The sequence below is a fragment of the Myotis nattereri genome (assembly GCF_964212035.1).
Source record: "Myotis nattereri genome assembly, chromosome: 2".
Classification (NCBI taxonomy): domain Eukaryota; kingdom Metazoa; phylum Chordata; class Mammalia; order Chiroptera; family Vespertilionidae; genus Myotis; species Myotis nattereri.
The window spans coordinates 214,409,830-214,672,502 of NC_138076.1; the positions used below are offsets into that span (position 1 = coordinate 214,409,830).

At 64.1% G+C, this 262,673-nt stretch overlaps 7 protein-coding genes across 16 annotated transcripts; 4 read left to right on the forward strand and 3 right to left on the reverse strand.

Moving 5' to 3' along the window:
* Positions 1-5,153: 5,153 nt before the first annotated feature.
* CDPF1 (cysteine rich DPF motif domain containing 1) lies at positions 5,154-10,020 on the reverse strand. Of its 9 annotated transcripts, none has more exons than XM_081082734.1 (5): positions 9,964-10,020; positions 9,269-9,370; positions 7,557-7,669; positions 6,855-6,966; positions 5,154-5,889 (listed from the first exon to the last, which is right to left on the reverse strand). In XM_081082734.1, exons 3-5 carry the CDS (start codon positions 7,667-7,669, stop codon positions 5,713-5,715), a joined length of 402 nt encoding a protein of 133 aa, XP_080938860.1. In that variant the 5' UTR covers positions 9,269-9,370; positions 9,964-10,020; the 3' UTR covers positions 5,154-5,712. The 9 variants fall into 9 exon arrangements, with proteins under 9 accessions (XP_080938860.1, XP_080938865.1, XP_080938867.1 ...); XM_081082739.1 differs by having other exon boundaries at positions 5,154-5,841; positions 9,964-10,014; XM_081082741.1 differs by having other exon boundaries at positions 5,154-5,841; positions 6,851-6,966; positions 9,964-10,014.
* A 3,204-nt stretch (positions 10,021-13,224) lies between these two features.
* Positions 13,225-20,205, reverse strand: PKDREJ (polycystin family receptor for egg jelly; the record flags this gene model as incomplete). Its single annotated transcript, XM_081084064.1, has 1 exon — positions 13,225-20,205. One exon carries the CDS (start codon positions 20,203-20,205, stop codon positions 13,225-13,227), a length of 6,981 nt encoding a protein of 2,326 aa, XP_080940190.1.
* Positions 20,206-27,489: 7,284 nt separating this feature from the next.
* TTC38 (tetratricopeptide repeat domain 38) lies at positions 27,490-45,019 on the forward strand. The gene is made up of 12 exons (XM_081083770.1): positions 27,490-27,565; positions 28,325-28,496; positions 29,783-29,956; positions 33,025-33,100; positions 33,849-33,968; positions 37,646-37,705; positions 38,764-38,802; positions 39,867-39,948; positions 41,735-41,900; positions 42,553-42,712; positions 42,888-42,961; positions 43,510-45,019. The coding sequence occupies exons 2-12, from the start codon at positions 28,327-28,329 to the stop codon at positions 43,601-43,603; spliced, it is 1,215 nt and encodes a 404-aa protein (XP_080939896.1). The 5' UTR covers positions 27,490-27,565; positions 28,325-28,326; the 3' UTR covers positions 43,604-45,019.
* Positions 45,020-46,613: 1,594 nt separating this feature from the next.
* On the forward strand, positions 46,614-68,804 carry GTSE1 (G2 and S-phase expressed 1; the record flags this gene model as incomplete). Its single annotated transcript, XM_081083762.1, has 12 exons — positions 46,614-46,753; positions 48,150-48,250; positions 50,740-50,797; positions 50,901-51,504; positions 52,304-52,462; positions 58,933-59,059; positions 62,826-63,128; positions 64,406-64,469; positions 66,397-66,609; positions 67,331-67,542; positions 67,782-68,005; positions 68,375-68,804. 12 exons carry the CDS (start codon positions 46,614-46,616, stop codon positions 68,456-68,458), a joined length of 2,289 nt encoding a protein of 762 aa, XP_080939888.1. The 3' UTR covers positions 68,459-68,804.
* Positions 68,805-71,139: 2,335 nt separating this feature from the next.
* Positions 71,140-84,760, forward strand: TRMU (tRNA mitochondrial 2-thiouridylase). Of its 2 annotated transcripts, XM_081083768.1 has the most exons (11): positions 71,140-71,262; positions 73,725-73,890; positions 75,290-75,396; positions 78,060-78,182; positions 80,508-80,680; positions 82,103-82,156; positions 82,226-82,292; positions 82,985-83,085; positions 83,593-83,737; positions 83,971-84,053; positions 84,433-84,732. In XM_081083768.1, the coding sequence occupies exons 1-11, from the start codon at positions 71,181-71,183 to the stop codon at positions 84,583-84,585; spliced, it is 1,254 nt and encodes a 417-aa protein (XP_080939894.1). In that variant the 5' UTR covers positions 71,140-71,180; the 3' UTR covers positions 84,586-84,732. The 2 variants fall into 2 exon arrangements, with proteins under 2 accessions (XP_080939894.1, XP_080939895.1); XM_081083769.1 differs by lacking the exon at positions 83,971-84,053 and having other exon boundaries at positions 84,433-84,760.
* Positions 84,761-89,879: 5,119 nt separating this feature from the next.
* Positions 89,880-185,918, reverse strand: CELSR1 (cadherin EGF LAG seven-pass G-type receptor 1; the record flags this gene model as incomplete). The annotated part of the gene is made up of 35 exons (XM_081083761.1): positions 89,880-89,904; positions 90,608-90,869; positions 91,250-91,486; positions 91,778-91,927; positions 92,128-92,231; positions 92,481-92,575; positions 93,121-93,246; positions 93,837-93,963; positions 94,221-94,300; positions 94,568-94,680; positions 95,218-95,392; positions 96,679-96,879; positions 98,487-98,613; positions 99,955-100,122; positions 101,004-101,208; positions 101,992-102,135; positions 102,933-103,116; positions 103,350-103,559; positions 104,173-104,267; positions 105,122-105,223; positions 105,603-105,786; positions 106,302-106,422; positions 107,306-107,447; positions 108,469-108,643; positions 109,674-109,787; positions 110,995-111,180; positions 115,087-115,253; positions 117,350-117,475; positions 117,822-117,985; positions 119,557-119,714; positions 135,419-135,507; positions 136,050-136,165; positions 140,942-141,164; positions 152,377-153,021; positions 182,336-185,918. 35 exons carry the CDS (start codon positions 185,916-185,918, stop codon positions 89,880-89,882), a joined length of 9,123 nt encoding a protein of 3,040 aa, XP_080939887.1.
* A 20,845-nt stretch (positions 185,919-206,763) lies between these two features.
* GRAMD4 (GRAM domain containing 4) lies at positions 206,764-261,115 on the forward strand. Its single transcript, XM_081083771.1, has 19 exons — positions 206,764-206,988; positions 235,762-235,966; positions 238,213-238,333; positions 247,247-247,367; positions 248,093-248,154; positions 249,897-250,029; positions 250,134-250,159; positions 250,467-250,558; positions 251,104-251,195; positions 252,432-252,480; positions 253,568-253,639; positions 254,008-254,051; positions 254,122-254,231; positions 254,696-254,853; positions 256,114-256,258; positions 257,121-257,214; positions 257,761-257,845; positions 258,437-258,505; positions 258,980-261,115. Exons 1-19 carry the CDS (start codon positions 206,960-206,962, stop codon positions 259,082-259,084), a joined length of 1,812 nt encoding a protein of 603 aa, XP_080939897.1. The 5' UTR covers positions 206,764-206,959; the 3' UTR covers positions 259,085-261,115.
* The last annotated feature ends 1,558 nt before the right edge of the window (positions 261,116-262,673 follow it).

Genomic DNA, 262,673 nt, shown 5'->3' on the forward strand with positions numbered 1-262,673 from the left:
CATCCCCACCCCTACCCTCCATCCCCCATCCCCCATCCCCATCCCTTCATCCCCCACCCCCACCCTCCATCCCCCACCCACGCCCCTGAAAGCCTGGCTCGTCAAGGCCGTGAGCATTTGTGGTCACAGAGGATTCGGGTCAGTGCTGGTGAGGTCCCCAAGGCCAGCACTCGGAAAACCAACACTAAAACGGAGGCCTCAACCAGAGGAGAGCGAAAGCTCCACTCGCCGTCCTTCTAAAACGGCCGCGCCGCTGCTGCTTTTGAAGATCCCGCCAGAGGGTCAGCTGGAAGCCAGTGAACGCATCTCCACGCGGGAGCCACCCTGTCGAGGGAGGTCCAGGCCAGGACGGGCCATGCTTCCAGGCCCACGGAGCGCTCTTCCCTGGAGGGGTCCCTGCGCGGGGGAGGCCGGAGGGCCTGCAGGCCGGGCCGGGTGGGGGCAGGGTGCCGGTCCTGACCTGTGGCCACTGACCACCGGCCTCGGGGAGGGAGCCTGAGACCCAGCTTGCAGGAGGCGTGCATCCGTGCAGATGGCTGTGCGGATCGGCTGGGAGCACCCGGTCCCCGGTCCCACGCCTCCTGCAGCGGCCGGCGGAGGGCGCTGGTCCTCCGGGGCCGTGTCCCTGGTGCGGCGCAGAGGCGGCCGCACGTGGCCTCGGCTTGAAGGCACTGGCGCCGCTCACCTGGCGACAGGGAGGAAGTCACGTTCCCATTCGTTGTGATGCAGCCTCTCTAACGGCCACTCAGACGTTCAGGTCCACGCACCCGCTTTCTCGCAGCGGCACAGCCACCCAGCAGCTCGGCATCCTGTGGCCTTCCACGTGGGCTCGTGGAGGCGTCAGGCGTGCTTCCTGTGTCCGTGGGCTCAGCCGCCTGCACAGAGGACAGCCCGCGCGGCCCAGAAGGTTCCAGAAGCCGCCAACCAGAGTGAAGCCGCCTCCTCCGGGGGATGCCCCCGGGACCTGCGCCAGCAAGTCTGTTCAACCGGCATCTTCAGGGCCTTGACTTGCCATCGCAGAGGGCAGCCCTCGGCCACAGTCACCGGCTGCCTGGTCCCGCGCTGAGGCCACGGAGGAGGCCGGCCTCCCCTCCTCCCAACTGCAGCAGCTCCAGCTCGGCTGCCTGGTCCCTCCGCCCATCCCGCACCCCTGGCATCTCTGCAGCTTGTGGGCGAGGCCCTACAGGTGCCGCTCCCAGTGCTGGCGACAGCGGGATCCACAACAGTGACTGCCGGGCCGGTCCTTCCTCCCGCCCTGCTCCCCGGTCCCTGCGACCTTCCCCGGCGGGGGTGCAGCTGTGCAAGTCATGCCAGGGAGATGCATGTGCGGTCGCCCAGGGAGCCCCGAGCGCGCCCCCACGGGACGGGCCCCTGCTTTGCACTTCAGGGCCCAGGACGGCTCAGCCGGAGCTGCTGTGCTGCTTACGACGGCAAGGGCGGCCAGGACTGTGGAGGGTCCGGGCCCGGCAGAGCCTGAGGCACAGGCCCCTTGTTTGCTGTGAGGGAACTGTCGGCCCGGCCACTGGTGTCCCAGAGCCACCGCAACTCAGCTACCTCAACAGAGAGTCCGCAGGCGCTGGCTCAGCAAAGGTGCTCGAACCCCTGCGGCCCGACCTGCCGATGAGGACTCCAGGCTGCAGGCCCACCCGCCCCCACCACACGCAGAAACGGCAGGACAAGTGACTTTTAAAGGAGCTTCTGTTGTTTAAAGGGAGCATCAGACGCGTGTGCAGAGGCTGCTGTGGGCGGAGTGGGGCCGAGCGGGGGCGAGACGGGGCTGGAGCATCAGGAAGGCCGGGCCCGCGACACCCAGGCGAGGCCGCCCGCTGCGCCACCTGCCGCAGCCACGCACAAGCCGGGCTGGGGCTCCTGCTCGGGCTCTGAGAGAGGGGCCTCCCCCGGGGTCTGCCCTGGCTCCCCCTGCGCCTCTCTGCCCGGCTCGCTTTGCAAACCAGCGACATGGGCACAGGGGCCGCAGCGGTGGGGGCGCCTCGGGAGTGTCTCAGGAACGCTGTCTAAATGCGGGTCCACTGTTTCAACCAGCGAGGCCAGCACGCCCGGCTGACACGGACTCGACCAGTGGCCGGGCCTGCGGTCGGGGGCTTCCGGGGACCAGGGAAGCAGCCCCTTCCAAGTACGTCTCATCCCACGTGGCCTTTCACGATGCAGACGCCACCAGGAAGACAGGTGCTGGCAGCTCCCCTGGGTGGGCTGCCTCAGGAGTCAGCGATTCCGCTCGGGCCTGCGCGTCCACGTGGCTGCGGACGGCGCCCGCAGCGGGAGGCTCAAGGACAGGCGCCGGGTGTGCCGGGAGCAGTGCAGGTGTGACAAGCAGGGTGGACTCGCGCCTGCAGGGCCAGCCGCGCCTCCTGACCACGGGCTCCGAGGCATGGAGTCCGCGCTTCCCTCCAAGTTCAGGGGCGTCTCCCGGGCGGGTCCTCCTCGGAGGGACCTGCCCGAAGAGAGCGAAGATCCGGCTCCCAAGGTCGAGGTCCACGTGTCTGCTGAGACATATACATTTTTAGGTGCCATTTTAATCGACTTCAAGAAAATGGTCTCTGACCCCCCACCTATGGAGCAGGAGCAGGAGACAACGGCAGTGCATTTGGTTTGAATCGGATGTTGTATTTCCCTGGGGCAGTGATGGCGAACCTATGACACGCGTGTCAGAGGTGACACGCAAACTCATTTTTTTGGTTGATTTTTCTTTGTTAAATGGCAATTACATATATAAAATAAATATCAAAAATATAAACCTTTGTTTTACTCTGGTTGCAAAGATCAAAAAATTTCTATATGTGACACGGCACCAGAGTTAAGTTAGGGTTTTTCAAAATGCTGACACGCCGAGCTCAGAAGGTTCGCCATCACTGCCCTGGGAGCTATACTGTGTCTAACAACTAAAGTGTGATACTGGGCGCTAAAAGATGTCTCCTTGGTCTCGTTTTAATAATTCCGTAATGCTTTCCGTCACACTATTTTTGTGGAATGCAGCCATTTCTTAAACTTTACTTCGGTAGAGCAGGGCCACAGGCACATTAAAAATTAAAAACAAAAGAAAATGGCCCGCTGAGAGCCCGAGGGAGGCCGCCCAGGCCCTTCCGCACTGCTCCCCCCGCAGGGGCGCCTTCTCCCATCTGGGGGGTCGCCCCTGACCATGGGCTTCTCAGAATTTCAGCAGGAGACACAAGAAATATCACCGCTTCCTCCCCCTAACGCCCCAGGCGAGGGGGTGGCATGCCAAGTGACTGGCCCAGCGGGAATGCAGCCGCGTCCCGTGGGAATCTTGGCAACGGCACCCCTGGGCCAGGGCACATGGTGACTGAAGCAACTGGTGACATCAGGGACTTCGGTGGCCCCGGCTGTGAAATGCATCGCCTGCAAAAACACCGAAGCAACATCCGTTTCTCACATCAGGGACAGCACATTCAGGCCTGGGTCTGGTCTTCCTCTCTCTCTCTCTCTCTCTCTCTCTCTCTCTCTCTCTCTCTCTTAAAATAGGTTCGCTATTTGAGTCAAATGTGAGAAGGCTCCATGTTTTCCTCCAGAGCAGGGAACACCCTGGCCTCCTCGCCCACCCACTGCCCTACCCCGATCACAATGCACTACAGTGTCCCACCTCCCGGGACAGGAGCCGGGGGAGCGGCCTCGACTCCCCTGAAGACAAGTGACTGGCCCATCCCCTCCAGTGAAACCACTCACTTTGCGGGAAGGTCTTCTCGTTTCAAAAGCACAGTCGGCCTGGGCCTCTTTCCAGGCCTGAGAGAACGTACCTCAGGAGACGCGGCGGCCACGCACTCGCTCGGTCCGACAGTATTTGTGGTCACGCATCACTGCCTTTTCTACACTGTTCGGTGGAAAGAACCATGTGACTAGCTGTATCTTCAATACTGTGATCTGAATTTTTTAAAAATCCTAATATAAATATTTTACTAACTTACAATCATGTGTCTAATAAGAAACGTCTGGGTGTTTTGGAATCAGTGTTAATGGACGTATCCTCTTCCTGGCCTGGCTGGGGGCGGAGCTGAAGCGTCAGGACCGAGGCAGACCCGCACGCACACACGCGCCCCGAGCCACCGAGCTTATGTCGCGTGAGTCTGTCCCCTGCCGCTCGGCACGTGCAAGCACAGCGGCCGCCCTAGCCCCGGGCGAGACGCCACCCACTGCACAGCAGTGTCTCGCCAGGCCAGGCCTCCGCAGGGAACTCGGGCTGTGGGTTTTTACCAAAGAACTGCGCCCTCTCCCGTGTCCTGGTGGAACATGGGCACCGGCTGGTTGCCTGGCAGCCTCAGGTGGCCCAACCCGAAGCAGAAAGCAGGAACCTCGGGCCAGGAATCCTCCCCCCACCCCCCCACCCCCCGTCTTCCCAGCTCTTAGCAAAGTTCCCCCTGGGGATGCACCTGTCCCGCCCGGGGCCCGGGTCCAAGTCAGGCCACGCAGATCTCCACAGGCCTGAGCTTCGTCCCCTGGCGCGGACTGTCGCCACCGTTCCTGGGTGCCCTGTACTCTAAGCCTTTGGGGGCTGCTGGACCCTGGTTTCTGTGCTGCACGGAGACGCTCCCACACAGACCCTCCCAGCGGGCACCACGTCCACCCCAGGCGCTCGCTCTCTGGTCTGGGTGAGTCCAGGGCCCCGCACAGCGGGGTGCGGGGAGCAGCAAAGGGCACAGGGCATCCTGCTCATCGCGTCCCCGATCGTGGTGCCAGGCAATTAGGAAACGGCTATAAAATAACTAATTTTTCAAAATCTTGGGTCCTATTCACTTTCCCATTAGGAAACTGAACTGGTCACGTATATTGATTTATATCCTGACTGTGGTAACTTACATAATTGGAATGTCCTACTGTAAGACTGATGAATGTAAAGAGTTAATTTCAGGGTACCATTTGCCTTAATGGTTTTAAAAATAAACTATTTTTAAAAATTATGTGTTGTGTTTGAGTGATGCTGTGGGACGCAGCGCTGGGTTTGAAACCAAACCCCTGGCAGTGGGTGTGCCCTCCGCCGGCACGTCCCCCACCGCGTGCCGCTCGCTCAGGGTGCACCCCGGACAGCATGGCCCCGAACAGGGCGTCCATTTGTGTAAAATGACATGAAGCAGGGAAAGCTTTTTAAGGCGTGGGCATCTGAGAATAAACCTGGCACACGATCAATGGAAACGGCTCTTTATTCACATTTCTCACTCGGGGCAGGGACGGTGGCTGCGCAGCAACTGTAAGATGACTCGGGGCAGCGCCTGCCGCCAGGAGCCGGCAGACAGGAGGCGAGCTCCCACGTGCAATGCTGAGGCTGTGGGGTTGGCCTCCGCAGGCTGAGTTCGCTGGGGAGAGGGGCAGGCAAGCAACAGAAGGCTCCGAGGCGAGGGCGTGAGGGAAGGGAGCCGGGGGCCTGGGGCTGGAACCAGAGCCAGACGGCAGCGGCCTTTGCCCCGCGCGGCTGTGTTCAGGGCCCAGCAGAGCAGCGTGGCGCGTGGAGACAACCCCTGGATCGGACCCCTCATGGGAAGGACGCAGGGCCCTCCAGCCCAGCCATGTGGAGCAGGACACAGCCGGGAGGACCTGCAGAGGGTGGGGCCCCAGCCCCTTGAGAGCCTGGGCGCCCTTGGCTCCTGCCCGCGCTGGGCACTGAGCGAGCTCTGGAGTCGGGGCGGGGTTCCCAGGTGCCTCCTCTGCGCGGCTCCAGAACAAGGCCACACGGTGGCTCCCAGCTCAGCGCCCGACCGGGGCCTCCGACGCCGGCTCAGGCCTGCGAGCTGGGCTGGCGGCCGGCCTCTTCGCGGGGCCTTTCCTTTTCTCCAGGTCCTGCCGGATCTCCTGGGGGAAGGCCTGGAGGTGCTTCTGGACACAAGGGAGGCAGAACCTCTTGGAGTAGAACAGACTGCACTCCTGGAGGAGGAGGGCGGACTGAGGACGGGCACGGGCGCAGGCGGGCCGGGGCTGGGCGGGCCCCAGGACGCACGGGCAGCTGAGAGGAGGTGGGGAGGGTGCAGCGGAGCCAGAAGAGCAAGAGGGAGACCGTGGCCCAGGGGCCGGCCAGCCGCCTGAGAGAAGAAGGAAATGGGGGCGGGGGGTGCGCGCCAGGGGCAGCCCTGCAGGTACGGGTGTTGGCGAGGCCTCATTGCAGGGGCCTGTGTGCCTCTGAGGGGCTGGGCGGTGACCACCCCCAGGCAGGATGCGCAGGGCCCCCTCGGGGCAGGATCACTCGGATTACAGGGCCACACTCAGCTGCACCACCCACCACGCTGTCCGTGGGTTCTCAAACACTAGGCTCAGCCGTGCTGGGCACTGGGCCCGCAGCCTCTGGGACCTCGGCTTCCTCACCTGTCAAATGGGTGCAGTCCTGCTTCGCCTGGCTGGGCTTGGGGGGAGGGGACTGAAGGACGCCCCAGGGTTAAGGCAGCTCCAAGCACAGGGCCTGGCACACACATGCTCGGGAGAGCACGGTCCCTTGTTCTGCGGGTCCCCAAGGACAGCCAGAGAGAAGGTCGGCACCCGTGGTGAGGGGCCTGTGAGGGCCACTGGGGTGGTGCAGAACCTCCCAGAATCTACTTGGACCCTTCGGACCCCACAGAGACCCTGGCTGACCCAGGGTGCCCTCTGCACGTCTTCCACCCTAAGATGGCGGAGGGACCACCCAAAATGAGGTAGACCAGCTGGCCTCTAAGAACCCCCCGGGCCACCTGGTGACTGAGGGTCCGGGGACCCCATGGAGAGGAAAACTGGTGCTCACACCGCCCTTGGGAAAGGCTCACGTGCTACCTCTCCCACAGTCACGCATGTGGGGTCCCAGCCTGGGAGCGGGGGACAGGGGGCGTGAGGGTGGAAGCGAGGCAGTCGTGTGGCTTACCCACCGGGCCCACACACACCAGCCGGCCGCAGACACTGCACCTGGAGCCCAGGATGAGGAACCTGTCCTTGTCTGGGGTGAAGGGGTCCTTCATGACGTAGCTCTCCTCCAGGAGGCTGTGGAACAGGAAGTGATGCCTCTGGAACCTCTGCTGCTGGGAGCTCAGTGGGGGTGGGGCTGGCCGCTGCTCTGGGCTCTGAAACCACCGCGGCGGGGCCACCACTCCTCAGCCCACAGAGGGGCCTGACCTGACTCACAGGATGGGGCCGGGGCCCTGGGGCCTCCATCCACGCCCTCTTAAGCCCTCCCCTCACCCGAGCAGGGTGATGCCCATTCCCAAACTACCTGCTTCCCCGCGGGGAAAACAGGTGCATCGCACCTGTGTTGGGTGCTGGCCTCACACTGCACACCAGGAGGGAGACCCATGGGGTTCCGAGAGACACCCCTGTCCCGTCAGCAGAGGAACCCCGCCAGCAGGAAGGAGCCTTGCCCTGCCACTTGCCCTACGTAAGTAACTACTGGTCTGCTTCCCCATGATGTGGCATTTGGTGAAGGACAATTTGAAGGTCAGGAATCAAGCGCTGGGACCCACTGGCTCTACTCCAGGCCTTCCCCGGGCAGATCACAGGAAGCTGGTCCTCAGGACTCACTCCCACCGGTGCGCGAGCCAGTGCGCACTCCTGGGCCCCTGGGCACAGATACTCACATGACAGACTGGGTGTCGGGGGGCTTCTGCCCCACATAGCTGTATGGAGCTGCCAAGGCACAGAGCTGGCACTCAAACACACCCAGGGGACGGTGCTCTGCCTCACACGTCATCTGCAAGATCAAGATGCAGGGCCCGCCACCCTCAGAACCAAACCCTACCCACCTCTCGAAGCCCTGGCTGCATGCTCTAACGGAGAAGACGAAGGGCGCCCCTTAGACCAGGAGCCTCAGGTCAAAGTCCGAGACCTCCGCAAGGTCACACATTGTTTTCAAGTGCATGTTAGACAATTACCAAGAGAGATTCTATGCCGTGCCACAAAACGGGCCTCAGACAATAAAAAATACCTGGAATTGTAGAGTACGTTCTCCAATCCCAAAACAGTTAAATTAAAATCATAACAAAAAGATACCCTAAAAACCTCCAAATACCTGGAAGTTAAACAATATAATTCTAACTAAATCATAGTTCAAAGAGGAAAATTAGAAGATATTTTCACTAAATGAAAACTGAAATACAGCATATCAAGATACACAGCTGAGACAGTGTCTGCCAGGAAATTCACTGGCTTTAATATTTAAAATGGGAAAGGTCTAAAACCAACCATCTAAGTTTCTACTTTAAGAAGCTAGAAAAAAAATTGAACCCAACATAAATCAAAGAAGAAAATAATAAAGGACAGAAATCAAACATATAGAAAGTGATAAACAATGGGGGTGGGGGGGGGGAATCAGTACAACCAAGACTGGTTATTTCAAAACATCAATAAAGTTGATAACCTCTAACTAGACTGAGCAAGAAAATGAGAAGATGCAAAATACCACAATCGGGAATGAGAGAGGGGACATCACTAAGACTACAGACATTAAAAGGAAAATAAGGGGATATTGTGAACAACTTTTTACCAAATAAATGTGACAATTTAGCTGACATGGACAGATTTCTTGGAAAAAAGAAACCTACCAATTATCAAAAGTGACTCAAATAGAAACAGAAAACCTGAATAGCTCTATATCTATTCAGAAATTTCATAATATAAATTTTTCCTAACAACTGAAATAACCTCCCCCCCCACACACACAAAAAAAATATCATGCCAAAATGGCTTAACCTCAAATTGTTAAACGTTTAAAGGAGAAACAGTACCAACATATAGAAATTATTTCAGAATGCAAAGAAAGAAACACTTGCTCAGTGATTTTATGAGGCCAGTACACCAAAACTGCCAGGATTGCCTTGATACCGTTAACCAGACAAAGCAATTACACAAAAACTACAGACCAACATCCTTCATGAACCCAGATACAAAAATGTTTAGCAACATATTAGCAAACTGAATTCAATAACAACATATAGGAAGCCTAATGCATCATGCCTGAGTGGATTCAATTCCACTAGGCTCAAGGAATGCAAGGTTGGTTTAACACTCAGAAGCCAACGAATGTAACTTTTCATCGTAACAGAAAAAAGCCAGTACTCATCATCTCCAAAGATGTATAAAAAACAGTAGACATCATTTCAACAGATGTGTAAAAAGCATGACAAAACTCAGCAGGATTTTGCAAAATTCAAGGCTCTGAGTGGCGCATCCAACCCAAGGGGCTCCCCTACTGACTACAGAACCAACTCCCTTCCTTGACAGTGGAGACCCTGTAAGACGGGGATTATCTTTTCCCATCAGGGCCCCTCACACACCAGGCTCAGGCACTAACCTTCAGCTGCCTCTGCTCTTGCTGTTCCCTCCACCAGGACGGCTCCCCCACATCTGCCTACGGCGTCTCCCTCTGGCCGCCTTGGAGATGTTTTGTCTTTGGCTTTCAGCAGTTTGAAGAAAAAAAAGAAATAATAACAATAAATATATATATCTGTAATTTTTTTCTTTTGAAGTTTTTTATCCTGCTTGTACTTTAAGCAGTCTTTGGCCTGTTTTGGTAACTTCCGTTATTTTGGGGAAAGTCTTAACCGTGATAGCCCTGTTCTTTCTCCCTCTTCTCCTATTGGGGTTCCAAGTGCCATTGTAAGGTGTCCCCCCAACATGTACACACACACTTTGAAGAATTATAAGGGCAGTGTTTACTAAAATGCATTTCCTTTGCATCATGGAGCTGCCGCTGTTGGTGTGTGTCCAGCTTGGGGTCCCTGTGTGCTGGGCTGCTCGCTGTCCCCCGGGGCTTGCCCCGCTCCTCTGGGCCCCTTGCTTTCGCTCCTTCCCCGTCTCAGCGCGGGGCCTTCTGGGGTCTGGGAGTCCCGTCCCTGGCGCCGCGGGGCAGCGACTCCCACCACTGGCACTCGGAACCCCGCGGACCTCCGCCGAGGGGCCGAGGTCGGCGGGCGAGCAACAGGCGCTGGGCAGGTCGCAGCCAACGCCTCGCACGCCCCCGCCACGCCGTCCGGCGGCTCCACTCACCGACACCGCCACCCGCAACCCCCTCCCATGGCGCCTGCGCGGCCCCGCCCCGCCCCCAATTGCCCACGGCGCCTGCACGGCCGCGCCCTGGCCCCGCCCCCGTCCCGTGACCGCCCACAGCGCCTGCGCGGGCCCCCCTGGCCCCACCCCCGTTCCATGACCGCCCACAGCGCGTGCGCGGTTCCTCTCCCAGTCCCAGGAGCCCGGGCGCATGCGCAGCGCGGGAGAGCGCTTTGGTTGGACTTCCGCCTCCGCTGTGTCCTCTCGGACCCTGGCTTTTGGGGGCGGCCTGGCCTTTCTCCGGCCGGGGGACGCCTACTTGGCCTGCGGTCTGGCTGCTCTACTGTTCTCGGCTTCTTCCCGAGCTTTCCACCGGGTTCTGCAGATCGAGGCCGCCGGGGCACGGCTGGCAAATAACCTGACTGCGCGGAGGTCCAAGGCCGCTGACCACGCGCTGGAGCCTGAGCATCCTGGTCTGAGCGCGCAAGCTTCCTGCACCCTGTCCGCGCCCGAGCCCCTGGCCGCAGGCAGGGCCGAGTGCGCCCCGTAAGGCAACTGAGTGATGGGTGCTGCGCGAGCCCTGGTGTTAACTGGACCTTTGTGCGGCCGTGTGCGCTTGTGCCATGTCGCCGCGCTCCTCCGGAGCCCTTGTGGCCTGCGAAGCCCTGGGTGACCTGGGCCCCTCCACCCTTCAGCTCCCAGGCTCTCCTCACCCTGCTGCCGGACCCCCCACCTCACTCCTGGCCTCCAGTCCCGCGAGGCGCCGAGTTACACAGCCTCTCCTGAGTCATAGTTTGTCGCTAGTTCTTAATGATTGCACCTGGAAGAAACTTCACTCCGCTGACTATCCACTTGAATGGCCCATAAAACCCTTGAAGCTTTAGGTTTAGAGTTGAACCATGAATATCGGTCACGCTCACCCACACTCACTGTGCCTGGGGCCGGTGAGACAGGCCAGGGCGCCTACCAGGCACATTTTCGGCCCTGGGAGGAAATGAGAAAACCCACCCAGCCTGGGGGCACACACACTTCGCACAGGGGCCCCGCCGGAATCGGAATTGATTTATTTTTCTTCCCATCAGTGTTCTAACAACACGACGTTGGGCAGCACAAGGTTGTCTGAGGACCTGCTGGGTCTGTGGCCAGTGGATGAAGTGCCTTCAGTGCTGTGTAGTTTGTAAGTGCCAACAGTGTGACACACAGAAGCAGGCCTGAAAGCAAGTCTTCGTCATTAACAGATGGAGGGCACGGCTCGGCTCCCTGAGCCACAGGGAGCGCTCTGCATGTCAGACATGTTCAGAGGGGGCTGAATTGGGAATGTGTCTGTGTTCCTGTGCCATACAGACTTGGGAAGGAGTTGGTTTAGAGCTGTGGACAACGTGTTCTGGAATATACCCACCCTCTTCCCGGAAATACGACAGGAAAAGGGGAGCTCCGGAAGACTCTTAGAAATTGTCGCCACGTCCTGTGAAAATGGCCTTCAGAGTTTTGATTTGTGTCCCTGGTCCCCTTATTTCCCTGATGAAGCTCTAATTCCACGCCTGTTTCTAAAGGACGAGAAGTACTGGCCCTGGCTCTCCCCGACCAGGGGCCCCGCAGCTCTGCTCTCCCAGGGCGTGGAAGGCTCCGCCACTGCTGGACTTCGCCTGGAAACCTCACAGCACCTCCGCCGCCATCCTGGCCCTCACTCAGACCACATGCTGGGACCACCCCGTTCCTGGACTCCCAGGGACTCTGCAGCAGGACTGTCCGCTTGGGCCTGTGTTTTTGACCCTGTAACTCCCTCTCCTGCGGCACAGCTCCGAGTCCCGAGACACTATGCTGACCTGGGCGGGAGGGTCCTCCCACCCCTGGAGCTGTCTTCCTGGGAAGGGAGGCCAACTAGTGTGCCCCCGAGGCCTCCGGAGCGCCCGGAGAGAGGCCATCAGCCTCAGAAGCCTCTCAGAGGGGCCGGCCCTGCTCGGCCCTCACCTGGGGCCGAACCTCCCTCATCCCGCAGCTCAGTGGGCAAGTGCATCTCAGGGAGCGAAGCTGGCCCCCATCAGTAAAGAGTCGTTTGCCCCTCCCACACGGTCACTCTGTCTTTCAACCTGATCCAAACTCAGGTGGCTAAGAGAGGAGCTAACTACAAACATGCCCTGCAGTCAGAAGCAGTGGGCAGTGTGAACCCCGTGACCTCCCCAAAGGGCACTTAGAAAACCCAGATCTGAACTCTGACCTTAACCGTGTGAGGGGCCGTGCTGGGGCCACTGAACTGCTCTGTTTCGTACCTGGCAGAGAAGACCGCAGCCGCCCCAGGCTCGCAGGCGGCCCCCCGGGAGGAGCCCCTGGGAGCTCCTAGGTGCCTGCCAGGGTTGCAGGGCCGCCTGGCGAGTGAGGAACACCTGGGACAGAGCGCCCACAGGCTGACTTCCAGGGCAGGAGCCGTGTAGGTGCCTCGTGCAGAAGCCCCTGCACGCCTCCCGGAAGTCACACGTAATTCTGATACAGGATCTACACGAAGGAACGTGCTTCTGAGGGAAATACAACCGCTGCCAGGCGTTTCTCTGAAACAAACCACATTTTCTTTATTGTTCAATAACCATCCACCAGGCCGCAGACAACAGAAGGCCCAGACCCTGGGTGTACAACACACAGAGCAGGTGCCTCCGCTCAGAGTGAGTCCACACTCACCCCTTGTTGTCTAACGAAAACTGTCTCGTGGCCAGGAAATATTATGGTTTTACATCTTTAATTTGAAGGAGCCTTAGGGAGTCGATGGGAAGCTTCAGACTTCTGACCATCCTCCTCATCCCTGCATGGCAAACTCAGGGCGCATCCAGAACTCCCCACAGGCCCCTCCGGCCCTGGCCCAGCTGGAATGTGGGGGCTGCAGGGGACAAGGGTCAGGAAGCTCTGATCTGTGAAAAGAACTCCCAGCGAGGTGTGTGGGGCGGGGGTGGGGTGGGGTGGGGGGTGGGTTGGGGAGATCTTTAGCTCCCTCCCCCAAATCTGGGTCTCTAACCCTCTAAACTGCTATGGGCTCCAAAGACCCTCAGTGCCCCTACAGGGAGCTCATCCTAGGATGTCTGGCGCCACCACCCCCCACCCCGGGTGTGTGCTATACGCCTTCTGTCACGCTCCTAAAAGTGGCGACCGAGAGTGGGAACCCTATAAAATGTGGGGGTGTGCATTGTGCAGGACACAGGCAGACAGCAGGACGGAACCTCTAAACTGAACATCAGGCGGGAGAGCTCGCCTGCAGCCCGGAAGCTGTCCCGGTCACACCACCAGGTACACCATCTTCTTCTCGTTGATGTTCCTGGTCTTCAGCCCCAGGTAGTGGCTGCTGTGCCTCTCCGGCTTCCCGTACAGCATGTCCACGAAGAGCTCCCGCTGCTCTTGGGCCTTGGGTTGGCAGCACAGGAAGCCAAACACCGTCCTGAGCTTGCCGCACAGGTAGGCCATGGCTTCCGCTTCGCCCGAAGGCTCCTCATACACGGGCTGCCTCAGGGCCTTGTAGGCAGAGAGGATCACAGCCGTGAACAAGTGGATCAATACGCAGATCAGCAGCAGCACAAACGCCGCGAGGAGCAGGACCCCGAGGGCCCTGTGGCTGGAAAACGCCGCGTCCCGGAGGGCTGCCGTGCAGTAGGAGAAGACGGTCTGCGTGGCGCGGATCACGGTGCTGTAGCCCCACTCATGCTGACCGAACACCAGGTGGCCAAAAGCCACGAACAGAAAGAAATACACGAACACCAGGAGCGCCACGTGGCAGATGCCGGGCAGGGCGGTCTGGAGGACCCGCTCAGCCAGGCGCACGTGGTAAAAGAACCTGAAGTACCTGAGGGTCTTCAGAATGGTCAGGAACAGCAGGAGGCCCAAGACGATCCCCAGGGCGCGGTCCACTTGCGCAACGGCGTGAAAGGGAATGAAATCCACGGGGTTCGACGAGTAGAACTGAATGACGCCAGTGGCCAAGAAGTATTTCCTGAGAAACAGCACAATCAGCACTGCCAGGGTGCACTTGAGGGCCAAGCTGAACAAGTTGTTCGTGTTGGCCAGGTAGGAGGCCCCCTTCTGCGTGACGACGTAGCCCTCGTACACGACGTAGGCCACGAAAAACGCGAGAATGGCCACGTACAGGTAGATCTCTGCCGACGTGTCTCTGTTCAGATCCGCCAGCGAGAAGGAGTGCACGGAGATGCTCGCGTTCACGACCCCTAACTGAGAGACCTCGAACAGGACGGAAGTGCTGCCGAGCAGCCCCGCGTCCGCGTTCAGCGTGGTCAGCTCCAGGATCACAGCCCACGTCTTCTCGTCCAGCCAGCGGCCGCTCTGGAGGTCCCTGAGCCTCAGCGTGGAATTAAACTGCTGCTGGTCTGGGAAGAAATAGAAAACATACCCCCCCGAGCCGTAGGTGTGGAGAAGTCCGTAGGAGTAGTACACCCACCTCTCCTCCGGAGGCTTATAGGCAAACCCATTGGTGTTCTTGTCTGCCTGCCGCTTAGCAACTTTCTTCCAGAAGCCGGCGTGGTCGCTGGTGTCCTCTGGGTCGGCCCCGTACTCGGGATGGCAGCGAATCTCTCCTTCGATGCTGTTGGGCGGAAAGCGCTTGGCCGGCCGACAGGCCCTGGGGCCAGGCGTGGCCCTCACCTGCCTCAGCAGTGGGAGGCCGAGGATTTTGGAGGAGCTGCCGGGAAGAAAGGTGGGCTGGAGGTCGTTGTGAAGCAAAGGCAGCAGCGCGCTGTGGAGCCACGGGTAGATGTCGTCCAGCCGGGTGACCGCAGCGAGACCCGCAGAGAAGCGGCTGCGGATGAACTGGCTGTAGCGGAAGCTGTCCGTGCGGCGGAGGAGGGCGGCGAGGCCCAGCAGAAGGGCTAGAAAGACGCAGTGGGTGAGGAAGTGGCCCAGGAACAGCAGGGCTCGCCTCTTGAGCGCCCTCTTCCTCCTGAATATCCCGACTTCGTCTTGCGTGAGAGGCTGGTACATGCTGCTGCCTCGGAGGCGGGCGAGGTCCCGGTGCCGCTGGCGCATCTCCTCGGGACGAAGCCTGCGGTCCTGCAGCTGGATCTGGGTGTAGCGATAGTTGCTGACCCAGGAGAGGTTTTTGCAGTACTTGGGCCTGTTGGTTCGCATGCCTGTCACGAGGATAATTTTCGAAGGCTGCACCAGGAAAACGGACTCGCAGAAGGAACAGAGCGATGCGAAGAGCCACTCAATCGACTTCTCATAGCCGTAGGTCAGGCCGTAAAACACAATGAAGAACGCGGACACCCCCGAAGTGGCGAAGACCAAGAACCACGCGATCCACTTCCCCCACCCAGGCAGGGTGGTCCTGGGCTTTGTGGGTGGGGGCGGGGGCGCAAGTGGATCCTGTGGTTCTTGGTCTTGGGGTGGGGGCGGCGGCTGTGCGGAGGGCACCTGGGGACTGTTGTTCATGTTTTCGTTGTTGGTGTTGGTGCCAGGGGTGTGTGGGCCTTTGCTGTCTTTTTTCCTAAGCGAGTGCCCTGCTTTGGAGGTCCTCTTGGAAAGAGACTTATGGCGTCCTGTGAGCTTCCTGGTGAGGGACTGCTGGGCCTTGCGGGTGCTCGCCTTCTGGGAGCGCGACTCCTGGGCACGTGGCTCTTGGGAGTGTGCCTCTGTGGCCGTCTCCTGGGCATGTGCCTCTTGGGAGCGCGCCTTCTGGGAGCGCGCCTTCTGGGAGCGTGCCTTCTGGGACCGCGCCTTCTGGGACCGCGCCTTCTGGGCATGCGCCTCTTGGGAGCGCTCCTCTGCAGCCGTCTCCTGGGCGTGCCACCTCTCCAGCCGCTCCTCCCAGTGGCCGCTCACCTCTGCCACCTCGGGGTACTCCTGAGGCATCACCTTGTCCAGGGTCGCCTGCGGTCTCCGCTGGGAGTAGGTGAACAGCCCCGTGATTATGACCTGCACCGGGAGGGTGATCATGGCGCTCTCCAAGCCGATGATCATCGATCTGACATATCGGTTCCCTTGGTCTTCTTTGTCTTGCTTCTCCATGTCCAGGTTGAAGAACATGATGTTGCACAGGAGGCTGGACAGCAGCATGGCCAGGCAGCAGGACAGCCGCTGCAGCCGATTGAAGCCGTGGGCAATGACACCGGCAAACACGGAGAACCACAGGTGATTCTTCGCCAGGTTGTCCGTCGCATCGATGAGCAAGAAGTCCATCCTCTGCAGTGGCGCATCGGGGTCGGTGACGGGAAACGTTCTGTCCAAAGAGGTCTCGACAGAAAGCCACTGGCGACACATGAACAGCCAGATGTGCCTGCTGAACAGGTTCTCCACTTTGATTCGACTTAAGTACCAGCCGGGGGCGTGGCCCTCGTTGTTGTGCCACACGCGGACGGACTGAATGTCCCCCAAGTCCCTGCCGGTCGTTAGGAGGAAAGTGTGGACGCCTGCCCGGTAGAGAGTTTTGAAATGTGGATGACTCAGACAATGCACATCGCTGGTGCTCTGTGTCCCCGTAAGTTGGACAAAAACACTGGCCCTGGTGCCGGACCCACAACGGCTTCCTGTGAAAAAAGTGATGAGGTAACATATGTTATCGTAAGGGTCATTATCAGGGAGGACTATGGCGTGGTCCCGAAGGTACTGGTCTGTTTCGTCTCTGTGCAAGGCCCAGAAAGCTAGGACGATGTACGTGACCAGAATGAAAAGGACGACGAAGAGTGTCACGGGGTTCTGGGTGACATTCTTGATGACCTCTAACCGTAGATCCACAGGGTTAGGGGGCACGATCACCTTGGCTGTCAAGTAGCGGAAGTGCAAGGGAATGTTGGGCAGCTGCCGCCGGGCCCGCCTGGCCTTCCTGCAGACACAGTGCACTCTGTCCCAGGTGGTCTTCTCCCCGAGGACACAGGTGTCTTCTGTCCAGTCGCTCTGGACCCCGTACATGTCCAGGCAGCGGACACTGAAAAGAGAAATCCTCACCAGCTTGTCACTGGGCTGCATGACAAAATGAGGTGCCTTCAGAACCATGATTATGACACACTCAGGCGAGTGGCCCCGCTGAGCTATGACCTGTAGCAGGGACAGCGGGAGGCAAACCAGGCGGGGCACGCTCACTGCACAGCCCGGGTCGAACAGGCCGCTCTGGTTGGCAATGGGAGGGATACCGTGGGGCACAAGGAAGGTGGCGACCAAGGCGGAGGGGGTGATCTGCCCGCCGGCGTACACCAGCACAGTGAACTGCACGGTCACCTCCGTCACGATGTGAACCAGCAGCTCCCGCACCGCATGGCTGTCCACTTCGAAGCGGAACGCCCCCGTCGTCATCCTCGAGGACTCGTCAGCGTTATCAGGCTCGTGGTCGGGGCCCACGGTGAGGTTGAAAGCTGCAGAGCTCAGGTTCCTCCTGCCGACATACACGTCCACTACGTCGGGGGTGACCTCCAGCTCGTCACCGTTGGCCGCGATTCCCGTCAATCTGAATCCAACCACATCTGCCGCAAGGCTGTCCTGGTAATTTAACCAAGGGAAGGGGTCGTCTGCAAACTCACAAAACACCACAGAAACAGGAGCGTTGGCAGGCAGACGAGGAATGCTGCTCACATTTAGTGTTGGTTGGAAACAATTTCGACAGCGTCTCTCGTTGCCCAACATGTTGTTGGAAACAGCCCACTTTTCCATCTTGCTGGCGTACATGGTAAAGCTGGCGGAGCTCATCACGGTGCTCCCATCATCCGGCACTTTGCCGGCCAGGATCGTGTCTGCTAGGGACTGTATGAGCCGGAAAGGGTCGACAGAAATTACGTGGGGATCGGCCATTTTAAGGATGTTCGACACGCTGGTTAGGATCCCCGTGCTGATGGTCTCTATCTGCTCAGAGTGCAGGCTTTGGCCTTTCTGCTGATGCTGCTGGAAGGCTCGATTTGCTTGCCACATCCTCTCTGTGGCAGATTGCCGAGCAGCCTGAGGAAATTCCGACGTTCTCTGGGTTAATTTGGCAAACACCGTGACCACCTGGTTAATTTCCATCAGGGTGTTCATGGGGAGGAGGGCAGACTGGTTGACCAGGTGTTCCTGGAGCCAGGCTTTGTCCGCCTGCAGGGCTGGTTCGGGTTTCATGCTGTTCAGAATGGAGGCCGCTACGTACATTAAGTAACCCGCGAACAAAAACTCCTGCTTTTGAAGCGAAGCAGAGATCTCTGAATTTTGTCCCACGGTGAAATTGACTAACTGCTTCAGTATGGCCTGGGGTGAGACTTGGCCCGTAGGAGCTTGTACAGTGGCATAAAGAGTCACCTGAGAAAAAGCTGCCAGAGAGTCATACACCTGGACAAAGACCTTCAAGGAGTAATGACTGCCCCCCCCACCGATGGGGAGAAAGGAAGGGGGGCATTTGGGATCGTTGCCCACATACAGGATGGGCCCCAAGGTGTTCTCTGTTAAAGAACTGATTTCGCCAAAGCCATCGTACAAATCAGACACGATCATTTTATATGTCAGAGGGATGTTCTGATCCTTAAAATTATTACACTGGACAACAAACTTAGTAAAAAAGGCAGTCCCACTAGTTGGATTAATTTTGCAATCTCCAATTGCAGGGGCGTAGTTAACAGTAAAGGAACGCATGAGGTTCAAGTTCACTCCACCCAAAGTTTCTAGAGCTAAAGTAATCCAGTACTGAGCTTCAGAAAAATTCCTAAAAGCAAAAGTTTTTATAGACAAAGAATCACTGTCCCTCCCCGTTGAAGTCTGCCCCAACCAATCAAATGCGACCTCACCCCCTGAAGCCCGCAGGATGGACCACTTGTACGCTTCCCGGCTTCTGGCACAATCGGGGCAATTTAGAGACAGAGAGAACCGATCTGATAGAACCAAAATCCTGCCACAGTTTTCAATACACGAAATACTTGCTTTTGGTGCCGGTGCTCGGAGCACGTGGACCCTTTTATCAGAATATGCGGATCTGGGGGCCTTCTGTATCACCATTCTGAAAAAATACACGTGGCCCCCTCTAAGTGTTTCTGGGGAAATTGTCAGTACAGGGTCAGAGGCCCAGGTCAGCTTGAGATCCACCTGCTTTGGGAGGCAAACTTCCTTGCTTATCACGTTTATTTTGTCTCGGTTGTAGTTCTTGGAATTTGTGGTGCAGAACCAGGAGAACTGGACTCCCTCTAACGGGTCGTCTACATCTGGGTCCATGGACGTTGATCCGTCCAGAACCAGCTGGTCTGTGAACTTAATTGTCATGTTGACCTCCCCAAGAAGAACCGCCTGCAGGAAGTCACTAAGGATCGAGACGTAGATGCTATCTGAGCCTTCGTCCACTGCAGCTTGTGGCAAGGAGGGGACCAGGATCACTGAGAAATTGAACATGTACACCCCCAAAGATAACGTTTTCTTGGGGATGTGCATGACTGTTGGATCGTTCCCTAACTGGAAGCCGGGCACCACCAGAGGTTTCGTCCAGTCCGGCTGGTGGCCGAAAGAGCGCACAGAGAAGATCTTCCAGTTAGACGGAGCGGTGTGAGCCACCGGGCAGTCGTACTGAAGGGTGGCATTTAGGGAGATGTCCATCCTCCTGGTCAGCAGCACAGCGGGCAGGCCCGGGTTCCTGTTGATCTGCACCTTCTTGATGCTGCAAGTCACCTGTCTCGAGAACCGGCAGGATGAGACGGACTCCCCGGCTGGCCAACTGCCCGAGTTGACATCTGTCGGACACTTGGTTTGGGCCTTGAAGCCTGCGTTGGGGTGAAGGCCCCTAGAGGCTGAGGAGGCGTCCGTGGGGCTGACCAGCCCGAGGTGCAAGGTCCGTTCCGGAGGCCGGAGCAAGCGGCGCAGGGGGGCGAGCCTCCGCAGGGAGAGCTGACCCCCGCGCGCCAGCAGGTGCGGGTCCACGCGGGTGGGCGCTGCGCGGCGGGCACGGAGCGCGCGGAGCAGGACGCGCACGTGGCGGCGGTGCCAGCGCGGACGCCACGCGGGGCCGCGGGAGGAGCAGAGGCCGCGGCCACTTCCACTCAGGACGCCGCTGCCGAGGGCCGCGCGTGGCCGCAGGCCGAGGCGAGCACGGCCGGGGAGCGGACGGAGGCCCTGGGCGAAGGAGCGCAGCGCGGCCGCCGGTCGGGGAGCCGGGAGGCGGGGCCAGGCCGGGGGTGAGCCGCCCGGGGCCTCGGCAGGCGCTCCCGGAGCGCGGATGGAGACGCCGGTCCGGGCCCCGCGAGTGGCGGGGGGCGGAGGGAGGCCGCCGCAGCGCAGGCCCAGGCCCAGGAGCAGGAGGAGCAGCGCCGGCCGCATGGAGTCAGCCGGGAGCTGCGAGCGCGGCGAAGGCGGAGGCGCGGCCACTGGTGCGCCAACTGCCGCCTGAGCACGGGCCGCGGGGGTCACGGGGCCGCGGGGTCACGGGGTCACAGGTGGGGGGGCGGATTGCGGGATTCAGGTGGCCTCCTGTCTTGACCCACTGAGACGGCCCCTTGGCAGGACCCCCGTCGCCAGGACAAGGGGACAGTGGGGACCAGGGACGGTGAGCACCCAAGGAGGGCGGACTCGGGGTTTCTTACTTTGCTTTTCTTTTTCTATTTCTTATTTTTTATTGATTTCAGAGAGGAAGGGAGAGGGAGAGACAGAAACATCCATCATGAAAGATGATCATGGATCGGCTGCCTCCTGCACGCCCCCCCCTGGGGATCGAGCCCGTGCCTGTGCCCTGACCGGAATCTAACCTGGACCCTTAGGTCCACAGGCGGATGCTCTACCCATGAAGCCACACCAGCCGTTCTTTTTTTCTACTTTTTAAATGTGAAACCTCGAGTCTTTCATTTTAATCTCTCCTCTGGCGAATAGAAGTGTTTACCGCTCTGAGTTTCCTTCCGCACACTGCCCCATCCGCAGGTGGTGTGTTTTATAGTTCCATTAAAAGTCTTTAAGCTCCCCCGTTTGGGTTGGAGCCAGGAGTTAAAAGTGCGCTGTTTAATTTCCCCAGATTGGGAGTGCCTGTGGAGCTCGTCTGGGCATGGATTTCTGACTGAGTTCCGTTGTGGTCAGAGTATGTTCTGTGTGATGTGTTATTCCTCACGTTGGTGGAGGCAGCTTGAGAGCCCGTGGTGGATCTGTCCGCCTGCATGTTCCGCGTGCCCGTGAAAATGTGTGTTCTGCTGTTGCTGGGGAATGTTCCGGAAACGCCATTGCGAGCCGGGTGCTTGTATGAGGGCAGTCTTTTTTAAATTTTTTTTTTATTGATGAAGTTATTACATATGTGTCCTTATCCCCACGTTACCCCCTACCCACCAAGCGCAGTCTTCCTGAACTTCTGTCTCGTTCTATCAGCTGCTGCGGCGGCGTTGGTCCCTCCTGGTAGGATGGCAAAACCATCCAGCTCAGCGTCCGGTCTGTCAGTTTCGGCGTTTCGCACACGGAGCTGGGCTGAGTAGGGCGCACACATTGGCGTTATGCTTCCTGATGAGCCGCTCCTCTTATCATTATGAAATGTCTCTATTGCTGGTAATAATCCTTGGTTTGAAGTCCATTTTACCTGATATTAAAGTAGTCACCTAGCATGTCAGTTATGCTCGAATAAAATGGGGTGGGTGGGGCAGGATGAAATAAAATAGCCACACGGGCCCTCTTACACTTACTGTCTATATGACATATCTTTTTAGATTAATTTCATCTTCATATTTAAAGCGTTTTTTCGGTAGGCAATATTTAAGAGGCTTGGTTTTGTTTTATCCGCTCAGTCTATCTCAGCCTTTTAATTGAAATATTTAAACCATCAACACTTAGTGTAATTATTGAAATGTTTAGAGGTAGGCCTACCCCTTTATTATTCGGTTTTTATCATCCCCTCTGATTTTCTTCTTTCCTTCCTCATTCACTAATTTAGCATCAGTTCCTCCACATATATTTCTTGAATATCTGTTATGTGCAGGCGTTTTTCTAGGCATCAGCCCTGGTCTCGTCCTCAAGGGGCTTCCATTACAACGGGGGTGAGAGACAGCCCTAACCGACCAGGGCTTGTGCGGCCGACTTCCGGTGTGGCCAGGGTGTGAAGGAAAATAAAGCAGTCGAAGGGAGAAGGATTGAGGACGGGACGAGGGAGTCAGGGAAGGCCTCTTGGAGGAGGTGCCCCCCGGAGCCAGCAGATCTGCATGAAAGGAGGGAACGAGCCTCAGAATGAGCCACTAGCAGAGGGACCTGTAAGTGCAAAGGCAGGGAGGCGAGAACGAGACAGGAGGTGAGTCAAAACTTGAAGTTCAGGTATGTTGGCTGTCTTCCCACCCAGCTCTGACCTTTGCCCTTCGCCCCAGGCCACTTCTGAGCCCACAGGTGGCAGTGAAAGAGGCACCTGTGTGGAGGCTGTGGCTGCAGCTGAGCTCACTGAGGGCGCACTGGGCTCCCTGGAGGTCCCCCGCCCACTGCCGGGCCCCTCCCTCAGGCAGGGTCTCCCCTGATGGACACCCTTCAGCCCAGGCGTTTGGACGTCGTTAACAAGCCCCCCACTCTCCCAGGGGCCCCTCTTGAGTAAAGGCCTGTTCCTGGTCCCCCTTTTCCCTCTCCCCACCCTGACAAGCCCACACCAGGCTCCGTGTGCTCTGACCAGCGGGGCGGGGCCTTCCCAGCATCATGCTCAGAGCTGCCCCAGCCAACGGCACCAGCTTCTGAGCCTCCAGGAAGGTCCCGCCACCTGCAAGGGGTGCGGTGGGGGGGAGGGGACACACCACATCACATTTGGGGGTTCCCGAGGACACGCTCCCACCCACCTCCATCCTGGAGAGGGTGCAGGACACGGCTCGCCCGCAGGCCCTCAAGGGTGACCCAGCTGCCAGCTGCCTGCTGTCCTGGGCCTTGGGGCCTCCTGGTCGTGTAGGGCTGCAGGCCAGAGCCTCGGGGGCTGGTTATTTCACTTGTACCAGCCAGACCTTTTCCAACGTGGGCACCAGGCTACAGAGGACTGGGGGGGGGGGGGGCAGGGAGGCACTCACCTGGGGTGCAAAATGTAAGGGAGGGGCAACCAAAACCTCAGTAAGCAAAGACAAATCATAGTTTTTATTGAGGTGAAGTTCACATAAAATTAACCGTTTTAAAGCGCACAATTCAGGGGCATTTAGCACATCCACAGTGCTGTGTACCCGTCACCTCTAGGGGTTCTGAAGCCTTCCTGTCACCCCGCCAGGAAACCGGTCCCCATGGCAGGCGCTCCCCTCACGCTCCCCCAGCCGGGCATGAGGTTTCGGTTTCTCCGGGCCCTTGCCAGCAGCCGATTTACCTGTTTTTCCTGGTCAACTTACCCGATGTGAAGTGGCATTTCATTGTGATTGTGATCTGCATTTCCCTGTTGACTAATAATGTTGAGCATTTTTTTTTTAATCTTCACCTGAGGATATGTTTCCATTGATTTTACAGAGAGAGAGGGAGGGGGAGGGGGAGGGAGGGGGAGGGGGGGGGGAAGAATGGAGGAGGGGGAGCAGGAGAAACATCAATCAGGTGCCTGACCAGGGATGGAACCTGCAACCTGGGCATGTGCCCTAACCGGAACCAAACCCGAGGCCTTTCCATGTACCAGACTCTGCTCCAACCGACGGAGCCACACACGCCAGGGCAGAGGGGCAGCTTTTCAGTGCTCACTGGCCATTTCTAGGTTTTCTTTGGAGAATGTCTGGCTCCTCACATGCTTTGCTTAATTTCAAGCTGGGAGGGTTGCGTTTGCTGTTGCGTGGTGAGGATTCCGCGTGTGCCCTGGACACTGGGCTCTTGGCCGTCCGTGATCTGCAGGGTTCTCTCCGGCCCCACAGTTGTCTTTTCACTTCCTTGATGACGTCCCTTGATGCAAGAAGGTTTTTCTAATTTTGGTGAAATCCAATTTTTCTGTTTTCTTTTGTTGCTTGTCCTTTGGTGTCGTATCTAAGAAACCCACTGTCTGATCCAGCATCACAAAGGTTTACCCCTCGGTTTGCTCCTAAGAGTTTTATAATTTCATCTCTTACACGAGACAAGTAATACATTAATGCAATATTTTTGAAAATGAAAAATTAAGGCAAAAAAATCATAGTGAACAAAAATATCAACATTTTAACCTGCCCTGAGCTGCTCACCCCTTGCCTCCTGCGCCTGGGGGAGAGGTGTGTGTGTGGGGGGGGGGGGGTCGATTAAATTCGGAGATGGGGGCGGTGGCTAGAGGTTTGGGGCTGAGGGCGGAGCTCAGGCTGCAAGTCCTGGAGAGGGAGCGGGGATGGACGGACACGAGGATAAGTCGCCTGGGATGTTGGCCAAAAAGACCTCTGTGCGCGCCTGGCTTCCTAGTGGAACCAAGAGGCGCTTCAGTGACAACTGCCCAGGGCTCCTCTGCCCCCAGGGGCTCGGCAGTCGCCTGGGCCAGGGGGTCCCCAGCAGGGAGGGGCCCTTCGGTGGTGGTGGGGAGCGGGAGTTGGGGGGGGCGAGACCGGCTGGAGGACACCAGAGTGAGCCCTGGAGCCGGCCTGGCGCCCGCCGCCCCGAGGCGGAGGCGGACCCGCGGACCCGCGCGCCTCCCCCGGGTGAGGCGGGGCGCTGTCCGGCTTCGGTCCCCGGCGGACCAGTGAGCCAGCGGGGAGCACGGCCGCCGCGCCCCGCCCCTCCGCGCCCCGCCCCCACCCGGAAGGCCACGCGCAGGGCCGGACCCGCACCCCGCAGGCACCCCGCAGGCACCCCGAACGGAGCGCGCACCATGGCTGTGTCCACCCCGCTGCGCGACTGCCAGGTACGGCAGGGAGGACCCCGGGGCTCACGACAGGGCCCGGAGGACCGCGACCCCCCGCGGGCTCCCCACCGAGGGAACGGGGTGGGGACCCCGGGGCCTCCCAGAAAGCACCAGCCCCGCGTGGCACCGCGGGGCGCCCGGAGGGGGACCAGCTCCTTTTGCAGATGAGGAAGGAGGGGTCCCGAGGAGCAGGGGACGCGGTGCTCCACTTGGCGGGGAGTAGAGGACATGTCCCCGCCCGGGGGAGTGGCCGGTCTGTGCGTCCCGGGCGGACACCGAGGGCGGCAGCTACAGGGAACGGTGCCCACGGCCTCGGACTTGCCACGGACAGCGCTGCGGGCGGCTGGGCCGTCCCATCTGCGGGGCTGAAGGGCTGTCCGGGGGCGAGCAGGCCGGGCACACCTCACCCCGCCCCGCCTGGCACCCCAGCCCAGACCTCCGCTGCGCCCGGGACGCTTCCCGATCACCCCCGCATCCTGGAGCCCATTCGCGAGGGGCCGCGGGGGTCTGAGGGTGGACCTCCCAGCGGGCACCGTCCTTTAGGGGCCGCGGGGACCTCTGCCCCGCGCCAGCTGGGAAGTCGGGGAGTCCACGCCGGGCCCTCCGGGGACCCACACCTGCAGACCCCGGGCCTGGGAGGTCCGCGCTAGGGGGGGCGTGTGCACCTGTTCGGAGGACCGCGTGGAACAGGTCCTGACTGGCATGCCCTCTGTGTGCAGGCGTGGAAGGACGCCGGTCTCCCGCTCTCCACCCCCAGCAACGAAGCCTGCAAGTGGTTCGATGCCACCCTGACCCAGGTGATGCCCCTGCGCGAGCAGCCCCCTCCGTAAAGGGCCAGGTTTCAGAAATTGGTGGATGCTTTTTTAAAAGATATTTTAATTGACTTCAGAGAGGAAGGGAGAGGGAGAGAGGGATAGAAACTTAAATGAGAGAGAATCATGGGTCGGCTGCCTCCTGCACGCCCCCCACTGGGGATGGAGCCGGTCACCCGGGGCTGTGCTCTTGACGGAATCGAACCGTGACCTCCCGGTTCATAGGTCGACGCTCAGCCACTGAGCCAGGCCAGCCGGCTGGTGAATGCTTTCAATTAGTTTTTCCTTGTTACATTGCTGGGCGCATCTCACAGCTTCGTCCATTCCTGCCACCATGTGAAGGCTAATGCCACTGTGTCCAGGGAGCTCTGAGCTCCTTCTAACGGCTCCCTTACACGTGCATCCTGACCGTGTCCTCGCTGGGCCTCCAGGTGGAGTGGGGGATGGCCGTGTGCAGGTGAGGGACTCGCACTCTCGGAGCCTTACGTCTTCATCAGCGCTTCTCGCTTTATGAACAGTGAAGCCCACGGACCCCTCATACCCAGGTCTCCTGGGAACTTGGGGAGAGCAGGGCTTCATGGGGACCCAGACATGCTTCATAGCACTTCTTAAAAAGTACTAGAGGCCCGGTGCACGAATTCATGCACCGGTGGGGTCTGGCCGGCCATCCCGGATGGGGGTGATTGGGCCGGTCAGGGGGAGGGGCCGCAGGAGGTTGGCAGGCTGGTCCCACCCCCGACGGGGTGGGGGGTGATCGAGGGCGGGGCTATCTGGGGGAGGGGCCTCTGGTGGTTGGCTGCCCCCGCCCCCTGGTTGAGCTCCAGGTGAGGGGACAATTTGAATATTAGCCTTTTATTATATAGGATTCTTGATTTTAGAGAGAAAGGGAGAGTGAGAGAGACATCCATGTGAGAGAGAAACATCATTCAGTTGCCTCCCATATGCACCCCAACCAGGGATCGAACCCACAACCTGGGCATGTGACCTGACTGGGAATCAAACTGGTGACTTTTCGGTGCATGGGACAATGTCCAACCACTGAGCCACACCAGCCAGAGCTCGGCCTGACTTTTCATAATACATATTTACTATGGTTTTTCTTCTTTTAAAAAATATTTTATTATTTATTTATTTTTATTGTATAATCTTCACCCGAGGATATTTTTCCATTGATCTTTTTTTAGAGAGAGTAGAAGAGAGAGGGAAAGACAGACAGAAACACCGATGTGAGAGAAACACATTGATTGGTTGCCTCCTGCAGAGGCCCCAACCAGGGCTGGGGCCAGGGAGGAGCCTGCAACCGAGGTACGTGCTCTTGACCAGAATTGAACCTGGGACCCTTCGGTCTTCAGGCCCACGCTCTATCCACTGAGCGACACCGACTAGGGCTACTGTACGTTCTTCTTAAAAGGTGTGAACGAGGCGGAGAAGACTCCCACCGGGGTGCCCTATGGCGGCCCCTCGAGGGCTGACGCTGAGTAGGGGGCAGGTGACCCGGGCAGACTTCCTCTAGAGCAGCGGTTCTCAACCTTCCTAACGCCGCGACCCTTCAATACAGCTCCTCATGTTGTGGTGACCCCAACCATAAAATTATTGTCGTTGCTATTTCATAACTGGAATTTTGCTACTGTTATGAATTGTAATGTAAATATCTGATATGCAGGATGTATTTTCATTGTTACAAATCGGACATAATTAAAGCATAGTGATTAATCACAAAAACAATATGTAATTATAGATGTGTTTTCCGATGGTCTTAGGCGACCCCTGTGAAAGGGTCGTTCGACCCCCAAAGGGGTCGCGACCCACAGGTTGAGAACCGCTGGGTCAGAGGCTGTGGGGATTTTGGAAACCCCAGAGAACGTGCCTCGAGGTGCATGTGTTCAGTCTCTTCGCTGAGAGCAACCCAGTCCTGCTTTCCTTGAGCCCAGAAAACACCCCGTGTTCCAGGAAGGAGCACAGGCCTGGCTGCGGGCCGCGCCCTCACCAGCGGGAGCCCCGCGACGGCTCGCTGTGCTTGTGTTTCAGTACGTGAAGTGGACCAACGACGCGGCTCTCGGGGGCATCGAGGGCTGCCTGGCGAAGCTGAAGGCGGCAGACCCGACCTTCGGTGAGTGACACTCCCTGGGCTGGGCCCCGGGTCGCGGCTGGCAGTGCCCGGCCGGGCATTTGCACGGAGGGGGTGGGAGGGGCTAGTCAGTGTTGTGTTGTGGTTGGAATACCAGCTGCTCCCATGGCGATGCCGGGTCTGGAGAAGGCACCTTTCCCCCTAATTGGACGCCCATTCTCCAAAAAAGACACTGATCCCATTTCTCAGATGAGAACGAGGTTTGGAGAAAGAGGGGTTCCTCTGCCCTGGCTGGTCCGCTCAGTGGTTAGAGCGTCGGCCTGCGGACCAAAGGCTTTCTGGTTCCATTCCCGGTCAAGGGTGCATACCTTGATTGTGGGTTCAGCCCCCAGCCCCAGTCAGGGAGCGTGCAGGAGGCATCCAATCACTGTGTCTCCCTCACCCCGATGTCTCTCTCTCTCCCCTCCCTCTCTCCCTCCACTCTGTCTGAAAATCAATGGGAAAAATATTCTCAGCTGAGGATTAAATTTTTAAAAAGTTTCAGCTGGTGAGGGGGTGCTCCAGACACGCACTCCCCAGTTGCCCTCATGAGGCAGATGTTTGTGGGGTGCAGGATGCTTTCAGGGTGTGGCCTACAGGTGGGGGTGAGGGCCCGGCTGAGCTCTGCACTCTGGTGGGGGCACAGCGCACTGCCCACCTGCGCCCGCTTGCCCCTCCTGGGACGTGGGCTGCTCATTTCACATGTGGGGCAGGGCAGGGCGGGCCATGCGAGTCACCAGCTGCCCCCCACCTTTTCACCAGCCATGGGCCACGCCATCGCCAACGGCCTGGTGCTGATTGGCACCGGGAGCTCCGTGCGGCTAGACCGAGAGCTGGCGCTGGCGGTGAGGAACATGGTGGAGATGTCCAAAGCCCAGCCGCTGACGCCGAGGGAGCGGCTGCACGTGTCTGCGGTGGAGGCTTTCGCCAAGGGGTGAGGAGCGACCGGCTGGGGCTGGGGCTGGGGCTGGCGCTCCGAGGCCTGGGGGCAGTGCCACAGGCTGCCCGGGGTGATTGCCCCGCCTCCCAGCCTCTGATCGACACTCACCTGCTGCCCGCTGCCCTGTCCCGGGGACCGTGAAGGAGGGAGGAGCTGGCCAGGGTCCCCGTAGGGCTTTCAAAGCAGCTCACTGTTTCATTCAATAAATTGGTTATTATTTTCTTACAAAAATAATATGACCACATTAGAGAAACAAATAAGAGATAGAAGAGAAACCTTCCCCCTTTGCCTACCCGCTCTTCGAGCATCTGCCCACAGCACCTGCTCTCCCCGCCACTGCCCCTGCCAGCAGCGTTGGAGCCGGAGCCCGTGTCCGGGCGGCCTGGTCTGCTCAGGCCGGGGAGACGCCCGCAGAGCGAGGCCACCTGAGCTGCTGTGCAGGTTCTGGAAGCGACAGAGAAAGGCTGCCCTGGCTCCCTGGGGGGGTCAGTGCCCGCGGACAGAGGAAGCTGCCCAGGACCCCGGGGGGTCAGTGCCGGGGCTTAGCGCTGGCTGGGCTTCTGCCCCCAGGCCTCCCGCGCCGGTTCCTGGTCTCCACGGACATTGCCTGGGGCCGCTTGTTAAGCCAGTGCTCCCGTCTGGTTTGAATTCAGGAGAACAACCACCCACTGGGTGATTGATTCTATGGGCCACAAGCCGACGTAGATACGTCTATTCGTACAGTTGAGTCCTCGCTAATGTCAGTGGTACGTTCCGTGACTTTAAACAAAGGGACACGTAACAAAGCCAGTTTCACCGCAGGCATCTCGATAGACAAGCGCCACCTTCCCACAGCATCCTGTCCGTGTTAATAGGACACCAGCCCTGCCACGTGGCTCCGTGGCTGAGTGTCGGCCTATGAACCACGAGGTCACGGTTCGATTCCCAGTCAGGGCACAGGCCCGGGTCGTGGGCTCGATCCCCAGTGTGGGGCGTGCAGGAGGCAGCCGATCAGTGATTCTCATTATTGATGTTTCTCTCCCTCCCTCCCTCTGAAATCATAAAAAAATTTCTTTAAAAGAACATTGAACAGAACGATGTCATTGAAAGACCTGCCATGTGTGTGTGCATGTGTGTATGTGTGTGCACACATGTGCACACACGTGTGCATGTGTGTGTGTGTGTGTGTGTGAGCGTGTGTGGCCAGTGCGGGGCAGACTGCGGAGCTGGCAGGAAGCGATGCTCTCCCCCCCGCAGGTGGGCTGTGTCCCTGTCGCTGAGAACCCGCGCTCTCCTCCCAGGAACTTCCCCGGAGCCTGCGAGCTGTGGGAGCAGATTCTCCGGGACCACCCCACGGACATGCTGGCCCTCAAGTTCTCCCATGACGCCTACTTCTACCTGGGCTACCAGGAGCAGATGCGAGATTCTGCCGCCCGAGTCTACCCCTTCTGGACACCCGGCGTCCCCCTGAGCAGGTGCGTGCCGTTGGCAACCACATCATTTCCTGCCGCGTCTCCCTCCCCTGCCCTGAGCTGGGGCCAGGCTCCTGGCCCTCCCCCCAAGGTGAGGCCACGGTGGCTCTTCTGGTTTCCTCACGCGCCGTCTCGCCACCCGGGAGTGAGGCGGCACATTGCGCAGTCAGCCCAGGGGAGTTGGCCGTGGCAATGAGCCTGCTGCAGACCTGGTCCTCCAGGGCGACCACAGCGAGGTCTCTGCTCATCATGCCCCCGCCCGTCCCAGGCGGCCGGTGCTGTGCCCTGCGGGGCCACCCTCTGGGACCCCGGGTGGTGGAGCACCTGCTCTCGGACACACCAAGAGCGGAAGGAGCTCTCCTGAGGGACTCATGAGGGTGCCGACGCGCTCAGAGCAGCGGGGCCCACTGGGGCCCACACCCCACGGGCGGCAGTTTGATTGTTAAGGGGGCAGTTCGAGGATGAGTTATTAACAGTGAGTTTTGTGCATTTCTTATGGTTCTAGGGGCCTCCTATGCAGCCTATAAGTATATATTGTGGCGTATTTCTGCATTTCAGTTCTCTATTATACGTTTTGAAACTTTATTTGCTGTTTTTCACATCACCTCGTATTATTATTATCTTAACAATTTCTTAGTGATTCCTTAGTGAAATGCCCTTTTGTTCTTTTCTTTTTCTCTCTCATGGACGCCACGTTCTTTGGAAGCTTGTTTAGACCAAGTGAATGGCCTTTCAGGCTTCCTCCACGTGCATAGGGGTCACTTTTTGAATAATAAGAATTCTAGGTCACGGAGAGGGAGCATCAGGAGTTAGAGATGCTCAGTGGGGCGTGGCCTAAAAAGGGTGGGGACCACTGGCTCAGAGTCATTGGCCAGAGCCGGCCACCCTTCCAGGAACCCAGCAAGCGCAGCTCTGCGGTGGCTCGGAGGGGAGGGGTGGGGGCGGAGGGGTAGACGGACCTGTGAACAGCCCGAGTGACACCGCACAGGGTCGCCTCCATTGCAGCTTCTTGCTGTTGTGTTTGTTAATCCTCACCCGAGCATATTTTTCCATTGATTTTTAGAGAGAGTGGAAGGGAAGGAGAGAGAGAGAGAGAGAGAGATGAGAGACATCGATTGTTTGGTTGCCTCCTGCATGTGTCCCAACCGGGGCTGGGGATCGAGCCTGCCAGGCAGCTCCATGCCTTGACTGGGAATTGAACCTGCGGCCCTTCGGTGCGCAGGCCAACACCCTAACCATGGGCCACACTGGCAGGGCTTCGTCGCCCCTTAACCAGAGGATTGTGGTGAAGGTCAAACAGATGAATGGACTGAAGAGCCGTGTGAGTGAGGGTTCTCCAGAGAAACAGAACCAGTGCCACGTGCGCACCTGTATTCATGGTGCTTACACGTGTCTGCAAGCGTCAGCCTCCGTGTCTGCGTACGTGTAGAGACATGGATTGTACGGCCTTGGCTCCAGCTCTTGGCGGCTGGCGAGTCCCAGGCCGCAGGGCAGCGCAGTCGGGAAAGTCGGGGAGCGCACTGGGTCGCCGTCTCTGGGGAGGCCGCTTCCTTCCTCCCCTGGGAGGTCAGTCTCGGCTCGAAAACCTTCGCCTGATGCGGCGAGGCCCACCCACACCCACCCGTGGAGCGTCATCTGCTGATTTACATGTCAGCCGCGTACAGGCAGGACCGTCACAGCAGCACCTAGATCGCCTCTGACCCGACGACGACGCGCCGTGGCCCTGCCGAGGTGACATCAGCGTAACCGTCCCGGAGCCGGTAGAGGCTGCCGGCCGCGAGCATCCCGTGCACGCTTAGCTGTTGGCGGTGGCAGGACCCCAAGAAGAGCCCGTGAATATTTAAAGGCAAAGTCGGAAGCCAGGGCTCCAGAACGCTGCTTCCGTGGAGAGTAAAGCCGGAGTTCCCCTGTCCACGGAGACACGACCACACCCGAGCCGCAGACAGAAGCTCGGTGGTTCTCTCTCGCCCCCGCGGAATCCCGCAGCAGCGCAGGAAGAGCGCGGGAGCTCGGTGGGGAGCTCGGTGGGGAGCTGGGTGGGGAGCTGGGTGGGGAGCTGGGTGGGGAGCTGGGTGGGGAGCTCGGTGGGGAGCTCGGTGGGGAGCTGGGTGGGGAGCTCGGTGGGGAGCTCGGTGGGGAGCTCGGTGGGGAGCTGGGTGGGGAGCTGGGTGGGGAGCTCGGTGGGGAGCTGGGTGGGGAGCTGGATGGGGAGCTCGGTGGGGAGCTCGGTGGGGAGCTCGGTGCCGGCGGTGACGGGGCGAGGAAGGCACGGTTAGTCAGCGCTGTGTCGCCCAGCCCGTGCTCGGCGGGGCCCGGGCGAGAGCCAGTTGGACAGACGGGGCCCCGCCTCCAGGAGCTGGGGTCTGAGGAGAAGCTGCTGACAGCCCGCGGTCACCACGGCTCCCGGGGCTGTCCCTGAGCTGTCCCTCCTCGCGGGCAGCCCCCCGCGGGCAGGAGGGAAAAGGCCCTTGCCGCGCCCGTGGGAACCTTGGCATCCTGGGCGGTGGGATGTGAATTGCAGAGGGTCCAGCAGGGAGACAGGGGTTGGGTTGGGAGCCGTCACGCAGATGATAAAGGTCACGCCGCCTCTCCCCAGCCAGGGCATCCGCTCGCTGGGACCCCGCACGCGGCGTGGTGCCTGGCACAGGGCCAGTGGACCAGCTCCTGGCACTGCCAGAACCGCGGCCACAGGCTGGGAGGCTTAAAACCACAGATTCATTCTCTCTCCGCTACGGAGGCCGCGGTCCGAAATCCAGGGGCCGGGGGCCCGTCGAAGGCTCTAGGGGAGGGTCCCCGGCTCACGGCTGCGCTACCCGTCCCTGCCCGGTCCTCACGCGGGTCTGTCCTGTGTGTGTCTGTGTCGAGCTTCGCTCTCCTTTCGCGTGCTATCAGGGCACCAGCCATCGGGTTTGGGACCCACCTCCTGGCGTGACCACATCCGCACACACCCGACTCCGCGCTAGGACACGTGTGCACACGGGTGTGTGGGGGCACATCGGCCCGCGCAGGTCGTGCTGAGGGTTGAACGGTGCCGGTCCCGTTTTTAAAAAGGACTTTCGCTCTCTCTTCAGCTACGTGAAAGGCATCTACTCGTTCGGGTTGATGGAAACCAACCTCTACGACCAGGCGGAGAAGCTCGCCAAAGAGGTGGGTGGCTCCCCGAGGTGCCGGCCTCAGGGCTGGCATCCATGGGGCAGGGCACGAGGACCCGCTCATGGGTGACCCTGGCCAGGCTCCCCCTCTGCGCCCGTTTCCTCGAGGATTCGGGGGTGAAGGGCTCGCGGTAACAGCAGCTGCCACCGGTCACCAGCGCCTCCCACGGTTTGGCCCACGGAGCCACGAAGCACAAACTACCTCCATAAGCGAGGAAGGCGAGCAAGGCCAGGGAGGCCGCCCCTCGCTCCGGTGGCACAGAGGGCGGCCCTGGCACCGCTCTGTCTGCCTCCAGAGCCCGCCTGACCCTGCGGGAGCCAGAGCTTGGGAGGCCGGGAGTGTATGGAAATGCGGGTGCTCCCACCTCGGACCTCACTACTGTCACTAATGTCACTGGGGGAGATGAGCCACAATTGGAGCGGAGGCTGCTCTGGTGGCCCTGGCTGGGGGGCTGGGGGCTGGGGGGCAGGGTCCCGCGGCCAACACTTCCCTCAGGCTTGCCCTGGCAGGGGGAAGACGGCTGGGTGGTCCCGGGCCAGCCTCAGTCCCATCTGTGAAATGGGTGTGACAGCCCTTGGGATCCTGCAGGGGGTCAGCAGGTCTGGCCTTCGGGCCATTCTTGTTTGAGGCTGAGCCCAGTCCCCACGCCGGCCCCACCTGATGTCCGGCCTCCAGCTCAGGCCACGTGTGCAGAACTCGAGCCGCAGCCTGACTGATCCGCCCCGTCTTTCCCGCCCCCCAGGCGTTGTCTGTGACCCCCACGGACGCGTGGTCGGTGCACACCGTGGCCCACATTCACGAGATGAAGGCGGAGGTCAAGGCCGGGTTGGACTTCATGCAGCGCTCGGAAGCCCACTGGAAGGTAGGCGTCGGGCCGCGGTCATCTGCCCAGACAGGTTGTGGACAGAAGTGACGGGTGCAGCTTGGTCGCGGGAACTTGTGTTTGGGGAGGCGTTTCTGTCCAGCCACAGTGTCCCCTGGGCCAGTATCTTGCAGGTGACTCTAGAGTCGGTCCTGGCCTGAGGCATTTGGGGTGAAAGGAATGGACAGGAAGTGCCCAGGGAAAGGAGCCTGGCAGGGCGGGAACCATGAGGGCTCCGCATGGCACCCAGGGGTGGGCTCAGGGAGCGCTGGCCGCAGGGCGTGGGTGAGGGCGAGGGAGGGTCTGCAGGGCTGGCCTGGGGGCGGGCGTCCTGTGGGGCAGGGCTGGACCTCCCTGCCCCCTCCTGGCGTCCCGGCCGTGGTGGCTCAGAGGTTGCCCTCCATGTGCACCTGTTGTCCTGGGCTTGCGTCTGGCACGGCCTGGCCACCTGTCCAGGTGCGGTGGCTGCCCTGCCCTTCTCTTTGCCGTGTGGGCTCCCCAGGGCGCTGCTGGCCAGGACAGAGGGCCTCTGCCCGGGCTGGACCGAGCGGCGGGCGCTCAGTGACGGCGCAAACCGCGGAAGCACCAGGAACCGGGCGCAGGGGCTGCGTCCGTGGCGGCTCCCGGCCTGGGACGTGCCTGTGGGAAGGACAGGTGGCCCTGACTCCCCAGGATTAGAATTAGGGGGGGTGTTTCTATGGGGCCATGGAGCCTTATTGATTTATTTTCGTTGTTAATCCTCCCCGAGGATATTTTTCCATCAATTTTTAGAGAGAGTGGAAGGGAGGGGGAGAGACAGAGAGAGAGACATCGATGGGAGAAAGACATCGATGAGTTGCCTTCCACACGCGCCCGACCAGGGCCGAGGTCGAGCCTGCAGCTGAAGTAGGTGCCCTTGGCCCTGAATGGAACCCCGGACCCCGGGCCTGCGGCTGGCGCTCACCCACTGAGATACGCGTGATAAAGCTCATGAGACGCTGGGCACTTGATCGGAGAACAGGCTCGTGTCGGTGGTCGCCCGAGCGCGGGCTGGGCGGTCCCCGAGCACCTTTAGGGTGGGTCGCGCTGAGCCGGGGGGCCGGGGGTCAGTGCGTGGGATACATGCATCCGACGGAGGGCGTTTCCGACGGAGGGTGGTTTCCTGGTGTGGCCCCCCGTCTGTCAGGGGCCTCCGTGACGACAGGGAGCGACGCTGGCTTCTCGGCAGCGGTGCGGGCGGCAGGCAGACGGTGACAGTGAGAGCTGTGAGCCCCTGCGCTCACACTCAGGTCTTCCGAAGGGTCCCCCAGCTCCGGGGACAGGAGAGCCTGGGGGGCCCCTGCAGGACCTGCCTCGGGCTCCCCATGCAGATACTGACTGCTGGTTCCGGGGAGCCCTGGGTCTGGGAGTGGGGGAGCAGCATGCAGCCCCTCCCGGCTGGGCCAGGGCTTGTCCAGGCAGAACGGAGGGAGGCGGGGGGTGGAGGGGCCCGGCCGGGGCGTTCAGCTCCTTCCGTAAACATGTCTCCCGGGACCCTGCTTTTGCTGGCTTGGCTCTGTCCTGGGCGTGAACATGACCCTCTGAGCCTCGGGGTCCTCCTCTTACACCTGCTGCGGTGACAGCTCTGAAGCCCTGGCCCCACGCGAGCTCCCTTGGGTGTTGGTTCCAAACATATGAGATGAGGCGGCTCAGGCTCCCGGGGTCGACTCCCGACCGGCTGGCGTCACCTGCCGTCTGCGCCTGTCCCCTGCCGTGTCTGCTGGCGGCCTCCAGCCTGGCCGGGCAGCTCTGGAAGGGACAGTGTGGCCTGGGATGCGCTTTCCTCCTCCAGCCACTGTCCCTGGCTGTGTGCTGGCCCTGTGGACCCCGCTGAGAGCCCAGCCTGGACTTCTCGGTCCTCAGAAGACCTGGTCAAGCGCAGTGAGCAGGCTCCCGGCAGCCCACGGGCCACCCAGGCCAGGGCCCGCGGGGGAGTGAGTACCCAGGGAGGCATCTGACCGAACTGGGCTTGAGGGGACGTGGTCAGGGAAGGCTTCCTGGCGAAGGCAGCCTTTGAGCTGGGTGATGAAGGATGTGTAGGAGTCTGCAGGTGAAGCAGGGGGAGCGGGCGGTGCCCCAGCCAAGGGCCAGCCTGAGCAGAGACACCAATTGGTAACTGATGGAATTACACATCTCGGTTGTCTCTGAAACCCCAGGGTCGGAGAGGGGGCGGCAGCTTGCGTCCTCAGCACAGGTGCAGAGAGGCCAGGGGCCATGGAGGCGCTGCCAGGCCCTTTCCAGGGGACGGAGGTGGTGCCCGCGAGGAGGAGGCGGCTGCACGGCAGGCGGTAGAAGGAAGGGCTGGCGTCCAGGCGTCCGCCTGCCCCCCCTGCTGGGGGCTCACCAATCCCTGCAGGAGTTCCCTGGCTCCCTGGCCCTGGCGGCTTGGTCAGGTGCCCTGCACAGGGTGGACAGGGTGGGCCCAGTGCTGGGTGGACACGGTGGGCCCTGCACAGGTGGACACGGTGGGCCCTGCGCTGGGTGGACATGGTGGGCCCTGCACAGGTGGACACGGTGGGCCCTGCGCAGGTGGACACGGTGGGCCCTGTGCCGGGTGGACACGGTGGGCCCTGCACAGGTGGACACGGTGGGCCCTGCGCTGGGTGGACATGGTGGGCCCTGCACAGGTGGACACGGTGGGCCCTGCGCAGGTGGACACGGTGGGCCCTGTGCTGGGTGGACACGGTGGGCCCTGTGCTGGGTGGACACGGTGGGCCCTGCACAGGGTGGATACGGTGGGCCCTGCACAGGGTGGACACGGTGTGCCCTGCACAGGGTGGATACGGTGGGCCCTGCGCTGGGTGGACACGGTGGGCCCTGCACAGGGTGGATACGGTGGGCCCTGCACAGGGTGGACACGGTGTGCCCTGCACGGGTGGACACGGTGGGCCCAGTGCAGGGTGGACACGGTGGGCCCAGTGCAGGGTGGACACGGTGGGCCCAGTGCCGGGTGGACACGGTGGGCCCAGTGCCGGGTGGACACGGTGGGCCCTGCACAGGTGGACACGGTGGGCCCAGTGCCGGGTGGACACGGTGGGCCCAGTGCCAGGTGGACACGGTGGGCCCAGTGCCGGGTGGACACGGTGGGCCCTGTGCCGGGTGGACACGGTGGGCCCAGTGCCGGGTGGACACGGTGGGCCCTGTGCCGGGTGGACACGGTGGGCCCTGTGCCGGGTGGACACGGTGGGCCCTGCACCGGGTGGACACGGTGGGCCCTGTGCTGGGTGGACACGGTGGGCCCTGCACAGGGTGGACACGGTGGGCCCTGTGCTGGGTGGACACGGTGGGCCCAGTGCTGGGTGGACACGGTGGGCCTTGCACAGGGTGGACACGGTGGGCCCTGTGCTGGGTGATTTCCTGTTCACTTCACCCCACACAAGGCAGGTGGGTGAGGAGCTGAGTGACCCCTGCTTCTCTGCTTCCTCGCTCAGGCTGACCCGTGGCCGGCTCCCCGGCCTCAGTCTCCTCAGCAAGCGCAGGCATCGACCCGCCGTCCCTGGCGCTGAAGGAGGCGGCGTGGGAACACGGGCTCAGACCGGCCTCCGAGCGGCGCCCGGGAAGTGTTCCCACACTCCAGGGTGTGGGGCCTACAGAAGCCAACATCCGGGCCTTTCTCCCAGGGGCTGTGGAGTGTTTCCGATTCTCTCCTCTCTCCCCAGGGCTCGGACATGCTTGCTTGTCACAACTACTGGCACTGGGCTTTGTATCTGATTGAAAAGGTAAGACGCCTGGCGTGTTTCCCGTGAAGCTGTCCGGAGAGAGACACGCTTTTCGCCCTTCGCTGCCCGCACATCCCGCGGAGCCGTACTGTGTGTTTGCACATTTATTTATTATCCTCACCCGAGGACATTTTCCCCATTGGTTTTTTTTTTTTTTTTTTTTTTTTGAGAGTGGAAGGGAGGAAGGAGGGGGGAGAGAGAGACACATCGATGTGAGAGAGACACCTCGATCGGCTGCCTTCCATTTGCACCCTGACCGGGGCCGGGGATCGAGCCTGCAACCGAGGTACACGCTCTGGACGGGAATTGAACCCGAGACCCTTCGGTCCACGGGCCAATCCCTCTCCATCGAGCCAGGCCGGCCGGGCTGTGCGCACGCCTTTAAAGGGTGTCCCAATGTGGGAGAGGCTGCGTGGTTTTGATAGCTTTTCGGGCCTGAACCACCTACGGCACCGGCACCGCCTGCACTTGGAGACCAGCCGTGTCGTGTGCAGCCTGCGGCCACGCCTCAGACCAAGTGTCCCTGTTGCTGGGTGACCTGCTGAGCCCAGGACGCTCCCGATGCGTTGCCCCAGGGGAGCCAGGTGGGGGGCCGCCTGGTCCCATCTGGTTCTGCCCCTGGCTCCACTCTAAGCTGCTCCTCAGAGAGACTGTGGACGCCCCCTAAGTGCCCGAAGAGGAGTGCTGGGGAGACGGGACCGGGCAGGGACACGGAGACCGCGGTGACACGCTGCCCAGTGGAGCGGTGATCACAGCCGTGTGTGCAGGGAGGAGCGCAGAGAGGAGACGAGGGGGTCCAGGAGGGAGCTGGCCGCAGGCGGACAAGCGCTTGTAGGAAGAATGTGCTGTGACAGCGTCCCCTTAGCAGCGAGGCCGCGTCCGTCTCCTGTGACCGGACGCGCAGGCCAGGGCAGAGGCGGCCGAGGCTCCCACCCCCAGGTCCGCACCAGGCGCGCCCAGCCCTCCGTAGCGCGGGGGCCCTCGTGGCGCGTTCCCCGTTCATTCCTCCGATCACACCTCGCCTCTCGGCAGTAACCACCGGAACTTCGCTTTTCCAGGGCGAGTATGAGGCCGCGCTGACCATTTACGACGACCACGTAAGTCCCTGTTGGCACACGGTTCGGTTTATTGCGGCAATTTGGCTTGTCGTCTCTAGACCTTTGAGCCCATCACGGCTGCCCCGGCCGGAAACAGCCAACCGCCGGAGGGGAACCAGTCTGTGTAAGACCCGGCGAACTACCGGGCCTTGTGGCGGGGTGAAGACGGTGGGTGGGCAGTGCCCCCTTGCGGGCATTGGTGGAATTACACCTTGGTGGTCTCTGAAATCCCAGGCTCTTCTCCATTGATCCGATAGGAATTTTTTATTGTGGAAAAACGTATGGAACCTAAAACCGGCCATTTTGACCAGCTTTAGGTGTCCAGGTTGGTGGCATCGAGTCCGTTCGCATCGATGTGCATCTGGCCCACCACTGTCTCCAGAACTTCATCTTCTCAACTCACGCCCGGTGCTCCCTGAGCACTAACTCCCCACACCTCTCCCCGGCCCCTAGGTGTGCTTTTAAAAAATGCCTTTTTATTGATTTCAGAGAGGAAGGGAGAGGGGGGACCCCAATGATGAGAGAGAACCATGAATCGGCTGCCTCCTGCACGCCCCACACTGGGGACTGAGCCCGCAACCTGGGCCTGTGCCCCGACCGGGAATGAAACTGTGACCTCCTGGTTCCTAGGTCGATGCTCAACCACTGAGCCACACCGGCCGGGCTAGATATGCTTCTCAGAGAATAAAAAGCCTGACTCCCAGCTCCAGGCAGCCCAGTACAGGCCTCAGGACAGAGGCCTGAGGTCAGACAAGTGCGTGGGGGCTGAGCTCCGGGGAAGACACTCGGGCCCTTTTCCTGAGGGGTCCTTCGCGCTGTCAGGGCTCATGGTGAGAGCGGAAGGGTGCCGAGAGCCGTGGGCCGCGAGGCGGAGACCAGCCAGCCTTCTAGAACCGCGGACGGGCAGACGCGGGCCCGGGAGCGGGGTCCACGGCTGGGGTGGGAGGTGGCGGATGCCGGGTCCGCACATGCTCCCCCAGGTCTGTGCCTGGTGTGGGGGGCAGGGAGGGGACGAGGGGGGTGGGGACTTGAGCTGCTGAGGCCTCGCCCACCCTGCCTTCCAGATCCTCCCCAGCCTGCGGGCCAGCGGCGCCATGCTGGACGTGGTGGACAGCTGCTCCATGCTGTACCGGCTGCAGATGGAAGGTGCCGGCTCCCTGCTCCCCCCTTGGTCCCCACCCTCCCCTCCTGCATGGTGAGGGGACAGGCCTCACCACCCTCCCCTCCCGCTGCAGGTCCCGGGACGCCCCTCCCCCCGCCCCAGCCACGGCCTTGGGCACGAGGGCTGTGCTGCCTCCCAGCTGCCTGAGCCTGGGACGAGGCGCCATGGCCCTTTCTCCCAGTTCCCACCACCTCCCGTGTGCAGGCCTCGGGCCCTGTGCCCAGGGTGGCACCTGCGCTCCCCACAGCCTGCCCACCAGGCCTGCGGGCACAGCTGGCACCTGGCCGCCTGTCTCTGGGCTGCCGCCTTTTCTAGAACAAGGGAAGGGAGAGTCCTCAGCCCCCTGAGGCTCAGAGCGGTTTCTCCACAGTCACCCACGCTCTGCAGGGAGCTGGGCGGGGCTGGCCCCAGCTCTGGGGCGACGGAGGCTCCCGGCCAGCTCTGCGCCCGATGGTTCTCCTCCCAGGCCCAGCAGAGCCGGCCTGGGCCCCTCCCGACCCTGGGTCAGCAGGACAGTGGGGGTGAGACCGGCAGGCGGGCAGGCCGCGGGGGGGGGGGGGGCGCGGCTCCCCGGTGGCGGTGAACGTGGCCGTGGAGGGTGCGCAGGGCTTGCCAGGCAGAGACGGGGACAGTGGTCCAGGCAGAGAGCGGCTCTCCAAAGCCCCCGGCACGGAGGCCGCAGCCACGGGCCAGTGAGGAGCTGGCCTTCCTCGGCCTCAGAGGAGCCGCTGAGCAGGGACAGACGGCTCGGGTCTGCTTTCCTTAGTTAATTTTAATATGTTTTTATTGATTTTTAGAGAGGGGAGGGGCGAGGCATAGAGGGAAAGAAACATCGATGAGAGGGAAACATCACCGATCCTGCACGCCCCCCACTGGCGACCCAGCCTGCAACCAGGGCATCCGCCCCGGCCGGGAGCCGAACCGTGACCTCTGGGTTCCTGGGTCGGTGCTCAACCACTGAGCCGCACCAGCCGGGCTCCAGTCCCCCTTTGAGAAGGAGCCTCTGAGCCGTGGGGGCTGAGCCAGGGGAAGCTGAGGCCAGAGGCTGAGGAAGGGGGAGGAGGCGGAGGAAACAGTGAGGAGGTGGGGAGGTCCTTGAGGGGCCCTGGGGATCGGGAGGGAGCGGACCCCTGCAGAGGCTGCCTCCTGGCTGTCCCGGTGGCAAGGCTGGGACCTGCAACCTGGTCTAGGGGAGGCCTGTGTCCCTGTCACCAAAACCGTCCAGAACGGTCGGGGGCAGGGCGAGGGCACAGCGGCCGCTCATCCCTCACGCGCAGAGTGGAGACACGCAGCCAGGTCCGGAATTGCCCAGGGCAACATCCCTGGTTGGAGGTGCCCGGGAGAAGGGGGAGCCCCCGGAGCCCCAGGGGGCAGAGGACAGGAGGGGTGGTGCCGGCGAGAGGGTCAGAGGGTCGGAAGCAGGGACTGTCCGGGGTGGAGAAATGGGGGCAAAGGCGGAAGAAGGCTGCTTACTTGGCAGGTTTTATCGAGCACCTGTTACGTATCAGGCACCCGACTGGCAATAGCGTGGGAAGCATTTACGAGGTGGTTCGGGGATCGATGGCTTTTACAATTAGCTTCCTGACGGATGCACTGATTGGCTTTACAACTGAATGAAGGGAACGTCGGGCGAAGGCCTCAGGCGAGTCCGGGCTCTGCTTGCTGCCCCCTCGGCCTTCCTCCGGGAGAAGGGTCCTAGGGCCCCACATGCGGGTGTGGGACGGGGCGCAGGAGCCTCACGCTCCTGGTGGTTTCCTCCCCGCGTCCTAGGGGTGTCTGTGGGCGAGCGGTGGCGGGATGTCCTGCCCGTGACCCGGGAGCACAGCCGCGACCACATCCTGCTGTTCAACGACGCCCACTTCCTGATGGCGTCCCTGGGTGCACGGGACGCCCAGACCACGCAGGAGCTGCTCACCACCCTGCAGGAGGCCAGCGAGTACGCGGGGCCAGGGCTCCGGGCGCCTCTGTGCGGGGAGGCCGGGGTGGGGTCCCGTTGTGAGCGCGGCCGTGGGGATGCGTCCAGGCCTGCTCCCAGCTGTGAGCCCAGGTGGGCACCCTCCATCCTCCAGGTGGGCAGCCCTGGGTGGGGGGGAGAGCCTCCTGTCACAGGGGCAGCCTCCCCCAGGGAGGTGGTGGAGTCCCCGAAGCACTTCTTTTTCCCGAGCCTCAGTTTCCCCGTGTGCAAACCGGGGACAGTGCGGCTGAGGCAGGCGGTGGGACAGCGACGCGCCTCGTGCAGGTTCCTGGCACTGGTGGGGCCACTGCCCGCCACCGTGGAGGCCAGAGGGAGCCTGGGGGGCAGGGCCTCGGCGGCGGGTCCTGGAGATGCAGCCAGGCCTGGCCTCCACCGGGAGGCTCTCGCCGGGGGGCGGGGCATGTGCCCCCTGTGGTCTGTCCTGAGGCCTGGTGGAGGGTGGCCTTGGCCACCGCTTGAGCTGGTCACCACCACGGCCGCTTGCCCTGCCCCTCTGCCAGGCGAGGTGCCCAGCGACAGGGAGCTGCCTGTACGCTCAGGGCCAGGACCATGGGCTGAGCAGGGGCGGAGCTGCGCTGTGACGGGCAGGCCCCTGACACCACCTTCGTGGCAGGTCCCCCGGCGAGAACTGCCAGCTCCGCCTGGCCCGCGACGTGGGGCTGCCCCTGTGCCAGGCCCTCGTGGAGGCCGAGCGCGGGAACCCCGACCGCGTCCTGGAGCTCCTGCTGCCCATCCGCTACCGCATCGTCCAGATCGGGGGCAGCAACGCGCAGGTGAGCCCGCCGCCCGCCCCGCCCGCCCCGCAGCCCGGCTCCGAGGGACGGAGCCCACAGCGTGGGGCGTCCTTACCTCCTCGCGCCCAACCCGCCCCGAGAGCGGGTGGCCTTCCGGAGGGGGGTGTCCTCCCTCACCCACGTCCGGGAGCCTGACCTGCCCGTGACCTTGCAGAGAGACGTCTTCAGCCAGCTGCTGATCCACGCGGCCCTGCAGTGCACCTCGGGCCCCCACAGGAACCTGGCCCGGTGAGTTCCTCGGGGTCTCAGGTCACAGCTCCCACACGGGGTCTCCCCGGGGCGTCCGGATGCTCAGCGGCCCCACCTCCCTGGGCCGGGGCGGTTCCCAGCTTTGAGGTTACGCAGACACCAGGCTCCGCTGCGTGGTCCTCCCTGTTGCCATGTCAGCGTGAAGGGCACAGCCCCTCCTCGTTCCGGCCACGCTGAGCTAGTTGCCCAGACACGCTGCCTCCCAGGCCCGGGGCCTTGCACGTGTGTGCCCTCCGCCTCGGGTACCGACCTCTGCCACCTGATGCCCCTACCAACCCTTCAGGCTTCAGTGCCCTTCTCCTTTCTGACCGGGCTGGTGCCAGGAGGCGGAGGGCAGGCAGGCCCAGCCCCCGCTGCCCAGAACTTGAGGCTGCCCCCTCCCGCAGCCTGGGAACGGGGGCTTCTTGTTCTCGGACCACGTCAGCCCCAGCCCAGCTGCCTGGGAGCTGCCTCAGGGCTGAGCGACCCATCGGGCCCCCACCTCCTTCTAGAAGGTTCCACCAACAGCCCCGTCTCTGTGTCTGCAGAAGCCTTCTGATGGAGCGGGACGCCTTGAAGCCCAACTCGCCCCTGACTGAGCGGCTCATGCGCAAGGCGGCCACTGTCCACCTCCTGCAGTGAGCCGGCCGGGCCCAGTGCAGAGCCGCCGGCGGCGGGCGTCCTAGCTCAGCAGCCACAGCGACAGGCCTGGGGAGTGGTCTGCAGCTTTAAACAGAGCCCTGGACCAGCGGCCTCACGGGAAGAGGGGATGTGACTGTATGTAGAGATGATTCAGAATCTCCTTCTAATCCTTGTTAAAGGCCAAGGCGCGTGCTCTGTGTCCACTGGCCTTGCAAATTGTATTTTCCCAGGGACCTTGCGCCTCCTGTTGTTCAAGGGTTGGAAGCTGGGGTAGGATGGGGGCCGGGGGGAGGGGAGGGGGCGTCTTCACAGCCCGGGGCACCCCACCCCAGGCTGCCCTTGGGGTCACCCTCATTGTCTTCGCATCCTCTCCCAGGCAGGTTAGGAGTGAGGGAACCAGAGGGGGCAGTGACTTGCCCAGGCCACAGCGAGTGGAGGCCCTGGCCCTCCTGGGGGAAGGGAGGGACCTCATCTCAGCCTCCCCTCCTCACGGGAGCACAGCCCGTGGGTGCCCTCCTGCCGCCCTGGCCACGTCCCGGGGGCATTTGGTGACATTGATGTGGGCTTGTCTCTCTTTATTCTGAACTGCATGTTGTGAAGGGGCCCCCACACATGGTTTCTAACATGGACTGTGACTTTGGTCAGACCAGCGGTTCTCAACCTGTGGGTCGCGGCCTCTTTGGCGGTCGTTTTCACGGGGGTCGCCTAAGACCATCCTGCATATCAGATATTTACATGACGATTCATCACAGTAGCAACATGACAGTGATGAAGTAGCAACGAAAATAATGTTATGGTTGGGTCACAACATGAGGAACTGTATTTAAAGGGCCAGAAGGTTGAGAACCACTGGGTCAGAGGAACAGAGCAGTGGAGCTGCCCGCTTTCTGGGGTGTGAGGGTTGAGCTCGGGCTGCCCTCTTGTGGCAAAAACCAAAGCATCGTGACATGTGGCTTCAATGTTCCTGCTTCCGGGGTTCATCTGGCCCCAGGTCCCCTGAGCCAGGAGGTTTCAGTTTAGTGTGCGGACAAAGCCGCCTGCCTGAGGTGAGCAGGACCCTCGAGGGGCTGGGAGATGACCCAACCCAGCCCCCTTTGAGGCCTCTCTCCAACCGGGCCTGAAGCAGGGCCATGCCTGCATTTCCCTGTTCCTTCGGCCAGTAAATCCTCCTCTTTCTAAAGCTAGAATGGCCCGGCAGACATGGCTCAGTGGTTGAGCGTTGACCTAGGAACCAGGAGGTCACGGTTCCATTTCCGGTGAGGGGCACATGCCCGGGTTGTGGGCTTGGTCCTCAGTAGGGGGCGTGCAGGAGGCAGCCGATCATGATTCTCTCATCATTGATGTCTCTACCGCTCTCTCCCTCTCCCTTCCTCTCTGAAGTCAATAAAAACACATTAAAGTAATAATAAAGCCAGTGTGACCCTGGTTGGTGTTTCCTACACCCAACGGCTCTTGGGTGTAGCTGGGATTTGCGCCTGGTCTGTCTGGCTCCATCTCTCCTCTCCAGTTAAGCAGGATCCTGAGCCAAAGATGACGGGACTCAGAACGGAACCCAGGATCAGAGACTCGGGAGGGAGAGGCAGGGGCCAGGGGCCCAGCACATCAGAACCTGGTGAGGGTGACGAGGGAGGCTGCAGAGGGAGACCCCAGATAGAAACGAGGTGTTGGGGTGCCAAGATAAGCCCAAGGGGAGGCAGAGTGCAAGCCGGGTTCCTTCCAAGGCACTAAACCCCCTCCCCCATCTTGCCGAGCCCTCGCTCAGCTCCTGCCTGGTGCCCCGCGCTGGGCTGGGTGAGGCTGGAGGACAGAGGTGACAGACCCACCTGCCCTGCAGGAGCTCAGCGTCTCTTGAGGAGCCCGAACAGGAATGAGAAGAGAAGCGGGACCACGGCCACACGGAGTGATGGGTGTGGATGGTGTGGAACCAGGGACGAGGGGCCCAGAGGGGGCCCCAGCCGTCCTGGAAGGCCTCTTAGTGGAAGTCGGGCACAGGATGGCTTCCCCTGGACACATCTCACCTGCCTGCCCAGATCAATGGCTCGACGTCACCCCTGAAAACGGTGTCTCCCTCCAGAGTCGGGGAATGGGGAGGAGGCGCTGTTCCCTCCCCAGTCCCTCCGCCCCTCCCTCCTTCAGTCCCTGTTAATGAGCCAGAGCTTCCTGACACTGGTCTGGGCGGAGCCCCAAGGGTCAAGTGTGGTTGTCTAAGCTGCCTGGCCTGGCCACCAGTCAGCCCCTCTCAGGCCAGGGGTCTCCTGCTGGCTCCAACGGGTGCACTCCCCACGCAGACCCGTCACCTGGCCACGGGACCCTGCCTGGAGGTGCACCCCTCCAACCTGCCCCCAAACCCCCCAACCAACCCAGCTCCAGGAGGCTGTAAAGCCCAGGGCAGGCTCCTGCCACCCCTCTGGCCCTGCCCAGGCCCTGATCACTGTCCCCCGCGCCCAGAGAGCTCCTGGTCCAGGGGCACAAACCGCAGTGTCCAGTACCAAGTGACCAGGTCTCCTTACTGGACTAGGAACCGCGTGCAGCTTTGCAAAGCAGGCAGATGAACCTGCCTCGTCTAGTCTCTACAACACTCTACGACAGGAATTTAACTGTCTCCATTTACAGCTGAAGAGCGGGGATCAGAACCCACATCCCTGGACCCATGCTAAACCTGCAGGTTCACGGAGCGGGGCTCTAAGCAAATCCCGCCCAGGTCTGCCCTGACCTCCGGCCTGCGCAGCACATCTGCGCGCCGAGGCAGTGCGCACGCGCGCCACGCTCCTCCTCCCAGGCGCGCGGACTACAACCCCCAGGATGCACCGGGCATGACGACCTCGCAGAGCCCTTTTCAAACCGGCCAATCGCAGCGCGTGCTGCTCCCGTCGCGCCCAGTTTAAATCCGGGGCGGAGGCGTGTGGGTCGGGGCGTCACAGCAGGTACGGGTGTGGGGCTCTCCGGGGGGGTTGGGGCCGGGCCAGGGCGGGGTCGGGGGAGGGGGGGACCCCCGCAGAGGTCCCCGCGCATGCTCCGTCGGGACTGTGGTAACCGAAGCCCCCAGCATACGTGTCGGACTACTTCGGGATCCGTTGCCGCCGCCCGAGTGTCCAGGCCTGGCTCGGACGCGCAGCCGCCGCCGTGGAGGAGCGCGGTCCGGGGTGCGGGGTGCGGGATACGGGGTGCGTCGTGGAGGGTCTGGAGCTGCAGCCCAGGTGGCTTCTAGGCCCGAGTCCCTGTCCGCGCTGCCGGACGCACGCTGCTGGGCGCCCCTGAGCGGAGGACCTGGGCCTGGGCCGATCCCTGCTCATCTGCCCCCTCCTCCCTGCTCACCTGTCCCCCTCCTCCCTCCTTACCTGTCCCCCTCCTCCCTGCTCACCTGTCCTCCTCCTCCCTCCTTACCTGTCCCCCTCCTCCCTGCTCATCTGCCCCCTCCTCCCTCCTTACCTGTCCCCCTCCTCCCTGCTCACCTGTCCTCCTCCTCCCTCCTTACCTGTCCCCCTCCTCCCTGCTCACCTGTCCTCCTCCCTGCTCACCTGCCCCCTCCTCCCTGCCCCCTCCTCCCTGCTCACCTGTCCCCCTCCTCCCTCCTTACCTGTCCCCTCCTCCCTGCTCACCTGTCCCCTCCTCCCTGCTCACCTGTCCCCTCCTCCCTGCTCACCTGTCCCCTCCTCCCTCCTCACCTGTCCCCTCCTCCCTGCTCACCTGTCCCCCTCCTCCCTCCTTACCTGTCCCCCTCCTCCCTGCTCACCTGCCCCCTCCTCCCTGCTCACCTGTCCCCCTCCTCCCTCCTCACCTGTCCCCTCCTCCCTGTTCACCTGTCCCCCTCCTCCCTCCTTACCTGTCCCCCTCCTCCCTGCTCACCTGCCCCCTCCTCCCTGCTCACCTGTCCCCCTCCTCCCTCCTTACCTGTCCCCCTCCTCCCTCCTCACCTGCCCCCTCCTCCCTGCTCACCTGTCCCCTCCTCCCTGCTCACCTGCCCCCTCCTCCCTCCTCACCTGTCCCCTCCTCCCTCCTCACCTGCCCCCTCCTCCCTCCTCACCTGCCCCCTCCTCCCTGCTCACCTGTCCCCTCCTCCCTGCTCACCTGTCCCCCTCCTCCCTCCTTACCTGTCCCCCTCCTCCCTGCTCACCTGCCCCCTCCTCCCTGCTCACCTGTCCCCCTCCTCTCTCCTTACCTGCCCCCTCGCCCCCCTCCTCCCTGCTCACTTGCCCCCTCCTCCCTCCTCACCTGTCCCCTCCTCCCTGCTCACCTGTCCCCCTCCTCCCTCCTTACCTGTCCCCCTCCTCCCTGCTCACCTGCCCCCTCCTCCCTGCTCACCTGTCCCCTCCTCCCTGCTCACCTGCCCCCTCCTCCCTCCTTACCTGCCCCCTCCTCCCTCCTTACCTGTCCCCCTCCTCCCTGCTCACCTGTCCCCCTCCTCCCTCCTTACCTGTCCCCCTCCTCCCTCCTTACCTGCCCCCTCCTCCCTCCTTACCTGCCCCCTCCTCCCTCCTTACCTGCCCCCTCCTCCCTCCTTACCTGCCCCCTCCTCCCTGCTCACCTGCCCCCCTCCTCCCTGCAGACACAGACTTGCTGGTAGCTCCGGGATGGAAGGAGGCGGCAGCGGCGGGCCCCCAGCCCGCCAGGCAGGAGGAGCGGAGACGGAGGTTCCCAGGAAGGATGGTACGTCTGGTCCTGCAGCGCGTGGCGGGGGGGGCGGGGGGCGCTCAGTGGGGGTCGGTGGAAGGGTCCTCCCGTGAGAGCTGGATGTGCTCATAGGGGCCCGGCCTGTGCTCTGCACCATGGGCTCACGGTGCCCGTCGTCCAGGGCTTCACCTCCATCCCCCTTGTTTGTGAAGTCTCCCCGAGGAGCAGGGCGCGTCACTTCCTCTTCTGATTCCCCGTGGGCTGTGCTGTCACTGCCCTCCCGCGGTGGGTGTCTCGTGTCCTGCTGTTGCACATGCCGCTGCCACAGGTAACTGGACGGTCTGTGGGAGACCTTCCGGGAGGAGGCTCCTGGGCCGGAGGCGGGCGCCTTGGTTTTGGTAGGTGCTGCCAGGCACCCTGGCAGTGCCGCTGGGACGGGTGGCAGACTCCCTCTTCCCACAGCCAGCCTGCCGGGTGGGAAGTGGGAGTTCGCGCGAGGTTTCTTTGGCGTGACTTTTATTTTTTGAGGGAGGCTGAGCTTCCTGGCATAGGTGTAAGAACTCTCCATTTTACTCCCGTGCGTTTCACCTGTTCATGTTCTGTGTCCGTCCGTCCATCCCGCTGTCAGTTGTCTTCTTAGCGGCGTGCGGGCACCGTTCACGAGGGCAAACATGCTTGTCCCTCTGAATGGTGTCTTTTAACTTGGCTCCTGGTGGCTTTGGCCAGGCAGAGGTTTAAATCATTTTTTACGTATCGGACCAGCAGCCTTTCCTGTACGGCCCCCAGTTGGGTGTCACAGCCCTCCACGCTCAGCGTGTAAAACAATGTCCCCTGGCTAATGACTCTTTCAGGGTTTCATTTTTTAAAATTATATCTTCGTCTTATTTGAAACTTAGCCTGGTATGGTATGAAGTGTGGACCAAACGTTATATATACATATATTTTCCCCACAACTCAATACCATTTACTGAACAATTCGTTTTCCCCTTTCATTTGATGTGTTACTTTTATGATACACTAAACTTTTTATATTCACCTTGTCTGTTTCTTGTTAGGTTTCTTCATAGGTATTTTGTATTTTTTGCTGCTGCTGTAAATGGGGTCTTTCTCCCATGTATTTTCTAGATAGGAAAGCCATTGATTGCTGTGTGGCTCGGTTGGTTGGAGCATCGTCCCCATACACCAACAAGGTCGAGGGTTCGATTCCCAGTCAGGGCACATGCCTAGGTTTCGGGGTCGATTCCCAGTCAGGGTGCTTACGGGATCGATGTTTCTCTCTCACATCAGTAAAACATACCCTCGGGTGATGATTGAAGAAAAAAACGCTAAATAACAAAATAAATCCTGTTTCCTAGGAAATTATCCATTTCAGTCAAATCCTTATGTATGTGCATGGAGTTGAGCAAACGAGCCGATGAGTCTTTTAATGTCCTCCCTCTGGTTTGTTTTGTTTATTTCTTTTGTGCATTTATGCTTCTCCCTTTCCCTGATTGAGTCTAGTTAGGATATTAGGATATTTTCCGTTTTATGGTTTTGCTGAGCATGCTGTGTTGTTTATCAGGGACCAGTGAGACATGCGTGGTGAAGGCCTGTGTGAGTTTGATTGAAGTGTCAGTTCCTTAGCTGGACAGTGGGAACGTGGGAGAGTTGGACGTCTGTGTCCTGGAGGAGCTCACAGTCTCGTTGGGGCCACAGGAGGGGGGGTCTGGAGCCATTTACGGACTGAACGGTGAGGCGGCGCAGGTGGAGGGCAGCGCCTGGTGCTGCGGGAGCCCCGGCGAGGGGGGGAGGGGGAGGAGCAGGAGGTCCCCCAGCAGAGGGACCCCGGCCGGAGCCCGTGCTCTGTGAGGGGGGTCGGGCTCAGGAGGCACCAGGTGGGAGTGTGGGTGGGGCACACGGTGCAGTGTGGGTGGGAGCTCCGATGGGCTCGAAGAAGAGGTGACAGCCAGCAGGCCCCTCCACTTCTGGAGTCCCTGTGCAGTTGAATAACACGGAACCTGGTTCCGAGGGGAGTAGCTGTTTGTGGTTGGGAAGCGGGGTTATCGGAAAACGTCCTGTACCTGACGCTGCCTGGCGAGCCGGGTGAGCCGCGGGGTGACGGCGAGGGCAGGTCAGACCGCGTCTGTAAACCCAGGCCTTGGGCTTTGGAACCGCTTAGCAAACACGGAAGAGCCGATGCTATATTTTAAAAAGGAAATGGAAAAAAAAAAGATAATCTAGAGCCCCCTATGAAAATGTGACTATTAAAAATGATGGGATCCAACGAAGGGCTTGTATGCATGCACGTAAGCATAGCCAATGGACGCAAGACACTGGGAGCGGGGAGGCCGGGGAAGGCCAAGGGGGGACAAAAGGAGACACATGTACTACTCTTTGTAATACTTTAAGCAATAAAACAAAATTAAAAAAAAAAAGATGGTAAGTGACGCTGTGGGGAGTGAAGTTGGTCCTCGTGGTGATAGCGATAGAGACGATGTTTTCCTGTTTATCAGCCCGCCCTAAAGTAACGGTGACTCTCCCCCCAGACGTCCTGCTTCTGGCCGATGAAAAGTTTGACTTCGACCTGTCGCTGTCTTCTTTGAGGTAAGAAGCTGCGTCTTCTTCCCTGGCCTCGGGCATAACCACAGTCAGTGAACTCTCCCACGCACAGGCCAGCGCCACTCACAGTCCTTCTCTCCCGAAATAGTGCGAACGAAGACGATGAGGTCTTTTTTGGGCCCGTTGGGCACAAGGAAAGGTGTGTCGCCGCCAGCCTGGAACTCGGCCACCCAGGTCCAAGCCCCCCACAGCCTCCTTCCTCGGTGTCAGAAAGTCCCTTCCGCTGGAGCCCTCTCGCCGGGGAGAAGTTCGTGGAAGTTTACAAGGAAGCGCGCCTCCTGGCCCTGCAGATCGAGAGCAGCAGCCGGAGCGCGGCGCCCCCGGCCCCGGCCGGGCCCGAGGACACGGGCAGCCAGGGCGTGGAACGGTTCATACAGGAGTCGAGGTTAAAGATGCTCCTGTTCGAGAGAGAAAAGGAAACCCAGAAAAGCCCCAACTCCCTGAAGAGGGAGACGTACTGCCTGCTGGACAGTCCCGCCAGCAGCCCGCAGCTGCCAGGAAGCCGGCCCGCCTCGGGCGTGGGCCCCGCCAGGGCGCAGGGCCCACCGCGCTCTTCTCGGCCTTTGCCCGTGGAAACAAGCCCCGCTCGCCCTCCGCGCCTGGCAGTCCCTCAGAAAAAGGTGGCCAGCAGGTTGCCGCCGCCCCGGGCCTCGTCTGCCAGGGGAGGGAGCCTGCCCGTGGCCGCGGAGAAGGTAGGCACGGCCGCCCCACGCTGACCCGGCCTGGTTCCGAGCCTGTGGTTCAACCCAGGGGGTGGGGGGCTGGGGGTGCTGCTCCGAGGGCTCATAGCAGTGGGGGAGCAGCGCCTGCGGGGACTGGGCTTGGGGTGGACGTGGGCCCGGCCGCCTTGCTAATGTGAGGCCTTGAAAACACCTCCTCCGAAGTTCTGGTTGACGTCTTTTCTTGGATTTTGTCACAACGTTGGACGTTCACCCAATTCATTTACTTAATAAGCAACTTCCAAAAAGTCCCCCTCCCGGGATAGCCATGCGTCCTGCTCCTCCCCTGTGACTCAGTTTCGACGCTTTACTCGGGGGTTAGCAGGGGACTGTCCTGGGAGGTGGCAGTGGACAGGGGTGCCGGTGGGGTGGTCGGCCAGCGCCGGAGCTGTGGTCCTGGAGGCTTGGGGGCAGCGGGGGCTGTGGACTCGGCGGGGTTCTCTCTGAGGAGTGGCTGCAGCCTGTGCCTGGCCCTCTGCTCCCGCCCTGGGCAGGCCTCCGCTGGGCCAGGCGTGGAGCACTGACGCTGTGACGTGGTTAGCGGTTTAGGTGAATGCAGCGCCTCACCAGGGCCTAGAAATCCTTTCTTCCCACTCCAAGCTCACCTCCTGCACCACACGACCCCCCTGCCAACCCCGGAGGGCCGGCTGCAGCGCCTGCAGAGCCGGGACCAAGGGGCGAGGGGCGTGCCTGCAGCGGTGCCGAGCGAAGCCCTAGGGTGTGCATTTGTTAAGCACCCGGCAGCACTCACATTCCACTGTGACATTTTCAGCCTCCAAAAGAGAAGCCGGCCAGTCCTTCCAGGATGAAAATCCCACACGAGAAGGAACCCCACGGGGACAAGGCCAGGGCAGCCCAGGATGCCACCACCCTGCCAGCCAGCAGGAGCCACTTGGTCCAGAGCAAGCGATCGCTCCCTGCTCCAAACAAGGTGGGTGGCAGGGGCTGCGGTGGCGGGGCCTGAGCGAGGGCGTGAGGGCAGCGTTGTGTGTGCGCGGGGTCTGAGCGAGGGCGTGAGGGCAGCGTGTGTGTGCGGGGTCTGAGCGAGGGCGTGAGGGCAGCGTGTGTGTGCAGGGTCTGAGCGAGGGCGTGAGGGCAGCGTGTGTGTGTGTGTGTGCGGGGTCTGAGCGAGGGCGTGAGGGCAGCGTGTGTGTGTGTGTGTGCGGGGTCTGAGCGAGGGCGTGAGGGCAGCGTGTGTGCGAGAGGTCTGAGCGAGGGCGTGAGGGCAGCGTGTGTGTGTGTGTGCGGGGCATGAGCGAGGGCGTGAGGGCAGCGTGTGTGTGCAGGGCCTGAGCGAGGGCGTGAGGGCAGCGTGTGTGTGTGCGGGGTCTGAGCGAGGGCGTGAGGGCAGCGTTGTGTGTGTGTGTGCGGGGTCTGAGCGAGGGCGTGAGGGCAGCGTGTGTGTGTGCGGGGTCTGAGCGAGGGCGTGAGGGCAGCGTGTGTGTGTGTGTGTGTGTGTGTGTGTGCGGGGTCTGAGCGAGTGCGTGAGGGCAGCGTGTGTGTGTGCGGGGTCTGAGCGAGGGCGTGAGGGCAGCGTTGTGTGTGTGTGTGCGGGGTCTGAGCGAGGGCGTGAGGGCAGCGTGTGTGTGTGCGGGGTCTGAGCGAGGGCGTGAGGGCAGCGTGTGTGTGTGTGTGTGTGTGTGTGTGCGGGGTCTGATCGAGGGCGTGAGGGCAGCGTTGTGTGTGTGTGTGTGTGTGTGTGCGGGGTCTGAGCGAGGGCGTGAGGGCAGCGTTGTGTGTGTGTGTGTGTGTGTGTGTGTGCGGGGTCTGAGCGAGTGCGTGAGGGCAGCGTGTGTGTGCGGGGTCTGAGCGAGGGCGTGAGGGCAGCGTGTGTGTGCGGGGTCTGAGGGAGGGCGTGAGGGCAGCGTGTGTGTGTGTGTGTGTGTGTTGTGCGCGCGGGGTCTGAGCGAGGGCGTGAGGGAAGCGTGTGTGTGTGTGTGTGTGTGCGCGGGGTCTGAGCGAGGGCGTGAGGGCAGCGTGTGTGTGCGGGGTCTGAGCGAGGGCGTGAGGGCAGCGTGTGTGTGCGGGGTCTGAGCGAGGGCGTGAGGGCAGCGTGTGTGTGTGTGCGGGGTCTGAGCGAGGGCGTGAGGGCAGTGTGTGTGTGTGTGGGGTCTGAGCGAGGGCGTGAGGGCAGCGTTGTGTGCGGGGTCTGAGCGAGGGCGTGAGGGCAGCGTGTGTGTGTGTGTGTGTGCGGGGTCTGAGCGAGGTCGTGAGGGCAGCGTGTGTGTGTGTGCGGGGCCTGAGCGAGGGCGTGAGGGCAGCGTGTGTGTGTGTGTGCGGGGTCTGAGCGAGGGCGTGAGGGCAGCGTGTGTGTGTGTGTGTGTGTGCGGGGTCTGAGCGAGGGCGTGAGGGCAGCGTGTGTGCGCGGGGTCTGAGCGAGGGCGTGAGGGCAGCGTGTGTGTGCGGGGCCTGAGCGAGGGCGTGAGGGCAGCGTGTGTGTGTGTGCGGTGTCTGAGCGAGGGCGTGAGGGCAGCGTTGTGTGTGTGTGTGCGGGGTCTGAGCGAGGGCGTGAGGGCAGCGTGTGTGTGCGCGGGGTCTGAGCGAGGGCGTGAGGGCAGCGTGTGTGTGCGGGGTCTGAGTGAGGGCGTGAAGGCAGCGTGTGTGTGTGTGTGTGTGTGTGTGTGCGGGGTCTGATCGAGGGCGTGAGGGCAGCGTTGTGTGTGTGTGTGTGTGCGCGGGGTCTGAGCGAGGGCGTGAGGGCAGCGTTGTGTGTGTGTGTGTGTGTGTGTGTGTGCGGGGTCTGAGCGAGGGCGTGAGGGCAGCGTTGTGTGTGTGTGTGTGTGTGTGTGTGCGGGGTCTGAGCGAGGGCGTGAGGGCAGCGTGTGTGTGCGGGGTCTGAGCGAGGGCGTGAGGGCAGCGTGTGTGTGTGTGTGCGGGGTCTGAGTGAGGGCGTGAGGTCAGCGTGTGTGTGTGTGTGTGTGCGCGCGGGGTCTGAGCGAGGGCGTGAGGGCAGCGTGTGTGTGCGGGGTCTGAGCGAGGGCGTGAGGGCAGCGTGTGTGTGCGGGGTCTGAGCGAGGGCGTGAGGGCAGCATGTGTGTGCGGGGTCTGAGCGAGGGCGTGAGGGCAGCGTGTGTGTGCGGGGTCTGAGCGAGGGCGTGAGGGCAGCGTGTGTGTGCGGGGTCTGAGCGAGGGCGTGAGGGCAGTGTGTGTGTGTGTGGGGTCTGAGCGAGGGCGTGAGGGCAGCGTTGTGTGCGGGGTCTGAGCGAGGGCGTGAGGGCAGCGTGTGTGTATGTGTGTGTGCGGGGTCTGAGCGAGGGCGTGAGGGCAGTGTGTGTGCGCGGGGTCTGAGCGAGGGCGTGAGGGCAGCGTGTGTGTGCGGGGTCTGAGCGAGGGCGTGAGGGCAGCGTGTGTGTGCGGGGTCTGAGCGAGGGCGTGAGGGCAGCGTGTGTGTGCGGGGTCTGAGCGAGGGCGTGAGGGCAGTGTGTGTGTGTGTGTGTGGGGTCTGAGCGAGGACGTGAGGGCAGCGTTGTGTGCGGGGTCTGAGCGAGGGCGTGAGGGCAGCGTGTGTGTGTGTGTGTGCGGGGTCTGAGCGAGGGCGTGAGGGCAGCGTGTGTGCGCGGGGTCTGAGCGAGGGCGTGAGGGCAGCGTGTGTGCGCGGGGTCTGAGCGAGGGCGTGAGGGCAGCGTGTGTGTGCGGGGTCTGAGCGAGGGCGTGAGGGCAGCGTGTGTGTGCGGGGTCTGAGCGAGGGCGTGAGGGCAGTGTGTGTGTGTGTGGGGTCTGAGCGAGGGCGTGAGGGCAGCGTTGTGTGCGGGGTCTGAGCGAGGGCGTGAGGGCAGCGTGTGTGTGCGGGGTCTGAGCGAGGGCGTGAGGGCAGTGTGTGTGTGTGTGGGGTCTGAGCGAGGGCGTGAGGGCAGCGTTGTGTGCGGGGTCTGAGCGAGGGCGTGAGGGCAGCGTGTGTGTGTGTGTGTGCGGGGCCTGAGCGAGGGCGTGAGGGCAGCGTGTGTGTGCGGGGCCTGAGCGAGGGCGTGAGGGCAGCGTGTGTGTGCGGGGTCTGAGCGAGGGCGTGAGGGCAGCGTGTGTGTGCGGGGTCTGAGCGAGGGCGTGAGGGCAGTGTGTGTGTGTGTGGGGTCTGAGCGAGGGCGTGAGGGCAGCGTGTGTGTGTGTGCGGGGTCTGAGCGAGGGCGTGAGGGCAGCGTTGTGTGTGTGTGTGCGGGGCCTGAGCGAGGGCGTGAGGGCAGCGTGTGTGTGTGTGTGCGGGGTCTGAGCGAGGGCGTGAGGGCAGCGTGTGTGTGTGTGGAGTCTGAGCGAGGGCGTGAGGGCAGCGTTGTGTGTGTGTGTGCGGGGTCTGAGCGAGTGCGTGAGGGCAGCGTGTGTGTGCGGGGTCTGAGCGAGGGCGTGAGGGCAGCGTGTGTGTGCGGGGTCTGAGGGAGGGCGTGAGGGCAGCGTGTGTGTGTGTGTGTGTGTGTTGTGCGCGCGGGGTCTGAGCGAGGGCGTGAGGGAAGCGTGTGTGTGTGTGTGTGTGTGCGCGGGGTCTGAGCGAGGGCGTGAGGGCAGCGTGTGTGTGCGGGGTCTGAGCGAGGGCGTGAGGGCAGCGTGTGTGTGCGGGGTCTGAGCGAGGGCGTGAGGGCAGCGTGTGTGTGTGTGCGGGGTCTGAGCGAGGGCGTGAGGGCAGTGTGTGTGTGTGTGGGGTCTGAGCGAGGGCGTGAGGGCAGCGTTGTGTGCGGGGTCTGAGCGAGGGCGTGAGGGCAGCGTGTGTGTGTGTGTGTGTGCGGGGTCTGAGCGAGGTCGTGAGGGCAGCGTGTGTGTGTGTGCGGGGCCTGAGCGAGGGCGTGAGGGCAGCGTGTGTGTGTGTGTGCGGGGTCTGAGCGAGGGCGTGAGGGCAGCGTGTGTGTGTGTGTGTGTGTGCGGGGTCTGAGCGAGGGCGTGAGGGCAGCGTGTGTGCGCGGGGTCTGAGCGAGGGCGTGAGGGCAGCGTGTGTGTGCGGGGCCTGAGCGAGGGCGTGAGGGCAGCGTGTGTGTGTGTGCGGTGTCTGAGCGAGGGCGTGAGGGCAGCGTTGTGTGTGTGTGTGCGGGGTCTGAGCGAGGGCGTGAGGGCAGCGTGTGTGTGCGCGGGGTCTGAGCGAGGGCGTGAGGGCAGCGTGTGTGTGCGGGGTCTGAGTGAGGGCGTGAAGGCAGCGTGTGTGTGTGTGTGTGTGTGTGTGTGCGGGGTCTGATCGAGGGCGTGAGGGCAGCGTTGTGTGTGTGTGTGTGTGCGCGGGGTCTGAGCGAGGGCGTGAGGGCAGCGTTGTGTGTGTGTGTGTGTGTGTGTGTGTGCGGGGTCTGAGCGAGGGCGTGAGGGCAGCGTTGTGTGTGTGTGTGTGTGTGTGTGTGCGGGGTCTGAGCGAGGGCGTGAGGGCAGCGTGTGTGTGCGGGGTCTGAGCGAGGGCGTGAGGGCAGCGTGTGTGTGTGTGTGCGGGGTCTGAGTGAGGGCGTGAGGTCAGCGTGTGTGTGTGTGTGTGTGCGCGCGGGGTCTGAGCGAGGGCGTGAGGGCAGCGTGTGTGTGCGGGGTCTGAGCGAGGGCGTGAGGGCAGCGTGTGTGTGCGGGGTCTGAGCGAGGGCGTGAGGGCAGCATGTGTGTGCGGGGTCTGAGCGAGGGCGTGAGGGCAGCGTGTGTGTGCGGGGTCTGAGCGAGGGCGTGAGGGCAGCGTGTGTGTGCGGGGTCTGAGCGAGGGCGTGAGGGCAGTGTGTGTGTGTGTGGGGTCTGAGCGAGGGCGTGAGGGCAGCGTTGTGTGCGGGGTCTGAGCGAGGGCGTGAGGGCAGCGTGTGTGTATGTGTGTGTGCGGGGTCTGAGCGAGGGCGTGAGGGCAGTGTGTGTGCGCGGGGTCTGAGCGAGGGCGTGAGGGCAGCGTGTGTGTGCGGGGTCTGAGCGAGGGCGTGAGGGCAGCGTGTGTGTGCGGGGTCTGAGCGAGGGCGTGAGGGCAGCGTGTGTGTGCGGGGTCTGAGCGAGGGCGTGAGGGCAGTGTGTGTGTGTGTGTGTGGGGTCTGAGCGAGGACGTGAGGGCAGCGTTGTGTGCGGGGTCTGAGCGAGGGCGTGAGGGCAGCGTGTGTGTGTGTGTGTGCGGGGTCTGAGCGAGGGCGTGAGGGCAGCGTGTGTGCGCGGGGTCTGAGCGAGGGCGTGAGGGCAGCGTGTGTGCGCGGGGTCTGAGCGAGGGCGTGAGGGCAGCGTGTGTGTGCGGGGTCTGAGCGAGGGCGTGAGGGCAGCGTGTGTGTGCGGGGTCTGAGCGAGGGCGTGAGGGCAGTGTGTGTGTGTGTGGGGTCTGAGCGAGGGCGTGAGGGCAGCGTTGTGTGCGGGGTCTGAGCGAGGGCGTGAGGGCAGCGTGTGTGTGCGGGGTCTGAGCGAGGGCGTGAGGGCAGTGTGTGTGTGTGTGGGGTCTGAGCGAGGGCGTGAGGGCAGCGTTGTGTGCGGGGTCTGAGCGAGGGCGTGAGGGCAGCGTGTGTGTGTGTGTGTGCGGGGCCTGAGCGAGGGCGTGAGGGCAGCGTGTGTGTGCGGGGCCTGAGCGAGGGCGTGAGGGCAGCGTGTGTGTGCGGGGTCTGAGCGAGGGCGTGAGGGCAGCGTGTGTGTGCGGGGTCTGAGCGAGGGCGTGAGGGCAGTGTGTGTGTGTGTGGGGTCTGAGCGAGGGCGTGAGGGCAGCGTGTGTGTGTGTGCGGGGTCTGAGCGAGGGCGTGAGGGCAGCGTTGTGTGTGTGTGTGCGGGGCCTGAGCGAGGGCGTGAGGGCAGCGTGTGTGTGTGTGTGCGGGGTCTGAGCGAGGGCGTGAGGGCAGCGTGTGTGTGTGTGGAGTCTGAGCGAGGGCGTGAGGGCAGCGTTGTGTGTGTGTGTGCGGGGTCTGAGCGAGGGCGTGAGGGCAGCGTTGTGTGTGCACGGGGTCTGAGCGAGGGCGTGAGGGCAGCGTTGTGTGCGGGGCATGTCTCTGAATGACAGTCGGGTATGAGGTTGAAGGGTAATGCCCGGGAGGCGTGTGGTGAGGCGTGAAGAGCAGGCCGCGTGCGGTGGGGCCTGGCCTCTGCCCTCGGAGTGTGCGGGTCAGGAAGTCGCCTCCCTGGCACCGAGGGTCTGACCCGGGGCTGCTCCCGCGGCCTCACCGGGCCCTGCGCGGGGCGAGGGACGCCCGTGTCTGCAGCCTCAGCTCCTCGCAGGCCTGGCCTCGCCGTCCCTCTGCCGTCGGCTTCGCACGGTGGCCACGCAGCGTGCGAGCTTGTCAAGCTGCCCCAGCTGGGCCCACGGCGACTGACCCTGGGCCTGGGGGCTCCACGTCCCAGCCGCTCCCCACGGCGGCTCAGGCCACAGCGCATGCCGCTTGTCCGTCTTCTCTCATTTGAGATGATAATTATTCATTGGTTAAAATTTAATTAAAACCCGACTTTCGCAGAAACAAGAGCGGGAGGCTAATGAGCTCGTTGGTGATTTTTAACGTTTCGTTCCAGCTGGGGCTGAAGAAGACGCAGCTGAGGCCGCCCGGTGGCGCGGGGGGTCCTGCACGACAGCCCTGCCCCCGGGGGTCTGTCCCGGGCGGGAGCGCCAGCCTGGGCGCCTCCCCGGCGGCCGGCAGAGGTAAGGCGGCAGGCGCTCTGCTCCGACCCGGCTGGCCATCCCTCTGAGACAGCTTTTAGACCCGCTTGGGCTCAGCAGAAGGTTCTGGAAGGCTTGTGGTCTGAGGCGGGAGGGGGTCAGCGTCCCTGCCCTTTGGGTGCTTCCCCCCTGGGGAGAGGCTCACACAGAGGGCATTGCCGTGTTGGGGGTGCGGCCGTCACAAAGGGGCGTGTGCGGGTGCCTGAGAGCAGCCCGGTGGGGGGCCACGGGGCGAGGGCATAAGAACAGGCTGTGCGGGGGAGGTTAGTGCCGAGGACCCTCCCCCTCCTGGAGGAGGGGCTGCCCCTGGTGGGGAGGGCAGGCCCCCTCGGAGGCGGCGGGAAAGGCCTGGTCTGTAGGAAGGACTCGCCCTCTCCAGGCTCCGCCTGCCGTCCAGGCACACGGCGTGGCCTGTGCTCGGTGTGGAAGTGGGAGCTGTGATTTGGAACTGACCGCGTGGGGCGTTCGGGAACCCAGGTTGTTTCCTTGTCTTGAGGGCTGAGGGGAGACCTCCCGCTGTTCTGTGGGCCTCAGCTCGGGAGGCACGTGGCGCAGCAGCTCTGAGGCACAGGTTAGGGCGCCCGACTGCCGCGCTGGGGCAGGTGTCTGCACTCCTCGCTCTGGGGAAGGTCGGGGCGACTGACTGGGGCTCTGTCCACAGCAGAACCCCTGCAGCCGAATCCGGGAGTGTGGGAGTGGCTGGATCTGGGATCCGGGAGTGTGGGGGCGGCCGGATCTGGGATCCGGGAGTGTGGGAGTGGCCGGATCTGGGATCCGGGAGTGTGGGGGCGGCCGGATCTGGGATCTGGGCGTGTGGGGGCAGGAACATGGTGCTAATCATGTTCTTAAGGTGCTTTTGTGATTTTTTGCTAACGCTCACCCAAGGATAGTTTTTCCACTGACTTGTAGAGAGAGTGGAAAGGAGGGAGGGAGGGAGAGAGAAACATCGATGTGAGAGACACATGGCCTGGGTGCCTGCCGCATGCACTGGACAGGGGCCAGGGAGGGACTTGCAACCCAGGTACAAGCCTCTGCCCGGGAATCGGACCTGAGACCCCGTGTCTGGGAGCTGGCGCTCTCCCCACTGCACAGCCAGCCAGGCTTAGGGTTTTCTTTGAGAACCTTTGCTAGAGCAGCCGAAGCAAGACGGGTCCAAGTGAGAGTGCGGCTCGGCCCGAGGGGCGAGGAGGCGTGGACTGGAAATGAGAACCTCCCGCGGGACCAGGCGGGAGAGGAGAACACGGCCCTCGTGCCGCTAGCGGAGGGAGAGGGTTAGAGACCGTCTCCCGGGAGGGCGAGTGGCTAGAAATCAGGTGCACGGGAAGCCTCAGAAGAAAAGTAGGGCCGGTCACGGCTGGGCAGCCGGTGGGCACCGTGTTGTGGGAACGTGGAGGAGGCCGCTGAGGGCAGCTCTGCCGCCCGCGCGCGTCTGGCTCAGCACGTGCTGCCCGTGGGCTTTCGTTCCGGCAGGGGCTGCGGCGGGCTGTCGGCCCTGCTCAGCCGAGGAGCATGCCGGGATAGGGGTGCTGACGGCTGACACTGGTGGGACAGTCCCAGGGAGGAGGGTGGCCCCAGGCGTGTGGACAGCCACGTCCGGGAGGTAAGGAATCGGGCTCCTCCCACTCACCCGGAGTGTGATGAGGAGATGGTCCCCGGGCACAGGTCCCGCCTCACTAGCCAGAGCCTGGCAGCCAAACCCCAGCGCTGGTCCAGGCGCCGCTCCTGTGGGATCGCCTCGAGCCGCTGAAGGACGTGCCCTGTACGTCGTGCTGCTGATGCAGTAGATGCCGTTGGGACCACAGGACTCACCACTGCAGTGCGGGAGACGCAGCCGGCGGGGCGGACTGTGGAGCAGCTGGGCGGGTCTGATTCGAGGGGAGACGAACGGTGCTCTGAACACAAGCCGAAGGGAAACTTTGGGTCCAGTGCTCGTCAGCCCCGCTTGGTCCCCACAGGAGGCAGCTCCCCCTTCAGTTCACTCCGGGCAGGCGGCACTGGCCGGCGAGGTCACCCTGCGCCCCGGTCGGGACACAGTGACTCAGGGCCAACTCCAAGGCCGCCTGTGCAGCCACCGCCGCCTGCAGAGCGAGAGGAACGTGAGCAGTTTATCAACAGGCACCGAGGCCTCCCTCGCTCGCAGCAGCTGCCTTCAGGGGCGTGGTGGGGGTGTCCTGACCCTCAGAGGGATGAGGTGGGGAGGCGGCCCTCAGGCAGCCACGCTCCAGCTGACCTTTCTGCAGACACCTGCCGTGGGCCGTTTGCCCGTCGTGCGGGTGCCGCCTGCCAGCCACACGCAGCCCCTCTTCCCGGTGAAGCAGCGCTGCCTCACGCCGTTAGGCCGACCCGGGTGGTGGCTATTGGCAGCCGAGGACTCGCGCCCCGGTCTCTGCGGCTCGGGGCGACAGCGCTCATCCTGCAGCTGGAGGGTGAACGCAGGGCACACAGACGGCCAGCTGAGGAGGAGCTCGGCCCCCACGGGTCGGCGGGAGCCCCCACGGGTCGGCCGGAGCCCCCACGGCATTGGCGGGAGCCCCCACGGCATCGGCGGGAGCCCCCACGGCATCGGCGGGAGCCCCTCAGCAGCTGGGCTCCCACATTGGGGAGTGAGAAACCTGGGCATTCTGATGGAGGCGCAGTTTCAATAGCCTCACACAAAGAAGTCTGCAGGTGTATTACGCACAGTCCCAGAAATGGGGGCAGTGAGCCTGGAAAGGCAGCCCCCACCCCAGGTCACGGGGAGCAGGAGACAGAGCAGGAGAGGCGTGGGGGGAGGTCACTGGCGTTGTGCAGGCTTACGTCTCGGTGGTTATTTTTAAAGGTGCCCAGGAAAAGCACAACAGGAACCTGGGGTGGCAGTGCTAAGCTCAGGTCCTGTGTAAGGGACGGGCCCCGGGTGCGAGCGGGTCTTGGGTGCGAGCGGGTCTTGGGTGCAAGCGGGCCCTAGGTGTGAGTGGGTCTTGGGTGCGAGCGGGCCCCGGGTGTGAGCGGGTCCCTGGTGTGAGCGGGTCTTGGGTGTGAGCGGGCCCCAGGTGCGAGCGGGTCTTGGGTGCGAGCGGGCCCTGGTTCGAGCGGGCCCTGGGTGCAAGCGGGTCTTGGGTGCGAGCGGGCCCCGGTGCGAGCGGGTCTTGGGTGCGAGCGGGCCCCAGTGTGAGCGGGTCTTGGGTGCGAGCAGGCCTCGGTGTGAGCGGGCCCCGGGTGCAAGCGGGCCCCGGGTGCGAGCGGGTCTTGGGTGCGAGCGGGTCTTGGGTGCAAGCAGGCCCCGGTGTGAGCGGGCCCCGGGTGCGAGCGGGTCTTGGGTGCGAGCGGGTCTTGGGTGCAAGCGGGCCCCGATGCAAGCGGGCCCTGTTTCGAGTGGGGTTGTCATCCTGTAAAATGCCCGGCAGAACTCCCTGCGCTGCATCCTCACGGCGCTCCAGGGGGTGGGGTCAGTGCCGACGTGGGATCAGGAGGAGTGGGGCCCGGTGAGCCCTGGCCGTGACCGGGTGGCTGTGGAATGGCCCTAGGCACACGCGCTCGGCCACGGGCAGCCTGGTTGCCCTGCGTGTGAGGATGCTGCCTGATGGACACAGAAGGTTGTTCCCCACGTCCTGTGCTCCCTTGTGCGGAAATCGCCCTGACGTCGCCGTCTACACTGGGAAGCGTGTGAAGTCGACGCGCTGAGGAGAGCACGTCTCCCGTGCGTGCTGACCCCACGAATTAGAAACAGCAGAGCCTGAGTGACACCCAGACTGTGTGTCTCCCCTTCCAGCCAAATCCAGCGAGCGCCCCAGCGTCTCTGCAGCCCGCGCCCGGCCTCCCGACCCCCGCCAGTCGGGCCGCGCGAGAGCCCCCGCCGGCCGGCCGGTCGCCGAGCTGCCCGCGGCGCCCCCCGCCCTGGCTCTCACGCAGCCGCAGACGCCGGAACAGGGGGGCGGGCGGCTGAGCCCTCGGCCCAGTCTGCCCCGCCCTCAGCTGCGCGGCCCGGGCAGCGCCAGGCGGGCCTCCTTCCTGATTTCCCAGACGGCGCCGCCCACCCCGACGGGTCAGTTTAAAATCCCCGCGTTTCCTCCCGGTGAGTAAACGACAGATTTTAATGGGGTTTTAAAATAATGAACCAGTTGTATTTAAAGTTTATAAAATCGTATTTAAAGTTGGAAAGCCGTGGTGACGGCCTCTGCGGTCCTCGCCCTCCTCCGCCCCGCCCCCACGCACACGTGCTCCTCTGCTGCCCTGGAGGCGCTCTCGTGCTGTTTCAGCGTTTTGATTATTACACATTTTCTTTTTAGTATATTTGTATGGATTTCAGAGAGGAAGGGAGACGGAGATAGAAACATCCATGATGAGCCCTAGCCAGTTTGCTCAGTGGATAGAGCATCGGCCTGCAGACCAAAGGGTCCCAGGTTCGATTCCGGTCAAGGGCACGTACCTTGGTTGCAGGCTCCTTCCTGGAGCCAACCAGTCGATGTGTTTCTCTCACATCAGTGTTTCTCTCTGTCTTTCTCTTTTCCACTCTTCCTAAAAATCAATGGAAAAATATCCTCAGGTGAGGATTAACAGATAAATAAAAATAAAACTTATTTTTAAAAAAAGGAACATCAATGATGAGAGAGAATCATGGATCGGCTGCCTCCTGCACGCCCCACACTGGGGATGAGCCCACAACCCGGGCCTGTGCCCTGACCGGGAATTGAACCGTGGCCTCCTGGTTCACAGGTTGATGCTCACTGAGCCACACCGGTGGGCACAATGGGAGGGGACACTGCAGGGCAGTGCCTCGCCCGCCCTTCCCCTTGGGGCTGGGGCCTGGCCCTGCGACCTTGGACGCCCCTGAGAGTGGGAGCCAGTGTCGTTAGGGGTGACGCTTGGGGCTGCAGCCTGGGGTCTCGCTCGGCCCCCACCCGCCTGTCGTCACCTCGAGATGAGGAGAGAGCACCAGAAACACTCGTCAGCCACAGGCCTCGTGGCAGCAATGGGACCTCCAAGGATGACTGGGGTGCCCTGGATCAGGGAAATGAGGACGCGGGGACTCGGGGGGCTCGCCTGGAGCCAGCCCCTTAGCGCTGCTGCCATGGGTGAGCGCCTGCTGACCTTGAACCCGGCCGAGTCGAGTCTGCCTCGTCTTCATCTCGTTCCCAGCACCTCCTGCCTGCGGTGGCAGCCAGCCCGAGGCGGGTGGCAGGGCCCCTCTTCGGCACCAGCGCTGGGCCGGAAGACCTGCCTGGGGGTGGGTCCCCCGGGGGCTTGTCTGAGCGTCTTTTCACGCCACCCCCGGCACCTTGGGAATATGGCCCGGCACCTTGGGCCTGGCCGCCTGATCTGTTGGACTGACTGACCTCCTCTCCCCCTCAGGTGACAGCACGACGCCTAGGTTCTCTGGGGCACGGAGGCTGCAGTCCTGCACGTCGGCGGGAAGGTAATGACCGACGTGACTATAAACACGAACCACCTGCTGACGGCTCACAGCGCTCGGCAAACGCAGGCCCCACCGCCCGCCACACTGTGCGCCTTCGCCCAGGCTCCCGGGGCCCCTCCTACATCCACCAAGGGTCACGGGTACGGTTTCGCCTCTGGCGGCACAGACCCCAGGCTGAGGGGTGGTCTCAGCCGGGCGCACGGCGCAGCCGCCTTCACAGCGTTGGGGTGCCCGTGCAGCCCCAGAAATTCCGACGGCTCTGGGTGCAGACCTGCCCCGCAGGCCTCCCACGTGACCCATCTGTCCCGCAGTGGGGACCGCTGGTTGGTCCCTAGACGCGGTTGAGTCCCAGCTCCCATTCCTGCTTAGAGCTGGTGTCGGTGGCCACACTTCTGACCCCTCGGCCGTGTGGTGGGTGGTACTGAGCCCAGCACTGCAGGTCCCGCGTAGGAATGTGTGCGCACAGCCCTGGGAGGTCTGGCCCGTGCGGGAGGCGCGCAGACCCACGTCGCCTTTATCGGCACAGATGCTCCCGGAAGACATCCAGGGTAAGGCCACCAGAGCCAGCGCGAGCACAAAGGCGTCAGCAAGCCCCCCTCCCGCCCTGATGACCGGGTCCCCGCTGCTCGCTGAGGACGGGTGGCGGGGGACACAACCCCAGCCCTGCTCAGTCCTGTGCCATAAAGGTGGGGGGGGGGGGGGCAGCGATCCCAGGCGGGTCCTGGCCTGTGCTCCGAGGCCAAGGTGGGAGCGCTGCTGGACTCGGGGTTGGGTGGGCCAGACAAGCCCTGGGCCCGGACACCGGGGCGGCCTGGTCCTGGCTCTGCCGGCAGCCTGGGCTGCCTGCGCATTGGCACCCGCGTCTTGCGTGTGGACTTGAGGCACGTCATGGGGGGGCCGGTGCTTGCTGTCCCCTCCAGCGCAGCGGGAGCCCACCCCTCAGATGGCCGCCTGCTCGCCCACCGCCCTGCTTCCTTTTCGCAGCGAGGACAGCACCCGCCTCTCAGGGTGACTGGATGCCACTTGTTTGTGGCATTGTTTTTTTAAAAAATATATGGATTTTTTACAGAGAGGAAGGGAGAGGGGTTGTTAGAAACATCGATGAGAGAGAAACATCAATTAGCCACCTCCTGCACACCTCTTACTGCAGATGTGCCCGCAACCAAGGTACATGCCCTTGACCAGAATCGAACCTGGGACCCTTCAGTCCTCAGGCTGATGCTCTATCCACTGAGCCAATCCGGTCAGGGCTTGTGGCTTTATTTTTACTTGCTTCCCCCGGAGCGTGTGGCGGCGCTGCCAGCGTCTGGGATGAGGGACGTAGGGCGGATTCGAGAGCCTCGCAGGGCGCGGCCAGCAGCGCTGTCGGCCCCTCCTGCCCGGCCTGGAGGTCCCCGGCCAGGGGGGGTGCAGGTCCGGTCAGGGTCTGAGAGCAGAGCCTCCTGGACAGATGGCGGAGCCGGGGGTGTCCTCCCCGACCCCATGTGTCGGGGGCCCGGACTTGCTGACTAAAGCAACAGCGACTGGACCCCGCCTCGACATAAACCCAGGCCCTGCGGCGGGGGGGGGGCGGGGGGGGGCGCGGGAACAGGTGCCCCGGCGAAGCGTCTGTGTTCACATCGGCTCTGCTGGCCTTAACCGGCTGTCCTGTGGGGCTGTCTGCCAGTAAAGGAGGCGTCGGGCTCCGGACCTCTCGTGCAGTGCAGCTGTCCCCAGGCCCCTGTAACGTTCAGGCACGTCTGACGGCGCCTGTGAGGACAGCGGTGGGCCTGGCCCCGGAGGCACCGGAGGCCACGCCAGGCACGGCGGGCGGCAGGCACGGACCCACCGGCTGTGCTGCTGGAAGCTGTTCTGCGGAAACGGCTTCCCGCCGCGTGAGCACCTCGGTCTGTGACGACGGCCGTGCTCCACGGTCCTGTCCTCCCAGGGTGGCCCCCAGCACTCCCGCACCGCGCCCCTCAGGGCCGGCCAGGACCCCCGCCGGCACCACACGCGCGTCCGGCCTGCCCACGCCCGCCGGCCGTCGGCTCTCTGGCCTCCCATTGGTGACCCCTAGCACCGTGCCCAGGACCCTGGCTTCTCCCCTGTGCGTGTCCACTCGGCAGCTGTCATCTGAGCCCCGGAGGACGTCTGCAGGGAGGTAAGAGGAGGTCGCAGGGAGGCGAGACGAGGCCGCAGGGAGGCGAGAGAGGAGGCCGCAGGGAGGCAGAGAGGAGGCCGCAGGGAGGCGAGAGAGGAGGCCGCAGGGAGGCGAGACGAGGCCGCAGGGAGGCAGAGAGGAGGTCGCAGGGAGGCAGAGAGGAGGTCGCAGGGAGGCGAGACGAGGCCGCAGGGAGGCAGAGAGGAGGCCGCAGGGAGGCAGAGAGGAGGCCGCAGGGAGGCAGAGAGGAGGCCGCAGGGAGGCGAGACGAGGCCGCAGGGAGGCAGAGAGGAGGCCGCAGGGAGGCAGAGAGGAGGCCGCAGGGAGGCAGAGAGGAGGCCGCAGGGAGGCGAGAGAGGAGGCCGCAGGGAGGCAGAGAGGAGGCCGCAGGGAGGCAGAGAGGAGGCCGCAGGGAGGCAGAGAGGAGGCCGCAGGGAGGCAGAGAGGAGGCCGCAGGGAGGCGAGAGAGGAGGCCGCAGGGAGGCAGAGAGGAGGCCGCAGGGAGGCAGAGAGGAGGCCGCAGGGAGGCGAGAGAGGAGGCCGCAGGGAGGCAGAGAGGAGGCCGCAGGGAGGCGAGACGAGGCCGCAGGGAGGCAGAGAGGAGGCCGCAGGGAGGCGAGAGGAGGCTCCAAGGGGATAGGATGAACTGCCCCAGGGAGGGGCAGCAGGCCCAGCACCAGCCGCACAGACTCCCACTCACAGGCCTTCCCTCCGCCCGCAGAGCTGCGCCGGGGAACGGGGGCAGCCAGGCAGGGGCCCCAGGCTCCGACGTGTCCTCGGACGGGAGTCTTTCTCCGGCTGTGCCGCAGGCTCTCAGCTTTTCTCCAGAGAAGAGCGAGGCCGCCGGTTCAGAAAGTGCTGCCGTAGAGCGAGCGCTGGACGCGGCCCAGCCCCCTGAGGCGCCCCCCCGAGAGGTAAAGGAAATGACTCCTGGTCGTGGGGCCGCAGAGCCAGCCTGTGCCCGGTGACCCGAGCGCCGGGTGCAAGGTCGAAGGGGAAGTGGGGGGGTGAGCTCAGTGGGAGCACCAGGGTTGGCCACTGGCAGGAGGGAGGTGCACGGGGCGGGCAGCTCTCCCCAGGGCCCATCCCCGCCCTCCCGGCTCCCACAACACGAGCACCTGGCATTGCCAGCTGCTTCCCGGTGACGGCAGGAAGCGCGAGCGGTGCCTCAGTCCCTGTGCCCCTGCAGGCTGTCCTCGTGGACGTCCCGCTGGGCCAGCACGTCACGCCAAGCACCGGGCACCCCCTCGGCGACCACCCTCTCATCGACCTGAGCCTCACCCCAGAGGCTCCCGTGGCTTCGGGACCTGGAAGTCGGCCTCTGCTTGACCTCCTGGCGAACACCCTGGACACGGACAGGAAAGCCACTGCCAAGCCGCTCCCCGGGGTGGGACAGGTGAGGCGGATGGGATGGGTGAGGATGGGATGGGTGAGGGTGGGACGGGTGAGGCGGCGGAGGTCCCGGCTTTGGCCTCAGGGGGTCTCGGTTCTGGGTTTGCTCCTCAATTCCCAGACATGTGACCCTGGAGTGGCCTTGGAGGCCTCCGAGGGCAGCAGGCCTCGGGCCCACCTCATCCCTGGGCGCCAGAGCTCCAAGTTCCCGCCCCCTGAGGAGTCCTGCCCGGGCCCCGGGGGTGAGGGGCATAGCTGTTGAGGGACCAGGTGCTTCGGGGGGTGGCGTTTCCTCCCGCTTCCCCGTGCCCCTGGGAGGGTGCATGGCTGGGAGGCCCGCGGCAGGGCGCCTGCTCACCCCCTTCCCTCGCAGCTCATAGACCTGTGCTCGCCGCTGATCCAGCTGAGCCCCGAGGCCAACAAGGAGAACGTGGACTCGCCGCTCCTCCGGTTCTGAGGGCAGAGCCGCCTTCACCTCCGGCTCCCTGTGAGCACACACCGTCCGCGCGTGGCTCCAGCCCTCAGACGCCCGCTTTAGGAGAAATTATATTGGAAAAAAGTTTAAAAACCTCAGGGAAATTCCCCGGGGGTGGGGCCTGTGGGATGGGGCGTTGGCCACCTGTGGTCACTGCCGCCACTCCCTGCGCGGTGCCCGTCGGAAGTCCACATGAACTTTATGAATCTTTTTTATGTAAAATAGCAAATGACTATTTTAAGAACTAAGTTTGTATAAAAGTTAAGTATTCTAGGTTTAAGTTAAATTGTAAAATAGGCGAAAATATATTAAAGCATATCTTGGTTTCAAATATTCATGACTTTTTATCATTCTAATCCGCATGCGATGTGAGATTTATATTGTCCAAACTTCAAAATGTACTGTGGCTGCCGATGGGGGCCGAGGGCGCGGCGCTGGGTGAGGCCAGGCTGAGAAGCCCGAGGGGCCTCACTGGTACAGGACCCTTAAAGGGACTGGCAGAGCCGACTGCTGGCTGCCGGAGGCGGCGGTGCGGTGGTGAGATGGGTAAAGGTGGTCAAAAGGTATAAACTCCAGTTATTAACTGTCACAGGAATGTAACCAAAAAAAATGTGAATAAAAATGGGTTTAAATGTAGCCCGGGGTCTGGGGCAGGTGGAGCGGTCTGCGCTTTCAGTGGCCGCCAGGGACTGGGCCGAGCTGGCTGCAGGCCTGAGGAGGCTGCGGCTGGGCGGGGTGCAGCATGGAGGGGGGGCTGTGGGTGGCCCCTGGCTGTGTTCCCAGCAGGAGCCGCCTGGGGGCGACAGGGGGAAGCCTGGCAGCTCAGGGCCGCTGCTCAGCGTGTTCCCTGTGGAATATTTCTCTCTAGCTGGCCTGAAAGATGGATCTGTGTAGATACCTGTTGGTGAGGAAATTTCCGTCAGAAACGCTGTAATTGGGAGCCTGGGTCCCCCAGGGCTGACGGAGGGCGCTGGGATGTGAGCCCCCATTGGGAAGACGACTGCTGTGGTCCCAGGAGTAGGACCATGAAGGGAGCAGGGATGGCGTGCGGTGCCCGGAGGGGACCCTGGGAAGATGCCCGAGGTTTGTGTTCCCACCTGGACTTGTCCCGAGTCACCAGCCGAGGCAGGCCTGCCGGAGGGGCACGCGGGGCCGCCAAGCTGAGAGCACCCGTGGGCCCACAGCTCTGCTCTTCCCCGCCCTCTGCTCTGGGGGCGGCAGAGGGACCAGGACGCAGTTAGTGCCTCGAGGGTCACCAGACGCCTGGCCTCTGTTCACAGGAGACTGAGGCCTGGGACTGAACTCACTGGACAAGCATTTATGGGGACTCATATGGGGAGGCTGTGTTTCCGCTGGCTACAGTGGGGTGCAAAGCTCATGCACCCTGTCTTCTGGGGGCTTAGGTTTGGTGGGAGAGGGGCCGAATGGGGCTCCAGCCGTCCTCTGCACCGAGGGCTGAGCTGCTGCTCCCGGCCCCCTCCTCCGCCCTCCCTCCCCAGGCTGCCTGGGCCCAGGGGCTCTGCCTGCTCTGCAGCGTCCCTGCGGTTTGAGTCATTGGACTTTAATTCCTTCAAGGAGGTGGGAGAGGCCCCCACCCAGTGTTAGGTAAAGCACCCCCTTCCCACCTGCTCCCCCCTGGCTGTCCTGGCTCCTGGGCCCTAACCCGCCCGCGCACACAGGGCAGGAGGAGCGCTGAGCTCCGGGGCAGCACTTTCCGTCCAGCGGTGGGAGCTCCCCGCTGCCACAGGACGGCCGCCCTCCTGGGCTCCGCGGGCCCCGCATCACATGACTATGGCATCTCTGAAATCCATGGAATTACAGCGCTGTGGGCAAGGGGCCTGGGCTGGCATTGTCTTTGCCATGGCGGGTCCACCCACAGACCTGCATTTACATGGAGGTTAAAGACTTGGAGCTACAAAGCAGCTAAGAGATTTAATGGAGAAGCAGCAGAAAACTTGTCGCCAATGCATCCTTCCCTTTGTGGGTGGGCTGCCACATACAGAAACCCAGAGCCCCTTGCTGGGCAGGAACTGGACTTCCGCCCTAACTTTGTACCAGACTGCCAGCCCAGGAAGACATGTCCTCTAAGCCAGGCCCCCCAAATCCAGTGACATCAGCAGGGCCATGGCCACAACTCAACTGAGTGTGCACTCCTGAGCCTGCCCAAGGCAGGTGCCCAGGTGCTGGGCCTACCCAGCCCTCCTGGGAGATGCAAGAAGAAACTGCTTCCTTGTAACTCTGCCACCCACAGAGCCCGGCCACCCGCCCGCCCGCCCCGGAGCTCACCCTCGCCTGCTCTTGGCGCCAGAGGCCATGACTCCTCAGCTGTCAGCTGTCAGCTGTCAGCAATGGGGCCCTGGGGCCTTCCTCCTCTCATTCCATTCTCAAGAAAATGGCTTGCCCTAGTAACTATCCACGTTTAAACACTGTCCGCTGGGGATCTGCAGACGCCAAAGGACTAACGGGATTTTCATGCCAAGCATTGGTGCCGACCTGTTCTACCATTTCCTCCCTGCATTTTTTAAACCACGGCCTGGGCGGAGAAGGAACTCGGGAATGGAAGCCCTAGAAGGGCCTGCAGGCGGAACGCGACGCTCGGATCCCACGTTTCCGGCCGAGCCTCACTCGCAGAGCACCGCGGTGGGGGCGGGACTTCCGGCGCGGTGCGGAAGCGGCGGCGGCAGTGGCGGAGTAGGCGGCGCGGATGCTGGCGGCACGGCACGTCGTGTGCGCCCTGTCCGGCGGCGTGGACAGCGCCGTGGCCGCGCTGCTGCTGCGGCGCAGAGGTGAGGGCGCCGCGTGGAGAGCTCGCTCGCGCCTGCGTGGCCGCGCTCCTCGCCGCCCGCCGGGTCGGGACCAGTCAGGACCCCGTCCCCCTGGGCGCGTCTCGCTGGTCCCAGCCCTGCGCCCGGCGACGGCGGCGCCCGCACCTCCCCCCGAGGCCGCGCGCAGTCGCCCCGAGAGGCGCCTGTCCGCGGGCGGGGGGCGCCGGGAACCGACCGCCGTCCGCTTCCTGTCTCGGAAAAGCACCCGCGCGCAGTGCCCAGGGGCCCGGGCCGGGCGGCGGTCCCTCCCACCCGGTGCTGCGGGGACCGGGCTAGGAGCGCAGAGGGAAGGCAGGTCCCCGCCAGGGCAGGCTCCCGGAAAGGGACACGACGACCGCGCAGGTCACTGGGAGGGTTAGTGACGTCACACACGCCCAGGGGTCACCCAGCGCCGGGCACAGGTCACTAGGAGGGTTAGTGACGTCACACGCCCAGGGGTCACCCAGCGCCGGGCACAGGTAACTGGGAGGGGTAGTGACGCCACACACGCCCAGGGGTCACCCAGCGCCGGGCACAGGTAACTGGGAGGGTTAGTGACGTCACACGCCCAGGGGTCACGCGTCACCGCGGCCGCTGGTGCACGTCATCAGTAACCAGGTGATCAGTACCCAGCCTGCAGGAGCGGAGAGTAATTCAAGGCGTGAGAGCAAAGGGCGGCTGCGGGCGCAGGAGGGAGCTGCAGAGGCGGAAGGCACGAAGGTCGGGGAGGGTGCCAGCTGGAGGGGAGGAAGGCGGCTGCAGGAGCGCGGGCAGCCGGTGGGGAGGCCGGCCGAGCCCCGATGAGGGAGGGGAGCTGTTAGGTTAGGGCAGTGGTCGGCAAACTCATTAGTCTACAGAGCCAAATATCAACAGTACAACGATTGAAATTTCTTTTGAGAGCCAAATTTTTTAAACTTAAACTCTATAGGTAGGCACATTGTTATTAACTTAATGAGGGTGCTCCTAAGCTGGCCCTTGCTAAAAACGTCCTCAGTCTGATTGAGGTACGTTCGCTGAGGTCGACCCCTTCCAGCTCTCTCACCCACACTCATCTTGTATACTTGGTTCGTCTATCTCCTTTCCAAAAACCGACTTCTGTGCATGGGCCACGAAGTTTCAGTTGCACTGTACGTGCGCGCCCGCACATAATTTTGTGCAAGAGCCACACTCAAGGGGGCAAAGAGCCGCATGTGGCTCTCGAGCCGCGGTTTGCCGACCACTGGGTTAGGGGCTCAGGTTCTGCTGGGGAGACAGCGCGAGTCCTGGTTTCCTGGTGGGGGGGTGGGGGGTGGGGGGGTGGTGGTGGGAGACCAGGTGTTGTTTTACTCTTGTCTCGGGGAAGAGACGACCCTGCCTCCAGCTTCACAGCCAGCCTCCCTGGGAGCTGAGGGAAGAGGCGGAGAGCGGCGCTCTCACCTTGGCACCCTGGGAGGGCGGGCACCCTCCTGTGCCCTGGGAGGGAAGGGCTGCTGGCTCCAGGGTCCCATCCAGTGGACAAGCCTGTGCCGTGGCAGCGGGTCCGGCAGGCAGGTGGCTGGACGGGGTGGGTCCAAAGCTCCGTGTGGGGAGTCCCTCGTTCCACCAGCACCTTAAGCGCCTGCTCTGTGCTGGGGACAGCCAGGTGCTGGGGGGACAGCCTCTGCCCTTGGCGGGGCACAGGCAGGAAGTCCCGGGGCCCACTGTGGAGTTGGTGCGTGGGAAGCAGAGGGGGAGGCCTGGCCACCTGCCGGGGCGGGGGGTCTGGTGAACGTGGCCTTTAATTCAGGCCAAGCGTTGCCGTGGGGTCTGTCCTTGGAGCCCTGCGTGGAGCCTTTACACTCATGCCCGCCTCGTGGCATTGAGCCGCCTCCAGAGAAACAGGCTCCTAACGCAGGTGGCGCCCGTGAGGCTCGAGAAGACGGCGTGAGGCTAAGGTTGGGTCGTTTGTCACAACAGAAAAGGGCAAAAATATGGGTCATAAAATAGCCAAAATTTCAGTCGTCTCGATATCTGAGGACGCAGAATCTACATCTCAGATGGTGCCTGGGAATAAGTTTAGAAATGAGTTCCCGCTCCTGACAACGGAAGGTGGTTTTTATTTGTTTTGAAAATTGTGTTGAATCCCTGCTCTTCACACACTCGGCACACGTTTGCTCACGCCACGTGCCAGGCACTGCGACCAGGGTGGGTCACGACGGCGAAACGGTTCCATTCTGCTCAGTTCAGTGCAGCCTTCGCTGTGCCATGGAGGCCCAGGAAGTGCTGCCGGGGGGAGGGGAGGGGCGGGGAGGGGAGTGAGCGGCTGGGCGGTGGGGTGGGGGGGGGCTCGCTCTGGGGTGTGCATCAGCTCTGAAGGCAAAGCAGGGACTGCCAGGCACAGCAGCGCCCGGCACGGGGCTCAGAAACCCTGCGCTTTCCCGAGGCTCCTGCCATACGTTCTCTCCACTGACTCCTGCCTCCCCCAGGTTACCAGGTGACGGGGGTGTTCATGAAGAACTGGGACTCCCTGGACGAGCATGGCGTCTGCACCGCCGATAAAGACTGCGAAGACGCCTACAGGGTTTGCCAGATCTTAGACATCCCTTTCCACCAGGTGTCCTACGTGAAGGAGTACTGGAACGACGTGTTCAGGTGAGCGCGGGCAGGCGCGGAGACGTCCCGCCTCGTGGACCCTTCCCCGGGTGCATCGCAGCGCCCTTGGGCAGGGGCGCCAAAGACCGTGCTGGAGGCCCCAGCCCCCTGGGAGCTCTGCGGGAGGCCCCCTGCCAGGAGTCTGTTCCTCCTGAGCCTTGAGGTGTTCCTGCTGCTGACAGCACGGGAGCTCATGCCGAGGTCTCCCCGGAAGGCGCCTGCAGGCGAGTGCCCGTGCCCGCGCCGTGCCCACAGCTTCTCTCCTGCAGTCTCCTCCCGGCACTGAGCCTGCACCTGGCGGCCAGGTGTGGCTTTTCAGTAATGCGAACCACGAGAGCTCCGTGTGTTGCTGAGTCATGTACAGACACTGTGCTAAGCACTTAGACCCTTGTTTAAGTCTTACCATAACCTTAGAAGCATTGTCCCATTTAAAGGATGAGAGAACTGAGCTTAGGAAAGTCATGTAAATGCCCAGGCTCAGACACCGAGTGGCAGAATCAGGACTGAGCCTGAACGGAACCTGAGGGTTTCCTGACCCTGGGGCGTAACCTTCTCTGTCCACGTCACTGCCCCTTGGACGCCATCAATCACCCCAGGCACCAGCCTGTTCAAGGCCGCCACTCCAGCCCCCACCCTGCCTCTAGCAACAAGGTCCAGCCACACTTTCAACAGTCCCGAGCTACACATGGGCACTTGTCTTCACTACTGCCCTGTGTCCCAGTGAGAGGCTCCCTGCCCCTCTGTGTCCCAGTGAGGGGCTCCCTGTCCCAATGAGGGGCTCCCTGTCCCTCTGTGTCCCAGTGAGGGGTTCCCTGCCTCTCTGTGTCCCAGTGAGGGGCTCCCTGCCCCCCTGTGTCCCAGTGAGGGGCTCCCTGTCCCCCTGTGTCCCAGTGTCCCTGCTCCTCTGCTGTTTCAAGGGCAAGGGAAGCCTCCGACCATACCTCATGGCAGCCAGCTTTTCACTCTCTGGAACTTCCCACCTGCCACTCGCCCCCTCTTCCTCTTTTCAAGATAACACCCTCCTCCCCACTAGACCGTGGATCCCGCCAGGAGGAACCGAGGTTGTACATCTTTTTGTTCCCAAACATCGCTCTGCCTGGCCGGGCCTCCTGTGGGGAGAGGGAGCAGGCCGGGCACCACCTCCCGCTGCCTGAGCTGTGGAGCCTCTGGGTCCAGGTGGGTCAGGTGCTGTAGGTGTCCTGCTGAGGGGACTCGCTGCCCCCTGGTGTCCCAGCACCTTAAACACATTCCACGGAAACGCTGACAACGGCGTGGGCGAGGCGCCCCTTAGTGAAAGCTGCGGTTCTGGTGAGACAAGGAGAAACGCAGCTGGCGGATCGGATGTGTCTTTGAGGGCGCTTTCACGCTTAGGAGTGAACGCTGTTTCCTTTCATTCCAGTGATTTTCTGAACGAATACGAGAAAGGAAGGACTCCCAACCCTGACATCGTCTGCAACAAGCACATCAAGTTCAAGTGCTTCTTCCATTACGCGGTGGATAACCTCGGTGAGTGGGTCGGATGGTCTTCGTTTGTTCCCTCAAAAAGACGTAGGATCTTCAGAGAAAGCCAGAGCCAGGCCTCGTGCTCAGCTTCACCTTCTAGAAGGACAGGAAGCGGGAGATCGGGAACAGTGCGTGTCTCCCCGGAGAAGGGGCTTCCTGGTGCCCCCTCCCCCTCCGCCTGCCCCGTGGTCCTGAGGCCTCTTCTCTTGCTTCCAAAAGTGGTCCCTGCTTTCCCCAACTCCGGGTCCTGGGTCTCTGTCCTGTTGCTCTGGTTTGAATCCGTGTCTCTGTGGCCTGTTCTAAAGCATCTGCACCCAGGGCCCTGCTGCTGTGGACAGCTGGCCGCAGCCTGTCCCTGCGTCCCCTTGCTCAGCTGCCTGTGGGGCCTCCCACCCTTCGCGGAGCCTTCCCCCCGAGGCGGGTCACCACAGAGAGCTCCCCAAGGCCCGGCACAGGCCTTCCAGTCTGATCCGTCCCGTCGTTGCTCACCCGCCCTGTCTGCTCACATGCACGCACCCAGGGTGGCCCGGGGCTGCCGCACCTCTGTCCCGTTGGCACTGGTGACTACGGCGGGGACAGAGCAGCTTGCAGAGCTGAGGTCCACGTGACCTGCAGCTGAGGGTGACAGAAGCTGCGTCATGGAGCTGGTAGTGAAAAGATGCCCACGGAAGCAAAGAACAAAACAATCTTAGATCGGGATGTGGGACTCGCTTTAAAAACATGGAATTGCGTAGAGGCGAGTGCTGCCTGCTCATCTCCACGTCCGCTGCAGGAAGGTGAGGTCGGGCCGGGAGTTGCCTCGAGTTGACTGGCCGTGTCTGTGTCTGTCCGCCGAGCCCCTGTGGCCCGAGCCCGCCCTGTGGCCCAGACGTCTGAGGGGGGAGGGCCCGCGTGTCTGCCCCGGGGAGGCGCTTCCAGTGGGCTCCGTTTAGTGGCGGCGCAGGCAGGAAGGAGTGACAGGTGCAGGGAGTGTTGAGTTCGATGTGAGTGTGTTGGGAACAGACCATCGATGGACTGAGGGGCTGCTGCGGGTCCTCACAGCGATGCACAGGTGTACGGCCTCGGGTCACGTTCGGGCGGGGCGCCAGGGGCAGACCTGCCGCGAGCAGGAGAGGTGCCCGGGAGGCACGGCAGCTGTTGAGGGTGAGCGCTTGCCTGTGGAGGCCGAGGCTCCGTCACCTCGGCAGAGCCCGGGGCCACCGTCGTGGGCCGAGCCGTCCGGACCAAAAGCACACGCAGGCTCAGCTCCTCCGAGGCGCCCGCTGCCTGCAGTCTCAGCTCCGCACAGAGGCGCCCATGCCGCCCGCAGCACCTGTGTGCTGGGGAGTAGGGTCCAGGCTTTCAGCTCTGTTAGGAAAGCAGCCAGGGCGCCGGCCGGTGTGGCTCAGTGGTTGAGCACCGGCCAGGAACCAGAGGTGCACCAGTTCGATTCCCGGGCAGGGCACATACAAGAAGCAACCAGTGAATGTGTAAATAAGTCGAACAACAAACTGATGTCCTTCCCTCCCTCTCCCTCCCCTGCGTCCTTTCGCTCTGAAATCAATAAAATAAAAAGAAAGAAACTCAACCAGGATGTAGTAGTGTGTTCTTCCTGAATGTCCCTTTTCAGGTAGTTCATCTGCACGTGTCCGTTCCTGTGTCTTGTTTCCCACGGAGCTAGTTTCGCTGCACCGGCCAGAAAAGGCCTCTGAGAAAACCGAGTCCGGTCCTCACAGCGAGGCGCGATGGGCCTGGGCAGGGCTTTCGCTTGTGCGTCGTGCGGAAGGCAGACATCGACCGCTGATGTCCTCGCTGGGATGAAAGTCACGCAGGGCGGGCAAAGCCGTGAATGTGGGAAACAGTTTATACTAGTATTGTCACTTATTTATTATTGTATTATTAATTATTATAATTAACCTCCTTTTCCCACCCCTGTACGTATTTATTATTAAAGAAAAAAAATTTTTTTTAAATATATTTGTATTGATTTCAGAGAGGAAGGGAGAGGGAGAAAGAGAGAGAAACATCAGTGATAAGAGAGAACCATGGATCGACTGCCTCCTTCACTCCCCCTACTGGGGATCGAGCCTGCAACCCGGGCATGTGCCCTTGGCTGGAATCGAACCCGGGACCCTTTGGTCTGCAGGCCGGCGCTCTATCCACTGAGCCACACCAGCCAGGGCAAAGAAAATTAAAAGCCACAGAACAGCAAGAGGAGGAGGGTGTCATGTCGAGTTTCACTTCCCAGAATCAAAGGCATGGACTTCAGGGTACTGTCTTCCTCTCTGTACATTTAGAAAATGGGGTCACAGTCTTCATACTTTTCCCTCCATGGCATCAGCCTTTTCCCACGTCATTAACATTTCTTTGTAAGTGGTCTGTCATTATCGCGATAGTATTTTAATTTATACTAAGTTCTTGTACTAAATTAAGGACATAAAGCCCATTTCAGTGTTTCTTATACTGATTTTCCCTTGAGCTAGAATGAATGAGTGGATAGACAGTAACTTCTGAAAGGCCCGTAAAGATGCCCTGAGACCTGTAGCAACGCCGTGTCGTTTCAGAGGCCCCTTCCCCGGGGTCTCGGTTGGAGAAGGCAAACCCTCCTGGGGTGGCAGCCCTGGCTGGTGCAGCCACGACCAGCGAGCAGGTCCACAACCTGACCCTTGTGTTTGTAAACCTCCCAGGAGCAGACGCAGTTGCCACGGGCCACTACGCACGGACGTCCCTGGAGGATGAGGAGGTCTTTCAGCAGAAGCACGTGAAGAGGCCAGAGGGGCTTTTCAGAAACCGATTTGAAGTTAGAAATGGTGAGTGACGTGCAGTCAGAGCTCGATTACCGAGACCAGGCGGGCGGCTTCGAAGAGCGCCGGGTCCTTGCTGAGCGTCCCTGCCCCACTCGGGTGCTCCAAGCCGGCTTGTTCGATTGGGGTTCCTCAGGGGGGTCACTTCCCGGGCCTGGGGGTGGTCATCCGCCACCAGGAGAGCCCGGCGGGCCCGGCCAGCAGTGGGACATTGGATCGTGAGGCGCCCCTAGACCCTGGGGGTTCGCAGGTCCCGGGCCTGAGAGATCTGACGACGCAGCCGGATCAGGCCCTGTTGCTCCGTCAGGTTCTCGAGGCTTGAGCTGTGGCAGTCAGTTTGGTGTCTGAGCGTCAGTGTCCTCGTCTGAGATGGGGATACGTCTGCCCACACCGCTAACCTAGAATCAGGCTTGGGGTCCCGGGTGGAAAACAGGAGCTGCACAGGGAGCATGTCACGCGGGTAGCTGAGTGCAGCGTGTCGAGGCTGCCAGAGCGTGGGTCTGAAGTGGGGAAGGACGCCGCACGCTGGCATGGCATGTTACTTCCCTGGTCAGTGGGCAGAGGGCACAGCATCAGTTACTTCATTGGTCAGTGGACAGAGGGGGCATGGCATCAGTTCATTGGTCAGTGGGCAGAGGGGGCACAGCATCAGTTCATTGGTCAGAGGACAGAGGGCACGGCATCAGTTCATTGGTCAGAGGACAGAGGGCACGGCATCAGTTCATTGGTCAGTGGGCAGAGGGCACGGCATCAGTTAGTTCATTGGTCAGTGGGCAGAGGGGGCACGGCATCAGTTCATTGGTCAGTGGGCAGAGGGCACGGCATCAGTTAGTTCATTGGTCAGTGGGCAGAGGGGGCACGGCATCAGTTAGTTCATTGGTCAGTGGGCAGAGGGGGCACGGCATCAGTTAGTTTATTGGTCAGTGGACAGAGGGGGCACGGCATCAGTTAGTTCATTGGTCAGTGGACAGAGGGGGCACGGCATCAGTTACTTCATTGGTCAGTGGACAGAGGGGGCACGGCATCAGTTACTTCATTGGTCAGTGGACAGAGGGGGCACAGCATCAGTTACTTCATTGGTCAGTGGGCAGAGGGGGCACGGCATCAGTTAGTTCATTGGTCAGTGGACAGAGGGGGCACGGCATCAGTTAGTTCATTGGTCAGTGGACAGAGGGGGCACGGCATCAGTTAGTTTATTGGTCAGTGGACAGAGGGGGCACGGCATCAGTTAGCTTATTGGTCAGTGGACAGAGGGGGCACGGCATCAGTTACTTCATTGGTCAGTGGACAGAGGGGGCACGGCATCAGTTACTTCATTGGTCAGTGGACAGAGGGGGCACGGCATCAGTTACTTCATTGGTCAGTGGGCAGAGGGGGCTCGGCATCAGTTACTTCATTGGTCAGTGGGCAGAGGGGCACGGCATCAGTTACTTCATTGGTCAGTGGACAGAGGGGGCACGGCATCAGTTACTTCATTGGTCAGTGGACAGAGGGGGCACGGCATCAGTTACTTCATTGGTCAGTGGGCAGAGGGGGCACGGCATCAGTTACTTCATTGGTCAGTGGGCAGAGGGCACGGCATCAGTTCATTGGTCAGAGGACAGAGGGCACGGCATCAGTTCATTGGTCAGTGGGCAGAGGGGGCACGGCATCAGTTCATTGGTCAGTGGGCAGAGGGCACGGCATCAGTTAGTTCATTGGTCAGTGGGCAGAGGGGGCAGTCCCGCAGTTGCTACCTAGAGGAACAGCAGCCTGGGCTGAGCCGGGGCCACGGGGCCAGGATCCGCACTCTGCACTGTATCTGGTCCCTGGAAGCGCCCTCATCAGGGCTAGCGAATAGCAGAGGAGCCGCAGGGGAACTGACAGTGTCCGCTGGGCTCTGACACAGACACATGCACCCGGAGAGCGTGCATCTACGCAGAGCCGATGCCCCAAGGCGTGCCCTTGGCCACAGCGGGCTCAGTGTGCCTGCCACGGCCAGGACGGCCCGCAGCCTCGCTCTGGCTGACCCCCTCTCCCCCAGCTCCCCACGGTCTGCGTTTATTCTAACCTTGGTTTTCCATGGGATGTTTCTTCTTTGAAAATATTGCCCTGAAGGTGGGAACTGGGATAGAGTTCCTCATCCTGTGAGCCCTCCCGTCCCTGTAACGTGTTTTAACAGCGGAGGAGCCAGGGAGAAGGCCGCACTGACCCCGCGGCTTTTCCTGAGCCTTCGCGGCTGAGTGTGAGCGCGGCTCTGCCAGACGGGGGCGCTGTGTCTGAGGACGAGAGGGCTGCACTGAGAGCGAAGATGTTCACTCCTGCAACGTCTCTTGTTCTTCCTCTTGGCAGCGGTAAAGCTTCTGCAAGCAGCTGACAGCTGTAAAGACCAGACCTTCTTTCTCAGCCAGGTTCCCCAGGAGGCCCTGCGGAGAACCCTCTTCCCCCTGGGGGGGCTCACGAAGGATTTTGTAAAGAAAATAGCTGCTGAGAACAGGCTGCATCATGTGCTGCAGAAGAAGGAGGTAGGACCGGAGTGTGGCCGCCCCTGGGGAGCTGGTTCCGGGCTCGGCAGGAGGCGCTGGGGCCTTCAGAGAGCACCTTGGCTGGGACTTCTCCCTCCTCCCCTGCTCGGCCCCTGGGGAGGGGGGGAGCAGCTTTCCCAGCGGCCTTGGTAGCTCCTTGGGTGCTCCTGGCCCTGTGCCAGGAGGGAGCAGGCAGTGAGGGCTGGGCACGGGACTCCTGCACGTGGTCGCCGTCTCCATCCGTGGCTGGTGCGTGCCTGTCGGTGCTGGGAGCCAGGCGGTGCTGCTGCCTCGGGGCTGCCTTCATGGAGCTCCCAGCAGGCCATCACTGCTGGCGGGGGGGGGGGGGGGGGGGGGCGGGTTCAGCAGTGGGCGCTGACGCAGATGCAGGGCCTCTGGGAGACAACTGGCCTAAGGCCTAGATCAGTGATGGCGAACCTATGACACGCTTGTCAGAGGTGACATGCGAACTCATTTTTTTGGTTGATTTTTCTTTGTTAAATGGCATTTAAATATATAAAATAAATATCAAAAATGTAAGTCTTTGTTTTACTATGGTTGCAAATATCAAAAAATTTCTGTATGTGACACGGCACCAGAGTTGAGTTTTTTTTTGTTTTTATTAATTAAATCTTTATTGTTCAGATTATTACATTTGTTCCTCTTTTTTCCCCCCATAACTCCCCTGGCGCCAGAGTTAAGTTAGGGTTTTTCAGAATGCTGACACGCCGAGCTCAGAAGGTTCGCCATCACTGGCCGAGACGATGAGAGGGAGTCGGTGTTCAGTAGACAGTTGGGGGGACTGCAGAGTGTGACCAGCATGCGCAGAGGCCCCTCGAGAGAGCCTTGCGTGGTGGGTCGGTGCAGCCGGTGGGGCTGGGTGCCCGAGGCAGGCGGAGGTAGCTTAGTGAAGCCGCCCCTCCTGTCCTCCCTCCTGGGCCTTTTGTCAGCAGGTCACTGCTCCCTCCACCCACCCCGCCAGCAGCCCTGCCCCTCCCCCTGCTCCGTGTCTGAGTGCGACTGGGAGGAGCCGAGGGGGCCGCCCCGAGACCCACGTTCTAGACACAAACCTCAGGACGAGTGGAAGCGTGTGCTGAGGGCACAGGGAGAGCGGCTCCAGCTCGGGGTGTGCCGGCTGGGACCTTGGCCTCTCCTGAGGGACTCGGCTCCCGCCTGGCGTCCCACTGCCCGCTCGGCGCTGGCCTCCTGCACGTGGGCAGTGGCCTGAGGCCTGAGCGGCTTTAGGGGGACGCGTGTGCTTGCTTAGCTGGCAGGCCCCGGGCCGGGGACAGGACCCACCTAGGGGGCTGCCCCCAGCACGTGTGTCTGTGGGCGGGGCCTGGTGTCGGTGCTGGTGGGAACGGCCAGCCTGGGGCGGGCTGACCCTCCGCTGCCCTCACCGCCACCGCCCCTTCCTTCCAGAGCATGGGCATCTGCTTCGTGGGCAAGAGGAATTTTGAAAAGTTCATCCTGCAGGTGAGTGGCCGCGCTGCGGGGACAGCCCCCCTGCCGGGGGCGGGGCCGCAGTGACAGGTGTGTGTTCAGTACTTACAGCCGCGGCCCGGGCACTTCATCTCCATAGAAGACGGCACCGTGCTGGGGACACACAAAGGTGAGACCAGCCTCCGCTGCTCTTGGTCATGAACTCTGGAGTTGGGCGCGGGGCGGTTAGGCGGCCTGCTGTCGGTCCCTTAGCTCGAGAGTCAGCTGCGGGCGGGTGGGGGAGGCATGGACGGCGGGCGGCGGCGTTGGCATGGGTTCCTGCGTGTGGCAGTGGCAGCAGGAGGGTGACCGCCTGCCAGGGACAGAACTGCCGGTGCTCCCCGCCCGTCCTGGCCGCCCGCTCAGTGAGGCAGCTGTGGTGATCGATCGGCGCCTGCGTGTCGCGGGAGGGAGGAGAGAGGGTGGAGAGTGGCCTGGCCTCTGGTCTTGTGGGTGGTTGTGGGGGTGCCCAGAGGTAGTCGGGAGGGATTGGGCACAGAAGCCAGGGGCAGCCCTGCTGTGGGTCATGCGGGGGCGGGAGGCACCTATGTCACCACAGCTGCGTGGCAGCTCAGCACGAGGGGCCCAGCCCCTTCTAGGGGAATCGCCTGCTGCCTGGCCTGGTGCCCTGCAGGGCTCCGTGCAGGGGCGAGGCCGCCAGGCCCGATGAGGGATGGACACGCTCCGGCTCAGGGCTGACCTGGTGTTGGAACCCCGGCCTCTCCGGTGGCCCCTCGGTGTCCACGGAGCCCCGCCCCCCCGTCCCCTGTCGGCGTGAGGTGGTTGGGGGGGACCGTGCCCCTCACTGAGAATGCCCCGTAGGTTGGTTCCTGTACACGTTAGGCCAGAGGGCCCGGATCGGCGGCCTGCGTGAGCCCTGGTACGTGGTGGAGAAGGACGGCGCCACAGGCGACGTGTTCGTGGTGAGTGGCTGGCCCTGCAGGCGCTGCCGAGTCTGCTGGCAGAGCCCGTGTGAGGCTGATGGGCATCCTGCCTCCTGCACCCCTGGGCCAGCCCGGAGCGCAGGGTGTCGTTTACGGTGTCCCTGGGCTCTCCCGGACGCTGGCCACTCATTAGCCACATCGGCCCCTGTGAGTAGATGCCATTCCTCTGAGTTAACGAGGACACGACAGGTGGTTGGGGGTGAAGGCCCGTGGAGAGGAGGTGGCGTCAGGGCCTCGACGGGCTGGCACGCAGGGTCCCGCCGTCTCTGCGGAGCAGTGGCAGGTCGTGGGGTCCCCTGCTGGCGAAGTGTGGCCGAGACCTGTGCCTAGTTCCCGCTTCTGCAGAACGGTCAGAGGCCCCTGAGGGCGTCCCCGGCATTTCCACTGCGGACACTCGTCAGCGTGGGCTGTTAGCGTTGTTGAGAGGGGCAGCAAGGCCGCTCCGCTCAGGGCTCCAGGCCGCCACGGTCCTCGGTTCCCCTGCAGGCCCCCCGGACGGACCACCCGGCCCTGTACAGGGACCTGCTGCGGACCAACCGCGTGCACTGGATCGCGGAGGAGCCGCCTGCAGCCCTGGTCCGCGACAAGATGATGGAGTGCCACTTCCGCTTCTGCCACCAGATGGCGCTAGGTGACAGCGGTGGGATCGCCAGGAGGCCTTAGGCTGGGCCCTGGGCAGCAGAGCCCCATGGTTGGGATTGGGTAGCGTTCCAGCCCCTTCCCGCCAGCCGCCGGGAGGCAGGCCTGGGCGCAGAGCCCAGCTCCGCTTATTCTGGGAGGAGGAAGGGAGGGTCCTGGGAAGGCAGGGCCGGAGACTGACCACACAGGCCAGGCCAGTGCCCCTCAAGGCCCCTCTGCCTCCAGTGCCCTGCGTGCTGACCCTCAACCAGGACGGCACCGTGTGGGTGACGGCGGTGAAGGCTGTGCGGGCCCTCGCCCTGGGACAGGTGAGTGGCAGCCTGGCCCCCCGCTCTGCCCCAGAGGAAGGCGGGACTCTGTCGCCTGGCCCGGCCCTGGCGTGGCGGTGGCTCTAGCCCGGGCTTAGCGGCCGTCAGGTGGCGCCCATGGGCCAGTGGCCCGGCTTCCTGCTGGAAGGGCAGCACCGTTCCTCCCACCCGAGCACCTGGGCACAGGCCAGGCCGGGCCGTGAGCTGGGCCCCCACCTGCACCTGCCTCCTCTCCCAGCCACGGCCCTGCTGGCTTCGCCTGCCACGGGGGCCTAGGCCCGGCAGGGCAGGTTGGCAGAGCTGTCCCCTCCCCGCCCCCAGCAGCAGCCTCAGGCCGGCTCCTGGCTGCCCACTGTGGTGACCCGCCCCCTCCTTGCAGTTCGCCGTGTTCTACAAGGGGGAGGAGTGCCTGGGCAGCGGGAAGATCCTGCGCCTCGGACCGTCGGCCTACACGCTCCAGAAGGGCAAGGGCCGGTCCAGCGTGGCCACCGAGGGCCCCGGCGACAGCCCCGTCTCGGGATCCGCGCCCTGAGCACCGGAGCGGCTGCGGAGGAGCAGAGCCTGGGGCGGCCTGCGGCATGGCTGCTGCTGGACCCGCTGCCCAGGAGGGGCCAGGACTTGCTGACTGGGGGTCTGTCCAGGGGCCCACCCGTAGTGCCTCTTACACCCTGGAGGGGCCGCAGGGACCGCGCGGAATAAAAACCTGTCCGGCACGTGGGCTCCGACAGCAGCCTCCGTGGGCACCAGGCAGAAGGGGGAGGCAGGGAGGTCGGGACTGCGCACACCTGGGATTTGCCTGGGGTCTGCTGGGAAGACCACCCTTACGCCTGGCACCAGGCCCCCTCCAGCCTGGGCAAGGGCCTCAGGGGGTGCTGGCCTCATGACCCCACCGCTGGCTTAGTGTGACCCTGTGTTGGGGCGACAGGCCATAGTTGGGGGAGCTTTGAGACTAGGCCACAGAGTGCGGCCAACAGCTAGGTGCCAGCCCACCCCCCAGAGGCTGGATAGGAGCCACCCCACCCCAGCAGTGCCCATTTCATAGTGAGGGCAGCGAGGGGCTGGGGCCTTGGCCCCCCCTCACCCCCGTGAAGGGGGCAAGCTGTGCTGGGAGGAGGGCACACCTCAGGAGGGTCTGAGAAGGCCCCAGCCCAGCCCCAGGAGCCCCCTCGTGGGCCGGGGCAGGCAACCGGCAGAGCAGTCAGGGCTGCGGCTGGTTGGGCAGGAGCGGTGCCCAGAGAGCAGCTCTCCCCTCCACCACCTGAAGAGGATGCAGTGCCACCTGCAGAGCGGCCGCCCTCCCCTCTGGGCACTGCCAGGCCCCCCATCCCCCCGTTCCCAAGCCCCTGCTCCATACCGCTGCCACCTTACCAGGCCTCCCACAGAGGGGTCTCCCGGGTGGGGAGGTGCCGAGCAGCCTGCCCTGTGGCTCTGGAGCCCTTGCCCTGCTCCACGTGGGAGAACGGGCCCTCTCGGCAGCGAGAGGCCAGGCAGCTGGCGAGGGCAGGGCTCAGCTGTCCCCAGCTGTGATCGCTCCAGCGGCTGGACCTGGGGGCAGGCCCCAGCTTGCATCACTTTCCACATGTGCTGGGCAGTGGGGTTGGACCGGCCGGCGTGGCCCCTGGCCTTGGGGACCGTCGGCCCCACATGGAGGCCTGAAGGGCAGCACGGCTTCTGGCTCTGGTTTCCTGACTCACTGCCCTGGAAACAGGCCTGAGCCGGCCCCGTCTGGGAGCCTCCGCAGTGCCCACCCTGCTCTGTGCACGAGGACCTCAGGGAGGCAGAAACGGAGCGGAAGGGAGGGCTGCCAGGCCAGGGCGGCTGGGGGCGGTCCCCTCCCCACCTCTGGGCAGCTCTGCGTCCGCCAGCCCCGGGCTGGCAGTGGAGGAAGTAGAAGGAGGGTACAAGCCTGCCACTGCCCCGGGCACCCAGCCTCAGTGGTGCTGGTCCCGTGGCCGCCTCCGCCAGCAGTGCCACCTGCTCTCCGCTGGGCGGCCTGCCTCTCCTGTGCCCCGAGGTGCCGGTTAGTGCTGAGAGCTTTAGCAGCTGTGGGCCGCCAGCGGGCGCCAGCGGGCCAAGAGCAGGGCTGGGCCTCTCCCCCTGCCCTGCCCAAGCCCCTGGGGGCCCTCGACTCCAGGCCTCACCCCCAGGTGACCTTCAGAAGACGATGGGCAGGACCGCTGCCCTGCCTCTGGCCCACAGGGCGCCCAGCTGCGCACACAAGGGGAGGAAGAGGGAAATATTCGGTGCAGAGCTGAGGGGGGAGCGTGTTGCCCTGCCCCATCCTTCTGGGGTCTTCTCGGGGGACAGAGCCTAGCACTGCGCCTGCGCCTCACCTGGAGGCCCAAAGCCCGGATCCTCCAGGTGTCAGTGACCTGAGGGAGGGAGCAGCAGCAGCCGGCAGCGGATGGAGGTTCGCACTGTCAGTGGCCTGCACGGGGCTCATCCCCGAGTCACACAGTGTTCGTCCTGCTCCCCTGGTCCCAGAGCAGCCCTGTCAGCTGGTGGCGTGCGGTCTGTCCCTGGGGAGGGGGGGACAGTGCCTGCTGCCCCACCAGGCCTGCTCCCCTGCCAGGGCCTCAGCGCTTCCGCGGGTTCCCAGGCAGCATGGCTTCTGGCTGAGCTCCATTCGCTCGAGGTCGCCGCTGGGACTGGGACGGAGCGTTAGCAGGTGGATGGGGGAGCAACACTTCACCTCCGGGGCTGGGGTGCTTGTGGGCGTTCCCTTAGGGGCTGTGCGACCAGCATGGGGGCAAGGCCTCCCCGAGAGGCTGGGGGGGGGGGTGGCGCCTGTAGGTCAAGAGGGGATCGGTTCTTCCTGTGCTCTAACTCCCCCGAGCGTGGCCCTTCGGGTGGGAGTGTGAGTGCAGGTGGCTGGCCCTCGGGGGGAGACCCATCTTTCTGGACGGGGCCCCCGGGAGTGAGCATGTGCGGCAAGTCCCAGAGAGGAGTGAGCTGGAGAGAGGACCCCTCATTGTCCACATGCACCGACGCTGGCTCACCCCCGCGGGGGCGCGTGGAGCAGACCCCAGCAGCCTATCGAAGGCTGGAGCCCTGAACTCCACACCGACAGCACCACTGCTCCCAGAGGCTGAGAAAACGTGTCTGAACCTTGCGGGTTCTTCCCAGGAAACAAGTGGAAAGTCCACCGACCAGAGGCTCTTCCCAGGACCCGGAGGCTGGTGACACCGAGTCCAGCTAGGGCCCCTCTGAGGCCACCCAGCGGACAGAGAGCCAGGAGCACGCCAAACGACCCAGCGTTCAGCCAGGAGGACCCAGGCGCTTAGATGCTCAGAGACCTTACTTACAGCAGCTGTTACAACCCCACTCCACAAGGTAGAGGTAAACTAGAAATGCACGGGGAGCCGCGCGTTCTCAGCAGAGAAATGACCAGTAAAGGGACTGAGTGCAGACTGAGGCTCCATGACACCATCTGAAATATAATCCTTGTGGGGATGGCGGAGGCGTGGGCTTGTATGTCAGTGACTGGAAACGATCAGAAAGAAGAGTGAAGACAAATGCAGAGTCTCAGGGACCAGGGACAATGTCCAAGGTCTAACAGTCGCGTCACTGGAGTCCCAGAGGCGGGAGCCCCGGAGAGACTGGTGCAGAGACACACACACACACACACACACACACACACACAGACAAATGCACACAGAGACACGCACACACAGACACATGCACAGACACACGCACACACAGACACATGCACACACAGACACATGCACACACAGACACACACACATGCACGCACAGACACAGAGACACACAGAGACACATGCACACACAGACACACGCACAGACACATGCACACACAGAGACACAGAGACACATGCACACACAGACATGCACACAGACATGCACACACAGACACACACACGGTGCTGGCTAAGAGCTTCCCAGCCGCGTGGAAGACGCCCACGTAAAGATCTCAGGTCCCCCTGAAGGAGAATAAGCTTCCAGCCCAGGCCCTGTCCCTCCCTGCTGCCTCAGGAACGGGGGAGCCAGCACAGCACAAGTACAAACGCAGAAATCTTAATTTATTGTAGATGCTTCTCATCTGTGCTGCAATCCCAGTGTCCTGAACATCAATAAATATACATGTTTTTAAAAAACCCTCCAGTGTCTAATCTTTGCCATAAAGTCTTAAGTCACAAAAATAGGTTTCCATTTTTCCTGTCTTCATAAAACTGACTTTTTTGGTAACAGTTCTGATCAGATTAAAAACTACACCCCAAGGGGCACAACCAGTCGCGGGAGAGGAAGCGGAACCGGAGAAATGGTTCAGACTCAAACACGTGGAACCCTCTTCCCGCCACGTCCTGGCCGCCGTGTCGCAGGCCCATCGCTCTGCATCTGCAGCCGCACGCGAGGCACAGTCATCACCCATCAGCACCAGGCCCGGGGGGCTCGGCTCACGTCTGAATCCTGCGCCTCCTCGCCGCCAGCAACAACGCCGCGTCCTCACCGGGACAGCACGGGCCCTGCCGGGCCTGGGTTTCCACGTCCTCTGGTCTCCCTGCTCGGAGCAGCTGTGCTGATCACTTCTTTGGGCACTTGATTGGAAGAACAAAGGAAACGCTGAAATGAAATGTGTCTGCAGAATCCCGGGCCTCGGGCCACAGCGCCTCGGGCCAGGCTGTGCGACTGCCCAGTGTTCAGCCACCGCCGGGCCCTGGTGTGAGTTTCCAAAAAACAGCCTGGTAACCGCTGAAAGGGGGGCTGTGCTTTGTCCATCGCACAATTGGCCATTGAAGCAAAATGAAGTAATGGGTTAGACTCGGGGGGCGGGGGGTGGGGGGGGGGGCACCGGCCTCCCGGAGAGCCTGGGAGGCTAAGAGCTAGACAATTGGCAGGAAGGAATGAGTGACACCCGGGAGGCCGCAGCCCTGCGCGTCACCGGAACGCCACGGTGACCAGAGCAGGCCCCTGGGAGGGGGCCGGGGAGGCCCTGCAGGGCTAGAGTGGGCCCCCACCGAGGGCACGGCCAGGGAAGGCCCAGCGTGGCGGCCTCGGCGGGTGCCACCTGCATTCCACACTGACCCCCGCAGCTCCTGGAGGCTGCCCAGGCCCAGAGCGCCCGGCTCAGACACGGCTGCCGAGGCCGCTGGGAGCCGAGGGCCCGCTTCTCCAACACAGGCGCCGGCGAGCCTAGGATCGGGCTGCGCGCACTGCCGGGGTCCTGCTCAGCTCTGCCTGCGGCTCGTTCCCACTTCCCAGCACCCCGACCCCTGATGTGCATCACGCACGCCAGGCTCAAGTGCCCCCGCGCACGCTTCCGCATACAAACACCAGCGCGAGACGCTCACGGGCTCCCAGGACCCATGAGTGCACAGCGGACAGGCCTCTGCTGCTCGCAGTTCCGTGTCCGCACGGGAGCTCTGCCAGGCGGGGGCACCTCTGCCAAGGGCTGTTCCTGCTGCTGCCAGGGCCCGGGCTGCGGGGTGATGCCCACATGGCGGCTGGACCTTGGTTCTTGCTCTGTGCCCGGCGTCCTCACACCCTGGCGAGCCTGGCCTGGCGGGTCCTCCCGGCTCTTGTGCCGGCCCCGTCCGGGGAGGCCAGGCATGGTTTTGGCTCCGTCCGCATCTGAGGGAACAGCTGTGCGGCCGGAGTCCACGCCTCCTCGTGCCTGTGGCCTTTGGCACCTGTCATGGGGGCGGACAGCCCCGAGCCCCGGGCAGCCCAGGCTTCGGGTCGGGGCTGTGTCCCTCGGGCCCAGGGCCTGCTTCCCGGCCAGGGCAGCGGCCTCGGGCTCCGAGTCCAGGCCGTGACGCAGTGCCGACGCGCGGTGGAGGGGACGCGGCTCTCACGGTTTCCTGATGGTCAAATTGAAGTTTCATTACTGCCTCTGCGCGAGGGAAGAAGCCACCGGCAGGCAGCCCGTCAGCCAGGAACTGGGGTGCGTCCTCAGTTGGGAGGGGCAGAACCCCCACCTGGGGCAGGGGGTGCCCTGGGGCCCTGAGGACTGCAAGCTCGTGTGTGGACACAGCTACCCCAGGAGGAGGCAGGAGTGGGAACGGGGGCCGCATCCCCAACAGCCAGGGCCACCCCAGAGCCAGGCCCAGCGGCGGGCCCTCCGCGCACGGGCAGGGGAGCACCTGCGCCCGCTCGTTAGGGTCAGAAGGCCACCACGGAGGGCCCGTTCCCCCTCCGCACCTCCCTGGGGCGTCAGCAGGTGGCCTGGAGCCAGGCTCCCCCCTCGCCTCTGTGCTGGGCACCCCGAGCCTCAGTCCCCTCAGCCACGGGGCAGGTGGGAGCATCAGGGCCGGACGAGGCTTCTGCTAATGCAGACCCGCAGGCCTGAGTGGGCAGCGCCCAGGAGGGAAGTCTGAGCTCTGGTCAGTGCCTCCTGACCGCGCCTGGCTCCCCTCCCGCAGAGCCACCCACCCGAGCGCCTGGGCCTCTGTGCCCCCCCCCCCCCCCCCCCGCTTGGGGCCCTGACCACGCCTGGGGCGGGCACAGAGGGCAGGCTGGGGGGCGGGCACAGAGGGCAGGCTGGGGGGCGGGCACAGAGGGCAGGCTGGGGGGCGGGCACAGAGGGCTGTACTCACTCGCAGTCGGAGCCGTGGGCCTGGGCACTCCCCACACACACGTTCATGGCCACCCCGTTGAGGTGCTCGCGCCCTGGCTCCCGGCGCGGGGTCTTGACGGTGATGGTGCCGTCGGGGCCGCGGACCCCGTCGCTGGAGCCCAGGGAGGAGGAGCGCGAGGACGAGGGGCTCTGCTCGCACTCGGCCAGCTTCTCCCGCAGCCGGGACCGGAGGGTCTTCTCCGTCAGCGGGGGCGGGTAGGTGGCTTTGTTTTTCAAGATGCCTGGGAGGTGCGGCGGGAAGGGGACGGTCAGGCTGGCCTGCTGGCTGCAGGGGACCCGGGAGGACGGTCCTGGGGAGCCGAGAAGCCCTGCGCTGGGCCTCCAGCCTTGGGTCTCAGTCCCAGATGGTGGGGCCAGAGGAACACCTCTGCCTGCCAGATGCCAACCCTGTGCCCAGGACCTGCCTCTGTCTCACCCCACCCACCCCCTCCGCAGGCCCCGCCCCACACAACAGGCCCCGCCCCGCCTGGCACAGCCCCATCTGAAAGGCCCCACCCACCCCCAGCACAGCTCCGCCCCCATCCAGCCGGCCCCACCCTCAGGCCCCTCCCCCAGGACCAGGGGCTTCCCGGGCAGCAGGGCCCTGGCCACCCAGAGGCACCTTTTCTCTGCTCAGGGGGCTGGGTGCAGGGCGCGCCCCCCGCAGGCCTGGGCAGGCCCCCGCTCTCCCCGTCCGGGAGCCGCTCCAGGCAGTGGTTGGTCTGCTGGTCCAGGTGCAGCTCCACGCTGACCTTGGTCTCCACCTTCAGGGGCGGCTTCTCGCCCGGCTCCTCGCTGTCGCTCCCGGCCAGGCTCCCGTCGGGCCAGCCCGGAGGGACGTGGTTGGCTGCAGGGTCTCCTGGGGCACAGGGGTGCCGTCAGCCAGCAAGGAGGCCCCGCCCCCAAAAAGCTCTGATGGTCCCTCCTGGGGTGGGGGGGGCGTCCCAAGTGGCCCCGACCCACCACTCCCAGACCTCCAGGCTCAGATGGGCAAGGTCCTGACCGCGCCCCAACCCCTGGGGCCTCTGCGGGCCACCCCCCAGCCGGTGGGGGCAGCTTCGTGGGTCCTGGCCTTCCTTGCCTGCACTCGGTGCCTGGTGAGGGGGCCTGTGTTCTGGGGGGCAGGCCTGGCCTGCTGCTGCTCCCTCACCTTTGGGGGTGCTGTGGACAGGGCCCTGGGCCGGGTCCCATTTGTCCTGGGCCCCCACCCTGTCGTCCTCGCTGTCGGACGAGTGTGAGGAGGCGGACGAGCTGCTCCGCTCGTCCAGGGACAGCTCGCTGTCGGAGTCCGAGTCGGGGCCTGTGGTGACGGGAGGGCGGGCTCAGGGGGGCGGGCTTCCTGCGAGGCATCTGGAGGCCGTGGGGTCCCCTCGACCCTGATTGTGACCCCGCCTCAGGCCCCCTCAAGGCTGCACGTTCCCCAGACGGAGGGAGGGTTGCGGGGCGGCAGGAGCAGCGAGAGCTCCCCGTGGCGGACAGGAGGCCGTGGGGGGCACTCACCGGGGGGCTTCTTGCCGTTCCTCGGGAGGAAGGACGTGTCCGGCTCCCCGAGGCCGCTCCTCGCAGGCCCAGAGCACACGCTGAGCTTCTGGCCCCCTTTGTCCCTAGAAGGGAGGGCGGCTCAGTGCCACCGTGTGGGGACGGGACGTGGCCCCCCATCACCGAGCACCTGCCGGATGCGCCAGGACGGCCACCGGGGCGGGGAAGGCGCTCTGCCCCGGCTCCCAGTGGCGGGGAGACACCCAACCGCAGCCACCGGCACAGGGCCCAGCCTCCCAGCACAGGCTCGGGTGACGAGGCGACCCCGTGTCTGCCCCCAGAGCTGCCCCCCCCAGGACACGGGCGCTGCTGACCTGCCGGCGCTGTCCAGCGAGGCGGTGGACTCGCCCAGGGCCGTGCGCAGCACGTGGGGCTCCTCGCTGCAGGTGGTGTTGCAGTTGAGGGAGCGCTGGGGGCGGGGAGGGCGCTGTGAGAACAGGAGCACCAAGGGGGTGCAGCGCCCCGGCACCCAGCACCCCGACAGTGCCCGGCACCCAGCACCCCGACGGCGCCCGGCACCCAGCCCCCGACGGCGCCCGGCACCCAGCACCCCGACGGCGCCCGGCACCCAGCACCCCGACGGCGCCCGGCACCCAGCACCCCGACAGCGCCCGGCACCCAGCAGCACCTGGCACCCCGACAGCACCTCACCGCGCCAAGAGCATCGCACCCATGGCTCGGTCCCCACTGCGGTCAGAGGACGCCCCCCCTCAGCCCCGCTCTGGGCGGGGGTGCTGGCCTGCCGGACCCTGTCCCCCGAGACCTTGTAACGCAGGCTGGGACTGGGACAGCCGTCTGTCAGGCCGGAGGCCATGCTCCAGGGGCGGCTCTGTGGCGCCCCCTCTGGGGAGGATGCGGAGACACGGGGCTGCGTCTAATGCCGGGGCCGGACCCCACACGGACCCTGGTGAGCACGCAGCCCGGCCCGGCCCGTGGGCCCCTGGCGCCTCCTACCGTCAGCAGGGTGGCCCTCGTGGCGGCCGAGTCGTCTGGGTGCGGCTTCCGCCCGGCGAGCGCCCCCTTCAGGTGCTTCCGCACCTCCCTGTTGAGCACGCAGTGGAACAGCAGCACGCAGAGGCCCTGCAGGGGGCGCGGGTCAGGAACGCGGCCGAGGGGGGAGCCCGGAGCCGCCCCCTGGCCACGCTCGCCTCCCGCAGGGGCCCTGCTTTCCTGGCAGCCGGTGGGGCAGCGGCAGGCGGACCGCAGGGCCCATCCCGGCCACAGCCCAGGGCACCGGGAGCCCCCACCTCATGCCATTAACCCACTTCCTGGGGAGCCCCTGGGGTGGCCTGTACATGGCCACAGGCCTCCCGGGGCATGTGGGGTTCACCCTGGGAGCAGGGTGGGCCCTGACTGGCTGAGCAGGGGCGGCCCCTCACCGGCAGGGGCCCGAGGGACGGCCCAGGACGCTTTGGGCACACCGTGTGGGACAAGGGCTCCCTTTGGCGGCATGCCTGTGCGTGGCGAGGCCTCGCTGGGACCCGAGCACACGGGGCCACCCTGGACCCTCCGCCTCGTGCGGCCCGTCTGTCCCGAGCGCAGCCCCGGCCGGACGCTGGTCCAGGCCCTCCCGGGACCCTCCCGGCCACTCGGGCGGAGGCCTTGCAGAGCGAACGCAGCGCCGGTGACCAGACCTCGCCAGGGCGGGCCCAGGGCGACCAGCGCCTCACCTGCAAGCAGCTGGAGATGGCGAAGAGGTAGTGCAGGGCCAGCGCGTCGCTGTTCACGGCCAGCAGCCCCAGCAGCCAGGTGGCGCCCACGAGCAGCAGCAGCAGGAAGGAGGACCGCAGCACGGCGCTGGGGGCGGGCAGGGTGAGCCAGCCTTGCCCTCCCTCCCTCCCTCCCTCCCTCCCTCCCTCCCGGCCCCCACCCCCTCCACTGCCCGCCCTCCCTCCCTCCCTCCCTCCCTCCCGGCCCCCACCCCCTCCACTGCCCGCCCTCCCTCCCTCCCTCCCTCCCTCCCGGCCCCCACCCCCTCCACCGCCCGCCCGCCCGCCTCCGGGCCCCCACCCCCTCCACTGCCTGCCTGCCCGCCGCCAGGGGAGGCCGCTTACACGATGGCCTTCCTTTCATAATACTGGTGCTTTCTCTGGCAGGAGACTTTTGCAGACAGAACGAATATAACTGTATTGACCTGGAAAAAGCAGACCGCAGTCAGGTGGCCGCTCGCCCGTATGTCACACGGACCTTCAAAAGCACACGCGCTGAGCACTGTCGCCCGTGTCTCGGGAGGCGTGGCAGGACGGGAGGCCGCGGAGTCTGGGTGCCGGGGGCAGGACGCGGCGTGTTCCATAGCGGCCTTGGGCGTGAGACCAGCCCTCCTGCCCAGCGGCCGCTCAGAGGAGCCCCAACACCCCTTTTAGCCCAGGGCCCCCCAGCGACCTCCCCACCCTGTACTCACAATTATAACCGTCCCGATGGGCCCCACAAAGCTCCAGATGAGGGTGTCTCGAAGGGACAGCCAGCAGAAGTCGGGGTTTCCGTAGCCCTGGGGGTCCAGGCCCACCGCGAGTCCTGGACATCAGAGCGGGGGTGAGGGCCACACCCCGGGAGGGGCCCCCGGAGAGCCGCCTGGGCAGGTGCACCCGTAAGCGGGACGAGCCCAGCCCCACCCACCGGCCCCGGGCCCAGCATGAGGGCCAGGAGCCCAAGAGGAACAGCTGGGAGGGGCCAAGGCCCAGGCGCCAGAGCAAGCCCCACGCCCCCCCGAGGAGCCCACCTGGGGGGCCGCTGAGGGAGACGAGAGGACGGCCCTGCAGAGCCAGGGCCCCTGCAGAGGGGTCGGCACAGGCCTCGCTCAGGAGACAGGAGCGGGTGTGGCCTGGCCGGTCCTCCCGTCCCCCCACGCCCACCACCGGCCTGGCTGGCGGTGAGGAGGGGTTCAGGCCTGTTGCCTTGGGTGTGAAAAGCAAACCCACAAAACCATTGTTTTTATAGAGATGCGTCAGAGACCCTGCAGACAACACTCGGGCGGGCGGGCGGGCGGCTGCAGGAGGGGGAGCAGCCAGCGCCTCCCCAGGCTCCGGGGCGCGGCACCCGCTGGGGCCTCACCTGTGACGACGGCCGGGAGGCCCCAGCCCACGACGTAATAGAAGCGCATGGGCCCCGCGTCGATGTTGCGCACCTCGGTCAGCATGCGGTAGACGTGCAGGCTCTCCACGAAGGTCCAGGCGAAGGTGCTCATGTAGACGTAGTGCAGGGCGATGGCGATGAGCGTGCACAGGAACTGCGGGGGGGGGGGGGGGTGGTCAGCGCCCGCCCGCCCCACCTGGCCACCGGGCTAAGGGCCGGAGCAGCACCGGGCAGAAAGGGCAGTGACCGATCGGCCACTCCGCAGACGTGAGGGTCCGTAGGTCTGAACAAGGAAGTCCAGTTCATTGGTTTCTGTATCAGATTCACCCAAGAGTGGCTGAGCGCCTACAGGTGCAGGCCTGGGCTCCCCGAGGCGCAGGGCCCCCCAGCCGGACGGTGCCGTGTGCGGTCCAGCCTCGGGGCGGGAGGCGGGCAGAGCCCGGTGCTCCCAGGAGACGAGCGTTTGGTCCAGCACAGGGCCGAGCAGGGCCCCGGCGGCAGGAAACCAGCACCTTCGGTTGTTACCGGGACAGGCCCTGCCTCAGAGGCCGGCCGGTCAGCGCGGGGAGAGCCCGCCTGCGGGGGCAGGGCCTCGGGGCAGCTGCCGGGAGGGTGAGCGGGCTGCGTGTGCCCACCCCCTGCTCCCGGGGCAGCCACGGGGGTTTCGGGAAGGGACGGCGCGGAGGCTGTGGCTGGGCCTCCAGCAGTGTGAAAGGCAAACCCATAAAACCACCTTTTAAAGAAGCTGCTGGAAATGCCACCGTGTCACACTTAATGGGCCTCCGTGCCAGCCTTCGGCACTAAGTGGGCTGCCTTTCCCGGAAACAACTGAGGGCGCAGGCTAATGAGCCCGAGGCCGCGGGCCTGCCGGGAACCGGGCGGTCAGCACCCTCGCCCAGGGAGGCCACTGGGAGTTTACAAAAGCCCCCGAAGCCAGGCGGGTGGCCCCGTGCAGGCCTCCTGCTCCCGGGGTCGCCCACCTGCCCTCCTGAGGGCCTGGCCGCCCGGGGGTCCTGAGGGGCCCTCTGCTTGCAACGGACGAGGGGGAAGAGCTCAGGCGGGCAGGTGGCCCCGGCCAGCCAGGCAGAGTTCCAGCTTCGCCCCTTCCACCTGCCCTGGGGCCTGTCCGTTCCCACAGGCACGTGTCCCCTTCAGGCAGGGGTGCTTCCCATGCTCGCTTCCCAGGGACGCGTGCCAAGTCCCCATCCTGCTGCCTGGCGCCCCTCCCTACGCGTCCCCTCTGGGACCTGAGCGCCCCGCTCCAGCCCTTCTCGCCGCGGGCTCAGGCCGACACCGTGGCTGCTCCTCTGACCTCTGACCTCTGGCCTCTCCCCTCCCCGCTGGGGCCAAGGTCATCTTCCTACACCAGACCCAGCCATGGCTCTCCATGGCACAACGCTGTCCGCAGAAGGAAGACGGGGGCGGGCAGCGGGGGCTCACCGGGTTTCCCGTCTGGGTGACCCCGATCACGAAGACCAGCTGCGAGAGGAAGAGCGCGCCGATGAGGTTGCGGTGGGCGCTGTGCAGGTTGGAGCGCAGCGTCCGCACCAGCGCCAGCAGGACGAAGGCCACCAGCAGCGCGGCCAGCGACAGGGACACGGCAGCGTAGGTGACGATCTTCAGGGGCAGGACCTCCCCGTGCTGCGGGCGGGGGTGAGGGGCGTCAGGGCCGCGGGGCCAGGAGCCTCACAGCAGAGGCTCATCAACGCGGGATGACGACCGGCAGGACCCAGCGTGACTGCGCGAGGCTCTCGGGGCAGAAACACCCAGAACAAAACCCGAAGGGACAGTTCGGCTGATAAAAAGTTCCGGGGCCCGGCCGGCGTGGCTCAGGGGCTGAGCGTCGACCTAGGAACCAGGAGGTCACGGTTCGATTCCCGTCAAGGGCACAGGCCCGGGTTGCGAGCTCGATCCCCAGTGTGGGGCGCGCAGGAGGCAGCCGATCAGTGATTCTCTCTCCTCATTGATGTTTCTCTCTCTCTCCCCCTTCCTCTCTGAAACCAATCAATCAGTCAATGTATTTTTTTAAAGTTCTGGGGGCAGATGGGGTGACAGTCACATAACAGTTCACGAATGTGCTGCACGCTAGCCTGTGCTCCCTTCGGTGCGACTAGGATGGTGAGCTTCCTGTTATGTACTTTTTGCCGCAATAAAATAATAACAAGAGAAGGAAAGAGCCACACCACCCTGCTGCCCAGGCGGCCCCGGGCCGCCTCCCGAACCCTGACCTGGGCAGGACCTCCACGTAGACTCAGTTTACCCGAAAGCCAGGCCTGCCATCATCTCCTGGGCTTTGCAGGACGTCACCCCCCTCCGGGAGCTGGCACCCTGCAGGGAGCAGGGAGCTCCCACCCCCGTAATCCTGGGAGTGTTCTGCACCCACACTTCTGAGCAGGGGCGCCCGGGGCACACCGGGGCTGGAACTGGCCGGGGATCAGGAGGCCGAGCGCTTTGGGGTTTCTCCTCCTGCAGCCAACCCAGGGTCCCCTGGAGGTCGGGGTCCTGGGGCTCCCCTGGGGCCGGGGGGCTAGTGAGACTTCTGGCTTTGGGGCCCCCTTAAATTCCAGTGTCCTGGGACTCCGTCCACTCCCAGGCGCTGCCTGGCTTCCTGGCCAGGGGGCTCCCCCAATCCCGGGGACAAAGACCTCCAATGACTGACCCTCCAGGCCGGGCCCTGTGCCACCTGCTCCGGACGCCTGTCAGGGGAGGCCCGTCCGGCCGTCTCACCTCCCAGGAGTGACAGAGACCCAGCAGCGGCACAGAGAGCCCTTGGGGGACGGTGGCCTGGCCTCCCACAAAACCCAGGCCTGGAAAGGGGCTCCTGGAGTCCAGCGCGGGCACCAGGCTGACCTCACCGCCCCCCACGCAGCCCATTCATCGCACCCCAGGCCGGAGGATGCCAGGGCTAAGAAGGGAGACACTCCCTTCGTTGGCCAGAAGACTTTCCTTCTTTAACTTTAACATGAGGTGAAGCTGGTCACCTGACAGGCTGGGGGCCCTGCTGGGAAGTGAGGGGGGGGGGTCCAGGCGGCTCCTTTAATGCACAGCCAGGCCTCGGTGGAAGCCCTGGGGGCTTCGTTAGGGAACCGAACAGACTGGCCAGCTCAGTGGCTCGGTGTAAAGGTTTAAAGCCCTCGGAAGGAGAGACACAGCCTTGGAGGGGCAGGTGTGGGGCCAGGCTCAACGCCCCAAAGGGCGAATGCCCTGGACACGCGTGCCAGGCGGGCAGGGCCACCGTGGGTGCCCACCTCGCGCCGGGAGACGTCCATGAGCACCGCGAAGCTGGCGGTGTGGCTGCACTGGCAGGTCACGTGGGTCCGGTTCCGCGCCAGCAGCTCGCAGCCCTTGGCCGACCAGCCTCCAGTCCCCCCGGGGCTGCGGAGAAAAGGGGGGGTGGGTCCCTCTAGCTCCGGGCTCCCCGAGGCCTCCTGCCCCTGCCTGCCGCACCCTCACTGCGCCCACAAGTGCCCGTCAAGCTGAGGCCCACAGCCCCCTTCCCTGGGACCCTGTGACCACTCCCCCGCCCTCCGGCCTCTGCTGAGCGCCCCGGGGTTCCTGCTCTGTGTCATCCAGTAAAACTTAAATGGACGCTGGCCCCGCCCCCCCTTGTGTGGGAAACATTAGTGGGTTGTTAAAAGGGCCGCTTTGTTCCTCAGCCTGCTCCCTGAGTCTAGACGATTACCTTCCTTCTAGACTTTCATCTCCCCATTGTGCAACCTTTTATGGCTGCTGCCTGGGGGCAGGGCCCCATGACGCTCCCGTTTAACTGGTGGGGAGCCCCAAACCGCAAGCTGCTATGGGTGCATCTGGCCTCAGAGGGAGCCCTGCCCTCCTGGACTCTGGGAAAATCCACTCACTTCTCTGAGCCTCAGTTTACTCATCTGTAAAATGGGCTGTGAAGGCGAAGGCGTTTGCTAAGAACTAGGATGCGGGATGACTGTGCAGCCCGGCAGAGGGGATAATGAGAGCATGGCTACCGCCAGGGTTTGAAGCCACGCAGCCCCTCCCACGCCCCCACGGTGAGCCCCGCGGCACTCGCTCTTTGTAACCGGACGTCTGTTCCGGTGCAGACGCCGCTGCTCGTCAACCAGACTCGGGAAACAATGAGGAGAGACGGACGGGGTCTGCTCCCCAGCGCGCCAAGCGGAGGCCTGGCTCGCTGCCCCGGGCTCAGCACCCAGCTCGGCCCCACTCACCCCAGTGGGACACGATTCGGGGGAGGCTTGGCTGCACAGATTTTGTCTGAGCTTCAGACAAGGGAGGGCTCCGCTGAGGCAGCTCGGCCTCCCGAGGTGAAATCAGCCTCGCGGCTGCCTCGCTGGTCTCGCGGTGGCCAGGTGAGGTCGCCCCCGGCTGACACAGGGACCCCCACACGCATCTGGGACGCCCCAGGTCAGCAGAAGGGTCCCTGGGCCCGTCTCTGAGTGCTGCCTCCGGGCGTGTTCAGCGCGAGCCCTCGCCTGGTTTGGCGGAGACGGGGCGCCTGTCCGCTTCTGTGTCCTGGCAGCCCTGCGGGTGCCTGGCCTATCTCCGTGTTGTCCTATTTGTATACACGTGTGTGTACATGCACGTGCACGGGTGTGTTTGTAACTGTGCGTGTAGGGGACCCTAACACCCCAGGACGAGCAAGAGGACCCCCCCAGAGGGAGCTCCCCCCGAGGTTGGGGCCTGGCACGCTCCGGCCCCCGCAGAGCCCCCCGTGGAGACGCGGCTCACGTGATGGAGTGGTTCCAGAACACGCAGACGGGCTTGGTGCGCTCCCGGGTCTCCAGCAGCGCGAACTGCACGCGGACGGGCCTCTGCGGGGGGCTGGGCTGCGGCGCCCCCTCGCGGTGCACCACGGCGCTCACCACCGGCGTGTTGATGACCGGCCGGCCCGGCAGCCTGCGGGGAGCGAGACACAGGGACACGCGCGTCAGGGAACACGTCTAACAGCCCAGCCGGGTGCAAGCAGAGGACACAGGACTGCCGCCCTCTGGGAGGGGCCCCCACTGCGGGAGCTCTGCTCCTGGGAGGGGCCTGGGCCGCGCCGGTGCTCCGTGCGGGTGTGGCGTGCACAGCGTCAAAGGTGAACTTTAGAAACTTAAAAATGAGAAGTGCCCGGCTGGCGTGGCTCCGTGGCCAAGTGTCGACCTATGAACCAGGGGGTCCCGGGTTCGATTCCCGATATGGGCACCGGCCCGGGTTGCGGACTCGATCCTCAGTGTGGGGACATGAAGGAGGCAGCTGATCAATGATTCTCTCTCATAGACGTTTCTCTCTCCCTCTCCCTTCCTCTCTGAAATCAATAAAAATGAAATAGAAAAAGTGAGGAGAGAGCATGTGCATGGCAGGGGTGGCCCCACCACACAGACCAGCAGGGGAGCAGGGGAGCAGGGGAGCCTGAGACGGCAGCTGAAAAGAAGCAGGCGAATACCCCAGCTCCTGGGGTCCCCCCAATAACAAAGGTCCCCCCACTAACGAGGGTGAGGGCCCTGTGCCTGACTGCGCACGGCCACGGAGCCCCTGGGCGGGAGTTGTTTCCCCAGCCAGCGTCACCCAGCAGCCCTCGGTGCCGGGCCCGCAGCCTGAGGGCAGGGGTGGGGGACAGACCCTCGAGAGGGAATCACACTGCTAGGCCGGTGCCAACGGCAGACCCCCGGGCACAGAGCCCGCCCCGCAGACCCAGAACCCCTGTGGGAGCCCGCAGGGCAGGGCGTCCTGGGGCGGGTGTGACGTGAGGGGCTGGGGACCTCCTGCACGCGGGCCCTCCCCGGACCCCTCACCGGAGGCTGCGGCGATCGGGGTCGTAGCGCTCAGGCAGCAGCTGCCCCAGGGTCCGGTAGACGACGACCAGGGCGACGGCGAACTGGCCGGGCTCCTCGGGGTGCCTCTTCCGCCTCCGGGACGGGGCCTCGCTCTCGGCACCGGGCCCAGGGCGCGGGGTCTGCAGGGTGGCCTTACCCCCGACGGGCCTCCCCGAGGGCCCCTCTGCAAGGTGAGCGAGCGTGTGAGCGAGGAGCCGGGACGCGCCCCGAGGACAGGCCAGAGAGACAAGCCGGCCACAGGCTGTGGATTTACTCCCGGGACCAGGAGGCAGCGGGGCAGCGGTCACCAGGGGCTGGGGGGCACCGCCCAGAGGGAGGGCAGCGGGCAGCATTCTGCACGGCGGCCTCGCGGGAGCCTCGGGCCCGCAGCACACCGTGGAGGGGGGGCCAAGCCGAGCCTGCCTCCCTGTGGGCGCCCCCGGGCTAAATAAACCTCTGGGTCTGAAGCCTCAGTTCCCCACAGCCCAGCTGGCTCAGTGTCCCCCACCAACCAGCGCGGGTGAGGGAGCCTCAGCCCCGCAGAGCGGCACTGCGCCCGCTGCCGGACGGAGGAGGGCGCCAGGGCTGGGCTGCGGGCCGCCCGGGAGCCGGCCGGGCAGAGGAGCTGTGGGCCGCAGAGGGAGGCCGGTGTCGAGGGTGGAGGCCGGGCTTGGCGACGCCCTGGGGTGGGGGGCGGGGGGTGAAAGGTGGCAGGGCCGGTGGCCTCAGAGCCAGGCCCTCATCATGCTGTTGGTGGGGGGGGGGGTGGGGGAGGGGCGCGAGTCATCTGGGAGGGACCCCACAGTGGCTGTAGGACGCACCACGGGACACGCACCCACGGGACGCGCACCCACGGGACCCGCACCCACAGGGCATGCTCTGCTGTGAGACTGCCCCTCGCTCTCCACGCAGCCCCCCGCCCGCCCCCCAGCAGGCGGCCCCGCGCAGCCCTGGCTCCCGCGCTCACCTCTCCTCTCCGGGGGTCGGAAGAAGTCGGCCGAGAAGAAGGCGGAGGACGCCAGCTCTTTGGGGAAGTCCTCCCGGATGTCCTCGAGCCGCGGCACCCAGGCTCCCGAGAAGTTGAACTTGTCGAAGACGTCGACAGCGAGGACTGTGGGATGGTGGTTCCCTCACACGTGGCTCGAGGCCCTGCCCCCGGGAGCCCCAACCCGAGCCAGAACCCCGTCTTCCTGGGCGCTTTACACCGAGCGGGAGGGGAAGGCGGCAGGCCCAGTCGCTGCTGACCGGGTGGCCGAGCCCCGCCAGGCACCGGTCGGGACACGTGGGGCAGCTTGGGGACCGGCCCAGCCGGTGACCCTGACGCGAGCAGCGCGCCCCCGCCCTCCCGGTGTGGGTGCCGCTATGGGTCACAGGCCCGCCCGGTGGGAGGTAACGGGGAAACCAAGGGCACCCGGGAAGGGACGTCCTGGCTCTGCCCGAGGCTCAGGAGGAAGCGGGGAGCCCCCAGGGCAGCCCCCAGGGCTGTGCCAGCGCTGGCCGAGCCGGGGGCTTTCTCCCAGGAAGGAGCCCAACTGGTGAACCCGACCCCAGAGCAGCGCGTCCTGGGTTCGCCGGGTGCTGGCCTGTGGCCTCTCCGCCCAGGGCCGGCCACCGTCCTCATCCCTCCCTGGGGCTCTCGGAGCGAGTGTGGAGGGTGGCACCGGGGCCTGGACCCCAGGCCCACTCCCCAGACAGCCTCCCCCAGCTCTGCCTTCTCGCCCCCTCTGCGCACGCCGCCCCCCGGGTCCTGGGCCGGGTGCCGTGTGTGTTTCTGTGGGTCACCTGTGAGCAGGCTGGACCAAGAGGGCCCTACCTCCCCTTTTACGGACAGGAGACGAGGCCACAGCCGCTGACCCTTCCCCGAGGGGCAGCCAGGCGGGGCGGTGCCCGGCGCCGCGCGGCCCTTACTCATGTTGGCGGTGACGATGACGAAGGGCCGCAGGTAGGTCCTGCGCAGGTTGCGGGCCACGTTGCTGAAATAGTCCTCGAAGCTGCGCAGCAGCTGGGCCACGCCCCCCTCGCCGCGCTGCAGCTGCTCCCACGCAGCCCTGGTGCCGGGGGCCAGCAGGGCGCTGCCCGCGCGGACGACATCCTGGCAGACAGACAGACAGATGGTGCTCAGCTCTGGTGCAGTGCCCGGAGGCCTGGCTACCGCACGGGGCTCCGCCTGAGCGGGTGGAGACGGGCTGCTCCCCTCTCCAAGGCAGGAGGGGGCGCCAGGGAGAAGCCCTGCGGGGGGCGTGGCGAGTGCACCCCGGGGCACACGGGGAGGCGGCCTGGTGACCTCACAGCCCCACCCCCCCAGGAGCGCCTGGTCCTGCCCACCTGGTGGAAGTCGGCGTCCCGCGTGGCCGCCAGCTCGAAGCCCTGCCGGCCGCTCTCGTGCTGCAGGACGCGGGCCAGCAGCTGGGAGGCCGTGCGCACGTCCTGGCCGAAGAGCGCGGCCGCGTGCTGCGTGGCGTTGCGCAGCGCCCTGGCCAGCCGCAGGGCCCCCGGCCCGTCCATCCGCGTCTCATTGCGGCTCAGCCTCTCGTTCTGAAAGAGGGGGCGAACGCGATGCCTGCCGTGTGGCTGCACGGGCCTCCGCTCAACCCACCACTTCCCGTGGGGACTGTCTGGTCCAAACAGGACTTGAGAAATTAAAAACAGCCCGGCCGGCGTGGCTCAGGGGTTGAGCGTCGACCTAGGAACCAGGAGGTCACGGTTCGATTCCGGTCAAGGGCACAGGCCTGGGTTGCGGGCTCCATCCCCAGTGGGGGGCGTGCAGGAGGCAGCCGATGGATGATGCTCTCTCATCATTGATGTTTCTATCTCTCTCCCTCGCCCTTCCTCTCTGACATCAATAAAAATATATTTAAAAAAAACACACAAAACGACCCTGGCTGATAACTGGTACGAAAAAGGAGGGTCTGTCAGGCCAACAAATGGCTGAAAAACACGCCAAGTGGGAGGGGCTGGAGCGTCTGAGGCGCTGGGAGGAGGGCGAGAGGGGAGGGCGGGGACTCCACCCTGGGACTCGCGTCTGCAGGGCCACAGGCACAGCTGGGGCCTGAAGGGAACGAGGAGAAGTGTCCGGAGCCTGGCTGGTGTCTGACCGCGGGCGCTGCCTCGACCCCACCCTCCCGGGGCTCCGCACGCCCGTCCCTACCATGGCTTTGAGCTGCACGAAGGAGGCCGTGGTGCAGTTGAAGAGCTCGGGGGGCCGCCAGCCCTTCTCCCCGCTGCAGTGGCGGACAGCCGTGCCTGGGGCAGAGGAGGGATGCGAAACTGAAGTCCTGACGGCTAATCGACGTGTGCTTGTCTCGATGTGCTCAGACCCGGTGCGTCCCCGTGAGGTGTGCACCCGGGTGATGCCCACCCCTCGCTGGCCCAGGACTCGCAGGAGCCACGTACACGAGGCCAGCGGGGGCCCAGCCACGAGGCCGGCAGGGGTGGTCCCGTCTCCCGCCGGGCAATGTCTAAGCCAGTGATGGCGAACCTCTGACACGCAAACTCATTTTTTTGGTTGATTTTTCTTTGTTAAATGGCATTTAAATATCAAAAATAAATATCAAAAATATAAGTCTTTGTTTTACTGTGGTTGCAAATATCAAAAAATTTCTATATGTGACACGGCGCCAGAGGTAAGTTAGGGTTTTTCAAAATGCTGACACGCCGAGCTCAGAAGGTTCGCCGTCACTGGTCTGAGCTGTGGGCTGTCTGCGAGCAGGTGGCCGGAGCCCAGCCGTGACAGGCAGACATCGGAGCAAATCCTCGAGAAAGAAGCCGGCTCACCCTCTTCCGGAGCACCCACTGGCACCCACTGGCACCCACGCTGTGGGCTCCACCCCTCACGGGCAGATGCAGCTCCGCCCCTTCTGCAGAGCGCACCGGCTGAGCGGGGAGCAGCGCTGGCGCTGTGCTGTGTGCGGCCGCACTGCCCTCCCCCGTTTTGTCACTTATCATTCAGGAGAAGCTCCTCACGTCCCCCATCCCTTCGGCTAAACTGAGGTTTCTCAGCATGGAACACGGAACGTCCGTGAGGTGGGGCCTCTCTCCCGCAACCACGTGCTTCTACCGCCCTCCTGCCCGGCGTGGACGCCCCGGCCCGCACTTACCCGCGGATCCCTTGGGGCACGGCGCCGCGGCCGGCTGCCCAAACTTGGTCTGCGGCCACCAGATGCCAGCTTCAAACGCTCTGGGACACCCGCTGTAGATCACTGGGGGGGGGGGGGGAGGGAGACCCTCAGCCTGGCCCAGCCACCCCAGGGTGCAGGGCTCTGCTCACTCCTCCCCGGGGGTGGGGGGCCCACTCCCAAACCAGACCCCCACCTTCCCCGGAGGTGAGGATGGGACGGGCGACCAGCTCTAATGAGGGCCAAGGTCACAGAGCGCCAGGTGGGCAGACCCTAAGCTGAGCATTCCTCCAATGCCAGAGTGTGCGGTGCGCGCGCGCGCGCGCACACACACACACACACACACACACGTACACACGTGTGCACACATGCACACACATGTATACGCACGCACACATGCACACCATGCCCAGCAGCCTGCCCCTGCGACACGGCCTCACGGGGGTCAAGGGGCACCGCCGACCTTCGCAGCCGAGCATGGTGACCTCGGCGAAAGGGTTGTCGCAGCGGTTGCACTGGCGGCCGATGACCCCGGGCCTGCAGGCGCACTGCCCGGTGCCGGCATCGCAGGCGCGGCTGTGGGAGCCGTGCGGGAAGCAGTCGCAGGGCAGGCAGGCGTCCTGGTCCGGGGGCTGGTAGTGGTTCTCCTGCGAACACCAGAAGCCGGCGGGGGGCTCGCGGTCGGTGCCGAAGATGAGCCGACCCCACGGACGCTGCTCGGGGTCCCGGGTGTGGGCGGAGGACCCGAGTCCTGTGGTCCCAGCGGCTCCCAGGGGAAGGCAGCCGGGGGCCTCCGGACCTCGGGGCAGCGGGACACCCAGACCCACACCAGCAGGCAAGTGCGTGTGCACGTGATGCCCTGGGCTCGGGACGCGTGTGCATGTGTCCAGGTCAGTGTGTGTAGGCGTGCGTATGTAGGTGTGTTTATGTACATGTAGGTGTGTGTGCATGTGTCCAGGTAGGTGTGTGTATAGGTGTGTATAAGTAGGTGTGTGTGTAGGTGTGTAGGTGTGTGTCTATGCACATGTAGGTGTGTGCACGTGTGTGTGTCTGTGCACATGTAGGTGTGTGCGTGCGCATGCATGCAGGGCCACCTCCCGGGCTCGGCACCCAGGAGCGGGTGAGGGACACGTGCCCGCAGGCCACCGTGGGCGGGCCTCACCTTGCACTGGCACTGCCCGCTGGTCTTGTTGCAGTCGGGATCGAAGCCTTTGTCGACGGCACAGTGGCACGGGCCGCACACGGGGTTCCCCCACCAGCCTTTGGGGCACGGGAGGTCGATCCTGTCGGGAAGCAGGTGGAGGGGTGCACACTGTCTCCTCGGAGCCAGAGGAAGCCTGCTGGGGCCCGGGGCCGGCCCCTCCCTCCCCGAGGGGCCTCAGTTCCCCCTGCCCGCCTCCCCCCCCCCCAATCGCCCCCACCTCTTAGAATTTCCTGTCCTAATCCCAGCCTTGAGGGGCCCACGGCGGGCGGGTTCCACCTACAGAACTCGTTTTTAAATGACGTGTTTACTTTCCCTTCGACCTGGAGACTCAGGACTCCCACCCCGGCTCGCTGCCAGCATGACGTCGCCAGGGCCCCTCTGTGCAGCACCCACAGCGATGCCGGCTCCCGGGCACAGCGACACGGACGCCCCAGCACGGGCGCCCTCGACCCCAGCCCCACGCAGCACGGAGCCGGCTGCCCCGGGACGAGGGACTGTGCAGCACCCGTGGTCCCCCCGGCCCAGGGGCAAACGCTGGCCACGGCCCGGGTGCCAGAGCGGCCTGCCCGCCCGGTGTGCCCGCGACTCCGCAGCTCCGTGCAGGACCAGTGCGCTCAGAATCGGCCCCGCCCAGCCCCTGGGGAGCCGGCTGGTGACCCCGAGGTGAGTGACATCGAAGGTGAGGCGGCCGCCCGCCCCCCAGCCCGTCGCCTGACCGGCCTGCGCGCCCCCTGCTCTGAGCACAGCGGCTGGAGGTCAGCGAGCAGTTTGTAAGTCTCCGGTGGAGACGGGCTCAACCGGTTCGTGCGAGACGCCCGCTTTGGTTCTCATTTACTTCGTGCCGATTTGAAAACGGGTCCCTGACCCAGAATTGCATGCATTTTGGGTAAAGTCACCACGAGGAGAAACTGGCGGGAGCAGCACCCGCGTGGACACGTGGCGGTGACACGCGTGCCTCTCACCTGTTCTCGCAGTACGGCCCGTAGCGGCTGGCCCCGCACTCACACACGTAGCCCCGCGGGGTGCCGGGGCTGCGCACGCAGGCCGCCGGGTGCTCACAGGGGTTCAGGTGGCACACGTCGACGCACTTCGTCCCGAAGTACCCTGTGGGGACAGGCCAGCATGACCCCCGCCCCCCGAGCCAGACCCTCATGTCCGACAGCCCGGCCACTGCCCTCCCCAGCCTCCCGGTGTCACAGGAAACGTGAGCGCCCAACGTGGACTCACAGACCAGGGCTCCCAGGCGCCCCCGGGAGGGCGGGAACCACGGGCAGAGGGTCCCAGCCCCCTGAGGACATATGGTGGCGGGTGCCCGCTGGCATGCCTACAGCACCTTCAAATCCAGAGGCAAACCCTGAATGTACGCTTTTAAAAATGTGTGCTTCCACCTAATTCTCCTCATCTCATCTCGAGCCCTGAGGCTGAGGCCTGGGGCCCCTCTGCCCGAGAGCAAAAGAGACGCGGGAATGCATTTAGGAGAGATGGCCCTGCCCAGACCGGTGTGGCTCAGTGGATAGAGTGTCGGCCTGCAGACTGAAGGGTCCCGGGTTCGATTCTGGTCAAGGGCATGTACCTTGGTTGGAGGCTCAATCCCCGGTTGGGGGCTCAGTCCCCAGTAGGGGGTGTGCAGGAGGCAGCTGATCGATGTTTCTCTCTCATCGATGTTTCTCTCTATTCCTCTCCCATCCTCTCTGTAAAAAATCAATACAATATATTAAAAAAAAAAGAAAAAAAAAGAGGTGGCCCAGTCTGGCCAGTGTGGCTCAGTGGTTGAGGGTCAACCTATGACCTATGAACCAGGAGGTCACGGTTCCATTCCGTCGGGACACAGGCCCGGGTTGTGGGCTCGATCCCCAGTAAGGGGCGTGCAGGAGGCAGCCGAACCAGGATTCTCATCATTTATGTCTCTCTCTCCCTTCCTCTCTGAAATAAATTGAAAAATAAAAAAAAATTTTTTTAAAGGAAGAGACGGCCAGCCCACTCCTTGGTCACACACCGGAGCTCGGGGCTCCCCGACATGAAGGGTCGCTGGGAAGCCGGGCCCCAGCGCAGCACCCCCAGTGCAGTGTCAGCACCGCGGGCGTCGCCGGGCTGAGGGCAGCGGGCGTGGGCAGCGGACGCTCACCTTTGTCGCAGACGCAGGTGTGGCCGTCCCAGGCGTCTTGGCAGTGGCTGTGCTGAGGGCAGGGGCTGGAGGCGCACGAGTCGCCCATGTCACAGCCGTCCTTCACCCGGACCTTGAGGGCGTCGTCCATGTTCAGCGTGGCGACGTTGGTGGCCGTCTCCCCCATCCTCACTCCCTGTGGTAAGAGAGGCCAGTGGACTCGATCCCGGGGCCTCTGGGCTGGAGGCACCCCGAACGGTTCCCGGCGGTTATGGACCCCCAGTGCCGTCTGCCCCTGGTTTCTAAAGTGACACCTCGTTTATCTAGGGCCCTGGGACGAGGGGGGCGAGGGGAGCAGGGAGGTGGGGCGACGGCAGAACGAGGTTGCCCGCCTCCCCAGGTTGCGCTCCAGGAGGAGACAGGCCCCCGCATCCCAGCGACCCAGGTGAGCTCACGAGGGAAAGTGCATGCGGTGTGACTGCAGGGGGAGGGGGGGACGCTCACGGCAGAGGGTGGCTGAGCGAGGGCACCCAGGCAGGGGGCACCCAGGGGCCACCTCTGGCGAGTTCCCAGGCAGGAGGCCCGGGGCTGGAGCACCGCAGAGCTGGGGGAGGGGCTCAGAGAGCACGCGGGGCGTGGGGGGCACCAGGTGAAGGAACGGAAATATCTCCTTGCCACGGGGCTGGGCCTCTAGCTGGGCCTCGGGCTGGGCCGTGAGCAGGGCTGCTCTACAAACAGCTGCCATCTGCACACGTGGACGAGGGACGGTGGGGCCCGTGCAGGGGGACCCGGGGGCGGACAGTGGGGCTGGTGGAGGCAGCGAGGGGCGGGTTCTGGTCTTGCCAGGAGGGCAGAGCGGCAGGCGTGGGTGGCAGGAGGGGGGGCTGGCGGGGAGGACGCGAGGGACGTGGGGAGGACGGGCGGAGCTGGGACCCGTGTGTGTTAACGTTGGGTCGGCGCTCAGACGAGCGACTGGTCACTGAGCCCAGCAGTCGCCAGGGCTCCAGCCGCGGGGCAGCAGTGGAGCCAGCGAGCAGTGCCCGCGCCCGTGCCCCCTGTGCCCGCCATGCTGGCTGCGCCGGCCGTGCTGGCCGTGAGCAGTGCCCGTCCGTGCCCACTGTGCCCCCTGTGCCCCCGTGCCCGCCGCGCGTACCTGCATGCAGCCCCGGAAGCCGCGCCCCCGTGCCCCCCGTGCCCACCGTGCCCCCCATGCCCGCCGCGCGTACCTGCATGCAGCCCCGGAAGCCACGCCGCACAGACACCTTGTCCTCCGACACGCCGCCCAGCACCACGCTGCGCAGCCTCAGCCCCGGGAGCCGGTTCCCGATCTGCACCGTGTCCTGTGGGGGGGGGGGGGGGGGCGCGCACCCATGAAACTGCTTCACACGCTCGAAGGCACACGAAGCTGCTCGGGCAAACCCACAGGCGGAAGCCCTGGGCCTTCCAGCAGCAGGCAGCCCGGCCAGCGTGGCTCCGTGGTTGAGCATCAACCGATGAACCAGGAGGTCCCGGTTCGATTCCCGGTCGGGACACAGGCCCGGGTTGCGGGCTAGGTCCCCAGTGTGGGGCGTGCAGGGGCAGCCGATCCATGATTCTCTCATCATAGATGTTTCTCTCTCTCTCTCTCCCTCCCTTCCTCTCTGAAATCAATAAAATACATTTAAAAATAAATAAAAATAAAACAGTGGGCAGGGCTCAGCCTTCTCTCGGAAAACCCAGCTGCTATCTGTGTGTGATGCACGAGGCGTGGGAACCGGGTCAGAGGCCCCGTGTGTGTCCCAGCGCAGCCCAGAGGGTCAGCGGGGGGACGCAGGCCACCTCCCCCGCCATGACTGGCCACGATGTGGGAAAGAGCTGGTGACCTGGGGAGACGGCAGCGAATGGAAAACACGCCCACGATGGGGGCATCTAAGGGGGCACCAGCAGACCCTGAGCTGGAAGGGTGCCCGTGGGACCCGTAGCTGCTTATCACAGAGCCGCGGTGAGATGAGCCTGGACTCCCAGAGCACCCAACAGTCGCCCGGGCATCCTGTAAATGGTCCTCTCCTCCCCCGCAAACCGTGGCGATCGTGTGGCTCAGCCAGCGCTCCCAGTGCACCCTGCCGGCTGCCACGCGCCCGCCTGGGTCAGGTGCGCCTCACTGGTGTCCCACGGCCCCTCTGGTCCCTGGGCTCCCTGCTCGCCCACCTGCACGCACCGTTCACTCTGAGGTTTTTAATCTCTGCGCCCGAAGGCACAGCGCCGAGCACACAACCGTTACTCGACAGGCCCGCTAAGGTCCCCTGATGACGGCAGCCACGGCGCCAGGATGGACACACAGATGGAGCCCAGGTCCTGACCCTGGGAGCTGGCCATCCGGGCAGGGGACGAGGCGCAGGTGCCAGGGACCTCAGCATAAGGCAGAATGGAGACCCAGACTCAGGGGCTTCAGAATGGGCGCCCCCAAATCTACCAGGGCCCTGGGGGGTCCTGGTACACGCGAGGGTCAGTGGGCTCCCCGCAGACCCGATGAAGGGGTCTGACCCAGAGGTGCCGGTGCCAGCCCACCTGGTCCATGCCGTAGTCCAAGGTCATGACCACCAGGTACTTGATGTCCGTGCCCTCCTTGGCGCTCTTCAGCTCGATCAGCAGGTGGTGCCACTCGCCGTCAGCCACTCGCGACCGGGACAGCCGCATGGATGCCGCGTCCGAGGGGCCGTGGGACACCGTGAACTGGACGTGGCTGTTGAGGATCTGTGGGACGGGGAGCCACGGGAAGACTTACGGGCGCTGCGTCGGAGATGGACCAAAACATAGGCCACGCCTAACTTCCCGTGGCCTGTGACGCCCTTCAGAACGCTATGCCCTTTCTGTGGTAGGAAGTTCAGCTGCTGCCCTGGCCGGTTTCCCAGTGGTTAGAGCGTCGGCCCACAGGCTGGGGATCCCGGGTTCGATTCCCAGTCAAGGGCACACACCTCGGTTGCAGGCTCAACCCCCGGCCATCGCTGGGGGCAACCAATCAACGTGTCTCTCTCGCATTGATGCTTCTCTCCCTCTCCTCCCTCCCTTTCTTAAAAAAAAAAAAAATCAATGGGAAAACATCCTTGGGTGAAGATAAAAGAAGTGTCCGATGCGGGCAGCGTCCAGCACAACAGCACCCACTGGACTTGGCACTGGGAGCAAACAGCGGTTCGGGGCCCGCGGGCTCTGCATTTGGGTGTAAATGTGACCCTTTCTGAGACAAGACTCAGGTCTCGTGTTCAAGGACACGCACAGGCAACAGAAATCAGCCCCGCGACTGGCCCGAGCCATCCCCACTTAAAGGAAACGGAGCCACGGAGCCAGGGGGACGCCCAGGTCACGTCGCCCCGGGTGAAGGTCGGGGTGACTGGCGCAACCTCCTGACAATGCCCAGGAAAATGAGGCCAACACAGAGCCCCGGCTGCAGCTCCAGCAGACTCGGGCCCTGCGACCGACAACCGCCGTGCGGGCCTCCCCGGGCGGCCACTGCGCACAGCTGCCTCGGCGCTGGGGCCGGGGACAAAACCCCCAGAGCAGACGGGTGGCCGCGCCTCCTCCGTCCCAGTGACAGATTCTCTCCACATCTTCAGCCCGAGGCCCACCTCTCTACCAGGAATAACCCCGTCCCCCAGGAGACAAGACCGTGCGCTTGAAAACCAGGGGAAGCAGGAAACTGGAGCCAGAACCTCGGGGAACCAGAGAGCAGAGCGCCAGACACAGGCGCGAGAACAGGTCGGGGGACGCGGGACTCCCCAGGAACGGGCTCTGGGGGCCGCGCCCTCTTCGCTTTGGAGGTAAACGTTGCGTTCGGTGATATTAGACCCAAGCACCCTGTTTAACACACGTGAGAAAGGTCAGGAAATGACACTGTCGCTGATCTCACGGTTAAATATAACAGAGTGAGACAGAGAGAGAAAGCCCGGCCGTGGGCTCCGTGGTTGAGCATCGACCCCTGAACCAGGAGGTCACCGTCCGATTCCCCGTCAGGGCACAGGCCCGGGTTGCGGGCTCGACCCCCAGTGGGGGGCGTGCAGGAGGCAGCTGATGGATGTTTCTCCCTCTCCCTCTCCCTTCCTCTCTGAGATCAACACATCCTTAAAAAAAAAAAAGGGGGTAGAGTAAAAAAAACAAAACCAAAAATGACTCAGTGACGGCTGTCAGGGACGGTTAGCTTTCTTTTCGATAGAAACGGTCTCCGCCAGCGTGTGAGCCCCTGCAGCGTCCTGTGCAGGGATTCTAGAATCGCAATCTATCGCTGCCCACGTCCGTGTGGAGCAGAGACACACCCGCCGCTGTCGTGACCTTGTGTCAAGAGGATCCCATAAACTCGCAAAACAGAAGCCAGCCTCAAGCCACTGACGCGCTCCCCACACGACGCACAGCGAAACGTGCGGGCGCCGGGGCGCTGGGGGGAAAGGGGCAGCGAAGACGCATCGGGCGGACGCTGAGCGGAACCCCGCGCCACGACGGCACCGGGAGGCCAAGCCGACTGCGAGGCAGAACGAATTCCTAGAGATGAGGAGGACGTTCAAAATGCCACCAGTCCCTTTTCCAGGGAAACCGCTCCGAGCTTGCACAACCTGATGACACAGCCCCCACACCTACAGAGCAAAACGGCCACAACTCCTAATCAAGGCTGCAGGTTTAAAAAAACATATATTTTTAAAATTGATTTCAGAGAGGAAGGGAGAGGAGAGAGATAGAAACATCCATGAGGAGAGAGAATCACCGATCGGCCGTCTCCTGCACGACCCCCACTGGGGATGGAGCCCGCAACCCGGGCCTGTGCCCTGACGGGGAATCGAACCGTGACCTCCTGGTTCATAGGCTGACGCTCAAGCACTGAGCCACGCCGGCCGGGCGAGATCGGAGGTTTTTAACTCTCCTCCCTCAGTGCCTGAGAGGACAGCCTCCCACCACAACGCCACGGACGCCCTGGCAGGTGCGAGTGCCCGCGAACCAGCGTCCCTGCCCGGCGTCGGGGGGGGGGGCACCTGCCGGGCACCTTCCTCTCGGCCATCGCGCACACGACGCTGACTGACGCGGGCGGCACAGCAAGCCCGGGCCATCCCCAAGGTCTGCGTCCTGCAGGGCCCTTCGCTGCCTGCGCGGATGTGGGAACGTTAACAAAGCGACTCCCTGGGAAACGCCGCCTGCTGCCGATTCAGAATCACTCCTAGGTGCCCCGGACCTGATTGGATCGGATCGGATCCAAGAAGTAGCGACGGAAGCAGAAAGCACTTAGCTGGTCGTAAGGATAACACAACCAAGAACCCGTCACGGTTTCCCGTCTCCAGGACAGCCGGCTACCGATCGCTGTCACCTTTTCATACGCTGTTTCCTTTAGTCCCACAGACGTGGGAGCCACCGCGTTCATTTTCCTTGCTCCCTCCTCGCTGTTTTTGTTAAAAACATGTTTTTATTGACTTTAGAGAGAGCGGAAGGGAGAGGGACAGAGATAGAAAAACAGATGAGAGGGAAACACCGCGTCCCCTCCTGGGGATCCAGCTCACAGCCGGGCAGGTGCCCTTGACCGGAATCGACCCAGGGAACTCCTGGTTCACGGGGTGACGTGCAACCACGGAGCCACATGGCTGGGCTCCCGCCACTGTTTTTGCCAACAAAACCCGAAGCCCATGGAGCAACAATAGAAATGACACGTCCCCACACAAAGGAGACACCGGTGGGCGGGTCGGCCTGCGGGGACTGCTCGCACCTCACACCTGTCGCCAACAGCCCGGTTATCCCGCTGACAATGCAGGCGGGTTCCGGCGCCCGGAAGCCATTACCCAATTGCTGGGGCTGCCCGATGACTGATGGTGCCGCGCGTCCGGCCTGTGGGAGGCCCAGAACCCGACGCCGCTGCCCCCGGGCTCACGGGGCCTGCGGGGGCCTGCCGTCCACACACGGCAGGTGGACATGAGCCAGGGGTTCCTGGAGTGCCCGGGAACCGGCCTCTGGGGACCGCCCTGGGGCCGTCTGGGTGGCCACTGGGGCCGGGAGGGCCCTCCCCACGGCCGCCGCTCTGCCACCCAGCCTCCCACGGGGAGGGGAGGGGCGGGCCCCAGGCCCTGGCAGAAACCTTCCTCCCCGGTGGGCCGCCCGGAACATAATTACTCCAGCAGCCGGAGCCTGTTCCCGCCGAGCGCGTACTTTTTTCCTAGAGACCCCGCTGCCAGCGCGTGCGGCTCCGTCATCACCTGCTCCGGGCACAGCGTCATGTGTTCCACCGAGAACGCGCCACAGGGCGAGCGCAGCCCCGGGCAGCCCCGGGCTTGCCAGGCTTCGGCCCAGAGCTCGCTCCTGGGCTGCCGGGGGGCGGGGGGAGGGGGGGGAGCTCACGGAATGACAAGGTCATCAGGGAAGATCAGCGGCCCGGGCCTGCGGTGCCCGGAAAACGCGCCTGCACGGTGCCCGGGCGAGGGGACCGCGGAGGGAGAGGCGGGGCTCTGAGCCCCAGCCCTGGCCGGACGGGGCTGGCCACGCCCCTGGGGGCTCTGTCCTAAGGAACTGGGGGCCCTGCCCACACTGGCCTCCAACGTGAGGGCAGGGGGTCCCGTGGGTGCAGCTCTGCGGAGCGCCCTGCTTACATTGATCGGCCGCACACCTGCCCCGGGGCCCAGGTGGGACCGTCCTCACCTGGAGGTGGAGCCTGGAGGACGCGCCCGCTGTGGCCTCCAGCAGCACGCCGTCCGCCGTCCGGGTCCGGAACATGAGCCCCAGGTACCAGGGCACCGAGATGGTGACGTCCAGGTCGCTCCAGGACACGACACTCTCCCCGCTGAAGCGCTGGGGGTGCGGCATCACTGCGGACAGACAGGGACCCCGAGGTCAGACAGGGTCGGGGACGGGCTCCTGGGGAGGGCGCACACCGGGCCTTTTCATGTTCAGGCCAAGGCCGGTCTCAGAGTCCCGTCGGCGCGGCAGCGGCCCCCGAATCCAGGCACCGTGGGCTCCGCAGAAGCCCACCTGGGACTCAGGCCACCTTCCTGGTTCCCCCCGTGGCCAGGGTGTGGCAAGGCTCTCAGGCGAGACGGCAGGCAGAGGGGGTGGCCCGGGACCCCCGGGCTCTGAGGACAGGGTGCTGGGGGCCCTGAGAGTCCGGCCTGCCAGTCCCCTCCCACACCCGCTGGGGCAGGAGCAGGAGCAGGAGTGGGGGCTGCGCACAGGACGGTCTCCTGGTGGGACAGTGCGAGCCAGCAGGGAGCGCCCCGTCGCCTGGCAGTCATCTGTGTGGGCTCCCAGCCCAGCACACGGCCCGGGAATGGGCTCAGACCTGGCAAGGCCACTGGACAGCTGAGGGCTCCCAGGTGGGTGACAACAGCCCCTCGGCTGTTAACACCTGGAAAGACGGTGTGTGCCACACAGACCACGAGGCTGAGCCAGCCACTGCGTCCCTGTGGTCCGACTGTGTCTGGCAGGCGGCGCCGGTGCCAGGTCTCGCCCTGATCCCCCGGTGGGGCGGCACCGTCATCCCCCCGGCTCAGGAGAGATGGCAGCAGGGGGCGCCCGGGACCCGGCCGGGCCACAGCCTCGTGAGCGCCAGCATCTGTTTCCTGCTCTCGTGACCCCACCCTGGCAGCTGTTTTCCCTGGCGTGGCCGGGGCCGCACTCCGGCCTCCATAACAGGAACCCAGGGGCATGGCGGCCATTGGCACTGTCCACCGGCCCGCCTCCCCACTGTGGCCTGAGCTTCCTGCACATGCCGGCCGGTCAGGGCTGGGCCACCCTGTCTACAGGCGCCCAGGAGCCCGGCCCACCTGCTGCCCACAACAGGCCTCGAAGGTGCCGGGCGCTCTGGGACACAAAGGAGCTGGCCCCGACCTCGACCCTGACCCCGACTCTGACCCTGACCCCGACCCTGACCCCGACCCCGACCCTGACAGTGAGCCGTCCCAGACGAGGACTGGGGTGTGACACAGACCCACGTCCCAGGCCTCCGTCCGCACGCTGCAGCCTACGCAGGGTGCTGGGCCGGACGGGCAAGCCGCGCTGGTGGCAGGAGCCGCGCTGGCGGCAGAAGCTCCGCTCTCCTCACACGCTGCTTCCGCTCCCTGTTCTGGTTCACCAGCTGCTCTGAGGATCCGTAGCTGGGGTCCCCGTGTCCCCAGAACCGTCACACAGAGCCCCACAGCCGATCCGTGCGGCACCCGGGCCTGTGACTCCCCCGCGAGGCAGTGCCCTCCGACCAGCTGCACCCGCCTGGGGCCGGCCCTGTGCTGGGAAGGGCAGGTGCCCTCCTGTCCCGGGGGCCTGGGGCCAGCGGGCGTCTCCCAGGCGGGACGTCTCAGAGCAATGAGCACGGGGCAGCCCAGAGGCCGACCCAGGGACACGCCCGAACTGATCGGCCTCAGACATCCCGCTGGTTTACCTTCCATTTAGAGAAACGTCGTGATTAAAGAGCGATGAAGCTTCTCATGGCTGTATTTACAGCTTCTGAACCCCTGCATCGCTCAGACCCGCAGAGCCCACAGCTTATACCCCACGCAGCGGTGGGCGGGGCGGCCCAGGCCCTGCCTGGATGCCCACAACACGGTCCAGTGGGCAAGTGGCCACGGGAGGGCCCCTCGGGGCGGCGAGAGGGGCAGGCGCCTGGGCCTGGGCATTGTCCCCCCGCGCCGCCCTCCTCGCCTGCCTGACCCTCAGACTCGGACCTCACGCTGGCCCTGCTCAGACGAGGCGCCATGTCCTGCGCTGTCCCAGACGCCCCGTCTCTGTCCCATTTCACCTGCTCAGACAAGGCGCCATGTCCTGCACTGTCCCAGATGCCCCCATGAGCCCCTCAGCCTCTCACCCCGCCCAGGGCTAGGCTTGCTCCCACTTGCCCCCCAGGCCCCTCGCCCGGGACCCACATGCCCCCAGCGCCTGCCGGCCCCGGGGAGCGGCCCAGCGCCAGGCTCACCGAGCTCGCAGTTCTTCCCGCCGAAGCGGAGCGGGCAGCGGCACAGGTGCGTGTCCCACCGGCTCACACAGGTGCCCCCGTTCTGACACCAGGTCCCCTCACAGAAGTTCCTCTGAGCAGCGCAGCCTGGAAGCAGAGAGGGACGTGACGCGGGTCGTGCCGTGTCCCAGGACCGGCCCCAGGAGTGCGGCCGGGGGAGGTGGGCAGCGGGGACCCCCTCCCCGGGGACAGGCCTCAGACTTCCCAGGGCAGACTCGGCTGCAGGCCATCCTGCCGGCGGGAGGGGTCGGCTGGGGACATGGAGTGCCCAGGGGTCGGTGACAGCCGGCCCAGCAGGGTCCCTGCCCCCCACAGTGCAGGACCCCAGCCCCCCCGAGAGCAGCACGCCCCAAGCCCGGCTCCACTCCCTCCTGGACACGCCCGGCTTCGGCTCCAGGGACGTCACTGCCAGGACGTGGAGGTGGCGCCCTACCTGCCCTGGTGCCATTGTTGGCGATGAAGCCGGCCATGTCCACGCTCCTGCCGTCTATGGACAGGTTCCGCATGCAGCCCACGAACTGGCGGCTGCGCACGGGGAAGTCCTCGGGCAGGTTGGGGACGCCCCCCAGGAGCAGAGGGCCCGTCAGGTCCAGGGACCTGCGGAGGAAAGCCGAACTCGGTGACGTCGGGCGGAGGCGAGAGGGAGGCACAGGGACCGACACGGCTGTGGTGTCACGTGGCCTCTGCCGCCACCACACGCGTCATCTTGAATGTCAATCACTGAACAGGGGCCTGGGAGGCAGGGGCCACAGGTCGGGCCACAAGCAGGTCCGACTTGGGTGCCGCGTGGCGCTCGGGCTCCCCGTGCCTCGGCTCCCTGGCACTCGCATCAGATCCTGACCCCCCGCAACCGCCCACCGAGTCCTGCTCAGCGCCTGGCCCAGTCCACGTCGAAACAGGACATACAGTGCCAATTAGGGGTGCGACCTTCCCCCGGCCCTGATGACCTTGAAGGAAGGTCACAGCCAACCAGAACCCCGGTGCTGCCCGAGCAGTCGCACGGCCTTGGCCAGGTCTCAGGTCTCTCCGGGCACGGCTTCCTGGTCGGTCCCAGGGGCTCGGCGCCCCTCCCTCCCAGCTGGGACGGGTGGGGGAGGAGAAACAGGCATGTGACTGTCCCACGCTGACAGCAGCGCGATCACCCCCTGGGGCTGGTCTGGACATGACTCTGGCAATTGCATCTAAAGGGACAGACTGTGGCCTGGCCGGATAGCTCAGTGATTGAGCATCAACCTATGAACCAGGAGGTCAGGGTTCGATTCCCGGTTAGAGCACGTGCCCAGGTTGTGGGCTTGATCCCCAGTAGGGGGTATGCAGGAGGCAGCCGATCCATGATTCTCTCGTCATTGATGTTTCTCTCTCTCTCTCCCTCTCCCTTCCTCTCTGAAATCAATAAAAATATTTTTTAAAGAAGTAATAATAAAAATAAATGATAAAGGGATAGACTATTGAATCTCAGAGGGAAGGCAGGGAGGGTGGGTGGGTGAGAAGAGATCAACCAATGAACTTGTATGCATCTATGCACAAACCGCGGACACAGACAATAGGGTGGTGTAGGCCTGGGGCAAGGGGTGGAGGCAGACTAGAAGAGGTCAGTGGGGAAAAAAGGGAACATATGTCGTACTTTAAACAAAAAAAGATTTAAAAATCTATACTAATAAAAGGGTAATATGCTAATTAGACTGGACATCTTCCGGACAAAGCCACAGTGGCGGGGGCCGAAGCAGAAGTGGTTAGGGGTGATCAGGCCTACAGGGGAGAGCAAGGCAATCAGGCTGGCAGGGGAGAGCAGTTTGGGGGTGATCAGGCTGGTAGGGGAGCAGTTACGGGCATCAGGCAGGCATGCAGAGTGGTTAGGGGCATCAGGCAGGCAGGTGAGCGGTTAGGAGCCAGTGGTACCGGATTGGAGAGGGTACAGGCTGGGCTGAGGGACCCTCTTCCCCCAGTGCATGAATTCATGCACTGGGCCTCTAGTAAATAAATAAATAAAGGGGCTTATTCTAGAAAGTTCTAGAAGATGCCCCCACCAAGGGGAGGGCGTCTGCCTGCAGCCGGATTGGGGCCCTGGAGTTCCCGGCGGCGGGTCCTGCCCGGCGACACTCTCTGGAGGGCGGCCATGAGAGTGGATGCCGGCCTCTTGCCTGGGCCTCTGCCCCGGGGACACTCACTTCTTGGAGCCGCTCTGCGTGCCCTGGGCTGCGCAGGTGTAGTTCCCGACGACACCGCCAAAGCGCACGGCCACGGCCGTGTCACAGTCGTCCACGGTCACCACGGCCACCTTCTCTCCGGATGGCCCGTGGGGCAGGCCCAGGCGGCCGATGTTGGGCTGTCGGAAGAGAGCATAGGGGGCGTCAGGGGGGCCCCATCAGTGTCCTTGGTGGACGTGCCCCCGCCCACAGAAGGGTGGGCACATGGGTGCATGTGGACAGGGGGCCAAGGAGCCCCCAGCCTTGTTTTAAGTTAGTGTGCCCCCAAATGTACGTCCTCCCCAGGACCTCGGAGTGTGGCCTCATTTCGAATTCTGGGTCTTACAGATGTGGTTAAGATGAGGCCACACTGCCCGCCCAGCGGGGCTCAGTGGTTGAGCGTCGACCTATAACCAGAAGGTCATGGTTCAATTCCTGGTCAGGGCACAGGTCCAGGCTGTGGGTTCGATCCCCAGTGTGGGCTGTACAGGAGGCAGCCGATCCATGATTCTCTCTCTCTCTCTCTCTCTCTCTCTCTCACTCTCTCTCTCTCTCTCTTCCTGTCTGAATCAATAACACACATATTTTAAAAAAAGATGAGGTCACACTGCAGTATGGGGGACCAGAGTCCTTTTAAGAAGACAACCACAGAGCAGACACATGGGAGAAGGTCATGTGACAACGAGCTGAGACAAGTGATGCCGGGACCCCCAGGAGATGCGGGACCAATGGGGGATGCGGGACCCGGGGGAGATGCGGGACCCGTGGGAGATGCGGGGACCCCTGGGGGATGCGGGACGCCTGGGGGATGCAGGACCCAGGGGAGATGCGGGACCCGGGGGGAGATGCGGGGACCACTGGGGGATGTGGGACCCCTGGGGGATGCGGAACCCGTGGGAGATGCGGGGACCTCTGGGGGATGCGGGACGCCTGGGGGATGCGGGACCCAGGGGAGATGCAGGACCCGGGGGGAGATGCGGGGACCACTGGGGGATGCGGGACCTCTGGGGGATGCGGGACCCCCGGAGCTGGAAGAGGCCGGAGGGAGCCTCCTAGAGGCCGCGGAGGGAGCTGGCCCTGCCGACAACCAGATCCTGACTCAGACGCCTGGACTGTGAGACAGTGACTGTGTGTTTCAGCCCCGTTGGTGGTATTCGTACAGCAGCCACCCTGAGCCCTGGGCTCCCTCCTTCTGCACGTCCGCTCTGCCTGAGTCCCAGTGGCTGCCCCGGCCATGCACCTGATCAGGCCCCCTCTCCGTGCTCCTGGAGTCGCGGCACCAGGACGCCACTGCCCGGCCCACGGACGCCCCACGCTTCCCCGGGGGCACGGTGCCGTGGTCACGCCCGGGCCAGGCCTCTCTTCCCCCTGGAGTGACCTCCCGTCCCCTTTGCTGACCTGAGGCTGACCCCTTTGTGCCCGAGATCGAGCCCCAGCTTCCCCCTGAACTTCCCCCCCGTGCCAGGCCGTCCAGAGCACCCCCGCACCCCCCGCCCCGGCTCGCTGTAAGAATTCCTCTGGAATCAGCAACTGAGCTGACACCTGCTCAGTCCTGCAGCAGCAGCTCCCTCCTGGAGGCGCCCTGTGTTCCGCCCTGTCCCTGGGCAGCCCTCCCCGTCCCGGCCGCCCCTCACAGACACCAAGCGCACCAGCCATGCCACAGACGGCCTTGGAGTCCCCGAAACGCAGCCGCAGGCAGAGGCAGGCCGGGCCGGCTGGGCAAGTTCACCTCCCTCAGATCCGAACCTCCTGTGGGCGGCCTGAAGCCTCACCCGGTGGCACATGTGAAGCGCCACAGGCCTCGCGACACGCAACGGCCCCTTCCCCGCCACAGAGGGGACCTTTCCTCCCGTCCCCGCAGAGGCCGGCACGAGGTCCTCCCCATCACCCAAACCACAGGCTCCGCACCTCCGCTCGGCAGCTCTGCACTCGGGCTGAGCGGACAGCACGATGCAACTTCATGCTGTTTTATGTTAACACTAGAGGCCCAGTGCACGAAATTCATGCATGAGAAGGGAAGGAGGGTGTCCCTCAGCCTGGCCTGTGCCCTCTCGCAGTCCGGGACCCCTCGGGGGATGTCCGCCTAAGCCAGCAGTCAGACATCCCTCTTGCAGTCCAGGACCCCTCGGGGGATGTCCGCCTAAGCCGGCAGTCAGACATCCCGCTTGCAGTCCAGGACCCCTCGGGGGATGTCCGCCTAAGCCAGCAGTCAGACATCCCTCTCGCAGTCCGGGACCCCTCGGGGGATGTGCGCCTAAGCCGGCAGCCAGGCATCCCTCTCGCAGTCCAGGGCTCTCACAGTCCGGGACCCCTCGCTCCTTACCGCCCGCCTGCAGAGGAGGTGGGAGAGGCTCCTGCCACCACCGCTGCACTTGCCAGCCATGAGCCCGGCTTCTGGCTGAGTGGTGCTCCCCCTGTGGGATTGCACTGACCACTGGGGGGCAGCTCTTGTGTTGAACATCTGCCCCCTGGTGGTCAGTGCGCGTCATAGCGACCGGTCGTTCTGCCGGTCATTCGCTGTTTGGTCAGTTTGCATATTAGGGTTTTATTATATAGGATTGGAAATAGGTGGTTGGAAAAACAGGGAATGTAAATAAATCGCCCTCAACACCCTTGAGGAGGGACGGAATTACAGTTCATTCCAACAGAAAGGAGTGACTACTGGTCTGAGGCCACTGGGCTGGGGGAGGACCTGGAGCTGCTGGTCACAGGCGCTCAGCCAGGCGGCCTCCCTCCCTGGAGCAGTCCTGGAGGACCCCCTGGAGGTGGTGCTCCACTGCGCCTCCCACCCCACTGGGGGACAGGGCCCATCGCTGTACCTGAGGCTCTCTACCAGACACAGATTTAATACTCGAACCCCTGTCCTTCCTGTGTTACAGGGACTTGGCGGGGCACGCTGGCAGGGGTGTCCCGGGCACCTTCTTTGGTAAATCCACGGGAAGCGTTTACACACCCTCTGGCCGCCCAGCCCCCAGATAGCTTTTTCCGTTTTCCTTCGCCGGCTGGGAGACCCCACGGCCTGCGGAGCTGTGTCCTTACAGAGTTCACCCTGGGCTCAGCGGCGGTTAGATGAGCAGAAAAGGAACGTGCCCGCTCCGGGGGCAGGCGCTGGGGGCGCGCGGACAGTGCCTATTACGGCGCCTGATTGTTAGGTGCGATCGCGGGAAAGAGCCGTCCCAGCCGCGCGGGCCCGTCCTGTCCCTGCAACTTGTAATTTAGATTTCTGGGCTGGGTGTGAGGCTCCCCAGGGAGGGACGTAAACAGCAGTTATCCCGGGAGGTTTTGACACGAAGCTGCTGTTTACGAAACTGCACGGGCTGCAAACTGCTCTCGATCCGTGGCGCAGAGCGACAGACTCCGGGAAAGACGGAGGCCAAAGAAAACCACAAACCACCTGTATCTGGAGCAGCTCTTGCGGACCCGCGGCGGCCCACCGTCCGGACGCACTTCGGAATCCCGCATCGCTGGTCAAACCCGCACGCACGACTTTCAGGAATCCCACGCCTCTGACCACGGGGCGGGGGGGGGGCCAGCACCGCTTCCCAGCTCCTCCTCCCAGACGCATCGCCGTTCGGGCTAAGGCGCCAGCCTGTGGGCCACAGAACCAGCCTCTCAGATTAAGCGAGAGGACCAGCGGGAAGGCCGCATGGTGACATCCGTCTGAGCGCCTGTTCCCTGCTCCCGGCTCCACAGGCACCGCCTGCCGCACCCTCCCCTGCTGGTCCGGAGCCAGCAGCTCGGGGGGGCACACACCTGCCACCGAGAGGACACGAAGGGGGCGGAGGACCGGGGTGGGTCACAGGAAGACGACGCTGCAGTCAAGTCAGGATACACGGGCGGGTCCCTCACAGCGTTAAGTATACAGTTAGCATGCAACCCAGCAAGTCCAGTCCCGGTACAGACCCGAGAAGATGGACAACAGGGACGCAAACAAAAACCTGTGCACAGCCCTGCCAGTGCGGCTCAGTGGATGGAGCATCCGCCTGCGGACTGAAGGGTTCTGGGTTCGATCCCAGGTCAGGGCACATGCCTGGGTTCCAGGCTTGATCCCCAGTGGGGGGCACTCAGGAGGCAGCTGATTCATGATTCTCTCATATCATTGATGTTTCTATCTCTCTCTCCCGCTCCCTTCCTCTCTGAAATCAATAAAAATATATATTTAAAAAACAAACAAACAAAAACAAACCTGTGCACAGATGTTCCCAGTAGCTAAATGTTAAAACAGCCCACATGTCCACCAACAGATGAGCGAGTGGACACACAGGCTGTGGTATGTCTATTCGGTGGAATATTACTCAGCCAGGAAAAAGGAACGGGGTGCGATACATGCTACACTGTGCGTGACCCTCCAAACCATTATGCCCAGGGAAAGCCTGTCACAAACGGTCACGTGTTGTACACGTAATTCCCTTTACGGGAAACGTCCACCCGGCACGTCCACAGACAGAACGCAGCCCAGTGGCTTCCAGGGCTGGGGACCTGGGCGTGGTCGCTGATGGGAAGGGAGTTTCAGGTCAGGGAGACGATGGCTCCATGTTGTCACTGCACCAAGTGCCGCTCAATAGCTCACCTTCAACGCCTGATTGCATGTCACACGAATGTCATGGTGAGAAAGCTGTGGGGCTGGGCATCTACCATCCCACCCCGGTCCCTCTGGGCCACTCCGGGAGCCCCCCTGGCAGCTCTCTACCTGGGTCACCTCTGGGGACTCCGCCTCCATTTCCATCTGTAAAACGAGGAGGAGATGCGGCACGGAGCCCTCCTGCCACGGGTGACACAGTAACACGCAGCCATGGGAGAGAGTCCTCCATCAGGCGCGGGGGTGGGGGTGGGGGGGGGCTCCCCGGCACTGCCTGAGCGAGTGACCGGCACGGGGAGGAGAACCGCAGACGCCGGCAGGTGTGTGTGGCCTGGGCTCAGGTCGCCGGACTGTGTCACGGAAGGACAGCCCACCCCGTGCTGCTGGGCCTGCACGGAGCGGGGAGGGTGACCATCTCGTGGGAAGAAATCGGACAGGGCGACAGCGCCTGCCGGCGGCCGTGTGTCCACCTCCCGGGTCTGAGAAGGAGAGCGTGGCTGGCGCGGCCTGGGGAGCGCTGAGGACGCGATGTGGCGCCAGTGAAGAGAAAGCGCGTGGCTTTGCTGGCGTGGGGGGGGGGGGGATGGGGGGGTGCGGGTGGGGAGGGGATAAAGAGGAGGACAAATATGCTGCTCCTTGTATTTCTAAGACGAATCTGTAGTCTGCCACCCACTTGCACGACAGAAAAAGACTGTGCGGCAGTATTTTCACCATTCTCGCATCGAAGGGTGCCAGGCACAGGACGGGCGCTGCGGCGGCCCTGCCCCTTCCCTCCTGGGGCGTGGCGGGTCTCCATGGGGCAGCGGCCCTGCCCCTTCCCTCCTGGGGCGTGGCGGGTCTCCATGGGGCGGCCGGCCACGCCGGAGGACCCTCCCCCCACCCCGCCTCTGCAGGAGTCAGGCTGGGACACCTGGGGTGGAGCAGGCACAGATTCGCAAACTGCAGGGGAAATGCAGCCAGATGGTGGTGGGCTGCAGCCCCCACATGCCCAGCAGGTGGCAGTGGGTGGGGCCAGCGAGGCAGACCCACCAGGCCCACCCGCCACCAGCTCAGCGAATGCCTGCAGGGCTGCCAGGACTTCAGGGGCAACCCGCTTGCAAACCTGTGTGGTTCCACATCTCGCATCTCGGCCAGCCGATCAGCCAGTCACTGCCCGGGGGGAGGGTGTGCTCCTCTCCCCGCTCTGCAGGCCGCCCCTGAGGGGCCGCATTCACACCCTCTAGGGCGGCGGGACTTCTGTGCACAAAGCCTCGTCCTGAGCGCGCTCACATTCCCCAGCCTTTTGCCGTTACCGCCGGGCCCTCCTGGGGACGCGGGGGGCTCGGTTTCAAACGCTGGGGGCAGCGGGGAGGCCTGGGCGCTGAAACCAGACACCGGGAGGCCAAGTCCGGGGACACAACTGGATCCGTGCTCCGTGTCAGAAACGGTGAAAGGACTTCATATCAAATAATCCACAGATGGCTGGGCTGCAGGCATGTCACACAGGCACAGGGCAGCCAGCGCAGGTCCCAGGGTGCACCGTGTGGGCGCCTCTCACGGCGCGATCGGCCCGGCGCCTGGGCGTGCCCAACCAGCCCACGGGCGACAGCCGCCCCGAGACACGTGGGCAAGAGCCTGCTGGTCCCGGCACAGAGCTGACGGCACCCTCAGAGGCAAGCCGGCGTTTCTCTGAGGCTCATCGGTGGACACGAACACACACACACACACACACACACACACACACACACACACACGCTTCCAGAATCCAAACCAAATTCCCTAAGAAGCTTCCGACAGGCCTTTGCAGGAACTCAAACGGCTCCAGGAGGCCCAGGGCGGCCTGGGAGGGGCTCCCACACCTGTAGGCAGGTGACAGGGCCTGATCTGGGGAGACCACTCCCTGCGCCCCAACTTCCCCACCTGCACCACGCAGGTGTGACTCCTCAGGCAGGCCGAGCCCCGCCAGGACCGGACGAGCCCCCCAGCCCCCGGCACCGCAGGGAAGGGGAGCAGGAATGCAGGAAGACAGGTTGCGGGACAGGCAGACTTACCCGGACACTCCCACCCTTGCCAACGCCTCACCCCTTCTTGTCAAGGATGTTTCTCATCTCTGCTTGTCCACCCCCCGCCCTCCTAGTGCCTTTTGCAGGGACCTCAGCTGCCCGCTCACACTGCATGCCAGGGCCCCGGGCAGCTCGGCCACGCGAGGGGACCCCACGCATGTCCATTTCACCTGCTCCCCACCCCTGCCATGCGTAAGACCTCGCTGACTGGCCGGCTCCCCAAGGCCGGGAAACGCCCGATGGCTGCAGACTGGATTTGGTGGCTCCACAAGGACAATGGGCGTCCCCAGGCCCCGCTGTCTCTCACCAGGGGCTGTCACCAGCGGCCAGGCCGGAGGCTCTGCAGCGAGGCCTGCCTTCCCCCCCACCCCCCCACCCCCGCCTCCCCCGCCTCCCCCGCGCCTGCAGTCGGGCCGGGGCCTTTTCTGCAGCATTAGAAAATCTTGCCTTTGCACAGCCAGTGTGGCTCAGTGGCTGAGTGTCCCCACGGGGGCTCAGCTGGGACGGGGGGTTGGGGGGGTTGTGGGCTCGGTCCCCAGGAGGCAGCTGATCAATGTCTCTATCTCATCGATGTTTCTCTCTCTCTCCCTCTCCCTTCCTCTTTGAAATCAATAAAAACGTATTTTTAAAAAGTTTTGCCTTCTTTAGTCAATCAATTTGTGGGCAAAAGCTCAGAGTTCCCCAAAATTAAGTTGGAAAAGTATTTACTTAAGTTTAACGTTAAGGACCAAAAGCCCCAGGCCTTTCCTGACATTTTCCTTTAAGACACTGGACCCCCATCCTGGGGAGGACCTGGCAACCTGGTCTCCTCAGAGGGGTCGCTGCTGCTCGGCATGAACTGGGGGGAGGGGGGGCTCAGGCACCCACAGGAGCTCATTCCCTCCACAGTGGGACCCACAGATCTGACTGCTGCCATCCCCGCCAGGAGGGGCTCCTGGGCCCCCGAGATGGCCTCACTGAGCCCACACCGTCCCCGGGGAGAAAGGAAAGACGGCTTTGTGCAGTGACAATGTCCCTCCAGGCCACGAGGATTTCAGGTCACAGGGCATCTGTTCCCACACTCACCCACGTGCACACATGCACACACACTCACCAGCTCACACTCACACATGCACACACACTCACCAGCCCTCACTCACGTGCACACATGCACACACACCAGCCTCACGCGCACACACACCAGCTCACACTCACACGCACACACACCAGCTCACACTCACGCGCACACACGCACACACACCAGCTCACACACACACGCACACATGCACACACACCAGCTCACACTCACGCGCACACACGCACACACACCAGCCCTCACGCGCACACACGCACACACACCAGCCCTCACTCACGCGCACACATGCACACACACCAGCTCACACTCACGCGCTCACATGCACACACACCAGCTCACACTCACACGCACACATGCACACACACCAGCTCACACTCACGCGCACACACGCACACACACCAGCCCTCACTCACGCGCACACATGCACACACACCAGCTCTCACTCATGCACTCACATGCACACACACCAGCCTCACTCACGCGCACACATGCACACTCACCAGCCCTCACTCACGTGCACACATGCACACACACCAGCTCACACTCACGTGCACACACGCACACACACCAGCTCACACTCACACGCACACATGCACACACACCAGCTCACACTCACACGCACACATGCACACACACCAGCCCTCACACGCACACATGCACACACACCAGCTCACACTCACGCGCTCACATGCACACACACCAGCTCACACTCACACGCACACATGCACACACACCAGCTCACACTCACACGCACACACGCACACACACCAGCCCTCACTCACGCGCACACATGCACACACACCAGCTCTCACTCACGCGCACACACGCACACACACCAGCCTCACTCACGTGCACACATGCACACACACCAGCCCTCACTCACGTGCACACATGCACACACACCAGCTCACACTCACGCGCACACACGCACACACACCAGCTCACACTCACACGCACACATGCACACACACCAGCTCACACTCACGCGCACACACGCACACACACCAGCCCTCACTCACGCGCACACATGCACACACACCAGCTCTCACTCATGCGCTCACATGCACACACACCAGCCTCACTCACGTGCACACATGCACACACACCAGCTCTCACTCACGTGCACACATGCACACACACCAGCTCTCACTCATGCGCTCACATGCACACACACCAGCTCACACTCACACGCACACATGCACACACACCAGCTCACACTCACACGCACACATGCACACACACCAGCTCACACTCACGCGCACACACGCACACACACCAGCTCACACTCACACACACACATGCACACACACCAGCTCACACTCACGCGCACACACGCACACACACCAGCTCACACTCACACGCACACACGCACACACACCAGCTCACACTCACACACACACATGCACACACACCAGCTCACACTCACGCGCACACACGCACACACACCAGCTCACACTCACACACACACATGCACACACACCAGCTCACACTCACGCGCACACACGCACACACACCAGCTCACACTCACGCGCACACACGCACACACACCAGCTCACACTCACACGCACACATGCACACACACCAGCTCACACTCACGCGCACACACGCACACACACCAGCTCACACTCACACACACACATGCACACACACCAGCTCACACTCACGCGCACACACGCACACACACCAGCTCACACTCACGCGCACACACGCACACACACCAGCTCACACTCACGCGCACACACGCACACACACCAGCCCTCACCCGTGCACACACACTGCTGCAAAGCCCAGCCTGCTCCTGCTGGGACCCTCACAAGCCCCTCTCTGTGCCCAGAGTGTGCACAGCAGCAGAGACCCCGGGACCCCCCAGACTCCAGGCCTGCCCTGGCCGCGACCTCCTCTGACCAGCCTCCCCTCCCCCCGCTCCCCGCCTGCAGGCCATGAGGGTGCCGGGCTGGGAGGGGAGTGGGAAGGGGGCATGCTGAGCCGGCTGGCAGAACGCACAGGAGACGAAGGGAAGGGGGACGTGGGGGCTGCAGCTCATTTCCAGGCCTCGGGGGGAGGTGAGGGGGAGCTGGGACGGGTGGGGGTGCGAGACGGCGGGGGAGGAGGGGACGTCAGGGCGGCCTGGCCTGCAGGACTTTCCATGACGGGCTGGACACGGGCTGGGCGGGCTGCGCTGCGGCTGGGAGCTGTTTCCACAGCAGGTGGCTCCCCGCCCGCCAGGCGCTTCGGAGAGGAAGCAGGCGACCTGCCCCGGCTCCCGGGCCGGCTGGGCCCCCTCTCCCGGGGCTGGCCTGGACCCCACGGAGGCTGTTTCCGGGGAGGAGGCGCCCCCCTCTGGCCCCCAGGGCAAGGGATCCAGCTGTTACGGCGGCGTTGATACTTGACATTCATCACCTGGCCAGGGATCACGTGGCCAAGGCCACTCCCCCTGAAATGGCCGCCTAAGCAGGACACGCGGCCAGAGAGCGACAGAAGGGCCGACTGTCCCCACGGGGGCCGGCTGGGCCGGGGCTCACGGGAAGGACACCCCCACACGCTCCTCTGACACGCAGGGCCTGTGGGAGGAGCCAAGCCAGGGAGGCCGGTGCCGACGGGGACCAGGTGCCCGCCTGGCCCGCGATAAGGGCTTCATGTGCTTCGCAAAGGCTCACGACACTTCCAGAAACCTCAGCCTCCCTTCCGTGGACGTCCCTTAAGTCAGATGCTTTTCCAACAGAAAGTTTGAAAGAAGAAATCAGCCCTGGCCGGCAGCTCAGTGGCTAGAGCACCTGCCCTCAACCCGAAGTGTCTCGGGTTCGATTCTGGCCAAGGGCACATGCCTGGGCTCCGGGTTCCCCGCCCCGTGGGGGCTCATGGAGGAGGCAACCAATGGATGTGTCGCTCACATCAATATTTCTCTCTCTCTTCTCTTCCCTTCACCCTCCCTTCCACTCTCTCTAAAACCAATGGGAGAAATATGCTCCACTGAGGATGCTAATAAAAATAATAAATAAGCCGAAACCAGTTTGGCTCAGTGGATAGAGCGTCGGCCTGCGGACTGAAAGGTCCCAGGTTCGATTCCGGTCAAGGGCATGTACCTGGGTTGCGGGCACATCCCCAGTAGGAGATGTGCAGGAGGCAGCTGATCGATGTTTCTCTCTCATCGATGTTTCTAACTCTATCTCTCTCCCTTCCTCTCTGTAAAAAATCAATAAAATATATTTAAAAATAATAATAATAATAAATAAAAGGAGAAATTGAAACTGGTTCCTAATCCCACCCCCAGCGGCCTCCTGTGGGCCCTCACAGGGGGCTGTGTGGACCTGCACAGACAGGGATAAGGACACAGAAGCCGCCTCCCTTCTCCTCGACCCGATTCCCAGAGGCCTCTGCCCGGGGGAGACCCGTTACAAGAACAGCCTCAATAGCGCCCCCGTCTCAGAACCATGAGGAAGAGTAAACGCCTGATGTTCTCCCACAACACGCTGGGGGGCGGTCTGTGACCCAGCAAAGCTATCGGACGCGTGCTGCTCATGGACTTGCTTTTCTAGGGGGAGGGCGCCCTTCAGGAAAAAACCGCAGGCGTGTGCCAGCACATACGTGCATCACCGTCACCGGCCGAAGCTTCTTACTGTGAGGTCATCTTAGATGCATATTCGAGTAAACGCACCACGGAGACCTGACACCTTTCCCCCGGGTCCCCCGGTGCGAGCCACCCTGCAGGAGGGGGCACGACACGGCCCAGGTGCGGCCGCTGATGATCAGGGTGAGGGACCCCGCCGCCGCCCACGCAGCCACGCCTGCTTCCCTCCCGGTAGCGGCGAAGAGCTGCTGTGGGCATTCGGGTACAGGTTTCCGCGGGGCAGGGGCTGTGTCTGTATTCACGGGGGGCGTGGGCCGTGGTTTTCCCGTTGGTACTGTCTTCATCTGCTCTGGGTATCAGAGCACAACTCACCTCACAACGTGAGCGGGAGGAGCTCCCTGCTCTTCTCCTTTCTGGAACAGACCGTGTACAACTGACGTAACTCTTGACACTGATGCCCCAGCGAGACCACCTGGGCCTGGAGAGTTCGTTTGCGGGAGTTTTTAAATTACAAATTCCGTTTCCTGAAGAGTAACTTGGTCATTCAAATTACTTTTCACGCTGGGTGAGCTGTGGTAGTTCGTGTTTTTTGAGGAATTGGGGATTTATTCTTGATATTAATAATCCATGTCTTCTCTCTTTCCTTGTCAGTCTTGCTAGAATAACTATCAATGTTTTCTATCTTTCCAAAGCTCCTTGTTTCGTTGGTTTTTCTCTATTGTTTTTCTGTTTTCAGCGTCACTGGTTTCTGCTGTCATCTTTATTGTTCCTTTCCCCCTACGTGCTCTGGGCTTATTTTGCTGTTCTTTTTCCAAGTTCTTGAGGTGGGAGCTTAGATTATTGACTTGAGACTTTTCCTCTTTTCTCATGTAAGTATTTTGGTGCTACGAATTTACCTCTCAGCACTGCTTTAACTGCATCCCACATCTTTTGCTATTTTGTATTTCATTTTTTAAAATTCTAAACAAACTTCCTTCTTTTCTGAGTAATTAAATGCTTCAGTCAAATCTCCGTTAGGTCTTCTCTTTGCCACACCATTGGAGTCAGTCGGCAGAGTCAGGACAAACGAGGCAGCAGCTTACAAACCTGGGGCTGCATGACAAGGGTGGTGGGGGTAGCTAGTGGGGGCTGAGGGCAAGTGAGGGTAGTAGCTGAGTGAGGCAGTGACCTGGAGGGGTTAGGAGGTGGTTTAAATCATGATGATTGAGAAAAGAAATAACTGTATTGAGAGAGGGAGAAATATTAACGATGAGAGAGAATCATTGATCGGCTGCCTCATGCATGCCCCTTACTGGGGATTGCGTCCACAACCTGGGCATGTGCCCTGACCAGGAATCGAACCGTGACCTCCTGGTTCAAAGGTTGAACGTTGGTTCCACCACTGAGCAACACCGGCCAGGTGGTAATATGCTCTTTTATCTATCGACAACATCCTCAGACATCTCTCAGCCTGGGCACGCAGAGCAGTCACGGCTGCATGACATTCCACCTCAAGGACGACCCTGTGCTCTGCTACAGAATTCTGAATTGGTTTCTGTAAGTTGGATTCTATGAGAGAGCCATGCACCCACTTTTATTTAAAAACTAGTGGCCTGGTGCGCAAAATTCATGCAAGGTATGGTGGTGTCCCTCAGCCTGGCCTGCACCCTCTCCAATCTGGGACCCCTTGAGGGATGTCTGACTGTCAGTTTAGGCCTGATCCCTCTCTCAATCTGGGACTGCTGGCTCCTAACCACTCACCTGTCTGCCTGCCTGATCGCCCCTAACCACTCTGCCTGCCGGCCTGCTCGCCCCCAACTGCTCCCCCTGCCAGCCTGATCACCCCCAACTGCCCTTCCCTCCTGGCCTAATCACCCCTAACCGCCTCTACCTTGGCCCCGCCACCATGGCTTTGTCCAGAAGGACGTCCGGAAGGTCTCCAGGAAGGTCTCCCAGTCTAATTAGCATATTACCCCTTTACTAGTATAGCTAACAATGACAGACCCTGGCTGGGAGCTCAGTTGGTTTGAGTGCCGTCCCCACACGCCAAGGCTGCAGGTTCCATCCCCAGTCAGGACACATACAAGAAGCAACCAACGATGCATAAATGAGTGAAACAACACATCGATGTCTCTTCCTCCAAAAAAGACAATAGCAAATGCCTCCATTCTTACCGTTTTGGGAAAAAGTACAATCCTGTCTCTCTCTAGTAGCCACTTCCTGCCTTTCTAGACACAGGCCACAGGCCAGGCTCTGGGTGGGGGGCCTCTATGACAAACAGAACAGTGCCACCCAGACGTCCCTGTACCTGGGGGGGGAGGGGAGGGACCGGCGAGGTGGTGCCACAGGACAATCACTTAAAAGAGCCCTGGTTACGGCCACACCCAAGTTCCAGGCATAAGTAATCTCCCCAAATCCCCGACGGAACCCACCGGCGCATTCACACTCGTGCAAGCTGGTGGGGGAGCTCACCCGTCTTTCACAAAAGCCTTGAAAAAACGCGCGGATGATCCCAAATCCTCCCAGAGGCCGCAGGACACGGAGCAAATGGCTCGGTTTCCTCGTGAAGCAGCCTCGGGCGAGAGGAAACGGCTGGGCTCCGGGGAGGGCTGAGCTCCGTGCTGACAGGCGGGACGGAGGGGGCGCTGGCAGGATCAGGAAGCCACCACCTGCCTGTCCTCGCGGGCGGGGCCCCTCCTTCCTCCGGACGTTCCTCTCTGGGGCTCCTGGCGCTCCGGGGCTGCGAGTGCCAGGGCGCAGAGGGGCGGGCGATGGGGAGGACCCGGCGAGGCGACCCAGCCAGGGCTGCTGTCCCTGCTCAGCTGGGACGGGGCTGCTTCAGCCATCGCCGCGGCTTCCGGAACGTGCCGCGCAGGCTCCCTGTAGCCAAAGCCGCAGCCGCCCGGGAGCCGGGCTCCCCACGGCAGGAGAGTGAGCGCGGCCATGTGCCTCCTGCCTCCCTGACACGGAGCAAGGGCCCGAGGGTCCCCCGGCCCATCCCCACTGGCTGCCCCCTGCTGGGCATGCGGGGGGGCCCTCCCTTCCCCCCCATGAAGCACACACCTCGGGGACCGCTGATCCCGGTGCCCAGCTCCTGCCAACAACGGGAGGGGCCGGAGGCTGGGGGGCCCAGAGGCGAGCACAGGCCACACAGAGGTGGGGGGGAGCGTTCTTGTGAGGTGGCGACGGCCGGCCCTGGAGCAGCGAGCACCCCCTTTCTACTCGAGGGCATGCGCAGTGTCGCGACCAAAACCCAGACGTGTTTGGGCCAGAAAACCCAACTGCCTCCACCCAGGGGCCCCCAGAGGCAGACGGGGGTGGGGGCTCCGTTTACGGGTGCTTCCCCGTGAGCAGCAGGTGGGAGCCCCTCACGCGGGCCAAGAATCGTCCCAAACTGCCAGGCGGAGATGCCAGCCCAGACGGGAGTCACGCACGGACGTCTGTCTGCGAGGCCTGCTGTTCCAGCGGCTCAGCCACTGCGCCCCACGCACGTCCCCTCCTCGCTCACACATCCCTCCGCATGCCACCCCGCACGGCCAAGGCCACCCTGCCACCCCAGACAGCAGGACGGGCAGCGGGCCCACGGGGCTGCGGGAGCCAGGCCCCCCCCAGGCACCGGGAACCTCCTCCCTTCCTCAGATTCCACCCCGAGTCACTTCAGACATCACCGCCCCCCAACTTCTCCACCCCCGTGGGAGTAAGGCCCACGGTCCACATGGGGTCAGAACCGGCCCAGCCCCGCCCTGTGCGGTGACGGGGCAGCTCCTGCCCATGGGCTGGGGACAAGGGGCAAACACTGGTCACCGTGGGGGTGCCTGGGAAGTGACCCCAGCAGGACCGTGTGAAGGGCAGCCCCAGAGACAGAGGTCAGGGAGACAGGCTGGGGCGAGGACAGCGAGGACCCCAGGCCCGTGGGGGGCGGAGAGTCACTGGCGTGTCACACGCCCGAAAGCAGTGGCCGCGAAGGAACAAACACCCCCCCCCACCCCCCACCCCCGTCCACGTCCGTTCCCTCCCGCGCCGCCAGCCAGGCTCACCTAGCCCGGGAGCGCCCGGGTAGGGACAGGCCAGCGCAGACCCAGGGGAGGGAGGCGCCTGCGTCCGCCGGCAGGGAGGGCACCAGCGGGCAGAGCCACGGCCACGGAGACCAGCTGCGCATTTCGATGCGAAAACCAACAACGCGTTTCCTTAGCAGCCAGGAACCAGCGAAATGAAACGAAACCAGAAATGCCGCCCCTTCCAGCGTCTCCTCCGAGACCCTCCGACACTCGGTGACACGCGGCGAACGGGGCATCGGTGCCGGGTCTGAACGGAGCACTCTCACCTCGGGAACGGCCCGGCCGAGGACGGCGGTGGATGAAGCCTTTCTAAGCCCTTCCCCGGTGTGGGGTGACCGCTGCTCCCCGCATCCCCCCGCCCGCCCAGAGCTCCCTGGGAGGGATCTGGCCCGGCCCCGGGCTTGGTGCGGTCACACGGACCCTCAACCCAGGCTCGCTTCCGAAGGAAGGTCTCAACCAGCACATTTTTTTACAATTTCAGAGCATCCACGTCTCGGGCGGACGAGCTGCTGGGCCGGCGGGAAGCGGGGTGGGCCGGCCTACCTTGTTGTAATACTGCACCTGCACCGCGTGCCACCGCCCGTCACTCACGCCCCCGGGCACCTGCGGGGCCACCGTGGTAGTGGTCTCACCTGGGGGGAGGGGGGAGAAAACAGGTCAGCGGCCACCGAGGCTGGAAGTCCGCCCGACCGTCCGGATACATGATCTTCCCTAACGACCAGGACCCCGTGTCTCCAGCTTGTAAACGTCTCCCACCCACACGGGCACCCCCTCAGCGAGCCCCAGGTCTGGGAAACGGCGCTGCGTTTCGGGGTTCCCACATTATAAATAACGCCGCAGAGGCCCGGCTGGCGTGGCTCAGTGGCTGAGTGTGACCCATGAACCAGGAGGTCAGGGTTCAATTCCCGGTCGGGGCACAGGCCCAGGTTGCGGGCTGGATCCCCAGTGTGGGGCGTGCAGGAGGCAGCCGATCGATGATTCTCTCTCATCACTGACGTTTCTCTCTCTCCCTCTCCTTTCCTCTCTGAAATCAATACAAATATATTTAAAAAATAATAACGCTGCAGTGAACGTGTCTGTGGGCCTGGACTCGCGCACAGGGCGGATCGCACACGGAGCCGGGGTCGGGGGCACCGGGAGGCCGCGGCGAGGGCGCTCCCCGCGGGGGGCCTACCTGCCGAGAAGGTGAGCTGCACCTGCTCGCCCACCACCTCCAGGGCGATGAAGTCGTGCTTCTCGTTGAAGCGGCCGTTGTAGAGCAGGAGGGCGTTCCTCTCCCGCGTGGCGAACCTGCGGGCCAAGCGGGGGCACGTCACGCGGGGGCACGTCACGCGCCGGCTGAGCCCCGGCAGATGGGGACGGACCGGGGAGGGCACGGCAAGGGCCGCCCACGGGAACCATGGCCCCGGCCACGGCTCTCATCGCGAGCTGACGGCCCACAGAACCTGACAAGAGCCACGCTCTCTCCGGGAGCAGCAGCCGATGCCACGGGGCCTGGCCGCCACGCCTGCGTACCCAGCAGGGGCTGCACCTGCACGGCGTCTACAAGATGGTGCCGCCACTGTGCCCACTGGAGACGTGGGAACAGAACAGGCAATGGCACCGTCCGCCATGGAAGTGGGTCTCCCCTAAGCAACCAGGGCCCAGGGCTCCCCACCCCCGTCTCCACCGCCATCCGATGCGATGTTCCCAACTCATCTTATCTAACTTGTGCTCCCCACCCCATCCGCCCATCACGTCATCAGTGTCCTTCTAGAATGTTCCTTATTTATTTGTTGATAAGAACACAGGGTCCTTCAGGGGAGGGAGTGTGACTCGCTCACTGCAGCACCCGGAGCCCACACAGGGTCTGGGCCCAGAGGGCTGAGCAGCGGGAGCTGGCAAAGGGGGAGAAGGCGCGAGTGATTCGGGAGGACGGACGGGCCTGCCAGACTTGACGCTCCAAGAGAAACAGCCGAAACAGCTGCTAACTTGGACCAGATAACCAACCACTCAGGAGCCTCCTCCCACCAAGGCGCTGAGGGAGCCGCCCCATCAGACCCGCGGGTCCCTGACTGAGGGGTCGGGGGGCTCAGGCCCAGGGAGTCGCCACACCCCCCTTCACCCGGGCACAGAGCCCTGCGGAGCCTCCCGAGCCCACGGGGCTGTTTCCTGAAGGAGCTGCGTCCCCGAGGGAGGCTGTGTGGGGACGGTCCTGCTTCCACCCAGGCCGGTCACCCCGCTGCCCCCCAGGAGCCCCGCCTGGCCCGCCTCCCGGGTCGGAAAAGCCACGGCTCCGGCCAGACTGGGGAGCCACTTAGAATGCAGAGCTGATGACAAAGGAGAGAGAAAACGCCCGCTCAGCGAAGTGGGGCTCTGGGGGCGGGGTGAGCCGGCAGAAAAGGGGGCGATTTGAGACTGGGACCCACTGGACACCAGGCTTGTTGCCCAGAATCTGCGACGAGCTGGCCCCCCAGCTCTCGGGGGTCTCACGGTGTCGGTTTCTCCGCGGACCCCTGGGAGCTGCTCTCTGGAGGCCGCACGCGGAGGGCACTCAGGGCAGCTCAGTCCACGCTGGAGATGGGGCTCACGAAGGGGCCCAGGGCCCAGGGGAGGGTCTCGGGTGCGAGCGAGAGGGAAGGCGAGGAACAGAGAGGAGGCCTGGGCGGGGAGGGGCGGGAGAGAACAAGGCGGGCGGGGCGGGGGCAGCCGGGAGCTCGCTGCTCGGAGGGGGGGCACTTGGCAGACAGGACGGGAAAGAGGAGAAGCAGCACGAGAGTAACCCGGAAACCGCAGCCGCGCTGGCGCCCCGGCCCACCTTTCCCACGGCGCCCACCTTTCCCACGGCGCCCACCTTTCCCACGGCGCCCCTCGGCCCTGCCCCCTGGCCCTGCCCCCGAGCAGCCACCCTCCAAAGCACTGCCGTTCTTCTGTCCAAATACGGAGGTTCTGCTTTTGAGGTTGTTCCCGACAAAACACTGATTTGCCCGGCCGGTGTGGCTCAGTGGTTGAGTGCTGACCTATGAACCAGGTCAGGGTTCGATTCCCGGTCAGGGCACATGCCTGGGTTGTGGGGTGTGAAGGAGGCAGCCGGTCCATGACACTTTCTCATCATTGATGTTTCTATCTCCCTCTCCCTTCCTCTCTGAAATCAATAAAAATATATATTTTTTAAAAACTGATTTTACGCTGAAACCGGTTTGGCTCAGTGGATAGAGCGTCGGCCTGCGGACTGAAAGGTCCCAGGTTCGATTCCGGTCAAGGGCATGTACCTTGGTTGCGGGCACATCTCCAGTAGGGGATGTGCAGGAGGCAGCTGGTCGATGTTTCTAACTCTCTATCTCTCTCCCTTCCTCTCTGTGGAAAATCAATAAAATATATTTTTTAAAAAAAAACAACTGATTTTACGATGGCCCTGGCGTCCGAGCCATCATCACGTGTCCTGGAAATTGTCCATCAATTGCTGTCAAGTGGACAGAACGTGTCACGTGCACGTGCAGTTTCACATTTATTTCCAGTCTCTCTGAACCTGGAGCTAGCGGACTTCCTTGTCTGTTTCCGGCAGGCTCGCCCTGGGCCTGCCCGCCTCCGGCCCTGGGGCTTCTGGCCCGTCCCCTTTTAGGTGGGACAGCGAGCCTGGGTGCCTGGGGTGTTGGGAACAGGACGGTGTTCCCCTGAGGACGGCACGGACAGACGGCCGGACCTCGGCATGGTGACAGGACAGGCAGGCTCTCCCTCCGGCGCCTGCAGCAGAACCCCAGCCAGGGACCCATGTAGTCACTTATGAAGGTTTCAGGACAGGCCTCGGCCTCCCACACGTCAGCACAGACCAATGACCCGGCAACCAGGTCGAAGGTCAGGCCAGGAGGCCTGGCACGACTCCCGCTCTGGACAACGCACGTGAGGATGGGTCTAGAGCGAGGAGGTCGAGCCACAGCAGGAAACCTGCCAACGAGCCGAGCCCGCCTGGCACTCATGTGCCTGCCAGGACCTTTGCAGACGGGCAGGGAGGAGGGTGGCCTGGCCCGCAAGCCAGGACGTCAGAGGCAGGAGCCGGAGGGCTAGTGGGCAGTCACCAGGCCGTCCGCAGGGCTGGAATGCAGCGTGGCCTGGCCGGGGTCAGGGGGGCTTCCTGAAGGAAGCAGCGAGGCGGGGGGGGGGGGGGGGGGAGGGAGGAAACAGCCTGGCGAGGCTGGACAGGTCCGGAGAACACAGGAGGCGAGGCGGCTCAGTCCCGGACGCAGGGTGCCAGGGTCAGGGGTCAGAGGTCAGACCACAGAGGGCCCCGTGCACTTTTAAAGGTTGGGCTTTGCCCGGCCGGTGTGGCTCAGTGGTTGAGCATTGACCTATGAACCAGGAGATCAGGGTTCGATTCCCGGTCAGGGCACAGGCCCAGGCTGCGGGCTCCATCCCCAGTGTGGGGCGTGCAGGAGGCAGCCGATCCATGGTTCTCTCTCATCACTGGTGTTTCTCGCTCTCTCCCTCTCCCTTCCTCTCTGAAATAGTTTTTTAAAGAAGTTTGGGCTGCGCCCGGGCCCGCAGGAGTGTGGACAGGGACCGGCCTCTGAGGCTGAGAGCAGAGCCTGCCACGCCAGGGTCACCAGGGAGAGAGGACGGCGGGAGCCCAGGTGCTGGGTCTCGGAAGGAGCGAAGTGGCCGGATGCGGGAGACACGAGGTCGAGGGACTCGCAGGGCCTGACTGAGCGGGAGGGGCAGGGGCGGGACAAGTGGCAGAGACTGACACGGGTCCCCAGGATCTGCGGAGTGTGGGGCACAGGGGCACGTCCACAGGGAGACACCCACGGGCCAGAGCAGGGCGTTTCGGTGCCCCACCTGCAGACGCGGGCTCACAGGGGGCAGACGGTGCGGCCCACCTGCCTCTCGTCGGCCGCCTCTGAGCTCCGTCTGCGCTGCCGGGAGCCGCCTCCTCCTGGCACGGCTGGCGGGGTCTCTCCTGCCCGAGGTGAGGGCCCCCAGGGACATTCCTGACTCACCCTGCAGCCCAGGCACCCTACACCCACGTGCTGTGCGGACTGACCACCCAAGCCGCGTGACCCTCAGGGGCACGAGCCCTGTCCCGTCCCCCAGGACGCCACCCACAGGTCCCGGAGTCGGCCCACATGCCTGGCTCGGTTGGGTTTCGGGGTGATGTGGCGCACCCCGCCGCTCACCCAGGGGCCCAGGCCTGGCTCGCTGACGATTCGCACCAGCATTCTATGGGGTCCGTTGGACTCCCAGGAGGGGAGCCTGCTCCATCCAGAGGGCAGCAGCCAGGGAGAGCGGGGTCCAGGTGCCCACCCAGAGGCCACAGAACACAGCGTTCCTACCCCAGGACCGTGTCCCCCACGGGGCCCGGCAGACAGTGGCGCAAACAACCAGATGCTCTGCTCTGCTACGTCAAACCTGACGGGAACCTTTAAAGTGGAAAGAGCTTTGCACACGTCCATTCAAATCTAAACCCTCCGGGGGGCACCCTAGGGAGCCCAGCACAGGGGGCCTGCGTCCCGTGTGGCCGTTAGGGAACCAGAAGGGGGCGGGCAGCCCCGTTCCCCGGCGCGTGGGGGCAAAGCAGGGAGCCACGCGGAGTCCACCCGATGCCGAGCTCGCGGGTCCCTGCTCCCTGCACCCTGGGCCACCGGGATGTCAGGGCCCCGAGCGCAGCCGCCAGCAGGACCAGACCCGCCAGGGCCTTCCCGAGGGTGAGCAGCAGCCACACGGCCCGCACCGGCCTCCGGGGGACCGCTAACGCTTGACCCAGGAGCCCCACCTTCTCAGCTTGCGGGGCCCTAACAAGAAGCAGCGGCCTCCGGCCAGCGCTGGGCCCGCGACTATCACAGGCCACAGCTGGTGATGTGTTATCTAGCGGGACGCCGACGGGGACACGTCCTGTGGGGGGACACGTCCTGCGGGGGGACACGTCCTGCGGGGGGACACGTCCTGCGGGGACACATCCTGCGGGGACACGTCCTGTGGGGGGGGGGGGTACGTCTTGCGGGGGCATGTCCTGCGGGGACACGTCCTGTGGGGGGACACGTCCCATGGGAGGGACACGTCCTGCGGGGGCACGTCCCGCGGGGACACACTCACGTGAGCGAGACGCTGAAGTGGAAGCGCTGCCGGAGGCCGCGGAAGGTGACGAAGGACCGGGGCGGGAAGCTGCGGGCGGTCACCTCGCAGTAGGGCCTCTCGAAGCCGCCGGGCGGGCACACGCAGTGGAAGCCGCCGATGAGCAGGTTCACGCAGGTGCCCCCGTTCTTGCACACGCCGTGGGCGCAGCGGCCCGAGCGGACGTTCACCTCGCAGTGGTCACCTGCGGGCGGGACAGGGCACGGGGTCACACGGCCGCCCGAGGAGGCGCACGCCTCCCACCCCACGGATCCCGCGGCCGAGAGAGCCCGGACGGCCGAGGCTCCGGGGGCAGAGCACGGTCGGTGGCTGTCCCTGTGCCCTTCTCGTCGGCACCACGGCCCCAGCTCCGGGGGGCGATGTAAGGATGGGGCCAGCGGGTTCCCATGAGCACCAGGAGCGTGTGAGGGAGCTGAGGCACACAGCCCTGGCCCGGCCGCTGAGGTCCCCGCTCTGGGCCAGGCAGGGAAATGAGCAGCATTAACCCTTCTCAGCATCAATCTGTTCTGATCGCCCCTAACCACTTGCCTGCCCGCCCATCGCCCCTAACTGCTCACTGCCTGCCTGATCGCCCCTAACCCCTCTGCCTGCCTGCCTGATTGCCCCTAACCCCTCTGCCTGCCTGCTTGATCGCCCCTAACCCCTCTGCCTGCCTGCCTGATTGCCCCTAACCCCTCTGCCTGCCTGCTTGATCGCCCCTAACCCCTCTGCCTGCCTGCCTGATTGCCCCTAACCCCTCTGCCTGCCTGCCCATCGCCCCTAACCCCTCTGCCTGCCTGCCCATCGCCCCTAACTGCTCACTGCCTGCCTGATGTCCCTACCCACTCTGCCTGCCTGCCTGCTTGATCGCCGCAACCCCTCTGCCTGCCTGCCTGATCGCCCCTAACCCCTCTGCCTGCCTGCCTGATCGCCCCTAACCCCTCTGCCTGCCTGCCTGATCACCCCTAACCCCTCTGCCTGCCTGCCCATCGCCCCTAACTGCTCACTGCCTGCCTGATGTCCCTACCCACTCTGCCTGCCTGCCTGCTTGATCGCCCCAACCCCTCTGCCTGCCTGCCTGATCGCCCCTAACCCCTCTGCCTGCCTGCCTGATCGCCCCTAACCCCTCTGCCTGCCTGCCTGATCACCCCTAACCCCTCTGCCTGCCTGCCTGATTGCCCCTAACGCCTCTGCCTGCCTGCCTGATCTCCCCCTAACCCCTCTGCCTGCCTGCCCATTGCCCCTAACTGCTCACTGCCTGCCTGATCTGTCCCTAATCACTCTGCATACCTGCCTGATGTCCCTAACCACTCCCCTGCCTGCCTGATCGCCCCTAACCACTCTGCCTGCCTGCCTGATCGCCCCTAACCACTCTGCCTGCCTGCCTGATCACCCCTAACCATTCTGCCTGCCTGATCGCCCCTAACCACTCTGCCTGCTTGCCTGATCGCCCCTAACCACTCACCTGCCAGCCTGATTGCCCCTAACTATTCGCCTGCCTGCCTGATCGCCCTTAACCGCCTCTGACTCAGCTCCCGCCGCCTTGGCTTTGTCCGGAAGGATGTCCGGAATGACATCCAGCTGTCCAGTCTAATTAGCATATTGCGCTTTTACTATTATAGATAACTGCTCACCATTGTCCTGGGAGCTCTAAGAAAACCTCCCTTGAGAAAATTCCTGAAGGGCTGAGCCAGAGGATACACACGGACCCATTTTGATATTTCCACGCTGCTGCCCCAAAGATGAACAAACTCACACGCCTCACCAACACCGGGTCCCCTCAAAACATTCTGCACTGATGACACCGCCGCCCGAAGGCGTCTGCTCGCATGCATTTCTGAGGCTCCGCATCTTTCTGCGTTTCCCTGGCAACCCGTTTCCGATTCTTTGAACTGCCCCACGGTTCCTGTGCCCATTGCTCTGACTGTCTGACACACGTATCCACTCTCTCCCTGCACTCACACCCTCCTGCACCCTCTGGGTCACACCTACGTACACACTTACGCAAACCCTCGCCCTCACGCATTCGCACACACACTGACCGGCACTCCCGGCCCATTCCCCGGGGAGCCGCGGCCTCACGTTCTCGGTATTAACTCTAAATGCTTAGCTTCAGGCGCTGATGTCCTTCGGACACTTCAAGTTCTCTAATCTCGACTGGAGAACATCTGTGACACCCAGGAGTGTTTGCTGGGCGTGTCGGGGGCGAGTGCAGTGTTCTGGAATAATACAGCCTCCGTGAAAGGACGGGGTGGGGCGTGCTCCCCCGACCGCGACGGCAAACAAAGGAGGGAGCACAGCCCTTCCCGCGCGCCCCGCCCTGAACCCGCCACCTGGCTCTGGTCCAGAGGGGCCCGCGCTGGGCTGGCCGGCCACTCCCCGCTCACCCAGCCGCGGAGCCTGGCTCACGAGGCCTCCACCATGTCCCCTAAAGGGTCACCTCTAAAGGCACCCCGGCCCAGAGAAAGGCCCCGTGAGCCAGCCCTTCGCGTGTGAAGACCCGGATCTGCCTTTGCTGCGGTGTCCCTGCTTCCAAACGCCGTTTCCCGGGGCCGCAGGGAGACCTCGCTCCCCGGGCAGCCCCTGTGACCGGAGGGGGGGAGTAAAGAGGGGCCCATCCTGCCACAGCCACGCAGGGCCCCTGCTCTCCCGCCTGCAGGGCCCCCCGCTGCCTCTACACCCCACTGTCCAGTGCAAAGGGCTGAGCACCTGCAGGCCCTGCACCCCAAGTCAGCGGCAGGAGCACCCACTCTCCGTGGGGCTGCGCCTGTTTGACTACGAAGCATTTATCTGCATCTCCGGTCGGGAGGGCAGTGGTGCCCTGGCTGCTGTTGAAAATACAACTGGTGGTTTAAAGCAACAGAAGCAAATTCTCTCCTGTCTGCAGCCAGAAGCCCGGCATCCAGGAGTGGGCGGGGCCAGCTCCCTCTGCGGGCTCCAGGGCGGGTCCCTCCTGCCGCTCCCAGCCCCTGGGCACCAACACCCCTCAGCTCGGCTGGGCTCGCAGCTGCATCACTCGGGCCTCTGCTGGGTCCTCACACTGAATCTCCAACCACCCTCTCCTCTCCTCTCCCTCAGGACACCGGTCACTGATTGTGGGACGGTTTCACTGTGAGAGGCTTAAGGAATTAGGTCTGAAAAGACCCTACTTTCAAAAGAGGTCACATGCTGAGGTTCTGGACACAGATTTGGGGAGACATCACTCAACCCACTCCTGCAGCCCTCTGTGCTTGTCCTGAGAGTACATCGTGGTTCGTGTTGGCGTCTGCAAACTCTGTGGCCTGAGGCTACGCAGCATTGAGCCTGCGGGGCCGCACACGGGATCTGGGGTCCCCACCAGGCGCTGGGCTCTCTGCCCTGGGAAGCTCTGTCCCACCCTTTCCACTGGGCCAGGCCTGGGCCCCACATCCCATCACCCACCCACTTCTCCCCTCGTTGCCTCCTCTGCAGCCCAGACCTCAAACCTGACCTTCCCCTCACCAAACCTGCTCCCGTGGGGACCCCACCTGGGGGAAGGCCCACCACCTGCCCGGGGTGGAAGCCAGGAGACCCAGGGCCCCGCCCACTGCCCTTCTCCCTTCACCCACCAGTGCCATCCCAGAGCCCCGGTCACCCATCTATCTGCACGGCCACCCGCACCTGGGTTACCCTCTGCACAACACACACCCTCTTCAGGGGCCCTGCACCCACGCCAGCTGCCCCCCACCTTCCAAACCCACAGGCTCGCCAGTAACCGGGAGAGGGCTGGACAGGATGCTGCCCCGGCCACGCCCTGGCTCAGGATCGAGCCCTCCGCCTCTGGGCCTGGCCCTCCGCCACCTGCCCAGCCCGTCCGCACGCGCCCACCTTGCACGCGGGCCACAAGGTCTGCCGGGCAGTTGGGGACCCCACAGGCTAATGAGGGAGGCCCAGCACATGCTCAGTGGGTCATCACCACATCAATGACGGCCAGTGGGACCACCTCCCGGCCGGCCGCCCGGCACCTGACGGGTCCAGGTGCCCAGGACAGACTCTGATGAGCCAGAACCACCCCTCTCCAGTGCCAGTCCCAGCTCCAGGGCCACGCAGGGGGCGCAACTGTCCCTGCACGTGTCTCGCAGGCTCTGGGGCGGGGCACGGTCTGGCTGGGCCAAGCCCAGGACGATGGAGCACGCAGTGAGTGCCTAAGGAACACCACCCCCCCCCCCCGCCCGTCGGCTCGAGGGGCGCCGGGGAGCGCCCAGCACCCAGCGGATCCTCGCCAGCGCCTGTGAGATGAGGTCACACGGGCCAGGATTTCCCCAATTCCAAGCCAGTGACGAACGCGGGCAAAATTATAACAGCGACACAATGCGTGCGCTTGATGCAGAGCGGGAATGTGCTGATGCAACGGATGAAGAATTCTGCACCAAACACGCCCTTTTCACGAAGGGTGAGAACTCAGCACTCCGGTTCCAGGTGAGCTGGGTCGCCCAGAGCGGTCCTCCCCTCTGGTTCCAGAACCTTCCTTCAGGCCCGGGGGCCCCCGGGGGCGGGGGTGGGGGGGCCTGAGCAGGGTCTCCTGCAGAGTCCACGCTGGGGCTCCCCGCGGCCCCCACCCCGCTTTGTCTAAGCTGTACATTAACCCAACCATGTTTTCCTTCGTGTGATATTTTACGCGGTGCTAGCAAGTCCCAACAGCCCACCCGGGGGGTGGGGGGGGGGGGCGGGAGGGGCAGATTTGTAGCTGGCGCCCATTTCCATGGCGGGCACTACCCCTCCTCCTCCACCACCCCCCTATCTCCCTGCCCCTCCCCCCGCCCCCTGCCACCGCCGCCCTCACTCCCACCACCATCCCCAGCACGGCCAGGTTCAAGCTGCTGTGGGCGTCACTGAGCACGGAGTTGGAAAGAGATGGGATACGATGGATTGTTATTCTTTTTTCTTTTTTTTTGACTTCAGAGAGGAAGGGAGAGGAAGAGAGAGAGAGAAATGCCAATGATGAGAGAGAATCATGGATCGGCTGCCTCCTGCACGCCTCACACTGGGGATCGAGCCCACAACCCGGGCCTGTGCCCTGACCGGGAATTGAACCCTGACCTCCTGGTTCATAGGTCGATGCTCAGCCACTGAGCCACCCGGCCGGGCCAGCTTGTCATTCTTAGAGCCATCTGGCCTTAGGAAAATCGGGTCACGTCTGGGGCACCCGTATCCATAGCTGTTGTGTGGCTCTCAGAAGACACTAGTTTAACGAAATACACTTCCTCAGAGGTGCGTGCTGCCAGGGTTTAACGCGATCTTTTCTCAGGACCCTCGTTTTCTAAACACGTGTGGGCTTCTCCTCACGTCTGGTATCTGCTTGGAGGCAAAAGCTTGCCCGGAGTCATGCTCAACCTGGAGGAAAACCCCTGCAGAAGCGCCCCCCTCCCCCCCATTACGGCAGGCCCCACCCCCATGCCAGATCGGGTTCACCCGGGCAAGCCATAGCCTTGCTGAATAATGCAGCCACCCGCCCCCCGCCCCCCGCCCCCCGCCCTGGGGATGACAGACAGGCCTGCAAACGCAGAGCCCCCACAGAAAATGTGACCCCCCCAAAAAAAAACACTCTCAACTACAAAACCGAAGCTCCCAGGAGCCAGGGCCCCCTGTCCCACACCTGCTTGGCACGGGGCGGGGGGGGGGGGGTGAGGGGCCCTGCCCGACTGCCCAGGGGCCCCAGGCCACAGTGTCAGGGCTGCAGACCCTCAGTTTGAGGAGCTGAGTCCCTGGAGAAGACCCCCGCCCCCATCCCACCCCAGAGCTAAGCCCAGGGCTCACCTGGGGGCTCACCTGCGGCAGCTGCTGAGAGCGCGGGCGCTATGGAGCACAGGGCCCAGCCCCACTGGGCGAGTTGCCGCAGATTCTCCCAGCGCCCGGTGCGGGAACTCTTACACCCCCACCTTAGAGACCAGGAAGCAGGCCCGCACAGCGTATAAAACCCCGTGTTTGGTTTATAACAAAAGAAAAGTCTCTAAAGATCAAGGAAGTGGGACGGAAGCAGTGCTGGGGCAGCCTCGGAGCTGGGCTTGCAGGAGCGTGTGTGGGAGGTGGAGACAGACCAGAGAGAGGAGGGGTGCGGGGGGCGGGGGGGGGCACGGCCAGGCGGAGACCCCGGGCCAAGACCCCGGACTAGTAGAGCTGGGACGGGCAGGGAGGGACAGCGGGCAGGGGAAGGGGGGCAGGTTTGACGCCTCATCTTTTCCAGTAAAGACCTCGCCTTCCAGTCCGAATGACAGCCAACAGCCAAGGGCAGCAAGGCGGGGCGGCCTGCAGTTCGGGTAGAAGCAGAGCTCGGGACAGCAGAGGACAGAGGGCCGGGCTCCGCCCAACGGGACCTGAAGGCCAGCCCGGCCCGCGGTGCCCAGTCCTCTCCCGGGAGGTGGAGCCTGGACGGGGCCACACGCGGGCTTCCCAGCCGGACAGGCACAGGCGGCGAAGGACGGGACACCGCAGGGCCCCCAGGGCGGCTGCGTCAGAAACGCCTGAACGCTGACAACGGGCGTCCACCCTTCTGTCCCCCAGGCCTCAGCGCCCCTTCCGCCCCCAGCCCCTGGCCACACACACAGCACCACAGCCCGGGATGAGGGTCTGAGCGGGCTCCGGCCAGGTCTCAGTTTCCCCAGCTGGACGTCCCTCCCTGACGGCAGGAGTTCCGTTTCCTGCCCTGGAAATGAGCTCCCGGAGCCAGGAGCTGCCTCGCCGCGGAGCACCTGGCTCCTCCTTCACTGTGATTCCCGGTGATCCCCGACTTCCGAGCCGGGAGGCCCCCCAATCCAGGGGGGTGCTCCCCAGCCCCTCCCCTCCCCCAGGCCCTCACACCTCTCCTCTCCCTTTGTTTGCCTTTCTCACCTCCTGGTGAGGGCTCTGCCCTGAGCCTCCTCCATGCCCCAGCCCCCCCTGAGCCCCCACCTGCACCGCCCCCAGCCCCTCCCTGCCCCGCCCCCCTGCGGGCTTGTCCTGGGCTGGGCCTTCTCACGGTGACTTCATTCTTGTCTTTGGAGCAAATTCCCAGAACCCCAGACACACCCATTTTTTAAAATAAAAATAAAAATGCATCCCAGCAGGAAAGAAAGGCAGACCCGTGTACCTGCGGTTTGGCTGTTTGGACAGGAGTCAGCCACACACCTGGGGGCGGGACCCGCGCCCCGAGTCAGCCCTGCATGCGGCCTCCGGTGCTAAAGCCCAGCCCAGCCCCAGCCCCACTGGGCCTTCCTCCCAGGAAAGGGTGCCCCCCACCCTCACGCTCACTGAGGGGGGGGTGCGGGGTGCAGAAAATAGCCCTAAGAGACCGTCCCCATCTTCCGGACCCAGGAGGACTTGGGGGGCGGGAAAGACAGCCCGGGGCGGCAGGAAAGCTGCCAGGTGCGCCCCGAGGCGGGCGGGCGGCCCCCCCGCGTTATCAGTCGGGGAACCGTGCCAACCCTCACAGGGCAACGTGTCCAGACGCAGCCGGAATGCTCGCTCGCACCTCCATCATCCGCGAGCAGCGGCCCAGCCTCCGGGTTCAAACCCCTTCCTGCCGCGGGAGGCCGGCTTGCATTCCTCTCACACCCTCGCACCAGCCCTCCCTCCGCCCCAGCGCCCAGGTCTGGCCACGTGGCCCCCAGGCCCCGGCTTGGGAGAGCGACCAGGAGACATCTGTCCACCCACACAGGGACAGGGCTCCGGGGGCGCTGACCGGACGACCGGGCTGCCACTCTCGGAGGTCCCCACTGTGCCTCCGAGAACACACATCGGGGACAGCCGGCCCCCTGGGTGCCCACGGCCAAGGCCTCGCTTACTCACTCCGGCCCTGGACGTGTACGCAGTGCCAAGTGGGTGCGGGCCCGACGGAGCCCCGGATGCCCACCTCCTCCTCCCTGAAGCCTGAGGACAGGGGACCTCACCCTGCGGGTGCTTTCCAGGCCTGTTCCTTAGGGACCCGGACCCGGGCGTGTGTGTCCTGGGTTGCTGGGGCCCGAGGTAGTGACCAGGGTCCGCGGGATAGAAAGGGGGTGAGTGGGCGCAGGCGCTGGGACTGCAGAAGCCGAGGATGAGCGAGGTGAGGATGGGGCTGCGAGCCAAGGCATGCAGACGGGGGCCTCCCGAAGCCGGAAGGCGAGAACTCCCCCAGCCTGGGGGTTGGGGGGGAACGGCAAGGGAGTAACTGTGCTGTTTCGCCCCAGCTGGGGGCTCTGTCACAGCGGCTGCAGGACAGGCAGGAGGGGTGAACAGGCCGCCCACCTCTGCGCTCCTGGGCCCGAGGTCTGGCTCCGGCTGCAGAACTAGCCGCCTCCCACACTGGACGCCGAGAGCCTGGCCGGCCACAGGGTCTGTCTCCCCTCCCACACGCAGGGGGACGTCACCAGGAGGCTTTGACGGTGTGAGGCATGTCTTTGGGCCCGGCCAGCTTGGCTCAGTGGCTGAGCATTGACCCATGAACCTGGAGGTCATGGTTTGATTCCCGGTCAGGGCACAGGCCCAGGTTGTGGCCCCGATCCCCAGTGGGGGGCATGCAGGAGGCAGCCGGTCCATGATTCTCCCTCATCATTGACGTCTCTCTCTCCCTCTCCCTTCCCCTTACTCTCTGAAATCAATAAAAATGTTTTTTAAAAACAATAACATATGGGACCGTGGGCCGGGACGCCTCGGGCCCCTCCGCGGCCCCAGTGGACGAGGACGGGCGTGCTCTCCTGAGCCGCCTCCCCACCAGCGCCGGCGTCTGTGTCAGCAGCACAGGAAGCCGCCCGCGCGCCAGGCCGGCTCGCTTCCCGGGAGCCGTAACCGAAGCCGGGCGACGACAGCGCCGCTTTCACCGGGAAGAAATGAGCTCCATTATCTCCACGGAGGAGCGCGGGCTTCAAAGGGGAGGAAGCGAGAGGAAGGGGACGGTGCGGCCGCCAGCCCGAGCTGGCCTGTCTGCAGGGAAGCGCAGGGTCACCTCGGAGCCCGCGGCGGCCCGAGGCCCCGGCCCCGCCCAGCCCGCTATTTCCGGGCGACCCTGGCGATGACACGCGGGGCCGGTTCCCGGCCATTATTTTTCTAGAAATGACTCTTGTGATGAAAACAAAATTTTGAGAACTTGGGACGTTTTCAACAGGTCAACCCCCTCTTGGGCAGGGACCCAGGGGCCCCCAGGTCCCTCGTGGCCTCGGCTTAACCTGGGCCTCTCGAACCCCAGCCTGCTGCTGCGGCCCATGAGGCAGGGCTGGGCTCCTCGACCGCATCAGACCGCAGCCTAGGCTTCCGCCCGAGTGTGGGGGTGCTGGAGGGGTCCCCCCACCAGGTCCCCGCAGACACGTCTCGCCCAGGGAAAGGGCCGATCGCACAGCAACCCTGGGGGCCCACCGACGGGGTAGGGGCAGGTATGACGTGTGCACTGGCCGGGCATACAGCAGGGACTCAATGAAGACTCACAGAGTGAGTGAGCGGTCACTCCCGGGAGGGTAGCGGGCCTTTTCTGGGGGGCGTGGGGCCACAGCACCTGCACAGAGGCCGAGAGGCCAGCCCCACGCCACGAAGCAGGAAGGAGAGGGAGGGAGAGACACCTCCCGCAAGGGGACCTCCTCGGAGCACGGTGCCACTAAGACTCGGGGGGCAGGGGTCCAGGTCACCTGGGCAAAACCGGAGCCCCTCCCACCCCGAGAACTCAGGAGGGAGGAAGGGGCCGGGGTCGCCCACCAGGAGCCCCCGTGTAGCCAGCTCAGGATCAGCACCCGGTGAGTGGGACGGGCAGAGCCTTCTGGACCCGGGAGGACAGGACAGCCGGGCGGGGCGGGAGGACACGGGGCAGGCAACCGAGGGCCTCTGCCGCCGCGTGGCCGTTCCCACCGCTGGTGAGGGGCCACGCAGGTGCAGAGGTGGCAGGCCGGGGCGCACGCCCCTCCCCGGCGGCGCCTCCTCCTGCCAGGCCAGCGCCCACAGCGTCACTCTCTCTTCCTGCTCAGAAACGCCCGCTAATCCCGAGCCGTCTCAGCTCGGTAAACCGGGCCTCGTCCGCCCCTCCGGCCCCGAGTCCACAGCTGTTTACACCCAACACATACGCTGGAAGAGCAGAGCTCTGGCGTCCGGGTGGATGCAGCCCCGCCCGGTCCCCCCGCTCTCCAGACAGCCCGTGGGCCCGCAAACTGGTTCTGCCTGCGGCCGTCACTTATGTGCCGAGGCCAGCCCAGGGCAGGGGCCGCCTCTCCTCATGGCTGGTGGCGGGCTCTGCGGCTGCAATGGCCGCGTGGGCTGCCGCCGGAGCCGTCCCCCGCGTCTGAGTCAGGGCGCCCGGAGCGGAGGGCGTGCTCCCGGCAGAGCGCCTGAGTCATCGCCACAGACAACGAGGCGTGGAAGCAGGGCTCTCCTTCCAGGCCCGGGACCCACGGCTCCCACTTTCCACCCAGGCGCGCCGCTCACAGCCACCCGTCCACCGGGCGCTCACGGCCACCCGTCCACCGGGCGCTCACGGCCACCCGTCCACCGGGCGCTCACGGCCACCCGTCCACCGGGCGCTCACGGCCACCCGTCCACCGGGCGCTCACGGCCACCCGTCCACCCAGGCGCGCCGCTCACAGCCACCCGTCCACCGGGCGCTCACGGCCACCCGTCCACCGGGCGCTCACGGCCACCCGTCCACCGGGCGCTCACGGCCACCCGTCCACCGGGCGCTCACGGCCACCCGTCCACCGGGCGCTACAGCCACCCGTCCACCCAGGCGCGCCGCTCACAGCCACCCGTCCACCCGGCGCTCACGGCCACCCGTCCACCGGGCGCTACAGCCACCCGTCCACCCAGGCGCGCCGCTCACAGCCACCCGTCCACCGGGCGCTCACGGCCACCCGTCCACCCAGCGCGGGAAAGGGCTCTGAATGGGAGCCACTGCCCAGGAGCCCCGAGGCCTGCGTTGTCTCCCCAGGGGACTCTGCTCCTAGGAGGGTGACTGACGTCGCGGGCCAATTGGGACCTCAGAGCTCGAGTCAGGAAGTCATTGCAAGGTTCACGGGCCGACCCCCGGCCCAGCATCCATCTGTCTCCACAGGAGGAAGGCAGACAGAGGGAAACCCCAGAACGTGGGGGCTGGGAGCCAAGCACAGGTGCCCGGCCCTCCATGGCCCGCACCTCCTGCACCCCCGGGACGCACACCCTGCCCCCACGGCCTGCACCCCCTGCGCCCCCATGGCCCGCACCTCCTGCGCCCCCGGGACGCACACCCTGCCCCCACGGCCTGTACCCCCTGCGCCCCTATGGCCCGCACCTCCTGCGCCCCCGGGACGCACACCCTGCCCCCACGGCCTGCACCCCCTGCGCCCCCATGGCCCGCACCTCCTGCGCCCCCGGGATGCACACCCTGCCCCCACGGCTTGCAACCCCTGCGCGCCCACGGCCTGCACCCCCTGCGCCCCCGGGACGCACCCCGGCCCCCAGGGCCGCACCCCTGCCCCGGGACGCACACCTACCCGTGAAGTCCTCCTGGCACTCGCAGGTGTAGCCGCCCTCGCGGGTGCGGCAGCGGCCGTGGGCGCCGCAGGGGCTGGAGTAGCACAGGTCCACCTCGGTCTCGCAGTAGTCGCCCGTGAAGCCGGGCGGGCAGCGGCAGCGCAGCCCGTTGACGGGGTGGATGGGCCGGAAGAGCACGGACGAGGAGGCGATGAAGGGCGCGGAGGAGTCGAAGCGCAGCACCGACACGCACTTCATGTAGTTCTCGCAGGGCTCGCGCAGGCAGATGTTGTCGTCGAAGGGCAGCACGCGCTGGGCGGACACGGCGGTCAGCAGGCTGCGGTTGAGGTAGATCTGCTCCTGCAGGTCCTCCGAGGGGAAGAAGCGGCCGCCGCCGCCGCCGCCGCCGGGCAGCAGGGCGGAGAAGGTCACGTTCAGGATGCGGGCGCTGACGTCCGTGTCGTTCTGGACGTTGAAGACGAAGACACCGTCCTTGCTGGTGGACAGCACGGCGGCCACGCCCTCCACGAAGCGGGCCAGCAGCGGGGACAGGAACTGCTCCTGCGACATGTCCTCCAGGCGGACGGTGATGCTGTTGGTCAGCATGTCGTCGGTGATGATGGTCACCCGCAGGGTGCAGAGCGCCGTGACGCTGTGGACGCCGTCTGCGGACACAAGGGGGCGGGTCACGCGATGCCCGTGGTGCCCGGCCCCGCCCGTGACCATCTCCTCTCCCTCCACCCTCGGCGTCCGAACGCTCAGCCCACCACGTCTGTCTGGCTCAGAAGCCCCCAGAGGACCCCCCCCCCGCACCGCTCAGCAGGGCACCCCACGACCACCGGGATCCAGCCCCTCTCTACCTCTGAAGCCCCCCACCCCCCATGCTTTGCTCCAGACACAAGCGGACCCTGAGCCCCAGTTTTATGCCTCTGCACCTGTTCCAACCGCCAGGAGCCCCCTCCGGTCCCACCCAGGCCCTGTGGCGAAGGCTGCTCTCCCCTGCATCTCTGGGCCCCGCACAGGACACGCTCAGCGACGCTGCTCTAGACACAGGCGCACCAGGCCGCCCCACCTCAGCCACACGGCGAACTCGGCACAGATCAAGGTTCTTAGGGTTCTGAGACAGGAAGGACAGGACTCTGGGGCTACAGGGCTGAGCAACCATCGGTCTGAGCCCAGACTCAGAGGAGCTGTCCCAGGGCTGGTCCCAGGGGCTCCCCGTGATGGCGATGGGCCCCCGAGGCACGGCCTCCCCCGCCTCCCAGGCCTCCTCGACTGTGCCGAGGGGCCCGGGAAAGCCGGGCAAAGCCACATCCTCTGACTCTCAGACTCAGTGTCCCCGCAGCCTGATCCGCCGCCTTTCCCTCCCTCAACGTGGCTCCCTGCCCAACCCCCCGTTTCCATGGCAAAAAGCCCCCCTCCTCCCACTTTCAGCACAAAACCTGTGCGGACAATGGGAAATGGAACGGCTCCAAAGTCACAGCACGCTCGGTGCGCCGTGTGGCCGCCCAGCGAAGCAGAGGGCCCGGCCGGTGCGGGGGAACCGTGAGGAACACGGGGACACGGGACACTTCCTGTGAGGAACACAGCCCGCTCCCACCCCGACCCCGGGCTCCGGGGCGGGCGCCGGGCACTCTGCCACCCGCTCACCTCGGCCCCCGGGGCCTGGCGGTCTGCGTGACCTCGGCACCGGGAGGGAGGGGCTCGAGGACGGTATGACACCCAGGGGCCCGCACAGCAGGGGCAGGACGTGGACAGCCCAGACCCCCTCTGCGGCCCATGCAAAGGGCCCGTGGTGACCACGGGTAAGTGAGGAGGAAGTGAATTTAGGCCAAAGAAAATGGCAAAGCACCGGGCGCGGACAGAGCTCCTTCCTCCCCACACGAGGCCACTCCCCCGACAAGAGGGAGCTGTGTTCCCCTCCCTGGGATGTGGGCTGGACGGCAACTGCCTCAGTTTCCCTCCACTGCGGTCCTCCCACGGCGGACCCCCGGCCGTCGTCCCTCGTGGCCCCGAAGGCACCCAGAATCGGACCCACGCTGCTTACCCCCACCTCATGGTCCTACAGGGTCTGCCCTGTCACCTCCTCCACCCCCCGCCCCCTCCTCCTGCCCCAGGGCCTTTGCACGCCTGTCCTGTGCTAGGAGCTCTGCCCTCCTTGCCCCACGGCCATCCAGGTCTCAGCTGACTGCCCCTCAGCACAGGGACTGCTTGCACACCCCTCACACTCTGCCACACCCCTGCTTTAATCCCGATTTTATTCTTATTTGTTCATATCTGTCTCCCCCACCCCACCCCCTGCGGGCCCATGAGGACTGGGAACCTGCAGGTCTTGTTCCTGCCCAACGCGCCTCGTCCAGAACAGTTCCTGGCACGCGGAGCTGCTGGATAAACATTCGTGAAGGGGGAGGCGTGAAGGGGGGTGGGGGGGCAGGTAAGAATGAGTTTCAGTAGCTTCTCTTTAACCCCGAGACGGACATTTGCACAAACAGCATCAGAGACCCCATTTCCCCAGTGAGCTATTTCTCGTGGGTGTTTCTCTGTTTGTCTGTGCCCAGGCCCGCTCCGCTGCCACAGGACAGAGGGCCGCTCCTGTTTGCTTCCGGGGGGCGGGTGTTATGAAACACGCTGTTCACCTTAAACCACACGAGGGCGTGACCCGGCCCAAGACGCGAAGGTTCTTGAAAGGTGCTGACTTTTAGCTCAAAGCCCAGCGGGTCCCGGGTGCTCGGGCGACCCTGCCCACCGGGTGGGGTGGGGTGCCGGCGCAGGACCCTCCCGCAGGCAGCCAGCGGGGCACAGCGCAGGGAACGCGCAGGAAGACACGCCACGTGGCAGGGACACCCTTCGCTCAGGGACAGAGCGACTGGCCAGGAGAGAGCACGGACTGGACTCCCGGTGGATGCTGGGAAACAAACAGGCACCTGCCAGTCACCACCGACTCCCCCCAACACCATGGACCGTCCCGGGCACCCAGCTCCTGGAGACAGTGGATCCGCTTCGTCTGTGTCGCCCAGGCTGGGCGGCTGAGCCACTGACCAGAGCCACAGTCGGGGGGACAGAATGGATGGCAGGGGGCGGCTGTGGGGCACTGACGGCGAACCCAGAGGGTGCACCTGCGGGAGGGATGCACCCGTGGGAGCCGTGCACCTATGGGAGGGATGCACCCGCGGGAGGCCGTGCACCTGCGGGAGGGATGCACCCGTGGGAGCCGTGCACCTATGGGAGGGATGCACCCGCGGGAGGCCGTGCACCTGCGGGAGGGATGCACCCGTGGGAGCCGTGCACCTATGGGAGGGATGCACCCGCGGGAGGCCGTGCACCTGCGGGAGGGATGCACCCGTGGGAGCCGTGCACCCGTGGGAGGGATGCACCCATGGGAGCCGTGCACCTGTGGGAGGCCGTGCACCTGCGGGAGGCCGTGCACCTGCAGAAGGCACAGGTGGTCACACAGGGCGGCACCTGTCTGGCCTCTGACCGGTGACAGGATCCCATTGTCCACTATCACGTCCCCCGTGGAGGGCCCAGCCCTGGGACGCCGGGGGCAGAGGCCACACGGGTCTTCAGGGAGCCAGGGGCCCGCAGGACGGGGCGGAGCTGCATCTGCGAGATGCGGTGCCCGGATGCCCCAGGAGGCAGCGGGAGGGTCTCCGAGGAGCGGGGAGCTCGTCACACGAGTGGAGGAAACGCCCTCCTGCGGGCCTGCCGGGTCAGAGGTCAACAGGAGGCGGGTCAGAGGTCACGGGAGGCGGGGCAGTGCCCGGGGCTCCGTGACACAGCACCACACACTGGGCGTAAGCATATCCTGTCGGGCTGGGGGCCGGGAGGCCGAGGTCCGGGTGTCGGCAGCGCCAGCTCCACCGGGGGCTCCGGTCCCGCCTCTCCCAGCGCCCGATGTCACGGGCGATCCTGTCCTTGGCTTGTCCACACACCCCTCCAATCGCTGCCGCCTTGTCACGCGGCCGCCCCCATGTCTGTGTCCGAACTCCTGGACTGGACTTGTTTGACGCTCGACCCCCACGCTCCCCGGCGGTGCCGCTGATGCCGCCTCTGGGAGCCGCTGGAGACAAGGTCCCGAACCTCCTGTGCCTCAGTTTCCTCGCCAGCTAACCCAGGACGACAGGACTCGGCCCGAGTCCCAGGGGGGCACAGCCCGCACCTCCTCCCTCCTGCCTCCCCCCGGCCCAGGGAGGGGCCGAGCAGGGTCTTCTGGCGACAGGGACGGCCCAGAGAGGCTGGGGCTGGGCCGGGACACAGCCTGGGGTCCCAGGAGGCCCGCACCCGTCCACCTGCGCTTCCCCCAGGCTCCCGGAGACAATGATTAACTCGGAGGCTTAATGCGAGGGGGAGCCGGGGTTCTAATACCAGTAATTTGTAGCTGTTTAGAGCAAGAGCTACAACAAAGGCGCTGGAACCACCCAGCGCTGCTTCCTCTGCCTCCAGGTGATTAAACACAACTGCGCACCCACCGAGCACCCACCCAGCACCCAGCACCCAGCACCTAGCACCCACCCACCACCCAGCACCCACCCAGCACCCAGCACCCAGCCACCACCCAGCACCCAGCCACCACCCAGCACCCACCCACCACCCAGCACCCACTCACTGCCCAGCCACTGCCCAGAACCCACCCAGCACCCACTCACCACCCAGCACCCACCCACCGGCTGCAGGAGAAATCAGACATTCAGGCTGCCAAACCCTGACAGGCCTGGAGGTAGGGCCGAGGCCTGAATAGCCAAGCGGGGGGGGAGCTGGAGGGGGACCAGCTGCCGGGGTGGGACCTGGCCAGGGACCTGGCCTCACACCCCCGCCTGCCTGGGTGCACGGCCCCTCGCAGGCGACAGGCTGTCCCTCCAGCCCAGCTCAGCCCCCAGCAGCCACCACTGCAGCCTTCGCCTTCCTCAAGGGACAGAGGGCACAGCATCTCTCGGGGACCAGGAGACACCCTCCTGACCTGCCCGTGTCTCCCCACTTGGGGGCCCGAGCTCCCTCCAGAATAACTGCAGCGACACCCCCGAGATTAAAGAGCTGAGGCTGCTGAGGCCCCTGATCCCGGGGGGCTTGGCGTCGGGGGAGGGCGGGGGCTGACCTCACATCGTGAGGCCCGGGCACTGCCCGCAGCGTCCCTGAGGCCCTCGGAGACCCTGGGCGGAGCCCTCAGTGACCTCACCCACACGCCGCCGGGCGAGGGGCAGCACCCGGCGGGCCCCCCCAGCCTCCGAGGGGGACCACCACCCACCCGTCACCTCTGTTCCTCCAGGGACCCCTCCCTGCGATTGCGTGAAGAGCCGGTGAATCATTCTTTTGGGGAAAAGATCAAATATTGGCCCAGACGTCTATTAATTTGCAACGTACGTGGCGAGAACAGAGAAGCAGGGGTGTTCCTTTTCTTCCTGGTTAAATATTTGCTAAGAAAATTCCAATCCCACATCTCAAGAGCCGAGCCAGCAGGACACTGTGGGGGGAGGGGGTTCGATGGCTAACCAGGCCTCCCGCGGCCGCAGCAGAGAAACCTCAGCCACGGAGAACGCGCTCCGCGCCCTTGTCCTCCGCAGGCGCCTGCACACGGTCGTCTGCGGCTGAGCCTCACTCACTCCTTTCGCGCCTCCGGCTCCCCACCTCCAGATGGCGGCTGAGCTCCCGTCCTGGGGGGGGGGGGGGGCAACGTTGCCCTTGGCGTGGGTCTACCGGAGACCAGCTCTCCACCCTCATGTTGCCCTGCGGGCCCTTCCTGGGCCTTTGTTAGCGGCCCCTTCCTCCTGCCCCAAAATTAATGAGCTGCAGGCCTATTGAGAGGTGGGCGAGCGCGAAGACTCAAGATGGCTCAGAACTGCACTTAGACGGGGCGAGGCCCGAGCAGCAGTCCGCCTGGCTCTGTCCCGGGGCTGGACGGGAGGGGCACCTCCAGTGAAGCTGAGACACTCCCCCCCCCCACCCCCCCCACCCCCCCCACCCCCCGCTGGCTGACACCTTCCCTTCACAGCACCCGGGCGAGCGGCTCCAAACCGCCAAGGAGCAAGGGCTGCACCTCCCCCAGGCGGTCCATGCCGCCCAGGTCTGCCCCGTGCGCACGCCGGCCCGGGCAGTGCCGTCGGGTCTGCGGAATGGGCTGGACCGGAGCGGTCAGCGCCGCCCACGGGCAGATGGAGAAACGGAACCACGTCCCGCCTTCGGGAGCCACGGTGGGTTTCCTTAGTGACACACTTCACAGCCCCTCTGCTCCCACTCTCAATCCCTTTCCCAGGTCACACCAGGACACACCAGGTCACACCAGGACACACCAGGACAGTCCGGGGATGTTCGCTGGGATGCGTCCAGGCCCGACACCACCCCCACCCCCGACCGGTCAGCCCTGTTCCCTGAAGGCAGCCGGGTCTCCCCTCTGCTCCCCTGCTCCCCACCTTGCAGGCCACCCAGCTCCCAGGAGGGAGTCCCCACTGAGCACCTACTGTGTGCACAGCCAGGACCTCCTGCCCGCCCTTCCTCCACGTAACGCCCCCTCACACCACAGACACACACACACTCACACACTCACACCAACCCACATACACACACCCACATACACACACATTCACACCAACCCACATACACACACCCACACACACTCACACATTCACACCAACCCACATACACACACACTCATACATTCACACCAACCCACATACACACACCCACATACACACACACTCACACATTCACACCAACCCACATACACACACCCACACACTCACACATTCACACCAACCCACATACACACACCCACACACACTCACACATTCACACCAACCCACATACACACACTCATACATTCACACCAACACACATCCAAACACCCACATACACACACACACATACACTCGCATGCATGCACACACACATACACACATTCACACCAACCCACATACACACACCCACATACACAAACACACTCACACCAACCCACATACACACACCCACATACACACACACACTCGCACACACACGCGCACACATACACATTCGCATGCGTGCACACACACATACACATACACATACATTCATACCAACACACATACATACACACTCGCACTCGCACGCACACACACATACACACACTCATACATTCACACCAACACACATACACACACCCACATACACACACACACTCGCACACGCACACATACACACACATACACTCGCATGCGTGCACACACACACATACACACACTCATACATTCATACCAACACACATACACACACACTCGCACTCGCACACACATACACACTCATACATTCACACCAACACACATACACACACTCGCACACGCACACATACACACACATACACTCGCGTGCGTGCACACACACACATACACACACTCATACATTCACACCAACACACATACACACACACTCACACAGACACACTCACGCGCGCACACACACACATACACTCACACACGCGCGCGCACACACTCACACAGACACACACACTCACACACACATACACTCACACACCTCCGAGCTCCGGAAGGAGAACTCCGGCTCCCAGCTCTCGCGTGGCGCCCGGCCGGGTCTGCACAGATGGAAGAGATCAATCTGATACCAGATATCGCCCTATTAAGTGATTAAGAGACGACTTAACAGTAACAATTGGAGTTCCCTCCGCGTGCCCCAAGGGCGCTGGGAGGACGTAGGTCCCAGGACACCCCGCTGACGGCATTTACCGCTCATGCCAGGAGGCCGGTTTGTGCGATGGATCCGTTAAAGATCTAAATCTGCCACTCAGCTCCCCCAGCTAACGAGCACTGTCATCCCTCCCTCACTCCGCACATACCGCAGCCCTCGGCCGGGCCCGACCTAGAGACTCAGGACCACAGTCTGCCCTCCTGGGTCCTAGGCGGGTGGGCGATGGCCACGGTGTGAAGTGTCCTGGGGCAGAGGCCAGGGGGCTGATGGGAGGTGTGGGGGAGGGGCCAGGGGGCTGATGGGAGGTGTGGGGGAGGAGAGGCCAGGGGGCTGATGGGAGGTGTGGGGGAGGGGCCAGGGGGCTGATGGGAGGTGTGGGGGAGGGATGCCCCAGGGGCTGATGGGAGGTGTGGGGGAGGGATGCCCCAGGGGCTGATGGAGGTGGGTCGGGCACTGCCTGGAGCCTGAGCTGCAGGAGGAGGGCACTCCGGGCGGAACAGCAGCTGGTGGAGGTTTGTGGTCAGCAGTGCTCAAAGCAGGACCCGGCCCTGTCCCCTCATGACCCCTGTGGCCACGGTCACTGTGGCGGCCTCCCTCCCGCTCCCAGCAGAGCTACCCCCGAGGCCCCGTCATCCCTGTGGACACGGGACGTCCTGGGAGGTGTGGCTGTCGAGCCTCGTGGGCAGCAGGGACGAAACCGGTGCGAGGGCACCGTGAGGCGGGAGTGTGTGTGTGAGTGTGTGTGTGCGCGCGCGTGCACTGGGCCTGTGTGTGTGTGTGTGTGTGTGTGTACCAGGCCGGCGTGTGTGTGCGTGTGCGTGCACCGGGGCCTGCGTGTGTGAGTGTGTGAGTGTGTGTGTGTGCACGCACCGGGCCTGCGTGTGTGAGTGTGTGCACCGGGGCCTGCGTGTGTGAGTGTGTGTGTGCACCGGGGCCTGCATGTGTGAGTTTGAATGTGTGCACCGGGGGCCTACGTGTGTGAGTGTGTGTGTGTGCACCAGGGCCTGCATGTGTGAGTGTGTGTGTGCGCACCGGGGCCTGCGTGTGTGTGTGTGTGCACCGGGACCTGCGTGTGTGAGTGTGTGCGCGCGCACCAGGGCCTGCGTGTGTGAGTGTGTGTGTGTGCACCGGGGCCTGCGTGTGTGAGTGTGTGTGTGCACATGGGCCTGTGAGGGGGGAGTGTGTGCACCGGGGCCTGTGTGTGTGTGCACCGGGGCCTGCGTGTGTGAGTGTGTGTGTGCACATGGGCCTGTGAGGGGGAGTGTGGCTTTATCACCCGAGCCCCCCCCCTCCAGGCCGGCACCTGAGAAGGCAGGTGTGCGGAGGCCGCCGGGCACCACAGGGACGTTTCCAGGAGCTGCGCCCCTGCCCTGCGCACACCCCTCGGCGGCGGGCGGGCGGGTCACGGTGGCAGGAGGGACAGACCGGCTTGGGCCACTGGACGTGCCCAGCGCCGCCAGGGCGGCCACTGCTGCTCTGCACCCGGAACTCGGTGCTGCAGGCGGGACCTTCTCCCTTTGCGACCGTCTTACGAGGCCTCCGGGCTTTCCCTAGCTCGGAACCGTCAGCCAACAGGTTGCTGTGGCCCCGTCCCTCCAGCTGTCACCACCCAAGGTGCCAGCCGTGGGGGAGGGGGGGCGGGCATTGTGAGAAGGCACGTGTCACCGTGTCCAGCTCTGCCATGGCTCCTGCTCGGGGCAGAGCCCGACCTCGCTCACCGGCCCCCGGCCCCGTTCCCACCCCCGAGGGCGAATGAGGCGGAGGCAGGAGGCCACGTCTGGTGCCCAGGCCTCTGCAGACTCCTGACCTCAGCCGCGTCCCCGGCCAGGCCGCTGCGGCCACGGAGCCAGCGCCGGGGCAGGACATGCTCCTCTCCCGCCCCGACGGCAGCTGCAGGCGCCCGGAGAACCCGCGCCCGCCCTCTGTGGCCGCCATTCCCGGGACAGCGGTTCCCAGGCCCAGAGGTGCAGACCCCGGCCCCGCTGCCGGCCCGGCCGGGGAAAGCCATGGGGAGCCGCCCCGAGGACAGCGCTCCCAGAGCCCATGGGGTGCGTGCCGGGTCCTTGGAGCCCAGAGAACCCAGACTCAGGCCCCGCACCCTCCTTTGCGGCTGACGGACAGGAGCCAGGAGCCGGGAAGCGATCGCCCAAGCTCCCCTGGGGCTGGGCCCCGAAACCTGACTCGCGCCTCCGCCTCCGCCTCCGCCCCCCCTTCTCCCCCCCCCCGCCCCCGTTCCCGTCTAAACGTTTCATGTCACCGTGAGAGACAAGCCACAGGCGCTCGCGCCCGTGCACGCCGCGGCCATGCCTGCCCCAGAAAACCCCTCGGAAAGGGCGGAAGTGACCAGCAGGGAGACGCCTGTGGCCCCCTTGGCCTGCAGGTGTGTGTGCAGGTGGGGAGGGGGTTCACCTTTAAAACATAGAAAAATCTACACCCAACGCCTGCAGACGCTGCCCCGCCCGTCCTTGGCAAGGCAGGTCCCAGTGTCCCCCCCTCATCGCCAGCCACCCGAGCACCCTGAGGCCCCCCCTCATCCTCAAGGTCCCGGCCAGTGGTTCCACTTCCCTCGTTTTATAGGCCAGGCCCCCGAGGGTCAGAGGCTCAGCAACTAGCCCACGGCCACTCGGCCGGTTAATGACGTGGGGAAATGCAAGCCCACGTCCGCCCAGGAGCACGGCGCCCGCCGCCCTTCACCCAGGGGCTCACTCTCTGCCCCCCACCCCCACCCCGTCAGGGCACACAGGCCGGCACCTTCCCAAGCCGGTCACTCCCCCAGCACCGGGACGGTCACCTGCACTGAAGGACGCCGAGCAGCATCCCCGGGCTCCACCGCAGCCGGAACCACCCGCCCCTTACTCCCTCACCGTGACGGCCACCTGCCCCTGACGGCGCCTAACGTCTGGGGGGGGCGTGAAATCACCCCCTGTGAGAACCCCTGTATCACACAAACCTGCAATGCTTTTGTTTGTCTTTTGTTTTTTAATTTATATTTGTATTGATTTCAGAGAGGAAGGGAGAGGGAAACACCAATGATGACAGAGAATGATGGATCGGCTGCCTCCTGCACACCCCACACGGGGAATGGAGCCCGCCACCCGGGCATGTGCCCTGACCAGGCGGGAATCGAACTGTGACCTCCTGGTTCATAGGTCGATGCTCAACCACTGAGCCACACTGGCCGGGATGGAAGGTTTTTGTTTCTTTTTAAAGTTCTTATAAACTAGCAAACAGGAGGAAGATTAAGTCATTTCTTCTCCTTAACACATGCAGGCACTGAGGCAGGCCGAGTGAAGGCTCCACGGGGACCCACCGTCCTGACACCAGGCTGGAGGGAGGGGGAGCTGGGCCACAGGGTCCCCGGTGGCCAACCCGGACGTCCACCCAGGGCCACGTCCCAGGCTCAGGCAGGCCCAGGGCGCGGCGTCCCTCCTCGCCCAGGAGCGAAGCTGCCGGCATGCCGGGCGCTGTGACAGACAAATGCCCCGCCCACAGGCCAGTCCTGGTTCAGAACAGAAGTCCCACGTCTCGTTATAAAATTTAAAACAGGGCGGCCGTCAGTGGCCTTAGTTACATGTTTGTGAATTCTGTACGTAAAGAAGCTGGTGTGGCTCAGTGGATAGAGCATCGGCCCGCGGACGGAAGGGTCCCGGGTTTGATTCCGGTCAAGGGCACGTACCTCGGTGGCAGGCTCCTCCCCAGCCTGGGCCCGGGTCTGGGTGTGTACAGGAGATGACCAATCCATGTGTCTCTCCCATCGATGTTTCTCTGTCTCTCCCTCTCCCACTCTCTCTAAAAATCAACGGGAAAATATCCTCGGGTGAGGGTTCACCACGGAAAGAGCCACGGCGAGCAGAGGCCATTGCGCCCGGACACCAGCCCTGACGTAGCTCCCAGTGCCGGCTCCGGCCCTGACGCCACCGCGGGGGGAGTCGCCGCTCCACCGCTCCCCCGTGGACCTGCCCCTGGGTGTTCCAGGCCTAAGGCTGGTGTTGCTCCTGCCCTGAGAGTATTTCCTGGAGATTAGAAATAGCTCGTGGCAGACGTGAGATGAAAAGGTAGACAGAATAAACACGGAGAACATTACAAATTCCTCAGAGCGGGTGGGGGGGAGTACGTACCTAAGGAAACAGACTAAGCCCACCCTTCCAGCCAGCGGGCGCCACCTCCACTCAGAAGCCCTCGCCTCCCGTCTCTTGCCCACGGGGAGGGAGGAGCGGGGCGGCGCCTCGACCTGGAACGGCTGTTGGGCCCCAGCGCCTGCTCAGGGGCAGAGAGAAAAACGGGGGGGGGGGGGGGGGGGGCGGTGCACAGAGGTGATCCGGCCTCTGGGCGCCCAGGGGCCTGGGAGGCCCTCACGTGACCACCGCACAGGAGCCCGGGCACCGGGGGCAGGACCTGCGGTTTTAGGTGAGACATTGGTCAACACGAACATACAGGTTTCATGTGTGGGTTTCTATGTTACAAGACCTGTATATTCCACTGGGCGTCACTCTAATCAACAAATAAAAATTTTTTTCAAAGTGTTAAATAAAACTCCATGTAGCTTTATATAAATTTAAAAAGATTAGATTAGACCTTCCCTGGCCAGTGTGGCTCAATAGCTAGAGCACTGGCTCAGGCACCAACGGGTCTCAGGTTCAATTTGTGGTCAAGGGCACATACCTGGGTTGCGGGTTCGCTCCCCGCCCCTGGCACAGGCGTGTGTGGGAGGCAACCAGGCCTGTCTCTCCCCCCCTCCCTCCCTCCGTTCCACGCGCTCTGGAAACCCATGGGAAAATGTCCTCAGGTGAGGACTGACGACCGCGTGAAGCACCTTCAGGGGAAAGGCCACCCAGGACCCGCCTCGGGGTGGCTGCAGCCCCATGAGCTCTTCGGCCCTCGCTGCTGAGGGTCATCCTGTCCACACGGGCTCCCAGGGTTCCCCGTCCCTCGCTGGCGGCCCCTGGCCCCCGGCAGGCCGGTCATCGCAAAGGCTTGCCGACAGCCTCGCCATCCAGCGGACCAGGCCCCACCTCGCTCCTCCTCGGGACTGCCTGGCTCTTCTCGGCCAATTTTGCTTACGTATAAGATTTCCATACAATGTAGTTTACATACAAAACTTATATACAGGTTAGCGTGTGTTCATACATGTAAGCATGTATGTTTTGACATGTAAGTTTTAGAGGCAGCTTGTCGCTCTTTTCGGTTTCCCCTAAAAATCCCTGTGGGCTTGGGTGGCATCACACTGAGTCTACCCCACAGTCTGGGGAGAAAGGACCGCTTCTCCTCACCTGGCTCCCGACCCACGAGCGTGGTCCGTCCCCACACTGACGGAGCCTTCCCGGACGCTCACCAGGACATTTGGTAGTCGCCTGCCTATTTTTATTACGTTTATTTCTGGTGGTTTGACCTTCGTAAGCCATCAGAAGGCACGCGCCCCGTTTCTCCCCCATGTCCTGCTGGCGCGCACACACTTGATTTCGTGTTTCACCCACGTAGCCAACCACCTTGCTGAACTCACTTGTTCCTTCGATCCTTTACCTGAATGCTCCCCGGGATCTTCCCAGGACGTCACCACGCCATCGGTGAACAGCGGCAGTGTTACCCTCTACACAGCATGTTATCTGCAACAACAGCCACCTCCCACCATCGCCCCAAGTCCATAGCATCAGGAGCCACGCACGATAAGAAGGTAAGACTGTAGAAGACATGGGGCACTTGTACAATCCCGGGCTGGGAACCCCAAACCCCAAACCAGAAGCCGCCCGAGAAAGACGAGGACCCGGCAGGTCTCAGCAGACATGCAAATGGCCACAAACGCTTGAATAGCAGCCCCGCCCGGAGGAATCGGAGAGCGGAGAGCGGCGGACTGAACAATGGACTATTTTTACCCGTCGGGTTGGCAAACATTCGGGCAACGATAACGTCAAGCTTGGGGAAGACAGGTGAACCGACGTCTGGGCTGGTGGCAAGCACGCCAACTGGCGATGTGGTAGCTTCATCAAAGTGTAAACACCCCGCGTCTCCTGACGCATCAATCCGCTCCACCTGCCCGTTCCAGGAAGCTGGGCACGCGTGCCCACTGTTGCCCAAGGAGTCACTACCTGGTTGTAACGGCAAGATGGGACGCACCCAGCCCGCCACCAACCCAGCGTGGCTGCCTGCGGGAACAGTGACACTGAACCGGCCGGCCGGCGTGGCTCAGCAGCCGAGTGTCAACCCAGGAGCCAACAGGCCACCAGTTCGATCCCCAAGCCCAGGCTGAGGGCTTGATCCCCAGGAGGCAGCTAATTGACAATGTTCCTCTCTTATCGATGTTTCTATCTCTCTAGCCTTCTCCCTTCCTCTCTGAAATCAATAAAAAAGAAAAAGAAATATGGGGGAAAAAAACCTGAATCGAGTGCTTTCCCCGGTGCCCCGACCCATCCACCCTGGCCCCACAATCTCCCAGCATTCTCTGCATTCGCCCCGCAGACCCCCAAACTGCCCTCTGACCCCCTCCACTGCAAACCCCGCCCCCAAGCCAAGGCCCGCCCCCTTCAGAACACACCAGCCCCCAGAAGCGCCCTGGGTCCCTGGGAATCTGCCTCTCCAGCTGTCCCGCCCCGGTCCGGTCCGCGCCCACAGCCGGCTCCGCGCTGCGGGGAGCCGGGCACAGCCCCGAGGGACCCGGCGACACCGCCAGAACCGGTGCCGGGTTTCACCTGCGCTGGCGGTGCCCTTTCTATGGAGCCCCGCGGCCCCTCCCCCCAGGCTCTGGGATCACATTTACAGGGATGGCGGTAACCATGGAAACGGGAGTCCCGCGCAGGCTGGCGGCCAGGCGGTTGATGAGTAACCTTGGGGACAATGACAGCCGCAGAGGACGGGGCGGGCTGAATGGGAGCCCAGCACAAAGGCCACCGGCCAAATGACAGGATCGCAGTGTCCGAGGGGGCGTGACACCCATCGCCGCCGCAAAAGAGCAGAGGCCGGGGCCCCACCTGTGCCGCGTGACCTCTGGGGGGGTCTACAACAAGGGCCCGGCGACGCGGGGTGTCATTCTTCTCGAGATGCACTTTATAACCGTGTCCCCCTCTACCCCGGCGGCTGGGGGCCTGCGAGGGCAGAAGGAAACCCACCAACGGCCCGTCCTGGGGTCGGACACGACGGGAACCGCTCCGACCCGACCCGGCTGCCTCTCCTCACGGCCGTCTGTCTGGGTGGGGAGTCGGCCTGCGGCCCCTTCCCCCCCATCGCCCATGGCAACAGCGATCCTAACCATGCCACACGGTGGCCCACAGCAGGCAGCACCTCTGAGCCCAGTGCTCTGGGCAGGCCTTGCCCACCTGGGGCCTGGTCCCCTCGGCCCCCCGGCCCCCACCCAAGTCCCCGCCAGTCCATGAGGCGTCTCCTCTCCTGGAATCCTCACGCGTTCCCAAGACCTGCCCTTCGGAGGGGCTTCCAGAACATCCAGTGTTCGCGTTCCGGGATAACGAGGGCTGGCTGCCCGTGCCGACACGGGCACGCCCACCCTCCACGCCTCCTTCCACCTTCACTGCCGTCCAGTGCGTGTCCGTCGGCTGCCTGCCCGGCTGTGGGCTCCCTGATGGGGGCACCACGCTGGCAGTGCCCTCGCCGGTGCGTCGCCCTGGCCGCTGGCACTGGCTGGCCTGGGTCCTGGCCCGCCGCCTTCCACAGCCACCACCAGCCAGGGCCCCTGGGAGACCCAGTCCTCAGGCATGGGCCGGCCCGGAGACCTGCGCACTGTGTCTCCATCAGCCCGGCCGGCGCGGCTCAGTGGTTGAGCAGCGACCCATGAACCAGGGGGTCACGGTTCCATTCCCCGTCAGGGCACAGGCCCGGGTTGCGGGCTCCATCCCCTGTGTAGGACGTGTAGGAGGCAGCCGATCGATATTTCTCTATCATCATCGATGTTTCTATCTCGCTCTCCCTCTCCCTTCCTCTCTGAAATCAATACAAATATATTTTTCAAAAATAATAAATAAATAAATCGTGGCTGACAGCCAGCAGCCGTTCTGGCCACAGCAGCCCCCGAGAGTGCCCGCCTGGTGCTGGGGACACAGTGGGGTGTATGCCCAGGCCCCTGCCCAGGTGGCACCCAGTGGCCGCCTCCCAGGACCAGGAGGGCCTCTGGGGGAATCTTGGCCCAGCAGCCCCTCCTGACGCCTGGCCCGCCTGCCGCCCACGCTCCTCCACGCCTTCTCTTCTGGGAATGTGGGCTCCACGTGCACTACCCCCACCCCCCCCCACAGGAAGGGGAGCTCAGGCAGGCCCCCTCCCACGGGCATCTGTGTAGGTAACAGTCGGACCCAGAAAACCTTCCACCCCCTCCAGACCCCCCTGCACCCCACTCTCGCCCTCAGTCACCTCCACGGCTGTGGCCACAGCAGCGAGCCGACCTCGGGCGCTGACCGGTCCCTGGTCGGAGCTTCCAGAGGGCGGTAGGTGTGCTGTTAGGGACTCCTGCGGCCACACTGTGCGCCCACAGGTGCTACCATGTCTGTGCGGGGGACGGGACCAAGGGGGAGGGGAGGGGTGCCTGTTGGGAGCGGGGGACTCAGAGTAGCAGGGAGCTCTGCCTTCTCCCTTGTCATCTGCTCCGTCACCCGCCCCCGGGCCCGCCCCCGGCCCCGGAAGAGTCTGTGCTGGTGGCATTTGTCACATTGCTCGGCCCCGCCCCTCCCTAAAGGACTGCGCCTACCTGCCAAATTCCGCGCACCCCGCTGCCCTCACGGTGACCCCACTGCTTTGGACAATGAACCTGCTGACCCTGCGGCCCTCCAACGGTCTGAGGGACAGTGAACTGGCCCCCTGTTTAAAAAGTTTGAGGACCCCTGCCTTTGGGGGTCGAACGACCCTTTCACAGGGGTCGCCTAAGACCATGGGAAAACACATAGATAATCACATATTGTTTTTGTGATTAGTCACTATGCTTTAATCATGTGCAATTTGTAACAATGAAATTGGGGGTCACCACTGCATGAGGAGCTGTACTAAAGGGTCGCGGCGTGAGGAAGGCTGAGAACCGCTGGCGGAAATGGTCCGTCCAACGGGGCAGGAAGGACCCGTGTGCCCTCCCCACCTCCATCCAGCTCGACGCCCCCCTTGTGGGCACAGGGGACCGAGCCGGTCACGCCTCCCCCGGCCAGGCCTCTCTCTAAGGCTGCTCACCCGTGAGCTGGCCGCTCTGAACCCCCGCGCCCCTCCCCCCCCAGTGCGGCCCGCCCCGTCCACCTCTGGCCCATGAAGCCGGAGCCATAAAAGCTCCCGTCAGTCACCTGGTGGGAGATCCACAGGCGCCTTTAAAAGCCAAGGATCCGAGCGTAAAGGTCAGGAAATGAGGCTCATTCCTCGGCGCTGGGCTGAAGCCAGCGGGACACACAGCTCCGGGACCCACTGTCCCCGGACAGAGGGCCGGCTCCTCAATGCCAGTCCCAGAGGTGCCTCCCGGACGCTGAGGGCGCACCCATCGCCATGGCAACCCTGGCCCGGGCGGGGAGGAAGGTGATGAGCCCAGGGCCCTCCTCTCAGACTCAAACCCTGAGGTGACCAGGGACTGTCTCCAGGCTGGGGCACGGGGTGATGTCCTGCTTCCCCCTGTGGCCGGAATGTTCTAGAATGAGCACAATGGGCACGGGGGAGGGGGGCAGACAGAGGAGGGGGCGGGGCCAGCGGACTGGCAGACCAGGGCCAGGGGCCTCGAGGGCACCACCCAGGTGGGGGCAGCAGCGGAGCCAGCCGCCTTTCCCGCGGACCCAGGGCGCCCTGCAGCCCGGGCGCTGCCAGCTCCGCCCGCCTAACTGCTGAGCAGACAGGAGCGCCACCTCCCCTCGCCACTCAGCCGGCTTCGTGGGCACGCACATGCCCTTGTCCCGGCCACACACGTGGAGGGACGGTTCCGCTCACTTTCCTCCCGGCCTCCGCCATTCGGTTCCACTGGGTCACACTGCGGTCCTGCTGCCTCCGGGAGCACAAGTCGCTTCTGTCCCAGGTCCTTGAGCTGCACAGGCCTGGCGCCCATGGCAGCCCAGAGCCAGGAGCCCCACGCAGCCACGGGCTCCAGGGGCCACCCTCCTCATCACAGGACCACCCAGGCCCCAGGCCACCTCCTCATCACGGGACCACCCAGGCCCCAGGCCACCTCCTCATCAAAGGACCACCCAGGGCCCAGGCCACCTCCTCATCACGGGACCACCCAGGCCCCAGGCCACCTCCTCATCACGGGACCACCCAGGGCCAAGGCCACCTCCTCATCACGGGACCACCCAGGCCCCAGGCCACCTCCTCATCACGGGACCACCCAGGCCCCAGGCCACCTCCTCATCACGGGACCACCCAGGCCCCAGGCCACCTCCTCATCACGGGACCACCCAGGCCCCAGGCCACCTCCTCATCACGGGACCACCCAGGCCCCAGGCCACCTCCTCATCACGGGACCACCCAGGCCCCAGGCCACCTCCTCATCACGGGACCACCCAGGGCCCAGGCCACCTTCTCATCACGGGACCACCCAGGGCCCAGGCCACCTCCTCATCACGGGACCACCCAGGGCCAAGGCCACCTCCTCATCACGGGACCACCCAGGCCCCAGGCCACCTCCACATCATGGGACCACCCAGGCCCCAGGCCACCTCCTCATCACGGGACCACCCAGGGCCCAGGCCACCTCCTCATCACGGGACCACCCAGGGCCCACGCCACCTCCTCATCACGGGACCAAACAGGGCACAGGCCACCTCCTCATCACGGGACCACCCAGGGCCCAGGCCACCTCCTCATCACGGGACCAACCAGGGCCCAGGCCACCTCCTCATCACGGGACCACCCAGGCTTCAGGCCACCTCCTCATCACGGGACCACCCAGGCCCCAGGCCACCTCCTCATCACAGGACCACCCAGGCCTCAGGCCACCTCCTCATCACGGGACCAACCAGGCCCCAGGCCACCTCCTCATCACGGGACCAACCAGGCCCCAGGCCACCTCCTCATCACGGGACCAACCAGGTCCCAGGCCACCTCCTCATCACGGGACCAACCAGGTCCCAGGCCACCTCCTCATCACGGGACCAACCAGGCCCCAGGCCACCTCCTCATCACGGGACCACCCAGGCCCCAGGCCACCTCCTCATCACGGGACCACCCAGGCCCCAGGCCACCTCCTCATCACGGGACCACCCAGGCCCCAGGCCACCTCCTCATCACGGGACCACCCAGGCCCCAGGCCACCTCCTCATCACGGGACCACCCAGGCCCCAGGCCACCTCCTCATCACGGGACCAACCAGGCCCCAGGCCACCTCCTCATCACGGGACCAACCAGGCCCCAGGCCACCTCCTCATCACGGGACCACCCAGGCCCCAGGCCACCTCCTCATCACGGGACCACCCAGGCCCCAGGCCACCTCCTCATCACGGGACCACCCAGGCCCCAGGCCACCTCCTCATCACGGGACCACCCAGGCCCCAGGCCACCTCCTCATCACGGGACCACCCAGGCCCCAGGCCATCTCCTCATCACGGGACCAACCAGGCCCCAGGCTATAACAGCCCCGATGATCCCCCCAGCGTCTAGCGCAGCCAATATCTATGCCCGCACCTCCTCCTCGAAGTCAGCGCCACAGCGAGGAGCTCAGCCCGGCTCGGCTCTGACCCAAGTGCCCGCAGCCCAAGAGCCACCTGCGTCATCCCACGCCCGGCAAGTGTGGCTGCAGGAGAAGCCCTGGGCCCCCGCCCCACCCGGCCGCCTGCCTGTGCCACCCCAGCCTGGCAGGGCGCACCCCTGACCGCGCTGGGCCACCCGGCGTCCACTGAAAACTCCTCAACCACGTCTCGGACTCAGGGATGCTTCACTCACACACCCACACCGACGAGGAGGGCCACCTGTGGCCTCGGCTGTGCACGTCCTCCAAGGCCACCGCTTTCCTCCCGTGGTGCCCGGCAGGTCCCGCCCCCCGTCCCCTAGGATACCCTGTGGCAATCATTTCCTTTTTAAACCCTTGATGTCCTGTAAGGAGAGTTCTGTGCCTTTAAGGGAAGGTCCTAAGCCTCGGACGTGGCCCACCCCCGGGTGCAGGATGGCCCGGAGAAGGTGACAGCCCTGTCCCCAGGGGCAGAGGCAGAGTGGGCGCAGGGGCAGCGACAAGCCCGCCTCATGGCCTGAGACAGGAGAGTGGCGTCTGCCCCTGGGACGGGCTCCGGCTGGCGCCCCAGGTTAATAAAGCTGTTTCAAAAGTGGGGAGTGGATGCCGAAACCGGTTTGGCTCAGTGGATAGAGCGTCGGCCTGCGGACTGAAGGGTACCAGGTTCGATTCCGGTCAAGGGCATGTACCTGGGTTGCGGGCACATCCCCAGTAGGAGATGTGCAGGAGGCAGCTGATCGATGTTTCTCTCTCATCGATGTTTCTAACTCTCCATCCCTCTCCATTCCTCTCTGTAAAAAATGAATAAAATATATTAAAAAAAAAAAAAGTGGGGAGTGGAGAGGACGCCGTGGAGAGGGGGGCTTGCCCGTGTGAAGCACTGAGCCCGCTCCTCTCTGCACTCACCTGCCAGACGGGCCTCTCCCTGCCCCTCCCCGGGCACCGCAGGCCACGGGGCCAGCCCGGCACCAAGCTCCAGGAGCTGCCGGGCACCAGAGCTCCCAGGAAGGGCCTGCGCTCGGCCTGGGGCTCTGGGGAGGACGAGGCCTGGAGAGGCGCATGCCACCACCTGTCCCAGTGCCACCGGACAGCGGCCACCCTCTGCTAGCAGCAGCCAACCTGACCCCACGGCCAGGTAAGTCTGGATCTCGTTAGATATCCATAGAATGAACCCAAAGCAGCCATGAATATTCAGCTTGGAGAATGCCACCGATTTTAAAATATGACAAAAAAGTGTACAACTTTGAAGTGATAAAAATATTCCGGGCCCTGGCCGGTGTGGCTCAGTGGATAGAGCGTCGGCCTGCAGACTGAAGGGTCCCGGGTTCGATTCTGTCAAGGGCACATGCCCGGGTTAAAGGCTCCTCCCCAGTGGGGGGCATGCAGGAGGCAGCCAATCAATGATTCTCTCTCATCATTGATGTTTTCTATCCCTCTCTCCCTCCCCCTTCCTCTCTGACATCAATACAAATATATTAAATATACTAGAGGCCGATGCAGGAAATTCGTGCAAGGGCTCGGCTGTCACAGCTCCTTGAAGCCCCTCGCAACCCCAGCTTCGTCCAGAAGGTCGTCCGGAAGGTCGTTCTGCTGTTCGGTCTAATTAGCATATTAGCTCTTTATTATATAGGATATTAAAAAGAAACGTTCAGGAACTTGACAGTCATGACGGCCAGCTGTCCACTCTAAAGCCCCCTCCCTGAGGGTCAGCCCGCCCGGAGCCCCGGGGACAGCACCTCGGGCGATGCTGCCTCCGTTTCCCTGAAGCCGCAGATACAAGTCTGGCCCCGGCAGGAGCTCAGCCCAGGGCTCATGCGGCTGCACACTGGCTCTGGGTTCAAAAGAGGCCGGGCCAGTGGGTGGCAGAGCCAGGGAGGAAAAGCCAAGTTCTGATGCAAACACAGCGGCTTCCCTGCCGGCCCGGAACCGGCGCCGCCCCCCCCCCAGCCCGTTCCGCCTCCGGGCCCGCAGCCCGGTTTGCCCTGGAAGCAGACCCCAGCCAGTGTCCGTCCTTCTCCTCTCTTTTCTTAGCTACTCCTCACCTGAGGGCATTTCCCATTGACTTTCAGAGAGAGTGGGAGAGAGGGAAAGACAGAGAGAAACATATCGATTGGCTGCCTCCTGCACGCACCCCGGCCAGGGCCGGGGCCAGGGAGGAGCCTGGCACGGAGGCACGCGTCCTTGACCGGAATCAAACCTGGGACCCGATGGTCCGTCCACAGGCCGATGCTCTATCCACGGAGCCACACCGGCCTGGGTGCCCTATTTCGCATTAAGAGGTGCTGGCCGGGCAGCAGAACCAGCCTCTGTGTCCCCCCGGCCCCCTGTCCTGCTTTCCCGGGCGTCTCTGTCCCACAGTGAGGTGCCCGCCCCAACACGCAGAGCTCACGGCCCTGGGCTTCCTGTCACACACACACCCCTGACCTCCGACGGCCGCCTGCCGGATGCACGGGAAATCTCTCAGCACCACACACCTTACTATTTTCCACCCGCTCTTCTCTGAAGATGGGGGGACGCTCCATGACACATCAGAGAATTTTCCATGCTCGCGAGAGACAGCCGGCCAGTGGGACCGGCGACGCCCACAGCGTGTCAGCTGGCATCAGGTGCAAAAAGGCACCGGCGGGGGGTGGCCGTCTCAGCACAGGCCCATGCCCCGCACCCCCTTTCTGTGGGCAACGCATTCTGCACCCCTCCCTCCTGACCCCCCAGAGGCAGGAGCACCTCCCTCTAAACCACAGCCACTGTGACCTCCTCGGTGGTCCAGGGAGTGAGGAGCCTGTGTCAACACCAACGGGCCCTGCCCGGGGCCACACTCATGACTCTCAGGGCACAGAGGAGGACAAAGGAGCAGGGTCCCCGTGGGCACAGGGCATTCAAAGGGGCCAAAGGGAGCTGCTGGCCGCTCAGCCTCGGGGGGAAACGTCCCCTCACTCCCCGGCAGAGGTGCTCCCCCAAGCCCAGCAGCCAGAAAGGCTTGGTTTTGTTAGCCTTTTTTATTGTGGTAAGCGTGTAAAACGTCACCTTTTTATCGCTTTTAAGTTTGCAGTTGAGTGGCGTCAAGGACATCCACACTGTGGGCCACCCTCCCCACCCCCCACCCCCGTAGCTCACCACCCCCCACCCCCGTAGCTCACCACCCCCACCCCATAGCTCTTCTCATCTCACACAAGGGACGGAGATCTGACCCCAGGGAGCACTAACCCGTTCCCCGCCCCAGCCCGGCACCCGCTCCCGCCCTGTGTCTGGATGAAGCTGGCGGCTCCAGGGCCCCCCCCCATCGTCACAGCACCCGGCCCTCTGTGACGGTGTGTCACCGGCGTGAAGTCCTCCGGGTTCACCGTGTTCGGCAGCAGGTGTCGGGGCTTCCTCCCTGCCGAGGCTGACGGACAGCCGGTGCGTAACGGTGCTCATCGGCTCCCCCGTCGGCGCGCCCTGGGCCGCCTCCCGCCGTTGGCTGGCGCACGGCACGCTGCCGAACACGGGTGTGCTGCACCTGTGGGTGACCCCGCTCTCACCCCTTCCGGGCGTGCACACCCAGGAGTGGAATTCCTGGGTCCTACGCTCACTCGCCGTTTCATTCCTTTGAGACCCACCGTCCTGTCCTCCACGGGGCCGCGCCATCTCCCACGCGCACCAACCAGCGCAGGAGGCCTCCATTCCCCACACCCTCCCGACATTCCATTCACTGCTTCCTGTTTGTTCTGTTTGTTTGGGGACAGACACCCCGCCGGCGGGAGGTGGTACCCACTGTGGTTCCGACCTGCGTTTCCCCCGATGAGCGACACGGAGCATCTTGTCACGCACCTGCTGGCCACCTGCACGTCCCCTCGGGTCCTTCGCCACCTTCTATTCGAGGGGCTTGTTCTGTGGCTGAGCCACAGGCATTCTCTAGACCAGGGGTCCTCAAACTTTTTAAACAGGGGGCCAGTTCACTGTCCCTCAGACCGTTGGAGGGCCGGACTATAGTTTAAAAAAAAACTATGAACAAATTCCTATGCACACAGCGGCGGCAAAAACACCCGGCGGCCGGATAAATGTTTTCGGCGGCCACAGGTGGCCCGCGGGCCGTAGTTTGAGGACCCTGCTCTATACGTTCTGGGTAGTAATCCCTTATCCGACATACGATTCGCGAATATTTTGTAGCAGCTTGGAATGAAACCACTTCTCGGCACCTGAGCCGCATACGGCCAGAGAAAGGTTCCCCAAGTCACAGCCACACCCCTCGGCTGGGTTCCGGTTCTCTGATCCTTAGCCAACAGAATGTCCCAGGGAGGCCCTCGAAGTCGCTGCTTAAATCACGTCTGCGCACCTATGCGCGTGAGCATGTGTTGGTGTGTACATTTGTGTTTGCAAGCATGTGTGTGCTTGTGCATGTGTGGTTACATGTACATTTGTGTGTGCATGTGTGTCTGTGAGTGTACATCTGTGTGCATGCGTGTGTGCGTGTGTGTGCATGTGAGCACGTGTGTCTGTCTGCGTGTCTACGTGTTTAGGGAAGAGGCCAGGGTGTTGTGAGAACAGGCACCCAGCGGGGATGAAAACGCAGAGTCAGGCGGGGCTGTCTCAGTTGGGAATGTTCACACCCAGAAGGGGTGACTGCCCCCGTGTCCACACGTTCTCACCTGAAGCCAAAGCCGTTCTCACCTGAAGCCAAAGCCACGGGAGTTTTCCTGAAAACGCCTCTTCCTTTCACCAGGCCACGCCCCCAGCACCACACAGGGGCTGGGGGGCCTGTCTTCTGCCGGAGCCTCCCTCTGGGCCCCAAGCGAAGGCAGTAGAGCCACTGTGGCCTCGGCAAATAGAACCCCAGGACCCTTTGGCTCGTCCCATAAACAATCCACACGTATCGGCCAAGCCCCTACTGTGTGCGCACTCGTCGCCCCCATAAACACATGGTGGCCCCCTGACCTCTACAGCCTGAGGCCCTGACCGCCCTTCTCGCCCCCCCCAACTCCTCAGGACCCCCGGTTCCCCTCCCCAAACCAACACCCAGAGAGCCAGAGGCCTCTGCACGCCCCCCGGCAGGAATCTGATCTGCGGCTTCCATGTGAACTGTGTGTTCAGGTTACACGACAAGGAGAAAAACCAGAAAGCTATTCCCCGCAGGCGGTGAGCGGGAGGAAGCCACGCCAAGCGAGGAAGGTTTCCCGCCCATCCCCTGCGCGATGCAATCTACCGAGAGCTTCGGGGGGCTGGCAAGGGCGTGGCCCGTGGCCCCGTGCCACACGCCCCGGGCTCGCAGGGTGCTGCCAGCGCCTGGCACCCACCAGCCACCTCCCTGGTTCCTGCTCTCGGGCATCGACATGGGCAGAGGTGTGCGCAGCCCAGATCAGATGGGCTTCCCACCGCGGCACCGGTCCTGCACCGAGTTTGGCGTCACCAACACTGCCAGCCACTTTTCCACATGCATTTCAGCACCACCCCCGAGAGGGCTCGGGTGCCTGAGACCTGACCTGTCTCCCTCACTGGTCGGTGGGCCAGACGGAGACCTCAGGCCACTGACAGCCGTGCTGAGACGGGGCACCTGGCCCTGCCACGGTCCCTGCCTTCCGGCTCCTCCATCACAGGCCGTGACTCCACGGGAAGCGGAAGCTACCGTCCCCGCCCCTGCCCCGCAGCCCTGTCCACACTCAGCTTGGCCACACAGCCTCAGGGTTACCACCAACCAAGACTTGTCCCCCACGCCCAGGGGCCCCAAAGGTGCCAGTGCCTGCTGGGTGCACACCGGCCTGGGCAGGTGGGCTGGAGGACGGGCTGGGTGGGCAGATGAACAGGTGAGCTCCCCTTCGCTCTCAACTCAGCCAGGTCCCTCCCGGCTCCCACGGCCTCTGCTCTGAGCCTCACTCATCCCCAGGGACCTGTCCTCTGCTCCCCCCGGGGGCTCCCGGCCCCCCCAGCACTCGGCTCTCACGAAGGCCACCAAGGGCCTCCCCTTCTAACCAAACCACATCTCTGTCCTCAGGCTCCCGACTGGCACTGGCGACCCTGCAGGACCCCCTCCCCCGGCGCCAGAGCCAGGCCCTGGGGTGTCTCCTGCCCCAGCCCCCATTCCTTGCAGGTCCATTCCGCCCGACAGGACACTGGGCCACAGCCCCTGCGGCTGTGCCTGAGCCCCGCGCTCACCTCACCCCGGCAGACAGGTCGCTGACCACTCCCAGCCCTCACCGTCCTCGTGTCGGCCCCACAGCCGTCCTGACCACCTCTGCCATGACCCCCGCCGGTCTCTCCCAGCCCGACCTGCACGCCTGACCATCTAACCTCACGACCCACTCTGTCACCCTTGCTCCTCAGCCTCAAGCTGGGCCCTCCCCTCCATGCTCCCTGCCCAGAGCCCTCCCTCTCAGCTCTCAGACACCGCCCCAACCTTGGCCCCAAGCTCCCCTCACCCCCTCCCAGGCCGTCCAGCCAGCCTCCCCATTTCCCCCTGCCAGGGACCCATTTATCCACTGTTGGTCTCCCCCGCCTTCCGAGACCAGGCCACAGGGTTCTCCGGGGCCTCACACAGGAGGCCTGGCACACAGGGGGCCTGGCACACAGTAGGCCTGGCACACAGTAGGCCTGGCATACAGTTGGCCTGGCACACAGGAGGCCTGGCACACAGGAGGCCTGGCACACAAGGAGGCCTGGCACACAGTAGGTGCTCAACAAACACTCCTTTGCTTCTGAGCCCGTGTTTCTGAAAGTCTGTTAGCGTCGGCTCTCTCCAGAGCTGCTGCAGCCCTTCCACGGCTAACCGGCGGCCCAAAGCCCCTGACTCTGCCACGGGAGCGCCGGCTGGACGCCTGGGCTGGTTCAAGCCGAGACCCAGAAACAAACAAAGCGCCTGCACCCGGGGGCCTGGTACAGTGGCCGCCTCCCACTTCCTTGTTTGCCATCGTCTGTGTAAACGTGCCCACGGCATCCTGTATTTAACCAGCAAATCCCTCCGAAAGCGATAGCAAGCCTGGGCGCCACCGCACCACGTCCCCTCTGCCCGCGTCAGCGCGGAAAGGCCAGTCCCGCCCGCGGCACCGTCCAGCTCGGCGGTTCTCAACCTGTGGGTCGCGACCCCTTTGGCGGTCGCACGACCCTTTCACAGGGGTCGCCTAAGACCATCCTGCATCTCAGATATTTCCATGACGATTCATCACAGTAGCAACATGACAGTGATGAAGTAGCCACGAAAATAATGTTATGGTTGGGTCACAACATGAGGAACTGTATTTAAAGGGCCAGAAGGTTGAGAACCACTGGTCTAGCTTTTCCTGACACCACGCCCGGACGACACATCGACCCACCATCTTTACTCCGCAAGGCAAGCGCTGCCTCCCCCATGCCCGTGGGTCCCCCTCCCGCCCCCCGAAAGCAGGGCCATTTACCACCGAGTATCATGTCCTCCAAGGCCCGACTGAGGCTCTGCACCCGCAGGCACACACCGGCCCGAGTTGGATTAAAATGGCAACGTTACCACCACACCCTCCGCCTGGAGGAGACGGCGGCACCAACGCTCGAAAGCCCCCCCGCCCCTTTACCAGCCGGTGCTTTCAAGACCCAGGCCCATCTCTAACCATCGTAAAGAAGTCCCACCTCAAAAACAGGTTTCAATGCTGTAACTGACTGTAGGGAGAGGGGCAGGGCAGGTGCCCTGCAACCTGGGCCTGGGCCTGGACCCGGAAGCGAGCCAGTGGCCTCTCGGTGCACAGGATGGCGCTGAGCCACACCGGCCAGGGCTCCACCGCCACATCTTCAATCTCATTAAAAACCATCTCATGGGAGACAAACATCTGTGTGGCTGGATGTCACCCCCACACGGCAGCTACCTGGAATCGACTATCTTCACAATTCAAAAGCTTTTCAAATACCTGCCGGGATTTGTCCTCAGGAGGCTACAAAAAACCATGAGCACCATCTACTCACAGAGGGAATGGCCGCTGGAGCCCCCAGCCCCAGGCGGAAAGGAGTGGCCGACTCCCAACAGTCCACCCAGGCCCCCCCCCCCGCCCCGCCCCCAGCAGGGCTGGTAGCTTTAGGGCCGAAAGTTTAGACCAGTGATGGCGAACCTCTGACACACGAACTCATTTTTTTGGTTGACTTTTCTTTGTTAAATGGCATTTAAATGTATAAAATAAATATCAAAAATATAAGTCTTTGTTTTACGATGGTTGCAAATATCAAAAAAGTTCTATATGTGACCCGGCACCAGAGTGAAGTTAGGGTTTTTCAAAATGCTGACACGCCGAGCTCACAAGGTTCGCCATCGCTGGTTTAGGCCCTTCCTGGCAAGGAGCCCACAAAACCTCATCTGGGCTGTTCGAGGGCAGCCCTGCGGCGGTGATTCTGCATTCGAGGCTCCAGGGCAGGACTGCAACCGGGGAAGCCAGTAACACTTCATTGAAAACAGCCTGTGCGTTTGAAACAACAGCTCTCTCCACGGCTCCCCAATAAAACCTGAGAATGGCCTCTGTTAATTGAAGGGCAGGTCTCTTTGCTTTCTTTTCTTTCTACGCGGTGCTCTGCTGTTTGGGATTACAGAGTTTTATAGTTTACAGTGATTAGCTTCTTGGGAGCATGACATCGGAGCCGAGTGTTCTCGGGGCTACCTAGCACCCGAAGGGGCCTATTGTACACCAGAGCAAGGATCCGCCATGGACACCATTCACCGAGCCACTAATTTCTCAAAAGCTCTGTCCCCGGAAAGCGGGGGGGGGGGGGGGGGGGGGGAGAGGGGGGGGGTTGTGTTTTCTGGATCGTGGTGTGCCCCGGGACTCCTGCTCCCTGTGTGACCCTGGGGATGTGTAGCCCTGAGCCTCGTTTTCTTCATCTGTAAAATGGCAGCAGCCAAACACCCCTCGCCCCCCAGCAACCAGAAGGGTGAGTGACAGTGTAAATAAAGATTATAGAAAACTGCTTGATACCCAGTAAAAGGTCCTCCTTATTCCCTGGGGAGTCGACACCTGAGCCCCAGCGCCTGATTAAACGAAGGTGTGTCACGTGGGATGCGGTGCCCAGCAGGGATCACTGGGACAATCTCCCCGCCACCTCCGGCTGTGGTCCAGGCTGGGGGCCCACCAGGTAGGCCAGGCGGCCCTGAGCGACTAACCTCTTTTGAACGAAATCCACCCTAAACCCTGTTATCCGGCCGACACAGGGGGCCCACATTCCTGACGGCCCAGACGCAAAACATGGCCGATCCCAGCACGCACCGCTCCACTGAGCGCCCCGTCCCTGTGCCGTCGGCACCCTGGGGCCCTGCCAAGCCGTGTTTATGTAGGCTGAGTTCCCGCTCTGCTTTACCCAGCAGATAAAGAAATAAGAAAATGCACATGGAATTTAGGAAAGAGACTTTCTAAAAAATGGTGTCACTGCTCAGAATAGCCCATACCCTGGCCAACAGTTCTCACTAAGGGGCTATTCCGTATTCTCTGCACATATTCACGGCCTCACACAACCTAAAGTATCACCCGCTGACAGACGACACGGCCCAAACCTGCGTTGAAGTATTGCATCGCTTCAAACCGTGCGTAAGTCCCGGGCCTTACAAGCAAGCAACCAGAGCCTGTGGGCTGCCCACCCTGAGCACAGACAGAATTGCAGCCAACTGTGGAATCAAACGCAGTCAGAAAGTAAACCTTTTCATTCTCCCTGGGCTCCCACGGTGATAGCATATCCTAATAATTTGTTGTTTAAATGACTAATCTGAAACATTGACTCAACCCGCCCATCCCCCATCCGAGCCTTTCTTGGTGATAATTAAGGTGCACAGCCCACACCAGCTGATCGCACCCACAGGTGGGCCCCTGAGGAGCTGCGGGGGGTCCCTTTATTGTTCCCAGACAACGCCCCCCCCACACACACACACCCCAAATCCTTCAAATCCTTCTTTCTCCGGAGTCTCTCCAATCCCACACCCACTCTGGGTCTCCCTCTCCCCAGCCCCACAGGCCCCGCCCGCCTGGCACATGGGGGCCCGCTCTTTGCTGCCAAGCATGTGGCTGGCTGAGCCAAAACAGTCCCTTCCAGGCCCTTCCAGCCCAGAGCGGGCCAGCAGGCTCCCACACTGGCTCCCCCAGCGACCGGGCAGGCCTCTGAGTAACACCCAAATGTGAAGCCCGCCTCTAGTGCAGAAGCCAAGATCAAACATGGCTCCGCTTTGCAAAGCGCTCCCACAGGGAGCACACAGCCCACTGTCATTATCCGCAGGAGACGGAGAGGAGACGCAAGGGCCCCGGCTCCAGCCGTATTACAGGGTGACTCAGGGGCCCATCCGGCAATTCCCCACGGTCCCGCCCGGGAACTAATTGGCACCTGAGATGGGCAGTGACCTTTCATCTTTCCAGACAGGTGTGTGGCTGATGGCAAAGCCTCACCAGCGAACCCGATGACTCAGATAACCCTGGAGACCAGGTCTGAGCAGCACAGCTCGGTGGCCGCGGCCAGCCGAGGGAGGCGCCAAGAAGCCCGGTCTTGAACTTGAAGAAGCCCAGGCCTGTTCCCAGCAAAAATGCTGAGGGAAGCAGTGCCGTGTCCCTCCCGCCCGCTTGGCGGAGTGGGGAGCACCACCCCTTTCCCGCTTGCAGCACCCAACCATCCAACCGGAGTCCACACATCCCCCCCAGTCGCCTGGGCCCTGCCCGAATGCGCCCCAGCACGCCCGGCAGGCCCCTGGCGGGTCCCGGGCAGCCCGCAGGCGCCCAAGGGCCACTCACCGGACACAGACACCTCCATCAGCGCCTCCAGCGGCCGGTTGTTGTCCAGGTCCCGGCTGAGCTGCAGCTCGCCCGTGGCCGCGTCCAGGAGCAGCAGCCGCAGCTCGTTGCCCTGCAGGAAGGTGTAGTTGAGGCTGTCGGAGAGGTCGGGGTCGTGGGCCGGGATGCGGCCGATCACGCCGGCCGGGAAGCTGTTGGACTTGTTGGTGACGTAGTTGTTGAAGAGGATCTGGAAGTCAGGCAGCACCGGCGGGTTGTCGTTCTGGTCCAGGAGGCGGACGCGCACCGTGGCCCGGCTGACCAGAGGGGCCGAGGTGGCCTGCACCACCAGCACGTACTCCCGCCGCACCTCGAAGTCCAGCTCGGCCAGGGCCCGCAGGTCCCCGCTCAGCAGGTCCAGCTGGAAGACCTCGGGCACATTGCCCTCCACGATCTGGTACATGATCTGGGCGTTGGGGCCCTCGTCGGGGTCATGGGCGCGAATCCTGGCCACCACGGACCCCACCGGGCTGTTCTCCTCCACCAGCAGCTCCAGTTCGTCCCTCTCAAACACGGGGGGATTGTCATTAATGTCCAGGACGGTCACCTGGATGTCCACGGAGGCGCTCAGGGGCGCCGGGCTCCCCCGGTCCACAGCCAGGACCCGAAGTGTGTACACGGCGACGTTCTCCCGGTCCAGCCGGCGCTGCGTGCGGATCACGCCGGACGTCGGCTCGATGTAGAAGTCCCCGTCGCCATCGTCGCCACCCTGGAAGGTGTAGAGCAGGCGGCCGTTGGGGCCGGAGTCCCGATCGGTGGCTGAGACCTGGAGGACGCTGGTGGATGGGGGCGCATCCTCGAAGACAGAGCCCTGGTAGAAGTCCCGCAGGAACCGGGGCGCGTTGTCGTTGGCATCAAGGATGAGGATCTCCAGGGAGGTGGTGTCGGACTTCTGGGGGATGCCATTGTCCCGGGCCGTGATGGCCAGCGTGTAGGCCGCCTGGTCCTCGTAGTCCAGCTCCGTCAGCGTGTAGACGGTGCCGCTGTCGGGGTCGATGCGGAACTGCGGCACGGGGTCCTCCAGCACGTAGGTGATGCGCGCGTTCTCGCCTGTGTCCTCGTCCGTGGCGCCGATGGTGGCGATGGAGGTGCCCACGGGCCGGTCCTCGCGGACACTCACGGTGTAGTGGGAGCTCTGGAACACCGGCCGGTGCGTGTTGGCGTCCGTGACGTTGATGAAGACCTGCGCGGTGTGCGAGCGCGTGCCGTCCGACGCCGTCACTGCCAGGACGTACTGCCGCTCCTGCTTGTAGTCCAGCGGCAGCGCCAGGGTGATGAGGCCGCCGCCGCTCTGGCTGCTGAGCGCGAAGCGGTTCCGGGTGTTGCCGCCCGTGAGCTGGTAGGTGATCACGCTGTTGGCGTCGCGGTCGAGGGCGCGCAGGGTCAGCACGCTGCTCCCCACGGCCGCGTCCTCGTTCAGGCGCAGCTCGTACGCCGGCTGCGTGAACACGGGGTCATTGTCGTTCACGTCCAGGACCGTGATGGACACGCTGGCCGAGGAGCTCATGGGCGGTGAGCCGTGGTCCACAGCCTCCACCGCGAAGCTGTAGCGCTCCACCGCCTCCCGGTCCAGCTCGGCGCGCACGGTGATCCAGCCCGAGCTGTTGTGGATCTGGAAAGGGAAGTCCGCGGCCGAGGCGGGGCCCTGGGCGCCGGCGCCCCCCGCGGAGGCGGAGGCCGTGTCCACCAGGCGGTAGCGCAGGCGCGCGTTCTCCCCCGCGTCCGCGTCCACGGCCTGGATGTGCAGCACCGAGTGGCCCAGCGGCACGTTCTCCAGCACGGCCGCCTGGAACGGGCTGCTCACGAAGATGGGCGCGTTGTCGTTCACGTCCAGCACCTGCACCGAGACCAGCCCCGAGGAGTTGATGAGCGGCGGCCGGCCCCCGTCCTGCGCCTTGACGCGCAGCGTGTACTCGCGGATGGCCTCGAAGTCCAGCGGGTTGATCACGTCCAGGCTGCCGCTCAGCGAGTGCAGGTGAAACTGCCCCTTCAGGTTCCCGCTGACGATGCTGTAGTGCAGGGCCGCGTTCTGGCCCTGGTCCCGGTCGGTGGCCTGCACGCGCAGCACCGGCGTGTTCACTGCCACGTCCTCAGGCACCCGGACCACGTAGCGCGTCTCGCTGAACTGCGGGTAGTTGTCATTCTCGTCCTCCACCGTGATGTGCACCGTGGCCGTGGCGCTGAGCGGGCCCGGGCTGCGGCCCTGGTCGTTGGCCTCCACCAGCAGCTGGTACTCCGCCTCCTCCTCCCGGTCCACCGCCGCCCGCGTGCGCACCACCCCGGAGCGCGCGTCGATCTCGAAGACGCCGCGCGCGCCCTCCAGCAGGCGGTAGCGCATGTCGGCGTTGGAGGGCGCGTCGCCGTCCGTGGCGCGGATGGTCAGCACCTCGTAGCCCACTTCCAGGTTCTCGCGCACGCGCTCCCGGTACTCGGACTGCTCGAAGGCCGGGCTGTGGTCGTTGGTGTCGCTGACCGTGACGGTGAGGTAGGTGGCGGCCGAGCGCCGCGGCAGGCCGTGGTCCACGGCGCTCACCTTGAGCACGTGCGTGTCCTTGGTCTCGCGGTCCAGCGGGCGGGCCGTGCTCACCGCGCCCGTGTCCGAATCGATGAGGAAGAAGCCGTTGGAGCGCTCGTCGAACAGCGCCTCCATCTGGTAGCTCAGGCGGCCCGCCTCGCCCTCGTCGGGATCGTGCGCGCGCAGCTCAATGACCGCGGTGCCCGCCGGCTCGTTCTCGGGCACCGACACCTGGTAGCTGGGCAGCGGGAACTGAGGGCTCGTACCGCCGCCGGCACCCCGCCGGGCCCGCCTCGCCGTCCCTGCCCTGGTCGGTCTTGGCGGCGACAGCGACGGCGACGGGGAGGGCGTCCCCGCGGCCGTCTCCAACTCCAGCTCCACCCGGATGGCGCCGGCCGCGCGCCTCAGGGCACACAGCAGGCGCAGGCGGGCTGAGCCGCCCGGCGGCAGGCAGACCGGGCCGCGCGGGCAGAGGCGGCCGGGGTGCAGCGGGCAGCGGCAGGCCGGGAACGTGGTCAGGGCCGCCAGCGCCGAGTGCAGAACGGCCCCGCCGCCGCCGGGGGCCGGGAAGCAAAGCGCCGCGCCGGGCCCGGGCACCGTCAGCACGGCCCTCGCGCGAAGCTCCGCGCCGATGGCCCGTCGTGGCCGGAGCCGGGCGCCGCAACCGGAGCCGTACGCGCGCGCCCGCAGGCGGAGGCTCAGCACGGTCGGGGCGCCGCGGGCTGCCAGGCGAACGTGCAGCGGCAGCGGGCGTCCCCCGAGGCGCGCGCAGCTGCGGGGCCCCGGGCCCGGCCCGTGCCGTCGCCCACCCAGCCGCCCGTCGCGGCTCACGTCCAGCGCCTCTCGTAGCGCCCGGTGGGTGCGCACGGCGTCCAGCGCGTAGGTCCAGCCGGGACCGAGGGTGAAGGCGCGGGCTCCGCCGGGCACGCGCAGCTCCCAGGCGGCCGCTCGGAGCCCCAGCACCGGTAGGGCGGCGGCCGCGGCCAGGAGTAGCAGCGAGGGCAGCACGGGCGGCGGCCGCGGCGCCATGGCCCCGAGCCCGAGCCGGGCGCCGGAGCACAATCCATGCACCCGGCGCGGCTCCGCATCCACCCGGGGGGCGGCTCCCGTGCGCCCGGCTCCCGGCCCTCGAGGCAGCCCGCGCCCCGCCTCTCCGGGGGCCCGGGCGGGGACACCGGCGGCCGCGCGCCCTGCCTCGCCCGCAGCTTCCACTTCGAGAGCACTTTGCGAAAGTTTGCTAAGTTGGTTTCAAGATGGCTCCTCCTCGCGTCCCGGGAGGCGCCGCGCATCAACCTGCGGCGGCGGCGGCTCCAGGTGGCTCCCGCGGGCGCCCGGCTCGGCGGCGTGGGAAGCGAGGCGGGCCCGGCGCGGGGCGGGGGCTGCGCTCCTGGAGCGGCCTGGAGAGCACCGCGCCGCTCGGACCCCAGCGGCCGGCTGCTGCCTGGGCGGTGCGCTCGCCCGCGCCCCCTCTGCCCGTGCTCTCCCCGCCCCGGCCGGGCCCCGCCCCGCCCCTGGCCCAGCAGCGTATTGTTCGGCCCGGGGGGGAGCCGGCCCGGAGGTGCGCGCCTGGGAGATCGCTATGGAGACGCGGGGGCGCAGCGGAGGCGGGGGTGGGGCCGGGCCCACTCCCCTACCGCCTCCCCACCCGCCTCCCTGGGGGGCGGGGCCGAGGGGGCCGGGCCGGGAAAGGCGGGGTTGGGCCCCGGGCGGCCGCTACCGGTGGGGCGGTGGCTCTGCTTGTCCGGGCCGGCGAGGCTCAAAGCCCCCGCATCCCACCCTGTAGAACGGGTCCGCGGAGACTGCCGTGCCCGCCGCCGCGCGGGTTGGACCCGGGAGGGGAGAGACGGTGCGAGGTGCCGGGCGCCCGCCTGCGTTACTGACGGAGGAGGCTGCTGGGGGGCGGTGGGGGGGGGGTCACACCTCCCCAGCAAAAGGCCGGAGGCTAAAGCGCCCCCCCCCCCCCCACGGAGCTCCTTCGGGACTTTGAAACCCAACCGGCCACTAACGGCATTCAGATGCCACTTGGTTGGAAGCACTTTTAAGCGAAAAGCAAAACCGCCCGGTTGACATTTGGTATTTGCAGCGGGGACAGCGGAGAGCTCACGTCCGGCGCGTGCGAAGGGCCGAGTGTTCGCGAACCCATCGTCCGGTCCCAGAGGCTCCGGCTACTTCCCAACGAATCACGACCGACCGCAGGGCGCGGGGGCCGGGGAGGTGGTCTGGGGTGCGGACCGCCTGGGGGTGTTGAGAACCTTGTGGCAGCACCCCGGCCCGCCACTGCCTCCTGCAGGCACTGCCCGGGGGTGAGGAATGTGGGGAGCTCCCCTCTCCTGTGCCGCCCCTGGCGGGGGTGCCAGAGCCGACTGGCCCGGGCTTTGCAGTGGTCAGGGAAGTGGGGCAGCAGGGACAGGGTCGCCCCGGGGGAAGCGGTGAGGGGGGGGGGGGCCAGGTGCTGACTCCTCAGAGAGCGGCTTTCTGGAGAGGGCGGGGCCGATGGGGCCGCTGCATGTCCTGCTGAGAGGTGGCAGGTGCGGAGCCGGCATGGAAACGAATAGATGAATAAATAGCCTGACCCAATATCGCTCCAAGTCGCCAAAAACACAGTCTTTGGGCTGAAGCCAAATATGCGCTTTGCGTCCCATTAGCCACACTTGGAGGACATTATTGACCGAAAGACGGGTTTGCTCTGGAAGCTTGTACTCGGGGACTTTCCACTGAGTCCCAAGGAGAGGAGCGGCTGGAGGAAGGGGCGGAGGGAGAGTCCCGCCCTCAGTGCGACCCTCAGGACCTCCGCCTGCCCTGCCTCTTCCTGGGGAGGCGCAGGGGGGCCGCCCAGAGGACCCCCAGCCCCCGTGGGAAGCTCTCTGTGGGTGAAGGGCAGCAGGCCCACCTGGGGGTCCCGGCCAGCTGGCCTGTTTTGCGCTAGGACTTTACATCGGTGGGTTGGGTTTAAATAAACAAAAGCTCCTGTTGCAAGCACTGCTGCTGTCTGAAAACTCACATGCAGGAGGGAGTTGGGTGTGGGCAGCTTTCACTTTCCGGAATAAGACACCTGGGCTGGGAGATAACCACAGAACATGCCCGGCACTTCCTGGCCCCAGGGCCCCGAGGGGACAGGGCAGCTGTCCCTGCAGGATGTCCAGCTCAGCCCCACAGGCAAGGGTGGCTCCATTAGCCGTCAGTCAGAGCAGGCCCAGCCGCCAGGCTCTGGGAGAAGCGCCCCGCCCGGAGGGAAGGACAGGCCAGCAGGGGTGTGAGGGCAGTCGGAAAGGTGAGAGTGTGGGAACGGGGCTGTCCACTCTTTTTTTTTTTAAAGAAATCCAAGGTTTTTTTTGTTTGTTTTTAAATAAATTTTTATTGCTTTCAGAAAGGAAGGGAGAAGGAGAGTGAGAAACATCCACGATGAGAGAGAATCGTGGATCAGCTGCCTCCTGCACGCCCCACACTGGGGATGGAGCCCACAACCCGGGCCTGTGCCCCAACCGGGAATGGAACTGTGACCTCCTGGTTCCTAGGTCGACGTTCAACCACTGAGCCACGCTGCTCGAGCTGGACTGTCCATCCTTGACCCGAGGGAGTGACGCCACATTGACCTCTGCATAGTGCTCTGTGCACGCTCCCGCAGGCACGCGCCATGTGAAGGGGCGTGGGGTTGAGAGGCAGCTGCAGGCCGTGCCCCTGCCTCAGGAACAGTCATGGAGACTCTGAGGCGGCTGGTGCCTCACAGGCAAGTTCCATTCTGCCACTAAGTGGTCACGTGACCTTCGCCAGGCCCTCCCTCCCTCCTGTCCAGCTGGGGTAACTGGGGAGTCTAGCGTCCTGGTGTCCTTGGGGGAGGCCGGCACAGGCCTGGCTCACGTGCGGCCTCACGGGGGGCTGAGCCTTATGTCCTGTCATTGTCACTGAGCGCAGGCCCATCGCTGTCTCCGGCTCCGTGGTTGGTGCTGTGGGTTAAACTGTGCGTGCACGTGTCCACGCTCACGGAGAGGCAGGGACCCTTCGTCCCACCCCCGGGGGCATCTGGGCTCCCCCCGATCCAGCCCACCAGGGTGTCCACAGAGGGGCTGAGGCCCCGGTGCGCAGTGCTGTGGGCGGCCTGGCCAGCACCCCTGCCCTCCCCGTGGGGTGACTAGAAGCAACGGAGTGGCCTCTCCTCCCACTCGCCGGCTCTCAGGGGTTACACTGGGGGCTCGGGGTTCGGCTCCTGGGCCCTCAGAGCTGCTGTTGGACTTCACACACCCGGGGTGTCCGCGGGAAGGCAGCACTTTAAAAGGAGGAAAACGGACAAGGAGACGAGAGCCGAGGGTTTCTGGGGTTGTACACCCTCCAGACGGCAGCCCAGGACCGCGCTGCCAGGGGCGCAGACCAGAACCCACGGGAATCCTGGAGCCTGTTGCTCCCACGGCGCCTTCCGGCCCGTCCTGAGCAGCCGAGCGAAGGGAGCACGCAGCACACGCACGCGGGAAGCAAGCCCGCCCGGCTTCCCGGCCTCCCGTCGCCCTCTTTTTGGAATCCAGAGGGAGACAGCTGGGCAGGCCGCCTCCCTCCCCAGGCCCCTGCTCGGTGGGAAAATTGGGGAAGTTCGAGCACGGAACCCAAGCGGGGCCTGACTTCACCGGGTCGTCCACAGAAGCAGGCCCGCGGGGATGAGCCCGGCACGCGCCTCCTGTGCCTGCGCTTCCCGGGAGGACCCCACGGAAAGCTGTTCTCTGCTGGGAGGTTGGCAGAGCCTTCACGTGGCAAACGCGGCGGTTTCCCCGGCTGAGGTGTGGCCGCGGGGCCCTGGGGGAGGTGCTCCCCGCCCTCAGGTGCTCCCAAGGGCCAGCCCCTGAGCAACCTGTGCCCACCGCCCCTGGACGGGCATCAGCTCCAGGAAGGTTCTGGAAGCTGGTATGTGCCAGGCTGGGTCCCCAATCTCCTGACGGACCGAGTACTGTGGACACGGGGTGATGGGCACAGGTCCCGTGCCTGGTGCTGCCATTTGTTTCTGGGGAGCCGTGGGGGTGGCAGGACAAAGCACCAAAACGCGTCCCCCCACCCAGAAGCACCCAGCCAGTCCCAGACAGCCCTCCCGGTTCCAACTGGGGCTGCAGTGGCCTCTAGTGGCGGAGCACAGTCCCTGCCCCTGAGCAGGTGGCCGACAGCAGCAGGGCCCAGCCCTGGTGTGTGTGAGCTCAGGCCGCGGGCCCTGCGACTGCTCTGCCACACTGGGCTCTGCAGGGTGAGGGGCCCAGGCCCCCTGCACGCATGGCCGACAGGAGCTGGGCCACGCACGCCTGGAGAATGGCCTGAACGGGCGGACAAGGAGGGGCCAGCTCCAGTCCCCGCGCTCCTGGAGGCCACAGGGGCTGCTCTTGGGGAGGCAGCTGGGCCAGGGGGCTCCCAAGGACCAAGGAAGGTGACCCATGGCAGGAGAGCCAAGCGGGGGGCGGCGTCTGTGCTGGGACAGGAAGGGGAACCAGGTGCCACCAGGCAGACTCAGCTCTGCTGGGTCCACAGTGGAAAGTACCTGGTCTGTCATTACAAGCACCGCCGCTGTGGCCGACATTACTCCCTCCACACACACATGCACACACTGGCACACACATGCATGCGCACACATACATACACACATGCACTCACATGCATGCGTACACACCGGCACACTCATGCATGCATGCACATGCACACAGAGACGGACACACAGGCACACGCACATACACACACGGGCGCACACACAGGCACACACATTATCATGAAGCCAGTGTGGGGGGCACTGCTGTCTCACGGCCTCATTTCTCCCCACATCTCCCTTCTTCCTCTTTAGAGATACATTTCACAAGCGGTAACATTCACCCTTTTTATTTATTTTTTTATTTTTAATATATATATATTTTTTATTTCAGAGAGGAGGAAGGGAGAGGGAGAGAGATAGAAACATAAATGATGAGAGAGAATCATCGATCGACTGCCCCCTACACGCCCCACCCTAGGGATTGAGTCCGAAACCCGGGCACGTGTCCTGACCAGGAATCGATCCGTGACTTCCTGGTTCATAGGTCGACGCTCACGCACTGAGCCATGCCGGCCGGGCAGTTTCACCCTTTTAAACTGCACACTCCCATGTTTCTTAGTCTATTCACAAGGTGTACAACCGCCACCACCATCTAGTTCCAGAACATTTTCATCATCTGAGAAACCCTGAACCATCAGCAGGCACCTCCGCCTCCTCCCTCCGCCCCCCCGCATCGATGGCGGTGCCTGTCCGGAGACGTCCTCTCCGGGTGGCCTTTGGTCCCCGCCCTTCACTCAGCACAGCACCCAAGACCCACAGGTTGTAGTGTGTGTGGGTGCTGCGCTCTGTTCACAGCTGCTTAACGTGCCACCACATGGATCTGTCGTGTGTGTCCAGTCTTGTGCCGATGGATATTGGGGTTGTTTCCACTTTTTTTACATTTTAATGTTTTTATTGATTTTTTTTTTAGAGAGAAAGGAAGGGAGAAGGAGAGAGAGAGATAGAAACATCATTGATGGGAGAAACATCATCGATCTGCTGCCTCCTACACGCCCCACACTGGGGACCAAGCCTGCAACCCAGGCATGTGGCCTGACCAGGAATCGAACCAGTGACTCGCTGGTTCATAGGTCAACACTCAACCAAATGTGCTACATTGGCTGGGCTGTTGCCACTCTTTGACTATTTTTAATAACCTTTACTTTCAAGGGGAGAAAAAAAGGCAAAGCACTTCTCTCTTCAAAATTGAGCACAAAATGGCTTTGCAATTATTCTTTATTTCTAGACTAGAGGCCTGGTGCACGAAATTCATGCAGGGGGGCGGGGTGTATCCCTCAGCCGGGCCTGCACCCTCTCACAATCCAGGATCGCTGGTTCCTACCACTAGCCTGCCTTCCTGCCTGCCTCATCACCCCTAACCACTCTGCCTGCCTGGTCGCCCCTAACTGCCTCGGCCTCTGCCACCGCAGCTTTGTCCAGAAGGACATCCAGAATGATGTCCAGAAGGTCTTTCGGCTGTCTGGTCTAATTAGTATCTTTTATTATTATAGACTAGAGGCCCAATGCACAAAATTTGTGCAAAAGGCTTGGCCCTCGCAGCCCCAGCTGCCTCACAGCCCCGAAGCCCATGGCCCTTCCCACAGGAAGGTGGTTCCAGAAGGTCGTTCCACTGTCTGGTCTAATTAGCATATTGGCTCTTTATTATATAGGATTTTGACATTGTGACCACAACTGTGCTGTCATCAATAGCTCACAGGGGACTTTCCTTGGTCCCTATAGGCTACAGAGAGGGCCCCTAACCTGCTGGGGGCAGGATTGGCAGAATGAGGTGGAACCTGAGGCCTCCGCTCTCCTTCCCCTGCCTGGACACGACCCCTAGCCCTCTGACCCCCAGCCCCCTGACCCCTGGTTCCCTGACCCCCAGCCCCCTAACCCCCAGCTCTCTGACCCCCAGTCCCCTGACCCCCAGCTCTCTGAGCCCCGACCCCCTGACCCCCGCCCCCTGACCCCCATCTCTCTGAGCCCCGACCCCCTGACCCCCAGCTCTCTGACCCCCACAGTCCCCTGACCCCCAGCCCCCTGATGCTGTGGCTGGACCACAGGGCCTCTGCCTCCGGAAGCCATTTGGCAGGGTCACTCCAGCTGCTTGGCACCTGCCCTTGGATTTCTCCTTGTGTTCATTCATTCATTCATTCATTCACTCATTCATTCATTCACTATCCATCCAATACCCTGGTGAACACAACAGCCAATGCCCTGTCCTCACCAAGAGCTGATTCTCATGGGAGAACAGACCGTAAACCTGGGGAATATTGCGCTGCAGGAGGAGGAAGTAAAGGAGAGAGAGGCGGGCGGCCAGCGAGTGAGGTGTCTGGTGACAGAGGGGCAGGGTTCTGAGAGGAGTCAGGGGGACCCACCCATGGAGTGGAAGTGGGTTGGGCAAGAAATAGAGAAACCGCTCAGCCGGTGTTGCTCAGTGGTCAGCTCACGAACCAGGAGGTCACAGTTCAATTCCCGGTCAGAGCACATGTCCGGGTTGCGGGTTCGATCCCCAGTAAGGGGCGTGCAGGAGGCAGCGGATCCATGATTCTCTCATCGTTGATGTTCCTATCTCTCTCCCTTCCTCTCTGAAATCAATAAAAATATATTAAAAAAAAAAGAAACAGAGAAACCAAGGTTCCCAAGGTCTGAGCTCGGTGATGAGTGATGGTGACCAGGCGCCCCGCCCCAGCCTCCTCTGACCCCCGTGGGGCCCTCACACGGTGCCTCCCTCCTGAAGCCTGTCCATGTACGCCCCGGCCACCGCCCTGCCGCCCTGGGAGGCAGGCAGTGAGAGCCGCGTGCTGGGAGGGCGCCCCCATCGGGGGACAGAGGGTGCCGCAGGAGGGGCAATGCCGCGGGAAGGCCCGCTCCCGGAGCAGAGGCTGAGGGATCAGCGCTATTTTTGCTGGGGGCGATGGAATGTCCTGCCTGGCCCCTTAGCAACACTCAACACCCGGTCCACTGCCTGAATGTGTTGGAAACAGAGCACAGGCCTGGGCTCTGGTGCCAGGGGCAGGGGGAGGGGCAGCTGCCCAGACAACCAGGGAGGGAGGTGGCTAGTCAGGCTGCTGGGCCAGGACAGGGCGCGGGGGTGCCCGTCGCCAGGGGACGCCTGCCGCTGAGCCCGAGGACCCTGCCACCTCCGAGCTTGAGCCAGAGCCTGGGGCTGACCTCACAGGGAACCCCACATTCCGGAGCGTGGGAGCTTTGGCCCTCGGGTGCCTGAGTTGGGGCAGGTCTGAGACCGTGCGGCTTCGAGCAAGAGGTTCTGCCTGAGGAGCCCCAGTGTCGGGCGCTGGTGGCCAGCCCTCCCAGGGGGAAGGCGAGCGAAGGGAACCTGCTCTTCAAAGAGGCCTCTTTCTTGGGGGTCAGCTGGCCTGATGTTGGGGGGCTCTTGGCGTCATCTAGGGGTGCAGGCCAGCACTGGCTCCGGCCCCCACCCTGCAGGGAGGAGGGCTCTGGGCAGGGCGCCAAGCCACGCCTGCTGGAACCCGGAGCTGCTGAGCTATGCGCTCCCTCCCTCTGGGGCAGCAGGCCCTGCCCTGATCAAAGGGAAGAAGATGGATGAGGCTGAAACCGGCCGTGCCACCTGCTGGCCTTGGGCGCAGGAGCTGGGGGCCCGCGGAGCTGAGAACCCCCCGTGCAGTTGCCCATGTGACACGCTGCCACCCGCGTCAGGGGAGGAGGGCAAGGAGGGGCAGTTGGCAGAGCATTCGGTTCCTGCGAGTTCCAACTCTGCCCACACTGGCTAATTGGATGCTTGGCGTGACTCAGGTCCGTGTGCTCCCCATCCACCGGGCGCCCTCATTGGCTGGCGCCCAGGAAGGTGGGTCTGGCTTGTTCGCCACCCTCTCCAGCTGTGTGCCCGGGACAGCTGACCTGCGCATCTTCCTCCACAGAGGCCGGAAAGGCGTCTGGCTTGGCGTTGCTGACCCTCCTGCAAACTCGCCTCGGCCCGCTCTGTTCCCGCGAAGGTGACCGCCTGGTGCAGAGCTTTGCCATGTGGAAATGGGGCTCAGAGCGGCGGGGGGTGGGGTGCGTGCCAAGGTCACAATGGGGGGGATGGTGTGCCGAGGTCACATAACAGGAGCTGCTCAATGCCCCCTCTCCTCCCACTCCAGATATTTAAATGTTTGAAAGAGAAGAAGTGATAAAAGATGGAATAGGAAGAAAATTTTTAAAAAAGGAGAAAGAGACTATTAGAGATAAAGATCAGAACACCTCAGGGGGTTTTGCAAATGGCCCTGGCTGAGTGGTAAAAGCCAGCCCAGCCGGCGTGGCTCAGTGGTTGAGTGTCGACCTATGAACCAGGAGGTCACAGGTCAATTCCCGGTCAGGACACACACCCACATTGTGGGCTTGATCCCCAGTGTAGGATGTGCAGGAGGCAGCCAATCCATGATTATCTCTCATCATTGATGTTTCTATCTCTCTCCCTCTCTCTTCCTCTCTAACATCAATAAGAATCCTATCTAATAAAGACAGAATATGCAAATTGACCATCACTACGCGACAAAGATGGCAGCAGCCAGGCCAGCGTTCTGTTCCGCCCGCCCACAGGGGGCCTGAGGGCAGCGTGGGCAGCGTGAGCAGGCCTGGGGCAGGACACCTGGCTGCTTGGAATGCTGCCTCTTAAAAGCTACAAAAATAGTTCAACTTTCCTGAGACCACAGTATGAGGAAGCCCAAATTAGCCACAGGGAAGAAAGGCCCTGTTGAGGATGCTGATCAGGTTCTAGCCTAGCCTCATTCATAGGAAATGCACACTGGAGTATTTAGACGCCGTGCGGAGGGAGGGAGGGGCCTCTGGCCAGAGGCCGGGGCGCGGGACCCTGGCGTCCTTGCAGGCCAGGCTGAGGGACCCCTTCCAACCCCCACACCCGTGCATGAATTTCATGCACCGGGCCTCTAGTATGTCCTATATAATAAAAGCCTAATATGCTAAGTGTTCAGTCGTCTGGTCGTCCATTCAACCAATCAAAGCATAATATGCTAATGATATGCTAAGGCCGCTCAACTGCTCACTATACATGCACTGACCACCAGGGGGCAGATGCTCTGACTGGTAGGTTAGCTTGCTGCTGGGGTCCTGCCAATGGGGACTGAGCAAGACGGGCCGTACATGCCCTGGAGCCCTCCTGCATCCCTCCCTGGCCTGGTGCACTAGTGGGGTCCCTCAGCCTGGCCTGTGTCCTCTCGCAATCTGGGACCCCTTGGGGGATGTCGGAGAGCTGGTTTCAGCCTGATCCTGCAGGCCAGGCCGAGGGACCCCACTGCTGCATGAATTCGTGCACCGGGCCTCTAGTTTAAACAGAGGAAGCAAGGTGACAGCCTGAGCACAACACCCAGAATGAGCGGATGGCTCCACTTCTGGCAGCAAGGTGATCAGATCCCCTGAAATGCAGAATGTTCCCGGATTCCGGGCTCTGTTTACACATAGGTCATGGTCTGGGCAAGCTCCTAACCCACCCCACCCCCACCCACAAAAGGGACAAACGAAAGAACAGCTGGGACCAGAGAGGTGGACACAGTCTTTCCCTGGATGCTCCTGAGAAAGGGTGGAGGGCGGAGAGGGGGGCACCCAGGACTCCCACCTCAGGCTGAGGTCCTCAGAGGAGGGTGCCCTCTTTAGCGGGGCGTGGTCCCGAGGAAAGCTGCCTGCAGCCCAGGGCGGGACCGGGACGTGGGGCCTGCCTCAGGGCCCAGGTAGGAGCAGAACACTCATGTCCCTGGGGGACGACACCATGCAGCTCTGCAGTGAAGTCGCCGCACCGACGGGATCCCCCAGCCAGGAAGGTACGTGCGCAGCCCGGGCTGGGGGTGCCCCGTTAGGACTGTCAGGGCCAAACGACTCCTTTCGGGAGGAGAGCGCCCCATGGAGGCCTCCGGGTTCCTGGGGCGACGCTCGGCCAACGCCAAACCGGGAAAAAATGCCGAAGCGCAGGAAACGATGAAGACTTAGCTGTCCCCAGACTTCGGATATGTAAGCGGCTGAAAGGGAAGAAGCGATAAAGGATGGAACAGGCAGGACATTTTTATTTTTATTTTTTTTATTTTTATTTTCAGGAAATTTTTAAAAAAGGAAAAAGAGACTATTAGAGAAAAGGACCAGACCGATTTGGAAAACAGCCAAGTAGCACTTTTACAAATGAAACTGTCAATGTTGAAACTTTAAACTCCACGAATTAAACAGCTGAAGAGAGAATCAGCGAATGGGAGGGTGGAGCTGGGGAAATTTTCCGGGAAGCACCGTACAACGGTAAGAAGGCAGAAATTTGTGAAGAGGTCAGGAGGCCGAAGGGTGTGCACCCGATTGGAAGTGCAGACCTGGAGGAGGGAGGGACTGGGCTGTTCCAGGCAGAGGGAGCAGCACGTGCCAGGCCCTGGGGAGCCCACCCAAAGCCCGTGGGTAGAGCCCTGGCTCTGTTGCCGGCCTGGTGCCGGGCGAGGTCGGGGCCTGGATGCTTCAGACACGGTTCCTGCCTGAGCAGCAGGTGGTCGGTGGGGAGCCAGCGGGCCAGCTCACGTCCCCTTCGACGGCTATCTGCACCCCCTTCTCCGCTCCTACTCCCAGGCCATGTGATCCAGGTAGAGCTCACCCCAGTCCTTCATGTCGGGTGTTGGTGGATGACTCAGCCAGGTCGGCTATAGCCTGGGAGGCCCCCTTCTGACGCTGTTTGTAGAGCAGCCGGGCAGCGGAAAGCTCCGGTTCTGCCAGGGCTGCCGATGTGGAAAGAGGCAGACCCTTTGGTCCTGGATCCAGCCGTGCCTGAGGCTGCCCGGGACTTGGCATGGACACGTGTTAATATGTTTCCTCTTCTGCTAGAGCCTCTCTGAGTGGGCGCTCCTGTCACATGTAACTTCGTGCTCCATCCATGTCACATAGGGAGCCCCAAGGCCAGAGACCCCTGGCCCGGCCTGGGGGCCAGGGATGCCTCCCCGAGGAGGTGACAGCTGGGCTAGGCCTGGATGGCATGTGGTGGTTAGCCGGGGGAGAGGGTGTGCCGGGCAGGCTGGGGCGGGCACTGGCTGCCTTCCCGGCAGTCGGTGCAGCTCACGGGGTGCGGGCTCTGCCCAGGCAGGCCCGGGGCTCCTAGGCCGGTTCTCAGCAGTGCCGGTCATGGCCTTGGGCCCTGGCAGGGGCTGGAGGCCTGGAGGGAGTGACACTCACAAGAACTGCACGGGGGTGGGGCAGGTCATGCTGGTGTTAGGCCCCGAGCTCAGGATTCAGCTGAAGGACGTGAGGGGAGCGTGCAGCCCACCCGTTCCTCCAGCCTCCAGCCTGTCACTGCCAGCTCGCGCCTCCCAGCCCAGCCCACTTGCGCCTCCTCCGGGAAGCCTTCCCTGACCACCAGGCAGGATGCTCCTTCCTGCCTCTCAGGGTCCTTGGAACCCAGGGCCCCGCACAGATCGCAGGTCCCAGGCTGTCATGGGACCCGGTGACTTGAGTGCGTGTGGCATGTCCCTCTGTTCACCTGTCAGCCCGGCTGCCGCCGGGACCTGCCTGAGCGCTGGCGTAAATGAGTAATGAGGTCGGATGCGGTGTCCCGGCTCCAGTTACACCCCATTCACCACGGCCCGGCACTGGCTCAAATGCTGGAAACACTCCCTCACCGGCTGCTCCTCATGACCCCGCGTGGCATGTTCTGCTTGATCCCTGCTTCCCAGGCGAGGACACGGGCACAGAGAGGCTCAGTAACCTGGCCAGAGTCACACAGCCTGTGTGCAGCAGAGCTGGGGGCACGCCCAGGCAGGCCCCAGGGCCCCCACATCACCCTCCACACGGGCAGGGCGGGCACCAAGGGCCCCGGAGGCCAAGCAGCCAGGGCCAAGCCCTCCTCCCTCCTGGTCTGTCTCTTCCCCCTTAAGCCAGGAGCCAGGGCCTCGGGTCTCGAAGGGCTTATTGTTCCCCAGGCTCCTGGAGCTGCAGGCACCTCCTTCCTGGGAGGCAGCCGCCCGGCCCCTGCCCTCCTGGAGGGGAGGCTGAGCTGTGGGCTGTGGCTGCGCCAGGCTCTGGCCGGGGTGCCCAGGGTGCCCGGGGCAGCAGGCGGCTCCCTGACTGCCAGGCCTCCTCCGGGTCCTGCGGGAGAGCTGGCGCCGGGCCTCACTGATGGTGGCGCTGGGGGCAGCCACGTCTGACAGGCGTGACTGGGCTGGGCGGTCAGTCGCATGACCCACTGATGGCGGCACTGCAGGATCAGCCGGGACGGTAGCTGCCGCAGGACGTGAGGCCCAGAGCAACTGGATCAGCCTCCCAGGAAGCGAGGCGGGTGGAGGGGGGGTGAGGAGGCAGAGAGGGGCCTGGGGCCTGGGGTCCCGGGGGCCTGGGGTCTCGGGGGCCTGGGAGGGCTTAGAGGCCTGTGGGGGACATGATGGGGGTCTAGGAAACCTTGGGGAGTCTGGGATCTTGGGAGACCTTGAGGAATCTTGGGGGGCCTTTAGAGGCCTTGAGGGGTCATGGGGGCCTTGGGGGATGGGGGCCCTCGAGGGGCCTTGGGGGAAATGTTTGGGTCTGGGGAGGCCTGGAGAAGTTGGGGGCCTACATGGGCTCCTAGCACTTTCATCTCTACCTGCTTTCTAGCCTGTTTGTTTGTGCTTCAGAAACGGGGCCCCAGGTCCCGACAGGTCCCCGCTGTGTGCTTCTGCCAGCCCAGGCCCGCGCGGGAGTGAAGGCTCGGGGTGCAGGTGCGGAGAGCGGTGGCTCTGCCGGAGGTGGCGGTGCCCAGCGAACCCTGAGTGATGGCTGGGGCCGATCCCGCGGGCACGGCCACGTGGCCAGAGTCCTTGGAACAGGGCTAGGTCAGCGGAGGGGCTGGATTCTTCCTTTCGTTTGATTTAAATTAATTTCAATGGAAACGTGCAGCTGGGGTGGGGCAGTGGCCGCCATACGGGGCAGAGGTGGTGGCGGGATCCGTCAGGCTCAGTGTGCCGGGGCAGGCGGCTCCCTGGGCGCAGTGGGCCCCGCTCAGAGTCGCCTCGGGCTGCTGGTGGGTGCTGCCCGCCCTGGCCCTGAAGCCCTGGATGCTACTCAGACCCCATCGTTGCTTCCTCGTCTGTCGGCTGGAATTCCCTAGAGCAGCGGTTCTCAACCTTCCTAACGCCACGACCCTTTCATACAGTTCCTCATGTGGTGGTGACCTCCCACCATAAAATTATTCTCGTTGCTACTTCATAACTGTCATGTCGCTACTGTTATGAATCATAATGTAAATATCTGATATGCAGGATGTATTTAGGTGACCCCTGTGAAAGGGTCCTTCGACCCCCAAAGGGGTTGCGACCCACAGGTTGAGAACCGCTGCCCTAGAGGGAGCTGCCCTCATCAGCTGCGCGTCACTAAGGTGACACGCAGGGGAGAGAAGGGAAGCGCTGGTTCCTCTCCGTTTTGTATGCGTGTCAGCGTGACGGCTGCTTCCCGGGACCCTGTGAATGCGAACTGCGGGCCTCATCCAGGGCCCGTGGACCCCAGCACCTGGATGTGTTTCCCTCCCGGGCATCGACCGTCCTGCTCAGGGCCCCAGTGGTCCCTTCCCTGCCCAGCCGGAGGCTGCTCCGTGGCCTCTGGGTCATTTTGACCCGGCCCCAGTGGTCTTGGACAGCTTCTTGGGTGTTTGGTGTGGTAAGATGTTCCAGGCTTATCTTCCTTGAAAGATTAAATATACCTATATCTATATCTATATCTACATCTATATCTATCTATATATCTATATCTATATCTATATCTATCTATATCTATATCTATATATCTATCTATATCTATATCTATATCTATATCTATATCTATATCTATATCTATATCTATATCTATCTATATCTATATCTATATCTATCTATATATTTAGAAAGAAAGGGAGAGGCCGGGTGAGATAGAAACATTGATGAGAGAGGAACATCGGTCGACTGCCTCCTGCACGCCCCCTACAGGGGATGGAGCCCACAGCCCAGGCGTGTGTCCTGAGCCGGAATCAACCAGGGACACACCCAATCAGCTGAGCCACACCCGCCAGGGCCCAGCTTCTGATGTGAAGCCATGTTTCTATGTCCAGTGAACCCCCCGGGCCCCCCTTCTCGCACCCTCCACATGCTTCCCGCGTCCGCATCCTCCCAGGGATGGTCACCTCGAAGGATGAAATGCGGTCACTGCTCATCCCGTCCTGTTCTCTTGTCGGCTTCGTTCTGGAAAGGCTTTGGGAGCACTAACCGTGGGCAGGAACCGCGTCTCTGCAGCCTTCGGTGGGGGGTGGGGGTGGGGGTGGGGGTGGGGGTGGGGGCCGTATTTTGTAGGCCCCCCGGGCTCGCATGCTCTCTCCTCGGCCGTGTGGAACCCGTCTTCCGGTGTGAAGCACAGCTGTCCACGCTCCAGTGGCGGTCTGGTCTTTTTCCCTGTGAGTGGCAGGGTTTTGTTTTTAACCAGGGTGTCCAAAGGACATTCACTTCTCTCCCTTTAAAGTTCCGCCGTCTCCCCGCCTCTGTCTCGGCGGGTGCCAGCCGGGTCAGCTTCCCTCCTGTGGGGCATGCTCTTTCATTAAGTGGCTTCCAGGTTGTTCTGAAATTTTGTTTTAAAACCCGGAGCAGGCCTGGAAGGACGGCCGGGTGCGGGTCCCCGTGGGGAGGCTCTGCCTCGGCTCCCACACCTCCGTCCCACCGCGGACCCTTTGATCTCAGTCCTTTCGGATGAAAGAGCCTCCCGCGTCCCCGCTCCGCTCGTCTGGAGGCCTCGTCTGTGTGTCTCTTCCTGCGGTGCCCTTCGCTTCTGCCCTCGTCCGTCCGGGGATGGCTTTGCTTTCATCTCCAGCTCTTCCCGGTCCCTCTGCGCGCACATGCTCTTTTCCGCCCAGCACCTATGTCCTGGGCGTTGCTAATTCTGAATGATGTTGTTCTTTCATGATCCCCATCACGGTTTTAATGCTTTGGCCTCCGGTGTTCACGCGTTTGGTGGGCAAGTCTGTCGGACGCACTGTCGCATCCCGTGGCGGGCTGTCCCGCTCCTTGGGCCACCGCCACGTGTGGCTGCTTACGTCTGAATTAATTACAGTGGAAGAATCAGCCCTCGCTGGTGTGGCTCAGTGGATAGAGCGTCGGCTGCGGACTGAAGGGTTGGCTGCGGGTTTGATTCCGGGTCAGGGCACAGGCTGTGGGCTCGATCCCCAGTAGGGGGCGTGCTGGAGGCAGCCGACCCATGATTCTCTCTCCTCATTGATGTTTCAGTTTCTCCCTCTCCCTTCCTCTCTGAAATCAATAAAAATATTTTTTTAAATAAATAAAATAAAACGGAACAATCACAAGTTCAGTGTCTCATTCCCACCAACCACATTTCACGTGCTCAACAACCACGTGTGGCTCTGCATTGGGATGTGCAGATAGAGGGTATGTCCATCATTCTAGAAAGTTCTAGTGCACAGAGCTGGTCCATGGGTCACAATTCTATCTTTCTCTCTTTTAAAAAATAATATTTTTATTGATTTCAGAGAGGAAGGGAGAAGAAGAGAGAAATAGAAACATCAGTGAGGAGAGAGAATCATGGATCAGCTGCCTCCTGCTCGCCCCCCCCCCCCCCACTGGGGATCGAGCCTGCAACCTGGGCATGTGCCCTGACTGGGAATCAAACCCGGGACCCTTCAGTCTGCAGGCCGACGCTCTACCCACTGAGCCACACCGGCCAGGGCTTACTCGCTTTTTCTGTCATAACTTGTGTATAGAGTCCTCCAGCCTGTCTGCTACAATCCCTCGGGGCCGCCCTCCCCCGCACACACACACTGGCCACCTCTGCTCACAGCCCCCCGATCCCTAACCCCCCACGCCCACCCAGTCTCAGGGGCCCAAGGACACACAGGGCCGTTCCCACCACCTCCTCCCTCTGGCCTGGGCCAGGCCCGCTCTCCTCCCACAGCCCCGCACCCAGACTGGGGCACACCCCCCCTGCTCCCCCAGCCCCAGGGACCACTTGGGCAGGCACAGTGCGGTCAGTGAGGGCCAGGTCTGACTGCGGCCGCCTGTGCGTGGTTGTGGCCCCGGGTGAGGGGCGAGAAGGAAGGAGGCCTGCAAAGTAGGGAAACTGAGGCTCAGAGCCGCGGGCGGGCTCAGCAAGGTCACACAGCAGGTAAGACCCAGAGCCTACATCCAGGCTGGCGGTGGCCGGGTCCCTGTGCCCTCCCCAGGGGAGCAGAGGCAGGACGTCTAAGGAGGGGGCCCTGCCCACGTGGCCTAAGTGGTGCCCGCGCCTGCCCAGCGGTGGCAGGAGGATTGGGCCAACCGGCTGGCCCAGGGCATGGCGCCGGGCCCTGCACTTCAGCCTGTCGCCACCAGGGGGCGCACCCCGTTAGGCTCAGAAGCCAGAACAGAGAGTTTGTGCGGCACCCCCTGCCCCAGGCCTGCAGGCTGGGGGGCGCTCTGCTGCCTGGCCTCCCTGGGGCCTGGAGCCCAGCCCAGGAACCCCCACTCCGCAGGGCAGGGAGCGCAGCCTCCCTCCGACCAGAGGGAAAGCCCTGCACGCCGTGCTTCCTCCACCGGGGGGCGCTCGCTGCTCCACCTCAGCCTTTCTGAGGAGCGGAACCTGGAAAGCTGGGACGAGGTTGGGGAACTTACCGGTGGCTTTTTATGAATTTATTATTATTTTTTTAAAAATATATTTTATTGATTTTTTACAGAGAGGAAGGGAGAGGGATAGAGAGTTAGAAACATCGATGAGAGAGGAACATCGATCAGCTGCCTCCTGCACATCTCCCACTGGGGATGTGCCCGCAACCCAGGTACATTCCCTTGACCGGAATCGAACCTGGGACCTTTCAGTCCGCAGGCCGACGCTCTATCCACTGAGCCAAACCGGTTTCGGCTATTTTTTAAAATAGGTGTATTGATGTCAGAGGAAAGGAGAGGGAGAGAGAGAGAGAGAAACGTCAGTGATGAGAGAGAATCATGGGTCGGCTGCCTCCTGCACGCCCCACACTGGGGACCGAGCCCGCAACCCAGGCCCGTGCCCTGACCAGGAATCGAACCGTTTCCTCCTGGTTCACAGGCCCATGCTCAACCGCTGAGCCACGCCGGCCGGGACGGATGGCAATTTAAAGTGAGGCAACACGGGAATGATGTTCCTTGGGCCCTCCGGCCACTCAGTATAAGTTTGCTGAGTGCCTACTATGTGCAGGGCACTCCCAGGTGCTGAAGTGCAAACGTGCTGATTCACGCAGAATGGAGGACCAGCAGCCTCCAGCCCCCGGGCCGCAGGCAGCCCTGACCCTGAGCCTGTCGCCCTCGGCCTCCCCTCCCAGCTGTGCCCACCTCCTCGGTGGGAACCACGCGGGCGTTGGTAGAGACCACAGCCCCAGCCCAGCGGTGGGCACCTCACTTCTTCACTTTACAGGAAACCAAGGCTCAGAGGGTCAGGTGGGGTGGCCAAAGGTGGAAGGAGCCTGGGCCAGCGGCTGGTGGGGAGGCAGCAGGTCCCTGAGGTGGCTGAGGGCTGTGGCTGGCGCAGAATCCAAGGTGGGGCCACCGCTCTGAGGCCAGTGTCCAAGTCCAAAGGGTGGGATGGCTGGGGGGGCAGGGACAAGAGGAGGGACAAGGAGAGGCTGTGGCTCAGGGCCAGGCTGAACGAGGAAGCCCCACTGGCAGCGGGGCCTGGCTGGGAGGGGCCTGGGGGCAGGCTGGCCCCTCTGAAACAGTCCAGGATGGACAGAATGGCCCCGTGGGAGCTCAGAGGAAAGGGGCAGTCTGGGCAGGCTTCCTGGAAGAGGCGTGCCTGAAAAGAGCAGAAAGTGGTGAGATGGTTTGTCTCAGTGGATAGTGCGTCGGCCTGCGGACTGAAGGGTCCTGGGTTCGATTCCAGTCAGGGCATATGCCCGGGTTGTGGGCTCGATCCCTGGTGGGGGTGTGCAGGAGGCAGCTGATCCATGATTCTCTCTCATTATTGATGTCTCTCTCTCTCTCTCTCTCTCTCTCTCCTTTCCTCTCTGAAATCAGTTAAAATATATTAACAAAAGGAAAAGGAGGAAGTGGTGAGATGGCCAGGGCAGAACCAGCGTCCCTGGGTTTACAGACGGACAGCGCACTGAGCACCTGCTATGGCCCTGGGCTTGGAGGCTGAGTCCAGTGGGGCCGGTCCAATGTCGCTCAGGCAGAGCACGGTTGGCGGGAGAGACAGGCCTACAGGCAAAGCCACCCATGGCCTTGGTGCTGGGATGGGAGGAGCCGAGAGCCCAAGCCCAGCTGGCTAGTCAGAAGGTGCCCAGCTGGAGCCAGCGAAGGGGGGGGGGGGAGAGCACACCAGGCAGGGTCCGCGCCTGTGCAAAGGCCCTGAGGTTAGAGATGGGCATTGGACGCGTCCGTATGCAGCCCAGGCCGGCCCTGCTCTAGGTGCTGAGGAGCCCACAGGATGGAAACAGGGGGTGTCCTGCCCGTGGAGCTGACATGCCAGTTGGGGGACGGAAAATGCACAGAATACATCTGGGCATGAAGGAGGGTGTGGGCAGTTTCCTACGGCCGCTATCACATATTGCCACACACGGAGTGGCGTGAAATAACACGCGTTTCCTCTCTTCCAGTCCCGCAGGTCGCAGTCCTGAGTGGGGTCCGCAGGGCTAGTTCCTTCGGGACACTCTCGGGGGCACGGGGGCACCCATTTCCCATCTCCTCCAGCTTCTAGAGGCGGCGGGATCCTTGGCTGTACCCCCTCCTCCACCTTCCGGCCAGCAGGGCAGCATCTTCGGCTCCAGCTCTAGCTCTCCTGACCTCCGGTTCCACGGTTGCATCTCCTCAAATCCTGACCCTCTTGTAATTCCAGGGGCATCTTTACGACGACAATGCCGTTGGACCCCCCCTGGATACCTAGGAACCCTCTCCATCTCTGGACCCTTAACATAACCACATCTGCAAGGTCCCTGCTGTCGGGTAAGGTAACAGTCCCAGGGGCCGGTGAGCTGGGCATGGACGTCTAGGGGACTTCATTCCACCTGCCACAGCGTATTAGAAAGGAAGAGGGCCCTGACCGGTGTGGCTCAGTGGATAGAGCGCCGGCCTGCGGACTAAAGGGTCTCGGGTTCGATTCTGGTCAAGGGCATGTACCTTGGTTGCGGGCACATCCCCAGTGGGGGGTGTGCAGGAGGCAGATGATGGATGTTTCTCTTTCATCGATGTTTCTCACTCTCGATCCCTCTCCCTGCCTCTCTGTAAAAAATCAATAAAATATATTTTAAAAATACAATAAAATAAAATAAAAAAGAAAGGGCAAGGGACAAAGCCAGAGAGGAGGAGAGGAGGGGGATGGAGCAGTTTTAAGGGGATGGTCAGGGTGGACCTCAAGGGAAAGCAGCCCTTGAGCAAAGACCTGAGGAGGAGGGCGGGCGGTGCAGATCCTGGAGCTGGAGAGCAGGCCGGGGTGCCTGGGGTGGCCCAGCAGGAGGAGGGCAGCAGGACCTGCAATCAGAGAAGCGGGGCAGGTGGGCTGGCAAGGACCCTGCAGGTCCCACCTGCTTCCCCGCGGAGGAGGGATGGGCGAGGCGGGTCTGTGCGAACCCTGCTCCCTTGCAGGCCAGGGGTGAGCGGGGCTCGGGACCAGCAAGTCCCCCTGGAGATCTTGCTCTGGGTACAGTGGGAGCAAGGAGCTCGGGCTGTGTGAAGGGCTCCACCCCCAACCCCCAGAGGTGCGATGGGGGTGCGGGGGGGGGGTAGCAGGCCTGGGCAGGGGCGTTCTCTACGCAGGGGTCTCCGTGACCCCTGAGATCACTGGCCCCCACTGGTGGGCACTGAGCTCCTTCCTGCATCTGCAGAATAAATGCAGTCCCTGATGGGCGTTCAGCGGGCGGGCCTCGGGCGAGGTGACAGCGCGGGAGTGCTGGTGCGTGCGTGGCTGTGCGCCTGGCTGTGCGCGAGGCCACCCTCTGCCGAGCCAGACGCGCGAGATCGCGTGGCGGTGACCGCGAATGGCGGGCGGACAGGCTGGGGCCGCCGCGCGTGCACGTGGGTGCTGTTGGCCCGGACGCACGTGGGCCACCCAAACAAAGGCTGCCCCGCGTGACCGAACTCGCGCGCGCGCACGGAACCGCTAGGGCAAGCGCGCTCCCGTTGTCCTCAGCCTGATGCGCGGGTAGGAGCGGGTGGGGCGGCGCGCGGGGTGGGGCGGCCCCTTTAAGGCGCGGCGCGGGGCGGGGCTGTGCGGCTCTCAGGGGCAGGTGGCGGCGCGCGGGGTGGGGCGGCCCCTTTAAGGCGCGGCGCGGGGCAGGGCTGTGCGGCTCTCAGGGGCAGGTGGCGACGCGCGGGGTGGGGCGGCCCCTTTAAGGCGCGGCGCGGGGCGGGGCTGTGCGGCGCGGGGCGGGGCGGCGGCTGCGCAGGCCGGGCCGGGGGCGCGCAGACTCCGCGCAGCGGGACGCGAGCGCGCGACCTGGCGCCGCCGCCGCCGCCGCCGCCGCCGCCTCCGCGCTCGTGGCCGGGACCCGCGGGGCCGCCTCCTCCGCGCTCCCCGGCGCCGCTGGGCTCCAGGGCGGGCGGCAGGTGCAGCGCGGCCGGGCGGCCGGCGAGGAGGTCGCCGCGACGGCGGGTGGATGAGAGTTGGCCCCGACCTCCGCTCAGGGTAAGTGGCGCGCGCGGACGCCCACGCAGCCCCGGACAGACCCACGGACACGCTCCCGGCGCTGCCGGCGCGGCCGCGTCCTGACGCGCTCGGCCACGTCCTCCCCGCGCCCGGAGCCCGCGGCCCTCGGAGCAGGGCCCCCCGCGGCGCGCCCCGCACACACGCCCCCGGCCCCGCGGGTCCCGCGCCCGGTGTCCCCCGGTCTGCGCCCCGCCAGGCCCACCGGGGGAAGACGGGCGCTGCGGGCGCGGGGTCCGGGCTGGGTGGTGCTGGAGGGGCCGCGTCACCGAGGCCAGACGGGGGCGTGGGCGCGGCGAATGTCGCCTTCCGGACCCAGGCCACCCTTTGGGGCGCAGGAGAGGAGGCGGGAGCTCCCCCCGGCCCTGCGACCTCTGAGACGACCCCGCCAGAAGTTTCGGGCCTTCGCCCACTCCCTGCGCCCCTCCTCTGCCCCCGCCCCTCCCTTTGTTTGGGATGTTTTGTCAGTGGGCTCTGCTGGGCCCAGCCCATGTGCAGGAGAGGAGGTGGGGTGTCCTGTGGCACCCCCAGCCTGGGCCCTCCCTGCCCGGAGCCGGCCCTGCACCCCTGCAGGCGGAGGAGCACCACCCCCCAGGGCTAGAGACCTGGTGAGGGGAGCCCATCTTGAAGCTGGATCGGTCAGCAGCCCTAAATTCCAGAGGCGAGGGGGAGGGCGATGGCATATGGGGGACATCTTTTGCAGCATGGGGTTCCCTCCTGGCCTTCCTCGTGTGGGTGGAGAGGAAATCCAGAGCCTGAGCCTCTTCCACACCCCATCAGCCCAGCCTGGGGCTGTGGTCCAGCCGGGCCTGGCGGGCGGCAAGGGGCAGGGCCAGGGCAGGGCAGGGCCCGGCCGCAGCTAAGGGAGGAATCTGAGGCTGCCTCCATCGCGCACCTGCTCTGACCTTGGGCGGGAAGGCATGGAATCTCCCGTGCCTCAGTTTCCCCTGCACACAGGAAGCGGGCTGATGAGAGGATGAGCTTGGGCAATGCCGGCTCCCATGGACCGGGCACACCCGGGGCAGAGGTCAGACACCCTGGCCAGGCTGCAATGCCCTTTGCCCCCGCAGCCATTCTCTCCCTGGCTCTGCTCCTGTGTCCTAGGCCCGTCTGGGGACACGCAGCCGGCGGGTGAGTGTTCCAGCTACGCCCCTGCTCATGCCCCACGGTTGATAGCGGGGACACCTTGGATCGGGGGCCTCCCTAAACCTGCCCCCCTTCCTGCTGCAGCCCTCCCCCAACGCCCTTTGCCTGGCCCAGCCAAGGCCTCCCTGCCTAGGACGCGAAGCTGATCCTCATGCAGCAGGTGCGAGCTGGGGCCAGGGCCGCGTACCCCCTGCCTCCTCTCCCCTCCCCGCCCCCCCAGTCTGGACAGTGCTGGACTCATGGTGGGGGGTTGCTGGCTTGGACTTGGAGACTGGGAGGTAGTGCCCCCTCCTCTGCCGTCTTTCCTCCGAGCTGCCCTGGCTGATGGGCGGAGGGAGGAGTCCCAGGGTGCGGCCTGGCCCCGTGTCTGACTGCTCACGCGCAGGAAAGCGGGTCCTGGAGAGGCAGGGGAGCTCGCCGGGCTGTGGTCGGCCCGCCCCCGGCAGTGGTGTGGTCAGTCTCACCAGCGCGGCAGCTGGGCGGGCGGGCGGGGGCCCTTCCTGAGGGAAGAACCAGACGGTCTGTCTCCCCACGGCCGCCCTGCCAGGCCCCCGCCCACCCTCCGCTCACCTGCGAGTCAGTCCCCCAGTGGGTGTCGGGAGATGAATCGGGCCGCTCGGGGACCTCCACCTTCCTCCCTCTCCCTGGGCCTCGCTTCACCAGCCGGATGCCAGGAGGAGGCGGGAGGGCTCCCCGAGTCAGGTGTATGTGGGTGATAGGATGGGAGGGGAGAGTGGCTGGGGCTCAGGAAGGGAGGTGTTATTAGATCCCATGCCAGTGGCCAGGGGGCTGCCGCGGTAACGGAGCATCTGAGCGAGGCCGCCCTGTGACAGACGGCCGCTCCCGACCCAGAGCGCGCCTGCATGGGACCCGTGTCATTGGAGAAAGGAGGGGCTCCCTGGCGTTTCCGTGGTGCGCCCCTGTTGTTGGCTGTGCCATGGGTGCCTGGCATCTCATGGGCCCCAGTGACCCCCTCCCAGCTCCCCATGCTCCCTGGTTTGGGAGTTCCCTGTGGACGCCCATCCACCCGAGCTCTCAGGGAAGGGGGTTCCCGTCCTGGAGGGCCCCTCTTTTGCAGGGGGCTGGGGGTGGGGGGGGAGCTACCATCCTGGGGAGCTAGGCCAGTTTCCCCAGCTGTGGCCTCTATCTCTGTGTGTCAGGAGGGGGCTCCTGCCCAGTGGCTGCTGTGGAGACCTGCGCATTCCTGGAGCGTTCGTCAGTGCTGGGGGGGGGGGGGGGGCAGGAAGACGCTGGTGGCAGCCCAGGCCCAGGCGACCCCTCAGTGTCTGGTCTTTCCCTCCAGGCGGGGCCCAGGCTGCCGCCCTCTGTCGAGTACCGGAGGCCACTGTGTCAGCAGCCGACCGTGTGCCCGCCCGCCCTGCTGGGCTGCTGCAGCGCTGGGGGTGGCAGAGCCCCCCGCGTGGAGAGAAGGGAAAGCCAGTCGGGGAGAAAGACCTTGGCCTGAGGAGTGAGGGGAGGACAGGTCCTTGTCGGGGAAGTGCGCCCGCCAGCCGGGCCAGACGCGGCGTCTTCGGGAAGCCGCCAGGCGAATGCGACTCAGGTGGCGCTCAGAAGGCCTCTGCGTGGGGGCGGCTGAGAGCTGGCTGGGCTCTTGGGTGCTGAGGGGTCGGGGGGATGGCCGTGGGAACTCTCCTGGGGTCTGTATCCTGGGCAGAGGCCAGGGAACAGCCTTGCGGAGGAGCTGAGTTCAGGGCCTCGCAGGCCGGCCTGTGGGCGTGGGCATGGGCGGCGGCCTGGGTCCCTGAAGGTGAATGGAGTGGCTAAGGCACCACCCACGCCCGGTGTGGGCAGCCCCGTCCCTGCTTGGAGCCGGTGAACTTGAGAACGTCCAGGCAGGCCACCCAGGCTGGCCGCTCCGACCGTGGGCTCCTGCAGACAGGGACGGGGTGGGGGGAGGCAGTGGAGGGAGCAAGGTTCCCAAATCAGAGACCTTGGGTGTCTGCATGTGGCCGTGGCCGGTGCGCAGGGGCTGGCGGGGACGCGGGGCCGTAACTCACCCCAGTGACAGTCGCTCTGAGGGCTGTGTGTGGCGCTGGAGTTATAACCGGGGCTGGGATTGTGCTTGGCCCTGTGATTAAAGCCCTGGGGCGAGCGGGAGGCAGGAGGTGCTGGCCTCCTGAAAAACCTCGGAGCAGCCCCAGAAGTCATGCCGCGGCCGCCGACGCCGTGCTGCGGGTCCCTGACATTGTCCTCTGTGGTCCTCCTGACACACCCCTGCACCCATTCTGCAGTTGGAGAAACTGAGGCGCAGGGAGCCGGTGGCCTGCCTGAGGCCCGGTCGGGTCAGCGGCAGAGCCGGCTTGGAGCGTGGGTTGTTTGCTCGAAGGCTGGGCCCCTCCCAGGAATCCCCAGCGGAGTTGAGTTTCTGGGGTTCGTGAGAAGAGGTCTGAGCGAATCAAAAGTCTCTGCTTTTCCACACGCACGGCCTGCCTCGGGGCTGAGCGTCGACCTAGGAACCAGGAGGTCAGGGTTTGGTTCCCGGTCAGGGCACAGGCCCGGGTTTCGGGCTCGATCCCCAGTGGGGGGCGCGCAGGAGGCAGCCGATCCATGATTCTCTCTCATCATTGATGTTTCTCTCTCTCTCCCCCTCCCTCTCTCTGAAATGAATAAAAACATATTTAAAACAGACAAAAAGCCACAGTCAGTGAAGCCAGGGGGCCAGCAGGGCCACTGCAACCCGCCACCTGAAGTGACTGCCTGTGTAGCAGCCGGAGGGGGCGCTGTTCTAGCTTCGCCCCCAGATGGGGAGGCCCTGGCCCAGAGACGTGGAGTAAGGAGCTGGCGAGAGGCAGGGCCAGGTTTGACCCCGTCGTCTCCGTCTGAACGCAGTGCTGTGTGCAGGGGGGTCGGTGTGCAGGGGGGTCGGTGTGCAGGGGGGTCGGTGTGCAGGGGGCTCGGTGTAGGAAATGTGTGGTGCTGCTGTCCCTGGGCGCCTCGCGATGCCTCACCTCTCCGCGAGGCTGAGGGGGGTGCCTCCTCACTGGCTGGTCCCTCCTGCAGCTCAGCCCCCTGTAAACAGGGTCCTGGTCTGGAATACAGAGCCGGGGGGCTGGACAGTGGCCCTGCGCTTCCCCAGGAGGGCGGTGGAGGAAGGAGGTGGCGGTGTGGGGTCCCCCATTCCCGGCACTGGCTGGTGTTGGGTGGAGTGCCTGGATGGTCGAGGGGCGAGGGCTTCTGGGAAGATCCCTGGCACTAGGCCCCGCCACGTTGCCCTCCTCTGTGGAGGGGGGACACTGGTCCCTCAGAAACGGGGGGAGGGCAGCTCTCCCCGAACCCCTTGAGGCCACCAAACTCAAGTTGGAGAAACCAAATGCCGGGGCGCCACGGAGGGTCGCAGGGGCGGGGGGCCTGGGGAGACGCTCGCCCCCCCAGCGGGTTCCCATGTTCGCTGGAGAGGGTCTGAGCTGTCTGAGCACGTGGGACGTGCCGTGTGACCAGCCTGTGCCCAGACCCGCCCAGGACAGAGGTGCGGCTTCCTTTCCCAGCCCCGCCCGCCCTGCCCTCTGCCCCCTGCGGGTGCCTGCACCCCTGTGCCTGCCACGTCTCTGCTCCTTCCCGTGGCAGGGCGGCCTCCGGGGAGCACCCCGTTTAGAGAAGTACCTCCTCCCTGGCTGTGCCCTCCCGCTTTGTTCCCAGCACCCCCCCCCCCCCCCGTGCCCTCCCCGGAGGCAGGGCCCCTCCTGTCCTATGGGGCGCTTCTCCCCGTGTGTCCAGAGCGGGAGCCCCAGAAACAGACCCGTGGGATGAATGGACACGCTCCTGCAGGGACTGAGCTAGAGCTCACCCGCAGCAGCAGCCACGCAGTGGGCCCCTCGCCCTGCCCTGGGCCCCTCTGCAGCCAGCCAGGCCTGGGACCAGCAGCTTCAGGCCCTGGAGCCCGGCTGGGGGAGCCCATGGCAGCTGAGCTGGGCTGTGGGTGGGGAGAAGCCGAGGCTGGGCCCTGAGAGAGTGTGTGTGTGTGTGTGTGTGTTTCAGCATCTTGATTGAGCTGTAGTTCATCCACCGTACAACCTACTCATCGAAATTGTGCAACTCGCTGACCCGTATTCTCCAAATCGTGCAGACATCGCCACCGTCTAATTTTAGCACGTTTCCATCACCCCCAAAAGACACCCGTGCCCTTTAGCGGTCGCTCCTCACTCTCGCCCCCACCCAGCCCCTGGCAGCCACTGATCCACTTCCTGTCTCTCTGGACCCGCGCTTCTGGACGTTTCACGTGAGTGAATCACACATTCAGCGTGTGTGCTGTCCTCCGCGCGGCATGTGCGGTGGCAGAGTTGTGCTTTGAGCCTCTTCAGAAGTCTGGCCCCTCCCCCGGTACCCAGTGGCCTGGACCACCTTCTGTATGTCCGGGTGGGCGTGCTTGGCCTCACCTGCACCAGAGGTCAGAGTTCATAAGCCCCTTCTGTTGCTACATGCCGTCCAAGGACTCGGGGGTTTGCCCGCTGTGTACAGGGACCCCCGAGCCACTGCACGGGTCCCATCTCACTGTCAGTGGCCGTTTGCATGAGCTGTGCTCAGCCACCTCCTCCAGGGAGCCTTCCTGGCCTTTCCTCTCCCACAGGGTCGGGATGCCTGGGCTGGTCTCCCTGTGTGTGGCTGTCTGTTTGCCTGCCTGTCTTCTGAGCTCCTGGCGGGCAGGGGCCCTGCTTTCACCTGACCCCTGGCTGGCCTCATGAGGACAGTGCAAGTGTGTGGGGAATGGATTGTTGCAGGGGAGGGGGGGAGGGGGAGCCCCTCCCTCACTGACCGCCCCACCATTCCTGCCCTGTTACCTCTGAGTGCCTCCAGGGCAGGCCCGGGTGTCGCTGTGGGCGCCGTGGATGCTCACGTGGGCAGAGCTGCTGAGGGAGCCTGAGCCCCTCCTGCCGGCCCCGCCCCCACCTTGCTGGGTAGCTTGCTGGTTTGCTTATTTATTTGTGTAAATGTGTTTTTATTGATGTCAGAGAGGAAGAGGGAAGGAGAGAGAAATATGGATGATGCCCTGGCTGGTTTGGCTCAATGGATGGAGCAACAGCCTGCGGACTGAAGGGTCCCAGGTTCGATTTCCAGTCAGGGCACATGCCTGGGTTGCAGGCTTGATCCCCAGTAGGGGGTGTGCAGGAGGCAGCCAATGACTGATTCTCTCTCATCATTGATGTTTCTGTCTCTCTCCCCCCTCCCTTCCTCTCTAAAATCAATAAAATATATATTTTTTAAAAAAGGAACATCAATGATGAGAGAGAATCATTGATCGGCTGCTTCCCATTGGCTGGGCAATGCTGGTTGTTTTTTTTAAATAGACAATTAGACTACTTTTTAGAACAATGACTCAATTTACAGAAAAAATACAAATGCAGTAGTTTCCATACACTTACCCCCCCCCCCCCCCCGGGTTCTCCTGTTATTAACATTTCCCTTAGTGTGGAGCATAGTCACAGAGAATGAAGCAGTATGACATTCACTTAGGTTTTCTTTCTTTTTTTAAAAAAAATATATTGATTTTTTACAGAGAGGAAGGGAGAGGGATAGAGAGTTAGAAACATCGATGAGAGAGAAACATCAATCAGCTGCCTCCTGCACATCTCCTACTGGGGATGTGCCCGCAACCAAGGTACATGCCCTTGACCGGAATCGAACCTGGAACCCTTCAGTCCGCAGGCCGACGCTCTATCCACTGAGCCAAACCGGTCAGGGCTCACTTAGGTTTTCTTACTTTATACCCGATGCGCCCTTTTTCTTTCCCAGGAACGGTGGGTCTCTGTGGGCGCTTTTGGGCGGGGCAGTTTTCGGGCTTTTCTGTTTTGATGCCCTTGGTTCTAGGCACATCGCGGGTCCCTCTCCGGGGGAATGGGTTTGGACGATGGGAATTCGTCGTTGGAATTTGGATGTTTTTCTCAGGGTTGCACTGGGGTCGTGGGTTTGGGAGAGCACAGAGGTGAGTCCCTTCTCGTCACATCCCGTCAGCATGCCTGACTGTGACCTTGCCTCCTGGCTGAGGCCCGTCCGGCAGGCTCCGCACTGGGGCCTCCCTCCGACCACAGCGTCCTGTTTGGAAGGTCAGCATGCGTGGCCCAGCATACTAGTAAAGGCGGGGGAGCCCCGATCGGCGGGGCTCAGGGGTTGAGCGTCAACCTATGAATCAGGAGGTCACGGTTGGATTCCCGGTCAGGGCACAGGCCCGGGTTGCGGGCTCGATCCCCAGCGTGGGGCGTGCAGGAGGCAGCTGATCCATGATTCTCTCTCATCCTTGATGTTTCTATTTCTCTCTTCCTTTCCCTTCCTTTCTGGAAAAAACACACAAAACCACACACCATAAAAAAGGCCAAATGACAGGGGTGGGAGCTACATTCCGCCTCCTGAGGGTGGAGTATCCATCAAAATAACTTGGAATTCCTCTGCATGAAGACTTGTCTCTTCCCCCTTCACTAACTCAGTGCCTACGTACATCAGTGTGGACTCGAGCTTCGGGCTGTGATGCGGCCCCACGGTGTTTTGTTGTCACCTTGTCCCAGCTGTGGCCATCGGGGCCCTGCAGGTGCCCGGGCTCACCTGTGCGTCTGCTGCCCCGCCCACAATCAGCCAGGTGTCCCGGGAGCCGGCTCCTTCGCTGGGCGAGCGGTTTTAGGAGCCACGATCTGGGTGCGGGGTGTGTTCTTGCTCCGGGACACACACGTCTGTGGCTGCTTCCGTGAGAGTGTGCTCGTCCTGGGGATGTGGTCACAGTCGGATCTTTACCACGTGGGTCCTCGGCCCCCCTCCTTCCTGATCAGTCACGGCCCCTGACTGCAGGGAGACCAGCCCCCCATTTGCATCCACTTCATTGCTCAGTTCCAGTGGCCGCCGCCCGGGGTCAGGTAGATGTCCGGGCAGGGGAAGTGGCTGCGTGGGCCACAGCGCGGCGCCCACGGGCAGTTCCTCTTCCCCTTTGCGAGCGCAGGGGAGGGGCAGGGAGGGGAGTGGCGGGGTCCCCTGCACGGCCCTGCAGGGGCCGGGCCATCGCCTTCCTGAGCAGCCCGACCTACAGGGAGAGGCAGAGGATAACGGTTCCCGTGAGCCTGGCAGCCGGGTCTGCGGGGCACACGCTTGGCCTCCTTTGAAATCTGAAAGGGACGCTGACTTGGAGCACCCTGGAGGCGGGCCCAGCCCGAGAGAGAGGCTGCAGGGGCCCTCGGGAGCCGACTCTCCGCAGACTCGGGTCCTGGCGGGGCCTCCCCGCGCCGTTGGAGGGGGCGGCCTTGGAAGGAAGAGCGCCCACCTGCGCGTGGCCGTGCAGAGCAGCCAAGCACCGAGTCCGCCTTGCGTTCTGGGGCGGGGAGAGCCGGCGAGTCCTGCATTCTCTTTACGTCTCCGCGTGGGCTCCCGCTTTCTGCGGGGCCTGCCAGCCGCGCGGGCCCTGTTGGCAGGGAGAGGCCGCAGTGGGAGCTGCGCAGACTCTGAGCAGGGGCGAGGGGAGGGCAGCCAGGCCCAGAGAGCTCTCAGCCCTCCCCCCCACCCCCATCCCCTGCCCCCACACACGGTCCTGGCTGGTGGGGGTCTGCTCCTCTCCATGGCTCCTGGAGGCCCAGCCCGCGTGCGCCCACACCTCTGCTGCGGCCTGAGCAGGCTCCGGCCATGCGGGGTCCCCCGGGGCGTGTGGCTGCCCTTTCTCTCTGCTGTGGGGCTGGGGCCTGAGGAGGGTCTGAGGAAGCGGGCGGCGCCGGAGAGTGGGCTGTGCTGGACTAGCAGCCGCGTCCCTGGGAGCGAGGCCACGGCCGATGCAGGGCCAGCCTGCTGCGGTCACCCTGTCCCCTCCCCGCTGGGCGCCCGCCCCACGACCTTGCCGGGCCACGCCTCCATCCTGCTGCCTCCGGGATGGGTGTGTGCGCCCGGTAGGTCCCACGTGATGGGCACGGGTGGCTGCAGGCGATGCTGGCCTGAGCCACGTCCCTTCTCGGTGTCACCCCTGGGGTGATGGATCGTTTCTGGGGTCCCAGGCACCCGGGCGGCTGCTTGGGCTCCCTGCACCTCTAGGGTGAGCCTGGCCTGACAGAGGGCACACGGCTCAGAGGGCACTCGGGGTGGCAGAGACGGGCAGACGTGCACCAGCCCTTCCCCCGCTGGGCAGTTGGTTCCGAAGCAACTTGCATCATTACAAGAACACTCGAACCCTCTGTCACAAGCCCAGTCTCACTTGGGAAGTGATTGGCCTGGGGCTGCCGCGCAGTCCATGGTCTGAGCGCTGTCCCTGCGCCCCGGGTGCTGCCGAGAAGGCTGTGGGGTGCTGGGTCCTGGCAGTGGGACTGAGTTCACGGGTGTGGGTGGGGCAGGGCAGGAGGAGGGGGGCCCTGCCTGTGGCCCTGGCGCTTGGCGTGCTGTCCCTGTGGACTGCTCTGGGCATGTCTCGCCCCGTGCTGGCTCCAGTGCCTAGGGCTGCCTTCTATTCCACCCAGAGAGAGAGGGTCAGAGACAGACGAGGGGCCGGACAGGCGGCCACTCAGAGAGGCTGTGGCCTGTGCTGCCTGCTGGCTGGGGAGCTGTCCGTGGTGGCCCGCTGCCCGGCCCTGTCCTGTCGGGTGCGCACAGCAGGCCTGCTGAGCCCTTCTGGACCAGGGAGAAAAGCCGTATTTTGTTCACCAGCCACTGCTTAAGGACGGAGGGAGAGCCCTGGCCGGGGCTCAGTGGTTAGCACAGCGGACCTGGCACCCAGTGGTCACAGGTTCGATTCCCGGTCAAGGGCATGAAACCTGGGTTGTAGGCTCGATCCCTGGCCCCCCATCTGGGTGTGTGTGGGAGGCATCCAACTGATGTGTCTCTCATTGATGTTTCTCTCCCCTCCCCACTCACTCCTTACCTTCCAGTCTTTAAAAATATCAATTGAAAAAATATCCTCGGGTGAGGATTAAAAAAAACTAAAGAATGCAGGGAGATAATGTGGATCACGCCCGAGGGCGGGTTGAGATGAGGTGTGAGCATCTGTGGGTGTGGGTGGGGGTGGGTGGGTGGGTGTGGATGGTGGTGTGGGTGTGGGTGGTGGTGTGGGTGTGGGTGGGTGGGGACCCGAAGGAGCTGGACCTGGAGGCAGGACTTGAGGGAGTGAGGTGCCCGTGGCCATCCTGGTGCTTGGAGCCGGCCTGCGGGCTGCAGGTGGGCCTGGCCCGGCAGAGAGGAAGTGAACTATGAGTCAGCTGCCAGAAAGCCCAGGCACGCCCGGCGGGCGGAGCTGCGGGCAGGATGGGAGTGTGGACAGCGAGGGACCCAGGGGGGCTGGCACCCTGCGTCTGGGAGTCGCGCGTGCTGGGAAGGCCTGTCTGGAGGGGCCTAGGTGGCCCAGGGGGCTGAGGGCGGCAGCGGCTCTACCCGGGCTGCCCGAGTGCCGCCTTCTGAGCGGAACATCTGGAACTGTGGCTCTCAGAGTGGCCAGGCCCTGGCGAGGAGCCCGCAGCCCCATCTGCTGCCAGGACAGGGTGCCCAGTGAGGAGGCAGGGAAGGCCCGGAACCACCCGCACCTGACCTGCGACAGCACGAGGAGGGCGGGCCGCTGGGAAGTCACGGGACAGGACGGGCAGCATCCAGGGGAGGTGCCAGGCGCCTGCAGGTTGGCCTGCTCCGCCTCCGCGAGAGGAGAGGCAGGCCTGGCTGGTTCTCGGAGGAGGGTCTGGGCCGAATGGAGGCAGGAAGAGGGAGGCACGGCCCTGGCCGGAGCGACGCTGTCAGCCTTGAGCAGCCCCCCTGCTCCCTGGCAGGCACATGGCCCTGCACTGGGAGAACGGACCATCTTAAGATGAGCCCTGGGTGTTGGGGGAGGCGAGCCCTGGGTGTCGGGGACCCCGTCTAACATGGTCCAGGGGTGGACAGCACGGTGGGGGCGAGGCTGATTAGGGTGCTGAGGCTGCCCAGGGAGAGGGTGATGGCGCATTGTGGGTGTCTGAACACCTGCGTGCCAGGGGACCGTGTGGGTGGCTGTCCCCCCCCCCCCCCCGAAGGGGCCACATTGTTCCCACGTTGCAGATGAGTATGTGGTGGCCGCAGAGGGCGTGGTAAGTGGTGAAACAGCCCTGTTGCCTGGAAGGCTCAGCCCTTGGCCCTGTCCCACCGCCCACTCCTTAGGGTTTTAACAGATGGGCCCTGTCCTCTTACCCATGTGTGGACACCTGTCTCCTGGCCCACAGTCTGCGTGGGTCACCGGCCTCCCCACCCCCATCCTCTCAGAGAGGCCAGCCTGGACCTCACCCACTGCAGCTGACCCTTCGCCATCCCCCAGGGACGGTCTCCCCACTAGACTGAGCTCCCTGAGGGCAGCCTGGGCCTGTGAGGCTGGGTGATTCCACAGGTCACCCCCAGCTCCCCCCGCCCCCGTCGGCCTGGGTGGCTGAGCCACTGGCGGTCAGCATGGCCACATCACTTTGGTGGCCCGGACAGGCCTCCGGCCTCGGTTCTCCCCCGAGGCAGGGGGGTCAGGCTGGAGCCGGCCCACACAGCTCTGGGGCACACCGTCGCCCCTGCCCTGAGCCACGGGGCCTGTCCCAGGCCTTGTTCGCCGCTGTCTCTGTGTCCCCAGGATCTGCGGCACCTCGTCTCTGACAGCCGAGAAGGTGATGGGTGGCAGGGAGAGGACCCCTTAACCCCGGGCAGGGGTTGCCGCCGCGTGCGCTGGGTCCGTGGGTGTCTGGTTGCTGGTGACCGGCCGGGCTTGGGTGGCTTGTGGGGTGCGGGGACCCAGGGCTCAGAACCCCGTGCTGTGTCCTGGGTGGGAGAGCCCAGGGTCTGAGGACAGCTGAGGGGGGCGAGGTTCCCGGTATGAAAGAGCTGCTGGAGGCTGGGGCAGGAGCCAGGTGCTTGAGCTGACAGCCAAGGCAGGTGACGGGTCCCTGAGGCAGGTAACAGGCTCGCTGTCCATCTCGGGGGACCAGTGAGGCAGGTAACTGCTCCCCCAGCTTGTCCATCTCACATCCTCTGATCTGGCCTCAAAAAACAAACATCGCTGCCGCATCCGAAAACGGATTGTGGTTTGGGCCCTGTGTTTCCCCAGAGCTGAACAAGGCTGACTCGACTGCCTGGGTCCCGGGTCCGTCCCCCGGGAAGGCCTGGCCCCTCCCCTGCACTCCCTCTGGCCAGGAGGCACGGAAGCGTTCGGTGCACTGATGGACACTGGGCGCTCCCGCTCCCGCAGGATGGCTGGCAGGGACCTCACTCGCCCGGTCCGCGCTGGGCCCAGGGCACCACGGCTCCCGGAGGCGAGGGCGTTGATGCCTGTCCCCCACCGTCCCCCCAGGGTGCCCGGCACGTGAGGCCCCACCCAGCCGACTTGGCTCACAGATCAGCCTCTGAAGTTAGGTGAGTGTGTTTGGCAATTGGCTGCTTAATTGTGTGATTAGAACGAGTTGAGTGAGTTGTTTGCCCTGAGTCACAGAGGGAGAGCTCAGCACGGCCTCGCTAACTCGGTCACATGCCGGGACGGGCTGGGCTCGGTGTCTCCGGAATGTTCTCACTGTTCCCATCAGATCTGGGAGCAGCCACGTCTCCACCGCAGGAGACTAGAGCTCAGAGCAGGGTGTCCGTCCGGAACGGAGTTCTGTGGCTCCGTCCGTGGGACCCGCGATGGGCTTTGCAGGCTCGCCGCGTCACGAAGGCGTCTCGGCCATACCCACCCCACGCCTCCAGCTTCCAGGACGTGGGGCATCGCGGGGGCCACGCCGGCTCCTGCCTGTGGTGGCGCTTTCAAATCTTGGCAATAAGAAGAGCCTGTGATGACCTATTTGTAAAGTATTCCAGAAGCACATGGATGTTGTCCTAAATTCTGTAATTAGAGGAGAGGAGACCTATTCCGGGATTATTTTTGTGCACAGCATAACCTAATCAGAGCTCTCTGATTGTTTTTGTTTTTAATGTTTTTATTGTTTTTTAGGTAGAGAGAAAGGGAGAGGAAAAGAGAGAGAGAAACATCAGTGATGAGAGAGAATCAGATCGGCTGCCTCCTGCACGCGCCACACTGGAGATTGAGCCCACAACCCGGGCGTGTGCCCTGACTGGGAATTGAACTGGTGACCTCTTGGTTCCTGGGTTGATGCTCAACCACTGAGCTACACCGCCAGACTCTCCTTGTATGTTTTTTTAAAAGAAACCGTTTTAGTCCTGACCGGTTTGGCTCAGTGGATAGAGCGTCGGCCTATAGACTGAAGGGTCCCAGGTTCGATTCCGGTCAAGGGCATGTACCTTGGTTGTGGGCACATCCCCAGTGGGGGGTGTGCAGGAGGCAGCTGATCGATGTTTCTCTCTCACTGATGTTTCTAATTCTCTATCCCTCTCTCTTCGTCTCTGTAAAAAATCAATAAAAAATATTTTTTTTTTTTTAAAAAAAGAAACCGTTTTAACAAAAAGGTGAGAGGAGTTGACTTGCCTGCAGTGTTCTCAAACGCCTGGTGGGGAGGTGTCTGCACCACATGGGACCTTGCTGACCATGTGACCTGCTGACCTTTCTCGGATTCTTCTTGGGAGGCCATGGGCACCCCCGCCCAGCGCTTTCTCCCTCGACCCGGGCCTCAGCCGGAAGCGGGCCTGGGGGCAAGTGGCCTGGGTCTTGAGGTGAGGCACGCACAGGGATGCCTCGGGCAGGGAGGACAGGCTCGTTGCTCTGTCCACTTCGCACATGTTCTGTGAGCACCTGTTAGCTGTGGCCCGCCGCCCCGCAGGGTAGACGTGGCGATCGGGTGTGGTGCCAGCGTTGCCGTAAGCGGCTGAGTTGCCATAGCAGCAGTAGTGGGTTGGGGGGACTTTAAGGGAGGGGAATTGTGGGCCGAATCTTTTTCTTTTTCTTAAATCCCCACCCGAGGTTATGTTTAGAGAGAGAAACATCCACCAATTGCCCCCTGTACGCGCCCTAAGTGGGGATCGAACCCCAGCCTTTTCATGTATGGGGCGCCACTCCAACCAACTGACCCCTCCAGCCAGGGCCTGAGTCTTTCTCTTTTTAAAAAAAATATGTTTTTATTGATTTCAGAGAGGAAGGGAGAGGGAGAGAGAGAGAGAAACAACAATGGTGAGAGAGAATCATGGATCGGCTGTCTCCTGCACATCCCCCAACTGGGGATCGAGCCCGCAACCCAGGCATGTGCCCTTGGCCAGAATCGAACCTGGGACCCTTCAGTCCGCAGGCTGACGTTCTATCCACTGAGACAAGCCGGCTAGGGCCCCGAGTGATTTTTAATGAACAGCCCCCTGAGCTCCCACCTCCCGCTGCCTGTGGCGTGGCCTGGCCTCGTGTCTCCTCCTGCGTGTCGTTCTCCAGCCCACACCGCACTGTGGTGCTGCCATGGCGTCATGCATCTGCTGGGGGGGGTCCCCCACCCTGACCCCTCCGTGTGATTGAATCTTGAAGGACTGGTCGAAGTGGGCAGGGTCAGGGGCCAGAGATGATAAGGAACATTCTAGGCCAGGGCAGGCCGGAACGCTGACAGGTGAGGGACCAGGTGTGTCCTGGGATAGGAGGGTGTTCCGGAGAGACCAGGAGTGGCCGAGGAGCGCTGGGCAGAGGCTCCCCTGGGTGATGAGGAAACGGGGGGAGGTTGGGGGGGGGGTCAGGTCTTTTCAGAAGTTTCAGGTGTGGAAATGGCCCTGGCAGGGAGGTGCTGGGACGAGGTCAGTGCTGGAGGTGGGGGCTGGGGCTGACCTGGCCGTGAGTGAGGGGATCTCCCAGGGACTGGAGGGGGCGGTGTGAGGGGTGGCCTGGAGCGTCCGGGAGGCTGGGAGGGGCCGCGTGAGGCAAAGCAGCGAGGGCAGCAGGTTCCATGCCCTTCTGCGCGGGGCCCACAGACCAGGCCCAGACAAAGGTGCCCTTCGGCCCAGAGCCATGGCACTTGCAGGGCACCTGGAGGTGAGGAGGCGGCAGGTGCCCAGGGAGGATATTGGGAAACCAGCCGGAGGCGGAGCGCGCACTCACGGGCTGCCGGGCTCGGGTTTCCAGGGTGACCTGGGAGGTGATGTGGGAAGCTGGCCGTGGGGACAGGTTTTTCATGTGGCCGCCTGGAGGGGTGTCCTGGGCGCGGATCAGCTCTGCTGCCCCCTCCAGGCGGGATGGGAAACCTCCCTCCTCAGCCTGCCAACCTGCTGGGCTGGTTAAGCCAGCCCTGCCCTCCCCGGGAAGCCGTGGCCAGACCTCAGCCCGGGCGGAGGGCAAGCACCGCAGACCTTGGGGCTGAGGCCGGAGCAGAGCCGCCCAGGCCTGGCCCGGTGCGGGGTCCCGGCAGCTCGTGGCCGGCCTCCCTGGGCTGTGCGTGGGTCCTGGCAGGAGGCCCGCGCCCCGAACGGCCACGTTGGAGAGCTGCTTCGCTCCGTGTTGGGACTTCCTCGGGAAGAGGACCTGAGGCCCGAGGGGGGCCTGCGATAGTGCGGCGTCGGCCTCGGATCCGAGGACCCCCTGAGCCATGTCTCTCCCCGGCGGCAGGTGACTGCGGCAGGTTTCATCGGGAAGGAGGGGAACAAGGGCCACTTTGTTCGCAGGCGGCTGTTCTGGGGCCAAGTTTGCGTGAGATGCAGGTCTGCCCACCGCCTGGTCGCACACCTGCCTGTGGGGCAGGGGGAGGCGGCACGTGCTGGGTGGTGGGGCTTTTCGGTCCTGAGGGTTTGGTGGTGGTGGTCAGAGGGAGGGAGGGAGGCCGCCCCTGACCGCTGGGGTCGGAGCCAAGCATCCTGACATGGACACTCTCCACCCACCCTGACGGCCTCTCTGTGGCCCCCCACTTCTCCAGGGGGGCGTGCCTGATAGTGCTCTGATTTGTGTGATGCGCTGAGGCTGGATCTGGCCTCTGGGGGTCCAGGGAGCACTGGGGCAGGGGTGTGTTGGGAAGGCTGTGCCCTCAGCTGTGGGGTGGGAGCCGCTCCCCTGGGGCAGGTGGACCTGATTCCAGAACCAGGAGCTGTTCAGAGCTAGGTCCTGGCCCACCCGAGCCGGCACAGGAGGCGAGGATGGTCTGGGCCCGCTGGGGACCCGCGCCTTGGTCAGCGCACCAGCCATTCCAGGCCCCAAGGGAAGAGGAGCGGCCGGCCCGAGACCCGGGTGCAGGGTGTGTGCACCCGCGGTGACCGCCACACACAGCAGGCTCGGCCTCCCTGGACGGCCCGGTGAGGAGGGAGGGCCAGGGCAGGCTCCCAGGGGACTGTCCCAGGACGCGTGGGAACGAAGCCGATTGAGACGTGGGGTCAATTGGGGCATCATGAGATTTGGGGAGGATCCCTAGGACACAGGAGGCGGGCTCTGGGGACCTGGACAGTGCGTGCAGCTCCCGGGCGGTGGGGCCTGTGCCTGTCGGTAGCCGTGTTGTGTCTTCAGGCTGCGCTTTCGGTATTAACTTTGGTTGAGAGCCGATACCCCTGGTGCCGTGGCCCGCACTTCGCCGTCGGGCTGTTCTCTGTGGAAGGTGGAGATGAAGCGTTCCCACGCCAGCCCCGGACCGGCACCTCCCGGTGGGCTCTGCCCTCGAGTTCTGGCTGCGGCGAAGCCTGTGTCGTCCTGTGCGGGAGGGTGACCTCGCAGGTCCACGGGGACCTCCCCTGGGACGCGTGAGGAGACGCCGGGTGTGGCCGGCCTGGTCCCTGCAGGACGGCGCCCCTGCTCGCCGCGCCTGTCGCGGGGCCTGCGCGAGGGCTCCGCTAGCTGTCACTCTTCTCCCGAGCACCTGCTCTGGAAATGGGCTGTGCCACCGGTTACTTGAGGCCGACGGTGCCCGGGCTCGTCCCCGACTCCCGCAGGTATCCCTGGGGGCTGTCCCCTCCCCCTGGCTCCTGCAGAGGAGGGTGTGGGTCACCGTCCAGGGTCTCCCACGGCGCAGGCTCACCGCGTCCACCCAGCGCCCACAGGGACTGCAGGCTCTCAGGCAGAGGCCTGTGTGGGTTCACCCTGGACGTGGGGGCATGGGGGCGTGGCGGCGTGGGGGCATGGGGCTGCCTGCGTGGGCGCCCAGGCTGCTGTCCGGTTCCCCTTTTCCGATTGCTTCTCTTCGGCTTTCCCTGTGTTCATTCTCAGGCACCCGTGGGCTCCCGGCTCCTGCGGTCCCTTTACCAAAAAGGCTTAGATTTGCTGCGCCTTCCCGTGTGGCAGGGCTTGTGACGGACAGTCCTTGCCGTGGGCTGCTGGACAACAGACTGCGGTCCTCGTGCACACAGAGGCAGTGGTACATCGTGTCGCGTGTGTCCACGCACACAGGTGTGAGCCCAGGTGCCCTCGTGCAGGGATGCTCATGGGTGGAGGGATTCCTGGTGAAGGGGTGTCTGGGAGGGCTTCCTCGAGGAGGAGACGACCATGGAAAGGTGCTTAAGATCCGAAGGCAGGGAGGGTGTTTCTGAACAGACTGGGCAGGGAAACGGTGGGTGCCTGGGAGACAGCCATGGACGGACCCTGAGGAGGAGGCCCCACCCTCTCCAGTCCCATGGCCCACGGGCCCTGGGCTGCTCCTCCACCTGCTGCCTCCGTCCCCCACCCACCAGAGGGTGTGCCAGGGTGTGCCGCGTGTGCACACGGGGGCCCTGGGCTGTTCCCCACGTGCCGGGTGCCGTGCCCGGCGAGTGCGCCAGGAGGTGGGGCGGGGGGACAGGCTGTCGGCCCTGCTGCAGGCCCACGGCTCCCCACTGGGCTCGCAGGTGTGCGTGCACACAGCTCAGCTGCAGGAGCTGAGGCCTGGGCCAGGGCCAGGGGGCCTGTGCCTGCACCCCTTCCCGGGGCTCCGTGTGGGGCTGTCGCCCACGGGTGGACACGAAGGGGCATTCAGCCGCTTTTTTTCTGTTATAAAACCAGCGCTGGGATGAGCGACCTCGCCCCACGTCATTTGCGAGTGTGAGTGGGAGAGATTCCTGGAAAGGAATCGTCACTCCACCGGACGTTGCAAAATCGCCCTCTGCTCCACGCTGCGCTGCGCCCGTCCGGCGCCCACACACCGGGTCTGCCGTCTGCCAGGAGCGGGGTTCTCGGTGCAGCGTCCACGGTGTTTCTCTCTGCAGTGACGGTTCCTGTCGTCCGTCCGAGGACTGCTTGTTCTCCTGTCCCTGGCCCCTCCCGGGCTGTTGACCAGTGTCGGCACAGGCGTCACCCGGACACGTGCTGCCGATGTTTACCTTCCGCCCTGTGGGAGGCCCTTGCTTTGCAGCAGCGGGGCCTGTCTTCGCCTTTATTTATTGTGCGTCACTCCTGCTTGGAGAGGCCCTGTCAGCCCTGGGTTCTGCGTGCCCCCACGGCCCCCGGGCCCAAGCTCCCCCCACAGCTCCCCCACGGCCCCCGGGCCCGAGCTCCCCCCACAGCTCCCCCCACGGCCCCAGGCCCAAGCTCCCCCCACAGCTCCCCCCATGGTCCCAGGCCCAAGCTCCCCCAACAGCTCCTCCCACGGCCCCCCGGCCCGAACTCCCCCCACAGATCCCCCCATAGCCCCCGGGCCCGAGCTCCCCCATGGCCCCCGGGCCCGAGCTCCCCCCATGGCCCCCGGCCCGAGCTCCCCCATGGCCCCAGGCCCGAGCTCCCCCCACAGCTCTGCCCACGACCCCTGGGCCCGAGCTCCCCCCACAGCTCTGCCAACGGCCCCCAGGCCCCCCTCCTCCACAGCCCCAGGCCCGAGCTACCCCCACGGCCCCAGGCCCCCCCTCCTCCTCGGCCCCAGGCCCGAGCTCCCCCACGGCCCCAGGCTCCCCATCCCCCGCGGCCCCAGGTTCGAGCTACCCCCACGGCCCCAGGACCCCGCTCCCCCACGGCCCCAGGCCCCCCTCCCCCACAGCCCCCAGGCCCGAGCTCCCCCACGGCCCCAGGCTCCCCATCCCCCGCGGCCCCAGGTTCGAGCTCCCCCCACGGCCCCAGGACCCCCCTCCCCCACGGCCCCAGGCCCCCCTCCCCCATGGCCCCCAGGCCCGAGCTCCCCCTCGGCCCCAGGCCCCCCTCCCCCACAGCCCCCAGGCCCGAGCTCCCCCCACGGCCCCAGGCCCCCCCTCCCCCATGGCCCCCAGGCCCGAGCTCCCCCCACGGCCCCAGGCCCCCCTCCCCCATGGCTCCCAGGCCCGAGCTCCCCCTCGGCCCCAGGCCCCCCTCCCCCACAGCCCCCAGGCCCGAGCTCCCCCCACGGCCCCAGGCCCCCCCTCCCCCATGGCCCCCAGGCCCAAGCTCCCCCACGGCCCCAGGCCGCCCTCCCTCACGGCCCCAGGCTCCCCATCCCCCACGGCCCCAGGCCTGAGCTCCCCCCACGGCCCCAGGCCCCCCCCCACGGCCCCCAGGCCCGAGCTCCCCCATGGCCCCGGGCCCGAGCTCCCCCATGGCCCCAAGTCCCAGCTCCCCCCATGCCCCCAGGCCCGAGCTTCCCCACGGCCCCACGCCCCACTTACCCCCAAAACCCCCGGGCCTAAGCTCCCGCCATGGCCCCAAGCCCGAGCTCCCCCACGGCCCCCAGGCCTGAGCTCCCCTCATGACCCCAGGCCCGAGCTCCCCCACTGTCCCCGGGCCTGAGCTCCCCCCATGGCCCCGAGGCCCCCGCATTGAGGACCCTCACGTAGTTGTGCAACCCCCATCCCCATCCATCTCCAGAACTCTCACCTTCCCAGACGGAAACTGTCCCCATGAAGCCCCCGCCCCCAGCCTCCGCCCGACCGCCCCTGTGTCTATGATGGGACGTGGGTCGTGGGTCGGGCGGCAGTGTTGGTCCTGCACTGGCCCGTGTCGCAGAGCGTCCTGTGCTCAGGGCTCACCCTGCTGGGCAGGTGTGGAATCTCCTTTCTAAGGCTGAGCAGTGCTCCATGGCAGCATAGGCCATGCTCTATTCATATTTTAAAATATTTTTATTGATGTCAGAGAGGAAGGGAGAGGGAGAGAGACACAAACATCAGTGATGAGAGAGAACCGTTGATTGGCTGCTGCCTCACGCCCCACACTGGGGATGGAGCCCGCAACCCGGCGTGTGCCCTGCCCGGGACCGAACCGTGACCTGGTTCACAGGCCGTCGCTCACCCAGGGGCAGGACCACGTCCTACACACCCGCCACCTGCTGATGGGCACTCGGTTTGCTTCCGCCTCCTGGCTGCTGTGAGGAAGGAACCTGTGTGCACAGGCACTAGTCTGTGTGAGACCTTCAGTGCTCGGGCGTGACGGAGGTGGGGTGCTGAGTCACGTGTGATCCTATCTTTGTCTGCTTGAGGGAGCGGAGCTGCTGTCCAGGGCCGTGGCTGCGGTTTCCGCTCTGGCTGTGGGCACTGGAAGGCAGGCCCGAGGGCGCGCTTGAGAGCCCGGGGCCTCCCCTGCTTTGCTGCGGCCACGCTGGGCCTCCCAGAGCCGGCTCCCGGGGCGGGAGCGACAGGGCCCCGGACCCCGTCTTCCAGTGGTGGTGGCTATGACTTCCCCTCTGAACTGGTTTCCTTCTCTTTAAAAGGGAAGGGACATCATAAGTATCCTAATATTTATTAAGTTCTTAATAAAAGCCAGGCCTGGGGCGAGAGAGGTGGGGCCTGGGACCTAGCCTCCCTGGGCAGGTGTGTGGGGACCGAGCGAGGAGAGGCACCTGCCCGTTACTGAACTCATTGCAGGCGCGGACGCCGCCTTATCCAGCTGCTCCCCACCCTCGCTTCTCCCGTCACCTGCCAGTTACCCTGGTGGGCCCCCGGCCTCCTTCCCCTGCCGGCGCCCGCGCCCCACACTGTGACCCGGAATGGACCACACCTCGCAGGGTCTCATCTGCTCCCACCCGGCTCCACCCTCTCCCTCTGGCAGGTTCAGTGGGTGCCCCGGCTGGAGTGCTCTCCTCTGTGGCCCATCTCCTCCTCACGGGGCCTTCCTCGCCCTCCCCTGTCAGGGGGAGGCCAGGGCGGCACCTCCTCCGCATCCCAGCAGGAGATGGCGTCTGGAACGTAGTAGGTGCTCATTGAATACTTGTTGCTCCTCCTTCATGTCCAGGACTCCCGGGTGAAAGACGTTCACGGTCCCCAAATTATTCTGTGACTCAGTCCTGGCCAGACCTGAGCTGTGCGGGGCAGTCTGAGCGCCAGGGGACAGGGCCACGTGCTACGGACGGGGCTCGGACGGACGGGGCTCGGACGCGGCCTGGCCCCTTCTGCCTGCAGAGCCCGCCGCGCTGTCGCCCAGTCAGAGACTGTGTAGGACTCTCCCGTCACCACCCCGGGGCCTGGCAGGGACCTGGGCAACAGGTGCAAAGAGGACTTTGAGGCTTTGGGGTTATTTTTAATGTTTCATTTCACTGGATGGAGTTCTGTCGCAGAGGATGAAATCGAGGGCTGGGCCCTGGTCTTTTCCTGGCCAGTTGGCAGGAGATGGGGTGTGGGCTCCCCCTCTTATACGGAGAGCTGTGGGTGGGGTGTGAGCATCGGGGCTGCCCCGCGGGATCCCGGGCTCAGCTGGGCCAGCGGAAGAAAGAAAGGAGCTGGGAGGACAGGACCCTCTCACCTGAGGTCTGTCCCGGCTGCGAGGGCTGAATGCATACCTGGCTCACCTCACCCCCGGCAGGGGGCAGGGGGCGGGGGCAGGGCCTGGACTGCACGGAGGGCACAGGAGGGGCATGGCCGGCTGAGTGGGGCAGCCTTCATGGGGAGGGTGGGCAGCCCTGACAGGGGGTGGGCTCCCGGAGGAGGTAGGCTTTGCACTGTGCTGGTGGTTTGGCATGGCCGGGTCCTGAGGCCGAGGGGTGGCCCTGCTGCAGTCAGTGTGGATGGGCTGCCGGGTGAGCAGGGTGGGCAGTGCTGTTCAGAGCTGGACCCTCTGCTTCAGGCAGGACGCGGCGGGTGGGGGGGCAGTCCCTGGCACACGCCCTGGTGGATCCTCACCCAGATGCTTCTGACCGGGAGCCCGGAAGGTGCCCGGCTGCCCCGGCCTCACCGCCAACGGCACGTTGCCCCTCCTCTTTTCCTCAAGAAGATGGGGTGGTGGCGAGGCCGGGGCTCGAGTGTGCACGATCAGGGACCTGCATGCTCCTAGGGGCCCAGGTCCTTTCCACCTGCCCGGCTCCCCGAGTGGGCCAGGTAGTCCTGGCCCCGCTGGGAATCCGTGGTGTTTGGTATTTATTGCCTCACGACAGGGATGGCGACCGAGGTGGCCTCGGCCACTTGCTTTGTCAGTAGCGTCTTGTTGGCCACAGCCACACGGGTTTCACGGCTCCAGCAGAGCCGAGAAGTTACGACAGAGACTGGCCACCGGCTCGAGACGTTCCAACCTGCCCTTGGCGGGACCGGCCCTCCAGCCCCCGGCTGCACCCTGCCTGGCAGCCTGCGCATCGGAGGCCGAAGCGCATTCGGGGCCGGCCCGCTTCTCTCTGCTCAGGAGCCCGGCGGGCCGGGCGGGAGGAGGGGAGCACCGGTCTGGAGGTGTTTCCTACCAGCTGTCTCATGCCGGGAGCCGGTCCATCCTTGCTGTTTCAAGGGACCTGGCATATATGGCATACTGTTCTTAATATGTTTGCTCACCTTCTTGGCACTATGTGTTTTAACCAAGGTCACCTCTCTGAGAAAGGTTGTTTCCCCAGGTAGGGATTTTCGCCTCAAGTTAGGGAGGGAATAAAACCCCTTAACTAAGTGCCAGGCGGGTAATTAATCACTTTAACTACGAATAATCATGCTTAAGCTACATAATCTTTACTCCCTGGAATGGAGATAAGAAACGCCCTAACCTTTGGAATAGAGATTGATAGGATTGGAATCAACTGGTATAAATACAGATGTAACAAGACAACAGGACACAGAACCTAGACACAGAACCTACACAGAACCTAGAGACAGAAGAACTTCGCTGGAGAGAACATGGCAAAAGATCCTGGACAGAAACTGGCCACAGAACCTAGCGAGAGAACCTAGCGAGAGAACCTGGCTGGAGAACCTGGACAGAACCTAGCGAGGGAACATGGCTACAGAACCTGGCTGGAGAACCTGGAGAACCTGGCTGGAGAACCTAGCGAGGGAACATGGCTACAGAACCTGGCTGGAGATCCTAACCAGAACTTCGCTGGAGATCCTGACCAGAACTTGGCTAGAGATCCTGGCTAGGCTGCTGATCAACTGAACGCTGTCTCCGTGTCATTCCTTCTTCGCCGACTCCGTCCACACCTTTGGGGACCCCTGGACCTGCTGGGGTTGGACCCCAGCAGTCTCATTGGCGGGCCTTCCGGGTCCCGTTGCTAAGAGTGATGGAGAGAGTTGGAAAATAACGCACCCCTGGGTGTGGTTCCGTCCTCTGCTTATCTCGCGGAGGCTTGTCCGCCTGCTCGGAACCTGTAGGATTTCCTGCTCGCTTTGTTCTCAGTAAACATCTGCGCGGCCACTCTGCAGGACTCCCCGCTCGCCTCCGGGCGGTCAGGCGGTGGGATGGATGTATAACTAGAGGCCTGCGCCGGGGAGGCCAGCTGGCTGGCTGCCTGGGGTTGGGGCATGACGAGGCCCGGGGGTCCAGTGAGATTGGTTTACATTCCTGCTTCCCCGGCCGCCGTTTCCCCATGGGTCCATTGGTGTCACGGAAGTTCTGCTCTCGGGGCTGTGACCAGCACCTAGGACACCTGGGGTGGGGAGATGAGTGGTTGCCGGAACTTGTCACTCTTGCCTGAGATCTGGGGCCCCACGTAGGCTTTGGGGCTCACGGGAGGCCTGGGGGCTGGGAACCCGGGGTCCCCTCCTGCCCGGCCCTCGGACCCTGGGTTTGTTCAGGCCCCTCCCTGCTTGGAGCTGGCAACTACTGGGTTTCTTAGGATGCCCGGAGCCTCTTACCCCGCTTCCCTCGCCCGTCAAGCAGCGCCCCGAAGGTGAGGTGACAATGGCGCCGCAGAGAAGGCCGGTGACGCGGGGAAGGCGGCGTTGGCTGGATCCTCGCGCTCTGAGTTTCATCACTGTGACCCTGGTGCCCGGCAGCGACGGGCTGGGGGCAGCACCTGAGGGTGGGGGCAGCGTGGCAGGCGGGCAGCAGGTGCTCACCCAGAGGCGGAAGAAGCGGTGGTTACCGTGGCAGCGAAGGCCTCGGGCAGTGCACGACCCAGGCAGGGTCCCGGAGGCCGGGAGCTTCTGGGCCTCACATGGGGACCCATAGGGCCCGAAGGTGACGGGCAGGATGTGCCGATGGCGGTCGGGGTCTGACCTCCTTCCTGCTGGCCTCGGGTGGGGGTGGGGGGGACCAGCCCAGGGGCATAGGGATGGCATTCTCTCCGTGCGCCCCGTCCTCCTGGCCGGCCTCATGAGCGTGGTTTTCTGGGTCCTGCTTCCCAGGGCTGGCTCGGCCCCTTTGGTCCTTTCAGGGACTCACATTCTGCCCTTTGACCTCTGCCCCTGAGCACAGGGGAGCTGCTGGCAGGGGCGGAGGCTGCTGGGGTGCTGAGCAGGATGGGTCTTAGCGCCTCTTCCCTGGCCCTCGTGTTCCCCCGGCAAAGCCTGGGAATCCGCAGCCGCCGTCCCACCCTGCTCGGACCTCAGGGTTCAGGCCGTCTCCCCGAGGACAGGCCTGGCAGCCGGCCATGCGGTCAGCTGGGACCAGCTTCGGGGGCGGGGTAGGGAGGCGCTCGGTTCTCCCACATCCGTGACTCCCGGGAACGTGGTCTGTGACGAGGGTGCTTCCTGTGGGAGGACAGACGCTGTTGGTCCTGGGTCCGTGGGAGAGACGGGCTCCCGGAGGGGAAGCCAGGCTGCGGAGCGCGGCCGGGAGCCCGGAGCGGCCGGAGAGCGGGCGCCGCGCTGCCACTGAGGCCGGGGAGACCAGGAGCCACTTTTTCCGAGACTCGGGCTGGGAGGGGAGAGAAGCCGCTGTGGTTCCGGGTCCCGTCCCCAGACACGGCCGCTTTGTGTCCGCGCCGTCAGCGGGACTGCAGGAGCTTTGTGTCCTGCCTGCTGGACTCGGTCCCGCTGCGGAGGGCCCTGCGGCCGCCCCTGGAGCCGGGGGCCCCTGACCCGGGCGCAGCCCCAGGCGCCTCACCGGGCACGGGCCTGTCGTGTCCCCGCCGGCCATGGTCTGGGGTCCCCGCAGATGCCCTGGCTCTGAGCAGGGGCCCGGGTCTGGCGTGGCCTCAGCCAGGGAGCACTGACCAGTGCGTCTGCTTCCCCCTGGAGGTAGGGTGGGGGCTGCGGCCCGGGCAGCTGTCCCACCCGCTGAGGGTTGCTCACCCTGACGGTGGGCATGCAGGGAGCTGCCCAGGCGGGCGTGGGGAGGAGCTGGTGGGTGGAAGGACCGCGGTCGGGGAGGGGGTGTCTGAGGAGGTGGGCTTGTGGGGGTGCAGGAGGGCCAGTCGGGGGAGGGGGCCTCGAAGGTGGGCTTCCCCCCATGGCCTTGGGGAGTGAGGGGGTGCATGGTGGGGCTGGTTGGCTAAGGGAGGGCTCGATGGGGGACAGGTGGCAGCCACTGTCAGAGGGGGTGCAGGTGAGCTGTCGAGGCAGCATCCCCTCCACACTGGCCCTGTGGGGGCTTCTCTCTGGGTCTCAGTCGGTGTCTGTGACCGGCCCTTCCCTCCGTTCCCTCCCTCCATCTTCATCTGAAAGGTGGGGGTGTCCTGTGTTGGATGGTGTCCCCACATCCGTGTGCCGTTGGAACCTGACACTGACCTATGTGGAAACGGCTTTGCAGGCGTGATTCCGACGGGTCATCCTGGAGGTGGCCTGAGGGCTTCTGGGCAGCCGGGGCCACCCAGTGGGTGCTGGGTGCTGGGGTGCCGTAGGGTCTGGTCCCGCTCTGGCAGCAGCACGCGCTGTTCATGAGTGTGAGGAGCCTAGGAGTTGGGGGCGCAGGGTGGCGGGGATGGGCCTGGCCCCCCGGGAGCCCCTGGCTCGGGCAGGCTGTCTGGACCCCAGGATGTGGGCTGATGCGAGTAGCCAGCAGGAGCCTGAGGCTGGGTGGCTGGAAGGACGCGCCTGCTGGGTAGCCAAGGGCACACGGGCCCAGGCTGGGCGCCGAGGCTGGGGCGCGCGCTGCATTCTGATGGCGCAGGGCAGACACTCGCGCTTTGTCCCCGTCTGCAGGGCCTCATTTGCTTGCAGGAGCGGCGACAGGCAGGAAGGCGGCCCCAGCTGGGGAGTGTGAGAACGCCGGCCGGCCGTGGGAACCCCTAACCGAGCCCTGCGGGAGGGGAGCCGTGGGGGCCAGACGGGCGCTGACCACTCCTCGGCCGTCAGCTCCCGGTCCGAGCCTCTGCGGCCTGTCTGATGTTGGGTGGTGAGGAACCGCCTGGTCTTTGTGAAATGAAAGGAAGTGGGTTTTACAGCTGCATCTACCCACCAGCGCCTTTTAGCTTCTTTTCATTTAAAAGGCAGTCAGAAGGCCTGGCGGGAGGCGGGAGAGAGAAACGTTGCCGACGCCCTGAGCCTGCGCCTCACGCGTCCCGTGTCACCTTTGGCCCCTGTAGATGGTCTGCTGGCACAGTGGTTGGGGTCGGTGACGTTTTATAACTGCCTTGGTCACTCCTGGGACGAGTCCCGCCTGGTCCCCCAGGGCTCCCTCCCCCGCCCTGTGGAGAGTGGACGGGGGGTGGGGGGCCCGTGCTGCCTCACGGTGGGCGCCAGGCCCCCCCCCTCCCCCGGGGGACGTGCTCCCGGGCTGCCTCCCTCAGCCGCGGCTCCGGCCTTGCGCCCTGCCGCCACGTCGGCCCTCCTGTCCTTGTCGGAGGCTTTTGCGGGAGCCGTAGCTCTGCCGGGTTGGGTGTGTTCAGTCTGTTTTATGACCGAGATGCGAATCGCTCCGGCGCTGCGTGTGGAAGCAGTTCCGCTGCATTTTTTCAGCACGCAGACGTTTGCTCTGTCCAGGGACGGTTAGAGCTGGCCCTCTGTGCTGGCTCCTGGCTGTCTCAGACAGACCGTTACCCTCCCTGGGGGCGCGATAGCACCAAGTTCTCTTTTCTTTTGGTTTTTGTGGTTGTTTTTTTTTTTTTTTTCAAGTTTATGTAACCTTTCAGTCCATGGGCGTTCACGGCTCCTTCACACACATGTTCCGACGGCTGTCCCCCCTACCCCCCGCTTTCCCCCTCCCCCTCCCGCACGCACCCCGCTCTCCCCGAGTCCCAGGGGCCTTGGGTTCCCGTGGTGTTCGCTCCGCGGCCACGTCGGCCCCTTGTATGTCCCCAGAGCTCTGAGAGGCACTGTCCCAGGAGCCCTGCGGCCCCTCCCCTGCCCTCCCCGGCCCTCAGAGACCAGAGCGAGTTCTGGTGCCTTCCGAGTGAGGGCCTTGCCCTAGCAGCGATGCCAAGGGGGGCGAGGCCTCTGGAGGGCGGGGCAGGCACGTCGCTGCAGACGACACCCCCGGGCGTGATGAAGGTCCCCAGGAGCCTCCCGGCATCAGCGGTCGGAAACAGGAAGCGCATCTGTCCCCCTTCCTGTTCTCCATGCAATCCCCAGCGGGGCGGGAGGCCCGTGCACGTCCCATCCTGCACCCCCGCTTCCTGCCGCTCGCGTGGGGATCGTCGTCCCGTGTGTTGGGTATGGGCCCGGGGCGGCCTCGTGTGCGTCATGGGAGCTCCCGGGCGCATCTGTCTCGCCTTGTTCTTCCCGCTTTAGAGGCGGGGGTGGGGCGGGGGCTCTGAGCCTCGGGGTGTCCGGGCCCCCACTGCTGCGAGCACCTAGGGCTCCTGGGGAAGTCCGGGCTGGGGTGTGGGAAGTCAGGCCCGTAGCCAAGCGGGGAGCTGTGTGTGGCACGGGGGTCGGCTTGAGGGAGGCGGCTGGCCGTGCAGGGAGGGCCACGCCACCCTGGCCCCTGGGACCCGGGGGCACCTGGGGTTTCCGGGCGGAGTTCGGCCGAGAGGAGGGGACTGGGCACTCCATGGCGTGTCTGTCCCTGGGTGTGCACGTGTGTTTAAACGTGTGTTTCCACGTGGCCAGCAGCCCACCACACTGCAGTCTGGGGCCCGGGGAGGCCGGCGGCTACTGGCCCGCCAGGCGAGTGGAGACCTCAGAGCAGGAGGCTCGGCTGTCTCGCAGCCTGGCCACTGAGCACCCGCAGCCTGGTGTCTGGCGGTTTCCGGGGGTTTGTGGCTGCCCCAGGCAGTGCACGGAGCCATAGCTCTGACCTCATTCATTTTTTAAAAACATATATTTATTGATTTCAGAGAGGAAGGGAGAGGGAGAGAGAGAGAGAAACGTCAGTGATGAGAATCATGGATCGGTGCCTCCTGCACGGCCCCCACTGGGGATTGAGACCGCAACCCGGGCCGGTGCCCTTGGCCGGAATCGAACTCAGGACCCTTCAGTCTGCAGGCCGACGCTCTATCCATGGAGCCACACTGGCTAGGGCTGGCCTCATTCTTGACGCTCAGAGAACTTGTGAGGAGTATCAGGCCGCCCCTGTCCTCCCCCACTCAACTGCCCCCCCACCCCCCGCCCAGCTGCCCCCCCGCCAGCTGCCTCCCCGCCAGCTGCCCTGTGCACAGGGCTGGCCCGTCTTTCAGGTTGGAAGGTCCCCTGAGACCCTTGTCCCCTCCTGTCCTGCGGGGCTCAGTGGACCCACTTTTGTCCGCAGCCCCGGCAGGGAGCCGCCGCCGCCCAGAGGGTGGGTGCATGGCAGGAGCCGTGCCGGGGCCTGGCTGCTCCCTGCGGGTAGGGCTGGGGCGCCACAGCCGGGCCCGGGGCCGGGCGTGCGGGGGACGTGTCCTCCAGGCCGGGCAGGTGGCCCGCGGGCGAGTGACCAGCGCCGCGCCTCCCTCTGCTCCGCAGGGACCCCGAGCGGCATGTCAGGGTGAAGCAGCGGGGCTCCGTGCTGAACATGCTCAGGAGGCTGGACAAGATCAGGTTCAGAGGTCACAAGCGAGACGACTTCCTCGACCTGGCGGAGTCTCCCAACGCCTCGGACAACGAATGTGGCGACGACGTGCCCCTGAGAGTGCCTCGGGCCCGGGACAGCGAGGAGCTGAGGGACCCTGTGAGTACCCCGCCTGGGGCCGGACGGCCCCTCCGCCCGCCTCAGACCCGGGCGCCAGGCTGAGTGTGGACGTGGCAGAGTGTGACCTCCCGGCTCACCTCCTGGTCCTCGCCCCGCCCACCCGTCACTGGCCCTGCCCCTCACCCCGTGTGTCGCTGGCGGCTGGGGCGGGGCGGGGGGGTTCCCTAGTCCCAGGCTGGTAGCAGCCTTTCCTCTGCCAAGCGCTGGCGCAGCAGCTGGTCCTCCCTCCCACTGGGGGGTGGGGGCAGGCTCCTCAGCACAGGCTGGCCCCCTGGGAGCGGTAACGCGGGAGGGGCACGGACAGGGCACTCTGGAAGCTTCCGCCCCCGGCCTGGGCCTGCTGCCGGGTGCCCTCGTCAGCCCTCTCAGAGACATGGTCCCCGTGGGCCAGTTGGTGGGGCTCTTCGTCGGGGCAGCGACTGTCCCAGGGCACCCCCACACGCCGCGGCGGCTCTGTGGGCACCAGCCCGGTGGGCCCCGCGTCTGGGGCTTGCATTTGATCAGCGGGGTGGGGTGTCTCTGTGGCCCCCCTCTCTGGCCGGGTACGATCACTGGACGCATCCTTGTGACAGCCGCCTGGCCCTCCCCACGGCAGTGAAGACGCCCAGAGCCTTCTCACGCCGCCCTGGGTGACCTCCCAGCGTGGACACCACGTTCAGGGCCCATGGGTTTCCTCCCCGAGGACCTGAGCCAGGTGTTCGGTGCGGACGCGGCCTGTGCGCCTGCCTCCCACTCCGTGTATTATTGATGTTCCGTCAGGGAGCAGGCCTGCGCGCCTGGCGGATGAATAATTCACTGGCACCGCCTCCTGAGAGCCGCTCCCAGCAGCCACTCCCCGGCCCCGGCAGAGGCGGTGGTGGGCCAGGCCAGGCCAGGCGGCTGGCCGTGCCCCTGGTGCAGCACGGCTTGTCTGCAAGGACAGCGCTGTGTTGTTTGGCCGGCATCAGCCTGGAGCTGGGGCTGTGGTTCCGGATGTTGTTGGGCCGAGGGTGGTCCTCTCAGAAGCAAGAATCCCCACATGTGGCTCCCGGCTGTATGTGAGAGAGAGAGAGAGGGAGAGGTGGGATCCCGCAGCGTCCACGGTCTGACTGTTCTCCGCGCTCTGTCCATCTGTCCAGCCAGGCCAGTGGCAGCTGCCTGTGTCCAGGAACTGTCTTGATGGAGACCCTGACTTCACCCGGAGCCCGGCCCTCCCATGTGCATGTGCGTGTGCGTGCACGTATGTGTGTGTACGCATGCACATGCATGTCTGAGTGCACGTGGCAGTTACCAGCACAAAGGGTCAGCAGGCTGGGGCAGGCCCATCACGGCCACGGGGCTGGGGCTGGCGACAGTGCTCCCGTCCGGGCGCCATGGCGGCCACGGCGCTGTCCTGAGAGTGCGGTGCCCCGCGAGGCTTCGGGACGGAGCGGGGATGGGGGTGGCGCCCAGGGCTGTGTGAGCCAGGCCCCATCCACTTTCTCCATGTATTTCTCGGGGGCCCTTTCTGCAGGTGGGGGTGGCTGGTCGGTCGCAGGATCCCATGGGGGCGGGGGCGGGCTGCCCTCGCTGCAGGAGCCTCTCCCCCCAGGACACTCGGCGCCTCCAGGCATCTGCCACTCCCGAGAGCTTCGTGCCACCAGGTGGCTGGTGTGTGTCATCCCCGTGGCCGTTACCAGGCCGCCCTCCTGGGTGTGTGCCCCACGCCCATCCTCCGTCGCTCAGCTGTGCTCCGGCCCTGCTGGCTCCCACCCGGCGGGGGCGGGAGATGGGGGGCGGGAGGTGGGGGGCGGGAGCTCCGATGGTTGTTTGTGAGGCCTCATTATAAGGGAGGTTGGTGACCTGTGTGTGTTTAGGTCCTTTCTCTTCATTGCATCCCTTTATTGTGGTGAAATATACATGATATAAAACCTGCCACTTGAGCCATTTTTAAGTGTGCGGTTCAGTGGTATTTACGTATAATTACGTGGTTATGTGGCCACCTCTTAGCCACCAAGGGAGGGTGGGCAGGGGGGACAGACTGGTTTGCTGGCGGGCATACTTGTCTCCCCGGGGTGGGGCAGGGGAGCCACTGTGCCTGCCACCACCCCGGCCGGCGCGGGGCGAGGCCGAGACAACCTGATGTGGTTTTAAGGCTGAATCCGTGCCTTGTCTGCGGGGTCCGGCAGGGGCTCTGGGATGCTGGGGGGGACGCAGGAGGCTTCGAGGCAGCTCCCCGAGCGCTCTCTCTCGGTGCTTCCCCCCAGGCCGGTCCGGGGACCCTCATCATGGCCGCGGGAGTCCAGGACTTTAACCGGACGGAGTCTGATCGGCTGAACGAGATCAAAGGTCACCTGGAAATCGCCTTGCTGGAGAAGCACTTCCTGCGTGAGTACCACGGGGAGGTGTGGGCTGGGGGGTGGATGCCAGCCTCCGGCCGGCCGGTCAGGACAGCTCCCCTGGACTCCTGTGGACAGCTGTGGCCCCGTGTGGCCACCCCTACACGCCTCTCGCCTCCCGAGTCCGCGTGTCCCTCTGCTGCCCGCTAAACCCACCTCTGGCGGCGATGGCTGCTCCCTGGGGCAGAGGAAAGTGCCTCGGGCGGGAATGCAGCGTCCCGGGAATCAGGTCATCCCAGTGAACCGGCGCCTGTGTCTCCAGCCTGTCGCACCGTGTGTTCTGTTCAGTTTCCGCCGCGAATCGCGAGGCACAGCAGGGTGTGTGTGTGTGTGTGTGTGTGTGTGTGTGTGTGTTGGCCGCGGTGGAGTCGGGGCTGGGCTGCTGGCGCTGCTCACCCAGTGGCTCCTGCCCTGGGCCTTGGGTGGTGACGCTGAGCGTTTTGAAGGGCCCGCGGGTCCCACAGACATGGTCTCGTTCCACGTGCTGCCTTTGATCGCTCGCTGCCCCTGTGTCACTCCTTTACTTACTTATTTTTACTTATGTTTTTATTGGTTTCAGAGAGTTAGGGCAAGGGAGAGAGAGATAGAAACATCAATGATGAGAGAGAATCGTGGATCAGCTGCCTCCTGCAGGCCCCACACTGGGGATCAAGCCTGCAATCCGGGCCTGTGCCCCAACCGGGAATCGAACTGTGACCTCCTGGTTCATAGGTTGACGCTCAACCCCTGAGCCACGCCTCCCGGCCCCCAGCTTTATAGGTGAGGAGACCCAGGCACGGAGGGCTAAGGAATAGTGGCCCTTAGGGGATGCCCTCAACCAGGCAGACGAGCGCTGAAGCCACGCACATGGCCCCAGCATAACACAGCAACTCGGGGTGTGAGCGAGCCTGTCAGGGACATGCCCGGGGACAGGCAGCGCCGCCCCTGAGCACCCTGAACTAGTCACGTCCGAGCCACGCAGGGCTACCCAGGCCCAGGGGAAGGGCCTCAGGCGGGCCACCTCCTGCGGGGGTCATGCCCGGCTGGGTCTCCCTCCTGCCTGTCCACGGGCACCCTCTGTCCCCACTGGGATTGTCTCCCTCCTGTCCTGTGTGTCCCTGGTTATTCGCGCACTGAGTGTGGTCTGAGCCGCAGCCGTGGGCACCCTGCTCCCAGCCACACGGGTCCGGGCCTGCAGGTGAAGGCGGGAAGCCTCGGGTGCGCGGCCTTCTTCTCCCGGGAAGCGGGTGCGTGTGTCACTGCATTCCTGCACGTTGTCCCCCCGCGGGCCTGTCTCTCCCCCCTTACCCGGCCAGCACTCCCCTCCGCAGGCATGTGCGCGCACGTGTGAGTGTGTGTTTAACTCAGTGTGTGCACACGTGTGCGCAGTCAGCTCTCTATGTGTATATGCATCGTTAAATCTACATGTGTGCAGTTAACTCCATGTATGTGCATGTGTGTTAACTCTGCGTGTGTGCAGTTAACGCTGCATGTGTGCTATTAAATCTGCGTGTGTGTGTATGTTAACTCTGCATATGTACACGTGTGTGCACAGTTAACTGTGTATGCATGAGTGTGTGCACTCTGCATGTGTGCATGTATGTGTGCTGTTAACCCCACGTGTGTGCACGTGTGTGTGCTGTTAACCCCACGTGTGTGCACGTGTGTGTGCTGTTAACTCTGCGTGTGTGCACGTGTGCAGGTGTCTCCCACGCGACTGAGGTTGTTGGCAAGCTGCTGGGGGGCGGGCGCAGCAGGTCTGCCTGGGGCTGCAGTCGGTGCTGGGCCTGCCGGCCAGTCCTCTCTCCTCTGCCTGTGACCTTGCTTGTGCTGGGCCCGCAGGGGGACCCATGTGCGGCGGAGCCGGCAGAGTCGCCGAGCTTGGCGGGGATGCTGCCGCAGCAGCAGGTGAGCCTCGTGAACGTGGCTGTTGCGGGTCCAGTGGCCAGATACTGGCCATGGCACAGGTCTCCGTGAGCCAGCACAGCCAGATGCCGTCAGCAAGTGGGCAGGGTCTGTGAGAGCCTCTAACTGGGGGGGTTACCAGGCAGGGCAGTGGGGAGCGAGTGTCCACCAGGTGGGCAGGACCGCCGGGACCCACGGGGACACCGTGTGGGGCCGCCTGGGTCCGTGAGGAATGGAGAAGAGGCTCCTGGCCACAGAGCTGTGTCGCTGGTGCCCTTGGGCCAGCCCTGTGGTCCCCGCTCCGTGTTTGGTCGGAAAGTCCGTCCCGCGGCCCCGGGAGCGTGCGTCGTGACCATGGAGAGCTTGCGTGCACAGCCTTGGGGGGCACTGACGGGCTTTCTTGTTTTTCATCCTTACCCGAGGGTGTTTTACACCAATTTCAGAGAGAGGAGGAGAGAGGGAAACACCAATGTAAGAGAGAGATGTCAGTCGACTGCCTCCGTGTGTGCCCTGACTGAGAGTTGAACCCACAGCCTGGGTGTGTGCCCCGACCGGGGGTTCGAACCCACATCCTGGGTGTGTGCCCTGACTGGGGGTCGAACCCTCAACCTGGGTGTGTGCCCTGACCCGGGGGTCGAACCCACAACCTGGGTGTGTGCCCCGACCGGGGATCGAACCCACAACCTGGGTGTGTGCCCTGACCGGGGATCGAACCTGCAGACTTCCGGCTCCAACCCACTGAGCCACGCTGGCCGGCTGGGCATTCCTTTGGAATGATGGAAAATTTCAGAGAGAGACACCAAGAGCGAGTCGTGTTCTCCCCCACGCACCACCCCCAGCTTCCGCCGGAGTGTGAGCCGGGCCAGGCCCCTCTGTCCCCTGCGCCCCACGGCCCCGCCCCCAGGAATCCCTGCACCCCTGTCGTGTCATCTGTAAATATTTCATTAGGCAGCTCGCTATGTTTTAGGAATGAAAGCCGCACGTCTAACATCACCACGGAAAAAACCACAGGTTTTTCTTAGTGTCCTCGGCTTCCCACGTAAGCTCACATCTCCCAGCCTCCTCCACGTCCTCCGTCAGCAGCCTCCGCGCCCGACGGGCAGCTGCGTCCCTTCAGGGGCTCCCCACTGGTTCTCTTTCGGCCCTTTGTGGGGGGCCAGGCTGTCTGTGGGGGCCGGGCCCTCTGTGGCTTTGCTCAGCGTGTCCCATGGATTCCACACGTGACCTGTCATGTCCCCGTCCCTCTGGGCTGATGGGAGGGGTGACCTTGGGGGGAACCCTTCCTCGGGGTCCCCACCTCCATCATCATGGCTTCGTGCCATCACCTCGTGAGAGGTTGCGAAACAGTGATTTCCTCCTCTGGTGACCCCAGGCAGCGATGACCTCACTCTGACCTCTGACCCTTCGTCACATCTCCTCCCTCTCACAAGGACCCCCCCTCTCGGCCTCCTCCCTTCCAGCGTGTGTTTCATTTCCCGTCCCACTGGGTGGCCCCGCGCAGGCACGAGGTCCCCGGAGTTCCAACTGCTTCACGTGTGTTTCCTAAACACGCGTGTCCTCCTGTCTCGATAGTGCGGTCATCAGCGTCGGGAAACGAAGGTTTGCAGGGCGCAGTTGTCTCACCTGAGCTCTTACTCTAACTCCCAGCTTGTTCCCACCGTGTCCTTTATGGCAAAAGAGAGCCGGACCCCGTGGCACACGGCGGCCCTGCCTCTTCCCTCCTGTAGCCTGAAACGGACATATTTCCCATTGGAATTTTTAGAGCGGATGTAAGAGGTGGGGGAGAGAGAGAAGCATCAGTGTGAGAGTCACATTGATTGGTTGCCTCCCGAATGCACCCAGACTGGGGCTGGGGATTGAGCCTATAATTCAGTCACATGCCCTTGGCCGTGAGTCGAACCCGAGACCCTTCAGGCCGTGGGGCGACGCTCTAACCACGGAGCCACCGGCCAGGGCTGTCTGATGTTCTGAAGAGCACAGGCCAGTTTTGTAGAGTGTCCCTCAGAGAGTGTTTTCCGGCTCCGCCCAGGGCCGGGTCTTTGGAGGATGACAGAACCCAGTCTGGGCGAGAGTGAAGTCGGAGCTCTGCTACCTCTCATGGCCTCCTCTGGGCCCCACCCCACTCAACACCTCACCAGCTCCCCGGGCTGTGGGAAAGGTGGGTGTGGTCCCCACTCCCTGGGGGCGCCCCTGAGCTCCCGTGCGGGCAGCAGGCAGAAAAGCTGCCAGGCCAGCATGCCCTCCCCATCCTCTGCCACCGCCCGGGGCGTCCCCTCCTGCCGAAACCCTCACCTGCATGGCCAGGGGCGGGCTCTCTAGTGCCACATGGGGAGTGCCCTGACATTCCAGCTCCATCCACATTGTATCTCCCAGTGGACCCCTGTGAGAAGGAGTGAAAGTAGCTGCTGCCCAGCCTAGGAATTCCCACAGCTTGGGCCCAGGGCCTGGCACCTGGGGGCGCTCAGTGCCCATCCGGGTGGACGGATGGATGGATGGATGGATCAATGGTAGGTGGGTCCATGGGTAAGTGGATGGATGGATCAATGGTAGGTGGGTCCATGGGTAAGTGGATGGATGGATCAGTCAGTGAGTACGTGAGTGGATGGATGATTGGATGGATGGATCAGTCAGTGAGTAGGTGAGTGGATGGATGGATGGATGGATTAATGAATTAATGTGCAGGCCTCTCACCTGGCCAGGCGGCGGAACCACCTTTGAGGGCAGGGCCTGCGTGCAGTGCTGGCGGGGAGGAGTTTTAAGGAACATCAGTCACTGATGTTGTTTTTGGCGGCGCTGGCCTGTCGGGGTGTGTGCCAGGCAGGCTCCTGCTGGAGGTTCTGTGTTCCCAGGTTGAAAACGCCTGGAAGCCATGTTCCTTCCTGACTCCCGGGAGCTGGCGGGGCTGGCCGGCCGGCTGCCGTCGCGTGAGCTGAGGCCTGCCTCCCTCCGTGTCTGGGTGCCGGGTTCTGGAGACCCCGGCCAGCTTGCCGACCCGCCCTCCTCCCCCACCCAAGGCTGGAGCAGGTGGGTGGGCCCCTCGTGGGGAGCGCCCTCGACGTGCTCTGCCCTCCGGAGCTGGGTTCCTGCTTTGGGGGCTCCATGCCTGGGCTCACTGTGCCCCATCCTTTGAGAGCCGTGGCCGGCGGTCTCCACAAGCGTGGGGCTGAGGTCGGACTCACGTCCTCTCCTCGGGGCCCCTCAGGCTCCAGCCAGGGCGGGGCCGGGCCTGCTGGGGCTGCTGGGACGGGGCTGCTGGGACGGGGCTGCTGGGACAGGGCTGCTGGGACGGGGCTGCAGGGGGCTTTCCGGTGAGGAAACCAAGCTGTAGGTGCCGGGTGGACATCTCTGGGTTCTCTGGGCTCCCATCTCCCCACCACGTGCTGCTGCCCAGCTGCTCTCCTGGGAGGTGGGGGTGGGGGGTGGGGGGTGGGGGGTGGGGAATGGGCAGGCTCAGGCCGGTGCCCCGGGGGCCATCCTGGCTTCCCTTGGATGCCGCAAAGCTGGCGGCTCGCTCTGCTCCCATGGGTGCCCCGTCGAGGGGGAGCGCAGTGAGGGACTCATCTCTTACGGTACCAGCTTCTCCCTCCGGGGACACCCTCTGGTCCTGGAAGGTGTTGGGGTCCTGACTCATTCCGGGGCCGGCATTGTGGCTCTCCTGGCCTTCCCCAGGCTTCCCCCCACCTCCCCGCCGGCTGGCCCCGTTGTCTGTGCCAGGTCAGCAGCTGTGGCGGAGCCCTGAGTCCCTGGTGGCCAACACCAGACACTGAAAAATGGCCAGGCACCAGGCACTGTGCGGAGGGACCAGGCCAGCCCCAGCCCCCAGCCCTCAACCCCCAGCCCCAGGCCCAGCCCCCAGCCCTCAACCCCCAGGGGCAGCCCTCAGCCCCAGGCCCAGCCCCAGCCCCAGCCCCAGCCCCAGCCCTCAGCCCCAGGCCCAGGCCCAGCCCTCAGCCCCAGGCCCAGCCCCCAGCCCCTAGCCCTCAGCCCCCAGCCCCAGGCCCAGCCCTCAGCCCCAGGCCCAGCCCCAGCCCTCAGCCCCAGGCCCAGCCCCCAGGCCACGGCGCCTCCCGCCCCTCAGGGCTGGGACCTGGTGGTCTGAGGCACAGGGGTGTGGCGCCTCCTCCTGGGCCCACTTGTGACTGAGCCACGGCAGCTGTGAAATAACGTGCGTCCTGGCCACCTGCACAGGAGGTGGGCCCAGCACAGGGTGTCCCAGGATGTGGGGCAGGGGCTCAGGGGAGCAGCCAGTTGGCTGCCGTAAGGCTGTGCCCCGGAGGCGCACGCTCAAGGCGGCTTCTCCACCGGCCCCTCTCCCAGTGAGAGCTGAAGTCGGCCAGGGCGTGTCACGGGGCATCACTGGGGGTGTTGGGGGCACAGCTGGAGGTGGGGTTGTGAGGGCCATTTGATCCGATAAAGGGTCCCTTCTCTGGATCCTGGGCCAGGTGCAAGGGCGCCATCCCTCCCCGGGCCCCTCGGGCTCCTGGGATCCAGAGTTCGAGCTCGGGGGGAGTGTGGTGGCCAGAACCCTGTGCTCCTCCCAGGAGTCCCCGTGCTGGTCACCAGGTCCTGTGGTGTCACCTCCATGGCAGAGGGACCTGGGGGGGAGTCATCCTGGTTATGGGGGGGTCCTTGTGAGAGGGAGGAGATGTGACGATGGTCAGAGGTCAGAGTGAGGTCATCGCTGCCTGGGGTCACCAGGCAGGCAGGCAGGGGCTTGGAGAGGCTGGACGAGCCGGAGGCATTTCCCTGGAGCCCCTGGAGGAGCAGCCTGCCGGCACCTGACTGTGGCCCCCGAGACCCGTTTTGGGCTCCGACCTCTCAGCTGGGACAGGATCACCTGCCCGTTTACAGCAGCAGCGGGAACGGGCACAGGGCTCTCAGGGGCTCCCACTGCCCTGAGTGGGGCCACCCCAGCCCTCACCTGCAGGAGACCCTCTGGCCCCTCCCCGATGGAGCGGGGCGTCTGGTCCAGGGCGCTGCCCGTGGTGGGTGGACGCTGCTCTGCCGTCTGCGAGACGCTCAGGACGCCGGTGGTTCTGTGCTGCGGCCGCGGGGCCCGCGCTCTGCAGAAGGAGGCGTGTGGCGCCGGGGAGGCCTGCGCGGGGCCTGGGGGCCGAGGCAGCGGCCAGGGCCCTGGTGGCCGGCGGGAGGCTGGGGAGAGGAGCCGCCTTCTGAGCCACAGCTCAGCCTGGGGCCGCAAAGTGGCTCCTGTTTCTTTCTTGCTGCAGAGAGGAAGCGGCCGCAGGCATTGGCAGCGCCTGTCCTGTGCGAAGCGCTGGCTGTGGTCTGTGCAGCCGACCTAAATGTGTCACTGCGGGGAGGGAGCACGCCGCCATGTCCTCGTCCTTGCGGAAGCCAGAGGAGCAGGGAGCGCGCTCAGGGGAGCTGTGGGAGGGGCTGCCGATTTAGCTGCTTGTGCCCCGGGGAAGGGGCACTTGGCGGGGGCACATCCTCTCACAGCTTTGCCAGAACTGGGATAAGCAGGTTCCCAGGCTGCGTCTGGGCCTGCTGTCCCTGTAGTGCCGGCCTGGAGTGGCCACTGCTCCCTCCCTGGCTGGGGAGCAGGGCCTGAAGAGGGGGCCGCGGGACCTGGGGGGGAGCATGTTGGTTCAGCTCTGCAGACCCAGGGAAGGGACAGGGCAGCTCTGAGGGGCTGAGGAGGCCTAGGGGGCCCCCCGGTCGCAGCCCCGGGTGTGGGTGAGTCTGCCCACTCAGGGTCAGACGCAGCGCCTTCCCCGGGTCGCTGTAGGTCAGGGTCTTGGGCGTGGCCTGCGTCCCCAGGTCTGGTGAGGTGGCCAGGCCAGGAAGAGAAGCTGCTGCATACTCTGAGCATCTGGCCGTCCTGCCCAGGCCAACGAGGGTGTCACTGACCTCAGTGAGGGGCAGTGGAGGCCAGCCTGCAGCCCTGGTCACTGGTCAGACCTCGAGGCAAAGTCCTGGCTCTCACCGGGGGCCCTCGTCACCTGAATTCGGTGAAACTGGTCACGTTTCTGGGTCTCGGGAATGCCTTTCAGGACAAGAGCAAATGTGGCTTTTCCTGTGGGAATTCCCGTTTGCAAGGCCTCAGCCTGCCAACCTCGCTACCCAGGTGACTGTGACCGTCACCCGCACACTATCGGGTGGCCTGTGACCGTCACCCGCACACTATCGGGTGGCCTGTGACCGTCACCCGCGCACCGTCCGGGTGGCCTGTGACCGTCACCTGCGCACTATCCGGGTGGCCTGTGACCGTCACCCGCGCACTATCGGGTGGCCTGTGACCGTCACCCGCGCACTATCCGGGTGGTCTGTGACCGTCACCTGCACACTACGTGGGTGGCCTGTGACCGTCACCCGCGCACCGTCCGGGTGGTCTGTGACCGTCACCCGCGCACTATCCGGGTGGCCTGTGACTGTCACCTGCACACCATCCGGGTGGCCTGTGACCGTCACCCGCGCACTATCCGGGTGGTCTGTGACCGTCACCTGCACACCATCCGGGTGGTCTGTGACCGTCACCTGCACGCTATTGGGGTGTCTGTGATTATAGCCTGGACAGTGGCCACCACAGGCCACGCTCAGCTGATGCTGTCCGGCAGGAACAGGACTTAGCTGAGCCTCGGCCTGTGCAGTGACCCTGGCGCGGCGAGTGTGGTCCTGCCCTCACAGTCGCTGCGTGCCTGTCAGGTGCTTGTGGGTGAGCTCATTCCTGACTTTTCCAGCTTCGGGAGGAGCTGCATTCCTTGGCTCCTGCCCCCTCCTTCTGACTCAGAGTCAGCAGGGACATCTTCCAGGCTCTCTCTGACCTCTGACCCTCCTCCCTCTTACAAATTCACGTGATCCAGAGAATCCAGGATACTCTCCTGTCTCAAGATCCTTAACATCATCGCCTTTGCCGAGTCCCATTGTCCACGTGAGGTCACAGCTGTGTCCCTGTCGGGCAGCCAGGAGCTCTAAGTGCCCGCAGACGGGTCACCTGGCACCATGCAGCTGGAGGCAGTGGCCGGGCAGAGCTCACCTGGCGCTTCCCTCCCCACAGAGGAGGAGCTCCGGAAGCTGCGGGAGGAAACCAACTCGGAGATGCTGCGGCAGGAGCTGGACCGTGAGCGGCAGCGGCGGATCGAGCTGGAGCAGAAGGTGCAGGAAGTGCTGAAGGCCAGGTGAGGGGGCGGGGGAGGGGTGCGGGGCCCCTCTGGACCCCCAGGCCCCGCTGAGGTTTTCCTGGAGCTACACCTTTCCCACGTCCTGGGGTCCCCGCCGGACTGGGGGCGCTGGGAACCAAGGGTCAGTAGCCCAGGCCAGCACAGAGCAGGTGGGTGGCTGTGGCATGGAGGAGGGTGTGGGCCAGAGCCCGGGACAGACACCCCGAGGGCCGGGCGCTTGGCTGGCTGCTGGAGCCCAGCTCTGTCAGGGCCGTCGCCGAAAGGCAGGCGGACAGTCAGGATCCAGCTGCCCTGGGAGAGGGTTCGAAGCCGGGGGACCGCTGAGGTGGGGCGTGGCTGGGCGGCAGGGACAGGAAGCCAGGCAGGTGGCTGGCACCGGCCTCACGGCTTCGCCTGGTGCTTGGTCATCCGGTGTTGGTGTCCGCACAGCGGCCAGTGAGCCAGCAGTGAGAGCTGCCGGTTCTGAGCTCAGCAGCGAACAAGGAAGCAAAGTGTGAGAACGAATAGGAAGGAAAGACTGAGCCTGCACCTGCTTATCCGGCCCCTAACGAACAAAAGGCGCGCCTGCTGGGGCAGCTCCGCTGGCGCTGGGCCGAGGGCGCTGGGCTGTGAGGGCCCCCGAGGGCGATGGGCCGCCCACGCGTCCCCTCTGAGCGGACAGCCCGGCTCCGGCGCCCGCCTGGTCTGGACAATGGAGGCCTCACCCCTTCTTCCTCTTCAAGGACCGAGGAGCAGGCGGCTCAGCAGCCTCCGAGGAGCCAGGCCCCGGTCGCTAACGGAGCAGGTGGGTCCCGCGGGCTCCCGGCTGGGGGTGGCGCTGGGGGGCGATCCTGTCCGGGACCCATGTGCTCGTGCCGGGTCCCCTCCATCGGAAATGGGTTCGCGTCTCACTGCGAGTCGGTGAGTCGTTGCACTCCCCCCCCCCCGCCCCCCCCCCGGGGTCGGGACTCAGACCCACTCTCGCCCTTTTCTTCCCGCCACAGCGCACGTCCGTTGTTAATGGCGCACTTCACACTTTCTAACTCACCCTGCGGAGGGTGGCGTGGGAGGACACGGGGTTTCCCTCTGGCTGTCAAGGGGCCTCCGTGGTGGGCCCTGGCCCCTGGAACTCGGACCCGGGACCCTAGACCCAGAGCCCGCTCCCACAGGCTGGCCATTCACCGGCAGCTCAGCCAGGCCTGGTGGAGCACAGAGTTACTGGGAGGGTTAGGGTGATACACCACCCACTATACAGATGAGGAAACTGAGGCCGGGGGGGCGGGGAGAGGCCTCTCTCAGGCAGGCGCCTGGCCGAGGCTGAGCTTAGTCCACAGCGGGGTCCCGCCCCTCCCTGCCCGGGTCAGCCGGGCTGCTCCTCTCCGGTCCCCGGCGCAGGACTGGCTGATGTCCTCCGGGCCCGGGTCCCCTTGTGTCCTCGGGCTCCGCGGCCGGCAGCCCAGGTTCCAGGCCAGGAGCACAGGGGGCCCCAGGAACCCTCCTGTGGGTGTGGGCCGTGCAGGGAAGTGTAAGGTGCAAGGCCCCAGTTCCGTGGGCCGCTGGCTCCGGCCTCACGTCCAGGCCCGGCCTCAAGCCGAGTCCATTGTGATAGATTGGCCACTGGAGTGGGGCGGGGCGGGGGGGGACCCCACCAAGTGCAGCCCAGCACGAGGTGGGCGGGGACAGGTGCTGTGTGTGTGTGTGTGTGTGTGTGTGTGTGTTGGGGGCCTGACCTGTCTCTGGGGGTAGGGACTCCAGCCCGTCTGCTTTTACATTTTTAATGTTTTGAGTTTTGAAAACTCAAAAGAACATCCTATGGCACGTGACCGTTACCTGCATTTCAAACACCCGCGTCCCTTGGAGTGTGCGGCCCCAGCTGCTTTAGAGAACAAGGCTGCCCTGCCTCTCACCCTGTCCCGTGAGCACCCCAGGCCTGCACCCCCCTCTGTGCCAGGGTGGTCGCTGCAGAACCCTCCCACCCTCACCCGTGGAGCCACAGGATGTGACAGCCTCCTCCCTGTTCCCTCTTGCGGTGGCGGACACTGCCCCCTGCAGGCGGCCCTGAGACCTGCCTCCTGAAGGGACAGCTGGTGCAGAGCTTGCATCCTGCAGTCCGGCCGGGTTTCTGAGGCTGGTGGGGTGGCTTCCAAGCTCTTGGCCCTGGGTGCTCAGAGCCCACTCGCTCCCTGCACAGCCCCAGGCCAGTCCCCGACACGCCCACTGGCTGGGGCGCGCGGTCCCGGGGAGTGAGCCCGCCCAACCAACTCCCGGACAGACCCATGTGCCCAGTAAGGAGGAGGCAGGCTGGACGCAGACCCACGTGGGCTGCGAGCTGCCTGGACCGCGCCTGGGCCGGGGCGGCCTCCATGAGCCGGGGCTCCTGTGTGGGCTGGCGTGTACTTTGTGGCGGGAGCGGGTCTGGCTCTGTTTTGGGGGGCTAAGCCCTTCATAGCCTGGCGTGGACCTGCATCCGCCCTGGGGCTTCCTCGAGCCCCTGCCCCACAGGCCCCCTGGCCCCGAGCCTCACCTGACGCCCGCCTGTGCCCACAGACCGGCGGGGCCAGGGGCTGTGCCCCCGCGTGCAGAAGTGGTTCTACGAGAAGTTCGGGGAGTACGTGGAGGACTTCCGGTTCCAGCCCGAGGAGAGTGCGGTGGAGACGGAGGAGCCCCTCAGCGCCCGCAGGTGGGCCTCGGCGGCGGGTGCAGCCTGCGGTGGGGCTGCCCGCGGCTGCGGGTTCCCGGGCACTGTGCCACCCGCGGGCCCTCACCCTCCTCCCTGTCTTTCAGGCTGACCGAGAACATGCGGCGGCTGAGTAAGTGCCCGCCATCGGGGGCTCTGCCGTCTCGCCAGGCACTCGCTCCCCAGCCTTGTCCTACAGCTGTGGGGAGCACGTCCCGGGCCCACCCGCTGTCTGTCCCTCGGGCGTGGAGGCCCCTGGAAAGGGGCACCTTCCCAGACACCTGCCAGGGCCCGGGGATGCAGAGCGAGCCCCAGCCCCTCTCCTGCCCCGAGTCCAGGCGTGGGGGTGGCGGGCAGACGGCTGGTGCTTCCCCACGGGACACCAGGCAGCACCGCGAGGCCAGCCAGCGTTGGCCTGACTGGGCCGTCTCCGTCCCCAGAGCGCGGCGCCAAGCCGGTCACCAGCTTCGTGAAGAACCTGTCTGCTTTGTCCGACTGGCACTCCATCTACACGTCCGCCATTGCCTTCACCGTGAGTGCTCCTCGCGGACGGGGGCGCCTTCCCGGGTCTTCCATGGGACCCCGCTGTGCGGGGGCAGTGCGGGGACAGCTCAGCCTTCATTTGCCCACCTGTGAAGTGGGCATGGTGATGCCGCCCGGCGGGGTGGCTGGGAGGATCAGGGAAGGTGTGTCCCACGGCCCGCGGAACCTCCTGCAAAGGACCTGCCATGCTCCGCTCTGCTTCCTGGTGGGCAGAGGAGACAGCAGTGACCTTGTCTGCCTGTGGGGCCTGGCGTCCCTCCCCTGGGTACCGGGGCCTGGGAGGGCTCCGGGCAAGCACGCGTTGACCTGGGGCCGAGCCGGGCCTGTGAGCACCAGTCCTGGGGGAGGGCGGAGGGGGCCCCCAGCGCTTAGGGGCTGCCTCTGCGACGGGCCGTGTCTTTGGTGGCTGCCCCACCTGTAGGCCCACATCCCCTGGGCCCCAGGGCCGTCCGCCGGCAGGGGGAGGGGGGGAAGGGATGTGGCCTGCCTGCCGGGCCCCTGACCATCCCCCGCCCTCCTGCCCTCCTCCCGCAGGTCTACATGAACGCCGTGTGGCACGGCTGGGCCATCCCCATGTTCTTGTTCCTGGCAATTCTGAGGCTGTCCCTCAATTACCTCATAGCCAGGTGGGTGAGCTGGTTTGTTGTGAGCACGGGCTGGGCTGTCCCCCGTGTCACACACATCATGTCATGCACACCTGACAGCCCCGCCGGCCCTGCCCGCGCTCTGGCCTTGTGGGTCCTCCCCCGCCGGCCCTGCCCGCGCTCTGGCCTTGTGGGTCCTCCCCCGCCGGCCCTGCCCGCGCTCTGGCCTTGTGGGTCCTCCCCCGCCGGCCCTGCCCGCGCTCTGGCCTTGTGGGTCCTCTCCCGCCGGCCCTGCCCGCGCTCTGGTCTTGTGGGTCCTCCCCCACCGGCCCTGCCATGCGCACTGCATGGTGGGTCCTCTGTGGGCTCCGGGCCTCCCGCTGTCCTGGGGCTGCCATGGCGCCGGCTGCAGGCGGCTCTAGCCCCTCCTCCCATGAGCTCTGTGTTGGCAAGAAAGCTCCCCCAAACCTCAGGGACAAAGGGGGGGCACGGAGCTACGAAGGCCCCGTGTCCGGGCAGGCCCTGCCGCGTGTGGGACGGGCGGATCCCCAGCGAGGGCCTGAGCGCCTGGTCTGCGTGTCTCCCCTTCCTGTCTCTGAGCCCCGAGCAAGGCCATGGAGGGCTCTGTAGGGGGCTTTGTGGGAGCCAGTCCCGTGCTACTGGGTCTGTCTGAACTCACGGTTGTCCCAGCACAGTGAACCCCAATTCCACGGGCCTGAGAGCCCCACGCTCCGCACTGGGCCCACGGCTGAGCATGCTCACCCCACATTCTCCCAGGCGCCACCTCAGTCAGTGCTGGTGGGGGCCGCCCTCCAGGCCAGACACCCTCAGCCACAGGCCTCGCAGCGGCCTCGCCCACATTTCCTTTTTTTAAAAAAATATATTTTATTCATTTCAGAGAGGAAGGGAGATGGGGGGAGGGAGAGAGAGAGACATCAATGATGAGAGAATCATTGACCGGCTGCCTCCTGCATGCCCCACACTGGGGATTGAGCCTGCATGTGCCCTGACCGGGAATCGAACCCTGACCTCCTGGTTCGTAGGTCGACACTCAGCCAGTGAGCCGTGCGGGCGGGGCCCTCACCCACTTGTGTTGAAGGTTTCTTGTCCCATCGCCTCTGGGGCGTTTACATGGGCCCCCAGGCGGCCCCGGGGAGGGGAGAGGCGGGGCTCCTGCAGCCCCTCTGCCCAGGGCTGGGGTGCTCCTGCCCCTGGGCACTGGGGGCGGGGGGGGGGCTGAGACGCCCTGTGACCATGTGCGCTGTCCCCACCCACCAGGGGCTGGCGGATCCAGTGGAGCATCGTGCCCGAGGTGTCCGAAGTGGTGGTAGGTCCCGGGGTGAGGGCCTCGCCTGGGTCCCCTGCAGGGCGCCCGAGGCCGGGTGCAGCGATGGGTGCCCGCCCGGAGCCCCGCCTGCCCAGCAGAGGCCGGAGGCGCCGGTCCCTGGGCAGCTGCACCCTGACCGCGTGACCACTGGTGCCCGGTGCCCTGCAGGCCCAGGCTCGGCTGCTCCCGAAGAGGTTGCTCTGCCCAGCCTGTTCTGCTGACCCTTCCCAGCTGGGATGGAACATCGGGGGGCGGGGGGCAGCGAAGGGGGCCTCTGTAGCCCCCCACAGCCTCCTGGGCAGGGAGGGGACAGTGGGCTGGGCCAGCAATGTGTTGAGCGGGGTCAGCCCCGTAGGCAAAAGCTCCGTAGGCATCTCGCCTCCAACCTGCCCTGTGAATACTGTTCTGTTGGTGCAGCCATGCCACTCACTCACCCGCGCTGTGGCTGCTGTGGCTGTGTCGGGGACCGAGTGGCCCCCAGAGCCCCCCGTTTGCAGTGTGGCTCAGGCAGAAAAGACATGTTGCCCTCGCTCTAGAGGGGACTCTGGCCCCTGGGGCAGAACCGCTGGTGTGGGCAGGAGGGAGCCCTCAGTGCTTCCATGGGCCTCAGCAGATGTTTGAGCACCTACTGTGGGCGTGGAGCACGCAGTAGGGGTGCTGAGTGTGGTGGTGCCTGCAGGGTTCCCTTAGGTCAGAGAGGATGTCTGGGGCAGGCCCGGGTCCCTCTGGAGGGTTTTGTCGAAAGAACTTAGACAAGCAGGGTGAGTCCGGCCCCCTCTGCCTCAGTTTCCCTGCCTGTAAAGTGAGTTGGGGGCACTGCATGGTTTCAGATGCACCTTCGAATGGAGCCGTTAGTGGGAGCCTCGGCCCCGCCGGCTACGGGGGTGTCCACTGCCTGCCCTCCTGCCCTCTCAGGCGCCAAGGGGGGTACCCCGAGCTGGCCCCTGAGGCCAGGTCCCCCGGGACGTCGTCCCTGGGCTGAGTGGGGGCAGCAGAGGGCCTGACCCCAGGCGGGAGGCCTCGTGTGGTTTGTAAGTGACGTCTCTGAGCGGTAATCTCGATGGCCATTCCTTTCCCTGTGGCCCAGGAGCCGCCGAAGGAGGACCTGACAGTGTCCGAGAAGTTCCAGCTGGTGCTGGACGTCGCCCAGAAGGCCCAGGTGCGCGCTCCTGCCGGCCCGCAGCCAGCGCCGGGTCTGCCCTGGCTCCTCCGGCTCAGCTGACCTGCCGTCGGCCTGACGGGGTCCCTCCCCACCCCCGGCAGCCCCGGTGGGGGCATCACCCATTTGGGACTGAGGGTGCACCTGGTGGCTGGAGCCCCTCCCGGCCAGGGGCTTCTGGGAGGGACGCAGGACGGGTCTGACACCACGTTAACCCACCCATCGGGCCGGCCGCCAGCCCACGCTCAGCCTGGATGGCGGGGCGGGACCGCGGGCTGTGGGCCCAGCTGTGGTCTCGGGGGCGGCCTGGGAACTGCTGTGGGACCCAAGCCCGAGTCTGTCCCAACCACAGTCGCTTCCTCACGCAGAACCTGTTCGGGAAGATGGCCGACATCCTGGAGAAGATCAAGAAGTAAGTCCCGCCCCACCCGCCCGCCGCGTCCGGCGCCACCCGCGCCCGGCTGACCCTGTCTCCCTTGCAGCCTGTTCATGTGGGTGCAGCCCGAGATCACGCAGAAGCTGTACGTCGCGCTGTGGGCCGCCTTCCTGGCCTCCTGCTTCTTCCCCTACCGCCTGGTGGGGCTCGCCGTGGGTGAGCAGGCGCGGGCGGGTATGGCGGGCGGTGAGGGCCGGGAGGGGGGTGGCCAGGGTCGGTGATGGCCAGGCCTTGGGGGTGGTGGGGGCTGTGCAGTTTCATTGCTGTCCCTGGCACCTGGGCAGCACCCGAGCCCCCTCACCTGGGGAGCCCCCGCCATGAGAACTGCCCGCATCAGAGGGCAGCTGGGGACGGTCCCCCAGAGTTCCCTTCACGTCACCCTCGGGGACGGGGACGGGCACGGGGACGTGTGGTGCGGGGGCAGTTTTATTGTTTGTCCTGAGCCCCCACTGGGTTCGCAGAAACATGAAAGTGGCCGCTCCCTTAGCCGGGGTCACCATGCCTTTTCCTCCCCTCCCCCGCCCCGGGGGCACCGTGCCAGACCCCACGGAGTGCGACCGCCATGCCGAGCAGGCGGCGCAGTGGCCGGTCCTGGGTGAAGGGCTGTGTTCTCCTCGCAGGACTCTATGCCGGGATCAAGTTTTTCCTCATCGATTTCGTCTTCAAACGCTGCCCGCGGCTGCGCGCCAAGTACGACACCCCCTACATCATCTGGAAGAGCCTGCCCACCGACCCGCAGCTCAAGGAGCGCTCCAGCGCCGCCGCTGCGTCCCGCAGGGTGAGCGCCCGGCCGGCCCAGAGCCCGCCGTCCTGCGTTCACGCGTGGTCGCTGGGCCCATGTCCTTCCCGCTCCCCGGGCCTTGCTGTGTCGAAGGCGGCACCTACCGAGCCAGGCGGCCCCCAGGCCCGGCTGTTGTCATGGCTACAGAGAGCCTGGGGCCTTGGGAGGAGGGTGCTCTGGCAGTGACCGCTCTGGCTGGGTGGCAGGCTGCGCTGTCCCCAGCTCTGAGGCTCGGGCAGCAAGGCCGGCCGCACCTGATGGGCCCTCCTTGGTCCCTGTTTTCAGTCTCAGTGGAAAGCCACCTGAGCATCGACACTGTGTCCCGAGCCAGCCTACTGCTGCCCTTGGGGTCTCCAACAAGGGGGTTCTGGGCCTAGCAGAACTCCCAGGCAGGTCCAGGAGGCCTTCCTGGAGGAGGGGACACTGGCTTGCAGAGTCGTGTGTGTGCGTGAGCTCTGAGGAGAGGGTGTTCCGTGACCTGTTGATGCTTCTGTGGGTGGGAGGGAAGCTCTGGGTCAGGGGGGGCCCGTGCTCCCCAGTTCTGGGACAGGAAGGCTTGTGGGGAGCCTGAGCTCACCAGTGGGGTGTGTAGCCAGCAGGCGTGAGGCAGCGGCTGGGCTCTGGGCACAGATGGAGGTGAACTCAGGAGAGGCACAGAGACAGGCAGCCCAGCTCCCTGACAGCATGGGGGGCCCGGGGGTGACCTGTGGGACCCTGTTGGGGATCAGGACCCCCTCCTCGCGCTGGCCACGCTCAGGGACAGTCAGGGAGCAGGGTGCGGCCTCCGGGTGGAAGGCGGCTGCCGCGGTCGCACGGCCGGTCTGCGCTTGCAGTTTGCTGAGCTGTGTGTGGCCTCGTGTCATGTGGACCCGTTTCTCTCTTGTCGCGGTCACACGTGTGTCTTGTCTCCTCCGGGCCAGCTGTCAGGGCACGACAAGGTAGGGTCCGTGTGGAAGCCCCGCTGTGGCTGGTGCTGTGCGTTGCTGTGTCGTGACTGACGTTTAACGTTGCTTCGCTGGCCTGTCCGCCACCAGCTCTGGGTCTGAAACTCCACCTGAGCTGCCCCGGCGCCCAGCTCTCCCCTCCCCCAGCCCCGCGTGGCTCAGGGGCCGTGTGCGGGGTGCAGGCTCCCGGCGGCGTCCGGGGTGTGGACGTCGCCAGGGGAAGCGGGACTGTGTGTGCAGCTGCCGGGGGGGAGGCTGTGCCGCCCCGTCCCCCTCCGCGCGGGCACGGCTGACGGGGCGGTGCCGTTGGCAGCTGCAGACGACGTCCGCGCGGAGCTACGTGGCCAGTGCGCCCGCGGGCCTGGGCCGGGACGAGGACGCCGGCCGCCTCCACAGCACCAAGAAGGGCAATTTCCACGAGATCTTCAACCTGACGGAAAACGAGCGGCCGCTGGCGGGTGTGTGCGCCCTGAGCCGGGACCAGCTGGCCGGTGGGGGGCCCCGCCCTGGGTGGGGGCGATGGAGGGCTGCCCCCTCGTATGCAGACTTCCTGGGCCGCAGGGGGAGGAGCAGGTGGCCCGGCCCAGGCCCAGTGCCGGGGGTCCCTGTGCCGTAAACGGTTGGTTGCCCAGCGGGAATTTTGCAGGGCCGGCTGCGAGCCACGCCCCACAGGGTGGGCACTGCTGGCAGCTCCCTGGCACAGGCCATGCCCGTCTGATACGGAGGCCCAGATCCCTGTCCGCCCCCCAGGACGGTCTCCCATAAAACCCCTAAACTGCTGGGCGCTTGGGGGACTGGGCTCCTCGCATGTCTGGCGTTGGTGGTGCGACCCCACTGGGAAAGGGGACCTGGGAGGGTGTCAGTCTTGACTGAACCCTCGTCCTGCTGACCTTGACCATGAACCTGGGCCTCTGAGCCTCTGGCTCATTTCGCTTATTTAGCTGTTTAACCAGCGCCTTTCCTTTAAAAGAAAAAAAATGTTTATTGATTTCAGAGAGGAGGGGTGAGGGAGAGGGAGGGAGAGAAATGTCAGCAATAAGAGAACCGCTGATCGGCTGCCTCCTGCACGCCCCACACTGGGGATGGAGCCCACAACCCGGGCACGTGCCCCGACTGTGACCTCCTGGTTCATGGGTCGATGCTCAACCACGGAGCCACGCTGGCCGGCTTCTTTTCCTTTAAAAAAACAAACGCCCTGCGTACTCACGTGGGGAAGGACTCTCAGCGCACATCCGCGTGGATGGCGTGGAGGTGGGACACCCGTAGCTGTGGGTCCCGCGGGGGCGTTTTGGTGCGAACTGCAGTCCGTGTGCCCCTCAGTGTGTGAGAACGGCTGGCGCTGCTGCCTGATCAACAGAGACCGGAAGATGCCCACGGACTACATCCGGAACGGGGTGCTGTACGTGACGGAGAAGTGAGTGGGGCCGGGCCCACGGGGGACGGGTCACTGCGGGGACAGTGTCGGCCCCCCTACCCCCCCCCCCCCGCGTTGTTCTCCTGGCGCAGCACCAGGACGGCCTGGCCGTGTCCCCCTGGAAGAGGCTGCAGAGAGCTTATCCCCAGGCCGCCTCCGTCCTGTGTGGGAGGTGGGAGCCCGTCCACGGCGGGGCTGTCAGCCGGGGCCCTGGCCAGCCGGCCCCCACACTCGGCAGTGGCCCAGGCCCGGCTTCCCTCTGCCCCTCGCTGAGGGAGCTGCCAGGGGCCCCGCCAGGCCCCGGGTGCTCCTGTGCCGAGCAGGTTGGTGACCCAGGATTTTAACAACTTGGGGACGAATCTCAGGTTCGGTGCTGAGCCACGGCCTTTAGTCTTTAACGCTGTGAGGCTCTTTCTAAACGTAAAGTCTTTTGTCAGAGGCCGGGCACCTGGCCGGTGAGAGGGCTCGGTCAGGTCGCCCTCCGTGCCCAGGGGGTGGCGGCCGGCGGCCCCGGGTCAGCGCCGGCTTCGCCCTCTGTCCCCGCAGCTACTTGTGCTTCGAGAGCTCCAAGTCTGGTTCCTCCAAGAGGAACAAGGTCATCCGGCTGGTGGACATCACCGACATCCAGAAGGTGGGTGCCCTCTGCGGGCCGTCCTCCCGCCCCTTCGGGGGGCGCACAGGGGCGCCAGGCCGGCCCGTGTTCTTGGAACTCGTGTCCAAGGAGGCAGGTGCCACCTGGAGGCGGCAGCGGGTGCAGCTCCTGCCCAGTCAGGGCCCCCGAGCTGCGCCCTCAGCTCCTGTCTGTGTCCCTGCACCCGGCCTCGCCCCCTTCCCCCTTGGGGTCGCGCCTGGCGTCCTCACACAGACGGGAGACAGCACCGCGAGGTGGGCCAGGCGGGCAGGGCCTGAGCAGCCCCCCCCCCCCCCCGCACACACCCCCCCCGCACACCCCCCAGGGCAGGTTTAGGTGAGAGCCGACAGCTGCCCCTCCTCTGGCATTTTCTAGCCGGTTTCCCCACGTGTGGTCACATGGAGTGGGCGCAGGTGTGTGCGGTGCGGGGGGTGGGGGCGCGCACACACTCGTCGGGGGCAGGGCCCACCAGCTCCTGGCACAGGCTCGGTCTTTGTCCCTGTGGCTGGGAGGCAGGCCCTGGGTTTGGGGAGGCGGCACGGCCCCGTCCCCCCGGGAGAGGCCTGTGGTGACCTCCTGCTCGTCTTCCAGTACAAGGTCCTCTCTGTCCTCCCGGGGTCGGGCATGGGGATCGCCGTGACGACGCCATCAACCCAGAAGGTAAGTGCTGGGCAGGCGGGGGCCCCGGGGACAGTGCAGAGCCACTGACCTGCCAGGCTCCAGCTGGGTGGGGGGCCTGTGAAGCCTGCCCCCTCCCTCCTCCCTGCCCCCTCCCTCCTCCCTGCCCTCCTCCCTCCTCCCTGCCCTCCTCCTTTTCCTCCTCCCCCCTCCCCTCTCTTTCCCCCTCCCTTTCTCCCTCCCTCCCTCCCTCCCTCCCGGCCACAGGAACCTCTGCTGCATTGAGTTTGTGGCCAGGAGGCTGAGGCCCGCAGGGATGACCCAGCACAGTTCCTGGGGAGGGCGGAAGGGGGGACGGGGGGTTGCACTGGGGCCCATCCCCTGCCTCTTGCTCCATTTCTCTGAAGTCTGGCCTCTGGGCAAGGGGAGCCCCCGGACCCCACGTGGTTCCTCGTGCCCGGCCCCCCAGGCCCTGCCAGCCGGGCCCCCCCAGCTCAGTGCCAGCTTCCCCCGCAGCCGCTGGTGTTTGGCGCCATGGTGCACAGGGACGAGGCCTTCGAGACCATCTTCAGCCAGTACCTGAAGATCACGGCGGGCGCGGCCTCGGGCAGCGACAGCTAGCGCTCCGGGCACTGGGGCGTGACTGACAGGGGAACCATCGGACGCCCTCCTGACCTTTGGCAATAACCCTGGACCTGCGTTCACAGACCCCGCGCAGGGGTGGGGTCGCTCGGACGGTGCCAGCCGCCAGCGGGCCAGGCAGGTCCCTGACTGCGGGCACAGGGCAGGGTCCTCGGAGGCCGCGGGAGGAAGACACACAGGACGCGCTGTCCCGTCCGCCAAGCACAGCGGCTCCTCTGTCCCCCGGGCAGGGACGGCACGGCCCACAGCGGCTCCATGACCGGGCGCTCCCACCAAAGCCACAGCTGCAGGACGGCGATGCCACGGCGGAGGCCCTCACGGCCTCTGTAACCTGCTCTCCCTTCGGCGGGCCCCTGCCGCGTGGCCCCAGAGCGCCATGGGCTAGTGTCGGGGCCGCGAGGGCCTGTGTCCGCGCCCGACGTGGGGGTGGAGGCTGTGGAGCTGGAAGCACATTTCCTAACACTTTGCTCTTGGGAGGCCCAGGGGCTGATGAAGGTGGGCGCCTGCGTGGCCGGCGTGGGCCTCCGTGAGCCACCTGGCCGGTGAGGAGGGGCCTGGGGCTGCGGGGGTACAGGCGTGGCCCAGGCCCGTGGTGGCCCAGCCGTGCAGACACTTCGGGAAGTGACCGTGAGCAGAGCCTAGAGGTGTGGGCCGGGCAGTTGCTCCCTTGGCGTCCCGAGTGTTCCTGGCTGTGTCCCGCGCCCACACGCACACCCACGCGAGCACGGATGGGAGCGGGCCCCACCCTCCCCGCTGGTCTGGGCCCACCCTGCCAAGGACGCCACAGCCCTGGTGGAGGTGGCCAGGCTCGGTGCATTCTGGGACAGCCCTGGACGCCAGCCCGGTGTCCCCATAGGCCTGTGGCCGCTTCAAAAACGCTGTGGGAGTGGGCGGGTCACACGGCCCCCGCGGGTCAGCGCACGTCCCACACGGATTACTCCAGCTCCACCCGTCCCGAGTCCCTTGGGTGTCGGTGAGATTGTCGTTTTTTGAAGAAACAGATTCTATTTTTTACAGAGAGCAAGCTGTTCTTATTTTTGTATCATTTTTCAGATGTGATTTTTACCTTTGCTCCGATCCTCATTTGCTGGTTTGGGTGAGAGGTTGGTAGCATCGCTCCTGTCCCCCCTTCAGGGAGGGGCTGCAAGGCCAGGCCACGTGCTGGGCCCGGGAGCACTGGGGGTGCCCAGCCAGCCAGACAAGCACACGCCGCCCCCGCGGTGAGGCCCGGGGGCCCGCAGCGCCCACCGGCTCGGGCACAGGTACTGGAAAGTGAAGGCAGGACCGTCTGAACCCTGGCTTTGCTCCCACGGTGATCGCGGGTGGACCGCTCTCGAGGGCTGAGCCTCGGGGACACCCAGGGGCGCACCGCCAGAGGGCTTCCCGTGTGGCGTCCACAGCGAGGCGTCGTGGGCCTGAGCTGCCCCGGGCCGGACGTGGGTAGCCCCCAGGAGGCCACGGGTCAGCGCGTGCCTCTTGGCCAGCAGGGGGGACTGTCCCCGGCTGGGGGGGCCCTGCGGTCAGGGGGGGCCCTGCGGTCAGGGGGGGCCCTGCAGCGGGCGAGGGCTCCGTGCTCCTGCAGGGGTGGTGGTGTTGGAGTCCCTTCTGAGAAGAAAGGGAGATGAAAACTCACCACGTGACAGGGTGTGGCAGCCCAGCCCCCCCACGGAGGGCCGAGGGGTGCTGGGGTACAGGGTGGGGTTCCGAGTTGCACTGTGGGCCGGCGGCGGGCTCCCTCCCGCCCGGGGGACCTGTGGCTTCACTGAATGTAAACCTGGGAGGCGTTTAATTTCTACGACTCATCCCTGGACGAGAGGGACGCAGACCTTTCTGGTCTGGAGCTCCTCTATCTGTTTGTAAATATCGCGACGTGCGACTTTGTTCACGAAAGGATTGTACTGTACGAGGCACCGATGAAACCCCCCTGTAACATTTTTTAAGAGACCTTGTTTAAAGAAGTCTTGTATAAATTATAATTTTTATTTAAATAAACCTGAAATGCTTTGTGCTAAGGCAGGGCCCTTGCACTACGGGCAGGCGGCGGCCACCGTCCCCGGTGGGCTGGGGGCCGGTGGGGGGTTTCGGCACGAGGCCCCTTGGGGGAGGGCGGTGGGGAGGGGGTGATGAGGAGGGGGCGGTGGGGAGGGGGTGATGAGGAGGGGCGGGCCGTGTCCAGCAGGAGGTTGGGACTGGGCTTGGGAAGCCAGCAGGCTGAGGATGGTGGCTCGCAGGGAGGGGTTTGCACATCCTGGCGGCGGGCAGGGGTGCCATCACCAAGGGTGTGTGGGGAGACAAAGCGCCTTGGGGTGCAGGTCCTGGCCCCACCCAGAGATGCCTTCCGGGGGCCGTGGGCACCTCTGGGACCAGGTGCTACTTGCAGCCTCCCCCCAGGTCTGGGCTGGGGGGAGGGGTCCCCGTGGCGCTCGGTCAGCCGGCCAGAGACGGGGATTCGGTGTGACGGGCTTCCTTTGCCAGCCGGCACTTTCATTGGTGCCTTGGACCGCGGTACGGACCAGCCCGGCTTACGCTGGTTCGACTAAGGCCCGGACCAGGAGCCCGCCGGCCCTGAAGCAGCTGTGCTGGGCGCACCCAGGGGCCAGCCTCCTGCACCCCAGCCCGAGGCAGATGCCTGCCCAGCTCGCTCAGGAGGCGCCGGCGCTGGGGAAGCGGGCACTGTGGGCTGGTTCCACCTCATGGCGGGCGGCCTGCACCTTGCACATCTGTCCTGCGTGCTGTCCTGGGGCTGGGACGCAGCTGCACCCAGACCCCGTCCCTGGGGAGCCGGCCCCTCCCCGGGCGATTCTCCTGACCAGACTCTGGTTTTCTCACAAAATTAAACTTCCTGACCCCCAACCCACAGCTCCTGCTCACCCCCCCCTCCCCTCCCCTCTTGGCAGCATACACACCGCCTCTCCTGACGTCGGTCCCCCCACTTGGCCTTCCGTGGGGAGTGGACACAGACCCCCTCACACGGGTCACCCGCTCCCTGGATGCTGGGGTCCAACCCCAGCAGGTCCAGGGGTCCCCAAAGGTGTGGACGGAGTTGGCAAAGGAATGACACGGAGACAGCGTTCAGTTGATCAGCAGCCTAGCCAGGATCTCTAGCCAAGTTCTGGTCAGGATCTCCAGCCAGGTTCTGTGTCCATGTTCTCTTGCTATGTTCTCCAGCCAGGTTCTCCAGGTTCTCCAGCCAGGTTCTGTAGCCATGTTCCCTCGCTAGGTTCTCCAGCCAGGTTCTGTCCAGGATCTTCAGCCAGGTTCAGTCACCAGGTTCTAGTCAGGTTCTCTTGCCATGTTCTATCCAGGTTCTGTAGCCAGGTTCTGTCTCTAGGTTCTGTCTCTAGGTTCTGTGTCCTGTTGTCTTGTTACATCTGTATTTATAACAGTTGATTCCCATCCTATCAATCTCTATTCCAAAGGTTAGGGCGTTTCTTATCTCCATTCCAGGGAGTAAAGATTATGTAGCTTAAGCATGATTATTCGTAGTTAAAGTGATTAATTACCCGCCTGGCACTTAGTTAAGGGGTTTTATTCCCTCCCTAACTTGAGGGGAAAATACCTACCTGGG

Bases quoted from the DNA above. Each gene is read 5' to 3' on its own strand.
- TTC38 (XM_081083770.1), top strand. From the start codon at position 28,327: ATGGGCCACGCCATCGCCAACGGCCTGGTGCTGATTGGCACCGGGAGC. The intron at 33,969-37,645 runs GTAGGCGTCGGG...CTCTCTCCCCAG, and splicing joins GCTCGGAAGCCCACTGGAAG to GGCTCGGACATGCTTGCTTG. The intron at 41,901-42,552 runs GTACGCGGGGCC...CCTTCGTGGCAG, and splicing joins ACCCTGCAGGAGGCCAGCGA to GTCCCCCGGCGAGAACTGCC.
- CDPF1 (XM_081082734.1), bottom strand. From the start codon at position 7,669: ATGACGTGTGAGGCAGAGCACCGTCCCCTGGGTGTGTTTGAGTGCCAG. The intron at 6,967-7,556 runs GTGAGTATCTGT...CCTGTTCCACAG, and splicing joins CCCGACACCCAGTCTGTCAT to CCTCCTGGAGGAGAGCTACG. The intron at 5,890-6,854 runs GTGGGTAAGCCA...CTCCTCCTCCAG, and splicing joins GGCTGGTGTGTGTGGGCCCG to GAGTGCAGTCTGTTCTACTC.
- TRMU (XM_081083769.1), top strand. From the start codon at position 71,181: ATGCTGGCGGCACGGCACGTCGTGTGCGCCCTGTCCGGCGGCGTGGAC. The intron at 78,183-80,507 runs GTGAGTGACGTG...TCCTCTTGGCAG, and splicing joins CCGATTTGAAGTTAGAAATG to CGGTAAAGCTTCTGCAAGCA. The intron at 83,086-83,592 runs GTGAGTGGCTGG...GTTCCCCTGCAG, and splicing joins CCACAGGCGACGTGTTCGTG to GCCCCCCGGACGGACCACCC.
- GRAMD4 (XM_081083771.1), top strand. From the start codon at position 206,960: ATGAGAGTTGGCCCCGACCTCCGCTCAGG. The intron at 238,334-247,246 runs GTGAGTACCACG...CCCTCCCCACAG, and splicing joins GCTGGAGAAGCACTTCCTGC to AGGAGGAGCTCCGGAAGCTG. The intron at 250,559-251,103 runs GTGAGTGCTCCT...CTCCTCCCGCAG, and splicing joins CGTCCGCCATTGCCTTCACC to GTCTACATGAACGCCGTGTG.